Source organism: Phoenix dactylifera, chromosome 11 (assembly GCF_051530095.1).
Source record: "Phoenix dactylifera cultivar Ajwa chromosome 11, Ajwa_hap1_PhDact_Kaust_v1.1, whole genome shotgun sequence".
Lineage (NCBI taxonomy): Eukaryota > Viridiplantae > Streptophyta > Magnoliopsida > Arecales > Arecaceae > Phoenix > Phoenix dactylifera.
The window spans coordinates 16,685,661-16,939,674 of record NC_143200.1 but is presented as its reverse complement, the minus strand read 5'-3'; the positions used below and the strand labels follow the sequence as shown (position 1 = coordinate 16,939,674).

The following is a 254,014-nucleotide window of genomic DNA, read 5'->3' as shown; positions in this document are numbered from 1 at the left end:
ATATATATATATATATATATATATATATATAGAGAGAGAGAGAGAGAGAGAGAGAGAGAGAGAGAGAGAGAGAGAGAGAGGAGAAAAAAAAAAGAAAAAAAAAAAAAAGAAGGATGCAACTCCAGCGCATTCCCGTATTGATGCCAAGTGTCTCAGGATGATTGTCTCTTGTGTCTTAGATCTCTATATAGTCTTGAGCATCGTTTTGTCCTAGATATGTAGGATTGTTTTCTAAAAAATTCTTTGATTTGTTTTTTCTTTTTATTTTAATTTTTTGTATTTATCTCTTTGATATGGTAATTGCATTCATTAGAACATTTTAATCTCTACTAAGGCATCGAACCTCATATTCAGTAATTGATTTAGATTGATCTAGCATGCCAAGAATCCACCATATTAGTATATATATGTTTCAAAGGAGATGGCCATCTTTATATATAGTGTTGCATCGAGATAAAGTCCTATCTTGTAGGAACCAAAGAGGACATCAAGGACCTTATAGTTAATAGGTGATAGTGCAGGGAAAACAATGGCCCAACAAAAGCTTCTGTGCCAAGTGCCAGCTTGTATTGTGTAAGAAAAAGTGCCTACAAGGTTGATATCTCATTAGTTATTAATTGGCTTTTTGTTTCAAGCGTGGCTAAATACTATTAAGTCAGAGATCATGAAGTGCGTTATCGAGGAACTTAGCGTCCGTTTTTTGTTAGACGATGTCAGTTAATGTTTAGCCCATGCACACTAGCATTTTATTTGAGTCTTTATATATGGTTAAACTTGTTAATGCACATATTATCCCTATTTTAAATATATTATACATAGGGTGTACACACATACGAACCAAGCCAAGAAGTAAATGTAAAATACCTATTAAAATCAAGGATCAATTATTAAGTTCTAATGATTAGGGACTATACATAGATGGAAGTCATTTTAGGAGATTTAGTATCTTCTTCCCATCTCGCTTTCATTAGCTTGCTCCAAATGAAGTCGCAGTAAGCTAATCAGGCACTCAGGTTGATTTTTGGGGCTTTGCTTAGAAAAAAAAATGATGTGAAATGATTAGAGGTTGTTCGGACTGGAAGTTTTTACCCTTAATGATCAATAAATGCTCATTCACAGAGTGGAAAAATAGATGTGATATATGATTAGGCCACCAAAACGAATAAAAAGAATTCGTGCACCATAGTTAAATTTCTAATCTCAAACATCTTATTCATATCATAATCACACACATCCTCCACCGATATACGGCGGTGTTGATGCCAACCATGTCCGCTACTCCATTTTCTTCTGCTTTGGCCTTATTTCAGATGTTGTAGCTCCATCTGCCTCATTAAGTCTAGACTCAACTCTTGCACCATGTCCACATACTAAGGTTGGATGTTCCTGTAAACTCCAAGCTCTATTTTCCTTTTTCTTCTTTCCTTTATCTTTTCTGAAAGTAAAATACTTTTTTTTTTCAACGCGCCTCAGAGCTCAAAGATCTGGTTTTTATTATTCAGTTTTCTATTTTTCTAGAACCAATATAGTTGCTGTCTCAGTTCTACTTACTTTCCAGCATTCTTAATCAATTAGCAACTCCCGTTTTCATTCCCAGATAAACTTAGCAATCTTGCCACCATCATTTCTAGCTGTTCTAATATATTACCATCGCATTAGACATATGTTAAGTACGTGAACTATGGGGGACAATTTAAGATGAAGCCTAATGCTCACCAACCAACCAGTGGATGTTCAACTAAAAACGAAAACTACGGACAGTTTAATTCAACATATGAGTCGGCTACCACTGTCGATCTATCGCAGGGCTGATGTTTTATTTCAAAAGATTTAACGAGGATTATCCTCATTGGAGCAGTGCTTGCATAACATAAAGGACACGCGATGTGATCTATTGCTTCTTTCTTTTTCTTTCTTTTTTTTTTTTTTTGCTAAAAAAAAGGGGAAGAGGGGGGAAGGGCAAGCCCACCCTGCGTAGCAGCCCCACACTGGGCCCCCACCCCGCCAGGAGCATGTTCGATGCGGGCAGAATGACCGTTTGGTATAAGCCCAGCTCATCAGACCCCAGCCATATTTTACTCATACCCTTCCCACCCGTGGCCCCGGCTCAGTTAACCCACTGGGCCCTGGCACGAGTACCCCGTGTGAGTACGTCACACCTGGCACCACCCAGGCTACCAGCCGACCAGTAGCACTTCCAGACCCCGTGTCCAGGCGCGGGGCATCCGGTCCCAGATTTAATCGACGCCCGTGCGTTTCGAACCTGAAACCACTTGGTTAGAAGCAAACGCCCCGTTCCAACTGGGCTACCACCTTGGTGGTTATTGCTTCTTTCTTTAGCAAGAATGTTCAGGGTGCATAACAAACATCTTGTTAAATACAGCAACTCATACATGAAGAACCACTGGAGTAGAAGCTGGGATGCTGAGCTGTAGAGATCTAATGTGGCATAATAGATTCTGTTGATGTAGATTAACATATTGGGTAGTTGTAACTTGTAAATTAGTTATAACAGATTTGTTAGAATGCTGAACTATGATTAGTTACTAATCCTCTTTAGTTAGTAAAGTTTGTTACCACTGTATCTATTTAAGCAGAGCATTGTAAGAACATTTCATTCAGTCAATTCATTTTTCAGATTCACTCTCATTTTTTCTTGAACTCTCTCAATCTCAACCTTCATTTTCTTTCCAACTTCAATATGGTACCACAGCATACTTCCGATGCTGCTCATGTTTCAAATACTGCTCCTCCATTTACTTCTAGAGAGGATACTATGGAGAATCTATACTATCTTCACCATAGAGATAGTCCTGGAGCTATGCTAGTTTCTCAAGTACTAGTTGGTGATAACTATGCTTCGTGGAGCAGGTCTATGAAAATGGCACTTAGTGCTAAAAACAAAATCTGTTTCATAGATGGATCTATGACCATGATGAGTCCGGAAGATCCTCTTTACCCTGCTTGGAAAAAGTGCAATCACATGGTCAGTTCCTAGCTTTTGAACTCTATTTTTTAAGGATCTTAGAGCAAGTATGCTATACATTGACAGTGCACGTGGTGTTTGGCTCGATCTCAAAGAGAGATTTTCTCAAACAAATGGTCCTCGTATTTTCCAGCTGAAGAAGGCTATTTCATCTCTGACTCAAGATAAGGCTTCGGTTAGTTTCTATTTCACCAAACTTAAGTCATTTTGGGATGAATTAGGAAACTATAGACCACTTCCCTATTGCTCTTGTGGAACCACTAATAATCTTGCGCATTATCAACAAGAAGAGTATGTAATTCAGTTCCTAATGCGGTTGAATGAGTCATTCTCTCATATTAGAGGACAAACACTATTAATTGATCTACTTCCATCAATTAACAAGGTATTTTCACTAATACTACAAGAGGAGAAATAGAGAGAAGTTTCTATTGCATTTATACAAAATTTAGATTCTATTGCTTTACTTTGCAAGTCTTATAATACTTTTGTGCAATCGAACAATGGATCTGCAAAAGGTTTTAATAAATTTGGTCAATACAATAAGAAGGAAAGACCTCTCTATAGTCATTTTGGTGTTTTAGGATACACGGTTGACAAGTGCTACAAAATCCATGGTTATCCACCGGGATATAAGCCAAAGGCAAGAAACTTTGCTCCTCAAGCTTCAAGTTCTACAAATCAAGTGAAGATGGTTCCAACCTTAGCTAAAAGAGTTTCTGATGTTCCACAACTTCCTTTCATTCGAGACTAGTGCCAGCAACTTCTCTGCATTTCAGTCTTCTATTTTTTAGACAGGTAGTACTTCAACCTCTCAAGACCAGTCCCTAGCAAATCTAGTAGGTACAACTTCTATGGCTTGTAGTATGTCTTTCAATTCTGGCCATACCACATCTATTTGGATATTAGACACAGGGGCCACATATCATATGGTTTGTTCTGCTTCTCTCCTTACCAATATTATAACCACTATTTCAAAATTTGTCAAACTTCCTAATGGTACTTTAGCTATCGTCACTCATATAGGAAGTGCCAAATTGTCTGAATCTGTTACTTTCCATAATGTCCTTTGTGTACCATCCTTTTCTTTCAACCTTATCTATGTTAGCTCTTTACTCAAACTTCTAAATTGCTGTCTAATTCTCATGTTTGGATTTTGCTTCATTCAGGACCTGTGCTCATGGACAACAATTGGTCTTGCTAAAGAGAGAGGTGGTTTGTTTTACTTGTTGGATAGCCTAAATAGGTCTTCTAGACATCTTGTAAACAGTGTTTCTAATACAATTTCTGACATTTGGCATTATAGATTAGGTCATCCTTCACCTGCTAGGTTGCCATTCTTGCAGAATGATATACTTGAAATAAATGTACATCATATACATCAATGTGATATTTGTCCTCTTGCGAAGCAGCATAGACTACCTTTCAAGTTCAGTATAATAAAATTTATGTCTCTATTTGATTTGATACATTGTGACTTGTGGGGACCCTTTACTGTTTGAGTACTTGATGGTTCTAAATATTTTTTAACTATAGTTGATGACTATAGTAGATCTACTTGGGTTTATTTGCTTAAATCCAAAGCACAAAGCCAGACTACTATTATCTCTATTTTTGTCCTCATTGAAATCCAATTCAACCTCAAAATCAAAAGTGTTAGATCTGACAATGGTTCAGAATTTAACCTTAGAGACTTCCTCCTTTCAGAGAGAGTAATCCATTAAAAATCATGTATAGAAACTCCATAACCGAATGGAGTTATGGAAAAAAACACCAGCATTTGCTAAATATTGCCCGAGCCCTTAGATTTCAGGCAAGATTATCTCTTAAATTTTGGGGAGATTGTATCCTTACTGCTACCTATATCATAAATAGACTTCCAAGTCCTTTACTCAAAGGTAAAACACCTTTTGAGCTCTGTTTTCAAAGAAACCAGATTATAGCCATATTAGAACCTTCGGTTGTTTGTGCTTTGCCTCTTTATTAACTCAAGCTAGATCTAAATTTTATTCGAGAGCCCACAAGTGCATCGTTGGCTATTCTTATGCCATTAAAGGGTATAGAGTCTTTGATCTCGAGACTAATTCTGTGCTTATTAGTCATAATGTTGTTTTTCATAAAACTGTGAATCCTTTCAAATCTGTCCATTTTGATGACACTGACCCTTTTGTCTTTCCAAATCCCATTCTTAAGATAGTTTCTTCCTTTATCACTCATTCTTCTCCTCCTATTGATTCTATCATACAGAATCATTTCTATTCTGATATTACTCATACAGAACAATCCTTTGTTTCACCTACTTTTTCTTCTCCTATTCCTCCTCCTAGAAGGTCAACTAGGGTCAGACAGAAACCTTCCTATCTCCAGCAATATCATTATCAATTAACCACCTCATCTTCCAAGCCAGTTATTTCTAGTAGCACAGATTCTTCTAATTCAGGTAACTCTCATGACATTTCTAAATTTGTTAGTTATAATAAACTCTCTCTCCTTCTCATTGTGCCTATGCACTTAGTCTCTCCAATATTGAGTAACCTACCTCTTTTGAACAAATTGTTAAAAGCCCTGAATGGTGTGAAGCTATGGCTAAAAAAATCTAAGCCTTAGAGGACAATAATACATGGACTCTTACCACTTTACTATCTAGAAAACATCTTATAGACTACAAATGAGCTTATAAGAAAAAGCTTAACTCAGATAGCATTGTAGAAAGGTTGAAAGCTCGTTTAGTTGCTAAAGGTTACACTCAAAAGGAAGGGTTCGATTATTTTGACACTTTTTTTCTAGTAGCCAAACTCACTTCTATTAGAGCTTTATTAGCAGTAACTGTAGCCTGCAATTGGCACTTACAACAACTTGATGTTAATGATGCATTTTTGCATGGTGACTTAAATGAAGGGATTTATATGAAAGTTCCTCCTAGATTTGGCAGCAAGGGGGAGTCTTCATCATCATCACAAGTAGTTTGTAAATTGAATAAATTCTTGTATGGTTTAAAGCAAGCATCACGACAATGGTTTACCAAGTTCTTTGATTTTTTATGTCAGCAAGGTTTCGAGCAATCTAAGGCAGATTACACATTGTTTACCAGATTGAGAGCTAATTCATTTATTGCTCTCTAAGTATATGTTGATGATATTATACTTGCTGGAAATGGTTTAGAAGAAATCAATGCTCTAAAAAAGTCTGCACTTGATCATTAGTTCAAGATTAAGGACTTAGGAGCTTTGAAATTTTTTCTGGGTTTAAAAATAGTAAGGTCTACAGAGGGTATATCAGTCTGTCAAAGAAAATTTGCATTAAAAATACTTGAGGATGTCCGTTTTACTGGTGCAAGGGTTGCTAAAACTCCAATGGAGCAGAATGTGAAGCTTGACAGATCTTTTGGTGAATTGTTAGATGATCCTTCAGCATATAGATGATTAGTTGGGAGATTGCTATATCTAACTATTACTAGATCTGACTTATCATTTGTTGTTCAAGTATTAAGTCAATTTTTGGACCAATCAAGGCAGCCTCACTTAGATGCAGCTCACATAATCCTTAGATATACTAAGGGTACACTAGCACAAGAAATTTTCTTTCCAGCATCCAATGATCTTCATTTAAAGGTATTCTCAGATTCAGATTGGGCAAGTTGCCCAGATACAAGGAGGTCAATAACAGGGTATTGTGCATTTATAGGAAATGCACTAGTGTCTTGAAAATCCAAAAAACAAAACACAAAATCAAGGTCATTGGCTGAGGCAAAATATAGAGTGATGGCTTCAGCTACTTGTGAAATTCAGTGGTTGTTGTACTTAATTGCAGATCTGAAAATTAAGCATAATAGGCCAACAATTTTGTTTTATGATAACCAGGTCGCCTTACATATTACTGCCAACCTAGTTTTTCATAAAAGAACGAAGCATATAGAATTGGACTGCCATCTTGTCAAAGATAAAATTCAAGAGGTAATTCTGCATACTTTACATGTATCCTCTTATAATTAGTTAGCTGACATATATATTAAAACAATTAGTGGTTCTTTCTTTCATTCATTGCTATCCAAGATGAGTGTGCATAATATACATACTTCATCTTAAGGGGAAATGTTAAATACAACAATTCATACATGAAGAACCACTAGAGTGGAAGCTGGGATGCTGAGCTAGAGAGATCTAATCTGGCATAATAGATTCTATTGATAGAGATGAGCTGCTTAGCTGTAGATTAACAGATTGGTTAGCTGTAAATTACTTATAACAAACTTGTTAAAAATCTGAACTATAATTAGTTGCTAATCCTCTTTAGTTAGCAGAGTTTGTTACCACTATATCTATTTATGCAGAGCATTGTAAAAACATTTTGTTCGATCAGACACTCATTTTTTCTTGGACTCTCTCAATCTTCATCTCTTTTCCAGCTTCAATGCATCTAACTTTTACCCCCTTTGTTTTTTTGGATTTTTTCCTACAGCCGAGCACCCGATACCCATGTGAGTCATATTTTGTAGATCTCACAATCATATTTTAACTTGAAATACGGTTATTTAATGAGTTAGAGGTGAGAAAACCAGCGCATAACTGAAACTGAAAGAAACGGGATAGGTACGCGTTTCGAAAAAAAACCACAGGGGATTTTATTGGTGCTCTTTAAGAGCATATGTTTAACATTAATTTGTAGGGCCAATTTATTTCTAATAAATTGACCCTCCAAAAATTGGCGTATGCTGCTCTTTGTGGCGGGCACACGGTATTCTTTAGTAAAAGGCGAAAGAATAGTTCGCTCTGTGCCCACCACGCAGCTGCGTGACTTCAACACCTCGGATTCGGCGTCCTTTTATAATATCTCAGAATGTGGGGCATTCTCTACCCAGCCGATGTGGGACTAAAAAGATTCCCAAACTCCAGGATCACCCAGGCGGAACACCTATCCTCAACATCCAACATCCTTCCGAACCCAGCACGTGACCAAGACCACAGGGCATTGCCAATTTCACCCTCCAGGCCTCACCTCACGCGCATTGCCCGTGCTAGCACGAGAATCTGGGAACCTGACTCCATCTTAGCTCTCATCAAGTCGGCCGACCGCCGACTTTTGACTCATTTCATGTGAGGTCGGCAATTGCGGGACCGTCGCCGTCATTCCAGTCATCAGTCCGGTGGAAGCAAAGAACTCGTGATACGCAGCTGGTATTCTATGAATTTTGGCAAGCTCGCGCATAACTTGTAGCTTTAGAAAATTAAAACCTTTTTCGCTAGAATCCTGACAGCCTTAAGAACATATTCTAGAGGGGAATGGATTTTGCTGACCCACAAGACAAGAATAAGCTGGTCTTCTACGATATAATTATGCCAATTAAACTACTGATGCTTGAACTCTAGATCACAATAACGAGCTTATGATAGGTTTTTTTTTTTTTTGGTCAAAGCGGTATTTCATATAATTCTAACATAGGTATAGCCTGCAAATCAAAAAAAAAATAAAGAGTACGTGCCTCGCATAAGGAGCCTTTTCAATCATTATAGCAGGCAAAAGTACGGAACAAAGAACATAATGTGGAAGACTAAACTGCTTATCATGATAGAACAAAATACAGCTCTCGCAGCATTTATTCAACCTAATATAATATAATAGTATATGACATGATGTAGATACATCTTGGATTCAGGTTTAGGGGGAGAGAGGAGACATGCATGTTACAAAGAGTCTTGGACCCGAGAATGATGTCATATGCATTGTTCATAGGCTGATAAATGGGCGGAGCTGATGTCCGTTCATTTATCCTCTGGCATCGGCTTACGGTCAAAACTAATTTACGTTGATCTTCTGTTCAATCCCCTATTTTTCCTGTATGGCTTCGAGGCATTTGGGTGTCGTCCAAGGTGATTTCAATTCTGTGCTAGTAGCCAGGTTAGCTAGATTTGGTTGCAGCGCGTTGCCGATGTGTGTGTCATGGAAAATGTAGGACTGCATGTTATTTTAGACTGATGGTTTTGATCAATAACAAAACATAGGTCAGAAATGAGCCAATTGCTGTGCAAGTCTAATCCACTTTCAGAAGGGGGAGTGGGCGAGCAGCTCAGTTTTTGTAGCTCATTACCTCAACCAACCTAAAGAGAGAATCATGGGCATTCATGGGCCAGGTCCATTCTACAAGCCATCACACCGGATAATATACATACATACATACATACATACATACATACATACATACATACATACATACATACATATATATATATATATATATATGTGGAATAAATGTTCATTCCTAGCTCGCTAGTACTTCAAATATTGATGCGAATGTGAAGAGAAGATCAGGGAAAGCAAGGTACATAGATAACAACAAAGCTCTGTTGAACATACATTCAAAATCAGCATCTCTATTAAATTTAAGAATTTTACCGAGATTGGAAACAAAGATAATAGGGTCCAAACGTGTCTTAAAACTACTTGTTTTGTGTTCATCATTCCATCTGAAAACAAATTGCTCCTGATTTTGGTACTGGCCTGCAATATTTTGGTCAAGTTTGCTAGGTCAAGTGAGTTTCAATGGGATATGGTTCAATTTTCACTCACATCCAAGAAATTAAAAACAATTAGATTCACTTTTCTCCCTACAGATCATGAATAGGGCCCTATTTGAGGGAGCTGTTGGCAGTAGAACTTTTAGGGCTCGTTTGGTTCGCGGGAAAAGAAGGGGGGAACGTGTGGTCAACGGGAAAGTAATGAGATGCCTCTTGTTTGGTTGGAGTTTTCAAAGGAGAGAGATAGAAAAGTTGTATTTCCATTGGAATATGATTTCCACATTTTATAGAAAAGTCTTTCCCATGATAAACATAGAAAAGTTACTTTCCCATAAGGCGGGAATCACTCTATTTTTACTTTTTTTCAAAAAGCACTTCAACATTAAAGAAGCATTAAAGAGGCATTAAAGACCTAATTTTTATTAAGGGCATAATAGAAATTATACATAACTTTCATAGGAAAGTGGATGGCCAACCAAACATAAGTACTTTGGAAATTTGTCACTTTCCTGTGGTCAACCAAACATGCCAAAAGTACTTTCCTAGGCATCCTCTTCCTAGGAATTTGCTTTCCAGGAATCATATTCCTAGGAGGAAAAATGCTTCCCGCGAACTAAACGAGCCCTTAGAAGTAGAGTTGTTGGAAATAGAGATTTTATATTAAACTGTTTGCTGTTTAGTAACTACATTTCTAAAGTGTTATGGCACTTTAACATTTGTTTGATAAACAAACTGAAAAAATACTTTTGTATAACAAAATTACCATAAAGGACATTGCATAGTATTATACAACATAGCACAATAAAATATAACATATATTAATACATAAATATATGATATAGTATAATATTACTGCAATGTAATATAATATTATTATAATATAGTAATATAACATTGTATACTATAGCATAATAATTTAATATAATATTAAATTATTTAACAAAACATATCAATGTATTATGATATAATGTAATATAATATTATATTTATAGTATGATACAATAATAAAGATATAAAATATTATAATTATTAGCGTACATTAATTTTTCATAATATAACATAATATTAAATTATTTAACATAACATATTAATGTATTATGGTATAATGTAATATAATATTATATTTATAGTATAATACAAAAATAAAAAATAAGAATACCTTTTCTTGCATGGAAGGGAGTCTAATTGACGGCTAGGGCTCTTTGTTAGGGCTTCAGCAGATTTTTAGGCTTATAAAAGGACAAAGTATATAATTATTATATTTTATTATGGATATTTTGGTCAAAAAAAAAGTTTTCCGAAAGCTCAAAATAGCTTTTTCAAAAAGCTCCAAAATGGAGCTTCTCTCAAAACACTATTTTTAGCTTTATGAAAAAACTAAAACAGCTTTCCAAAATTTTTACCAAACACCTTTTTTCATCCAAAAATACTTTTAGAGGGCCAGAAAGTGCTTTTTGGCCCTTCAAAAGCTCTCCAAAATGGGGCCTAGGTCATTTTTGTTTTTAATATATTCCAACGCAAGTAGTGGTTAATCACATTCAACTGAATCAATTGTAGCAATATCTACTGTAGCTAATTTAATAGTATCTGATAGAAGGCTTGAACAACAAAATCTAGCATGAATCCGGAGCAAATATGGCCCGCTTTCCTTTCAATCGAACCAACCCAATGATGATTATGAATCAACCCAACATTAACCTATAATATATCTCATTTAAGTTATTCCCCCTACCTATATTTAAAATAGAAAGTAATGGAGATAGACAGCACGAGATATCATCCTGACAAGTAAAATGGAGAGAAACTCTTATGAAGTGTGGATTACAAACATAATCTAGCCTAATCCAACCTAACATGATCCGATCCAAATTTTGTTCTGAGATAGAAATTATGGAGTCGGGATGGGTTTTGATGAGTTAGCAAGGCTTTAAGTCCGATTGCATTGAATTGGGGTAAGGTGATATAAATTTTAGAATATGAATAGGGTATGGATTTGCTCTTAATTGATAGAAGAAATAATAAAGAAGAGCAAACACAGCATGGGAGTGAGTATAAGCATGCTGCCTTTTCCTTCCACCCCTCCTCTTCAACGTACGTGGCCCCTGCATGCGCATGTCACGAGATACGTCATCTCTTGACTTTTGACTTCTGGGATTAGATAGGATGGCGTATCCAAGAAGGGGAGACCTTTCACTTGACCTTATCTTCTCCGAGCAAGCCCTACCATGTGAGACTTGGAGTCTGGATATTCTTCTTATTTTTTTTAGTTCTTTTGTTTAATTTTTGTTACCATTGAATTCGAACTAAGGCTAGAGAATAGCTCGGATGACCCTGAGTTGGCTAGAGATGAGCTGGGTAGGTTGGCCGAGGTGCGAGCGGTGGATTTCCTCTGGAGATAGTATGTAAAGAGTTCACTTGCCAGAGAGTTTCCGGCAGGGACCCTTCGATGCATAAGTCAGAATAATGTGGTAACAACATAGAAGGAAGAGGATTTCAGCAAAATATGGTCTTCATGAGTAATATAGTGTGTATGTATATGTGCATGTCTGAGGTCCCCCGGGCTGCCCCCTAGATAACGATAAAACGGGCTCCCCTATATAAAGGGGTAGCTCAGGGGTCCTGAAGTATGCATGCAATATTACTCAGAGATCACACTATACTAAAAAAAAATTCTTCTATATTGTTGCCTCGTTATTTTGACTTACGCATCGGAGGATCTCTCACCGAAAACTCTCCAGCAAGTCGACTTTTTGCAGGCCACATTCGGAAGAGATCCCCCCCACCTCAGCTAGCCTACTTAGCTTGTCTCTAGCTGACCTCAGGTCGTCCAAGTTGCACTCCGATCTCAGCCTAGATTCGGCGGCAATATGCATGATTAATTGCAGAGGATTAGAAGTCTATATCACATAGTTATTTTTATGCAAAATTGCATGAATATTCTTACAAAGTTGCTATTTGCATGCATATCCTTATAAAACACTTATTTCGCATGTATATTCTTTTTTTTCTTTCTGTTTTGCATATGTATCAATGCCATCTAATGTCGTTAAGACATGAGTAATGTAAAATTAAAATGGTTGAAAATTGGTAGACATACGAAAAGAAAAATTTAATTGCAAGGATATTCATGCAAATAGCAACTTCATGAGGATAATCTTGTAAATTCATATATTTTTTGGAAGGCATACATTTAAAAAACCTTTTAAAAATGATCAACACTTAGGTGAAACTTACTAAATCTTTTATGACTCAATTGAATCAACAAGTAAAAAAAGAAAATATCAGTATTATCATACCATATGACCCATGTTGTCTCAATTCTTATGGAATAAATCCTGATGCCATTGTGAAATTTTCGCCTCAATGAACAAGCAACAATTGACTCTTTATAAATCTATAAAAAAATTATTGACTAAACATTTATAACTAATTTAAATTTAATATGCTTTAATCTTCTAAAAATAATGTAATATATATATATATATATATGTCATACACTCGATAATGATAATTACAATAAAATCAAATGAGAGAATAGAATTACTAAAATAGTCATCCAATATTATAAATTCACCAAGTTAAAATCTTAAATCATGAAAAATCAATAATGCGACTTGGCTTTTCTTTTTTGACTTATCAATTCAACCAAGCCATAAAAAGCTTGGCAAGTCTCAGCCAAGTTTTGATCAATTTTTAATCTTTTTTTAGTAATATTCTTCTAAATATGTGAAATGGCACAAATATCCTCACAAAATTACTATTTGCATATATATCCTCATAAATTTTTCTTTTTGCATGTCTATCCATTAAGGATATTCAGTTATTTTAATTTTAAACTGCTTATTTCTTAATGGCATTAGGTAGCATGAGCACATATATCAAAAAAAAGTGAAAAAAATGGTATACATGCAAAATAAATATTTTATAAAAATATATATGCAAATAATAATTTTACAAAAGTATTCATATAATTTTGCATATTTAGAATGATATATATATATATATATATATATATATATATATATATATAAAATCCTATTTTCACTAGACGTCTACTTATAAACAGTTTCTAATTGTTTCCTGGACCCTTTCCTCAATATTTTGCATCATGATAACCACATATTATCGTCATTACGGGGGACAACATGACAGCTACATCGCAACCATCCTCCAATTCCCATCTTGGGATGCTTGCTTGTAAATATGGCACTTTTCTAACGGCGATAGGGCACGTTTCCAATGGTGATATAATAAACTTACCGAACCCTAAAACATTTTCATTCTTTCACGACAATCATGTCGGGGTGTTGATGTTCCAACGCTTTCGGGCACCGCCACAACCCGGGGGCGTGATGCATGCACGCACGTTATTTGACCCACCTTCACGTTATTTGACTTCAAGGATCGAGGGCACAGGTTCCAGTGCCCCACCTTCACGTTATTTGACCTCTCCAGGATCAAGGCCCCAGGTTCAAAGTGTCGCGACTCGCGAGACCCAGGCTTCGTCCTCCTCCTCGCTGTTCCGACTGATAATTCTGCCACCTAAAACCAGCCGCCAGTGAAGACCATCTCTCATCTTTCAGGCAGACAAGCATTGACAACCACCGCATGATTTCCTCGTTTTCTTATGCTGTTTCTCTTTCCTCTTTACAGACTTTCATATAATGTTTATTTAGAGAGAGATCAGAGCCATCTCTGAGCTTTTAGGTAGAAAATCATATTGGGAACTACCTGATTTCCTCTTCACTATCATACAGATCCGTGTGTATCCGGATGCGTGTACATACATACAAATTAACACGGGTGTGCATATTTATATATCCCTCACCTTAAATATACTGAACTTAATCTTATAGCTTGGTCATCTCATCTCTTAATTTGTTTAGCAGCCAAAAATTCTAGATTTAATTTTTAGATGGTGCATCCAGATATTAGAACTGGGATACTTATAGTATTCTCTCTCACTCTCTCTCTCAACAAACTCACACCCGCGCGTGCGTGCATACATACATACGTACATATGCTTTTTTTTTCCAATATAGAGCATATTATCTAGACATTCAACTTTTTATTTTTGTACAAATTGGTTGTTCCAGAGATCGGCCCTTGTTAGTGTATTTGATAGTCCTAGTCTCTTATTGTTGCACCAAATAATGGCTCCTATCTAGCCAACAACTTGTTTGGATGCTTAAATTATTTATGGGCGAACTACTTATTGGCTGTTTGCGAAAGAAAATTTTTATTGGAAAAGAGATGGGACAAGTTCCCATCCTCTTTGCTTCTTGGAAGCACACTCATACTGTCTCTCTCGAATTAGTTGAAAATATGGACCATGTATTTATTTATAAAAAACAGATACACTTAACCATCACTAATAAGGGTGATTGACCTAACAATAGTGTATGTTGGCCCTACAATGGCAGTACTATCAAATCAGTAGAATTTGAAGAGCGCAGGATGACTTTGATCAGGTGTGTAACGTATGGAACATTGACAAAGTGGTCGACCCAAAGAAAGTTTAGTGAAATCAAAGCCATGTGGGAGAAAGTTGACCGTCCAGTCCTTATCACCAGACCAATCCGGAAAAGATCCCGTGCCGACATTTCCAGAGCCACCGCTTCGCTGAGCACCTAGATTTGGACAGACGTCAAGGACCTATTTCCTCCGGACGCTGTTCTGTGTTGGGACCGCCGAAGAAAGGAGAACGAAGGTCCACGAGAGAGGCCGTGCACCATTTCGTTTTGATTCGGGCAACAATTAGTCCGGCTGCAATGTTCCAATCAAGGTCAAAAGACGTGCCACGTGTCACTCATTTTAGAGTGTATGCCGAACCACACTTGAACAATACTTAGAAGTCAAGATTGGTGCCCCCAAGGCACGTAATGACCTCTTAACATGAGTTTGCATTAATTTTTCATAATTATTTGTGAGAGTTGATGTCAGATAAGCAAATGTCCTAACTCTATTGGGAGTGACAGTATGCTGCATCCATTTTATTTCGAGGAAAAAATTAGGCAAAATCTAATCAGTTTCATTCAGCAGATGAAATTTAGAAGAACCAATAGCACAATAAAAAAAGTACATAAAACAGTCTATCACAAAATTATTTGGCAAAGCAAAGAAACATGCTGCAATTTAATTTCTTGAAGCTCTGTCTCAAGAATGAAAGGTCCACTCTTTTGTAAGAAAGTACTTTGTAAAATTTCTACATAGTTCTCCTCGATATATTCGAAGACTCTCCTGTTTCTCCCAATCCAAATTAGCTAACAAATTGAGGACATTGAAGCTATCCAACCATATCTACCAAATTTCATTGGACTCAGCTATTGCAGAGTACTTATTCATAATCTAGAGTTGATGCTTTCTAAGTTAGTTCTACCGTTTGCTTCATAGGAATTCAGCATACTTATTCATAATCTAGAGTTGATGTTTTCTAAGTAGTTAATTAGTTCTGGCGTTTGCCTCATAGGAATTCCACTAGAAAGCAAGAAAGAAAAACCCATAGAAACTTCGAGGCACATTGGACTCGGTGTCGTGTCCCAAAGCTAATTGCTGCATACATCAGTGCTATTGTCGTAACTAATCTAGTGTCCACATTCTCAAAAGCTAGTAAGTACTATGGTTACTATTAACCATGGCAACTGCTCAAATATTCCTAGTCTTGTCATCCTGCTCTTGCCCCATAAAAGACTCCATAGGATCAACTTCTTTTTTCTCTACCTTTCAAGCCACGCCTAGATCCACTACTAAAGAACACGAGAGCATTAACCACCAAAAAAAAAGGAAAAAAAAAGAACACGAGAGCATTCTATAAAAGTTTAGATAGAGTCACATGAGGTCCAATGAGTTGACGGGTCAAATAAATTACAAGGGAGCCAGAGAAGACCAGGAGACGGAGAAACTTGGCGGCTTGACTAACGTTAAAAGACTACTTTGCTGTGGGCCACGTCCCCGCCGTCCCCTCCTCTTCTCAATCCACCTCTCCCACTTTCCTCCCAAGCGCCAACTACTCTAATTACAATTTTCTAGCCCTTTCAGGCTCCTTCCTTCCTTCCTTCCTTCCTCCTCCAGAAAGCCATATGACGACAACGCTGTGACGTTTCCTGGATGATGCCTCCCTCGTCTCTTACAGTCTTATCCGACTTCCGACCCCCCAAGATCCCATCCAAAGAGTTGTGTATATAGCTCCAACCCAAGCCCTCATCTCTCATTCTCATTTGCCTCTCCAAGGCTTCCAAGAAAAGCACACACCCAATTTGCCAGCTGCCTTCATTGATCATGGACTCCACAAGGATTGGTCACTCCTCCCTGAGCCTTGACCTCAAGGTCGGTTCTCTCCGGTTTCCCGGCCAAGTTCCAGTGAGTGCTAATGTCTCATATATGTTATATTTAGACATCCAATGGATATAGTTTTGATTAGTCTCTCCTTGTTGGATTGAGCAGAAAGGGTTGCCCAAAAGTCTCAAGCATGAGGAAGAGGAGTTTTTGATGAAAAGAGAGGCGAGTTTATTCATATTTACCGACCGTTTGCTAGCAGCATATAGTAGTACTACTACTCTTCTCCAAGCACGCTTAACTGCAAATTTCTGATGGATATATTTTTTGGGCCTCAGGCTGGGGATCTCGAGGCAGAGCTCAATCGGGTGTCCGAAGAGAATAAAAGACTGAACGAGAAGCTTGCCGCCATTTATGAAGACTATGCCAACCTGCAGAGACAGGTAATGGATTTGATAACCACCATGTGCTCCGATGGGGGGTCGGTCTCGCCAGGAAGGAAGAGGAAGAGTGAGAGCCTTGCCATGCATGGCTACAATATTGATGGGGCTGATGGAATGACCAATAATTGCATGGGACATCAGATTGGAAGAAACTCGAGCGAAAATTCTTGCAAGCAAGCGAGAGAAGAGTGTCTGAAGGTCTCTAAGCTCTACGTTCGCACCGATCCATCGGATTCGAGCCTCGTAAGTTCCCTGAATTTCAACATATTTTCTTAAGCAAACATTTCCATTCCAACTTCAGAAATTACTCATAAGAATTCTATGCTCTTGTGTTATATATCTTTAGGTTGTAGGAGATGGGTATCAATGGAGAAAATATGGTCAGAAGGTGACAAGAGACAATCCATGTCCAAGGGCCTACTTCAGATGCTCATTTGCTCCTGCCTGCCCTGTCAAGAAGAAGGTAACCAAAGATCGAACCTAACCATAGTTCTCCTTGAAGTCTATTTAGATGGCCATAGAATCACAAGGAATGAATCAAACTGAATCCAACTCAATGATGACCTCTTCCTTAGGTGCAAAGAAGTGCAGAGGATAGGTCAATCCTAGTAGCAACTTACGAAGGCGAGCACAACCATGGTAATCCCTCTCAGCTTACGGCACCCAGTGGTTCCAGCCGCGGTGGCTCGGTCTCTCGCCGTTCTTCGGGCCCGAGCAACATAACACTTGATCTCGCGCGAGTGGGATCGCAGCAGGAGGTTGAGACACCGGAGCTTCCGGCGCGGAGTTTGGTGGAGCAAGTGGCTTGGTCATTGACGAAGGATCCAGAGTTTAAAGCGGCACTGACCACTGCCATTTCTGAGAACATTCTTTAGCTCTCTCCCCTGCTAGGAATCAGTGATCAGCAGAATTGATCCATTATTCTATTTTCTGTGTCTTCAGATTTATTGTGGGCTGCTCATGCTCTTCAAGGTGATAAGGTGATGAAGTGATGGGTGACGCATTTGTAAATAGAATTCTGTTAACAAGAGATACAGAAATTTTATTTAAATTGGGGAAAAGAACACCTTATAGGGTGCATGCCTATGGTTCCCATTTTAGCAAGCAATGTCCAAATGAATCATGGAAATTAAATTAATACAAAACATTTATGTTCGATTGGAAAATTCCAAAGTGATACCGTTTCTTCCTTTCACATTTTGAGTTGGGAATAGGAAGATTTAGATATTGATGCAACATGGAGTTTAATTTGTTCATTTAGCAAAGTATTAATAAAAATTAGATATGATTTTCGTTAAGTTTGATATATATTGTTGACCATATTTCTCTACCAAGTTAAATTTTTAGGATCTAATAATTAATTAATATAATATCAGAACTCAAACTTATTAGATATCACAAGTTCAAATAATCTCCATGTTAATTATTTATTTAATTTTCTTAATTGCTATCTTGTGTGCCATGGGAGGAGAGAAACATAAATTTAGGTTGGTTTTTGCCAACAATTATCGAGTTCAAATCCTCATGGTTCATGTTTTACATTGCGAAGCACTGTACAATTTTGGATAATTACCACGTTATCCATCTTGGAGACGAACGACTATTATCTTAGGAATAGAGAGGGTCATATTGGGTGCCAAATATAGCACGCCGTGAGGATGAGTTACAACTATCCATCTAAAATGAATGATGTGGTGGTTGTCCATGGCCATACAACCTCATGAGGTACAAAACACACAAGGATCTTGACTCATAGCTATTAGCTTAGTTGATTGGCACCTCTTTTCAAAGAACTTGCTTTTGGATGTGATCCATATTTTTTGATAGAAGGAGATCCATATTAAAATAATAGGTAAAATTGGTTCTCAAGAAACTCGCATTTAAAGTACTTGTCTATCAAAACTAATAAAAACTTGCTTTTTAGAATGATCTAAATCCCTAACCTAATAAAATAAAATGTCACTTTGATAAAGTAGGAAGAAAAAATCTTAATCTATTTATCCATTTCTTTTTCCACAATCAAAGGTACGGCATGCATTTTAAGCAAAAAAAAAAAGGGTACGTCATGCATCTCATGCATTCTAAAGAGCAACACTTTTGCCATTCTACAGTCTTAGCTTTAGCACGTAGCAATAGAACGTTGGTATGAAAATTTGTAATTATGTCAATAAGCTGACTAAGTTAATCATAAAAAATAAGAAGTGGTCACAGCAAACCATTTTGCTCTAAATTTTTAATAACCAAAGAAAATGCTGTCACAAAATATATACCTTTTGTGACTATTTTTCATTTTATCACAAAAAAATCATCACTAAACAGAGCTTCTTTTAAGTTAGGAAAATAATTTTGATGCCAAAATTAATTTTGTCAACTCACTAATAATGATTTTATGATTCATCATTAAAACTCATGTCTTAAGTATTGACATTTTAAAATGGTTGTTGTAGATATATGCCTTTAATGACAAACTTATAGAGTGGTTAATAAAAGTCTATATTTTTAGTCATGATATACTACGTTGTCATAAATTTGGTGTTAAAATCGATATTGGTCAAATCAGTTATGACAAATTTATAATTCACCACTAAAACTTATATCTTTAGTGATGATATTTTAAAATAGTCATTGTAGGTATATATCTTTTAGTGATGAGATGATGAAATGGTCAATACTGATGATACAGTATGTTGTCATAATTTTCAATATGAAAATCAATATTAGTCAATACACTAATGATAATTTTATGATTTATCACTAAAGCATATGACTTTAGTGATGATATTTTAAAATAGTCCCTATAGGTATATACTGTTAATGATGAGCTTATAGAGTGGTCATTAAAAATCTATGTCTTTACTGCCTATATATTGTGTTGTCGCCAAAATCTTATACATTAATGATAAAATGGCGATATCATTAGCAAAAATATCAAATTATAATAATATTTTAATAGTGCATGTGTTAATCACTAAAATGTAATATGGATCATAATTTTCTATCAGTATGTTGTTAAAACCAAGCCAACCATCGCGAGAATTTAAATAGAGATTTGAAAGATGTTACGGGGGAACTAAGCCGCCATGCTCCACGTGACCGGCACGCGCGCCCATGAAGACTACGGCTGTCCTTTGATCCAGCAATCCGACCCCGAGTCGGACATCTTCGGCTCCACAGCCCGACCTCGAGTCGGCTGCCCTTCGATCCAGCAGTCCGGCCCCGAGTCGGACATCTTCGGCTTCGCGGCCCGACCCCGAGTCGGCTGCCCCTTAATCTAGCAATCCGACCCCAAGTCGGATATCCTCAGCACCGCAGCCCGACCCCGGGTCGGCTGCCCCCTGATCCAGCACTCCGACCCCGAGTCGGAGATCTCTTGATAACGACAGGCTGCTTCCCAGAGGCACGCCGAGGCCTCCTGCTCCACTACTCCCTGCAACGGCTGTATCCGATGCTGTTCCACGATCTCCTGTATCAGCCGTACAAAGCGGAACTCCACTACGCCCTGTCATGGCCGTACCCAGCGCTGCTCCACGACGCCCTGTAACGGCCATGTCAGTGGCCACTCCGCCGCGCCCACGATGACAAACCCCCCTCAGAGACCCCCCAGCCAGGTATATATGTGGCTGGGGGGAGAAGGGGGAGGTAAGCAATATCTTCCAGAGCACTCTCTTGCTTGCGATTATTATCTCTCCTTCTCCTCCAATCTCCTCTGACTTGATCGTCGGAGGCCCCACTACCCCAGTGGTGGTGCGAGGCTTGCTCGCAGGTTTTTCGGTGGAAGGTGGAGCGTAACCAACACCAACCAAGACAACTCAGACGGAACCCCGTTCACACCGCTGTGTCAATCGTTCTCGGTTTGGACCACCAGCAACAGTTGGCGCTAGAGGAAGGGACTGATCTCAGAGCGATCGTAATGGCACGGCGAGGTGGTCGTGGAGCTTCCAATACCTCCGGTCGCGGGGCCTCTCGCGCCTCCGGCCGGGAGGCCGCTGCGTCTCCAACACATTCTCAGCAACACTCCACCATTCCACCCCCCATTCAGATGGTCGAAGCCGCTCAGTTCGACCAGTTAGCCCAGCAGGTTCGCACCCTCGCGGAGGTAGTGCAGAACCTGCAGGGTGTGATGTCTCGAGCGCCACAGCGGGCCCAGGAGCCGCTGCCCCCCGAGCGCTCACCTGTCTTCCTCAACCCGCGCTCCTTCCTCTCCCATGGGGAGGAGCGCCGGCGCGAGGAAGGTTCTCGAGCACGGTCCATTCTGCCAGGACCTTCTCATCGAAGCTGCGCGGGGTACGAGAGGCGGACCCGGGCGCGTTCTCCGACCCCCCAGTCCTCGAGGGGCCCGCACTCCAGTCGGTCCCCCTCGCGCCGCTCCTTGTCTCCCACCCACCGGTCGCGCTCCCTGGACCGGCGGGTGGACGATCTCCACAGACAACTCCAGGTCCTGAAGGGCCACTCCAAAGATCTCTTCGCCGACTTGGAGATCTCCTCCCAACCGGCGCTTGCCTCGAGGATCCTGCGGACCCCAAATCCGCCGGGATTCAAAATGCCGGCGATCGAGCCCTATGACGGGGCGGCGGACCCGCGGGATCACGTGGAGAGTTTCAGGACTCTTATGCTCCTCCATGGAGCATCAGATCCCCTCCTCTGCAAGGCCTTCCCGGCGACCCTCCGTGGCCCAGCCAGGGCGTGGTTCGCCGGCCTGGAGGCTGACTCTATCCAGTCCTTTGACCAGTTCACTCGCCTCTTCATCAGCCATTTCGCCGTCAGTAGCCGGCGGCGATTGGTTTCCGACTCCCTCTTTGATGTCCGGCAAAACGAGGGAGAAAGCCTGCGGGATTACCTTACCCGCTTCAACAAGGCTACATTGGAGGTCCGGAACCTGAGCCAGGAGGTGGCTCTCTCAGCCCTGAAGCGTGGCTTCCGGAAGGGCAGACTCACCTTCTCCCTGGACAAACGCCTGCCGCGGAGCTTCCCGGAGCTGTTGTCTCGGGCGAACCAGTATGCAGACGCCGAGGAGGCAGCCGCCCACCGGAACAAGGAGGCCGCCGAGGCCCCTCTAAAGCTCGGGAAGAAAAGGCGAAAAGAGGCACCCCAGAGGAGGAGCCCGACGCCTCAACATCGGCGCAGAAGCCCGTCACCGGCGAGGAACCACGGCGCCCCACGCCCTCGTTCTCCGCACCGACGCTTCAACCGGTACACCCCATTCCTGGCCCCCCGGGCCCAGATCCTTATGGAGGTCAAGGGGCGGGAGAACCTCCCGGTCCCGAGGCAGATGAAGAAAATCCCTGGGAGGAGGCCCTCTCGAGCGTACTGTGAGTACCACCGAGACCACGGCCACGACACCGAAGACTGCTTCCAGCTTCGGGACGAGATCGAGGCTCTCATCCGCCGAGGGCGTCTCGGTCGATATGTAAACGACCGACGTCCCCCCGCAGACCCGCGCCCGGCCGACCCGGCCCCTCAGGAGCCTCGGGAGCAGAATCGACCCGTCGCGGGCGTGATCCACACCATCACTGGGGGCTGCTCTCGGCCTGTGAGGAACGCAGGGGGCTCGGTGGAAGCATCAGGGGTGGCCGTCGCGAAGAGGCAGCGGGTCGGAAATGTAATCACTTTTTGTGATGAGGATGTAAAGGGGGTTCAGACCCCCCATGATGATGCCATGGTGATCTCCCTCACTATGGCGAACTATGATGTAAGGCGTGTTCTTGTGGATAGTGGAAGCTCAGCTGATATTTTGTTTTACGAGGCCTTCCAAAAGATGAGCTTGTCCCGACGAGTGTTGCACAAAACATCCACCCCCCTCATAGGATTCACTGGAGACGCTATCTCGGCCGAAGGTGTCGTTGAGCTGCCTGTGACTGCGGGCGTTGCACTCGCAGAAGCCACGGTGCGGCTCGGGTTCTTGGTCGTCCGTGTTCCCTCGGCCTACAACGCTATCCTCGGACGATCCGGACTGAACGCCCTTCGCGCGGTAGTCTCTACATACCATTTGCTAATGCGGTTCCCCACGGCGGCCGGGATTGGAGAGGTCCGAGGTGACCAACCGACCGCACGGCAATGTTTCCTAGCAACTCTCAAAGGGAAGAAGCCCGTGGAGGCCCTAAGCGTCGAGTCCCTTGACGCCAGAGACGAGGTGGCTTTGCGGCACGGGGAGCCGGCCGAGGGTGTGATCGAAGTTCCCCTTGAGGAGGGTCGCCCGGACCGTACGGTCCGGGTCGGTGCCAACCTCGACTCGGAAGCTCGGCTCAGGTTAGTGGAATTCCTCCGAGCCAATGCTGATGTATTTGCCTGGTCGGCGGCCGATGTACCCGGGATCGACCCGGAGGTCATTTCTCACGCCCTCAACGTCGACCCGACCCACCGACCAGTAAAGCAGAAGAAGAGACACTGTGCCCCGGATCGGATCCGGGTGGTCGACCAGGAGGTAGACAAACTCTTGGATGCAGGCTTCATAAGGGAGGTGAGCTACCCCGAGTGGCTGGCAAACGTCGTACTTGTCCGGAAGGCGAGCGGGAAGTGGAGGATATGCGTCGACTACACCGACCTGAACAAGGCGTGCCCCAAGGATAGCTTTCTGCTTCCACGGATAGACCAACTGGTCGACGCGACTTCCGGCTATCAGCTGCTGTCTTTCATGGACGCCTTCTCCGGCTACAACCAAATAATGATGGCTCCACAGGACGAGGAGAAAACTGCCTTTATAACAGACCGGGGGCTGTACTGTTACAAGGTAATGCCCTTTGGTCTGAAGAATGCTGGCGCCACTTACCAGCGCCTCGTCAATAAAATCTTCAAGGAGCAGATTGGCCGGAACATGGAGGTGTACGTGGACGATATGCTGGTGAAGAGTCGCCATGCAGACCAGCACATTGCGGATCTGGAGGAGACTTTCGCCACCTTGCGGAAGTTTCGCGTGAAGCTGAACCCAGCGAAGTGCGCCTTTGGTGCTTCGGCCGGGAGGTTCCTCGGTTTCATTGTCAACCAGCGGGGGATCGAGGCCAACCCGGACAAAATCGAGGCCATCCAAGATATGTCCCCTCCGACCAAAGTGAAGGAGGTTCAGGAGCTCGCTGGAAGGGTCGCCGCGCTCGGACGATTTGTGGCAAAATCGGCCGAACGCTGCCAACCGTTCTTCAAGGTGTTGAAGCGTCCGAAAGACTTCCTTTGGACGGCCGAATGTCAAGTGGCATTCGACCAACTCAAGGAGTACTTGGCGTCTCCTCCCCTGCTGTCCAAGCCGCAAGAGGGGGAGATGCTCTACCTCTATCTGGCGGTCTCCCCAACCGCAGTCAGCGCAGTACTGGTTCGGAAAGAGGCAAAGCTCCAGAAGCCTGTGTACTACATCAGCCGGGTCCTACGGGATGCCGAGACGCGGTATGCGAAGGCGGAAAAGATCGCCTTCGCGCTGCTCACTGCGGCCAGGAGGCTTCGCCCCTATTTCCAGGCTCATCCTGTCACCCTCTTGACCGATCAACCACTGCGGCAGATCCTCAGCAATCCTGAGAATGCGGGACGGCTGGTGAAGTGGGCAGTAGAACTTGGTGAGTTCGACATCCGCTACCAGCCCCGACCCGCCATCAAGGCCCAGGTGCCCGCGGACTTCCTCGCTGAGTGCACTGTGCAGGAGGCGGAACCTAGGCCGCCGGAAACACCCAGCCTCGACCTCCCAATCTGGACACTTCACATTGATGGGTCGTCGAACCCCGAAGGTGGAGGGGCCGGGCTGGTCCTTACCAGTCCCGATGGAGTGATAGCCGAGTATGCCTTGAGGTTCGGATTTCCAGTGACCAACAACGAGGCGGAATACGAGGCCCTAGTCACAGGACTCAAACTCACCAAGGAGCTCGGCATCCGGCGTTTGAAGGTCTTCACCGACTCCCAGCTGGTGGTCGGGCAGGTCCGAGGGGAGTTCGAGGCTCGGAGCCCGACCATGCAGAGCTATGTCTGGAAGGTGCAAGCACTCATTCCCGACCTCGGCAGTGTTGACATTCAGCAGGTCCCAAGAAGCGAAAATGCCAGGGCCGACAGGCTGTCCCGCTTGGTGGGCGCAGACGCGCACAACTTGTCGAGGGCGATCTACCTGGAGACCCTGGATGCCCCGAGCATCGGCGAGGCCGGAGCGGTGATGGCGATTGATCCGGAGCCATCTTGGATGGACCCGCTCGTCGCCTACCTCGCCGAAGGAATCCTCCCAGAGGACGAAGATCAAGCTCGGCGACTCGTCATGAAGTCCGCCCACTACGTACTCTATGAAGGGAGGCTGTATCGGACCTCGTTCACCGCCCCCCTCTTAAGGTGCCTCCGCCCCTCGGAAGCGGCCTACGCCCTCAGCGAAGTCCACGAAGGCATCTGCGGATCGCACCTGGGGGCTAGGTCCTTGGCGCATAAGATCATGAGGCAAGGCTATTATTGGCCTACCTTGTTGGAGGACTCAAAGGATCATGTGCGGAAATGTGACGCCTGCCAGCGCCACGCCAACGTCCAGAGAGTCCCTTCTGTCCCCTTGGCACCAATCACTGCACCCTGGCCCTTCGCCCAGTGGGGAATGGATATCCTCGGACCATTCCCCGTCGCTTCAGCTCAGCGGAAATTTTTGATTGTTGCAATCGACTACTTCACCAAGTGGGTGGAGGCAGAGCCGCTGGCCACTATCACGGAGGTGCAAGTCCGGAAGTTCGTGAAGAAGAACATCATTGTCCGATTTGGGGTACCTCGGGTCCTCATCTCGGATAATGGGCGACAGTTCGACAACAAGCATTTCCGTGACTTCTGCGAGGAGTTCGGGATCGAGCATCGGTTCACATCTGTGTCGCATCCCCAAACCAACGGCGAGGCCGAGGTCACAAATCGGACAATCCTCCAAGGAATCAAAGCGCGAATCGGTCGGACGGGGCAAGCTTGGGTCGAAGAACTCGAGAATGTCCTTTGGGCGTATCGGACCACGCATCGGACCCCTACCGGGGAGACGCCTTTCAGCCTAACCTATGGCACGGAAGCCGTTGTCCCCGTGGAGCTCGGACTCCCCTCACCTCGGGTGGCCGCGCACCGACCCGAGGCCAATTCGGAACAACTCCGAGGGAACCTGGATCTCTTGGAAGAAGCGAGGGAAATGGCGCAGGTTCGGATGGCGATGTATCAGCGGAGGGTGGCCCGATATTACAACTCCAAGGTCCGACCGAAGCTTTTCAGAATCGGAGATCTGGTGCTAAGGCGAGCTAAAGCATCTCGACCTGCGGAAGGTGGGAAGCTAGCGCCAAATTGGGAAGGCCCATATAAGGTTCGCTGGGTAAACCGACCTGGCTCCTACCAGCTGGAGGCCCTAGATGGTCGAGAAATTCTAAGGAGCTGGAATTCCGCTAACCTGCGGATGTATTACCAGTAGAACGACGATGCCAGAAAGACAGTTCAAAAATGTATAACGCTTTGCATTTCAATAATTTCTGGTTACAACGGCGTGCTCGTGTGATTACAAGGAATTCCCAGGGGGGAATTAGGGTGTAAAGAAAGTAAAGAAGAGGTGGAGACTCCGAGGAGCTGAAGATCTGGGATCTCGAAACCTCCATCTGAAGCGGTTGCAATCCCGTCGGAAGTGGGTGCTTCCAACCAGAGGCGCCATCGGCGTCTCACGAAAGAGACGAAGAGCCGGCGCGGATGAAGAAGAAGTGGACGAAGGAGAAGTCCACACTGCCTCCAACCGGAGGCGCCATCCACGCCCCACGAAGAGGATGAGGAGCCGCCGCCGACGAAGGGAGCCGCCGCCGACGAAGCTCCCGCTGCCTCCAGAGGAACGCCACCTCCAAGGGATATTCCGGTCCTCCCCAGTGTTAGGGGAGAGAAGGAATACGAGGGGGAAGAGCATATAGAGGCGCGGTCCCGGATCAGGCGTCTGGTGCAGAGCTCAATCGGGAGGCTAAACTTCAAGGAGGGGAGATGTGATCCCAGATGAAACGGCTAGTTGGTTGAAGTCGCGAGGGGCGCGCCTCCCGTTCCTTCGGCAGGAGTCTCTCAGCCATGCGCCAGAGAGAAGGTCCACGATCCATGGCAACTTGAACAGCTCCGGCTTGGCAGGCTCCATCGCACCTGCACCTATATTTATAGCCAAACTGCGGCCCCCCGGTCGTTCCGATATGGGTGGCTCCAATAAATGCGGGCGCATTGAATCTGGAGCCGATCCGGCTCTCAAGGCGTATCTTCCCGCGATTTTCTAAGCGTCATTCTCCTTAATTGCATTTTTTGTACAGGACACTCCGGGTGCCCTGTACCCCTAGGTCCACGTATCTCCGCCCGCGCCCAGGCCGCATCCGCCTCGAAGAACGCGCGCATCGCGGCCGCTTAACTGACACTCCTCGCAAGCAGCAACTGGCGATCCGATTTCCCAGGTAACGCATCAATTAGCGTTTAATGCCCTTCTGGTGTTCCCCAGGCAACGCTTGGAGAAGAGGAGAAACACGATCGCAGCTGGCCACGGAGAAACCCCGTCGGGCTGCAAGCGACAGGCGCATGGCCAACGAGCGGAATTTTCCGAGGCACGGCCCTCGGATGCCAGGCTAACCCGATGATCATCCCGGGAGCAGACTAGCCTGAAGCCCCGACCGGTCGCCTTGGCTTGCGCCAGCCTTGGCCAACCAACGAGCGGAATCTCCCGAGGCTCGGCCCTCGGATGCCAGGCTAACCCGATGATCATCCCGGGAGCAGACTAGCCTGAAGCCCCGACCGGTCGCCTTGGCTTGCGCCAGCCTTGGCCGACCAACGAGCGGAATCTCCCGAGGCTCGGTCCTCGGATGCCAGGCTAACCCGATGATCATCCCGGGAGCAGACTAGCCTGAAGCCCCGACCGGTCGCCTTGGCTTGCGCCAGCCTTGGCCGACCAACGAGCGAAATCTCCCGAGGCTCGGCCCTCGGATGCCAGGCTAACCCGATGACCATCCCGGGACCAGACTAGCCTGAAGCCCCGACCGGTCGCCTCGGCTTGCGCCAGCCTTGGCCGACCAACGAGCGGAATCTCCCGAGGCTCGGCCCTCGGATGCCAGGCTAACCCGATGATCATCCCGGGAGCAGACTAGCCTGAAGCCCCGACTGGTCGCCTTGGCTTGCGCCAGCCTTGGCCGACCAACGAGCGGAATCTCCCGAGGCTCGGCCCTCGGATGCCAGGCTAACCCGATGATCATCCCGGGAGCAGACTAGCCTGAAGCCCCGACCGGTCGCCTTGGCTTGCGCCAGCCTTGGCCGACCAACGAGCGAAATTTTCCGAGGCTCGGCCCTCAGATGCCAGGCTAACCCGATGACCATCCCGGGACCAGACTAGCCTGAAGCCCCGACCGGTCGCCTCGGCTTGCGCCAGCCTTGGCCGACCAACGAGCGGAATTTCCTGAGGCCTAACCCTCGGATGCCTGGCTTAGTGCCGGAAGAATTTCCTGAGGCCTAACCCTCGGATGCCTGGCTTAGTGCCGGAAGAATTTTCTGAGGCCTAACCCTCGGATGCCTGGCTTAGCACCGGAAGAATTTCCTGAGGCCTAACCCTCGGATGCCTGGCTTAGCGCCGGGAGAATTTTCTGAGGCCTAACCCTCGGATGCCTGGCTTAGTGCCGGAAGAATTTCCTGAGGCCTAACCCTCGGATGCCTGGCTTAGCGCCGGAAGAATTTCCTGAGGCCTAACCCTCGGATGCCTGGCTTAGCGCCGGAAGAATTTCCTGAGGCCTAACCCTCGGATGCCTGGCTTAGCGCCGGAAGAATTTCCTGAGGCCTAACCCTCGGATGCCTGGCTTAGTGCCGGAAGAATTTCCTGAGGCCTAACCCTCGGATGCCTGGCTTAGCGCCGGAAGAATTTCCTGAGGCCTAACCCTCGGGTGCCTGGCTTAGCGCCGGAAGAATTTCCTGAGGCCTAACCCTCGGATGCCTGGCTTAGTGCCGGAAGAATTTTCTGAGGCCTAACCCTCGGATGCCTGGCCTAGCGCCGGAAGAATTTCCTGAGGCCTAACCCTCGGATGCCTGGCTTAGGGCCGGAAGAACTTCGAGAGTCAGGAGTCGGCAAGATGCCGCCAAGAGTTAAAAAGAAAAAAAAGAGGAGGACGAAAGCGAGATGAAGAAACATTCGACTTGTATTAATTTTCATTGTTTCAGGGCCAAGGCCCATACAATTTGGCAAAATGCCGACATACAAAAAAAGAGGACAACGAAAGGTACAAGAGGTCAGCTTGGAGAAACCCCCGGGTCGGGAGCGTCGGGCTCGTCCGCAGGGGGTAGGGAGGCGGTAGGAGAATCAGCAGGCGATGGCGTCGGAGAGGAGTCGAGAAGGGAAATCCCACTCAGGTCAACTTCGGGGTACTTAGCCGACACCCTTGCCAGGCCCTCCTCGAAGCCTAAGATGAAGGATTCGGACCCCGCGTCCGACGCGTCACGGACGAACTCGTCAGACTGACGATAGGCCCGTACCGCCTCCGACATATCACGGGTGAACTCGGCGGACTGACGATAAGCCTGTACCGCCTGGCGCCCGATCTCCGCACTCTTCTCGGCCAGCGCCGCCTCTGCTCGCTCCGTAATCTGAGCCTTAGCCTCCAAGACCTTCGCCACAATCCGGTCTTCAGCCTCGGAGGAGACCCTCAGCAGATTAGCCTGAGCCTCCTTACGCTCCGCCTCGGCAGCAGTGCGAGCGGCCTCAGCTTCCTCCAGGCGCGAACGGAGCTCTTGGTCGTTCGCGCGGGACCTCTCCAAGGCTGACTCCAATTCGCCCAGTTTGGCTTCAAGAGACCGGGTTTGGTTGCGGGCGCTGTCGGCAGACCGCTGAGCCTTCTCCCACCTCTCTCGATAGTCCGCGACCTTCCGGGACTGCTTTTCAGCTCGTTCCTCCGCCTTCTTAACCCTGCTTTCGAGGCCCGAGGCGACTTTGAGTTGCTCCCGAGCTTCCAACAGTTACTTCTCGAGGGCGGCGAAGCCGAGTGCCCGCTCTTCGGCCTCCCGGAGCCTCGCCTCGAGGTCCCCGGTCGTCCTGCCCGCCACGGCCTGGCCTCCCTCTTCCACTGCTTTCAGTCGGTCCTCGGCCTTCGCCAGAAGCCCCGCCTGTTCTTTGTAGCACTCCTCTAGACGGATCATGTACTGGGCGAGCTAAGAGATAGGAAAAGTGAGGGCGTCAGGCGGAGAACAACAGAGCTAATAAATGGTGAAAAGCGGCCAGAAGAACACTCACCGACATGAGACAGACACAGCTGGCAGCCCCGACGTCAGAGACCCCCAACTCCCGGACCCGCCGACGGTCCTTCTCCAGCAGCACTGTTTCGATGAGGTTTCGGGCGCCATCGGTAGTGAAGGCCGACCCCGATTTCTCCCCGGAGCCGGATGGTGGTTCTGCAGCCTTACCCTTATCCATCGCCTGGGAAAGAGTCCTGCTGATTGTGCTCGGGGCGGGGGTCACTCCAGGAATTGATAGGGCCCCGCTCGGCCGGGGCCTCGGCGCGTCCCTCCTCGGATCATCAGGAGCCGGCTGAGTCGAAGGCCGGACCGGGGACCGATCACGCCCGACCCGTCCGTCTCGAGCGGGCTCGGATGATACCTCCGGAATAGCGGCTGTCTCACCACCGGAGGGCTGATACAGCGTCAGCTGCCGGTCCGTGCCCACGGCGTCTCCCTGATCGGTGGGCCCGGACTCGTCGGTCGGCGTCGGAGGCACCTCCTTGCGGGACTTCTTCGCCGGCGGGGCCCCGCTCGGAGGAGCTCGTTTCCTCCTCCGGACCGCTTCCAGTAGGGACGACCTACCAACAGCCGGTCCCTTGTCCGACTGCATGACGTCGTCAATCTCTGCAACAAGAACGAGATGGTCGAGGGCTGAGAAACCGAAGGAAAGAATGAGACGAAAGAGGAGAAAAGAGTCAAAAAAGAAATGGTGGCGGGCTCACGGTCGGTGGGGACCGAGCTCAGACCGACATTCACCAAGGTATCCTCGGAAATAAGGCGGGCCACCGGGGGGAGCTGGCCCTCGGCAACCAACCCCTTCAAGGCAGCCAAGCCATCGGATTCCTCCCTCGACAGTCTCGATAGGCCGATCGGGGACTTCATCGGCGTCTCCCAGGTCGCCCTGATTTCCCAAGAGGGATCTACATCGATGAAGAAGAAACGCTCCTTCCAGCCGTGAATGGAGGAAGGAGCCTCTTTGACGAGGCCGCACCCTCGCCGCGCCGCAAAGCACCACCACCCTTTGTCCTGGGGGTGGCCACTCAGGCTGTAGAACTCCCAAAAAACATTCAGAGTGGCGGAAATCTCGTGCATGCGGCAGAGAACCTGGAAGACCGTCAGGGCACGCCACGAGTTCGGCACCAGTTGCGTCGGCGCAACTCTTAAACCCCAGAGTACCTGCACGACTAAGTCCGAAGGGAGAAAGCGGAACCCGGCCTGGAGAATGCCCTCATTGATGGCGATCTTCCCTGGAGGAGGATGGGACATCCTCTCCTCAGGCCCCGGGAGCGTAACGTTGCAGGCCTCGGGAAGGTGGTACCGAGCCACGAGTTTGTCTAAGTCCTCGGCGACCAGCTCCGACTTAATGCGGTCTGCTCTCACTTCGCCCATTCCTAATGGCCAATAAACCTACGGTCAGGACGGGGACAAGAAGGGGGGAAAGACCGGAACGACTGGGGTACACTAGTACAAAAGGAGAAAGTACGAAGAGCCCTAAGTAGAAGAATGGGGTAACTCACCGGAAGAGAAGGAAGAACGGCTCCGAGAGCGTCAAAGGAGAAGCAAGCGAACAGTCCGACGGCAACAACGGCAGCGCAAAGGGGAAACTCGAAAATGTCTGTAAAGAGGAAGACGGACGGGGGAGGGCCCCCGGTTAAATAGGCGGAAAGGCGGGTGATGCCTCGATGACGCCAGAGGACGCCTGGCCGCCGAAGGGTCGCTCGCGCCCCAAAGGCAAATCGACACCATTAAGGAAGGATGTCCGCCGAAATCCTCAGACTGCCAGGTCAGCAACAACCGCCATACGCCATAAAGAAGGCGGGGAGCTCGAAGCGCGCGCGCCTCTCCGAGGGATGGCGGCAATCTCGAAGCATCACTCCCTTCACCCGTTCCCCTTCTGGTTCCAGGCTCGGAAGTGGGGGGCTACTGTTACGGGGGAACTAAGCCGCCATGCTCCACGTGACCGGCACGCGCGCCCATGAAGACTACGGCTGTCCTTTGATCCAGCAATCCGACCCCGAGTCGGACATCTTCGGCTCCACAGCCCGACCTCGAGTCGGCTGCCCTTCGATCCAGCAGTCCGGCCCCGAGTCGGACATCTTCGGCTTCGCGGCCCGACCCCGAGTCGGCTGCCCCTTAATCTAGCAATCCGACCCCAAGTCGGATATCCTCAGCACCGCAGCCTGACCCCGGGTCGGCTGCCCCCTGATCCAGCACTCCGACCCCGAGTCGGAGATCTCTTGATAACGACAGGCTGCTTCCCAGAGGCACGCCGAGGCCTCCTGCTCCACTACTCCCTGCAACGGCTGTATCCGATGCTGTTCCACGATCTCCTGTATCAGCCGTACAAAGCGGAACTCCACTACGCCCTGTCATGGCCGTACCCAGCGCTGCTCCACGACGCCCTGTAACGGCCATGTCAGTGGCCACTCCGCCGCGCCCACGATGACAAACCCCCCTCAGAGACCCCCCAGCCAGGTATATATGCGGCTGGGGGGAGAAGGGGGGTAAGCAATATCTTCCAGAGCACTCTCTTGCTTGCGATTATTATCTCTCCTTCTCCTCCAATCTCCTCTGACTTGATCGTCGGAGGGCCCCCACTACCCCAGTGGTGGTGCGAGGCTTGCTCGCAGGTTTTCCGGTGGAAGGTGGAGCGTAACCAACACCAACCAAGACAACTCAGACGGAACCCCGTTCACACCGCTGTGTCAATCGTTCTCGGTTTGGACCACCAGCAACAAAAGATAATGAGGTATAGCTAACACCATTAGATTTTGATTGGATACTTGATTGGTTTTGGAAATGCATCAAACTGCTAAAATTTATGTGCCCTATTAAAATTTAATTTAATAAAATTGAATATATCTTTTATTTTTATATTTTTTTTGATAAGTTCAATATTTATTTTTAACTTGATTTGAATCAATCTATTTATTGAACAACTTATATGAGTAAATATAATTTAACAATTAGAGTAAACAAATTTTGATATGAAATTCACATCAATATTGCAAGTGACGCACTAGAACCAGGTAATAGTCTAAGATGTAGTTATTAAAAACTTGTATGGAGACTGATTTAACTAAAGATTTGGATCATTGATCCAACCTAATTTATATTAAAATATATAAAAACTAAAATTACTTAAATAAAATAATAATAAAAAGTATTAAAAAGTATTTGGTATTTAATACAATTACTTATTAATTACAATATGAACAAAGAATCATAAATTATCTACTTTTAAAGAACTTTAGAAAAAATATATACAATATAGAAATATGTTGAAATTATTGATACTTTAAATATTTTAAGCGAAAGGTTTTCATAATATTACAAATAATATAATAAACTTATTTATCTTTTATATTTTTTCAAAAAGAAAATGCTCAAATTTTTATAAAAATAATTAATTAATAAAATATAAAATGTCAATATATTTCATAATGTGAAGTTTTGAATAAGTATAATACATCATAATTTTATACAAGAAGCAAATGTTGTCATAGCGCCTATGTAGTAGGCAAATATTCAATAGGTCTTAGGTTCTGAATTCGATCAGATGGAAATTCAGTTGGATAATTTTTAGGTTATTTACCATTAATTTTTTAATCTTTTATCATAAAAAAATTATTGCAAATATTTGTCTTTAATGGCCATTTTCATTTCATCATTAATTGTTTTAGCTTTTTATGACCAAGACAATTTCAGTCCATAAAACTACACCAAAATACTATGCTATATAAGAGGCGATACAGTCTATCACCTCATTTGTTTCGCTATAGATGTGCTCAGTCACCAGATATACACCTTCTCAAGTTCCTCGAGATGTTAAATAGGAGTGGATAGATGATCATCATCGCAATCTGACGCTGAATCCATCTAACCACCGTACTCAGCTAGTCTCAGAAGAAAGTCCTTTCCAAATCAAAGTGAGGACTGGATTAAATTTTAGTCTCTGTGCACTAATATTCTCCGTAGCCGTTTTGTTCTGTTCTCTGGTACTCAAAAGTGATGGTCTTTGTTCAAATATCGGTGGATAAAAGTCAGTAGATTCCAAGCATGTGCGTTGAACATGTTGGCTTGTCGGCTTGTCCGACGTGGGCTGGTCCACCATGTCGAGCCGAGTCCAAACACGTGAGGGTTGGAAGTCTTATCTTTCTCTCTCTGCCCTTTGAAACGTCGGCACGTGCTCGGAAGTCACCACTAAGGTCTCTGTTCTTTATATCCATCAATGATAGCTTGGACTTACCACTGAAAAATAGCTTGGACTTACCACTGATCCCTGCTCGGACACGAGGTCTGGAAGGACGTATCGCTCTGCTAGTAGCCTCGATGGTACCAGATGTGACGTACTCACATATGGTATTCGTGCCGAAGCTCAGAGGGATAATCGAGCGGAGCCCACGGATGAAAAGGATATGAGTAAAACCGGCCGGGATGCCCAACATACGGTCATTTCTGCCCGCATTGAACAATCTTCTGGCGGGGTGGGGGCTGCTACATAGGGGTGGACTTGTCTCTTCCTTTTTCTTTCCTCTTCTCTTTAAGCAAAAACAAAAAAAAAAAAAAAAGAAGTTAGCTTGGACTTAGACCTAGACCTGACTTTTGTGTTAGGTTGGATTATAAGTATGACAAGCCTCATGTCCAGTTATTGGATGCATCACTTTCAGATTCTAGGGGTCGTTTTCTAGTCAGGTAGCTGGCTAGTCTTTGGCTGGCTCTAGATGAGGTATGTACAATAATTGGGCTTGACTCCCTGAGCCTAATGAAGTTTAGATTTTTGGCACCAAGTTTTGCACTTGCGTTGCATATGGTTTATTCAGTAGAAGATAATATGCACTTGCGTTGCGCTTGGTTTACTCAATAGGAGACAAGTAGATTTCTGTCCTTTAATCACTCAGAGTTGATTAGCATATATTTAATGAAGATACTTTAATCACTCTTTATTTTCTTATTTCAGGCTGAATTTTGTGTCTATATAAAAGAAAATGCACAAAAAAGAGAAAAAAATTGCAAACAAACAAGTCATTGTCCAATGAGTCTGCTCTATAGGTGAGAAGTTCATGGGAGTGATGAAGATGAGTTGGGGAAATTAGAGAGAGAGAGAGAGAGAGAGAGAGAGAGAGAGAGAGAGAGAGAGAGAGAGAGCTGATTGAATTTCTTAATGAGTGATATTAAGGGTTAAAGCCTGCAAAGAACTTCTCCACCATTCTAACAAGATGCTAGCGCTTTTTTCTTGTGGTAGTATCTATCTTATTTTTCTTTTTTCTTGTCATGGGCATGTCCAATGATTACGAAACTTTGCATGAAGTCCAACATTATTATTGTCGTTGTCATCATCATGACAATTTTTCCCTATATCATTGAGTTTCAAAATGATATTGCTAGGTTGGGCCATATGGTAGAGTGAATCGCAAGGCGAAGACATAAAATCAAAGGTGAAGACATAAAATCAAGATACTCTCCAGTACGTAAATAAGAGAGGTTCAAAGTTCTAATCATGCCCGTATATGGCATGAAAACCATGATTTGATATGCCTCATACAGTAGTATGCTATTTATCTCTCTTCCAATTTGATTGAGACTCCGTCCAATTTTCTTATCCCTTTTCTATGACCACCTCCTCACCCTTACTATTTCATCTTGTTCAAAACTTTCTTGCCCCAACTAATATGTTTAGGGGAGAATTGATCCTAAGCCATTCAGCTTAAAAAACAAATCATCAATATATTTGACGTGACAAAATACTTATTCTTTTGTTAAAGCTCCATCAATACCAAAAGATATTAAGCATATCAAAAAAGTTTATAAGTAACGATGATGCATTTAAATATTTTGTTTTCTTTTAATTAACATACTTTTAGAATCATTTTGAATCCTATAGGTGCTATCTAATGAAATGTTGGAGAAAACTGAATTACAAATTTTGTGAAGCTGATGGGTGATCGATGGTAACTTTCAATCCTTTAAATCATTTAATTTGATGATATTTTATTTGATAGGCATTGCATTGATGCAAAAGATTTTTATAATTAGAGATCATGATCTTAAATAATTATTAGTTGTATGGAAAATATAGGAAATATATAGAGCAAAAGTTTATCTTAACCTCTTGATATTAAATGGATTGTATTGATGGAAGCTATCTTAAAATCTCCTATACTCGCACATATAAAAGTTGTTTAGAATGTTTTAGTAGATTTATCACAAATAAAATTGCTCATCCTTAGAGTAGGCTAATGATTGAAATAATGTGAATAAATCTTATTATTTTTTAATAGTAGTTTCAATAACTTAAATTTAATCAATCCATCAAGACAATATTTTCCTATTCCGGTATAGCCAAAGCCTTAGCGAAGATAATAGAATTGTACATGAGAACAAATCAGCGTTTTTTTTTTAAAAAAAAAAACACATCTTCCACAGTTTGGACCTGAAACGGAAAGGGCTAGGTCTTTAATTATAGTCATTTCATGATTTGGGCGATGACCATGATTAGATGGATCCCATATGGTACATGGGCTAGGGTGTCTCATGAGACAGCATAGGATCCACCCAAGCATCCAGTTGCACAAATCACAAGTGGCATGATTGGAAGACTCATGCTAATGTAAAGTCTAACCAATCTCAAACCAAATGTTGTTGCAAAAATTTCTCCTACTTCAACTGATGAATAATAAAACGAAAAAAATTTCAAGAAACTATATAAGATAGAAAGATTCAAAAGCTGAAACCTAATCAAAGAATATAAGTAAACGATCGGAGTAAAAACAGAGATGTGAATAGAATACATCCTTTTTTGAAGAACTGTATGCTCCAATGCTGTCTGATTAATGAAGAGGACATACAAATCTACAAATAGTTTCATTTCTTTTTGTCTCTTCATGTTATTCTAATTCTTTTTCTTTTATTTAAATCCTATCATTTGTCTTTTCTATACTCGGCTATTCCTCTTTAATATCTGCTAATTAATGTAAATTTTATATCAATGTTCACCTATTTTCTTTTTTGGATGAGCCTTGTTTCCCAACTAGCTTGCTTGAGGAGTTACACAATAAGTCTAATGACTGGATAAATAGGTGTATGGGTATACCACTAGCATTAGATCAGCCAGAAAGAGAATGATCGAAAGGAGGATACAAGTTTAGCATGGTGCTTTCATTTTGAAGGACTTTCGCCACCATCACACTACCATTCGAAAGAGATGGATTTGAAAAGAGACAGGAGTATAGCCTGAGTTATGGTAATAGAAACAACTGCCTATTCTGATGGTTGTAATCCACATGTCACCTCCCTCCCACTGCTTACATTTATTAGCACAGTTTCTGTTAGACTGATAATCATATATTTTCGGCTATAGCTTATCCTGACGTGGCTTATATTGGCTATCTCTCTTTATTTTGGACTATAATATAGTCTTTTGCACTTGGAAATATCTTTGAGACTGATTTGATCATCTTTGTCTACTCCTTTTACAGGCCATCCAACTTTGTACGTCTTGTATTATTATTAATCACAGTTAAGTTTTGATTTGTTGGCCTGCTCGTTAGCATCGCGGTCAAATTCTACCTCTTCGGCTTGTATCTCCATAAGTAGGATTTATCATGACCGAACCCTATGTAACTCGATAAAGGTCATATGATTTCTATTTCCCTTTATTTCATCTAAGCTTGTTCACATAGTACTCATTCACATTCTGTTTTTCTTTACTTTGTCTAACCTTGTTCACATGGTACTTACAGTCTCTAACTAAATTGTTGAAATGGGGTGTAAATAATTATGGTCTTTTTTTAATAAAAAAGTTAGTTTTAAAGATGAGCTTTCTTGGAAATGTTTATTTTTATTTTTTGTTTACATTGTTATTTTCTATGGTTGAATATGAGAAATGTCCTAACACACTAGATGAAGCTTCTTTATCAACCGCCACCTATATACCTATATCTAAAATACGGAAAAAATAAAAATATAATAAGAAAAGCCCAAATTTTAGAATCATTCACATAATGTGATCATTAATTTTGTACTTAAAAAAAGATAAAGTGACTAATAAAGTATTCACATTTTTGGAATGAATATCAATATCACAGTATATAAACCACTAAAAAAAACTAAGGATGCACAAAACTTTGAAGTTTAGCTTTTCGCATATCTTATATTTATAATAGTATTCACATATATTTGCAGAATTATTCTTAAATCATGCATATGCTATTTATATAAGATTATGAAATGTTGGAGAAAACTGAATTTAAAATTTGCATAAGCAACATCAAAATACTATATTCATTTAAGGTAATTTTAATTTTTTATTTAAATAATAATTTTGACAATATAGCTTAAAAATAAAATAGAATAATTTCAATAATGTAGCTTAAAAATAAAATATATAAGAAAATAGAAAAATTGAAATATATGCAAGATATATGACAATAAAATTGGAGAATGTAAGTGATTTATTGCTATTACTTCGCATATAAATTTTAGTGTTCAACCTATCAAAGCTATAATTGAATAGAAAAAAATTGATATAATTTTATAAGTGTTATTAGATTCATTATTGCAATGTTAGTGTTTTAATATGCAACTCTATTAATTTTTTCTTCCAATTTCTCTTTCTATTTTTTCAAGGGGCAAAATGAACGAAACGATAACAAAAGGCCTCTGTTTCCTGGGTTGCTAGCTGTATCAGTTTTATCACAAAAGAAATGTCTTGCTCAATCTTTTTGTCATCTGCTCATGCAAGAGTTCTGATTTCTAATCTAAGTATGATTTTCTGTTTAAAACTATGTTTTATGTTATAAGGCTCTATTTTTGCTGAAGTGATACTATCTCCTATCATACTTTCCTATAACATTCTCTTGTACATTCTTCTTGTAATTGCTTTATTTATAGTTTGCATTCAAATAAATTTGGGTGGCTACGCCTCCTTTTTTATGAAAAAAGAAAGGTCAAATTGAAATCTTTATCCAATCTGATATTTTTTTTTCAGAAAAATCTTATAAATGAAAAATATTAAATATTATTGTTAGCCTCTGTCTAACAAGGAAATCCAGTGGCTGGTGTAAATGCCTCCGACGTAAAAAAGATTGCTGATACCTCCCACCCTCCTCTCTTCTCCTTTACACTATCCTTCCAATTTGGCCATCACCACTATTATCTCCCTTGCATCCCCTACTGTTACATCCCCTTCTTTAGCTTCACACTTGGCCCACCCATCTGACGGTGTAGTCGTTCAAAGACCTGGTTCTGTCCTGACTGGGAATCTTCTTGTCCTTCGTCCACCACCAACTCCTCTTGCCCACTCCAGCCATCTACTATGCATTGCTGGTAAAATTTGACTGCCACAACCAGCATGAACACTGCCCAAGCAAAACTAATACTAAAGATCTTTGAATGGAATAATTTGTGATGTGTTTAAACAACTGCTTACCAGCCCAAATGCGAGCAACAATAGAGGAGAGGTTCCATATGAGGGTGAAGATGGCCGCAACGACGGCTTTCTTGTGGGTGCATGACTCCCAACCATCTCTAGTTCTCTCCAACCAAAATTTGCCTAGAATTTATGAAAACAATTAGACAAGAAAATTCCATATATAGCCTATGCCAAGGCATCAAATAAAATGGTTGGTTCGGCCTTAAAAATAAACACATTATTGTAAGCAAATCTGTATTAGACCCCTCAGTGGAACATTCTTTGGATGTCAATTATTGACAAGATTAGGTGAAGATTTTCGATAACTTTACAAGCGAGTCATGGAAAAGTTGTTCAATTTTATTCCCCAATTTGGCTATGTTAACATTTCTCCCCAACAACAGCTATTGAGCAGCAAATTGGCTCTGAATACTCTTTAGCATTCAATCAAAGACATCATGAATTCATGATCTACCTTGAGGGTTCCTTCTAGCTACAAGCTCTATTAAACCAAGAGCACAAGGATGATATTTGACCTATTATTTTTTTTTGTGTATTAAGTTAAAAGAAAAAACGGTGAAAGATATTGCACGCAACCTTGCGCAATATGTCGTTACAGCTCCCGTTGCACGTGAAAAAGGGTAAAGGAGGTAAAGGAGCGTTTGGCACCTCGCCCAAAGCGATTAAAGGGGGTAAAAGTTAAGATAAGAAATGAAGCCTAGGGTTCAACTCTAGAACTCCTACCAACCACCTTTTAATCTTTTTGCTCTATAGTACTATACTATACATTCTATACCAATTTGTTACCAACTTTGACCAGATCAAGAGCTTCCATGTACCATATTTTGCCAGCTGAGTTGAATGGGAAGAATAGGCCCTTGGGATGGTGAAAACTCCAAAGAACACTGCAGCAATCACAAGCACAATAGAACAGTCAGAGTTCTCCCTTTTCACTACATGGTTAATTGGGATTTAGTGATGCTATGTACTTACCCAGTTTAGCCAATGTCCATATGGTGATGGAGCCTCCACACCTGGCCATCACAAATAGCAGAACCGCCAGCTGCCAGAGCTACATCTCTCTGTTAGCTGAAGACTTGAAGGCTTTGGGTGGTAAAGGAAGTGAGGAACAGGGGGAAAAAAAAGCAGAGAAGAGATCTAAATCTTACCTTCATTGTAGTTGCAGGGTCCCCAGAGAAAAGATCTCTCAGCTTTGATAGTAGCTCGTTTATGTAAGGAAGGAACAGCCTCAGTAGCCAGATAGCCTCCTCCTCTCCCACCATATACCTCTGATCCCTTTCATCATATCCTGTGGTAGTTCCCCTGTTTCGCTTCCATAATTTGTAAGGTGACAGGGGTTTGAAAATCTTATGATTGGTTTCATGGGGTCATTCAAGAGATTACCTTCGGAGAATGGACTTGACAAAGAAAATCAAAGCGAGATAGATAAGAGCCAGATAGGAAATTGCTGAAATTAGGCTGCAGGATTAGAATTTTCAGAGGAAATTAGTCTTCTTTTCTGTTTTCTATTTATATTTTTTCATGAAAGAAGTCATGAATTGCTGACCTGAATTTAAGATCCTTGGTATAAGAAGAGGAGACGAGGAAGAATGTCCCGAAACCAAAGACGAATGCCGATTTCGATACATCCCTCCACATCACCAAATTCACTAAACAAATGATCTAATTACTCCATGATTGAAGGAGATGGAGAGGTTATGAAAACATCTGTGATAATGTCGAAGTCTCACCGATGTTCTGCATTTTGTTTTGGCTGGTCCCGAATCTGCTCACAAAAATTTCTTCTTCTACCTCAACTGCCGAACAACAAAACCAAGGATTCAAGGAAATCAAATTCCTGTTCACTAGAGAGCATTTAAAAAAAAAATATATTGAATTCTTGGAGAAATAATAAAGAACAGCTTACCAGAAGTTGCTTTTATGACCTCCGGATGAATTGCCCGGCGATTCACCGGCGGCATTGGCTTCTTCTGTACTATGGGCGGCACTGATACCCCACGGATCTTGTTAATTCTCTCCTCCTCCTCCACATTCTTCGGCTTCTCGACCAGGATCTGATTGATTCTCTCCTCCTCCTCCACATTCTTCGGCTTCTCGACCGGGATCTGATTAATTCTCTCCTCCTCCTCCACACTCTTTGGTATCTCCACTGGTACATCCATTTCCTTATCATCGAAGCTCTTCTTCTCCTCCTCTACCTCGATCTCAAAAACCTCCTCTTCTTCATCGCCACCATCCTCACGCCCATCACCTATAAGCAGCACTTGTTTCTTCTCCCCAACCCCACCTCCATTCCCTGCACCGTCCAAAACATCCTTCTCCTCACCAATTTCCCCACAATGCCCATGGCGAATCCTCGGAGAATTCGACAATTCTGATTTCGCTTTCCTCAGCTGAATTGGGCTTCTCTCCATTGAGCCACTGGCCGCCGGCTCGGGCGGCCGCCAACCCCTCCTCTTCCTCCTCTCCATGGAGACGCTGTCGCTCTGGTTTCGCCTCAGCCTTGGGTGCGCTCTGAGCCCATCCTCCTCGGCATTCCCATCATCTTTGCGGCCCTTGAACACATTGATCCCACCCTTCACTTCATCCATTCTCATCCTCCTCTCCCAGACCGAGCCCGCCACCACACCATTTCTAGCTGCAACCCTTCTTCTATAGCTCCCCTGCATACCGTGATGGAAGGAATGTAGCAATGAGTGGAGGGCAAGGGAGCGAATTGTGCTGCAAGGCTCCTTTCTCTTCGGTCTCCACTGCTGCTCCCTCTTTTTTCTATTCCTTTATTACAATGGAGTGGGAGGAGGGGCGGTGGGGTTGGGGCTTGTGGAGCAGAGGGTAGGAGGGATTAGTTAAGGTGGGGCAAAAATCCACTCTTTTATAATCTATTCATGGCCATCAAAGTCTAACTATAAATACTTTTATACAATTAAAAAAATAAAAAATTAAAAATAATATTTTTTTAGCTATATTTTCTGAATGAGATTCTAAATTATGATAAATAATATTTAAATAAATTTATATTTTTAGTCTGATAAATACGTCACAGCTTAAAAAAAAAAGTGAAAATCCATATGAACGTAAATTTAGTCTCATATTAATTATTTGTTATTAAGATTTTAAATATTTATATGGAATTAAAAAATCTAAATAATACCAACTAGTTTGTTTTTTTTTTTTTGGATAAGATTCTAAATTGTGATGAGATTTTAGAGAGAATGAGAGAGGGTGGTAATGCAGTGGAGAGGAGAGGACACTTGTCTTAAGGGTATAAAGCCATGTGGCCTATGGATGGTGGGGGGGTTGGGTTATTCTGGCTTTACATCTTTTCTAGGGTGTCTGCTTAACGTGTGAAGTTACTTTGGGCTAAGAGCTTGTGCTTTCTTTCCTTGGTCTTAGCCTGTTAGGAGATGTTCTTTTGGTGGGTCAGCTATGATTGAGCCCATGTCCTTAAGGGCTTCCAAAGTGAGATACAAGGAAGGTGGCACATGCCCTTGCCTTTGCCTTTGCTTTTGCTGCTTTTTTGGATGATGGATATGGAACAGCCAATAGATGGTCCTTGATCAAAAATAATTATCATGATGGGAGGATGTCTGTGCCATGCAAGAGAAAAGATTAGTGTATTCGAACTTGTCCACAAAAGCTGAATCTGGAGGTTGTCAATAATTGTTGTTTTTCAGCAGCAAGCAAGGCTTATTCTCCTCTATCAAATAAGAAAATGAGAAAAGGAAACCATCGAGGCTTTGTCTCCCACCAAAGAAAGGGCACTAAGGCTGGGGGTTTGCTACAAATTAGATACTTATAAGCTCATTTCAAACTTGAATATTATGAGTCTTTAGGAAATTCCCTTTTTTCTTTTTTTTCTTTCCTCGAGCAAGTAGTCTTCAGGAAAGTCTTTTTGCTGATTAGAGGTGATGTTTAGGATCAAAAAATGGTAAAATAAGGCTAAAATTAGTTAGTTCTGGCCAACCACTAGTCAGTTGTGAGTAGGTAAGGGAACCTTTTACATCCCTTAAGGTGTCAGCTGCAGTCTCTGATGTGGTAGATGCAGCAATGGCAGTATAACAGCCATTGCTTTGAAATTTTCTTTACTCATCTCATTGTAATCTCAATATCGATTCAAAAGAAATATTTTCTCTGCATACAACAACAATCAAATTATGTGCTTGTCGAACAATTTTCTATTATGATAGGCGGATAACGATTGTTATAATTGGCGATTATTTTACTTCAAAAAGTTAAGCCACAAGGCTTGATTGGTCAAATGACAACCGTTATTTGAATTTATATGATTTCGACACTATTACAGGATACAGAAATCCAAAATCAAAGAAATCAAGTGGTGAATCATTATGTATGCCAAGGCTTTGATGTATGCAGGCCTAAATCAATTAACAGAAAAATTTAATGCCAGATAATTTATTTGGTACATGATCTAACATAAAGAGAGCTTATAAATCAACTTGTTCTTTCATACAGATACTCAATCTAACCATATTAATTTTGCTTATTAAGTTCCTTTGTATCCTTTGATTTTGTAGTGTTGTTTCTTCGATCCTTTTTGCTTGTGCTTCCGTCAAGCAAATAAGTTTGTCAGTTGAGTTCAAGGAAGCCTGCTATTTGGTCTTCAAATTTCCCTTGACTTCTCATTCACTAGTAGATTGGCTCCATTTTTTTCCCTAGAGGATTTAATTAGTTTCTATGAAAAAAAAAATAAAGTTCCTCAAGAGAAAATAATAATAGAATAGAATAGAATAATATGGAGCACTTAAAATATGAGAAAGCAAATATGATATGTTCTCTCACCCAAGAAGAGATTGGAGAGGTTGGGAAAGACAAGGACTATAAGGTATGTTGCAAACTCTAGACTATCCATGGAGCCCTTGAAAACATATTGACTAGAAATTCAGACTAAAAATCCCAATGCCTTGTTCTTTGCATTCTTTTCTTTTCTTTTCTTTTCGTTTCTTTTCTTTTCTTTTGATAGGAGCCTTGTTCTTTGCATTCAACTGTTTTAATATGTGTGTTCTAAAGTCTCAAGATTAAAGTGCTTTTAAGCGAAACAGTGTTCACATGTAATATTTCTTGCCCAAAGAAATGATCATCTTGCAATAGGAGGAGTTCTTAAATTGGTGAATGCTTTTAAATTCATCTTAGAGATCTTGTTCTTGTGTTTAAGTCCATCACCCATATTCACAAAATCTCACCATTAAAGTCAGTTTTAACAGTTTCTCAACTTGATTCTTAACTTGTAAAACCTTCTTTGTGTTTCTCCTACCAAATATAAGTTAGCTACCAGCTCCAAGGACAACCTAGTGGTTGTATTAACTTACAAATAAAAGCCAAAGACGACGAAAAATACAATGGGTGTATTTGGTAGGGGTAATTTTGTATGGAAAAATAAATTCCATGTCAGATTATTTTTTTTAGCACCAAAAAGTGGATAAGCGAGGCGGTAAAATAAATGATGGGTCGTATATTTATTTTCATGAGAGAAAAGGTACAATAAATAACATCAGAAAGCAAGTATTTCTTTTTCCATGCTAGATTATGAAGTGGAGATAATCTTTGCTTGATGAAAATGCCCTCTGCTATGATTATGAACTATGTTGATGGCCGTGATTAGACAGTTTTTAAACTATGATTATAAATTATAATTAGCTATGGTGGAACGTATTCCTCTTTTTCATTGAGTTACATATCTTATCATGTTTCAAATATTTAGTAAGAAAGTACATACACAAGTAGTTTGATATTGTGCTAATCGATTGATTAAATATTTCTCAAACAAGCAGCATTGATATTCATGTTGTAGATCTTAATCTATTTATTTATTTATTTATTTTTAATAAGCAATTGTTAGCTATTTAATTCATGAGCAGATGCAACCCAGCTAGTAGCTTATTTTTGTATGAACTATTCTCCATCTAATTATGTTGCGATCTTAGATTTTCTTTGCAAAGTAAAAGATCAGCAATATTTTTTCTTTCAATTAACTCCTCTGATTGAGCCTGATGGTGTGGATTTTTTTTTGGCCGATCTCATCATAGATTACTCTTCATAAATAAAATATGGAGCAGTGTCCATGTTAAATATCTGATTTTAAGTTGGAAAGGATCCATATTAAAACTAGAACATTCAATAAGTTGGATGGAAAATTCTTATTTATGCTGAGGCCTGCTTACTTATGCAAGTCAAGCTCATTACTTCTCAAACTGTCAACCATGTTCTTGATGTTTCAGATCAACCAAAGGGGCCCAAAGAGTTTGGTCCTTTGGGTGGGGGGAAAGTAAAGAATTCGGTGAGATGTCTCTCTGGAGATGGGGTCTTTTTTACATGGCGATTGGTGGTTTGTTGGCTACCGTTAAAGAGGCAGGTCCAATGTCACCTTCACCTTTTTTATCTTTTAGCTTGGGATATCATTGAAGCGAGGATCGGAGCCTTCAGTTTCCTTCCATCGTACTTTTTTAAGCAGTGTGTAACTGTATATGTACGTCGTTTGAGGCAACAATTTCTATGGAAGCTGAAGCCTGAAGGTAGTGATCTAAACCTACTTAATTTTCACGGAACTAAATGATGAGAGCATAAAAGTGCGAACTACATGTCACTAAAATTAGTGTTATTGCTAACTGATAATAATAAATTCACTAGATTAATATTATATTTGGGTTTGACACAGATTATCATAAATTAGAGATAAAATGCACATTGAGTACAAATTTGACTTCAGAAGGATCCCTTCCCAGATCCGACCCGGTTGAAGATCGGGTCGGGTCTGAGTTGGGTTCGGGTCCGAATCGGGTCCATTTTATTTGTGCTTTTGGCAAAGAATTTTGGGCAAATCTAATTTGGCCATATCATAACTATGAGGTGCTGGGTGACCCATGACTTGAAAGACTTGCAATTGACCTCCAATCAGAACAGATGACCCGTGACGAACTAAGTCCATCCATCTACAAGCCAAATTTCATATCACACTATTTTTTTTTATCTATATGACTAATTGGACGGAACTTGGCGTCTCCCAGCTCCCATCTCAGGAGGGCAAAGAAAAGGGGTAATTAATCACCGGTACATTTATTGACCGATTTTTAACGTTTAATCCCTGTTGACTGGTTGTTTAACAATCAGTCCAGCCAGATTTCAATATTTTATTATGAGACGAAAACGCTCCCTAAGAATATTAAAATGCCCCTGCTCCTTTTGATCTCCCATTTCCAGAAGAAGAAGAAGAAGAAACAGGGGCAGCCGCCACCGACCACGGCCCGTCCCCGCCCGAGCTCCCTCCCGCGGCCGCCACCGGCGTCGTCTCGCTCCCTACCGAGCCCCATCCCGCAGCCCCGCCACCTCCCGTGCCCCTTCCCTTCCTAATCTCCCGTTCTCAGAAGAAAAAGAAGAAGAAGAAGGCCCGGCCGCCGCCGACCACAGCTCGCCTCCGCCTGAGCTCCCTCCTGCGGCCGCCGCCGGCCCCTGCTCGCTCCCGCGGCCTCGCCCCCTCCCGCGGCCTCGCCCCCTCCTGAGCCCCCTCCCATGGCCCGCCCCCGCTCGAGCTCCCTCCCGCGGCCGCCGTCGGCCCCGACTCGCTGCCGACGGCGGCCTCGCCCACTCCCGCGGCCCCCTCCAACGGCCGCCATGGCCCGGCCCCCCTCCGGTGCCGCCGGCTCGCGGGAGGAGAAGAAAGAAGAAAGAAGAAAGAAGAAGAAGGGAAGAAGAGAAGAAAAAGAAAAGAAAAAAAAAGAAAAGGAAAGAAAAAGAAGAAAAGAAAAGAAAAAAAGAAAGAAAAGAAAAAATAAATAAATGCAAAAATAAATAAATCAATAAATATAAATGAACAAATAAATAATTAAATAAATAAATAAATAATATATTCTAATAAAATAAAATAATTATAAATAAATAAATAAAGCCGCCATGGCCGGGCCCTCTCCTGCGGCCCCCTTCTGCGGCCGCCACGGCCGGGCCCTCTCCCTCGGCCCCCTTCCGGTGGCGCCGGCTTGCGGGAGGAGAGGAAAGAAGAAGAAAGGAAGAAGAGGAAAAAAAAAAGAAAAAGAAGAGAAAAAAAAGGAAAGAGAAAGGAGAGAGGGAAAGAAAAAGAAAAAAGGAAAGAAAAAGAAGAAAATGAAAGAAGAAGAAAAAAAGGAAAGAAAAAGAAGAAAAGAAAAAAAAAGAAAAAAAAGAAAAGAAAAAGGAAGAAAAGGAAAGAAAAAGAAGAAAAAGGAAAGAAAGGAAAGAAAAAAGAAGAAAAAGGAAAGAAAGGAAAGAAAAAAGAAGAAAAAGAAAAGAAAAAAGAAGAAAAGGAAAAAAAGAAAAAAAGAAAAAAAGAAAAGAAAAAAAGAAGAAGAAAAAGGAAAGAAAAAGAAGAGAAGGAAAGAAAAAGAAAAAAAAGAAAAAAGAAGAAAAGGAAAGAAAAAGAAAAAAGAAAAGAAGAAAAAAAGAAAAAAGAAAAGAAAAGAAAAGAAAAAAAAACAGAAGAAAAGGAAAGAAAAAGAAGATTCATGTATGTGCAGAGAAGACTTAATTGTGTACAGAGAACACTTAACTGTGTGCATCACAAAGTTAAGTGTTCTCTATACACAATTAAGTCTTCTCTGCACACACTTAACTGTGTGATGCATAGAATACTTAACTGTATGCAGAGAAAATTTAAATGTGTGCATATAAGACTTAATTGTGTATAGAGAATATTTAACTTAACTGTGTGATGTATAGAATACTTAACTGTGTTGAGAGAAGATTTAAGTGTGTGCATAGAAAACTTAACTGTCTGTAGAGAAGGAAAAAAAAAGAAAAATGAAAGAAAAAGAAAAGAAGGAAAGAAAAAGAAAAAAAGAAGAAAAAGGAAAGAAAAAGAGGAAAAAGGAAAGAAAAAGAAGAGAAGGAAAGAAAAAGAAAAAAGAAAAGAAGAAAAAAGAAAAGAAAAAAAAAATAGAAGAAAAGGAAAGAAAAAGAAGATTTAAGTATATACATAGAAGACTTAATTGTGTACAGAGAATACTTAACTGTGTGCATTACACAGTTAAGTATTCTATGTATACAATTAAGTCTTCTCTACACACACTTAACTATGTGATGCATAGAACACTTAACTGTATGCAGAGAAAATTTAAATGTGTGCATATAAGACTTAATTATGTATAGAGAATATTTAACTGAACTGTGTGATGTATAGAATACTTAACTGTGTTGAGAGAAGATTTAAGTGTGTGCATAGAAGACTTAACTATGTGTAGAGAAAAAAAGAAAAAGAAAAATGAAAGAAAAAGAAAAGAAGGAAAGAAAAAGAAAAAAAGAAGAAAAAGGAAAGAAAAAGAGGAAAAAGGAAAGAAAAAGAAGAAAAGAAAAGAAAAGAAAAAGAAGAAAAGGAAAAAAGAAAAGAAAAAAAGAAGAAGAAAAAGGAAAGAAAAAGAAGAGAAGGAAAGAAAAAGAAAAAAAGAAAAAAAGAAGAAAAGGAAAGAAAAAGAAAAAAGAAAAAAAGAAGAAAAGGAAAGAAAAAGAAAAAAGAAAAGAAGAAAAAAGAAAAGAAAAGAAAATAGAAGAAAAGGAAAGAAAAAGAAGATTTAAGTATATGCAGAGAAGACTTAATTGTGTACAGAGAATACTTAACTGTGTGCATCACACAGTTAAGTATTCTCTGTATACAATTAAGTCTTCTCTACACACACTTAACTATGTGAAGCATAGAACACTTAACTGTATGCAGAGAAAATTTAAATATGTGCATATAAGACTTAATTGTATATAGAGAATATTTAACTTAATTGTGTGATGTATAGAATACTTAACTATGTTGAGAGAAGATTGAAGTATGTAATGCACGCAGAGAACACTTAATTGTATACAAAAAAATACTTAACTGTGTAATGCACGCAGTTAAGTATTCTCTGCATACAATTAACTTTTTCTGCACACACTTAATTGTGTGATGCTGAGAATACTTAGTTGTGTGCAGAGCAAGAAAGAAAAAAAAGAGAACGGACAGAAAAAGAAGAAGAAAAAAGAAAGAAAAAAAAGGAAAGAAAAGGAAAAAAAGAAAAGAAAAAAAAAGAAAGAAAAGGAAAAAAGGAACGAAAAAGAAGAACTTAAAAGAAAAAGGAAGAAAAGGAAAGAAAAAGGAAGAAAAGGAAACAATAAGTGGCAGTTAGGTTAGTAAGCTTGGTACACATGTAATATAGTATGGCACATATTTAAGCAAGCTTAGCACATATTTAATTCCTATTGCTAAGCTTGCTTAAATATGTGCCATACTATATTACATGTGTACCAAGCTTACTAACCTAACTGCCACTCACTGTTTTCTTTTTCTGTTTTTTCTTTCCTTTTCTTCTTCTTTTTTTTAAGTTTTCTCTGCACACACTTACATCTTCTCTCAACACAGTTAAATATTCAATACATCACACAATTAAGTTAAATATTCTCTATACACCAATTAAGTCTTATATGCACACATTTAAATTTTCTCTGTATACAGTTAAGTGTTCTATGCATCACACAGTTAAGTGTGTGCAGAAAAGACTTAATTGTGTACAGAGAATACTTAACTGTGTGATGCACACAGTTAAGTGTTCTATGTAGACAATTAAGTCTTCTCTGCACATACATAAATCTTCTTTTTCTTTCCTTTTCTTCTTTTTTTTTCTTTTCTTTTCTTTTCTTTTCTTTTCTTTTTTCTTCTTTTCTTCTTTTCTTTTTTCTTTTTCTTCCCTTTTCTTCTTTTTTCTTTTTTTTTCTTTTTCTTTTCTTCTTTTCTTTTTCTTTCCTTTTTCTTCTTCTTCTTTTTTTCTTTTTTTTCTTTTTTTTCCTTTTCTTCTTTTTCTTTTCTTTTTCTTCTTTTTCTTTCCTTTTTCTTTTTTTTCTTTCCTTTTCTTCATTTTTCTTTTCTTTTTTTTCTTTTTTTTCTTCTTTTTCTTTCCTTTTTTCTTTTTCTTTCCCTCGATCTCTTCTTTTTCTTTCCTTTTCTTCTGTTTTTTTCTTTTCTTTTCTTTTTCTTTTTCTCTTTTTCTCTTTTTTCTTTTTCTTTCCTTTTCTTCTTTTTTCTTTTTCTTTCCTTTTCTTCTTTTTTCTTTTTCTTTCCTTTTCTTCCTTTTTCTTTTCTTTTTTTTTCTTTTCTTTCCTTTTCTTCTTTTTCTTTCTGTTTTATCTTCTTCTTTCCTTTTCTTCTTTTTCTTTCCTTTTTTCTTTTTCTTTCCCTCTCTTCTTTCTCTTTCCTTTTTTTCTCTTCTTTTTCTTTTTTTTTCTCTTCTTCCTTTCTTCTTCTTTCTTCTCCTCCCGCAAGCCGGCGCCACCGGAAGGAGGCCGGGGGAGAGGGCCCGACCGTGGCGGCCGCAGAAGGGGGTCGCAGGAGAGGGCCCGGCCATGGCGTCTTTATTTATTTATTTGTAATTATTTTATTTTATTAGAATATATTATTTATTTATTTATTTATATTTATTGATTTATTTATTAATGCATTTATTTAATTATTTATTTTTCTTTTCTTTCTTTTCTTTTCTTCTTTTTCTTTCCTTTTCTTTTTTTTTCTTTTCTTTTTCTTCTCTTCTTCTTCTTTCTTCTCCTCCCGCGAGCCAGCGGCGCCGGAGGGGGGCCGGGCCGTGGCGGCCGTTGGAGGGGGCCGCGGGAGGGGGCGGGGCCGCCGTCGGCGGCGAGCCGGGGCCGACGGCGGCCGCGGGAGGGAGCTCGGGCGGGGGCCGTGGGAGGGGGCTCGGGAGGGGGCGAGGCCGCGGGAGGGGGCGAGCAGGGGCCGGCGGCGGCCGCAGGAGGGAGCTCGGGCGGAGGCGAGCTGTGGTCGGCGGCGGCCGGGCCTTCTTCTTCTTCTTTTTCTGCTGAGATCGGGAGATTAGGAGGGGAAGGGGCACAAGAGGTGGCGGAGCCGCGGGATGGGGCTCGGTAGGGAGCGAGACGGCGCCGGTGGCGGCCGCGGGAGGGAGCTTGGGCGGGGACGGGCCGTGGTCGGTGGCGGCTGCCCCTGTTTCTTCTTCTTCTTTTGGGAATGGGAGATCAAAAGGGGGTAGGGGCATTTTCGGCATTTTTTGAAAAAATAAAAGGGGCTGAAGGACCGGAAATTAAACTTAATAGAGATAATGGACGGAAGATTTTAAGACCGGTCAACGGGGACTTTTTGTTATAGCGTGGTCTTTTAGAGGGTGGGGAATTAATTACCCCCAAAGAAAATCCCAGCCGTGCGCCCATTCTGAAAATCCGCGTCCATCCCGTGCGAAAACAGGGAGAGCAACTGTCCCCACCTCTCCCGTGATCCAAGCCTCCCACGGCCACTCGTCCCAGCTCCTCAGCCGTGCACCCATTCCGGATTCCCAGGATCAGTCCGTCTCGCCTCCCATCTCCACGCTCCCATCGTTCCATGATCCAAAGAAGGAAACCCACGAATCACCGACCCCATCCTCCGCAATCCGCCCAGCGAGCCCGTGATCCATTTCTTCCGCGTCCGCCTCCTCCAGCGCCCGTCCGCGTTCATCACGGATCCCGCATCTGTCCGTGGGCCAAAGAAGAAGATCCATCTTCTTCCATCCGTGAAGCATTCCTCCCGGCGATCCCGCATGCCTTCATCTCTTCCGCATCCTCCCAGCATCGCGTCCGAGTCGGATTCGAAATCCCAGCAGGCCAGCCGTGATCCAGCCATTTCCTTCTCCGTCTGCAGCTCCTCCGCCTTTGCTTCCGCCCACGACGCAGCCGTGAAGCCAGCCCCTCTCCCGAGATCCCGTGCCCGTTTCTCCTCCTCTCCATGCTCTGGCGATCTATAAGAAGGGGAGAACCAGAGAAGAGGAGGAGCTCTCGGGGAGGGTGGTGGCCGGCGGGTCCAAAGGGAAGGCGCTCGGTTGGAGGCCAAAGGCTAGGGAGGTGGGAGCTCGGCTGGTTCAAAGGAGAAGGAACAGGGGAGGCTCTGTTCTTGGGAAGAAGAAAGAAAAAAAAATATTATTTTATGTTGAAGGTCCACCGTGGGAGAGAGAGGGAAAAGAGAAGTAATTTGTTTTTGTTTTCTTTTCTTTATTTTATTTGCAAAATAGAAGGAGTATTAGGCCTCTAATCTCCATTTTTATTTGTAATCAATTTTCTTTTTATGAAATCTAGCAAAATTTCTTTCGTGCAATCCCTGTTCTAGGTTCAAGTTAATTTCTATTTTCTTTTTATAAAATCTTTTAATTTTTTTATTTTATGCAATACGTTAAATTTTCCTTTATGCAATTTGTGTTCCCTTCAATCTTCTTGTTTTCATCCATTTTAATTTATGCCAAAGCTTTTCTTTGATTAGTTAAACATATAAATGCTTTTCGAATTTAAATACCTGTCTTTTAGTTAATTTCAATTAAAAAATATTCTCCGGTAGACTAGAGAATCCATCAACATCCTCAAAATAATGTTTTCCTTTTATCATTCAAAAATCAATTTCAAATCCGAGTGAACGTTCTAATTTTTATGCAACTCCAATCGCCTTCTTGTGGATCGACCTCTTACAACCGCTATTCTTCGAGTAGGAAAGGTAAGAGTAAAATTAAATTAAAATTTATTTGTCGGTTCTAACAACGATCTGTTTAGCATATTTTTTGGTAAACAGGAATCGGACGAACAAAATTTTGGCGCCGTTGCCGGGGAGGCAAATCGAGAAGCAAGAACGATCACGAAGATCAAATCGAATTTTGGATGCCCGGAGTGAACGCACTCCGGTAGTAAGTTTTTATTTTTCCTTATTTTGATTATTTTTAGTTAATAATTTCGTAGTTATTAAATTCTAAAATTTGAAATTCGAAATTTAAAGTTTTTTTAAAAAAATAAAAAAATAAAATTCAAAAGAAAAATTGAAAAAAATTCCAAAATTCCAAAATTCAAAAATTTAAATTCAAAAGTTGAATTCTGAGATTCAAAATTTGAAATTTAAATTTTTAAAAAAGTTTAAAAAAATTAATTAATTAAATCAAAAAATTTAAAAAAATATATATTATTTTTGCTAGTAATTAATAAGGTACAATCCCCTGAGGTTATCATACCTCTATTGGGGCTCCTCACGGAGTAATCTCCAGAGCTTATTCAATGGGCATTCGGAGATTGACTGACACATAAGGATTGCGTTTAATTTACATTCAAGTTATTGCTATATAAAAACTTAAATAAAAAATAAAAAAAAGAAAATAGTAAATATAAAAAAAAATTTTTGTTTACTCATTTAATCAGTACAACCTAATGACATTGCATAAACTTTAAAAAATCATTGATTATTTGCTGCATTGAGTATTAAGCATTTGCATAAAATAATTTAAGGGCAAAACCCATTAAAAAGATAAGGTCAGGAAGTCATTACCTGTCCTTAGCCCAAAAATCACCACCTTGCATACATATCCTAAGCCAAATTAAATTAAAATCAATTAGACATTGGCCTTAGGATTTTCGAGCTCAATTAGGCTCTTGGAAAGAAGCGGCTGAAAGCCACTCTAGTGAGGATTTAGTAATTAGTGATGTCTAGGAAAGTTTTACAACAGTGAGAACTGTTACGGGTATTGTGGTATCGGTGTATCCTTTCTGGCACCACCACACGCCTCGGGACTTTTCTGGTCACTGGTTACTGAATTGCTTAAGTGGTAAGCTCAAGCTTAATCTGAAAGGGAGATTAAGAGCTGTCTAATATAGAGAGAATTTTAGGAACTTTTTAACCTGATAAATCTCTGTGCAACTAGATTTAAGAAGCTACTAAACCTCACTTAATTCTAAGACTAATAGGGTCAAATTGTTGTGTGGTGTTGGTTGTGGTCATCTGTGTCTAGCCCTTCTCTTCTCTTAGGATTTCGTTTATTTTAGGAGTCAAATCTAATGAATTGTTGATAATATATGCATGGTAGAAGGTCATTAAGGGATAAGTTAACCCCATTTGATCCTGAGATTGACAGAACTTTTCATCACAACCTGCGAACTGTAAACCAACCACAAATCTCTACAATGGGTGATCATATTAGAACCCTGAATGAATTATTTGCTCCTGCATCTGCTAGTCCACCTACATGTATAGTGTTGCCAATAAATAATGCAGCCCAATTTGAAATTCGGGCTGCGACAATAAATATGCTACCCAAATTTCATGGGTTTGAAAGTGAACAACTCTACACTCATCTAAATAAATTCATGACAATTTGTCAAACTTTCAAAAATCAAAATTTAGATGAAGAAAGTGTAAAATTGAGATTGTTCCCAATGACCTTAGAGGATCGAGCCACGGCATGGCTATATTCTCTGGCTCCAAATTCCATCATAACATGGGAACAACTATCTAGGAAGTTCATGGCAAAATTTTACCCCATGGTAAAAACTAAAAAAATTAAGGATGCCATAAGAACTTTTAGAGGAAAATATGAGGAGGAATTTTTCCAACTTTGGGGAAGATTTCATGATCTACTGGTCAAGTGCCTGCACCATGGGCTTAATAAGACTGATCTGGTCCACTTCTTTTATAAAGGACTAACTCCGGCACATAGAAACATAATTGAGTCCATGCACAATGGTAGGTTCATGAACCAAACCCCAGATCAAGCCTATGAATTTCTTGTTGACTTAGCTGAAAATGTCCAAAATTGGAGTAGCTATGGTGAAGAAGTAAATAGAGATGAGTTCGGATCTAGAAAACCAGATAATTATGAAATGAAAACAGATCCAGAACTCAAAAATGTCATGTCCAATCTGGTGACTGGAATGAACAACTTAAGTAAAAAGTTTGATGCTTTCACTGTTTCCACTAGTTCGAGTTCATACAAAGAGTCAAATCTCATCATGAAAGTGGAACACGAGCCACAGGGCTTATGTATCTTGTGTAACAGTCCGGAGCATCTAGTGGAGTGCTGCCCTAATCTGCCCACCATAAAGGCCGAGCAAGCAAATGCTCTAAATTCATATAGTGCCTTTAAGAAGCCCACTTCCAACTCGTTCAGCCCAGTTTACCACCCTGATAATAGGTTCCATCCAAATTTCTCATATAAGCAGAATGAACTTATTCAGCATCAAGGTGGTCCACCAGGTTTTCAGAACAACTTCTCCAGGATAGGTCCATCGCAAATGAACCAACCATTGGTTCCATCTGTACCTCCTTATAATGCCCCTATCCCACAGCAACCTTCACAATTAGAAACCATGATGGCTAATATGATGAAACAATAACAAGATTTTATCAAGCAGCAACAACAGACCAATACAGCCCAAGCCCAGACTAACCAATTCCATGCTCAAGCAATTGCAAAACTTGAGGTTAGTCTGAGCCAAATAGCTAACTCTCTAGGGGATAGGAAGAGAGGTGAACTACCTAGTCAACCAGTGCCTAAACCTAGTAGACAACAAAATCAATGTCAGAGAGGTCAGTATCAAATCGATTCTAATGGAAATCCGACCTATGAAGTCCAGACAATTACCACTTTAAGGTCTGGCAAGCAAGAAGACAATAAAGTCCAACTTCCTGAACATGAAAAAGAAAATAAAAATGAATCCGATAAGAACCCTATTCAGAAGAGAGGTCAATAACAGGATAAATCAGACAAAAAGAAAGAATCCATAGAAACATACAAACCTAAGGTTCCCTTTCCCAATAGACTTCAGGACTCCAAGAAACAATCTAACTTTGATGAAATAATGGAAGTCTTTAAAACTGTTCAAATAAATATACCTTTTCTCGATGCCATAAGACAAATTCCCTTCTATACAAAATTCTTAAAAGACCTTACCACGGTCAAAAAAAAACCCAGCATTCCTAGGCAAGCTGTTATGGCTGCACAAGTCTCATCTCTTATTCAACAACAGATTGCCCCAAAATTCAAAGATCCTGGTTGCCCCACCATTGAAATAAAAATAGGAGAGACGATCATCCAGAGAGCCCTATTAGATTTAGGAGCCAGTGTGAACCTACTTCCTTACTATGTATACCAAAAGTTAGGTTTAGGAGAATTAAAGCCTACAAATATTACCCTCTCCTTAGCAGATAGGACGGTGAAGTACCCCAAGGGGATTGTAGAGGATGTAATAGTTAAGGTAAACGAGTTTTACTATCCTGTGGACTTCGTTATCCTTGAGACCGAACCTGTAATACATCCAGACAGTTACACACCTATAATTTTAGGTAGACCTTTCTTAGCCACAGCAAATGCTGTGATCAATTGTCGAAATGGGATGCTGAAGTTATCTTTTGGCAACATGAAAGTCGAGCTTAATGTCTTTAACATAAGTAAACAACCACCAGACGATGAAGTAATCAATGAAGTTGACATGATTGAAAGTTTGGTTCAGGAGGCTTTCTTTCAAACTTATAGTAAGGACCCTTTCGAAGCTTACCTTGCCCATTCCAATGAAGGGGTCGAGCATGCGCTCCCTAATTCTGTTCCCCTCATGAGCATAGATCGTCATCAGCCAACTGTTCTTCCTCGGACTCTTCCAAAACCATTCTTAGATAATAGTTAAAAAAAATGAATCCACATTTTGTCTGGCTGAAGACATAAAACTTAGCGCTCTGGGGAGGCAACCCAACATGTAAATATTATTAAAAAAATATAATAATAATTAAATAAATAAAAAAAATCAATAAATTACTAACATGCAGGTTTGGAAGTTTTTGGCCCCAATTGTCACTTTACCCACCCATAACAGGTAACTTCTCCTCTGTCCTATTACTGCTTTAAATCTTCTTTAACATTGAGGACAATGTTAGATTTAGGTATGGGGGTGAGAATATTTTTGATTTTTATGCAATTTAAAAAAAAGTAAATAAATAATTTTTTTAAAAAATAATTAATTAAAAAAAGGAGATCTCAAATTTTTAACTCAAACTCTAATCTTTTTGGATGTACAAATTAGAAATTGCTTTGACAATAGCTTTGAGTAAGGAATATGATAGCAGTTCTAGCTTGAGTTTTCGTCCCACCTATCTTCTACTAACATAATATAAGATGATTTAGCACCTACACATAAGCACATGAATAGTGGGGTATGTATACTTGCAACTAATATGAATACTTTTAATCTTCAAGATAATTTAAAGTTATATGTGTGATGAACACCCTAATCAAAAAAAAAGAAAAAAAAAGAAGATAAAATAAAATAATGAGTTTATTTTAAGTATTCTCACTGAGTAACCGGACCTCTTGTCTGGCAAGCAGCGAGTGTTCGCGTAAAAAGGTGAGGATGATTGAGATTAAACTCTGAGTGACTAATTTGGCCTTGAAGCCTAGTTAACTTGAGTTATTAAGCCTGTTAGGGTGTCTCTACACCTAGTGCCCTGAGCTATCTGGATCGGGAGTCATTGGCCTAACACTCGCTACATGGGTCAGCTAGAAAGCTTAATAAGGCTAGATATTGCACAAGTCATTCTTCTTAGCATTCAGTCTGATAAAAATAATAATAATAATAATAAATTGGGGTTGTTGCCCAAGGTGACAAGCCAAGAGGGGGGGGGGGGGTGAATTGGTTTCTTCTAAATTTTGGTGCTTTAAACGTTTTCTTAATTAAGTGCGGTGGATGCTTCCTTAAACTATTTGAATGATTTAAACTAGTGCAAAGATAGAAGATGATGCAAGAATAAACGTAAGCACAAGCACAATACAAACACAACAATATATAGTGGTTCGGTGCTCTCCTTAGCACCTACGTCCACTCCCCAAGCGTCCCCTTGGAAATTCACTATAATCCCGCGGATTACAGTTGGATTGTTTTCCGGGCTCACAATCCAAAAACCTATGTTGGTTTTACGGGCTCACCAACAAACCTATACACTTTGGTTTTCCGGGTTCACCAAAAACCTATGTTGGTTTTACGGGCTCACCAACGAACCTATACAATTGGTTTTACGGGTTCACCAACAACCTACGTTGGTTTTACGGGCTTACCAACAACCTATGTTGGTTTTACGGGCTTACCAACGAACCTTTACAATTGGTTTTCCGGGTTCACCAATCAACCTATTCCGTTGGTTTTGCGGGCTAACCAACCAACCTTTACAAGTAGTTTAATAAACAAAGGAAGAAGATTTAAACTCCTAGATGAGCAAATATAACAATATAATCTATAAAGAAGAGTTTAGAAAATATTTATCGCTTGATGTGACTTCTCTCTTCTTTGTCAAGGATGCTTCACTCTTCAAGGGTGGATGGAGCTCTTGATGACTCTTTGAATCTGCTCAACCACTTTCTTTTGATTCTTGAATGAAGCACTTGGATGAAGCTTGCCTTGCTAGGATTCTCTCTTGAATGCACTTGATGTATTTTGCCAACTTTCGCTCGTGAGAAAGCACTCTTAGGAGTGAATGGGCAGACATATGAACAACAAAACCTGTCCTTAACGGGATGGTACTGACTTTCATACAGGTGCTGCATGGCTGTCGTCAGCTCGTGTCGTGAGATGTTTGGTCAAGTCCTAAGCTTACTTCCTCTGATGAATACTCCCTCTTAAATACTTCTCCAACCTCCAAATAGTCCTTTCTGACCGTTGGATTGAACAAACTAGCCGTTTATAGCCGTTGGGAGTCCAAAAAGCATTTCTGCACAACTAGCCGTTATGTTCAGCCCGTGTTTGGGTCGGCTCAACCTGTCCTTGGGTCGACCCAACTTTGCCTTGGGTCGACTCAAACATTCCTTGGGTCGACCCTCTCAGAAACCACAGAAACCTCAATTTCAGCCTTCCTTCCCATGGGTCGACCCAACCATTCTTTGGGTCGACTCAAAGTCCACTTGGGTCGACTCAACTTCTTCTTGGGTCGACCCTCTCAGTAATTCCAGAGAACCAATTTCTGTCTGTCTTTCTGTCTTGCCTTTGGGTCGACCCTCTCAGGGTTTGGGTCGACTCAAGCTTGGGTCGACTCAACCACTGTGTGGGTCGACCCTCTCAGTAAATCCAGAGAGCATTCTTCTGTTGTGTTTTGAGGTTCTTTGGAGGTTGGGTCGACTCATGCTTACCTTGGGTCGACCCAACTCACTGTTCATTTGTTCCATTTTTGCAGAAGTGTGCCAAATGATTTCTTGATGTGCCGGGGTCGACCTAATCATCCTTTGGGTCGACTCAATCCACACTTTGCTGCATCTCAAGGTTAGATTCATTCATATAAACAATGAAATGTATCTATATCAATTTATACAAATATACTGAGAGTAATGAACTTATAAATGAAGTATCGATTTAACTTATAACATACTCTTGTTAAATGCTTGTTAATCATCAAAATAACACTATCATTCTCAATCTCCCCCTTTTTGATGATTACAAAATAAAGAGTATGAGCCTATTGATACTTATCTTAAAATCAGTTTTTGAAAAGGGCTTAACTTGCTGAATTTCAGCTTTTCATATATAAGAGTGAAGTCTCCCCCTATATCATTTAAATGTTGCCAATTTGACTTTTTGAGTTACTCCCCCTTTCATTTATAATTCATTAAAGATGAAACTCCAAAAATTTGAGATAAAACATGAGTTTCAGATTATGTATCGAGGTGTGAAAGGTGCGTGCCAAATTCTGAAATTATGTGTGCCAAATTCTGAAATTTGATATAAATTTTTGAGTTGATCATTTTCATTGTTGCAAATTGCTCCCCCTTGGATGTATATGCTTTCCTATATGATTTTCAATTTGTTTTACAAATTATTTCTTTTTCTTTCTTTACTTCTCCTCTTATTACTCTTTCTTTACTTCTCCTTTCTTTACTTCTTTCCTTTTTGTTACTTTATTTACTCTAATTTATTTACTATAAAGATATCTTTACTTCTCCCCTAAAGATATCTTTACTTCTCCCCTAATACTCTTTCCTTACTTCTCCCCCTTTTTGTTATCATCAAAAAGATACATGGGAAAAGATGCAAAAAAAATAACAAACTTCAAACTTCATTGATCAAAATAGGAACATTTTAGTACATTCATGCCAAAAACAAAAGCACAATGTTCCTTAATCAAAGTTTAAGATACATGATAAACACAAAATAAATATAAGAACTAGATACATATCCTAGGCTTTAAAGAAAGATCGTGAGACTCTCCCGGATAGCTTGACTACGGCTCTCTTGGGTCCCATTTCTCCAAGATCTTGAAGTATTCTACTATTTGGAGATGATTGGAGAAGATTTGAGAGTGGGGAATAGGGTTTTCGGAAGAGGACAAAGGGTAAACAGTGCCCTAGATATGCTCTCAGGTCCCCTTTTAACAGTGGGGTCCCGACGTTGGGTCGACCCTATTCTGGGTTGGGTTGATCCAAGTGCAGTATTTTTCTTTTCTCTTCCTTTTTGCTTCTAAAAATTTTTCTTGCTTCCAATCCTTATAAATTCTTTCTGGGACAATGATACATGAGTAAGGAATCTATAGATAACAAGTTTGACTCATGTTTCATGGATTTTTAGAAATTGGAGGAATGTATCATGAGACTACTTGCTCCCTTTTATATTTCTTCAATAAAAAGGATCACATATACCCAATTCTCTCCTTAGCGTGCAGAATCTATCTTCACTCAAGGGTTTTGTGAATATGTCGGCTAATTGTTTTTCAGTACATATATGCTCAATACATATATTTCCATTTTGCACACGATCCCTTATAAAATGATATCTTATTTCTATGTGTTTGGCTTTAGGAATGAGATATTAAGGATGTAAGCCAGAAGTGATCTCTAAATGTAGATTCCAAAGATATTTTTCAAATCAAGTGTAGATGGAATCTTTTTCAAGTTATTTTCAGAAATAAATGATTTACCGATGAATACAGATGGAAATCCAACTTTCAAAAGATATTCAATGAAGCACAAAGTTTAATACCACTTTACATTTAGTATTCTTTGTCTCATCTTTAGATGCGAATTTATACGATTAAGTTCTATATGATCTCTCACTCTGAAATTTTCTTTCTCCCCCTTAATTAATCATTCCATTTGAGAGTTTAGAGTTTGAAGATAATTTTCAATAAAGAGATTGAGTATTTAAAGCTCCCCCTCAAAAGATGCATTTTCTTTGAAACCTTTTTTTTGTTCTTCTATAATATCAAGAATGTAGAGTGATCTAGAATTTTTCAAAATTTATAGCAATCACTCTTTTTAATCTTTCAAGAATAAATTATATTTCCTCTTTTTTTTTTTGAATATGTATGGAAATATTAATCAGAAAATAATTCTTTTGAAGCTCAAATTTCTTTCAAAAGTAATTACATTTTCTTTCCTATAAGAATTATTGAAGTGAGTTGAAATATTCTAAGCTTTAGGATCATTAACTCTCTTCTTAAAAATAGCTTTTCTTTTTAATGATAGAAGCATTTAATTATGTAGGAGTGTATATTCAAAATATTAATTTCTTAGTCATAGTTTTTCAGCAATGTATATATGAAGCACCATAAATCTTTTTAATATCAAAATAATATCATATGTTTAGAAACATTTGTTCGCAATCAAGATCATTGAAAAACGCATCATTTAGACTAATTTTAATAAACTTATAAGATAGAAAATGATATGTTTCAGATGCGTATCGGAGCAAACAATCAAGGCATCAAAAGTAATTCTATTTTTCTTAAACCGTAGTTTTCATCTAGAAATCATATTGAGTTATTCTCCAAAATGATGCAATCATTGAAGCATATAATGAAAGTTACAAAAATGCAACGATAGAAGCATTTTTAAATTAAGTTTAAGCTTTTATACAAAATCAGATTCTGAATTTCATAAAAATTTTCAAGGAGGCTTTCAGGATTATAATTTGAGATATGCATCTTCTATATTGTAGCTTATCTTAAATTATTAAGATTGAGAACACATATTTCAAGAATATTAGAGCACATCCAGAATCTTTGTAATTCATATTGAATTTTGGTACAAATTGGAGGACATTATGTACTAATGTTAGGCAAGTTGAAAGATAAATTATAATCAATTCATTCTGCCTAATTTGCAAATTCAGATTATCCCCTTTTTTTTTTTTTTTTGGAAGATATTCATTAAAATAGAAGTATCCTTTTCTTCTTCTTTTTATAAATATATTCAACTTTCAGATTTCAAAGGTGATCATGAACGACAAATCTAAAATTTCTTTCAAAAATATTTTTAGAAAAATTCTTTATGTAATTTTTCAAACATTCAAGCATTGGAACCGATTTAATAAGAAATTTTATTTTTGATCAAGAGAGTACAAGAGAAATCCAACATATCATTGACGAGTATAGAATATAAGTAAAAACAATTTTCATTAGGCTTTGAGGCACAAGTTATTTCGAAGTCAAAGGTGAAGCAAAAACTTGTATACAAAGTTAAAGCCTATTCCAAATTATGAGTGTCATAAAAAAAAATAAATTTGCTATTGGTAGAAACATGTTTCAATCAAATTATTCAAGCATGAAGCATTTCAAACTGAACATTGAAAACATATAATTCAAAGTATGCAAAACATAACAAGCATGTCATGGATCAAAATCAATTCTTTTCAAATAAAATTTCTTTTATTTAAATACAATTTAGCACTGATTTTATCCTTAAGATGTGTTTTCAAGTGATTGAAACTTCATTTGATTTTTCACAACCTTCTTATATATTTTCATTTATTTATCATTCATTCCCCAAATTTTTTTAATTTCTTTCTTTAACCATTCAATGAACATTTTGATTATCTTCATTTATTTTTCGGTTTTACTTTTATATGCTCTATATTCTATTTGCTCCCTATCCGGTGGAGTTGGAAGGGGCACGAGGTACTACCACTAGCCTCCCTCTTGTGCCGTCCCTAATATGCCCTACACCGAATAGTTGGGTCAAATAGTGTCGGGTACTACCACTAGCCTCCCCATTGACACCATCCCTATGATGAACAATATAGAAGGGTTAAAATGTTCACTTCAAACTTTTCTTGTAATTAATTACGGATTTTATCTCTTCCAAAGGAATGTTCATATTAGTCTTACAAATGTGCCAAATGTATTATGCTTATTTTTCTTTTCCTTAAGATTGAAGTATTTGCCTTTACTTAGATTTTACTTCTCTTGAATAAGATCCATTTTCTTTTCTTTATCTCTCTCTCCTTTTGTTATTCTCAAGTAATTTACATGAAAGAGCAGAATAAAGAAATGATCTTGTATATCATATAGATGTATATCATGCAAACAACATTTTCAATATGCTCAAGGATTCATATCTTCTCACAAGTTATTTTAAATCAAAATTTTAACCATAAACTTGTATATTTCATGGTTATTATATAGGCAAAGAAATATTTTAGTTTGAGCAAACCATGAAACAATTATCATTAGCTTGAGAATGAAGCATGATATCAAGATGATCAGCAATTAAAGGTTTAATCATGCTACCATATAATTTCAGACTATTGATTTTGCTCAACTAACTCACAGGAGAAGGGTTTAGATTACTAGTGCATTTAGCATTCTTCAAGCCAAATACCTTTTAGCTTCTTTTCACCCTTGGCTGAAGAAAGTCTCTTTTTTTTTTTGTTTGCAACGGAATGTTTATTGTATCTTTCATCGAGGTGTCCTTCAAGTTGAAATTTCTTGCTCATAAATCCTGTATCATTAATAAAATCTTTTTCTTTCTTGAAGAAAAGTCATTAGTTTCTTCAAGATACAAAACATTCATACAATATATTTCTTAACTAGATGACTCAACATAAGATATGACAATAATTGAATATTGAGTCACTTTACTCAAGAGATTGTCTAAATATAAGCAAGCACATGTCACTTGAACTAAAGAGATAGTTTCATTAACCAAGATGGTTCAAGAACAAGCATGTGAGGCAATAGGAAGATTCATCAAGGTCAAATCAATTTCTTATTTTCAGAATCAATTTAGCTTAGATTCTATTTGCTTAAGATAACTATCAATAAAACGTGCTAGCTAAGTTTTAATCAAATTATCTTAAACAGTTGTTTCTATCAAAATTCTGATTATGATTCAGCTTTCAATACAAATAATCTTGTTTCAGAGAGATAGGCAATTTTCTTTTAGATTAATTAAGATTTTACATTTCACTTATGGGAGATGGTTCAAAGGAATTAATATTCATACTTTTAGAATATTTTTATGCTCAGATTAAACATGACGTGTTAACATTAATCAGTAGAATTTGAGATAATTTTATGTAAGGATATTAATCATTCAATCAAGGATACAATGATTATACTAAATGAAACACTTTAAAGATCAGATTTATTAATCTTAGATTTTTAGAATAGTCTTGAGAATTACTTATAAAGAAAAAAAAAACAATCCATTGTTATAAAACTTTTTGGTAGAATTTCCATTATGATCACGACACATTAATCATTTATGATTGAAACATATGATGCATACATGCGACTTATAGAGTAAATCATAATATATTTCAAATAATCACATAAGGAATGAGTGATATAATGATAAATTATACTCATACCTTCACAAATAATGAAATAAGATTTCATAAGTATTATGCTTAATAAAGTTTTAACATGAAGGTATGAAATCAGCATCAAGTGTTTATACTAGAGAGGGAATTTAGATTTTGTAAACTTGAAGAAGAAGGTTATATATATATATATCCATTCATTGTTTTCTTATCATGATGCAAGCACTAGAAAGTTTCATGCTAAAATCGTTGAGATAAGATTTAATATATGAGGCATTTAAAAACTTTGATGCAGAGAGTATCGTAATTTCATAAAAAGATAATTTCAATACATGAAGTAGAATGTTAAACCTTATACTAGATTTAATGAATAAATTGAGACTTATCTTTAATTATGTGTCAACGCACCAATTTGTATGAAAATTTCATTTATTCCATGGGTAGCTTGGCACACCTACATCTACACCCTCATATTTTCATTTTGGGTACCCAAGCTTGCTTGGGTCCTTGAGGGTTAGTGCATATGGTTCCTTTTGGAATCCAAATCTATTTAATCGTAATAACTTTACCATTTGATTTATTCGTATTAGAACCATAGGTAAAGTTTTTATGCCCAATCTTTTTATGTTTGAAATAAGTTATCTTATTTGATGGTTTGCTTGGCGAATTGATAACCTTTTTCTTTAGGAATTTATTATTGAGCAAAGAAATCCAGCCAAGTCTTGATTTATCAAAAACAGCATGTTGGCTTTCAAACATCGTTTTTAATCTTTCTGAACTTACAGTGAATTTGTTAATAAAAGATTTCAATTGGTTAACTTCTTCACTTAAGTTTTGATTTTCTTTAATTAAATTTTGATTTTTCTGAATCAATTCTTCCGAATTTAATCTTAAGCGTTCATTCTCAGAATTTAATTTGTCTTTCATTTCAGCGGAAGAATTTCTTTCTTCTGACATTTCCAGATTTAGCTTTTTAAGATTTTTATTTTTTGTAGCTAATTTTCTACATTCACCATACAAATCATGAAAAGCATTTAATAGTTCATCATAAGAGAATTCTTCCTGAAATTCATTAGGTGTGAAATCAGATTCAGATTTTACCTTATCTTCTTGTGCCATAAGGCATAAGTTAGTTACCTCTTGTAGTTCTTTGGAGCTAGTATCATTATTGTTGCTCCTTACTTTCATTTTCTTGCTTGACTCTTCCTTGGTCAAGGCTTTCTTGCTTTTTATCTCTTTCTTCCTTTCTTCTTGCTTCCTCTTCTTCTTTGTCTTTAGGAAGCTTTTGAATTTTTCGGTGTTTGGGTATGGGTCCTTGTTTTCATCACCGAATTCTTCATTTGTTGTTCTTTCTTCCGGATTGGAAAATTCAACATCTTTTTCTGCAGGCTCACTGTTAGTGTGTAATTGAAGCACATGTGAGCTAATCTGAATTTTGTCATAAAAATTTTCTAAAGTATTCCAGATTTCCTTAGCAGATAAGCATGCAGAGATTTTATTAAATTCAGTTTCATGGATAGCACAATATAGTATGTTCATAGCATTAGCATTCAATTGTGCTAAGTCTTTTTCATTAATAGTGTGAGAGAGTGAGTGAGGGCCTCTAGTAACAATGTACCATAATTCATAGTCTAAAGCTTGAATGAATATCCTCATCCTAGCTTTCCAGTATGTGTAGTTTGTGCCATTAAATAGAGGTGGTCTATTTGTGGATTGCCCCTCATTCATAGAACATCCCACTTGGGTTGTCATGATCTTTAACTCTTGATTGTGAGATCAATGAGTACTATTGGAGCACCTTGCTCTGATACCACTTGTTGCCCAAGGTGACAAGCCAAGAGGGGGGGGGGTGAATTGGTTTCTTCTAAATTTTGGTGCTTTAAACGTTTTCTTAATTAAGTGCGGTGGATGCTTCCTTAAACTATTTGAATGATTTAAACTAGTGCAAAGATAGAAGATGATGCAAGAATAAACGTAAGCACAAGCACAACACAAACACAACAATATATAGTGGTTCGGTGCTCTCCTTAGCACCTACGTCCACTCCCCAAGCGTCCCCTTGGGAATTCACTATAATCCCGCGGAATACAGTTGGATTGTTTTCCGGGCTCACAATCCAAAAACCTATATTGGTTTTACGGGCTCACCAACGAACCTATACACTTTGGTTTTCCGGGTTCACCAAAAACCTATGTTGCTTTTACGGGCTCACCAACGAACCTATACAATTGGTTTTACGGGTTCACCAACAACCTACGTTGGTTTTACGGGCTTACCAACAACCTATGTTGGTTTTACGGGCTTACCAACGAACCTTTACAATTGGTTTTCCGGGTTCACCAATCAACCTATTCCGTTGGTTTTGCGGGCTAACCAACCAACCTTTACAAGTAGTTTAATAAACAAAGGAAGAAGATTTAAACTCCTAGATGAGCAAATATAACAATATAATCTATAAAGAAGAGTTTAGAGAATATTTATCGCTTGATGTGACTTCTCTCTTCTTTGTCAAGGATGCTTCACTCTTCAAGGGTGGATGGAGCTCTTGATGACTCTTTGAATCTGCTCAACCACTTTCTTTTGATTCTTGAATGAAGCACTTGGATGAAGCTTGCCTTGCTAGGGTTCTTTCTTGAATGCACTTGATGTATTTTGCCAAAGCTTACTTCCTCTGATGAATACTCCCTCTTAAATACTTCTCCAACCTCCAAATAGTCCTTTCTGACCGTTGGATTGAAGAAACTAGCCGTTTATAGCCGTTGGGAGTCCAAAAAGCATTTCTGCACAACTAGCCGTTATGTTCAGCCCGTGTTTGGGTCGGCTCAACCTGTCCTTGGGTCGACCCAACTTTGCCTTGGGTCGACTCAAACATTCCTTGGGTCGACCCTCTCAGAAACCACAGAAACCTCAATTTCAGCCTTCCTTCCCATGGGTCGACCCAACCATTCTTTGGGTCGACTCAAAGTCCACTTGGGTCGACTCAACTTCTTCTTGGGTCGACCCTCTCAGTAATTCCAGAGAACCAATTTCTGTCTGTCTTTCTGTCTTGCCTTTGGGTCGACCCTCTCAGGGTTTGGGTCGACTCAAGCTTGGGTCGACTCAACCACTGTGTGGGTCGACCCTCTCAGTAAATCCAGAGAGCATTCTTCTGTTGTGTTTTGAGGTTCTTTGGAGGTTGGGTCGACTCATGCTTACCTTGGGTCGACCCAACTCACTGTTCATTTGTTCCATTTTTGCAGAAGTGTGCCAAATGATTTTTTGATGTGCCGGGGTCGACCTAATCATCCTTTGGGTCGACTCAATCCACACTTTGCTGCATCTCAAGGTTAGATTCATTCATATAAACAATGAAATGTATCTATATCAATTTATACAAATATACTGAGAGTAATGAACTTATAAATGAAGTATCGATTTAACTTATAACATACTCTTGTTAAATGCTTGTTAATCATCAAAATAACACTATCATTCTCAGGGGTGTTCATTACCATTTAACTCTAGAAAATCTTGAAAATTAGAGTGATCATGTTGGAAGTAAGTGAAAGCTACTCATTTATATGATATTATCTTGCACCTCACTACATTCTTGACTTGTTAGCAGATAGATGGGGAGTAATGGAACTTGAGTTAGAGTCTGCTTAAATATGATAGCAATAAGTCTTTATTGTCCTTGCAATTCTAAGTTCATACAATAATACTTGTTCAAATTTTGAGTTAAACATTAGAAATTTCTGACTAATGAAGTTTGTGGGTAACTTCACTGCAAACCCTCACGAGACAACACTCGTCCACTAGGGTAACCTAGGGGTTTAAAGGCTTGTTGCACGTGCTAAGTGCAATCGTGACTTCCTATGAAAATGGGTACATATCTTAGTTTGTGTAGTTAGCTTCAATTAAAAAAAAGAGAAAAAAAAAATCATAAGTTAGACTACGTCTTTTTGTGCTAATTTATTATTATCATTTTATCGTTTGCTTGTTAATTGCTAGAGACTAGCAATAAGCTAGTTGGGGGGTGTGATGAGAGCACAAAAGTGCGACCTACATGTCACTAAAATTAGTGTTATTGCTAACTGATAATAATAAATTCACTAGATTAATATTATATTTGGGTTTGACACAGATTATCATAAATTAGAGATAAAATGCACATTGAGTACAAATTTGACTTCAGAAGGATTCCTTTCCAGATCCGACCCGGTTGAAGATCGGGTCGGGTCTGAGTCGGGTTCGGGTTCGAATCGGGTCCATTTTGTTTGTGCTTTTGGGAAAGAATTTTGGGCAAATCTAATTTGGCCATATCATAATTATGAGGTGCTGGGTGACCCCTGACTTGAAAGACTTGCAATTGACCTCCAGTCATAACAGATGACCCGTGACGAACTAAGTCCATCCATCTACAAGCCAAATTTCATATCACACTATTTTTTTTATCTATATGACTAATTGGACGGAACTTGGTGTCTCCCAGCTCCCATCTCAGGAGGGCAAAGAAAATCCCAGCCGTGCGCCCATTCTGAAAATTCAGCATCAAGCCGCCCACGCGCGTTCCGATTTCAAGCCCCGTCTCCCCCTTCCGGATTCAAGAACCCCCTCCTCCGCATCTGCAGCTCCTCCGCCTTAGCCCGCGCCTCCTCCTCCAGCATCCAAGTTCGTGGTCCCAGCTCCAGCCATGATCCAAGCAGCGGATCCCAGCTTCCTTCCCAAGTCGAATCCGCGTCCATCCCGTGCGAAAACAGGGAGAGCAACTGTCCCCACCTCTCCCGTGATCCAAGCCTCCCACGGCCGCTCGTCCCAGCTCCTCAGCCGTGCACCCATTCCGGATTCCCAGGATCAGTCCGTCTCGCCTCCCATCTCCACGCTCCCATCGTTCCATGATCCAAAGAAGGAAACCCACGAATCACCGACCCCATCCTCCGCAATCCGCCCAGCGAGCCCGTGATCCATTTCTTCCGCGTCCGCCTCCTCCAGCGCCCGTCCGCGTTCATCACGGATCCCGCATCTGTCCGTGGGCCAAAGAAGAAGATCCATCTTCTTCCATCCGTGAAGCATGCCTCCCGGCGATCCCACATGCCTTCATCTCTTCCGCATCCTCCCAGCATCGCGTCCGAGCCGGATTCGAAATTCCAGCAGCCCAGCCGTGATCCAGCCATTTCCTTCTCCGTGTGTAGCTCTTCCGCCTCAGCTTCCGCCCACGACGCAGCCGTGAAGCCAGCCCCTCTCCCGAGATCCTGCGCCCGTTTCTCCTCCTCTCCATGCTCTGGCGATTTATAAGAAGGGGAGAACCAGAGGAGAGGAGGAGCTCTTGGGGAGGGTGGTGGCCGGCGGGTCCAAAGGGAAGGCGCTCGGTGGGAGGCCAAGGGCTAGGGAGGTGGGAGCTCGGCTGGTTCAAAGGAGAAGGAATAGGGGAGGCTCTGCTCTTGGAAAAAAGAAAGAAAAAAATATTATTTTATGTTGAAGGTCCACCGTGGGAGAGAGAGGAAAAAGAGAAGTAATTTGTTTTTATTTTTTTTTCTTTATTTTATTTGCAAAATAGAAGGAGTATTAGGCCTCTGATCTCCATTTTTATTTGTAATCAATTTTCTTTTTATGAAATCTAGCAAAATTTCTTTCATGCAATTCCTGTTCTAGGTTCAAGTTAATTTCTGTTTTCTTTTTATGAAATCTTTTAATTTTTCTTTTTATGCAATATATTAAATCTTTCTTTATGCAATTTGTGTTCACTTCAATCTTCTTGTTTTCATCCATTTTAATTTATGCCAAAGCTTTTCTTTGATTAGTTAAACATATAAATGCTTTTTGAATTTAAATACATGTCTTTTAGTTAATTTCAATTAAAAAACATTCTTCGGTAGACTAGAGAATCCATCAACATCCTCAAAATAATGTTTTCCTTTTATCATTCAAAAATCAATTTCAAATCCGAGTGAACATTCTAATTTTTATGCAACTCCAATCGCCTCCCTGTGGATCGACCTCTTACAACCGCTATTCTTCGAGTAGGAAAGGTAAGAGTAAAATTAAATTAAACTTTGTTTGTCGGTTCTAACAACGATTTGTTTAACATATTTTAGGTAAACAGGAATCAGACGAACACTAAATGTCATTTATTTGATCATGAGAAGTAGTGAAATATAAAAACTTAATCTTGGCAACCTTTTGGAACCAGAATGCAAAGTAGAATCCATGCTAAACCCAAATTCTTCTTAGGATTTCGATTGGTAGGAATACATCAGATTATAAAGTAATATGAGAATCATTTATCTAAAAAAAAAAATCAAGAGAGAAAATAAATTTTACTATATTTTATTAGTAAAAAAATTATTTCTAAAAATAGCATCAAAAAAAATTACTATGTTTAATTGGAGATAATTTTATATTTAAATATTATCAAATTTTTAACAATATTTTTAAATAAATAATTCAAGTAAAAATATTTATTTTCGCAATCTATTTGTTGAACATTTATGACCCACTTATATAATCAATATCAATATTAGCTATTTTGAATATTGAAATATATATACATGAGTGAATAAATATTTTTAAATTAGTTATACAAATAATAATATTATTATAAATAATTTTAATATGTTTTGGTATATAAATAATTGTATTAATTATTAATAAACCATATGTCAGATTCATTGATAATTAATAAATATTTGTTAATTATTTATTAATAATTAGTATTTATCAATAAATATATCAATACATTAAGTAAATATTATTAATCAATACATTAATATAATTATAATATGTTAATATAATTGTCACTAATTATATAATATAATCAATACAATATTAATACAATATAATCAGGGGCATTTTCATCAATAAATGATAATTTTAGATTATCTTTACTCGGTAATCCAGTGTGGAAAAGCAAATACCATTCTCTACTGGTATTTGCATTATCTTCTCTCTCAAAAAAATAAACAAGGGATCCATTATTTGTTCTACTATCTCTTTTATGCACTTTTTGTACCAAATGTGGTAATTAACAAAGGATTTATTTTTCCATACTAGATTACCTCCAACCAAATGGCTCTTAAAGACTTTTGTAAACTTAAAATGCATTTATTTTAGTTTGTTTATATATGTAATATGAGAGGTAGCCCTTAGCCGAGTGCGTGCTTGTGCTATGCACTATTTTTTCATGCCAAAATGGTTGTTCAATTATTCTAAGGTAATCAAACATATCAAGAACCACTCAGTAGATTGTGAGGTCTCTCACTTGTTCACATATAATTCTCAACTTATTCAACAAACATGTATGGATTATGAATTGTGCTGCTATCTTTTGTTACTGGTATCTGTTTCAGATACCAGTTGTTGTTCTGAATCTTCTGTGCATGTTTTCCATGAGAAAATGAAAATGTCAATAATCTTTTCGTTATTTAGTTTTATTAAGTTTTAAAAAAATCTTATAACAATTTAGCCTGAAGTTTTACTAATTTATGCCGAATATTGTGCTAAAATTTGTTCAAAAATTAAATTTTGGTTGAAAAAAAGATCATCGATAAATCTGCTTTTCAGTAGTTTCCTCATAATTCTTAGTTTCTTGACTCAAAAAAAAAAAAAAAAAAGCAACTAATGGGTTTTTTTATATGACCGTTCATGGCAACCAATGGGTCTTCCTATCGCCATACATGAGCATCGTTGCAGATATCATGTTTCCTTGAGCTTGTTAAATAAATAAACAGTGAGGCAGTTAATTTTGAGACATATCATCTGCTCACTGTGTATCTATTAGTCTAAATGTATGAGCTGCGCCTGAAATTCCACAATATTTTCTTCCTCAAGGCTAAATCAAAATTTAATTGTTTATTTTATATCAAGAAATGCAGCAGAGAAGTCACGAGATGTATAATTGAAGATTATTCATAATTAGTCCAAGGATTCAAGAATAGTCAGGTGAGGGAAAACAGTAAGACATACTTCAAAACTGAGAGAATTGGATCCGCAGGAAATGTGAATACCAGAAACTTGAGGTAGACTGGTTTAAGAGAGAAAATCCCAAGCTTAGACCCAAACTATTGAAATTCCTTTCTTGATGATGTAGTACTGTTTTTTGATGGCAAGCAGATCATACAATGCCAAACAGGATGAAGCAAACAAGTTTCAGGCTGTTTACACTTGGTTTAAAGGAGTATTCAAGCTCGACCTGAGCTCAGCTATAAATGTTCAAGATTGGCTTGTTTTCTAATTGAACAGGCTTGTTACCAAGCTGAGTTCACTCTTTGTTTATCAAGTCTCAGACTGTTCAGATCTGACTCATATGACCAAGCCATAGTGTGAAACTTTAAGCTTAATTGGCTTGTTTCCTCATGGTACAAGCTTGAACAATCTTGTTAATGAGCTGAGACCAAGCTGCTTATGAACAACTCATTTCACCCTAAGAGCTACGGTAAAGGATCAAACAGTCAAATTAGACAAGCTGCAACCTTAGTAAATATTGTTGTCTTCATGGTTCGCCGTACTAGTTCGAACCAGATGGTATAAAGTGTACCGTACCGGTTTGATACTGGTACATGGTATGGAATGTGTATCGACACTCGGTATATCGAAAAAATTCTGTATTGTACCTACTGACACAGTGCTGGTGTGGTATCAGTATAGGGTCTAGCACCGACAACAAATTTTGGTTGTCCCGTTCTTCTTTAGTTCTATTCATAAATTTATTAGAGGTTGCATTCTTAATCAGCTTTATCTTCTTGTTTTTTAAAGGCATCTCACCTTGGGATTTCAAAGATCAGGTACAGTTCTATTGCCGAATCTAATATCACGTGAAAGGACAGGTAGATCGAACAGGCCACCTACTAACCTTACCCAACTCTGTCCTTGGGCCTGTTTCCTAGCTGATATAATTTTTTTAATCTTTGGTTGCAGAATTTTTTTTATCAAATCTGTCACTAGGAATATAATAAAATTGTTGTTTTAGATTAATTACACAGACTCTGCTCCCTTTGCAACAGTAAAGCAGAAAGCTTGCATTAAGTAGAGTTGTTAGTTTTTGGTGATGCAAATTCTAGACAAAGCAGGCTATTGTACAAAAGGAGAAATTAGATGGACGTATTTATGATGGAAAAGGTGGAAGGCTTTCAAATTTTAACTATGCATTGATGAAGCCAGTGGTATACTAATGATTAATTAGCCATATAAATGCAGCTGACACTCAATTCAATATAGAACTGAAAATCACAAATATGATATCTTGCATCGTTTCACATTTGTTTCCTCCTTAGGTTTACTTAGGAAATATTATTGTCATTATTTAAACGATTCTTATACCTGTATCCATTGCTCATAATCTCGCTCTATGTCTTAGAAACCTAATTTTTCACACGTTGCTGGTAAAACATACACTTGTAACACACTTAAGATCTGCATACCTTTTATCCAAATTCTATTTATCAAAAATTCATTGTGATAGAAAATGTACTTGTCAAATTAAATTATTCATTCAAATTACAGTTTATTGATTCTTTACTAAATATAGTTTAATTATAAATTTCTGTTGGATGGAGCATTCTCTACATGTTTTTTAGTTTCTTAACTTAACCTTGTCCGGTAATCTTTCATTGAATGAAAACTATAGCTCCATATAGATTTATGCCATGATTGTTGCCAAAGCGAATGCACAATGTAATAAAATGCATGTCAACGTAGCGAGAAACAAAGAACACAATAAGATCCACACAAAGATAAGTAGATAGCTGGTTGTTCAAATATTTGTTGCTTCGAGTAGAGCAACATATTTCATATTACAAGGTGAATGATCAAAAAGCTATTTTATACTCCATTAAAATGATTGATAACTATCCTCATAGGATTTGTGAATTGGAGTTTATCTCAATAGTCACACCTTTGCAAAGTCGAAGGTTTTGGGTTGAGCCTTAGATGGTGCAACTCCAAAAATTTGGACAAGAGTAATTACAATATGAACATAGGTCTTCATTCCTTTCTTTAAAGAAAAGATCAATCTTTGCAGGATTTGTGAATTTGATGGTGCATTCTCAGAAATTTGAACTTAAGTAATTATAGTATGAATGGATCTCTCTCCCTTTTTCTAGAAAAGTAAGAACATCTTTTTATTACCTTCTATATATTGAAGAATAAGTATTGTAAGATGGCATCAAAGTAAGTAAATACTGAGGAGGTATTGTTAGACAAAAAAATAAAAAAAATAGAGTTTATCTTGATGATATATCTTTTTGTTTAAAAGTTGAAGATTCTGGCTTTGAGTCTTAGAATATACATCCCCAAAAAAGTTAGATCTGAGTAATTATAGCATGAACAGGTCTCCCTCTTTTTTCAATTTTTTTTTTTATTCATTACCTTTTATATACTGAAGAACAAATATTGTTGGACAATACTAAGAGAAATAAATATTGGAGAAGTATTGTAAGGCAAAAATATTGAAGAATAAGTATTGTAGAAGAGCACTAAAATAAGTAAATATTATAGAGTAGAAAAATATAAATTCCTTTATCCCAATAATTATACCTTTTGCTTAAAAAATAAAGACCGTAGGTTGAGCCTTCCATAGACAGTGTATCCTGAAAATTTAGACCTAAATAGTTATAGCATAAACATGTCTCACTCACTTAAAAAAAAGAAGATATTTATTTATTACCTTTTATATATTGAAGAATAAGTATTGTAGGACACCACTAAACAGGTAAATATTTGTTCCAAAAAAAAAAGAGCAAATATTGGAGAAGAAGTATTATATGAAAATAAAATAGTTTCTATTTGTTAAAGACTAACAAGTTATAAATAGATACGTGGTCGGCAGGATTCGAACCTGCGCGGGCAAAGCCCACATGATTTCTAGTCATGCCCGATAACCACTCCGGCACGACCACATGGTTGGTAGTTTGGTCTCGGTTTATTATAGAAGAAAACGACTCTCAGATCATGTAGGACATGGGGGTCCTAGGCGGCTGTGGATCCGGGTTTTAAGAGCCGTCCTTATAAAGTTGGTACTTTGGACCTAAATTAACACCCGAAGCCTGTACATATTGCACCAAAATCCGGCTTTATATTGAGTCTAAGCCATTGTCAGGGAACATTTTTATAAAAACTTTTGTCTCAGACATTTCCCTTCGCAGTTTGCAGCAGCGGTTTGCTAGGTAGTCAAGTTCCAAGTTCGAATGCTGTATTTTATTACCATTGTTGAAGAAGTAAACCAATGTCCAACGGAAATCACTGGCCTCTTGTATTTTTTTATCCATAATGTTTGTTTCCTACCAAAGAGACAAACGCTAGCTCCCTTGGCCCTTCTTGCATCTGGTGGAACCATCCATCCATTTATTGGATTCAATATTTTTTGACATAAAGATTTACAAATTCAACAGTTCTTGTTTGATTTTATCTCTTTATAGCAACTGCCTGCCTTTAATTTGGTGAGGTAAAGTGCCTTTGTCTCTCATGTTCCAGAAAAAGACTTCATAGCTTTGTAGGTCATACAAGAAGACTTTGAATTGAAGTGAAGTGGGCATCATAGTAAAAGATGGGGCATGATGCACGAACTCTTTGTTTTTATAGGAGTTGGCATGCTGTTATGATGGGGATGGGGGTTGTATCTTTCGTGTAAAGGAAGAATCCAATCTACCTTTCTCCATATGAATTCATTTTTAGATCATCCACTAATTGCTTTGAAATCTATGCAGATATATGAACGATGAAATTTATAGTAATACATATTAATGATGGATGATCCAAAGATGGATTTGTGTGGGACTTGGACAGAAAGAGATACACCATGAACCGTTACGGTGCTGAAGCTGCTCGAAAATTTCCCAAGCAAGGTTCTGCATCATAGCAATCACATACTAATGTTATGCTTTCTGCTCATGCTGATGTGGCACAAGACAATTGGCCCAATCACGAGTATGAGCATAACTAACAAGAGGATGATAGAATCATGACATGCAATGTCACGCTGGTGTCACATTGGCGTATAAGATTGATGGTGGAGTGACAAAGCGGAGCCCAAGGCCACAGGAATTTTCTTGTGGTCAAGGATGGAGCCAGCATGCTTATGATTGTAGTAGGGCCCTTAAGTCCAGCATTTGATGCGAGCTCATTTTGTTTGGTACGAGCTCGTTCATTAGTTTACGATTACTTTGATTTCACAAGCAAACAAACGAATAGGGTGATGTCAATTCCCGGTTTAATTTTGTACAAACAACAAGGTCACGTATTTTGTTGCGGATTGGCCGTGCCAAGCGCATGTGGTTCGGGGGAATCTGGGAGAGCACGCCGTTCGTCCGCCATTTAAGCGGTTTGTTGCAAGCTTTAGCCGGACTCGGACTTGAAACCCATTCCTGCGTCCTTCTGGCGTCCTCGCCGAGCCCGTTCTCACGTAACGATTCAATGTCAATGGCTCCCGCCAAATAGAATGGCGGTGTTCGCGAGGCTGGGAAGGAGGAACCTCCGATTCTTCGGGGGCGGAGAGACCGCCGGCGATCGTTGGGAGGAGAAAGAGAAGAAGCGAATAGTGGATTACCTCCACGAGCCTGACGACGACGACGACGCCGGCGGTGGCGAGGAAATGAGGGCTGGCAAGAGAAAAAGGCGGGAGCTTTCCTTATCTCTTCCTCTTTCCGCTTCTTCTCCGAATGCTTCTTCGACTGGTGGCTCGTCTTATTCTCCTCGGTCTCTTCTCTTCCGGTGGCTTCTCCCTCTTCAGAAGCCGTCGCCGAGCGGCGGCGGCGAGGGCGGAGGCGGAGGGGGAGTTGGTGAAGTGGGATGTTTGCTGCGGTTCCCGAGGTATAGCCGTAGGAACACGAAGAAGAAGAAAAAGAAGGGGAAGGAGAAGGAGGTGGTGGGGGATGGGCCTGGGTCTGGGGGGAGTAGTACGAAACTCTCCGTTTCTTCGGGTATCTGGAATTTTGAATTCTATTAATTTCTGCTTCCGGAATTGCTCCTAATAGAGTTTCTCTGCTATGCTTGATAGAAAAGGAGAGATCTGATACATTTCTTTGGTTAGTTTTAACCTGGTTTAAATTTCAATCTATCTGTTCGATATGTTGATATATTTCGTAACTGTTGATGAAGATTGGTTCTGTTTTGCTAAATTTTGTGGATAGTTCAGTTAATACTGGTTTTGCAACTATCTGTCTTTGCTCGGAATCATTTCTTTTTTTATAAGTATTCTCCCAAGGCAATCATTCAAGATTAAATATATGGAGGATTTTTATTGCTGGGAAAGAATTTGGGTTGGGCTCTTCAATTCCATGTTATAAAGCTCTTTAGAGTTTTCTTTCTTTTATTGTTAAAGCAATATTATTTGGTTTACATATTGGGGCCTGACAGAATTGGATTTTGAGTGCTGACAGTGAAATCTACCATCTTGTTCGCTTTAATTTTTGTGTTGCTGGCTTTTATATTATAGATATTTTTGACATCAAAAAATTCTGGAATCCCGTTCCTTTGTTGAAAGTTAGCCTGTTCGTGATGTTCTACGTGATATTCTTTTTGTTACCACAGTGACTTCCTCTTTCGATATTTCACATTCTGTAATATTTGTATACATATAGTTGGTAGACCAGTTCAGCTCTGTTAATCTGTTGGCTGCTAGCATTATGGACCCAAACCAACCTATCGCTGTAACATGGCATGATGCTTGCCACTGCTTTTGGTGTATATCTGTTTTGTTAGCATTATGTGCTTTGGTCATTAATGTTCTATTTCTATTTGGTTTTGGTTTCAAATAGTATTAGCTGTTGAAATTCTTTGATGATCGTTATGACCATATCAGTATCTTCCATATCTGCGTTGGTTGCATTTGATTGCTTGAAAGATTAATTTTACTAAATACAGAAAAAAGAAAAGAAAAAAGAAAATTGCTGCTACTTTTACTCAACTTTTGTGGCTTTTTCTAGGATTACTATTACTTTTGCTGCTTTCTGAATTGTGTTTCTTCTGTTTTATGATTTTCTGGAGCAGAACCTTCCCACACGCTTATCTGTTTGTTGTACTAAAACATTGTGCTGTTAGAGCTATGACTTTGCTTTGCATTAATGGAGCTCCCTCATTGTATTGATGTACATTGCTCCTCCACTTTCATTTCTTCCTTCCGAACATTTGCCCTACTTAAGTGTAATGTAATGAATATCTGATGAAACATATGTATCTGCATGTGTGCATAATGCATGTTACTTGTAGTTATCTACTAAGAAAATCACATACTCTAATGCAAAATCAATATACATCATGGTTAAATAATTGACAGTTCTTCTAAATATATACAAGTCAGACTTTCGATTTTAACAGGTTAGGAAAGGGCATGGTAACAAACAATGCCTAAACATTGATTGAAATTGAAGTTATTGAGCAACATCTAGGGTTTTTACTGGATTAGGCAATTTGTAGTTTTCAATTATTGGATTTGTAAAGAACGATTTTGCTGACAAATCTTAAGATGATAGAGCATGTGGAGGATTAGAACCTGATTTTTTTTATATTTTATGCAAGTTTGCATTTCGTTTATACATGAATTTTCTACATTCATCTTTTACTTGCAGCTGTTTGTGTTGTGTGGATGCGCTTATAGTGAGGCTCAAAGTATCCTACATTGGCAGGTTTCGTGGTTTTAGTAATGGTGCAAATTAAGGTGCCTTTTGCACCATCAATTCCTTGCCATTATTTTGCTAACCTAATCTTTGAACTTTGTCTTGCCTGCCCCACAGTGATGATTGGTTATCTTATTTATTGCATTTTTTGATATTCTGAAATATCTAGTTGGGTCCCACAGGGGTAATATGAATCATATAGAGAGTTCTGGTGAAGTATCTTTAAAAACCTGGTGGATTGTCTTCGGAATCTAGTGTCAGTTTGGAATGTTGGATATCTCATTGTGTTATGGTTCATTATTACTTCCAAAATCAAAATTTATATGATATCCTACATGTCAAATCACTAGTTTTATCTGCCTTACTATCTAAGATATAGTCCATTTATCAAACTGATAGATTTGTTCAACTTACATTACTTTTTTTAATATTCTTTTTTAAGAAAAAATGCCACCTCTTTACCTAAGCACCATTTTGCTTGGAATTGGATTTATGTACTGCCATTTCATTATTTTCCCAGGTGAGAAGCCTGAAGGCATATCTTTTAACCTGGGTATGGGGCTAGGTCTTGTCTTCCTCCTGACCAAGTGTGCAAGTGAATTCAAAAGAATGACAAAAATGCAGGCAGAGCTGGAAATTCTGCTAAAAGAAATTAAAGATGAAGTTCAAAATAACGATGTTATTTATACCTTCTTGGAGTCAAGTAATGGTGTCGCCTTTTCTGCACCAGATTGCTCAGGTGATGTAAGTACAAGCAAGGCTATTCCCTTGCAGAGTCGCGTACCATCTTTTCATCAGGAAGGGGCAGAATGTGCCACTGAATCTGATGAAAAGTCGACCATTTATGCTGATAAAAGGCGCCTAAAGATGGATCAACTGGAAGCAAAGCTCGAAGTTGAGATAGAACGTATGCAGCTTAACTTGGAAGGAGAAGATTCATCTGTACTCCTAGGACAACACAAAATTGTGGTATACCTCTCTTGGAGCTTCACTTCATGAACATAGTTGGTTTAACTAAAGAAATAATTTTACTTGTGCCAGATATCCATTTATTTTCTTACCTAGATCATGATAAACAATTAATTAGATATCTTGCGTCCGGTGCTCCCACATTAAATAAATATTTCATAAATTCATACATTTTTTCTTCAACTCAACATTGCTATAATTGTGATTTTATGCATCTTTGACTGAACAATTTTTGCTTCTTATTAGTTTCCATGTGTTCTCTTATTTTCTCTATCATTGGTATGTCATGTCAATTTCCTGTAAATTTGAGTGTGCCTCAAATACCTAATGCAAAGAGCTTGACATGATTAGTTTCAATTTGGGTTTGGTTTGGGAATTGCAAAGGAGGTAAAACGACAATACATTTATTAGCCTGATCTTCTCTGTTTCAAGAGATATCGCTTTTCTTCTCTCTCCTTCAAGTACAAAACATCTGATCTTAAACGCAAATTAACCGACCACACATGTTCTTCGTTTATCCCTCTATGCATTTAGACAATAACTTTCACTCCTGTTGTCATTTCCCTCCAATCGGTTATTGCTTTTACTAATTATACATCAAAGCTTGCTTTTATCTTCCAGTCTAAGGACAATCTTGCTCCAGTACATTCAGTAGCTTGAGCACTTGCATCAGCAGTGATAAATGCATCAAATTTTGCACCTATGTATTTTTCATATATAGTACATGCTGGTTGTAACCATGGTTCTAAGTTTTAAGTAGTTTCAGGATTTGGTTGAAATAGATTGGCTTTAGTCCAATTTCAATAGGTTTGGTTGAAACCAATAGAAACTAGCCATAGGTTTTTTTATCAAAAAAAATCAGTATTTACTATCAGATTGCAGTTATTTCTTTATTTATTTAAGCACATAAGTTATATATATGTATAATGTTTATTGATTTTTCTTCCTTTTTCTTAAGTTAAAAAGAGGAGATAGATAATTAACATAACTCTTGAGAAGGCGAGAGATTTAAAAGTCTGTTATTATTGTACTTTATAAAGACTAAAGTAAACAATTACTTACAAGATATTTCACATGAACATCTTTGTTTTTATATAAATTAAATATAAGATTTTAACAAGATATTTCACAAGATATGCTATAGGAATTTTAAAGCTTTGCAATTGCCAAATGCAATGAATGTATGGATAATTGAAGTTCAAGAAGTAAATAATATGTATATTTACAGTATCAAATGTTAGTATACTTGAATTTCACTTATATGCATTGTTTACTTCAGTATAAAATTGTTAAAACTATGCAGATAAAGAATCTATATGCCACAAAATACTCTAAATCACTGTGTAATAACTTTTATTGGGTTGTTTTATTTTTCTTCATTTTTTAAATATTTTTATTTTTTTGACTAAAAATTTGCAACTTGGTTTGGAACTTACAAAACTTCAGTAACCAAAACTCGACAAGCCCACCAAAATGGAAACCAGAACCAAGTTTTCAAGCCTTGGTTGTAATAAATTAATTATAGAGATTTAGTTTGTTGACCAACAATTGCAACGAAAGTGATATCTTTAGGGAGAAATTTAGTTCTGCATCAATCTTGGTAAGCAATAAGCCCCTCGTTATTCCGATCGCAGAGAAAGAAGAAAGTCCTTCAATCTCCTCAACTTGAATGTGTCAAAAGAATAATGAAAAATAAGAGAATTTCAAAAGTAAGGTTTTAGATCCTCTTTTCTTTCATTAATTGAATAATAAAACTAATCGCAACCTCTCTATTTATACTGCTGAGGTTCGCACTTACAAAATTTGGGCAGGATTCCTCTTATAGTTGGAAGAGGTCATAGCTTTCCCAAGATAGCTGCGACTAGTGGAGACAATAGTGAAAAACCTTAACTCCTCTCAGAGCTTGAAATTGCTTCGCTCAATTCTTCCCAGCGTAAGAGTTCTGCCCAGTCAAAATCTTCCTCTAGAAAAGGAAACTTTTACTTTGATCAATCCATTTGGAGGTCTAAACATCGTAAATATGGCGCTAATTGTTGCGTGCGTCCTAAAGGGTTCGATGCGGCATCATAGATCTCAAAATATTATCAAATTTCAGAAAACTAGCACCTTGATTAGACATCGTATGGGGAGGTTATGGCCCTCTGAAGTTTTGATGCACGATTTGGCTTCCAAAGTGGCAGATCTTGCTCTTGGACCCTGTCAAGACCTATCTGAAGTAGCTAAAGTAGTCCACAATAGGTCTAACGATCCTCATGGATCACTTGCTAGGCCTTAAAATCTGGTAACTTGAAAGTACCAACTAAATATTAAATGGATAGGCCACTGTAATTGGTTAGTTATGCAAGCTACTCTATGCTCATGGAAACAAATATGTTTTTTGTGGGTTTAGTCTAGATCCAATAATTATATCTCTTTAGGTCCCTAGAGATGAAATATCATTGACTATGGTTCATGGTTGTACTGACTGCCCTTGCCCTTGATATCGTAATTTTTTTTCTCTTTCTTTCCTATTGAACTCAGCTGTCTATATTCTTGTTTTTAACCTAGGGCCTGCATATTATCAGTATTTGTTAGATCGATCCTCGGTATCTTGCTTGACCTTCAAGACATACATGCAGTGTTTGGCATTTATTCATTTCTAATGCTTTGCATCATTGTAAAATTCGCAAGCAAAGAAAAAAATGAATAAAGGAAATCACTAACTAGATATATCAGGAGAAAAGGGACATGACTAACTGGATATATAAGTAAAGAAGTTCCACCAGTTAAAAGTATACAATCTTTACCTAGCACATGCTGTCTAATATGGTGCAATGCTATTTCATCAGTCCTATTAAATTGGTTATGCATGATAGTACCTTTCTTATAAAAAAAAGTTTCGACCTAGTACTGTGCCTTTTCCACTCTCATGTTTTTTTTTTGCCAATAATATTCCCAATCTTGTAACCAAAATGTGACAACATAGAGCTCTCATTAATTCTGGTTATGCAGTAGTACTTTCATCCTAGACATTTATCTTTAATGATGACTTCAATGTGCATATTAGATAGGTTTCCATGTCAACCCCATGATGATCTTTTTTGTGAGGCAGCATGCATCTTCACTTTATGTTCAAAGTTATTTGGCATTGAGATACATACACATATACACACCTCTTTTTAGTCAATATATTTTCTTATATTTTCTTCAAATACACAGTTGACCGGTGAGAGCAGTGATTCTTCTGGAAGCTTCAGTATAAATGTTGGACAAGACATTGAACCTAAGAAAGAAAATAATGGCGAATCTAGTGGAGTTTCTGCACTGGAGTTGGAGCGAAGGTTGCATGAGCTTCTACATACAAAACAGCAAGAGCGGATAGCAGAGTTGGAGTATGTGTTAGAATGCACCAAGAGGAAGCTTGTTGAGAAAGAAATTGAGATATGTTGGTTGAGGGAGAGTGCAAGTCTTGCTTCACCTCACAAGGATGAAAAAAATCCAGAGAGCATAAAAAAATCATCCTCTTTTGCTCTTGATCATCTCTCTTGTTAGCAAGCATGTTGTGCCATGTTGGGAGTAAAACTTAAAAGGCACCTTCATGTCTTGGTAAAGTCATATATATGAGAGCAACAGAGTATCCCAGGTGAATTGTTGCATTTAAATGAAAAGGAAGAGTGAGATTAGACAAATCATGCACAGAGATATAAAATGCCCAAAAGCGAGAAACTATCAATTGAAGGATAAAAAGTGATAGCATGATTATTACTTGGTATGTAGCTATTCTCTGAAATGTATCAGATGTCAACTCTATATTGTGTTCTATATATATTGAAACTCTTGCTTGTTTCAACTCCATGTTTGAAATTCTGCGTTGTAAGGCTGCGGGTTGAATCACTGACTGTGGAATGCAAGGAGATTATCCTGATTTGTATGGGATGGTAGCAGCTCTTTTTGTTTTGACAAAGGTGGACAATTATTTGTTGAAGAGGTTAAATTTAAAATATGATGGCAAGATCTCGATGTGTTAGCATGCAAAATTCAATATGAAAAAAAAAAAGGATTAGCTGATTAGGCACTATAATTGTGGTTGTAGTGCTTTATCTTTCTTAGCCTTCTCATAAGGTATCCACTGAATTGCTGCTAGTACAAGGGATGGAAATTGTCACAAATCTGGCCAAGGTGCATTATATTTCAAGTTTTCTGCTCCTAACATTTCTCTAAAAAAATTTCACAAGGCAGATGCTATTACTGTAACCAATTTCTGGAATATGGCAAAATCTGGGCAGCAGCAGACAAGAGTCATTCTTTTCTCAAGGAAAAGGGTGGGAAAGTTGCTTGCGCTGTAGTTATATCTAGGTCAGATTTTTGGAGATGCATCATCCAAAATTCAAACCTAGAACCTCTGGTTTCCAAAAAAAGGGGTCAAACCCTAGTTTACAAAATTTAGGAAATAAGTAAATGAGTCATTGCGAGAAGATTGTTCTATTCCATAAGCTTTTGTGGTTCCTGGGTGCTAGAGACAATAATGTTGATCGAAAACTTGAGAACTTTTCACAATCCATAGTCCTTTGGAAGATGAGAACTCCAAATCCTAATAAGAAGGATTAAAAAGTAATCAATATCCCCAAGGTGCCAACATAACGTTTGCTAGATTGTTGCTCTTATTTTGTCTTGAGCTAATAAATTTGCAATTTGATCGGAGCAATCGTACCCCTCAATTTGCAAATTGTCATGGTGCATACATGCCATTTTATGTTCTGTTAGTAAATGGTGATCATTGATTTGATTGGAAAAGAAACCATCCATTGTTCTGTTTGATTAAATATTGCTGAGATCAAAACAAGCAATGCGCATGCTCGAGATGATCAGGGTCTGGGCCTTAGGGGCAGTAGGGGAGCTCCCACTTCCACACCCTTGACACCTCTCCCTCTGGTACTTCAAAGATCAAAGGGTCGGCAAGGAGAAATTATATCCTGCACCACGTGGCATTACACCAATTAGGTCGTCTCATTCGTGTAGGCTCCATTCATCGTACGCTCGTCTCGGTAATTGGCCCATAGGAACGGGACGATTTGATTGGTGTGGTGCATAGTCACGTTGGTGTATGTGGTGCGGGATATAATTTGTCTTTTGTAAAGCATCATTATCGTGCTGGCGTAGAATTTGAGGTGGGAGGGGCCATGTCTAGTTCTCTCTCTTAGGATGAACAAGATTCCACATCCTACGTTAAATTGCCACCCGTGTCTCTTTACTTCGTGGCCTGTACTCTTAGAGAATTTGGTCTAAACTCTCTACCCCTGATACCATTGTTCTAACCTCCTATTTTTAATTTTTCATGCCTTCCCTTTCTTTGTAATAAGTTGATTTTTTTGCCTTTTCCTCTTTTCTCTTGTACCTATACCATCAAAATTTTCGACTAATAAATTTGGGTGGCTTGTGCCTCCCCTTTTATAAAACAAAACCCCCCTCAATTGTTCACTATATTAATAAATAATAACTTATACTATCCCCCACTCCCTCTTCCCTCCTTTATAAACCAAAATCTCAGTTCCGTTGCTGAATGTTGTTGATAATGAATGCAGAAATGCACAAGTTGTTGCAGGTGAGTAACAGTTACATTAACTTTCATTAAACTTATTGTGGGATGGTTCTGAAGCAAGCTATGTGGGACTATTTTGAAGCAACAGTGAACATTGGGCAATTCTCTGCCTTTGCAGGTGGAAGGACAGGCCAGTTTGATGCTTCTAGGCAGCTAAAGAATGCCAAAGAAAACTTGCATGGGATCATGGCTTGAGTACCTCTGTATTGGCTATTGTTGCATACCATGATGGCTTCTTTATAAATTATCTGCAGGGTGGCTTTAAAAGATTAATACTATTCTTTGTATGGGTAATAAAAAATTGAATTAGAGAGAAAGGGCTGGTGAGATTGGGGCGGATGGAGTGGAGGCCATTGGAAAATCTGATTGCGGGACAGGGAATTCTAAAATTCATAAAATTAATAACTTGCCGACCTGGTTAGTTACTAAATTTTCTGTTTACCCCTCTTAAATTTAATGATAGAGATTGGATTTAGTGGAAAAGATATTTTTTAAAAAAGGGCATAGAAGCGAACTCCTGTATTTGTCCAGACGGTTTGGGTTGCATCTTTCATATGAAAGAATGATTCCCCATCTTTCTCGATGCCAATCATTGGATCGCGCAATAACTACTTTGAGATCTGCACAGGCAGATGGAAGAAAGGAATTGGAGTGCTTTGAAATTTGTCCAAGGCAGATCTAATTGTTGGCATCATAAAAGAAGATCAATCATTCTTTGGCACGAAAGATATAACCCCACCCCGTGTCCGGACTCCTTGATTAGGTCTCCCTAATTTATTATAAATGCCTTTTTTACTTCGGCTTTCATATTTCTGATTGTTCTCTCATTGTGGATCTATCAAAAAAAGAGGGCAAACGCCAGAATCATGCTTTTGTTTTAAAACCATCATTCCAGCAGACAGTTTAGTTTAATTAGGCATTAGACTCTGGTGACATCCTCTAAAGTGAGCTCAAATTTTGGTCAGAAACATCAAATGCATAAGCATAGAGGTATAAGAGCAGATCAATTTTTATATTTAAATTGCTAATCTTGGCCAAGCAAAATAATGCCACCCTCTTGTATATGTTCTAACTAGTTATGATCTAGCATCATAGACGGTGGGCACTGGCCATTTTCCCTCTTTCATTGAATAAATCACAAGATCAATCAGAAAAATTTTCCACCAACCTTATTGCTAATCTATCTATTATATGCAACATAAAAGGCTGAGTCTAACACCATGGTGGTCCACATTGCTTTTTTCTTTTTTCTATTGTTACAAGGAAAAGGTCTACAAGACCTACACTTCTTTTAATAATAAGTATATTCGCTACTAACGTATCGCTACACCTATTAAACAGGTAGAAGAGAGAAAGTCTACCCTCTCCAAGGTTTAGGAAAAATTGCACCATAGAAAAAAAAATCCCTAATCTCACTATAGAAAAAAAAAAATTTCTATAATTCTACCAAAATAAAAAAAATTAATTTACCTTCTTTAAACGGTTTTGATTATAATTGAGCTTCTATAATCAAAAAGATTCCTGGATTAAAAATATTAATTTATATATATTTTACAATAAGAATATCTTCATATCCAAAATCATGTGCAGAATGCTAGTACGATGTTATTTACCTTTTAAGTTTAACAATCAGTTGCTATTCTGTTGGTTGCCATCTTCAACTAGTTCCCCTCGTCATCCCAGTTTCTGTTCTTTATTTTGGTCATCCAGGATGCCTGCAAGCGCAGCTGAAGAGAAGACCAAGCGAATTTTCCCACGCTATCCTCAGAGTGATGGGGTGAGGGTCTTAAACATTTTAAATGACGTGCCTTTATTGTGTAACGAGGCTCACCTAGGAATCAGTTAAATGTTATCATGCTAATTCTTTAGTGGTATCAGTTCTGCTTTGCATTTATACACACGCATGCACTTGTGTGCTTCCAAGTTCCAAACATTACACAAAGCTAGGAACAAAATACCAGCAGGCGATTTCTCACTGCTTGTGAACCTCAGAAAGATTTTGGCAGTCCAAGTACCAAATTAATCATGCCACTAGGTTGGCAAGAGTTAAGGGATGCTGCTGTGTCAGTGAAAATATTTGATCAATAAAAGTAATTTGATTAGAGATGATTTTGTCATACTTCTAGACAAATGACCTAAATTTTTTGTCCACCGGCACGCATTTTGTGGCATGATTTTTTGTGACAGGCTGCGACCACACTTATAATTCCATATTATACAGATGGGACTGAAAATTTCAGTATCTGATGGAATTGTCTAGATCTAGATAGGGTTTCAGAATGTGTCATGGTTGCCCATAGTCATGCAACCGCACTTAGATTGGCTGCCAAGATATCTTGCTTAAGATACTTTGTTGAGGATAACCTGAACTGCAGAGCATGCTGAAGGACTTGGATTCTACAGCCAACATTCAATCTTCAGCAGCTATTACTGTTCCAGCTTAGACTTCCAATTTGAGCATGATCTTTTTGTTTTTCTTAAGGTGTCAAAAAGGAAATTTGTTGATCAGCTGCTCCTCTTTCAATTTATTCTTTTTATGTTACTTGAAGAGATTATCGAATTCAGTTTTCAAAATACATATCATTGCAAAACTGAAGTTGTACAGAAAGAACTGATGCTAATATTTTTCTAAGAAGGACAAGACACTAATATTTTCTAACTATTAAGTTATCCATCTACCACGATTGTTATCAGTTTTTGTTCGAGAGTCCAGATTTAAAAATAAGAGAATCAAATAAAGCTCAAATTAATGGTTAAGAAATAAAAGATCTAATATATTCGACTCATATCAATGATATAAGAGTAGTGAAGGATATAGCATGGAGTGAACGCATCGACAGAATGAGAAAGAATAAAATAAACTCTGGCTAAGCCAGAGGACACTAGTTGCAGTGACAAAAAAAAGAGCAGTAGAGATCTGGAAGATTGTATTATGCGTGCAAAAAAGTTTAGAAGTCTCAAACGTGATGGCACATTTGAAGGTAAGTAGGAGAGGACATGATTTAAGAAAATCTAACAGAACTCATTTGTTCTAACAATAATTTAAGTGGAAATATATCAAATATAATAAACCTCACATCTTGAACCCATAAAACAGAAATAACTACAATAGTGATCTTTCTTCCCTTCCCCTTCTGTATAAGAGAAAAGAAGTATATTACAAGCAAGATCAATTTTGCAAGAAACTACGTTATGCTACATGTATCATACAATAAAAGTCACAAACTCATAATGTAGTTATCGGCATGGTGGCCAGCCAGAAGACAAAAAATGGAACGAGGCAGATGTGTTAGATCCTAAAACACACAACTGGCACAATCCATTTCCCCAGAAATGCTGACCATTCCTTATAATACAACAGCAGCCTTTGCTGCCACTGCTATCTGCTCCTCATCGATGTATAGTAAGGATCCTTCCTGTACTATAGAGGACTCCACAGTCATTATATTCAAGCATAATCCAAGCTTCTTTGGCAACCTTATTTACGACAATGAGAGCCTATTTAGCAACATCACCAGAAGCCGAGCACTGTTGCTTAACATCTCCAGGTCTTGGGTCCCTGGATGCAGTAGCAGATCATTGAACCAAATTGTTCACCACAGATTCTTCATCCCCTTCCTTGGCCTCAGCAACTTGGGCTATGTTTGCATCTATTTTGCTGCCTCTGCATTGAAAGAAGCATAAAATGGTTAAAGTCTGTCTTGCATGAAGACTTGATAGAGGCAAAATACTTTGGTGATTTACCCAGAATAAATCACGAGGCCAACTGCAACAGCTCCAAAAGCTATGAAGTACATCCAGTCAACCTGAAGGGATGCCAATTTCACTTCATTGAACTTTTAATCTTAATAATTATTATGCATATCAGAGGGATTGGTCAACAACCTTCTGATGATAAGCAAAGATGCGTATTAGAACAGCCCACATGTCCGACGTCAGCAGCGAAAGATTTAGCATTGTCGATCCACTTATCTTGTGATTATGAAAGAAAGAGGAAAAGGATAAATTATTAAGTGAACGAAAAGGAGCGAGATAAAGAATAATTTTTCAGTCTTGTGGATTTCAAGTTATTCATAATTTATCAGTCTTGTTCGTTTCTACTTATTCCTTTGATAAATAACCAAAATATTATCAAAGAAGCAGCAAAAGTGAAGTTGATTTTGATTTAAACAGGAACACATATTGCTGGAGAAGTTATGTTTATGTTCAACTGGTAGGGAAGACAATATCAGCTCCTTGGCATCCTTCTCCACTTTGGAGATGACCAGGGTTCAAACCCTGGTGATAGGCAACCTCCACCATATTTCTCTAAATAAAATAGACTAAAATAAACAATTGGTAAGAACGACATGTAAATAACATCACAGACTATGTAGACCTGTTGAATTGAGGAGTGACTGCTAAAAAAATATATGCTTGTCCCAAAAGGATTGCGATATAAGCAATGATCTAAGGTATAATCCTTTTTTTTCTGACTTTATCATGTAGTGTCCCCCCCCCCCAAAAAAAAAAAAAAATAAAAAAAAAAAATAAAAAATCCAACCATTCCATACCAAAGTTACTGGTAGTTGCTAAATGCAGTCTGGTGGACTGAAGAAAGACCACTAGATATGAAAGCAAATTCAATTATTATGTTATAACAAAATTCCTGCAAGCAAGCTGTGTGAAAACATTTTATCTATATTGCTGAAAAAAATGATCAGTTAAAAGTTCTGCTTACATAATAGATCATTGGCATTATGAAATCCAAATCCATACACAATCTTGAGCATACCTTGAGTATGACCGGTACTGTAGAATAAAACAAGAACATTGCTAATGCAAACCCAAGAAATGGTAGCACCTGAAATCGAATGTTCAACCATCCTAAGTTCTTTTATTTGAAAGTCTCACTGGAATGTATAGTCAGAAACAACCATACTTCCCTATGTTCAACAAATTATGAATATATAAGCTCCTTCAGAAGTCTAGACTATAATAAATTGTGGGTGCAACTATATAATAATACTATCATACAGCTAAGAGGAATACTGCCCTGCAATTGCAAACTTAGAATAATACATTACATCCACGACATGCATATTTACGTGTACAAATATATCCAGCAAGATAAAGCATCATTGTCTTAAGCTGAACAACTAAATTGAACTATAACATTGAGTACAAGCAGAAACAACAATAACCTAAGTAATGTATATGTCGTGTTAGTAAAAGGTCAAATTCAGCATGTTGGTCATATTCTACTAAAATGTAATCCACTGAAAATCGGAATCTTGTGCTTGCCATGGTCTATGGCTTTAATTCTTTTCAACCAACAACTTCAAATTAAAACAATAAGATTAGCAAATTTCCTTGGAAAGATCCATTCCACAATGTATTAGAATCTCTTATTCTCATCTTTTACGTCATTTGTTTGACCTCAACAATACAGATACATCAATTACCATATGTCTTGGTTCAAATTTGGGAAACAGAAAAATTAAATCTCGTGTTTATTTTGGATTTTAAGTTTAATATATTTTAAAAGTCACTCAGAAAAAAGTAGATTTCACTAAACGCAAGACTAGTGCTAGGATGAAACAGATAGGCAATTGTGCGACATTTTCCACTGTACCTTCTTATGTTTGGGGAAAGGTAATGGTGTAGCAGTTGCAGAGTAAAGTAGAATAGGCAACCATATTGATCTTTACCACTGCCAAATGAAATACAGTTTTTATAATTGCATCTAGTTCTTGCAAAGCTTGGGCATAGGATATTGTGGATTCAGATGAGGGCAAGGATTTGAAAGGGATACTTCAAAAAAGAATTTAGTGCTCTAGCGGGGGCCCAGTGGCAGCAAAGAGCAGCGACTTGATTAGATGTATGCATCATAAATAATCCTAAAGTTCAAACAAATAAGGCTTAGCAAGTAGCTTAAAAATATTTTCCTATGTTACGATAACTGTCTCAGATGACCTCAAGTTTGTTCCCACATCATCTTCCAATCATGATGTTATGAATTTATGAAAAGTTATGAATTTAATATCTTTTATTTTACTGTTTTACACCATAACAGCAATGAGATCTTTTTCGGCTGGATTAGGTTCATCCTTGGATCCTGTTAAAAGATGAAGCAAATAGCAAGCAATAAGTGTGCCATGTCCATCCAATGAGGAGGAAGATTCTCGGCTGAATAACAGTCCATCTTAGTTGATTGTTTTATTAACTATTTAAAAGCAGTCTAGAATATTTTCATATTTCATACTATTTAACTGTTTTTGACAGTTCGCTAAGAACCCGTTCAAGTTGCAGGTGTGAACTACTCAAATGTGTTGAACAAGATGAGTAGAATTGAGAATTTTTACCATGAGTTATAAAAATTTGTGTTCAGAGCAAATTTATTAACCTTACAAAGAATGACATAGAATCATCATATATGCTTAAAACACCAGCATAAGAAAAGATGCACATTCGCAAACAGAGTAGATATATCAAAAATGTGAAAAGTGAAATCAGCATGAGTGATTAAGAAATAAAAGTGGTAACAGCACAAAATCACTTTGTGAGTGTAAGAGAGATAGAGAGAGAGTCATACCGCACCAGCCGTCCAGTGGATAGATTTGAGCTCATTGCGTTCAAGTATGCTTCTGGGAGATTGATTAAGGAAAGAAAACATTGAGCTTAGCTTATGAAAATTAAAAGGTGACAATTATCTCAGAATTCCTTTGTTTCATCAGGGTTCTCATTGACAGAAAACCCAAGCAAAAATTATCATTCATGATTCATGAACTTCACAGTTCTACAGACTGGCTTTCCCATGAAAACCCAGTTCGTCTGAACTTAAACTCCAGTATAAACATTAAATCAGTCTAAACATCATAATTGATAAAAGAAATAAAAGAAAAAAATAAGAAAGCCCCGCTCATCTGAGCTTAAACTCCAGTATAAACATTAAATCAGCCTAAACATCATAATTAATAAAAAAATAAAATAAAAGATTAAGAATATTAATCTACAAAATGAGGTATCATCATCATCATGACTATCCAATCTTTTCTCATCAAACATTGTGTCAGCGATGGAAATTTAACAGTTTAACTGAACGTGGAGAAGGTTCTAGGAAGGAACAAGCATTTTCAAACAGTGGTCAACCAAACATCAACTTCTAGAAATTGGTTCCAGATTCCTGGTTAGTACAAAGCTAGGCAGGAGAAGCTATGCAATTAAGTCTAAACAGCTAGTTGGTAGATAGGGAAATTAACATTATTGGTCACAGTTTTAAGCTCATGGAACTAAGGAGTAGCCCTCCAATATTCTCTTAGACTTCAAAAGAGTCGAGATGAGACAGATAATACAAGTACCTATGTTCATCCTAAAGCAGAAAAAAAGAAGTCGAAGTGTCAAATGAGAAGCAGTTTATAAAAAATGTAAACCTGCATGTAAGACAATGAATTTGAATCCTAGAATTCTCAGCCACCCTTTTACTTATAAGATGGTCATATGTTTGTGAACTATGAGATCTTCCACAAAAGAGAGAGAGTTCAGATAAAAATGATAACACAATTTATAGCTACGCTGTCTAATCATGATTCAGATTAGTAAAAAATTTGCCATATGAAATTTTATAATCATTCTCAGATGTAACATTACACAATCTATGATCATGTCAAATCTAGGGCTTTCTTTCCAGCTTTTCCAAATCTTTCCTTGCAATTATTACTCATTTAACTTCATGCTGCTCTCCTCTCTTTCCTTAGCCACTCTTGAACAAAATGCCAAGCATCTCTCCTTGCTACATCCCCCTAAGATATATGTGGCAAATTCTCATACCATCTTAATTAGATTGCTATCATTTTGTCCTCTTCTCAACTCCAGACTTTGTCCTATGCTTCCTGGATTCAGCACATATCCACCTCTTTAGTTTCCAGCATTATATATAAAATTTCATATTTTCTCAAAGACATAAAAATTCATTTCTCTAGAAAGATCCTCTTCTTAGAGAAATAAAAAAGGTGCTCGATTGCTGACACTAATGAATTCAAGTAATGCTTCAGGCAGTGTCATAAGAACTCCAAAGGAATACGAGATTATATGATTATCTGCACCAAGAAGACAGATAAACTAATATGGCTGCTCGTTAGCATAGCACATCCTTAATCTTATGCGGAAAAATCAGATTGTGATAGTTCAAACCATGGTATGCTGTGCTAGCCTGAATCGGACAGTACGAAGCATACCGTACCGTCCCGATTCGGTACTGGTACCTCGCATGGTAGCATACTGACACTCGGTATGCCAGAAAAATTTCATACCATACCGTACCGGCACTGTGCTAGTGTGGCACCGGTACAAGATCTGGTACCGAGATGGTGAACCTTGGTTCAAACCAATCAGGATTTAGATACACCTATTTACCTGTTATCTCATATATGTTAAATACTACCAAAGAAAAAAAAAACATTGGTGCTCAGAAGCGTGTTCTTAAATGACATGGAGATGCAACTAGATGATGACTGGTTATGTTTCAAAGACCCTAAAGTTATGGCTAAATAGTCATCCAAAGATTATACATGGATGCAGGCTTTCTATGAACATGCTTCAATGAGTGACAAAATGTGTGGGGCAAACAAGCCTCCACTGGTATCACTTATTCATTGAAATGTCAAGGATACATTTGACAGGCACTGACAACAGCTCCAAATGTGCCAAGCATGGCCATCAACTCAACTCTTTCTGCCTTCTTCACCAGAAACTCCTGGAGAATGTTACTGAGATGTTAAGTCCCATATGTGAGAAGCAATAGTTTTGGCTAATGTTAACAAGAAGTGAGAACGACGACTTAAAAGAGAAAGCTAATTTTATTTTGTAGACTGTCATAAAATAGCAGCAGAATAATATATTGAGCAATACTAATACTTGACAACTGAGCAACTGTTGAGAAAAAATTGTGAGATGATAAAAATTGTGCCAAGTAATGTCACTTTTAACAAACAACACAACTAACTATATATTGGCATCCAGTAGATCATGTTTAAAGCTAATCATATAGCTCCTTACTATTTTATTAGATACGTCTAAAAAAGAAAAAGTAACAGAAAGCTTCTGTAAATACTGAGAAACTCTGCAGACATTTAATTCATGCAAAGAAAGAGGGAAAAAAGCTATGGCTTGCTTTGGTTCAAGAGGCCATATTAATCAAAAAGCTTACAAGTTAGCAATATTAGATAATGCTCATCATTACCACAATCTTGAAGGTTTTCTAATTTACATACCTCACTAACATTACTAACTGCATAAAGTGTTGATCCAGCAATGACAAGCATATCTCCTTTCACAGGGTTGCTCCCCGCTGCGAGCAATTACAAAAGGGGATAAAATATGAGAGAAGGGAAAAAATGCATCTGTTGCCTCTTGTATTAAAGTATACATCATAATGGCATGTTAGATAATAATTAACAATTTACCATACTTCTACAGCAATATTGAAGAAAAAAGGACCAGACTCCAGACATTACTTGCAGCTAAGCATGCTAAAGTACACATTGTTCTGGCAGACATAGGTTTCATGTGGGCTGTATGCATCATAATTTGCCCTATGACTTGGGTACTCCTACTAGCTTACGTAGAGTATAAGATAATCTGTCTCAGTTTTATGAGCTTATAAAGGAAATAAACTTGTGAATCCATTTAGAGATGTCAGAATCTGCCATCAGATTTATAACTTGAAAGAAAAGAATGCTCTGATTTGATCAACATGAGAAAAAGAAAAATGTTGGAAGGTGCAATCAATCCTAACCGTTATATCCAATGTATATATTGAATTTGTCATCACATCATAGCGCTACAACCAGTACCTTAGCGTAGATCAAGGAACAAATGGTGTTTTATAGGATTATATTGAGATCAGCAAACATATGCCATAGGAGAAGTGACAGGTAATGGAAATAATGGTGGTGAGAATAGTTCCTAATTGAAACAAGCCAATAGAGGGTTCTGACTGTAAATGTTAGAAGCCTTCTCTCTTTAAATCTTATCATAGATGAACTAGCTTTTGATTTTTCTGGTGGAAATTCATGGTATATGTTCTCTCTATATAAATTCTTATCAATTAATGAAACAAAATAAAATTTAGCTGGATTGAGAGAATAAATAACCAAAACTCAGTAGAACCGAAACAATAAACTCAAAATGCAACTTTAGTTAGATGAAAAATGAGACGCAAGTCCAAATCTGATTTACTTGAAAGAGATTCTCAACTGTGACTGGTTTTATATTAGTTCATGTTAGATCAGGTGTTGAGAGAAAAAGTACATGAATACATTGAATACATCTTCACTAGCAAGGGCATTGGCTTGATATATGTTTACATTTACAATAATGGCAGGGTCACCATCGAGGTAAGAATATAACAATACAATATCAAAATTCATAATAAAATTTATTTAGCAGGCCGTACTGGTATGTACAAGGTTGCAGACCACCTTGTAGGCCTAGTATGGAACCGTAATATTTGCATCCTCCTCCCGACCCAATAACAACACCAGGCACCAGATTGGCATCATAGTGAACTCAGCACACCCATGCCTGTCAACTACGGCTTTGGGTGCTGTGCCGGTGCATAAAACCTCATTTCATATAATTTACAAAGTTTACAGGCAATTAGTATATCTTGTTAGGGCAAGGAATATCTAAATTTGTTGTAGCCTCACCTAACACAAGATTGTTCACAGTCTATATGAACAAAATATGGGGATGTATGGTAATTCACATACCAATAAATAGATGACAAAGCTAAACAATCATTAAAGTACCAGCCATGACATGAAACTTGAGCACTTGAGCAAGACTGCAAGAGATGGCATCATAGTTCTTGGCTTTCCAAGAGATATGGAAATCTCGAATAAAGATGTTAACTAATACTAGAACCCCAAAGCTTAAGCGGTCAAAGAAGAAGCCAACAATATATATAAAGCCTAAACACCTCAACCCCCTCACAAATGGCTCAGCATGTGAAGGCATAAACAAGTCACAAACGAGTCAAGATAACAAGCAAGGTTCAAAAACTCGGTTTCAATTTCAATTTTGTCTGGGCCTATGAAAATTTGCTTTTAGTTTTTGATAGTTTTGGAAATTCTGTTCCAAGTTTCAAAATTTCAATAAAAAAATCAAGAAAAAAATTTACCAAAATCTAAAAAAAAGTAAAATTAAATAAGGCATGAAAAGTTACTATGTAATATTTTAAAGTATTTTTTCTTCTATAGGTTCTTTTATTTACATATTTTTCACAATTTTATGCTGAAGTTAATATTACATATATTGTGAATATATATATTATCTAGTGATGGGCATGTGGATGAATATTAGAGACTTGCAGTGGAATATTAAGATCCTTGTTCATGATAATTTCCACATAAAAAGCATGCATACGACATTTAAAATATTTATACCTTTCCATAATGATAAATCTGAAATTGATTTAATCGTCCATGGAATGATTGAGGTCGCGAACGGATATCACTCTAAGAATTACCACCCACAGCCACTTCAATCCACATGCTCTATTCTTTGAAGGCTTGTTTAGCCTTGAATCTCTAGCAACTTCAGGCTAAGGGAATACTCTGTAAGAAGACCTTGTTCTATTGCTTCGGAATAAGCTTTCTTCTCTCTTCCTCTCTTTTTTTTCTCTTGGAGAAGAAACTCTCTATCCACCCTATCTCTCTCCCCTTTTATTTTTCCTCATGCTGGGGTTTCTCTCACGCACCTCTCTCTTTTCTCACACCAACCTAAGGTGTCTCTTCTAGGATTACATAAAGGAGGAAGCGTCAGTATTTCCTTGGGGTGCCTCATAATAGTTCTAGCTGGACTCAAATAGAAGAAAGGAGGGGAGGCCCTTACTTAGGTGGCCCTTCCTATATGATGTCGCATTCCCAAGGGGTTGCACCATTATATGGTGGATAAGAGAGGAAAAAGGAGGGGTCCCACATGATTGGCTGCCCGCTACTTGGAAGCCCTCCAAGCTGGCCTAGGTCAAAGCCTTGCTTGACCTGACCTAGCCTAAACCTATATTTAGGCTATTTCTTTAGCTCAATTATAGTTCAATTAATTCTCCAATCATATCCAGACCTTTTTTGATCCAATTAAAGATTATCTATTAAGAGAACAAATAGTTTGAATATTATTCCAATTAACTTGGAGATAGATGGCACATGCTAGACACACTATCAAAATAGGTTAACTCAGCTCACCAATGATCTATCTCTATAGGTCCGCTATAATCACACATTAGCAATGTGGCTTGGCATAGGGATATGGAACTCATATCATATTATCATTCCATCAGTGAATCAGGATGAAACTAGTTAGTCATCTTGTTCCTGCTCAAGGTTTTTATTGCAATTTAGTCTCCCATCATTCCAATGTCCTCGTATAACCCTTGAAAACTAATGTACTATCAAATTCTTAGTCATATGACATCATTGCTCATTAAAAATCTAGACCATGTCGGATACCTTTTTTAACAAAAATCCATTCACATGAAACCATTTTAAAATAATTATATAATTTTATCAAAACAATTATTTCTAAAACTTTAAGTTAAGTAACTGCCTAGGCTCAGGTCTTATATGCTTGACCATGTCTCTGCTCTAATATGGATATATCATATGATGGATTTTATGTTGGACGCCCTCACTTGCATCCGAATCCAGTAGATCCCTATGCTCCCTATAAAAGATATAGACTAGGATACCATTACCGGTACATGGGTTTGGTCACAAATTTACTGATATCCAAAGTATAGTGAAGCGTCCTGTCCTTCAGATCAAGAGACCACTTATAAGCTATGCAACTTGGTCAATACCTCAACCCTTAACAGTGATTTCCAAGATGGTTTGTTATATTGACCGTTCAATATGATAGAAAACTAGAAAATCAGTGCAAGGTCAACACCTTGGTGGAGGAAATATATATATGCAGTCACTTACACCTTAGCAATCTTATAAGTGCGATGCACCTATAAATGAAAACATATTTCAAGCACTTAGGAATATTCGATCCTCCCAGTGGTAAACACTTCGATCACTTAGATAATTCTTCTAAACCATGTATTTATCCATATAATGTGTGCATGTACATAAAAAAGGCTTTTAGGGCATACTCTACTCTAACATCTAGTTTTTGAACTTCAATTATTCAAAAAAGAAAAAGATACCGTATTTAACAATTTAGAGCTTTTTAGTTCCTTTTTTACTTTGACCTCAAGAAGAAATATCTTTATCACAGTATCTTACTTTCATGTGGTTGTCATACTTCAACCCAAAACCTTAGGTATTCAATATATTGAACTATTTGAAAGAAAGAATTAAGAATATGTATCTCAAATAAATCCAATTCCCACATATGATTACCACCTTTTGCGGACATGATTACACTGCATGAGAAATTGAGTTAATTTAGGGCCGATTTGGCATAGTTGTGTTTTTGTTTTTCTACAAATAAGTGAAAACCGAATGGAGATTGACGTTGAAGATAGCATTTGCATAAAATTTCTTCTTTTTCTTTGCTTTTATTTTCATATTTTTTGAAAGCAGTACATCTTTGCTTCCAAAAGCTTTTGCAGACAATCTCGAAAAGCAGAATGGTTTCATCATACATATTGTTCAGTATAGATCATTTTTCTTCATGTTTTTGAAGAAAACAAAAGCAATGGCCAATAGACCCTTAATATTCCAAACACACTTGATGGGAGGTGTTTTCAAGCATGGAAATTCATCACCGATGATCCTAAATTCTAATAGATAGAAGACAATACAAATTATGACGGCTAGGCAATAGCTAATAAAGCTGAAGGATAAATGAGTAGCTTGTGAGACTTTAGGGGAAAAAGTTCTAAATATTGAAGTCCTATTATTGACCAAAATAAAGGCAAATGCAACTACAAAAAACAGAACTTCTAATTTGCCAATTAAAATTCTGAAAGCAAAAGTGTAGACCTAGTGATTTGATTAGAACCTTGAGACTGCCAATTATAGCACAAGATATGGAAGTCCTCAATAATCATTCTAAAACAGGGGGAAGAAATGTCCGTTTCTATTATGAGCATAGGATTGTTAAACATTGCAAGTAATTTAACATAAAGAACATCTAGTTACCTTCATGGTCACTTGCATGTACATCAGAAAATACAACTAACACAAGACCAGCAACACAGATGGCCACACCAACAAACTTCCAGAGTCCATATTTCGTTTTCAGGAACATCCAGGTAAGAAATATAACACATGGAATTGACCAACAATCCAGAAGCATCACGCTTGTCAAAGATGTGTACTGATAGGCCTTCACCACTACACATAAAAAAGGCATGTTTAAGCTGTCCATGGTGCAAGGAGCTAATCATATAACATTTGAATATTAAGTTTTCACTTAAAGCTAGAAAACTGGGTAAATATCTAGAAGATAAAGTAGATGCAGTGAACCGATACCCCAAGTGATACAACCATTCAAGAATAAAATTTTCTGGAATTGATTAGACATCAATTTCAAATATAGAGTTGTTTGAAAAGCACCAATCATAATCACAATAATTTAACTACTTGTCATAAGCACATGATTCACTCGACTGTGCTCACTCATCTAATAGATCAAAGAAGAGCAAATGGTACTCATTTCCCTAAGCCATGGTATCATGAAACTGAACACTTGTCCCATGAACAGATGGTTTTCATCAGAAAAGCACCGTTATCCAGTCAAAGCCAACTTGCATTGAGGACCATCATGTAACATATACTCACCAAGAAAATTGGCCTCCACATCAACAACTGCAAGCATCAGATAGTAATACCAATCTATCTGTACAAGAAAACAAACAGGAGAACGTTCATAAATACCATATGACAGGAGCTACAACGTTACAAAGTTCAACATGGAGTCCGATATGCACTAATCAATGCAAAAGAGATTACCAACATTCTACATGAAATAAGTTTGAATTTTGATCGTATCAGTAAAGCTTCACATACAGTATTTGTTCTCCCCAAATTATAAAATATGATGACAAATGTGTGAGCTTTACAAACCTTTAAGATGTTGAGAATCAGCATACCTATAAGGAACAATTCTTTCAATAAAGTGAGAGGATAAAGTCATTATTCATTACTCTGAGCTGTTTGGATAACATACGCAAAACATGTCCAAAAGCATCACGCATGTTTAAAAGAGAATAATCTTTTTTTCCTATCTATATAGTGAAGATGGAGGAGACTGAAAACATTAAACTTGCACAAGCCTTCAATGAGAGTGCTAAGCAATGAGAGTGCTCACAAAGACCAGCAATCAGCGGGATCCAATATGGGCTTCAACAAAAGGAACTAGCAGCATACGATGCCATTATACAGAATATTCTTTTTAAGAATATGTAGAATATGTTCACACTTGGGACAAGTCAAAGAGGTTGGTGAAGCATTAGTGTGATGCATTCCATATCAAATGATCACCCTGCTATGGTTACAGAATGAGATCAATGAAGAGCAACAAATGATTGCCCTACTAAATGGACCTCATACACGTTAAAACTATAAGAAACCAACAAATAAAAACCAAGGAAGATGTAAAGCCATAAGCTTTCATGAATTAAAGAAGAAAACATCATTTTTTTTCCCTGAAAGGAGAAGAAAGCATCATTAAAACTATAAGAATACCGATAGAATAAAAAAAAGGGAGAACTTATGATATATGCTTGCTCTGATCAAGGAAGGAAACCCAAGAAAATAGAGTCACATAGAGCCAACAAAAACATTGTCCCAAGATTAAATTTTGAAGAAAGGAATCAAGAAAACAGGAAGAGAAGAACAGGGGACGGGGGAGAGAGAGAGAGATCACAGCACCTGGAGCCGTCGCTTCCGATAGATCACGAAAGCACCATAAACGAACGCGAGCATCAAGTAATTCAAGAACGATTGCGACGTCGGAGCATTGATGCCTAAAATTCATAAACCAATCAACAAACATTCAAAACTATCACAGTAATTGCTTAAAACACCGGAATATTTGATTTAGGGTGGAAAAAGAAGTCTCCTTTTCGTTTGCCAAAATCAAATCAGCTAAAGAAGATGCACAACCTCGTCTGGAGAGCTCGGAGGAGGAGAAGCCAGTGGAAGTGATGAGTAGCGAGACGAACTGCCCCAAAACTAAGCCGATCAGAGTCTTCTTCGACCACAACCCATCAAACCTCGCCATCCTTCACCAACCAAACCTAAAAACTCTCTCTCCCTCTTCTCACTCTGGTCTAGTTTTATAAATATTTCTCGAGTTCACCGGAGCCAAACAACAATGAGGAGTCATGATTGCTTGGAAGACATCGACGGGCGGTTTCGGAAGTTTGACTTCCGAAAAGGACAGACGCGAACCGTTGGAACTCGAAACCAGGAAAAAGTTGCGGCCTGCAGAAGGTCAAAGGATAAAAAAAGCCGGTAACTTTGGGACTTCGCATAATATAGGTCTCAGGTTTCCAGAAAGAATTCTTTTTCGCTTGCAGCAGTGTACTCGGGAGATATTTTGGGACCAGCTTACTAGCTATTTCGATTATATTAAATAATATTTTATTTTTTAATTTTATAGAATATGTTCGTACTAAATATGTATGAACCATCCCATTTATTCAAAAAAATTCTTCCACTAAAATATTTTTTTAAAAAATTAAAAATATTTTTTATATATTTGATTATCATAAAAATATAGTATATTTCAAAATAACTTATATTTAGTTGAGCATCTGTTTTTTAGAAAAATTATATAAAATATTTATTATATTTCTAATAAAAAAAGATTTTTACACATCCTATCTAAAAGATTAAAAATATTTGTAGAAAAAAATATTTTAATTTTCATTGCATTTTTTCATATTCCATATAGATTTTTCTTTCCTATATAAAATTTTTATTTCTTTGAAAAAACTATTTTTTTATTTTTTAAAAAATTCAATCAAATATAAGGTATTTTTTCATCATCTTTTTTTTTATTTTTCATTAGAAAAATGAAAGAGAGTGTGGGTGATTCGAACTTGGGTTCGGACAAACGTTGAATCCCTGTTGACCTCATCAAGGGTATGAGCTAAGAGGGAGGACTCCAAGCCCATGCTTGTTTGGTGTCGTGCTTGATGTGCCCATTCGACGAGCTTTTAAAGGGTTTATGGTGATTGCCTTCCTCCTTGAGCTGTGGAAATTTGTAAATCAAACATGTTTAGATTTATTGGAATTGGGTAGGTATGCTCTCCCCTTCACCTAGGATCATGGTAAATTATATCTTGCACACACCAAACTAATTAAATCATCTAATTTCCTTGAGCCAAACACCGAAAGAAGCATATGATGAATAGGGCTATAAAAATAAGACGACTTGATTGGTATTGTGCACAACCATGGGGTGCACATGGTGCATGATATAATTTCTTCTAGGATCGAAGGGCAAAGGGCTCTGAGGGCTCCTTTGGTTGTAGATAGGGTTGGTACTTCTTGACTCTATCTATATGAATCATGTAGAAAGTCTGGTAAATTGGAATAGGCATAGTGAGATGTTAATCTTAGCTGAATCAACATTACCAACTCATTCTTTAGTCAGGTTGAGTACAGGTACATAGAGTTGCCTTGCCTGATTTATAATATGAGCTTGTCTAGTAATTAGATTGAATCTACATGATTATCTTTCAAGCCTCAAAGTGATATTATATTATTTTTATTTAATTACACAAGGAATATAATTTGAAAATTATTTTTGATCAAACGATTCTCAAGTTAACTCAAACGATTAGGTCATTATCCCATCAGATTATGAATTTACAATATATTTTCAGCTCTATTGATATTTGATACTAATTAATTATTTTGATATGCATCGTAGTTTACCAATATTGTTTTAATGAACATATGCAAAAAAATGATCATTTACTTGGGGATCTTCTAGACTTATTTATCTAAGTTCTAATAAAAAGTTTTTAAAAGGTGAATTTTTTTTTAGTACGTACAGACTAATGTTAAAATTGGGTAATCTGCAGTCAGTGAATATGGCCAATATAATATAATTTATCATGCACTTCTTATCATTTTGGTGCAATTAGAAATTAAATCTGGATCCTCCATGAATCAAATGAGCTACTGTAAATGGGTCGGCTTGACTCGTAACCTGATCCATTTAGGCTCGACCTAACTCATTCTTGAAGATCCGTCAGGCCCAGAGAGATTTAAATATTAAACCTATTGTACATTTTGGACTGGGTTTAGACTTTATAAACTTCAACCCGATGCGATCCGTGCACTATATGGGTCTATTTTGGGTCCTTCCACTGCTTACCTAACCCAACTAAATCTGTATCGACCCAAAGAAAGTATTCTAAGTCTTTTTTTTTTTTTCCTTTCCCCTGTTACGAGAAAAGTGATCAAAGTGCTCAAGAACTCGATCTCACTACATTAATTATATCTGAAATTAATTTGAGTTTAGACTAGACTCCACGAAGAAAATATTAATCTCCCTGCATTAATCAATCTCAAATTAATTGATCCAAAAAAAAATAAATTCTAAGTCATTTTTCTCAGCAACGAAAACACCAGTTGTTGAGGTTATGAGCATTTTGAATTAGATTGCACTTCTAGATAAACATGAATTCATGAAGTTATGATTATGTTAGTAAATAATTTTGTGGTAGTTAAAATTTAATTTGAGTTAGAAGTAAAAACAATTTTTTTATAAAATATTATTAGTAAACAAATATAGATTTGGATCTAACTCGGCATCGATTTAAGCCTAAATACTTTGGGTTAGGTTTAGGTGATACATGACTCCGTCCTGATCTGAACGACCCATTGGATTTGAAGTAATTTTCATGGATCCGATCCCGTCCAATCTAATTATCTACTGAATTAGGTCTGGGTCCAATATCTATACATGGAATGGATTGGATCAGGGTCAAGCAAGTTCAATCCAACCCAAGCCGTTTCAGTCCTATCCATCCACCATATGTATGTAATTTTTTTTTTTTTTTGTTAAGGTGGGTGGATCATACCTGACGAGTATGGATACATCCAATAAAATCGAAAAACAAAATACCTCGGAGTACCAGGAGCAACTTTCCATCTCCAACCCATAGAATATTACCGGAGTGACTAGCTACATAAGCAGCCACCCAGTCCGCAGCTCCATTAGCTTCACGGAACACGTACTTGGCCTGAAAGACCACCCCCATCATTGTCCAGATATCTCGGAATAAAGGGTGGGCACTACCATTACCCCTAAGCCCCCTCCAGACCTAACTGATGACCGTGGCCGAATTGCCTTTCAGAACAACGGAACTGGCCCGTAAAACACATCGGACGTGACGAAGGCCCGCTCAAGCGGCCCTCAGCTTCGCATCCGGGACCGATATATCGAAGAGTTGACCGTCCCCTGAGCCACAATCCTAACAGACGGGTCTCGAATAACAAAATCTGCGCCGTTCCTCGTACCTCCGTTCAAGACAGACCCATCGAAGTCGATTTTAAGGAAATTCGGGAGGTGAAAATGTGAATTTCTTTTAAAAAAAACCAAATTGGCACATGAATGGAAATATAATATCTGAAAAATGTGAGCAAATTGCAAGATTAAATAGAAAATTTAACCTAAAAGGAGCAAAGTAGGCCGTCGTTCTTGACTGGTATAATCGCGCCACTTTCCCATGCACAAACTCGACCACCGCGAGCGCCACTGCCCCGGCTCCGATGAGCGGTCCGTGGCCGGCCAGCCGCGATCGCGCCTGATTCGCCAACGTGCCGTCCAAGAAGCTGAGCATCGCCAGGGCCGATCAGAACTGGGTGAGGGTGGAGGTGTTCCCCGGTGGCGGGACGTCCTTCTCCCGGGAGGGTGAAGTGGTTCGTCGAACAGATGGCGAAGCTCGTCCCGCTGAAGAGCGGGAAGATCCGGACGGTTCTTGATGTCGGGTGCGCGGTGAGTCGGATTTCCGATTCCGTTTGCCTGCTTCTATTGCTGGATTTGAGTTTGAGTTTTTGCAATCCATTTGCTTTCAGTTCTGTTATCAGTTCGCTGCAAGGTTTTCCTATCTTTCTGGAATAATTCTTTGATAGTAGCGGTGCTATGCTGCTTGATAATTAATTTCATACTTTATTCCAGCTTTATTTCCTTGTCTTTATTTTGGGTGTTCTTAGTCTTAGGTATATGACAATCACAAAAGCATTTAAAGAGAATTAGAAAGATTTCAATTCGCTTTTTCCACGATCTTATTTGGTTTATATTGGGTTGTTGCATAGTTGCCTGCTAGATCAAGTTTTTGTAGGTCTCTTGGCAATCTTATTGCTAGAGACATCACATTTGTGTTTGGTGTCAAGTGACACCTTGCAGCTACTCACTTTGTTTTTACTTGGACTGTATCATAATGTGTGTGTATTACCATTTAGGTGATCCAGTTTCATGTGTTATGGAGAGGAACTTGTTGAGACTTTATGATAGTATTCCCATATTGCCCAAAAAGTGGAAATAAACATGCCTACAGCTTTTGTATCTTTTCCTATCTTTTTTGCACGTGATGTGGTTCCAAGCTTTTTGGAATGAGATGATGGCAACGAGTTTGATCTCTTTGTCCTGTCACTTTGCTGCCTGCCTTTTAACCATTTCTTTTATTTTTTACTGATTATCTCTCTCCATTCCTTATTTTTGCCTGTCTACTATGCCCCTAATTTGCTTTTAATTAGCTATGCAAATTATTGAAGTATTTTTTCCAGATTTTTTGATGTCACGGGGGCAACTTTTATATTAGAATCACCTAACTTCATTGCTTTCAGTCTTTCAACTTTGTTCTTATTGAATCACGTAGAAGCTTTTGATTCCAATTCACTCTAAAAAAGTTGAGCATTTTATCAAGTTATTCTGCGATGTGTGCGTGGAAGCCAACTTCTAATTGTCTCTCTATATTAGACTCATTGATGGAGGATGATCTAATAAGAAATCTAGGTGAACTTCTATTAGGCGCAAATATAGAGATTAAGACATTTTATTTTATTTGAGAATTTGAGAATTTTGTTTTTATGCGGACTCTAGAACTAGAATTTTGTGGAGTCTAAAATTAGAATTTTATGTGAATTCCAGTATTTTATTTTATACATATTCTTATTAGGATTTTGGGTTGTCTATATAAATCCATGACTATGTTAATAAGAATACAGTTTGCATTATTAAGATTTGAGAATATAGAATATTAAATTTCCCTCTCTCTCCGCATTCTTCTCCTCCTCTTCTCTTTCTTCCTCCTCCTCTTCTTCTCTCTCCTTCTCTCTTTGTCCTGCGTCACTCATTAACTTCATTGCTTTTAGTCTTTCAACTTTATTCTTATCTAATCGCATGGAGGCTTCTGATACCAATTCACTCTGGAAAAATTGAGCATTTTATCAAGTTATCATGCATGTGTGTGTGTGTGTGTGTTTTTTTTTTTTTTTTTTTTTGGGGGGGGGGGGGGGGGTGTGGTCCTTGAATAGTTGAGGTCTTGGGGTGATATTTGTTTGTCTCTGTGTGCTGGAGAGTCTTCCAACTTCATAGCTTTTGCTTTCATCATTCAAGCTCTTTCTTATTCAGTCAACTTGCAGCATTCTTAATATCACTTCTTGGGAAGAGGAAGGATAGGGTTGACTAGAGCACCAAAAAACCTTGTGCACTAGGAAGAGAGTGAATCCAAGAATTGAAATATTTTGTAATGTGCCCAGCATGGCAATTATGCTGCAATATTTTGCAACATTTAGAGCAGATTAGCACAGAGCAATATGCAAGCATGAGAAAAGCCTCTTTCTTCATTTTTTGGGATAGTATTTTTCATTTTTAAGATTCATCAAGTTTCATTGCTGTATACTAGTTTTCAGAACCTTTTTCAGATAAATAACCTAATTTTTAATTAATAAACATCAATTTTTGATTTCTTGATAATTGATGTTTAACGCTCTGCATTAGATAGTTTCCTATAATTTGCCGTACAAACTAAGATGATGCAACTATGTTTATACATTAATCATACAAGAAAGCTCAAATTTCACAACCAGAATTTAAAGGCACATACCTTTGGTACTATGGAATTACTTATATATGTTATTACTATCAAAGAGTTTATACTGTGGTATATTTTAATTTCTAATCATTGGTCTGATGTAGAATGACACTTTTTTGTCACTACATTGTTTAATCTGTAAATCAGGCCTTAAATTCCTCTGGAAAATAAGCCCAAAAGAATGAAATTTTAAATTGTCTCGAATAGAAGCAAGGATGTCAGGATCATCAGGCATGAGGCACTAGATCAAAGTATAGGTCAGTTTGAACCTTATAGTTTCGTCCTTCGTTTCATAAAAGAATAATTTCATACCTTCACAAGTCAATCAATTTGCAAAAAGACAATTAGCCAAGCTGAACTAGTCACCTCAGATACCTCTTTTGTCATTGAATCTGATAGGAAATTTTGTAATTTTTGTAATAATTCGTCACAAAGAACAAAATAATTTGGAATAGGATTTCTTTTTTACTAGATCTGCTTTCATATTTTATAAGTGGTTATTTGTTTTCTTGCCTTTCTGCATTTTACTTGTAACTTCTAAAAAGCTGTATACTGACTTTGTTGAATCTTTACCACTACACTGCTGCCATTTTGTCATCATTTTGACAAGGGAAAGAGATAATTTATCTAGCTGATTTGCCTTGGGAATTGATAATCTGCATGCCTCTTTTTCTTGACAAGAATACCTTTTCCTCATTATGACTGGGATCAGTAGTTGTTGTGGATCCATTATTACTGTTCTTTTGTTCATTCAAGTTTGACACCCATGGGAGGAGCACAACCGTATTACCCTTCTGTGTCCGGTGGGACAATTTTCATGACAAACATGGATTTTAGCATGCTGCTACTATTTGTAACTTTGTATAGCCATGAATTTTCATCCGATGTTCTATTTGGAGATCTTCTGAAGAAAGTAGAATTGATGAAGAGTACCTTTACCATCTGACTTTAGTCTTGATAGGTAAATCTTGACTTTCTGTAGGATGTTTCCCCTTTGGGTTCTCCTATCAAACCAACACTATTCAATTCTAGAAAGTTTTGACCATAAAATATCAGTCACTATACGTTATTTCAGGAAGTTGTAGAAGGGAATTTTTGATGCATTTTGATCTAGAAACTTGATTATTTTTTAATGTTTATTTTGTCATTTTGAGTAATTTTGGAGGTAGTGGTAGGTGAACTCTGGCCTATAACTCCAAGGAAATGATTGGTGACCCCATACTTTTGTGACCCTTGATATATCCTGAGCATCCCAAATCTTTCTATAATGGGTGTATGTTTTGTAGTTATTGCATAGCAAATCCTTTTTATTTATCAGTAATGACTTGCTCTTTTTTGTCTATAAGCGAGCTACTAATTGAATCCTGTCTTTCTCCATGTTGTATCACAAGTCCAGCGAAGTGCAAGAGCTCTAAAATGACTTTACTTCTTTGCCCTTCGAGTATAAAACATAATCCATGAAACTTCCCAAATATAGAAATCTTGCATCCAATAATATATTAGTATTATTTTTCAAAGCTACAGATATTGTCGAGGAAAGTATTAGTCATAGCTGAGAATAAATAAACAGTTAATACATCCTCCTGATCATTTAGTAGGTTGTTATGTGCAAAAAACACATTATGTTTTTCTGGATATAAGTGGAATATTTTTGTTCCGTAAGTCATAGGGGAAGGGTTCAGTGTCATAGTAAATCTCATCTGCAGGTGCGACATTGTTGATATTCTACTCGAAATCAGGATTTTTCATAGTGAAAATGGTTGCTTCCATCCTGACAAGCTTCTCAACATTGGCAACTCCATAGCAGCTAGTGCAAACTAGGCTAAAAAAAGAAATCTGTTGATCAAGCATTTCTGTAGATGATAATATTGTCATGATTTAACAGAGAAAATCTTTGCTTTCTTATCATCTTTTTTCTGAAGGGTGTATTCGAGCATAAAGAATAAGGACATCAGGAAAAAGGACAAGACAAAGTTTTTCACATACTCTTTATTCTAAGGTATCAACTTTGAGATCCTGGATTCACCAGGCCCACATTAGCAAATTCTTTGGGAATGCCAGGGCCGGATAGGTTGCTACATCAACATATCTTTGTTGTATGCTATGGACCGTTTATCCAGTCAATTTAAGGACTGGGTTATTTAATGAAGAAAATTGTTCTCTTCTGGTTTGAAGGTCATCAGTTGGTTCTCATGGCATGGCTCACATGATTTATACTAGCAGAGAATTTTTTTTTTGGTTTTCTGATCTTCCTGAGGAGAGTGATTGCGCAACCTCCCATGAAATTCTGAGCTATACCAGTTTGTATCTCTTAGAGACAGCGAATAGGCAGAAAATGAGTTTATAGATCAATGGATTTTTGGCAATTGTTTACGGTTGAGCTACATATTAGATATTGACCGGTCAAATGGAAATGAGTTTGCGGATCAATGAATTTTTGGCAATTGTTTATGGTTGAGCTACATATTAGATATTGATCGGTCAAAAGACTGTCCTCTAGAGGCAAACTGTTCCTCTGGAAGCAGCGCCATGTGGTCAGTCCCAAGGCTTAACCTAATCAGCAAGAGAACCTAAATTAGGGAAGAACATTAGTTCAATTTTGATCATAAGAGTTATTTTTAGCTTATTGAAATTTCCAAAAATTGTTTCTAGGATACATGGGTTTACATATTTCTTAAAATCTATGGAAGAGAGGTATCTGAAGCTAATCAAAATGTAAGGTTGGTTTAGGTATCATCTCAGTTAGGTATAATTATTATCCTTCACAAACTTGCATGACCCATTTAGTTACATTTGGTTAAAAAACGTCTATATTTTATAGCCTTTCATTTCATGATCTTTTAAACCTACTATTTTTCTTTGATTGTGCATGAAACTTGTCATTATTTGCTACCATTTTTTTTTTTGGCGGGGGGGGGGGGGGAAGGGGGTCAGTGAAGGTAGCAAGAGGATCTTAACTTATTTCAGTATTAGTAACAAGTGTTTGTATGCTGCAAAATAAAACTTCGTAGGCCATCACAATTATCAAATCATACTATTTTATTAATTCTTTGTGCTTTTTTTGGTGAAAATTCTTTGTGCTTTATTTGTACTCAACTGACAAATAAAATACATAAACACATTTTAATGGTTCATGTTAAGTGGGTTAGCAATGTCAACAATTGAATCCCTAAGAACAGAAAAGGGGGTGTTTTGGATTGGAGCAACTATCATCTTCCTTCAATAGCCTAGATAAGAGAAACAAAACAAACTTGTACAAAGGTAAAATAGAGATATAAAAAGAAAGCAAACAGGCATGGCGTTCGCTTAAAAGATCAACAAAAACATTTTTTTTTTTAATTTTTACTGTAGATTGGGAAGACTTCTGAAGCCCAACTCTTTGACAAGCTTGCATTGTTGGTAAAGAATACCTCTCGACCTTTGATTCTTCTAACCAATTGTTAGAACCTTCCATCCGACAAGACAATCTTTAGTTTTCCTCCATAATTAAAGATCCATTTACTAATTCAATCCACACCTTGTGTGCCTTTAAACTTATAGATTGAAATCATTGGAATATTGTAAATCAGATTGTTTTGCAGACATTCTACTCAATCATTAATTTTTTCCCCAAAAAGAATAAAAAGAAAGAACCATTTAATTATGAGCATATGCTCTGGACAGCATTGATGATGATCATCCGCATTAAAGGTTTTTTCTTGGGTATTTGGTTTCATTATGAGAAAATCATGCAGAAGCTTAAATTGGAAAGAAATGATATAACTCTCTACGACACAGCAATATAACACTGAATAGTCAAAACAGAAGCATATATTAATAGTCTAAAGGTTGTGAGAGTTATACCAAAATATAAAAAAAAAGTTATGAGATTGAATAAAACTTCAAAGATAAGGTGGTAAAGCCCAAAATATGCTTCTGCCAAAGCATTTAGTGAGCTACCAAGGAAAACAGTCTCTCAGTATGTTTGTGAGAGTGGGGTTGAGTGTTCGCCTACTTGAGTCAACTCGAAAACTATATATCTGAGCCAGCTTCAGTGATTAACAAAATCCCATAATTTTAGTTTATTTTATTTTCATCAATGCTATTAGTATATGCCTCTTCATTTTCAAGTTCCTATATTAATTTTAATTGACTCAAACTCAGCTAAGAAATAATTATTTTTTGGAGAAATAAGCTGAGAAATGATTATGGGTCCTGTTTTGGGATGTTTTATTTTCTATAGTAATTATTGCGTGCATGTATTTAAGTCTCGCGCAATGGCAACTTCATTTTTTTGTTACTTTTTCTACCTTCTACTGCCACAACCATTCTCTCTTTCGCAGTTGAAGTATATGGGAGCAACAGGTGGTTCAAGGTTATTTACAATATGCTGAGAAGTCCCTGATATTGAAGTTTTGGCGTGGTTAACAGCCTGTTGAATCTCTCTTATAAGACAATTTCAAGTATGTGAACTATACGTACACACTGCTCTCACATGAAGAATTTTTCAGAGACATTCTCCTTGTAAAGGAGATTTTCATGTCCATTAATTTGTATCTAATATAAAAGCAAGCCATCCAAGTACCAAAATTAAATCCCAAAGGGAAAGGATAAAAATACAATATGTTAAGGATGGTCTATGTCCTTTTTTTCATAACTTTTCTTCCCTAAATATTTTGCATTATTTGAGCTCTTAAAATGTAAGTATAAAATATAAATATTCATAAAAAATACATAAATATATATAATATTATTTTAGAAAAGAACCAAGACAACAAATAGCCAAAAACCTCTTAAAATTTAGATGAATCCTCGAGATGTCAAGTTTTAGTGACCTATGATTGTCTATGCTAGGATGATCATGAAATACTCTGTTATGCTTCCTTATATATGTTACACAATATAAATATTCATAAATCATAAAAATTAAAATAACAGAATAGAAATAATTTGCAATGGAAGAGTTCTGTATGATGAGGTGGACAAATAGGTGGTGTGGCTTAAGTATATTCTACAATTATCTGAAGATCATAAAGTATTTATCAAGCAGCAACATGTCATATAGGCCAATTCCTTTTTTCTTTCAACATGACTAAGAGTAAATTTAATCATCTCCTCAAAGTGAAAAAAAAAGCTGAAAATTGATTGAAAACTATTTTTAGAGGTAAAGATTACTTTGCTGCTATAAAAGTTATCTCTAAAACTCTATTCTCTCCCTTACTAGAAAAAAAAACTTTATTTTCTCATAGATTACTAGAAAAAAAACTCTATTTTCTTATATCATAATGGTTTCCCTTTCCTCGCTTTGAGAACTTTTCTAGCCATATTTACTTATGATTTCATACTTACCGCATCTTTTGTCAGTTCACCTTAAGAATTCCAAAGTATATTAGAGGATCTAGCAATAAAACATATATGGAGTTTTCTGGCTTTTTGTACTATCTTGGCTATGCTGACCACACCAGCATAAGATGAAAATAACCTAATTTGGCTCATTAGAAGGCCAGAGATAAAAATTTTATGGACAGTGCTAGATCCCCAATCCAGGAAAAATTGATTCCTGGGTTTGAATGCCATTTTATAATTAGCTGCGTAAACTACTTTGAAAATTAGCCCCTCTGATACACAGTTGTACCGATCTTCAAAGACACTTTTGCATATCGAGCCTCGTCTTTAGACAAACTTTACACATGCAGGACTAGAAATTTAATATCCATAAATCTAAGGGCGAGGGAATAAAATTCCTGGTTAATATAGGGTCCTCAACATCATAAAACAAATGGTTGGTGGGTGGTAGCTAACTTCGTGCGGTTTAACCTAGAAACTAATGCAGGGCCTAAAAACTTAATATCCATGAAAACTAGGGGCTGGGAATAAAATTCCTGGTTTATTTAAGGTCCTCACATCAAATAGTAGTAAAACCTAGGGATGGAAGCATGGGAGTTAATTTCTCATTGTTTAACCTGGAAACCAATTATACAAGAAGACTGTTAATATCAATACAATACATTAAAGGAGAGTTCGGTAGTCTCTCAAAACGATAAGTGTTGAACTGAAGTTCACCCAAATGTTGGCATCGAAAATCTCTACGCGGTACCTTCCACTAAATGAGATCGCTTTGGACCATACCCTGAATATCTAGATGTCGGCGTCGGAGACCTCCACACGGTGCCATCCGAAGAAAATTGCTATGTACCATAGCTTTAAAAAAAACAGTATATATCTTAATGAATGAACCATGAAACACCCTCGCTACTCCGTATTTGCCTTAATTGAACTGTGATCCATCTGCCTTGCCTTCGGACACTAAAACAAGAATAAAACAAAGTAGAGAAAAAAAATCGACGAAACGATACCCATCTTAATGAATAAGCTGTGAAATGTCTCTCTTGCTTTGTACCTCTTTTAATGAATAGTGAACTATCTGCCTTCTTTCTGGAGTACGTAGCCTACTGAAACAAGAAGAATATAGAAGGTAGAGAAAATAAATAGAGGAGATCACTTTGTAGGCAAGCATGACTGTGCCATTATGCCGGCAGGGGGATGATATGGTCAACTCGCCTCATCGTAGCTGCTGGGGATGGCAATCGTAGTTGTCCTAATGAAACAAGAAAAAAATATAGAAAAACAAATTGGAAGAGATTACTCTGCATGCATGCGTGACCATGCCAACCTGCTCGTAAGTGGATGTGTGATGTTATGTTGCATGCCTGCTGTAGGTGCAGTCGCTTCGTCATCCCGCCGTGGTGAGATGCAGAGATCGTTGCGACGTTATATGTTGTTGCTCGAAAAGTATTGGGACCACAACCTCTTTCTTCCCTCCCATGTCCCTTTCTTATTAGAGTATTGGGGGGCTATTGCAAGAGACCTGCAATCGTCCTCTTTCCGCACCATCATTTGAGAAAGGGAGAACATCGCTGACCTAAAACGTAAGTTTTCTTCCTCTGATTTTTTTTTCTGCAAAAATCAATATTGTAATTCTTAAAATATTTTTTCTATTATGTATCTATAGAAAAAATATGCTTATTTACATCTTCGGCATCAACATATTACATGGATATGCAAATGTTGAAAATACTGGAGTACCAAAATAGGTTATGACATAATATAAAATGAAATAATATATTCAACAGAAAAGTTAGATTTATTACTATGATCTAAATATATTAATGAATTTGTGTATGGCTTAAAGCACCAATTGCTCCTATTAGATATATGGAGCAAAAATGAGAAATTATTATTAGCCCTTAATAGGAAAGTATTGCGAACAAAAAAAATGATTGAAGAATTGCTGAAATTGGATCCACATGATTATCAAGTGCAGTTTAAAATATGATTATATCTGATAATTTGCTTGTACAAGAATCTTCAATTATTTTAATTTTTTTAGGGGGTGAAATTCACGTGCAAGGCAACTTTAAAATAGGTTGGCACCTCCTATGGTTGGTGGTATAAAGCATATTATAGTTATAGAGTTGCAGTAAAAGTTTATGGTGATACTTTTTGGTGCAACAATATGGTAAAAATAATCAGCCTCCAACTTTATGGTAAAGTTGCGATACATTTTTTATATCATACTTTATTTGCTAAAAATAGATATATTATTGTTTTAATTAAAAAAAATTAACTATTATATATCTATCCTTTGAAGGTATAAATTAAGCACTATCGTTGAGGATAAAACTAGTGCAGCAACTTTTATATTATTTGGAAAATTAGCTTAGCAAATAATTGGTATCTCAGTACCTAACCTTGTGATGGATGCAAAATGCGACAAATTTACTCTTCCAACTGTTGTTAAAAAGATTCTTGATGGCACCTATATCTTCCAAATTATCTTTGGGTCACAAAGTTATAACGACAATATTTATAATTTCAAAGCAAACATTTTTACAGAAAGTGAATCTCAATGTACTATTCTAGATGAAAGTTCTAGATCCAGACTTTCTTCGTCTCAAGTTCAAGAAAAACATGTTATTTCGACTCCTGAAAAAAAGATTTATAATGAACTTTTTCAAGAAGCAACTCCTTCTAAGAAATCACCAAATACAAGCCGGTAACATACTTTAAATATTGTTCTTTCTCTATTTTTTTTCTTCTACCAAAAAAAAATCGATATAGCTCCACATTACTATTATAGAGAACTATTAACTGCATCGCCTGTAAAGAGATTAGTGGACGTAATTCAACTTTAAACATTTCTTTCCTATCTATTTCTTTTTTTTTCTTTCATAATTTCTAATCATATTTCATTGTTGAATCTTAAAAACTGAATAATACTCTTATAGATTTTTTTCAACTCTTTTTTTCAGTTTAAACGAACAACTTACGGATAATGAACATTAAGACTGATGTAAGTTTATTTGCTAAAAGAAAATGGTATTTTTTATTATAAAAAAAATATATGCTGATAAGTTATCGTATTTTTTCCCCTTCTATTTCAGATAAACTCTGCTGCGACAGTGCGGGTTACATACTAGTATGCAATATGACTGAGCTCACCAATTCCTTCCTTCCCTTCCTCTCTCTCTCTCTCTCTCTCACTCTCTCACTCTCTCACTCGCTCACTTACTCAAACACACATATGTACCTCAGTGATGTAGCTATGTGTAAGAGGCCACCCAGTCAGCAGCTGTGTTGGCTTTCCTCCCTTTTATAGACTATGAATTAAACCTGAAATATTAACAACTACCATCAATCAAACTTCTCTGAGAGGATGAAAGAATAGCAGTTGAAATGGACCTTGGTGGGAATTAAAAGGCATCCACTTTACGTTAGCAGCATCCTGTTGGACGTCCCGAGGCTTGGAATCTACTTTTGCTTTTCTTTTTCTCCTTTCTTCTTTTGTTGTTATTCTCTACCTCCATATGCAGACTTATCAATGTTGGCTTGGACATATGTGATGAGCCTCCCCCTTTTCAGCTAGAGATAAAAATTTGAACCTCGAAAATAATTCGGATAGAGATGAAAATATAAATTTGTAAAAGTATTGTCTTCAAAAGTTTATTATTCTAAAAAACATTGTCAAAATATTTTAAAAAAAAGTTCGATCACTAAATGTACGTAGGAAAAGAAACAATGTCATGTTAAATTATTTAATTAGATATATTTATTCACATGGAAACAAGTATAAAGAGCATAAAATGATTTTTTTTTTTTTTTGATAAAAAGACCACTAGCAACATGTAGCATCATTTGTTTTTTCAATTCATAAAGCTTTCTTCAATTAGCCAGGAAAAATTCATGGATAAATGGTAAAATTGATACTAAATTCCTGAATACTGTATGACTGTTGATTAGTTTAATTAAGGAGCACATTTCAGGAAATTATTTGGGAAAAGAAAAGCCAGCAATAGCTCACTTTTTGATTGTTCAGAAAATGGTGTTGTGCTTGAACTCACATTTTGTGGCCATAGGAAGAAAGTTAATACTAATAAAAGATTGGCTGTATCGATATCACAGCTTAAAATCTCTATAATAGTAAACTTTGTAAGCGTGTCGATATCCAACACACTGGTGAAGATTCCACTCAAGATGCAATATCGATTATCGCCCAAGCTTAGGGGTGGCAATCGGCTCGGTTCGGATGTGGATCAGACTAAAAATTTATTAATCCAAACTAACTTGTTTATTAAATAGGTCAAAAATCTAAATATAAACCTGACTTGCTTATTAAACACATAATCTGATATGATCTACATAATCTATCTATTAAACAGGTTAAATGAGTTAAATAGGCTAAGTGAGTTTAAATAGATTAAGCAGATCGGGTTAATTAGAACATAAATGAGCTAAATAAGTTTTAAACGGGTTAAATAGTTCTTAAATAGATTAAATGGGTTGAGTCTACATAAAGGACTATTTAATGGGTCAAAATAGGTAAACGAGTCAAAGGTCTAAATATGAAACTGATCCATTAATAAATGAGTCTACATAAGTTGACCCAGATCCAAACGCATTTGTACTAAACATAAATGATTGTAGATCAGCTTGGGTTATAAATTGTCATCCATTCCAGGCTACGCCAGAGGATAAAGGGCTTGTCAAAGAATTATAGTGCAGGTGCTCAAGAAAAAGAATAATAATGTTGAATGCCAAGAGCCTTGGTGGGCTACACCATGAAATATGTGGTAAAGCAGAACATAACAATGGAGCAAAGACAAAAGGCTCGTGAATTTGCCTGTTCAAATATGAAAAAGGACCACCAAACCCACGTCGCCAACCATATCAAAAATTAAAGATTGTATACGTTTGTGTGGCTAGGAACAAGCCATTTAGATAAATTGATTAAAAAATATTTCTAGGTAGGCGAATCTGGCAACCACCCCCTTCAATCATTTAAGAATAAAGTTGCACATGAGATTGGCATGTGAACAAAGAAGAGTCATCAAATTCCAAACTTTGTAATAACAACCACACATGCAAGAATACTACAAAATATTAGCAATGGTTAAGTCACTGCATGGAATCTTCTTGCCCACAGAATGACTAGTCTTTTTCGTTTAGATGACGTAGCAACAGGATGTAGCACGTAGCAAATACTATTGAAATTTTTTCTTTCCCCCCCTCTTTTCATGATTCTAGTTCGGTGGTGATTACAAGCTTCGCATTTTGTCTTTCTCTTAGTTATTGATCAAAGGAAATTGAAAGTTTTGATTTTGGTTGGTAGGAAGATGTTGGCTTATGAGCTTGAAGCTCCAAGTCCAAGGTGCCATGGTATATAATGAATTCAACTTTTGATGCTATTTATGACTATGTTTGTTAATTATTCTTCATCATTGGACTGCTGAGGGACTAAAAGATACTTCCATGGTTGATCGAAACATGCTCTCCATGGTCGAAATCCACCAAGTTTAAGAGGACAAAATAAGTATCTTGCTGAAGAGTACAGTGAGAAGGAGGAGGAGTTGATGGTGCTGATGCGAGTGTAGATGAAGAGGGCACGTCGGCGGGAGGACGGAAAGTGGGAGTAGAGGGAGCTGGAGGCGAGTTGGAGGGCGAAAAAAATGGAGCTGAAGAAGATGACGATCGCGGTAAGGAGTAGAGTGGAGATGGCGGCGAGGAGAACGGAGAAGAGGAGGGAAGGGAGGGCTACGACCGGGCACCACCCTTCACCAAATTTGGTCCAACTATTCCCAAATAGAAATATTTTTTTTAATTTTTTACATGAATATCCTTCCAAATATCTAATTTTGTCCGAATATTCTTTCAAAATTAATATTTACACACACACACACACATATATATATATATATATATATATATATATATATATATAATGTATGTATGTATGTATGTATATTAGGGATTGATAACCTCTCTGTTATGGTAGGTTATCAATCATACATACATACATACATACATACATACATACATACATACATATATATATATACACACACACACACATATACATATACATATACATATACATATACATATACATATATATATCTACATATACATATACATATACATATATACATATATATATATATATATATATATATATATATATATATATATATATATATATATATATGTACACACAATGAGGAGAGAGAGAGCATTAATTGGGGGTTGAGTGGGTGAGTTAATGTGGGATTATAAAAAAACATAAAATAACTTTAAGAGTTATAAAAAGTAAGGATATTTTTTGTCTACAGAAAAATGGATAGATTGATAATCTACCATAACAGAGAGTAGGTTATCAATCCCCATATATACACACACACCCCCCATCGTAAAACACTTGTTTTGATATTCTGCTCTTTTTTTATTTTTATATTTTTTAGTATATCATAAACGATCAAAAAAAATATTTTTATATAATAAATAAATAATCTAAAGAAATGACAAACTGGACTTTAGGAACATGATGAATTAATGTGACTTTTCTTGAACGTGGAAATTCTAATTTTAAACTTTACAACGACGTGTTTATGTATAAAATTCTTACATCATCATTCTAATATAATAACGGACAAGCCTTCCTAGACTAAAACTTAGAAGAATAACTTTGTTAAAAGATGACATATTTTTTAATCTGACAGTACAATATTCGTGCCGAACAAAGGCTACACCTTGTGGAAACCATTATCGTAACGGATTCTATGTTTCTAATAGTCTGCTCCATTACGACTCAGATCTGGAAAAAGAGTATCCAAAATGACCAATATACTCTTAGCTATTCTTTTCTCTCTTTTTTTCTTTTCTAGGTTTTTCATATGAATATCTTCCTAAATATCAAATTTTGCATGAATATCCTTTCACAATTGATATTTACATATATGCCATCGTAACAACACTTGTTTTATTATTCTACTATTTTTTTATTCTCGTTTTTACATATGTACCTACATTATCTAACGCCGTTAATTAATTAACGATTTCAAATTAAAATAACTAAAATATTTTTAATGGATAAATGTACCAAAAAAAAAGTTATAAGATAATCGTGATAGAAAATAAAAAAATAATTTCAAAATTCTATTTATTTTTTAATTAAAATAAATATAGTTTTTATTAACGATATTAGAGAATTATTATATTAGCCGCATTTGTACAAAAATAATATTTTATGAAGATAAAAAATAAATTTTATGCAAATTGAAAATTGTAAAAGCATATTTATGAAAAAAACTTTTTTTTTTTTTGGCTGAAAGAAACTTTTTTTTTTAACGAAGAAAAAAAAGGCAAGCCGGCAATGAAAATAAAAACGGTCGTGACGGTGAACGGTCGTGACGGTGTGCTGCGTGATTTAGTGTGCGAGCTCAGCTGGCGGTATGATTCGGCTTTTCCGGCACCGCCTTCTTCGCTCGCATCTCCTCCTTCCCAAGCCTTTTTGAGACGCCCTCGTCCCCCTCCCCTCTCTTTCTCTCTCGGGAAGAGGTCGTTCTCTCCCCCGGAGCTCTAGCCCTAACACCCCTTCGTGCCAAGAACGCGCTTGCCTCCGCCCCCTGATTTCAGGTCCTAAAATCCCCCGATCTCTCGCCCGCCTTTTTTTGAAGCGATCCCGATCTCTCTGGTTTTTCCCGTTGATGTTTGTTTCGATTCTTTTGCTTCAGCTTTGATTCCCGTTAAGTAGGCTTGTTAAATTAAATTAAATAGGAAAGGATCGTAAGCACGCGCTTGGGAATCGTGTTTGCTTTGGGAATTCTAAAATCCTTGCCGGATCTGGATGTTTTCGTGAGGATTTGGTCGATTTCCTTGTCGGGTATTGCTCTTTGCCGCCCTATTTGGAATTTGGGTTGCTTTGTCTTCTGAGTGGGGTTGATACGTTTGCATGTTCTTGCTTCTTATTCGTTCTCTTCTTTTCTCGGGGGCTTTAAATTGCGATTTTTTGCTTAAATTCAAGGGTTTCTTTGGGATTCTGGGATTCTGGCTGCATGGGTAATTCTTTGGAATATGTGGGAAGGTTGGGCAGCAGATGTTTGAAAGCGATTGATTGCAATTTTTGTTCACAGGGAAGAGATAGGAGGGGCCCTATTTCTTTATCTGTTTGACTTTTCTTTTTCCTTTTTTTTTTTATGCTATCCTGTTTCTCAATATTATTGTTAACTGGCGAAAATTTGAAGGAAGTCTTGGTATATGCTCGTAATTATTATTTTAACTTGGTGGAATTTTCTTATATGATGGAAATATTGCTTGAATTTGATTGTGAAATTGCTATTTAGACCCGTTTATTTCTGCATCCATATGAATTATCTGTTTGTTACCCCGCGCCCGCACCGCCCCCCCCCCCCCCCAAAAAAAAAAAAACAACAACAACAACAACAACAACAACAAAAAAAACTATTTAATAATATGAATATTCTTAGCCGAAAATTGAAATCCACCAGTCTTTGGGACCCACAGATCTGTTGTGCGGGACTAATGTACTGCATTACAACGGGTGACATAAATGGATGGCATAAGTTGTTTCGTATTGTATCTCAGAGCTTCATTTTTATATGTTTCCATGGTGTTGGCTAACTGTTTATGCCTATGTTACAACCGGGGTATGTGATTATTAGAACTTAGTCATGGACATGCATGTTTGTATGTTCCGGAAGAGAGGAGACTGAGATTCGCCATCTCGGTACCGGTACCATGCTAATATAGTGTCGGTATGCTCGATATGGGAAGTCAGTTCGGCATAATGAGACTCGGCATATGCTATGCTCCCTACAGAATCTCGTTTTGATGCCGCTACAAGATGGTATATCCACTATGGGGTGGCACACACTGGTACGGTGAACCAAGAAAGAGACATTGTAATATCTTCTATAAGTACATGTCGTTGGACATAACGGTGAACCATGAAAGAGATTGTAATATCTTCTATAAGTACATGTTGTTGGACATAATTAAACCTTATTTTATTGCCTTTCAAAACGTTGACATCATCTCATGTCCTTGCGTTGGCTATCAAAGGCATATTTGCAATCTGTATGCAAATAATAGTTGTATCATTAATTATGTGATGTTGAATATTTAGGTGTTTGCACCACATAAAAAAGATAGAAAGAAGAGGCGCAACATGCGGCGCTGGCTGTGCTGTTCTTGTCAGATGGACGAGCCTTATCATGCCCATGAGAATGAATACCTGAAAAGCCCATCAGATCATATAGATGGTATGTTGTTTTTCCTCTGCATTTCAAGAAATCAATACTGTTTCTGCTACCATTGCAGTCAGCTGGTGTTTTCTGTAATATAAGTGCTCCATAATGCATGTCCTGTTCTGGAAGGTTGTGAAAGAGACAGATAAGATAATTTTGGAGGAGCTCTCACTTCTTGTTGAGGCTAAAGTTTAAGAAATTGTTGTTTAGAGTATCTCTCCAGACCAACCATTTTAAATCTCCCTTGATTTTGGTGGGGCTTTTATGGCTTTGGTAGATATCTGTTGGGATCCTCTCCCTTGTATATTTTCTATGGTTTTCTTTTACTTGGTAATTGTGATGCTTCTTTTTTTGTTCGTAATCATGAGAATGTTCCTTGATTTATTGCTTGTTTATCTTCATGTCTCCATTTATTTGTAGGATTTGTGAATGCACATATTATGTGATGACAAGTTTGCTGTTTATTTTCATCAAGTAATGTTTTCTGTAGTTTGTACTTCTTCCCTATTTAGGTGGGAAGTATAGTGCTTTACCTGTCAATAGGTGACGTTACCCAAGTCAAAATTATAGTTACATTCCCTAATTATGCAATTGTGGTCCTTGAATGGTAGCTTCAATTCATTCTTTTTGAATCATATGGAAAGTTGAAAACTTCTTTTTTGCTGCCAGTGAATTCTGACATCCTAACCTAACCCTCATGCAAGTAAGCCTGTGTACAAGCTGAGAGTTTTTGAGGTTAAAATTCTTGTGTGGAGATTGGTTCATGCTTAGACCTTTTGGTTGTGTAGGACTATAGGTTAAGGTTCTACTTGCTTGTTCTTGTTTGATGTGACAAGGTCAGGCCTAGTTTTGCTAAGTTCCCAAAGTCTGTGGCTTGATATCGCAAAGAAATTAAAATAATTATGTGTTTGACCATTTACTTGGGATGAAATTTAAAATATGTATACATATCCTTGTTTTCACTTCTCTTCTTTGCTCACTAGTTTTATATGTAATAAATTATTCTCATATTTTGTCAAGCCCACTCAAGGCTTGGCATAAGCTCGTTTTCCTAAACAGAACCTCTATGGTTCTGCTTTTGAACTGATAAGCTTGTATCAGTTTGTGCTAGCTTGCAGGCAAACCATGTTGTTTCAGTACACTGACAACCCTACTTGCATGCTTGAAGTACAAGAAATGTATGTGTTAGTTGGACCTAATTTGATTACATCTTGAATCCAATGCGATGAAACCTTCTGTATTGTAAGATATACATTGCTTTGACCCTGAAATAGCAAGTTTAATCTTCACAGCTTGGATTCTTATTAATACAATTGGATCCACTAGTTTCCTACACAATTTTGATACTCAACTTCAAGGGAACCCTATCTTATCTGTTGGTGGGCTGATTATATTCGCTAGCCTGAATACTATTAGTGATGTACACATTCATTTCGATAAGGCATTAGATTAAATGCTCTTTTTTTGATAAATGGTGCTGTTCCAAATTTTTAAGAGAATTTCGTTCTTTTTTTCTTTTTCGGGTGAATGTTGTCTCCTGTGCTGTTTCTTGTGTTAATTCTGTTGTTTCTATTTTTTTTTAATTTGGTTTCCAGGAATGCAAAAAGGTTCAAAGCTTTCTGCTGTTGCCAAAAGCGAACCCCAAAGAGCACCGCCTCCCATTGAAGTGCCTGCATTGTCATTAGATGAGCTGAAAGAAAAGACTGACAATTTTGGATCAAAGTTTTTAGTTGGTGAAGGATCATATGGAAGAGTATATTTTGCAACTTTAAACAATGGCAAACAAGTGGCATTAAAAAAACTTGATGTTGCATCAGAGCCTGAGTCCAACAATGAGTTTTTGACCCAGGTCTGTTTGCCAATATTTTTAACAAAATTTCTCTCTCCCTCTCATTTTATCAAAGCTTGACTTATTAGGTTAGGGAGACCATGGTTTAATATCTGTCACCCATCACTGGAACTTGGCTTTTGAGAATTAATTTCATTTTTCTGGACATTAGGTCTCGATGGTTACAAAATTGAAGCATGAAAATGTGCTTGAAATGCTTGGGTATTGTGTGGAAGGGAATCTCCGTTTGTTGGCCTATGAATATGCAACCATGGGTTCGCTGCATGATGTTCTGCATGGTATGACCTCTGGTCCTGTAACATACATCTGATTATTTTATGAGAAACAAATGTTTATTACTCTTGTTGCATCTACAGGTAGAAAAGGAGTCCAGGGTGCTCAACCTGGTCCTGTTCTTGACTGGATGCAGCGGGTGAGAATTGCTATTGATGCAGCCAAGGGGCTGGAGTATCTTCATGAGAAGGTTCAGCCTTCTATAATACATCGCGATATCAGATCAAGTAATGTCCTTTTATTTGAGGACTTCAGAGCAAAAATTGCAGATTTTAATCTTTCAAACCAGGCTCCTGATATGGCTGCTCGTCTTCATTCTACTCGTGTCTTGGGGACCTTCGGTTATCATGCACCAGAGTAATCACGACTCAGATAATTTATGCAGTTGTATAGGGCATAACAAATTATACTACTTGGTTAATTAAATAAGCAAACCTTTTGTACTCATAGTTTGCATAGTTACTTTTATGACCCAGATTAACTAGGTCATTTATGTAAACTTACAGTTGTGCTCATAGTTCGCATTGTCCAGCTTTATGCCTCCGATTGTAGTAATTGTGCTGTCAACTGACTTGGAGCTGCATAAACCTTCATTATCATGAAAAGTCGTGAAGTTGCTTGGTCTTTATTATAAGATTCAAACACAATAGACTTTTTGCTTTTATATAAGCTGGCTGTAGTGCTGCTAGTTGGTTGATTTTTCTGACATTTTCAGGTGAGGGTTTAATTGATAGACTCTAGTATGTCATAGCCCATAGAGGGTGTTGTTCTCTCAGTCTTTCTCCATAATAATGATTTGAGTAGCACTAATAGTGAGCAGAAGTTTTAAGGAAATGGATTTTAACATGAGGATAGAAGAGGGTGAGTTGAAGACGTGTAAGAATTATCTGTGCTAGTTTTGGTTTAGAATGGGGATATCCTATCTTGAGGATTTGAAGATTGGCAATGTTGGTGGGGAGTGGAGAGGTGAATTATAGATGGAAGTTAATGAAGCATGTGTCAAAGGAAAGAGGTGTTCTTCCTAGAATGTGAGGAGGCCTGTGAATTGTTGGTTCCCTTATCTTGACTCTATATAATTCTAGCACATTGCTTAAGATGAAATGTGATGCAACCATCTTTGTTTATAGTGGTGAGATTCTGCTATTATTATAAAAATTGTGAAGTTTAAGATGGTGGGTCCTCTAAGAATTGACTGCTGTAAAGTTTTATGAGGAGTCCTAATGCAGTCTGCATCACTTCTAATGTGAAATTAAACATTGTGGCCCATCAATTTGCTGAACTAGAAATATAAAATCACAATACAAGTTTTAGCATAGGAATTGCAAGAAAAAAATGGAGACCGTTGTGTCAATGGATTGCATTTATCAAAGGTCAAACAATTTTGGTCTTATTTTTATGACAAAACAATTTCGGTCTTATTTTTACGACATATGAATGAGTCATTATGCAACACAAGTATGGGGATTCTTATTGTTCGGTGATTTAACCATTGAATCTGGAATATTGGTCATGCTATTTGACATACATGTTGTCGCTGGTTCATTTGGTAGAGAATTAGTGAATCCTGCTAATCGAGCACTCTAAGTTGTGATAAAATTTGCAAGAATTGTTGAACTAAGAGGTGTGCTGTTCCTATTGGCGAGGTCTCTAATGGTGTGGGTGGATTTTGCAAAGGTTATTTGGTCAGAGAGAGAGGTATCTCTAATGTTCCAATCAATGATTCTTGGATGGACTTCATTTTTAGATGGTTCTCTTTATTCAGACTGGTTTAGGGTGTCAAACCAGAATCATTAGAGTCAATTTTAGCTTGTCCACATTTCCTGTTTTATACTGAGCTCCATTACCCTTTCTTGGTTGCATTCACATGCTTGAATGCATTGACCCAATTGCATGTTAATGAATCAGGCCTAAGTTTGGTGGCTTAGTATGGGCTTTTCACTCATGCAAATCCTTTACTTTTACCTTTTCTTTCATGTTTTTCTTATGTTCCTCTAAATGTATGCAAATCATGATTGCGATAAGGTCTCCACTTTATCCTTCTTTATTTGTCTTTTCATATTTGTTACTGCATCTTCATTTTCCTAATCTTTATTGTCTAGCACCATTTAATTGTCCATTATGAACTCTTTCTTTCCCCTTCATCTTCCTTTTCAAAACGTCCTTTTGTTTAAGTTACCTCCATAACTCTCACTTGATTGTGTTGCTTTTCAATCTTTTTGTCTGTAAAGATGGCTTGTCTTGTTCTCTTATGGTAATCCAATTTTTCTTAGTAGATCAATGAATTAGAGGGAAGCATTGGTATCATTTGTTTTTCATAAGACTGTGATAAAATATTGGCCTATGGACCTTGTGGACACAATTGTATGCATAACATAACTTAATAGTATATGTCAAAACTTATGCAGGTATGCTATGACTGGTCAGCTGACCCAGAAAAGTGATGTGTATAGCTTTGGTGTAGTTCTTTTGGAGCTTCTGACTGGCAGGAAACCAGTGGATCATACAATGCCTAGAGGGCAGCAGAGTCTGGTTACTTGGGTAAGCTGCTGTTGCATAGATGACTGTTTATTGCTTGCATATTACATTTTTTTGTGTAGATGATATGTGATAAAAAAGAAAAGAACTCTATGATAAGGAGCAATTGCAATCCATCTGCTGCAACCAGATTGCCGAGCAAATAAAGCAACTTAAAAATGAAAAAAATCTGTTTTTGTATGCAAACTGAAAAGGTCATTCGTTTTCCTGGAACACTGGTTGACCTGAAGGAAGTTGCATCGTCCAAGTTGTTGGCACTCCATAGAAGTCTTCCGCTCCACAATCAGCAAATCCTTAAAAAGCCATATATAGTCTATTGATGATCTAATTACATCTCTCTTGCTATAATAATAATTATGTATAATTCCATCCAACTCTTTTGACACTGTTAATTGTTTAAACACTGTTTTCTTATTAATATATCATTTGAATATAGGTCTGGTGTTTTTGGAATTTCTTTGTGAATACTGATCTAATCTGATTCCAGTTGATGCTAGGCACCTGTCAGATCTGTTTTAACTCGACAGTGATTGGTGTATCCACACTCAGCCCAGGCTTCATTGCAATTTGGAGCTGCCATTTCAAATCTCCAATTTCTTGCACTGCTACTTTGTTTCTAGAGCCCAAGAATTGGTTATTTTCTGTCCTAGGAACACCAGTTTTGGAGTTCTTAAGCTTTATTGATTGCCCGTATTTCAACCTCTAAAAGAACACTGTATGTGCAGAGAACCACCCTATATTTTAGATCCCTTGAATGCTCAAATGGACATTGGAATGAACTTGAGCCGCGCTATCAAACAAAAGCCAATCTCTATATCTTCTCCCAACCCTTGGGGTCCATATGGATGCCCAACTAGTGTCCACGTGTGCTATCTTCCCCCAAGGGTGGAAAGGGCTGAGTGGAGGCAAGTTGATGGAGAAGTAGAGTGGATCAGGGGTATGAAAAAGAAGAGAGGGGAGAGGGGTCCCGTTGATCCCACATTTCTAAGATCCTCGCCGTTCTACAATTGCTTCTCAATTGAAATCTGGTAGCTTCAAAATCTGGGGATTGTTGGATTTTATTGTCTTTTAATCCCTTCCGCTTCTCTCTTCCTTCTCTTTCTGTTAAACCAATTCTTACCCTTTGGCTGGTATCATCTGGACATCGGATCTTTATATAGATACATTATTGAGGGAATAATGCATGCCCGGAGAGAGCTATTGCACAAATGTCTAGATAAATACTGCTTTTCTCTCCATATCCGCTCAGCGGCTACTGTGTTAAACTGTTAATGGCAGGGGAAGAATTAACTACATGCCACCTCTGAGCATTAGTGCCAAGATGCAGTGTGTGGATCCTGCTGCCCCATTTTTGCATAATGGCTGGTAATATTAACCAGTCTTATCTAATTTTTTTTTCTTTCTTCTTGATACAGGCAACTCCAAGATTGAGTGAGGATAAGGTCAAACAATGTGTGGATCCAAGGTTGAAGGGAGAGTATCCACCAAAAGGAGTCGCTAAGGTCTCTCTCTCCTCCCCCACCCAACACCCCCCCGCCCCATTCTATCTATTTGTGGGTGTGCATGCATGCCTACTTGTGTGCTTGCTGTTGTGGCGGGAGCTCATGCCTTCACCCCTGTGATCATGCACTTATAGCTGTTACTAGTTATTAGTTAGAGTTGCAAAAAAAAAAAAACTGCTTCACTAAACATGGAATGTTTTTGTTGGACAACTCATCTAATTCCTGTAAGCTCAATTAACACTTTGGTTCTATCTATCTGTTTGTGTTTGTGTGCATGCACGCCTGCTTGTGTGCTAGCTGTTGTGGTGGGCACTCATACCTTTACCTGTGATCATGCACTTATAGTTGTTACTAGTTATTTGTTAGGGTTGCCAAAAAAATGCTCTTCTAAACATGGAATGTTTTTATGGACAACTCAGCTAATTCCTGTAGCTCAATTAACACTTCGGTTCTGTATTTACTGTAGCTTGCAGCAGTGGCAGCTCTGTGCGTGCAATATGAAGCAGAGTTTAGGCCCAATATGAGCATTGTGGTCAAGGCACTGTCTCCCCTTCTCATAAATAAGCAGCCCCCATCTGCTGCTGCTCCTTCCCTAGCTTCAGAGACTTGAGACCTGGAATGAGATATTGTGTTAAAAATTTGGCGTGTTTTTTTGGGTATGTTTACTTCTCCAGGAGAGTACTTGTTTGATATATTTTCCTTGTTGACTCTGAGAGCATAAATTTGTCTGGCTGTCACTCTGCAGGTTACCATGCTGCTTGTTTGCCTGAGAGTTTTTTTGTTCAGCGAGAAGCAATGGACCGTTCTTCGTGTCATTCCTGTCAGCAGGGATCTGTGCTGTATATTTGTCTTGAGTATTTCTGTTTCTCTTTGAGCTGTTGCATGTGATAATATGGGATGATGAGTGTTATGCTGTAATGTCCTTCATCTCCTGTACGTGAGATCTGACCTAAAGGTTTCATGTTCAGTCATTTGTTTTCCATTCTAGTCTGGGCCATGATTAAACTGCCCTATTTATTTTCCAGATGGTTATAGTATGATTAAAATGGATCTTTGTGGTCTTGCCTATTCTACAGCTCATGAACAATTTGTAACTGGTAGTATCACACAATCACCTCAAGGACCTCTAGGGTTTGCAAGCCAGTTGGAAGTGTTGGTTCTGATTGGGATTGTAAAATTATTAGTCTGTTTGGTAAAATTCTTAGTGTTTCTAGTGACAACTTCAACGCTGGCATGAAGTTGATGTCTACTTGATGGCCTAGTGCCGCTCTAGGATTATGTTGAGAGGATGCTGTGGAGTGCAGTCCTCGCTAATGTGGTAATGATTGTGGTTTTCATTATGAACCAAGATGAGCCTTGTTGTAGTTCCCTTTTTTTTCAGTAATTCTTGTCTGTATGTTAACACTCCACAAAGGCAGAAAGAGGAGGTTGTTTTGTTTTGGCAGGCATCCAGGAACAATTTAGAGTTTATAAATATAATAAGTCAACTTGTGACAGGAAGCATGAAGAATAAAATTCCAGGCATTCAATGGCGCTAGCGTATCATCCAATTCACTGAAAACTGAGCTAGACACGATCTCTGGACAATTTTCTTGTTCGACCCATTTCAGTCGGATGAAATTTTGGTCTATCCGTTTCAGCGTCACCACTTTTTGCACAGAATACACAGATCCAGTTATCAAGTGCATGCCAGCTGCTTGTAGGACCAGATAAATGGAGAGTTTTTGTTTTATCACTTTTTAATTGAGCGACACGATATCAATGAGTAGACATGGGTTCCTAGGATTTAACAAATTTTATATCACGAATATTATCATGTAATGGCTATTGAAGAAAAATGACCACAATTTTTTTTTTTGAAAAAAAAAAAAATCTTTGATGATTTTCTTTTCTACATTCTAATCAATGCGTAGCCAGTAAAGCAACATCATATTGCTCTTGCAATCATAATCCGTTGCTATCATTCTTTGCAGCTCCATATCTCAAATTGGTTCTCCTCCTGAATAAAGCTTCTGGAGAGTGGGATGTTCGGATATCCCAATATATTAGTGGCATACCATACCAAGAATTATGCTATGCTAACTAAAATAATGACAAGAGTCACTATCTTGCCCCTCAAATGTTCAGATACAGCTCCAAAATTATTATGATGCATGACTCATCAAGTCGTAGTCAATAAGCCCCAGAAATAAGTAGCAAAGTTAGCTGACATCATTTAAATACCGAGTCTCAAAAATCTTCAGATCCAATGACTGGAGCTGAAAATAAATGCTCCTGTGGGAGATCATTTATCCAATTCCTACCTGTGGGAGATCATTTATCCAATTCCTATGAAATGTACCCTTCAAGACACCAAATCCATTTGGCTAGAAGACAGCACTTGGGTTGTGACCAAGGATTCAAGGAATGCAACAGTATGATATCGCATGTTCCTCGTGTGAAGTTTGGTGTGGAGCTTGAGGCACAACGCAAGAGTGCAATGCGGCGCCAGATGAATTTGGTTACCAAAGAGATATGGGGCCAATTTTCAATCTTGTTTTCCATGGTAAAATTTGCCATGCTTGTGCAAGATTTTTGAGAACAAGGACCAATAAGAAATACACCTTAACCAGCTAAATAATAACTCGGGATTTCGTTGCTCATTTAAACGAACATATAAATTTGTATCGCCAATTTTTACACGGGACGGTAGCACTGGTAGGTCCAAAACTCGATGGCGGAAAAAATAAAAAAACTTGACATAAGTGATATCCGGGGAAGTCCAGTACACACTAAAATAATAACGGTATACTATGGGCAGAAAACCAACAAAGTGCCTTCTATTACCACCCTCTACAGCTCAGCTGTAACTCCTGTACTCCATCTCAGGGCAGCTGATCCTCCTACAGCATGAGACAGCTTGACACTTACGACCAGAAAAATGTGTTTATATGTATGATGTATGTATATATATATATATATATATATATATATATATATATATATTTGTTGCAGTTAGAATTGGCTCATCTTTATAATATGTCCAGTAAAAGAATCATCATCCAAATCCCTGTAAAAATTGTTCCCAACAATGTTCTTTAAAAAAAAAAAACAATAGTAATAACAACATTAAGATGAAGGAAATATGAATTAGAATTACCTATTCTAATATAACAGCAATTAAAAAAAACAAATGAGAGTAAGAGTTGGAATAAAAGATGCAAGGTTTTATCCACAGCATATCCACCATAATAAATAATTCCTCCTTTATTACCTATCTAGCTGCTAAATTCCTACCTTGGTTTCTAATGCTGTGCCTAATTTAGGTTAGCGGTAAAGATCCAACCTCTCAGAAGTCTGGTATCAACTTCTGGATGAGATGAGACAATTGCCACTGAAGACATATCCATGCTTGTTTCGAACATATACCCGATGCCGGCTTCAATCACAACCTCTCTTTTTTAGGTTGATTATTACGCCATTCTAGACCTTAAACTTCGCATAGTCTGATTAGGATTGGTAAGGTCATTAGAACTTGTCAGAGCCTAATTAGAAGTCCTTTTAGTTGTTTCTAGGATTTGTTTAGATATTAAAATACATAAATAAAATCTTAACATTTTATACTTTCCATTGCATTACAATTCAGTTGATCTACAAACATGCAAACAGATGTTAAAGGACTTTTAAGAGTCCTGCAGATCCACGGCCATGAAAAATAACAAAATTAATCTTGAAACATCAACTGATCTATAGAATAGGATAGATATCTGGTCTAGGTCAGGTTTATCATGAATTGCAGAAACTCATGCCTTCTTTTTAGCTTAAGTCAACTTCCACAGTATGGTAGCTTATGTCATGTTGGCTTTGGGCAATGGCAAGCCGGAAAAAAAAATGGTTGTTATGTCTGACATTAAAGATGCATTTTATTAGCACAGTCCTAAATCCAAAATGTTTAGTGAATGCATGAATATCTTTTTAAAATGATTGCAGAAGTATGCCTGTTATAATATCCTCTTTCTGACATAAACCATAGGGATCAGAAGAAGCATGCCTCGTGAATAACATTAGGTGGGGAGAAGTGGCTGTTTCTCATGTTTCTCATCATGTCCGACAAGGTGGCTAGCCTGAATTTTAGGGGAAAAAATGCCTGAGAAAATATTAGTCAAAAATAAAAAGTTCTTAACTTATAATTCTCCGTAATGACCGAAAAATTCCTTACGTCTTCAGTCGCACCAGCAGTCATATTGATAAAGGATGCTTCCTTTGACCTGAAAAATAGAGGCATCCATATTATGCTAGGTTCATGAGAAAGGAACACAGATGTTACAACAGAATAAATGTGTTATTTGATGAACTTTCAAGGACTTAGAGATTACTCTCATATTGCTTCAAACTTTTGAATCCAACTCAACCAACCCACAGAAAATCCACAGAATTTATATTATGTCAATGTATCAGCATAACTTATTTTTGCAAGGAATTCAGGTTTCATATCTTGGCATGTGCCAATGCACTTCACATGCCCAGTTCCTCAATTGGTTTATAGCAGTTTTTCTAAGTGTAATAAAGCAATAATTGGACATATCAGGCCAACAGCTGGTTGGTCAGCTGGTTGGAACCCATTTCTCCAAGTGAGAAGTCTCAAGTTCAAAACTGAGTGGTGGTGAATAACTGCCGTATTCTCAAAAGATGTTTGGACATATCAGGAATTGATAAAATATCTATTTCAATGGTACTATATGCTACTTCAAAATGCTTAAAGGACAGACTGAACTGTGATATAGGCAGCCTATCTACCAGCAATAGAATTAGACAACCTGAGATCTTGAGCATCCATCATTTCCTGTGTTCCATTTGGCACCTCATTTTTGGCTTTTGCTAGTGGAGAAAAAAACTGTAGAATGGCACTGTCAGGGACTCGGATAGCTAGGAAATCAACAGTATTGAGATAGACAACTTCAATACGTAGCAGTTACCTGGTGCATCGATATAAACACTATTGAGATTCCCAGAATAAAGTTCATAGTCAGAGTATGACCAAACAACAAAGCAGATGCTATGCCAGTAAAAATTGTGGCAACTGTCGATGAATATTTCTTCAAAATTGTATCTGTAAGCATCAATTTGACCACGAAATAAACAAAATATTTCCAGTCAATTCAGAAAAAAGAATGTATTTTTAGTGGCTACAAGGATTCAAGCAAGTCAAAATCATCAATCATAGTAACTATTCTACCTGCATACTTGAAGAAGAATGAGGATAGAATGCCTTGTGCTGCATTATTGCATATGAGAAACATTGTAGCCCTTGAGTGGCCTTGAAGGATGTCAAAGCTACTGGGTCCTGAGACATCAAAGATTCCATTCCGAACTTTAATAACTATATAATATGTATTTATAAAAGACAGGGCGAGCTGGGTGCAGGTGCACCAACATAAAAAGATGTCACATGATGCAACATATATAGATTAAGGATATAGATTTATTTACTCATACTAAGTGCTAGATCAGTTCACAGCTCAAAAAGTCATTTCAAATCAAAGAGAAATCAGAAAACTCATTCAAAATGGAAAACAGCTCATCAGAAAAAATTGCCATACATATCCCTTTCTCCATCCATGTGATGACAGAGAAAAGGCATAAATAGCTATTATTATTGCCTAATCTGATGGAAGAATGCCCGGTAATAAGAAGAGGGTTATGAGGAAGGCATCAAAATACCATTCAGGTCAATAGCTTGCAGAAGATTGACATTGACAACTTCTAGAAAATCTTTGAATATGGGTGATGATCCACCATCAAATGAACTACTATATGTGGATGTTCTACATGTCAAATTATTGTGTCTGACAATGAGCCTTACGAAGTTGCACACCAGGTTGATGTCAAACCCGCTCACGCACCATCATGCAACAAGGCATGAGATCACACAGGCATGGTTAGGATCCATGTGCACAAGCAGGAGATGGGCGGTGAAGGCTCTCTGAAGCCAATAAAAAATTATTCTAGGAGTATAGGTAAGCAAGACTACCTCTCAGACATGCTTAAGAATGAACAAGTGACTGCACCAATACAGAAGAGCAAGAGAAAGAGGGTTTCTATGCATCCTTTAACCCCCAAATGGGGTAGGATAAATATAGGTTACCAAACAAAAAAGTCTGCCTGATAGGACTTCTAATCTCAGTCAAATTGAGCCCTCGGCAAAGAATAACACTCAACCTTGTTCCTTAAACAAGACCTAGATGAGTGATGCATAAGACATATCCCCCAAACAGGGTCCATCATTTGCCATTAAAAATAAATGGTATATTGCATAAATTGTCAAGACGTGTATCTTGTTTGAGATTTAAAGTTGCATGCATGTACTATGTTTATATATATACATGATGCATCAAACTCTTCAGGACCAGTATGCATGTCTTCAATGATAAAAATAACAATTATATTAGATAGAAGTATATTTTGAATATTTCAAGCATTCCAGGCCTTGATTATGGTGGCACCAAAAATTGTACATAATAGATTGTAAAAGATTATTTTCCTGATTGCACAATAATATGACAATGTGCAATGAGATGGTTTCTGAAGTTGCTAATATCAGCAGGATACTAAATATTTTGTGCTTAGCTGTTAATAAGCCTACTGTTATTCACCAAAACATGCTAGAATGTTCTGTTTTCAAGATTGATATTTTTCAAAAATTCAAGGCATTCAGTGAGTTTGTAAGACACCACCTACCATGGCACACGCAATTATGAAAACAAGTTAGAATAATAAAAAATATGATTTATTTCTGGCCACCATGCCACCAAGACAATGTGGCAAATGCTCAAAAAAAGGAACAGTGGGTACAATGCTCCATCCAATCCCACTTGTATAACATTATAACCTAAAACAAAGTGGTCCAAGAAGTTACAAGGTCATAAATTCAGAGATGATCCATATTTGGAGATTAAGACTACAACAAGGGCATCCCAATTCTGAAAGCGGTGACTGATGACAGGCTGTTGCCTAGCAACAGTCACGCTTTTAGCACTATACGATGAAGTCTGCCTAATATTGTCAGAGGGAAAGACAAACTAGGTCTCAAAACATCTTTTCTATCAGTATCACTTTCAAAAATAATGTAAGCAACTATTATGTAAAATAGTGAATCATTTTAAGAAAAACGGGTAAACTTTCTAAGAAATCAAAGTATACAATTGTGTCATAATAGAAATACAAATTTCAACAAAAATTGGTTTTGTGTGGCCCCACTAGGAGTGCCTGAGGGTATTTTTGGACCATGACAACTTGTTCAAATGACAAACCATGATGGAGAAAAAACATGAAATCTTTCATTAGTCAGAAATGAAGAGACAAAGCTAGGAAAAACAAGAAATGGAGAGTATGCTTTTGCCATAAAGCATGCTTTAAACAGTGCTGTTGTGAGAAACCCATATCCTAAGAAGTCAAGGTTGCACCTCTTCCTGAAGAAAATTGTAAGTATCAGAAACTTTTGTTGGGGCGATTTTTCCTATTACAAACCTTTTGATTTTTCCATAAATTAACCTAGACATGCATTTAGTAGTTGGCATCTAACCTGCAAAGAAAAGTACCTCAAGATCTAGCATGCAATTTACATAATTCAAAACTGCCTTAATTAATGGTCAGACTAGACAAGCTGATGGTTATACTTATTTTTTGGCACACGCAGACTTATTGTACTGAATATCCAAAATCTAGATTTCCTTACAATTCAAGTTTGATATTTATCCTTACAGAAAATGGGAATTTATGAGGATTTTTGTTAGCCTCTGCCATTCACCACTAGAGAAATGCCTTTAAGCTGTCTGGTGTTTGGCATATATGGTCAGGTTTCTAGTTAGCTTTGAAATAAAATTTCTTCTCACATACCTCCAGCTGAATCCCCGAAAAGATATAAAAAGAACATAGATGGGCATTCAGGTAATATGCATCAGAACCTCCACAAGATACTAGTCACAGTAGACCACAGTGGTAGGATTGAATTTGGAAAAAAGATGCAAAACCTTAGCCATTGTTATGTTTGCATGTGGTATTTGATGCTCAAGGTTAGTCTTGAATGAAAGCATCAATGTTAGGTTTGAACCAAAAGCAGTACTTGAGGTACAACAGTGGTGAAATACAGTGACAATGGTCCAACATAATCTTTCTGAGTACAAGCGAACATCTCCATATGATGATTAATCTATAAAAGATGATCTTCACATGTAGGATTGCCCATCCTGTATCATAAGTCACCACTGGTTCAATTTGTTGTCAAGTATCAATCTGTTTCCTAAGTGATGAATCAGTTAATAAAATTAATCAATGGAACATACAGAAAGCGTGGTAGCCTATCTTCATGTCAATGAACAATGCCTGTTCATTCCATATGGAAATTCTATGCACATTGGCATGCAAATAGTAACAGAAAAAATCTACTCTCAAAAAATAAAATCAGAACATGACTATTAATATTCCATATTGAAATTCTATGCACATTGGCATGCAAATAGCAACAGAAAAATTCTACTCTCAAAAAATAAAATCAGAACATGACTATTAATATTATAGCTGAATTCTGAAGGCCAGTATATTTAGGTTAATTGAACTTCTTTGTTTTCCTAGAGTGACATTATGAGTCTTGAGAATTGCTTTCATTTTGTACCTTTGAAAATGGCAGTTCCAATGATGGCAAGAAAGTTAAATACAGCACCATAGCCATATAAAAACAAGTTCTGCAAATGAAACAGAAATACACAAATTAAGGGTACGTGAAGAACATGAAGGGGCAAAAAAATGGAAGCATCTCACAATATGTATGAAGTCAAGGGTTTTGTAAGCACAAGATCACAAAGTTGGAAGTTACCCTTTTTTAAAATACCAATTAGCAACTAGCTACATTCACCTATTAGAGTTACCTGAAGATATATGCTTGTCTCAAACTGGCTTTTCAAAGCATATTCATTGAAAACTGAGGCTAGTGAAGGAACAGTCACCTAAAAATTTTCATCAACATGTCAGAATCACATGTGAAACTAGAGCTCAGAATTAAGAGAAACGCATAATTGGTATCTATTTTACAACATTTAACAACTAATCAATTCAACTACAAAAATTAATTAGTTCCTTTTAAGATCCTAATACAGCTTTCATCTAAGAAGCACAGATACTCCAAAACACCACCCATGGCCATATCCATACATATTGGATATAGTCATGGACCTGAATATACATACCCGAATAGATATATGGGTCAGCCTTAGGTTACACCTGGTGCAACACTTATAGAATTATACCTTATTTGAATTGGATGATAGAGGTCCCACATCGATGAACAGAGTTGTGGGGTAAAATCTACTACCTCTAAAATGCTTACATACCAAAAAGTTCATATGATTTGGAGACACGTAGCCTATGCATCAAGTGTTCAAAAATCAAGTATTGTCTCATGTTATTTAAGTTCTCTAATTTTTGACCACTTGATCCATAAGTTACGGATTTCCCAGTCACATGATCTTTGGTGTATAAGCAATTTAGAGTGAATAGATCACATCCAATGGCTTGATTATCAACATAAAATCCCTATCATCCAATTCAAAAAAGGTGTAATTGTATAAGAGTTGCACTCAGTGTAACTTGAAACTGATCAAACATGTCCGATACAGGAAGTATCCTGAATTTTTACAATTCAAATAGGGTACATATACTCCCAGGATACATTTGGATACTTCCTGGATGCACCTAGGATATGTCCATATACTTCTAGAATACTCTGAGGATACTTATCGATACACCAGCGAGTTATCAGGCTTGGGTCAAACAGGTTTGGAAACTAGATATCCTTTTATTTTTGTTAATAAATTTTCTGACTCATTGAGTATTTGTTTCTGCTATTCTTATTATTGATATATTTTGCTGCATGAATTCTCATTAGTTTGCTGCATTTGTTTTAATTATCTTACAGCCTTTGTATTTGCAGAATAAAGAAAGTTTATTTTATTTATGTCTACTAACTTATATATGCTTACTAGATCTACATGTATTATATTGTAAATATTATTTGAGTTTTCATTTTACGAACTGTCTTAGGATTTGCGATGCTGAATGTTGGTATATGGTATTATATGATAAACCAATAATGCTTTCTGGATGTTTTGAAGCTTATACGTAAAAAAAAATTAATTATTGAAGTATCTTAGTTATCCGTATCCTATGTTTTCAAGATTTTTGTATGGTATATCTGCATCGTATCATAACCGTCTCCCACCATATCCATGCTTCCTAGGTTTTCATCTCCATGGACAATGTATCCTAACAATGTTTACAGAAAGGCATAGGAGGTTCAAACTCAATTTTTTCACCTTGGAATTGCTTGATAGTTTGCGTCGATCTGTTTGAATAAACTTACATACTAAAAAGTTTCAGTTTGCTTCTTAAAAAATAACAGTATATTTTTTTAATTAAAATTTTTAAACAAGAATGCTGCTAAAGGTTTTAAAAACTGCATATTGAAACCTTGAAAAAGGTACAGCATTCGCATATATAAGATTAGAGTCCAAAGTACATACAAATCTATCCAAGATTCCATAACTTTTCACTAGTCATATATAATATAATATAACATAATATAATATAATATAATGTAATGTAATGTAATATACTATAGTATAGTATAGTATAGTATAGTATATAATATATAGTATAGTATAGTATAGTTTACTATAATATAATATAAGTCACCACATGAATCATGAAATTCGAGCTAATTTTCGAACAGATAATCTTAGCTTTCAGAAGGACCTTGACTCAAAAATTTGCAAAGTGAAAAATTCTAAACTAGAGAATTATCTATCAAATTTGGCAATGCTGATCACTTCTCCTACCAGTTTATAATAACATGGGGAGGAAATTTACTACAGGAGAAAGGAAAACAATTTACTGAGCAAATCCAGACAAGTTCATATGGATAATCATGAGATGTGACAAGATGTGAAGCTTTAAAGATCTCATGTTTAATTAGACTTACAAAAATTAATGTATATATGCATGCCCCCGTTGCTACAGGAAGACCAAGTGCAGTAGTTCCCTCAGGCAATGACCGGAGCTGATTAACACTGATTCCAATGAGCAACAGCGCAAGAGCCTCCCACTGCCATGTAACAAAAAGAACATATTTAACCATTAATGACGAAATCATTACTTTAACAAAACTTTCAAATAGTTGCAAGGATAAGAAAAAAACAGCCAATTACTCTCCTTGACTTTAAAAAAAAAAACATCTCATAAAAAGAATAGCTGTTAATTACATATATCAGTATGCTGCTCAAATATAAAACATGTAGAGATATCATCCAAAAATGACAAGTTCCTTTGTCCCCTCCCAGTATTTCATCAATAAAATAGTTTGCTAGAAAATCATGGCAAATCTGAAACTTGCCTGGATAATGGAAAAGTGCCTTTTCATTATGATCTTCAAAAGAACAGCGTTACCAAAACCTACAAGAGTTAGCAGAACCATAAAATAATATTAAATATGAAGTACAATTTAAAAAACAAACAACATAATCTACAATTAAGGAAACAAGTCCGAACAAATTGTAATGGAGTAACAAGAATCTCAAGATATAGCATGTTATATAAATAAGCAAATTAATTAAAAGTTTAATGTTAGAGATTCTAATATTATAGATTTTGATAACCAGGTAGCTAGATAACTATCTACTATATCTAGAAACTATTGAATCACCTGGTGAAAACCGAAGTCTTATGAATTATGAGGGTAGATAATATGGTTAAAAGAAGAATGTGCTTAACAGAGTGAGTTTGACAGTTGAACATTGTTCTCCTCAACGATATGTGACTAACTAAAAAAGCCAATTTCCAAGAAAAACATATGAGCACGAGAGACATAATGTCTCACCGAGACATATGGCCTGTTTAGACACTGGATCATTTTAGTTGGCAATAAGTTCCCAACTCTTCAGAAGTCTCCAGTGAAGGTGGTCTAACATGAGAAGGTTTAAGCGGATTGCCGCTGGCCAAGATGTTATTACTCCCTTAATTGCAGATAAAGCATATGGTTGGAAATGAGATTTTCCTTGTGCCTAATACTTAGGTATAATGAAATCTATGGTCCCTTTCAATCCCTAAAACCTCTTCATTAGCTTCTTTCCTTTGGTTTCTTGATATAAGCAGATCTTATCACTGGACTAGAACATCTGGCATCCAAACAGACCCATAGTCAACAGGATATGCCTATTGAAGTCCTCTGTTATGGGAAAATTATAATTAGTTGGTAAGAGGAGTCCATATATCAATGTAAAATATATGCTGAGGCAGCTGAGCTAAACATTTCTTCAACTGCAATTTTGGAAGTTAACAAAACTGCCATATTCTCAAAAAATTATAAGTCAACTGGTAATTATTTTAAGGCCCTTCTATTCAGGATGGTTTATTATAGTGTACGCCATTAGGGAATGATATAGTGTTGATTGATCAGAACAAGACAATATTAGGTGCTAAATTGGATTTATGAAGGAAATTTTAGAGGACTTAAAAATTAACAAACAAGGAGTATACAGAACGCAATTTCAAAGAGATAGAAATGAAGATGAGGCCTTAGTAGAGATTGATTGACAACAGAAACTAAAATATCACAGCTTTTGTTATCCAAGATATACAAAATAATGAATATGGATAGGGTATATTATTACACTCAGTTAAGGCTATGTCTGCAAGGTTAAAAATGGAGAGGAAGGAAAAGAAGATAGGATTATGGTAAGGTGAGGGCTTGGAGTGTAGGATGGGATAGAATCTAGGCCTGGGGCAGTTGAAAGAAGAAGAAAAGATGCCAGATTTTTGGGCTTGACTCCAAGAACCAGGCTGGAGGTGAGCCTGTACGCTCATGCTCAGCTTTAGCTTGGGCAAGGCCCAAGCAAACCCTAGACCAAGCATTGTTGGTCCATTAAAACCCCTAAACAAGGTCTGTACAGGTCGGTTCAGCCCATACCGGACCGGTACCGACTGGAACCGGTCCGGTACAGGGGTATAAAACGGTTCCGACCCATTATGGGTCGGAACCGTTCGGTTCGACCCCTGTACCGGTGCGAACCGCTCGGTTCCCACCGGTATGATCTCGAACCGGTGCGAACCGGACCGGTGCTGAAATTGAAAGTGCCACAGCGCTGGCCAGAGGCACTTTCAAAGTGCCACAGTGGGGCACTTTCAAAAGTGCCACACTGGGGCACTTTCCAAGTGCCCCTTTGTGCGGCACTTCGAAGGTGCCGGTGCGGCTCTTTGTGCGGCACTTCGAAGTACCGCGCTATGGCAAAATCCGAAGTGCACAGTGGCTCAATGGTTGGCTATAAAAGCCGACCGAATGCTAAAAACAAATCCATCAGCTTAGGTGAAGGAAAGGCAGAGAGAGAGGAGGAGAAAAAGAAGAGAAAGGCAAAGACAAAGGCGTGAAAAAAAATTAAAAGGGTCGGAGAGCGTCGTTTTTCTTGAAGAAAAATCCAGCAAAAACTAAATAAGGTAAAATTTCTTTCCCCTACATTGGTTTTTTAATATCTCATTTAAATTGCTTAAAAAAATTAAGTCAAAAATTACCAAAAAATAGGAAATGATTCAATGATTCCATTTCGTCTTGAATTTTTTATATGTTGTCGATATATGGACAATGTTAATGGTGACATTAACTTTTGTTTTTACAAAATTTATATAATTTATAATTTAATTAAAAAATTTAAAAAATAATTTTTAATTAAAAAAATAGAAATTGAAAAAAATTAATATGGTCGTAGGAATGGAGCCATCAAGGAGAGGGCAACCCCAAGAGCGTAATATTGGCTGGGAGCACGGGAAGATGCTCGGTGAACGGCACCAGTTTCAGTGCAATTATTGCCACAAGTGCTTCAAAGGAGGAGGGGTAACCAGATTAAAGCAGCACTTAGCTGGTAATTCTCGTGAGATATCTGCATGCTCAGAGTGCCCACCGAGCACCTATCAGCTGATCAGAAAAAATCTCGCTGAGATCAAAGCAGCCAAGGAGAGGGCTGCCAAGCAGAAAGCGGAGGTGGAACGCCAAGCTGCAGAACCACCTTCCTATCACTTGATGGAGTCACAGGAGGTCGAGGGTCCAGATGAGGAGGAGGCACAGATCCAGGCTGCCATGCGGGCGAGTCTGGATGATCGGTGGCAGCAGGAGGAGGTGGCGAGGCATCGGGCTCGATTTGGGCCCTCGTTTTTCGAGTCGGGCGCCGGTTCTGGTGGAAGCAGACAAGATCCAGAGTTTCAAAGGACAACCTCAGTCAGGAAGGGCGAGGGCAGAGAACGTAGCCAGATTGCATCTATCCTGGGTGGTTTTGGTGGCCGAAAGAAGTCTTCCGGAGGGATTCCACTAGGTGCGTCAATCCATTATGTAGATTCGCATGCCTTCCCTAGGAGAGATTCGAAGCAGCAAAGGGTAGACACAATGTGGAAGAAGGAGGAGAAGAAGGATATGTGGCGAGCTATTGGATTCTGGTTCCACTTCAGCCACATTTCAGCGAATGCTGCAGACAATACATACTACAAGTTTGCCATTTCTGCCATACAGTCTGCCAGTCCCGGTGTCGATCCTCCAGGCCCGAGGGATATCTACGGTGAGCTTCTTGATAACAATAAGGAGGAGCTAGAGAATTGGATTGGCTCATATAAGAGCAAGTGGCCCACACATGGGCTCACTCTGATGTGTGATGGTTGGACCGGTTCGACAAAGCGGGCCATCATCAACTTTCTGACATACTGTGATACGAAGACCTTCCACAAGTCAGTTGATGCTTCGGATAAGGTGCACAACGCCAATTACATCCTCAGACTTATGGAGGAGGTGATTGATCAGATTGGAGAGGAGAATATCATGCAGGTCGTCACTGATAACGGGCCGCAATATAAGTTGGCCGGGCAGGTCTTGATGGAGCGGCGACCACAAATTTTCTGGACCCCATGTGCTGCACATTGCATCGACCTCATCCTGATGGATATTGGAAAGATCCGTAGGGTGCAACATACGGTGGAGATAGCCCAACGCATCACCAGGTATATTTATAGCCATACTTGGGTTCTTTCATTAATGAGAAAGTATGCAGGAGGAGAAATTCTTAGACCAGGAGTCACACGGTTTGCTACGAATTACATTGCACTTGATAGCCTTATCGAGAAGAAAGGAGCCCTACGTCAGATGTTTGTCAGTCCCGAGTGGCAGGAAAGTAGATATGCCCAGGCCGGCACTGAAGAAAGCAGAATGGAAGACTTAGTAAACAGGCAGTCATTCTGGCAGCGGGCCAATGCGATAGTCAAGGCTATCAAACCATTATATCAAGTGCTGCGGGCTGTGGATAGCGAGAGATACCCCCAGATGGGCTTTTTATATCACATGATGGAGAAGGCAAAGGCTCAGATCATGGAGGCAGATGTAGCCCATGCCCAGGAGTACATCGACATCATTGAGCAGCGGTGGGGAGCCCAAATGGGTAGGGAATTGCATCTAGCAGGTAAGCGATAATATTGATAATTATACTGATTGATATATTTGTATAATTATGCTAAGATGGTGTCATCTATGTGCAGCATACTATCTGAATCCCCGGTTTCAGTACGAGAGTGGAATTGGTATGGATGATGAACTTCTTCATGCTCTGCGTAATGTTATTTATAAAATGGAGCCTGATCCAGAAGTCGCAGCGTCATGTATAGAAGAGGTAACTATGATTTAGTAACATATGTAAATATATCAGATCTTATATTATTGACATACTACAACAAGCTTCTTTCCACAGACCAAATTATTTAGAGAGGGCAGCTATAGCTTTGGACAGCGACCAGCTGTCGTGAGCAAGACAACTATGAATCCAGGTACAATACAAATTTGCAAGACACCTCTGCATCTGAAATTATCTTCAACTATGAGGCCATCATATATGTAAAATGTAATTATCTTCAATATTTGCAGCTGAATGGTGGATTCATTTTGACGGATCTGCAAAAAATCTTAAGCGGATAGCTATCCGGATCCTCTCCCAAACGGTCTCCTCGAGTGGCTGTGAGCGCAACTGGTCCACCTTCGGCCTCATCCACAGCAAACAGAGAAACCGTTTGACACAAAAGCGCCTCAACGACCTAGTTTATGTGCACTACAATCTGCGGTTGAGGCTAAAATGCATTCAGGAGGAAGTGGAGCTCAAATATGCAGATCCCATCTATAGAACTTTTACAGATGATGATGATAATCCTATGCTCGATTGGCTTGCGGCCCAACAGCACGAGCCCGAGCTTGATGAGCCAGGATCGCCTCGACGACCAGCCAGCATCATAGCCACCAAGGCTATGGTCGATCCACAGCAATGGGCTGAGCGTAACATTCCACGCACTCCTACAGCTGATATGACGTGGCTAGAGGGGAGCCAGTCACCGCATGACTGGTACGATGCTCCCGTTCAGAGAGATGATCCTCTCATGCGAGGACGCTCTAGTATCCAGTCGACTCGTTCAGGAGGGCGTCAATCCCAGCAAAGAAGAAAAGGAAAGGAAAGGGCCCCAATGGAGAGTGTTGAGGAGGAGACTTAGACCAGCAGCGATGAAGGTTCTGGTGGTGATGGATCTACTAGCCATGAAGGAAGTGGAGGACAGTATAGTACTACTTATGAGACACAGCCAGAGGAAGGTTTTCGATACACCGGTGAGTCTCAGTTTACGCATACTACACAAGATACGGACCACGGTAGGCCGTCTGATATAGGCCGGTCGGATACCATTGCATATCGAAGAAGAGCTCCTCGAGGTCGTTCAAGAGGCCAGGATGCAGCTGCAAATGACCTCCCATATTGTTGACCCCCTAATGGATTTTGATGAATACAAAACACTAAAGTATAATTCCCTTTATATTAACAATTTATTTGAGGATTTCAGGTGTTTAACTAAGAATATTGTTAAGAATTGTCAAGGCATGTTCCCATATTTTTCAAGAATTTATTGAAGATTTTTTGAGATAAAGAAAACAGATCAGGGACAGCCGAGACGTCTCCGGTTTGTCCCAGAGACGTCTCTGGCACGAAGAGGAAGAATTGGCACGTCTGGAGACGTCCCCGGCACCTGGCGAGGCGTCTCGCAGGGTCGGAGTCGACTCCCGACTCTGCGAAGTCGACTCTCTCAGAGACGGCAGAAAGGCCGATTTCAAAGGATGTGCGCGAGTCGTCTCCGAAGGACGCGGAGTCGTCCCCACGCATAAAAGACAAACATCCCGAGACGTCCCCAGAAAGCGCGGAGTCGACTCTCTCAGGGATTCCAGAGGACTTGTTTTTCGTTGATAAAACTATGGAGTCGTCCCCGACGTCGCGGAGTCGTCCCCATGCAAAAAGCGCAAACATCTCGAGACGTCCCCGTAAAGTGCCGAGCCGACTCTCTCAGAAAAACAGAAAAACAAGCATTCAAGCTGTTCTTCTTCAGAGACGTCCCCGTAAAGCGCCGAGTCGACTCCAAACATCGTCAAAAGAATTTTTATATAGCCGAGACGTCTCGCGTTCAAGCGGAGACGTCTCCGGAGCGCCTGGGACGCGACTGACACACTTTTGCAGGTTTGTTTGAATTTCAAACGGTAATATCTTTGTGTCTAACGGATCTATTGCTTGTAGGGCTATAAAAGGGAGCTTTTAAGTGCCTTTAAATAACAACTCACCAACAAAACACAAGATCATTCAAGAGAGAAGAAAGAGAAAGAGGTTCAAGGGAGTTAGAGCTTTCAAGAGGAGAAATCAAGTGCATTCAAGTTTTCCCATCTGATTTCGTGCTCAACTACTCACTCCCACTCGGCATTCAAAGCTCGCATTCAAACAAACGTGATCCACATCGGAAGAACCACCATCACCCACGCTTCCAACGGCAAAAAGGGTTCTTCCGGTTTTGTTGTTTTTCATTGATATATTTGCTTTCATAAGAGCTTTCAAATCTTTGTAAAACATTTGATTATTGTGCTTGTTCCAGTCAAGGGACTTGAAACAAGGGATAGGCGTCCCAAGCCTAGGTTAAATTGGAGGATTGTAGGGTTCGTTGTTAGCCCGGGGTAAAACAACGAGTTGGGTAGTGCACTCGGAAAACTACCGGACTGTAATCGCTGATTATAGTGAAAATTCCCAAAGGTGTTTGGGGAGTGGATGTAGGAGCAGTGGAAGCTCCGAACCACTATAAATCCTTGTGTTTGCGATTGACTGTGCTTATAACTCTATCTTTACTTTAGCACATACACTTGTGTGTCTTGTTTTAATTAGACAAAAAGTTTTAAAACACCCAATTCACCCCCCTCTTGGGTGACCATCTCTGGGCAACAAGTGGTATCAGAGCGGGTGCTCTGTGTATTCTTGAAGACTTAACCGTCTTTGCCAAAGATCAAGATGGCAACACCCTTCAACAATGTTCCTGCTGAGGGGCAGGCAACCAATAGACCTCCACTCTTCAATGGGACAAATTATTCCTATTGGAAGACTAGAATGAGAATTTTTATTCAAGCACAAGATTATGCCTTGTGGAGGGTTATAATCAAGGGACCACACGAACCATCTCACATAGTAAATGGCATTCAAGTTCCCAAACCTGAGGAGGATTGGGATGAGAATGATAGTAGGATGGTTCAACTCAATGCTAGAGCCATGAACTCATTGTTTTGTGCTCTAGATGTAAATGAGTTTAATAGAGTCTCCACCTGTAGTTCCGCCAAGGAAATATGGGATAGGCTTGAAGTTACCCATGAGGGTACCAATCAAGTCAAAGAGTCTAAGGTGAACATTCTAGTTCACAAATATGAGTTATTTAAGATGGAACCCAACGAAACTATTTCATGCATGTTCACACGCTTCACTGATATAATAAATGGTCTAAAGAATTTGGGTAAATCTTACACTAACTCTGAACTTGTGAGGAAAATTCTCAGGTCCTTGCCAAAAGTTTGGGAAGCAAAGGTCACGGCGATCGTAGAAGCTAAAGACCTCAACACGTTGGCACTTGAACAACTATTGGGCTCATTGATGACGCATGAGCTCACAATGAAGCAACATGAAGAAGATGTGCCAAGGAAGAAGACAATCGCCCTCAAGGCTACTTCAAGTGCTTGTGAAGAAGAAAGCAGTGAGAGTGAAGAAGAAAGTGAAGATGAAGACTTGGGCTTAATAGTAAGGAAGTTCAAGAAATTCATGAGAAGAAAGAAACCCTTCCCAAGAAAGAAGTTTGGAGGGAGAAATGATTGGGAAAAGGAAAAAGAAAAAGAAAGAGACCCAATCATATGTTATGATTGCAAGAGACCGGGACACATCCGCTCCGAATGCCCTCAACAGAAAAAGCACTATGGAAAGAAGAAGAAGAAGGCGTTGAAAGCAACTTGGGATGATAGTGACACATCCTCCTCCGAGGAAGAGAAGGAAGAGACCGCAAACTTGTGCTTCATGGCATTCGACGACGATGAGGTATGTCAAAGCTCAACTACGGATTTTACTTTAGAAGAATTATATGAAGCTTTCCAAGAGCTAATGAGTGATTGTAGTATGTTAGGAGCAAAAAATAAAGAATTAAAAGCCTCCAATCAAAAACTAAAGGATGACATTAAAAACCTATTGATTAAGAAGGAGAGCTATGAAAATGATAACACCATTGACCTAAAGAATAAAAATTCAAAGCTTAGCATTGAAAATGAAACGGCAAAAACACTCATTAAGGAATTAAATCTAAAAGTCAAATTCCTACTCAATAGTAATACCTCACTTGCACAAAATGTTGAATCCCTTAAAAATGATAAGGAAGAATTGGCTAAAGAAAATTTGGACCTTAAAATTGAGGTACACAAGTGCAAACCAATTGTGCAGAAATTTACACATAGCTCTGAAAAATTAAATCTCATTCTATCCAATCAAAGAGCTGTTTTTAATAAAGCCGGATTAGGATACAAAACTAGCAAACAACAAAAATATCTAAAGAACTTTTTTGTGAAAGCAAAAGATATCAAAATTGAAAAGCCTACATGCTTTCATTGTGGGAAAAGTGGACATAAAGCCTATTCTTGCATTCAAAGAAAGATTCAAACTAACAAGAATACATTTGTAAAGGGTAAAAACACAACTAAAGTGTGGGTGCCTAAGGAAACCAACTACACTAACCAAGAAGGACCCAAGAAAACTTGGGTACCTAAGAGCTTCACGTGATTATTTTGCAGGCATGCCTTGCAGCCAGGAGCAAAAAGAGAATATGGTATCTTGATAGCGGTTGCTCAAGGCATATGACCGGTGATGAGAGCCTTTTCGTCACCTTGAAATCAAAAGAAGGAGGAGTAGTCACATTTGGAGACAATGCTAAAGGTCAAATCATTGGCGTTGGTAAAATCTCCATATCACCCTCCTCATTTATTGACAATGTATTGTTAGTTAATGGATTAAAACATAATTTATTAAGTATAAGTCAATTTTGTGACAAGGGGTTTAAAGTGTCATTTGAATCTTCCCTATGCATAATTAGTAGTCCAATTGACAATGAGATCATACTTATGGGACATAGGCGTGGAAATGTTTACATGGTAGATCTTGATGATCTCACCATGAAAGATGTCCAATGTCTTGTAGCCATGGATGCCAAGGTCAATGAGACTAGCTGGTTATGGCATCGTAGGTTAGGGCATGCTAGCAAGGATTTAATTTCTAAATTGATTACAAAAGATCTAGTCAAAGGACTACCAAAAATAGACTTTGAAAAGAACAAAATTTGTGCTGCATGTCAACTAGGGAAACAAACAAGAAGTTCTTTCAAGTCTAAGAACATAGTTTCAACATCAAAACCCCTAGAACTAATTCATATGGATTTATTTGGACCCACTAGAACTGCTAGTCTAGGGGGTAAGAAGTTTGGTCTTGTAATTGTTGATGATTTTTTATGTTTTACATGGGTTTCATTTCTTGCCCACAAAGATGAGTCCTTTTCCGCTTTTATCAAGTTTCATAATAGGATTTCGAATGAACTTAATCTTAAACTAAAAGCAATTAGGAGTGATCATGGTACCGAGTTTGAAAATCAGCATTTTGAAAAATTTTGTGAAGAAAACGGTATCAATCACAATTTCTCGGCTCCTAGGACACCCCAACAAAATGGGGTGGTAGAAAGGAAGAATCGCACACTAGCAGATATGGCTCGTACCATGTTGTGCGAATCGGATCTACCAAAGTACTTTTGGGCTGAAGCAATAAATACTGCTTGTCATATTTTAAACCGTGCTTTAGTTAGATCTATCTTAAAGAAAACACCTTATGAGTTGTTGAAAAATAAGAAGCCCAATATAAGCTATTTTCATGTTTTCGGTTATCGCTGCTTTATTTTAAACAATGGAAAGGACAATTTAAGTAAATTTAGTGCTAAATCAGATGAGGGGATCTTCTTAGGTTATTCCTCATCTAGTAGAGCATACAGGGTCTTCAACAAGAGAACTCTCGTTGTTGAAGAATCCATTCATGTTGTTTTTGATGAAGCTAATGGAGATTCTTCTAGAAAAGAAGAAGATGGTGATGCAGGTATACTTGAAGACAGAATGAAGGAATTCTCCATACAAGACAAACAACATGAGGATGAAATCAAAGAAGATACAATTCAGCAAGATGAAGAAGATCAACCTCCAGCGAGAAATCAAGATCTTCCTAGGGAATGGAGGTATGCACATGGTCATCCAAGGAATCTAATCCTTGGTGATCCTTCACAAGGGATAAGGACAAGATCCTCCTTAAGAAACACTAGTAATTATCTTGCATTCGTTTCACAGATAGAGCCTAAATCACTAGAAGCCGAAAAAGATGAAAATTGGATAAATGCTATGCAAGAGAAATTAAACCAATTTGAAAGAAATCAAGTTTGGACTCTAATGAAAAGACCCCCTAATGTTTCAATTATAGGCACCAAGTGGGTATATAGAAATAAACTAGATGAAGATGGAATAGTAATAAGAAACAAAGCTAGGCTAGTAGCCAAAGGATATAATCAGGAGGAAGGAATAGATTTTGATGAAACTTTTGCTCCTGTTGCTAGGTTAGAGGCTATTAGACTACTTTTGGCATATGCATGCTTCATGGATTTCAAACTCTATCAAATGGATGTAAAAAGTGCCTTTTTAAATGGTTATATAATGGAGGAAGTTTATGTAGGACAACCTCCAGGTTTTGAGAACCACTTACATCCATATTATGTTTTTAAATTGCATAAAGCATTATATGGACTTAAGCAAGCCCCTAGGGCATGGTATGAAAGATTAAGTAATTTCCTAATTGAAAATAAGTTTAAGAGAGGAAATGTAGACAAAACCCTCTTCATTAAAAGAAAAGGGAATGACTTATTGCTTGTGCAAATTTATGTGGATGATATAATTTTTGGTGCTACTAATGATAGTCTTTGTCAAGAGTTTGCTAAGCTTATGCAGGGAGAATTTGAAATGAGCATGATGGGTGAGCTCAATTTCTTCCTTAGGCTACAAATAAAACAATCAGAGGAAGGCATCTTCATCAGTCAGTCCAAATACATCAAGGAAATGTTGGAAAAGTTCAAGATGAAGGATGCAAAGGAAATCAGCACACCCATGGGCTCAAGTTGCAAGCTTGACAAAGATGAAAAAGGTAAAAGTATAGACTGCAAATTGTACAGAGGTATGATAGGTTCTTTACTTTACCTTACTGCTAGTAGACCAGACATATTATTCAGTGTTTGCATGTGTGCTAGATACCAAGCATGTCCTAAGGAATCACACTTGCAAGCTGTTAAAAGAATATTCAGATATCTAGTAGGGACATCTAATGCAGGCTTATGGTATTCTAAACAATCTGATTTAAATTTAATTGCTTATTCCGATGCTGATTTTGCCGGGTGCAAACTCGACAGAAAAAAGCACAAGTGGTACTTGTCAATTCTTGGGTGCTAACTTAGTTTCTTGGTTTAGCAAGAAACAGAATTCAGTTGCATTGTCCACAGCTGAGGCTGAGTATATTGCAGCCGGAAGCTGTTGTGCCCTAGTTCTTTGGATTAAGCAACAACTTGAAGATTTTGGTATCAAAATGGACAACATACCAATTAGATGTGATAATACAAGCGCAATTAATTTAACAAAAAATCCTGTCCAACACTCTAAATCAAAACACATAGAGATTAGGCATCACTTTATAAGGGATCATGTGCTGAAAAATGATGTATTGATTGAGTATGTATGCACTGAAAATCAATTGGCCGATATCTTTACAAAGCCCCTTTGTAAAGATAGGTTCAACTTTTTAAGGAATGCTTTGTGCTTGTATGATCCTAACAAATAGATTGAACTTGTAATGCAATGCTTTGTAAGCTCTAGAGATACATATGAATGCTACTCAAACTAATAATACACTTCAAGGTCACGTATAGCAAACTTAGTGCCTAATAAGTGAAAACTTGAATCTATCAAAGTTAGATGACGAATTGTTTGACTTTCCGGAGGATGGTTACCCTCTCTTGGACTCTTCATGGAGATATTTTCAGAGCCTATTTCATAGGCATTCAAAATTTGGTCAAACATTCCTCATTTCAATATTGATAATTCAAAAATCATTATCAAACTTTTATAGGATGTGTTATTGAGGGGAAGGATCACAGGCAAGCTCACTCTATATTCACCAAAAGAAATCACACTGATTATTGTGGTTGAATAAAATAAATTGGAAAAAGATAGAAATCATTTTGAAATTTTTCAGTGCCGGAGACGTCTCTGGCAAATCACAGAGACGTCCCCCCGGCGAGACGTCTCGCATTAGTCACAGAGACGTCTCGGGGACCGAATGAAAGTTTTTAAATTAGGTCGAAACAGCTCGAGCCGTCCCGAGCTGCCTTCCTTCGTCCCCAACGAAAACATAAACCCTAGCCTCCATTTTTTCTTCACCACAAACCGAACCAAAATCTCTCTCCATTTCCCTAGATTTCCAATCCATGGCACCTAAGAAAGCTAGGCGAACGGGTGGGAGGCGTCCTAGGGTAGCGAACGACGACGAGGAACGGAGGGAAGAGCCCTCCGCGCCGTCTCCTCCGGTTGCTCCGCCAACCGTGACCCTCTCTTGTGCAAATCGCACAGTAACCACAGGTAGATATATTGATTTTCAGTTTCTAGCTAGTGAGGGGTTCTCTATTGAAAGAGACTCCGTGCCCAAGGTTGGGAACACCTATGTTCCCTAAATATGTCAACCTATCCCGGCCTAGTGAGAGAAATGTTTAGCAATATGGCCTTAGGGGACTCGGGGTACACCGGATATGTCCGAGGCACATTGATAGAAATCAATGAGGACATCCTATCTAGCTTGTTACAAATCCCCAAATACGGTGAGGCTCCGACCTCACATCCCCAAAGGGAGATTGCCCTAAACCTAATTTTAGGAAGAGAGGACTGCGGCCCTCTTGACATAGTTAAGTCCCAAGACCTCAATGCCGAAATGAGATTGCTTTTGAGCATAGTTAACCGGGTCTTGTTTCCAAAAACCGGTCGCTTCGATTTCGTTTCAGAGCGAGACTTAGCCATCATGCACCACATCTTGCTAGGGATTCCCCTAAACCTCCCTAGGCTCATGTTGAACTACATCTCCATATGTCATAGGTATTCCAGATTTAGCATACCATATGGGATGGTCTTCACCCTACTGTTCAAACATTTTAAGGTTCCAATTCCTGAAAATGAGCCAGAAAAACCTTTGAGAAACACTGACTACTACAATGAGAGCACATTACATAGGATGGAGTTTCACATGAAAGACGGGTCTTGGGTTAAGGTCTCTAAAAGAAAATCTCAAACCATAGAGCCTGAGATCCAACATCAGGAGCCTGACCACCTCTCTCCTCCACATAGTCCTATGGCCTTTCCTGATGTACCTTCCAGCTCGGCTGGACCATCCACCTCAGTGCCTCCTCCTCCAGTCAGTGGATCATTGTTCTTATCAGATGAGCAGATGCACACCCTAGCATCTATGATGTGCCAGCAGATGAGGGAAGAGATGAGATCTATAATCTCTGCTGAGTTAGCTCCCATCCGTACCTCACATGAAGCACTCCTAGAAGAATTGAAGAAAATCAAAGTTCAGATAGAAACTACAGCGTCAGAATTGGTTCGTGTGGCAACAAACAAAACTCTAAGATCAATTGAGATAAAGGCTGAATTGAAGACCATATCGGATGGTCTTCAAGAGTTGACGAGCCCTGGAGGCAATGTGGGCAGTGTGGCTGCCCAACTTAGAGGAAGGATTGACAGGGCAACTCATGAGTTTGAAGCACTAGTGACAGCCTTCAATCAATCTCAGGGAGATCACTTTAGAACCCTAATGGATTCAATAAATGGATTTATAGAGGCTGCTGCTAGGGCTATTGAGCGTGGTCGCCGGTGAGGGACATTTTGTGGACATCTAGGGTTCATCTTTTTGTAAAACCCTAGACTTATTTGAAACTTCTTCTTTTGTATTAGCAATCAATACTTGTAATGGCCTTTTATACCTGTAATGGTTTTCTTTTTATCCTTGTAATGACTTCAAATGATTGCAATGATATATGAATGTCATACACTTCTTTTTGAATCTTGGTGTATGTTTTTAATTTTGTGATGTGCCATGAGAATGTTCAAATTTGACAATGTGCAACCACTTTACTATTTTGCCAACTTGTCAATGCATGTGAAACAGGGGGAGCACAACTTGTATTCACTGCATTCAAAAGGTCTGAAATGAATTCCAAACTAAAGGGGGAGTAAAATGAATGCTGAATCCATGGATGGCAATAACTTGGAAATCATTGATTGTTTCATTATAATATGAATGCTGAATTCTAATAGGCATCGCATTTTTAGGTACCTAAGGAAAATTTGTCCCCTTCATTGTTGATGACAAAAAGGGGGAGTAGAACCAATATATGGAATAGAACCAATATATGGAATGCAAAATACAAAATTTACACTCATACTTAAAAGTTGAATTAGAAAAGATAAAATTGAAGAATATTGGCTTTAAGACAATTGCCCTTCTGGAAAAGAAAGGGGGAGTCAAAAAGTATTTAGCTTTCAATTGTCTTTAGCATCAATATTTCATTAATTTACATTTTAACTTGATTCAAATCCAGTTGATATGCCAAAATTGCTCAAGAGCTACTAAGATCAATACTTATGCATAAGGATAGAACTGAAAGTTGACTATATTGAATTATGCACACTGTATCTAGCTCTAACCAAAACATAATACTTGTACATCTGAACAAATACTGTGTATATGTTTAAATTTTAAATTTTGTATATACTCAGTGTTTTGTCATCATCAAAAAGGGGGAGATTGTTGACCCCCTAATAGATTTTGATGAATACAAAACACTAGAGTATAATTCCCTTTATATTAACAATTTATTTGAGGATTTCAGGTGTTTAACTAAGAATATTGTTAAGAATTGTCAAGGCATGTTCCCATATTTTTCAAGGATTTATTGAAGATTTTTTGAGATAAAGAAAACAGATCAGGGACAGCCGAGACATCTCCGGTTTGTCCCAGAGACGTCTCTGGCACGAAGAGGAAGAATTGGCACGTCTGGAGACGTCCCCGGCACCTGGCGAGGCGTCTCGCAGGGTCGGAGTCGACTCCCGACTCTGCGGAGTCGACTCTCTCAGAGACGGCAGAAAGGCCGATTTCAAAGGATGCGCGCGAGTCGTCTCCGAAGGACGCGGAGTCGTCCCCACGCATAAAAGACAAACATCCCGAGACGTCCCCAGAAAGCGCGGAGTCGACTCTCTCAGGGATTCCAGAGGACTTGTTTTTCGTTGATAAAACTACGGAGTCGTCCCCGACGTCGCGGAGTCGTCCCCATGCAAAAAGCGCAAACATCTCGAGACGTCCCCGTAAAGTGCCGAGCCGACTCTCTCAGAAAAACAGAAAAACAAGCATTCAAGCTGTTCTTCTTCAGAGACGTCCCCGTAAAGCGCCGAGTCGACTCCAAACATCGTCAAAAAAATTTTTATACAGCCGAGACGTCTCGCGTTCAAGCGGAGACGTCTCCGGAGCGCCTGGGACGCGACTGACACACTTTTGCAGGTTTGTTTGAATTTCAAACGGTAATATCTTTGTGTCTAACGGATCTATTGCTTGTAGGGCTATAAAAGGGAGCTTTTAAGTGCCTTTAAATAACAACTCACCAACAAAACACAAGATCATTCAAGAGAGAAGAAAGAGAAAGAGGTTCAAGGGAGTTAGAGCTTTCAAGAGGAGAAATCAAGTGCATTCAAGTTTTCCCATCTGATTTCGTGCTCAACTACTCACTCCCACTCGGCATTCAAAGCTCGCATTCAAGCAAACGTGATCCACATCGGAAGAACCACTATCACCCACGCTTCCAACGGCAAAAAGGGTTCTTCCGGTTTTGTTGTTTTTCATTGATATATTTGCTTTCATAAGAGCTTTCAAATCTTTGTAAAACATTTGATTATTGTGCTTGTTCCAGTCAAGGGACTTGGAACAAGAGATAGGCGTCCCAAGCCTAGGTTAAATTGGGGGATTGTAGGGTTCGTTGTTAGCCCGGGGTAAAACAACGAGTTGGGTAGTGCACTCGGAAAACTACCGGACTGTAATCGCTGATTATAGTGGAAATTCCCAAAGGTGTTTGGGGAGTGGATGTAGGAGCAGTGGAAGCTCCGAACCACTATAAATCCTTGTGTTTGCGATTGACTGTGCTTATAACTCTATCTTTACTTTAGCACATACACTTGTGTGTCTTGTTTTAATTAGACAAAAAGTTTTAAAACACCCAATTCACCCCCCTCTTGGGTGACCATCTCTGGGCAACACATATGGAGTCGGATCCATTGATGTATCAAGTTTCAAGTCGTCCTATTATCCGCGGCCTCAGCCAACCTGTGGATATGGTGCATCGGAGTCATCTTCCGGTGGCTACTACCCTGCGCAGCCCAGAGGGTCTTACGGGTCGGATTTTGGTGTCGGCATATTCGAATGGACCCCTTATCAAGACACCTCTCAGAGCCAGAGCTTCAGCGAGAGATCCGAGAGTTCTTATGACCCGACGCGCATTCCTCGAGGATTGAGCATACAAGACTACAATGCCGCTTGGTTAGAGGGATGGATTGATCTGCCTCCATATTATGCTGATGATCCAGATATTGACGAGAAGCATCGCCACTCGACCCGATTTTAGAAATCCGAGAGTGCTTTAAATGTATGTAATTGATTGTATCTTAATTTAAAAATATTTTATGTTCTTCATCTCATTATTTGAATTATTTGGAAGTAATAAGTTGCATCATCTAGTTTTAACCTTAAACCTAAACATAAAAACATCAAAAAAAATATCCAAAAGTGAAAGAACTCCAAAAAAAAAAAAGACGATGGGGTCGAAACCAGGCCGAATGTGCCCTATCGGTACGGTATCGATTCGGCTCAGTTCGGCTCGGTTCGGCACCGGTACCGTACCGTTACCGGAGCCGACCGGTACGTCGGTACCAGGTACCGCGAACCTTGCCCCTAAAGCTTCAGGTTGATGCAAATTGGGCGCTAGCCCTTGGGATTCTTGCAAAATCATTTTAAATGGAAAACTTTATTGCAGAACAAGCACACAGATATAGACACCATAGAAAAAGCTTAAAAAATGCTCTTTCACCGCATTTCATATAGCAATCAAAAATAACATTAGGGTGAAATCAATTGATCTAAACTGCCCACAATTTAGAGTGAGCAAATCTTATGAAAATAGCAGGAATCAAAAGACACATCAGAAGTAAATAAAGTCCAAATTCAAGAGCATGAGTAGAATTTTTTGTGAGAATGACCACATTCCCTGATAAAACCAAAAAAGCTATATCATTTATGCAAGAATCAGGCTGGAATGAATATGTTATTCTGTAAAGTTTTAGACGTATGGCACAAAAACTTTAATCCACATAAAATTCACAAAAGTTTTATCCAAGAACACCTTGACTACCCAAGATATCAGATGTCCAAACACCAAGCGAAGAATAGTTACAGAAAACAGAAGCCATTATAAGTAGTTTACAATGCTTCAATAAATTTATTGCCTGGTGCAGCTAATTTCATAAATGAATGTTACCTTCAGGTTGCTCAACATTTTCACAGTTGCTGGGTTAAAGTATAACTGCATGAAAGCCAGAACCAACAATTAGATAAGGTTTTCAGCATAGTTATATAGGTTAAATTAGGTAAATCATCAAAGTCATCACATGAGATCGGCAACACCATCACATGATAATATCAACAGCTTCACCTTTCTTATACTTCAGTGATAGAAACAAACAAGAAAATGTATGTCATAATGCCTGAGCCATGAAAAAGGCTCAATACCTGCATTATAAATTTCAGGTAGTTGTTGATGGCATAAAGAAGAGCAGGAACAGCAAGAAGAACATTATTACGAGCTGCCTGCAAGCAGAATAATACAATTTGACAATCAGATGCTATCGCTTTTTGCACCATATGATGGCCAGATATGTGAAATTCATTTCAAGAGTTTAAGCAGAATGTGTGCATCTCATAAAGACAAAAAAAATGAAAATAAATGCATACTAACAAAATAAATTTGGAAAGACATGTAGGCATAGCACATGCATAGTTTAAATTAGTTAGAATTCAGATTTAAATCTAAAAATTTCATTAGTATTTTACAGTGATGTAGCTAACACTTCACCATGTTGATCCAATAAAATATTAATTAAATTCACCTGTTCATATTGGTACTCATTCAGATCTAGTAACCAATGAAATCCAATTAGTGTTTCAATCAAGTTATCCAAGCATAATGTTAGCAACGAATGACATTTTGAAAAAGAAAAGTTAACAGTAACTTATCTTTTACACTCCAATCATGTCAAAGAAATACAATAACAATATACAAAATAGGAAAACAAAAAGGGAATCCAGTTTTCTCCATGATAATAGAATGGCATTTTGAATTCCAGCAAGTCCGCTCAGAAAATTGTGAAAGTGGTTCAAATCCAAATGCCTATTTCACATCAAAAATCTAGAATCATTAATGGAAAGATCAATCTTCCATCCTTTTCCTCACATCTAATTTTGTTCTTGATATGTATTGCACCACGTCTCCAGGAAAAAGTTGTTCATACCAGTTTTTCATGCTTCACAGAAGGTACAAAGGGCTATCATTCAAAAGTTATATGCTGAGTAAGTAAATGTTCTAAAGAAATTTAGATAATCGATGCAGCTACATAAATAGGAAGACTACAAGAACAAAAGTAAGAAACCAACTTTGTATAAGATAGGCTGCCGATAGAATTACACAAATTTAAGTTTATAACCATGGATTTGATTTCGATTTCAATAGAATTGTTCAGAACGATAAAAAAAGGTAAGTTAGCAAGTCCAACCTGATTGCAGATACAAGTAGGGGAGCAAACAGGATGGTTCCAACTTAACCAAGACTTAGCCAAGACTAACGAAACAAAGATGATGTAAAAATTGTTTCACCATAAATATTTCTGTACAAGAAAAACTACCTGAACAAATGTTGAAATTGAAAGAAGAGGCTTTTCTCCCACTTTTTGTTGCCTAGCCTGTTGAACAGAAAATAAGCAATATTAGAAAAATTCTTACATATTTGAAATTTCAAAAGAAAACAGAAAAAAAAAAAAAGAAAGGCTCATTTTCAATCCCACTGATGTAAGTCTTCTGAACCGTTGTAACAAAAGAATGAATACTAGCTACTGATAAAAACTACCCACATGTGCCCTAATTAGAACATTTCATGAACAACCAGGCTTTGGGTAGCCCAAAATAGATATGCCAATGCTTAAAAATCATTGAGTTATGGAAGTTATACAATTCAAATGAAACCTAGAATTAATACAAATCACATGAAATGCGAGATCAGCTAAACATGTAAAGCAGATAAAGTGCATACAAATTAACAACATAAGAATTTTAAATTGATCAAAGGAGATACTAGTCAGCAGGAAAAAATGAAACTCGCAAAATTTTAATGTTGATAAACAAAGTTTTCCATGGAGAACGGTAAAAAAAATAATGCAGTATGGGTTCCTTCTACAGTTCTCAAATCAACTTAATTCCACATCGAGTTAACATACAGAAAAATGATAGCTTTATTGCCGTAATTTCAGCTGAAAGTACATCGAGCTACATGATATTTATTCCTTCTCTTTCTTTGTTTTCTTTATGGTGCAGATGCTATCAGGAATAAAATTTTTTAATGTATTTATGTTCGTGATAATTAAAATATTTAAAAGAGCATATCTTCTGCCCCTCAGCCGAGAATAGGTCACCATAATGCAAATTCAGTCTTCAAGAAAATGCTTCTACACTGGAGTTGAGTTGCATTTTTTTCCTTAAACATTATCTCATGTTATCCTTGAATTGATTGAAGAACATATTCCTATCTGTTATTGCAAAAATCTCTCTTAAATTATTTGACAGAGACAAACAGACACAACACACACACACACACACACACAAACACACACAGAGAGAGAGAGAGAGAGAGAATAACTGATAGCAGAAATTCAGAAACTAATAGAGCATGAAACTGCTCTTATCCCATGCACGGTGCATGGCAATAGTCCAAATAACAAGAAGCATGGAGAACTGAAAAAGTCACCGGCGGAAAATACAAAGAAAGTGAAGCAAAAAAGAACAAAAAAAGATGAACAGAACAAACACCATATAAGATGTGTTGTGGATTTTATGTACTGGATCAGAAATTAACCATGTCGCAATTGTACTTTAAAACTTAGATGAGCTAGAAGCAAGGAATGTGGAACCGTCTGGAACCGGACGGTTCTGCCCGTTCCGAGCCGTACTGGTGGCTTACCGGTATGGTTCCGGCTCTGAAACTGGTTCGCTGCTGGAGCCGGAGAAGAAAAAGAAAAAGAGAGAGCGAGCGGGGGAGGGAGGGAGGGAGGAGCGGCCGCGGACACCTGCGGAGGGCCACGAGGGGGGCAGCGGAGGCCACAGGAGCGCGGCGGAGGCCGAGGCGTGGCCGCGTCCCCTATTTTGGTGGCTGCGGAAAAAAATTAAAAATTTTAAGTGAAGTCGGCATTGAAATAGGAGACGCAGCCGCGGAAAAATATTTGAAAATTTTTAAGTGAAGACAGCAAATCACTTGCCGACTCATTTAAAAATTCCTAAATTTTTTAATTTCGGGATTTTTAAGTGAAGTCGGCAAGCGATTTGCCGACTTCACTTAAAAATTCTCAATTTTTTTTTTTGTGGCTGCGGCCTCCGCCACCCCCCCTCCCTCCGCAAGCATCCTCGTCCGCTCCTTCTCCCTCCCTCCCCTGCTCGCTCTCTCTTTCTCTTCTCCTTCTCTGGCTCTGGCTGGTTTTCTCTCTCGGTACAGCCCCAGTACTGAATCGGATTGGGCGCCGACTGGTATGGCACCCGGTACCAGTTCGGCAATCCTTGGCTGGAAGTATATTTTTACGAAAAATAGCTATATTCAAGTCTGGAATAAAACCAAAGGCCTAGTTGTTTGTTGTCCTAGTAGTTTAATACCTAACTTGAGAAGCAACCTCAAATTATACTGCACATATGCTATTACTCTGGAGAACATGTACCTAACTTATAATTTGACAACTCTTTATTCATATTAGAAATTATCAAAACCTACGCCAAAACTGTTAGAAGCATATACATTTCAGCAAGAAGAATCCAGTCAGCAGATTAAGTTGATTCCACAAGCACAACATTCAACTACTGTGTAGCACTGATAAAAAGAGCACAGGAAAGTCTGCCAAGCATGCAAACCCACAGCTCAAAAGGATTATCCATATGGACAAAGAGCTGATCTAGCCCAAAGGCCGTAATAAGAAAATATGGTTAAAACAGAACATAAAAAGCAAGGAGCAGTCTATTCTGGGGGAGAACAATTTAAGTTACGGGAAATTGAAGGCTAGCTTGACTATTTTATTCATGTTGTATGGATGGTTTAGGTAATTTAAATGTCCTTGCACATCCCCCATACTTATAAAAGAATCTGTAACAGTCTAAAAAAATATTTTCCTGATGGGCATCTTAAGTGCAACATTGTTTGGTTATGTCTTCTAATGTGTGTATGAGCATGCAAGCATTTGGTCTACTGCGTTGTGCAAAGCTCCATTTAGACTTCTAGATATGAAATGATATGCAAATCTGAACCTTGCAGCTGATGACACAATTAATCCTTAGAAAGGTTCTCACAGAGCTGCTTGAAGACACAGAATGCAACAACCATGGTACAGCCAACTAGGCAGAGAAGATGTCTAGTACATGAACCTCATAGAGGAATTCAAAACAGCAGGTGAACCAAAAGAGGCAAACATTGCATATTAGTATTTTAAGGAAACAGAGCATAAAAAACAAAATGTTTAGTGTATTTAAACATAGATAACATATCTAAGTACCAAGATCTCAAAATCAAGGATTACAAAGCAATTGTGAACTATCAAGATTTTGAATTTAACAGACACCTAGCATCTAGACATAAGTTCAAGTATGGATATACAGCATGCAGCCAAAGCTAAAACAGAGACCAAATCAAATTATTTTTTCATTAAATATTCGCATGCTACACACTACCTTCAATTTAGTTAATACTCCAATATGTATTAATTTGTATATCAAAATGTGGTGCAGATATCCAAAGGTTAGCTGATGGAATGTTACAATATAAGAGATCAAGAAACAAATACAACTACAAAAATTGAAGCACAAGCATATATAAACAAACCTGGAATAAAAGCATGACGATGGCAAAGAAAACCTTTGCAACCTCAGTTAGAAAGTTAACACTGACAGGACTAAACTTAAAGCTCCCATCCACTTTGGACATGTAAACTAAAATAGGCTGCAATAAAACAGAAAAGCACATCAAACACTGTCAAGTTGCAGGTACACTATTTTTTTAACAAAATATTGTCCTTTGCTTGGGAAAGATCCATGTTTTAAAAAGTGCTGAATGTTTTTTTTAAAAGCATAAACAGACCTAGCACAGAAAGTAACAGTCAAATGAGAATAAGATACACAGACCTAGTTATAAATCAGCCTTTGAGCATTCTGTATCAAAAAGTATTTTTTTTAAAAAAAAGGCTACCAATAATTATAGAAGATAAATTAATAAAAATTAATATAAGCATCCAACACCATTGAAGTGGAGGATCTGAAATGTTTGTTACTTTATAACTGATAATGCATAACCCTTCCAAAAGGTCATTTTGCATATTTTCAAATTGGCATGTGGCCACTTCTCTCATGAACCAGGATAGCTCATCCCAATTATGCAAAAGCCCCATCGGACGTCACCAATCTAGGGAGCATTTTCAGAACATTGTCTTGATTATCTTTCGCACATTAAAGAAAAATCAATGATAAATAATTGAGCATATGCATCATCATCATTATCCAGAACTTTTATAATCGAATATAGAGCATTGCTCCATGTTATAAAGGCTCTATGGAAGAATCTAGGCGTAATTCATATGCTGTGGAACAATCTGTGTCTAGATCTTGTAAGGAGACATCTATAGAAGATAAGAAGACAGAGCAAGAAAGGGAGAGAAATAGAGAGAAAGATAAAGAGAGCAAAGACTGAGAATACAGGCTTTGATCTACAGGGTTGGGGTTTACGAATGAAGTTTCGTAAGGACAAAATTAATATCTGATCATATCTGCACAAGTCTGCATTGAAAATAAACCGTAAGCGGACTTTAAGAAGCATAGAAGGTAAGGAGAATAAGGGACATTATAATGGAGAGACAAATGGAGGAGCCAATTAAAGGGGAAAATCAAAATCAGCAGATAAAGGTTTTGAGGGAAAACTTTACTTAAAAGATGATTAAAATGCTAGGAGAATTGTTCATTTATGGCATTGCAAGGTTTGATCCTAGATTGTCTCAAAATTTATAAGGTCAGTCTACCAGTTTAGGGTTCTAAATGATCTAGGCTTGATAGATCGACTGATAGTCCTTTGTGACTGGATCTTTTAGGAGACAGGGATTGTTCATGATCATATTTGTTCTAACAAGAATTAAGAAAGTCATAAAGAGAGAAAATGCAGCAGGGTTAACAAGAACCTGTCTCACTACAGGCATGTACCCTGCCATCCTCACCGTACCATACCGAATCGGTAACATACTGATACCGTTTCAGGTACCAGTTGGTCAAGTTTTGGCATTGCAACTCCCTGATTGAGTTCTCAATTTAAAGCACATCTTCTTGTTGTCAAACATGTCATTCACTGCCACAACTCAACTGCTTGATGATTGCAAATGATCAAGATTATGAGCACAATGGTGATGATATATGGGGATGTTCGTACCTAATTTTGAGCTCAAACAACTCTTTGTTGACAAAATAAGTTGACTGCAAGAGAGGTGCTACGTCTTAGGTTATCATTATCACTACAAACACCCAAGACATCTGCCTACCCATGTTGGCCAAAAGCTCCCTTGTTAAATAGTTGGTTTGAAGTCCCACTAACAAAGAAGGAGGGTAGTTTAATTGTCATTAGACCATACAAAAGTCAGACCCCCCAACAAGTTCACACAAGCAAAACATCAAAAGAAACCTTACCTGAATATGTCAAATCCTGATGAAACCATGTGTAAGAGTTAGCTTTGGCGTTCTAGTTCATGTGCACATACCTCACTCGAGCCCACAAGTGTCAAGCAAACATGAAGTCATATGCACATGATAAAGGGTGCCTTGCTGCCAACTCGGAGGAGAGCACTATCCACATATCATCATGAGTGGTGAAGCCCTAAGCTGACATCAATCAACATGACCAGATCAAAATCAATTCATGTTCAACTCGACAGAACCAACTTCCAAACCAGACCTAGATGAAACTCATGCCAACCCATGGCATGCAACATGCCGCACTATATTCCACATAATACCATGTTGTATTCCTAATGTGAGATAAGATCAACTAAGTGTTAAAGTAGCTGTATATTATCGTGCATCTTGAAAGGGCAACTTCAAAACAAGGTTCACCATACTGGTGCATATCGCCCCAGACTGGATGTATTGTACCATAGCTAATACTCAGTACGGGAGACATACTAAGAGTCGGTATGCCAAACTGATCCTTGTATCGGGCATACTGACGTTGTACCAACATAATAACATTATGGGTTCCAATATTGAGATTGTAAATTTTGCTTCATAATGTGTTTAGTGCAAATTGAGTCAGCATTATGCCTTTTCACCCTTTGGCTTAGGATGCAAAGAAAGCAAATGCAAATCATATAAATGCATATTCATAGTCATGTTTGTTTAGTTTGCAAATTTGAAGATGGACATCATTCAAATCTTGAAATTAATACCAAGTAAGGCTGATTAAAAATATATAAATGCAAACTAAAAGGGAAAAATAACTATATCCGCTGTAACCAGATACCAAGTCCGATCAATTATGAGCAATAATCATATTCAATGTTGATAAATATGGATTATCAAGATGTTTTGTACATATGTTGCTCAAGGTGCCTGGTGTACCTTTCTTGTAGGCTTATGCCAACTTGTAACAAACAAGTCCATTTGTTTAGAAAAATAATGACTAGCTTATCAATATGTACTCCAATGAAGGTTATAGCTTGATGTAGTTATGTTTATCATATGTACATATGGATGTCTGCACTCATATCAGAAACCTAAAAGCGCACACATTTTTCTGCTTCAATCTGCATGAGATGAAATTATGTGTATTATGTCTATAAATAGATGTCATATACATAGCCAAGATCTTGAAACATTACACATATCAATATCCAAGCAAGTTTAAAAGTCTAAACTCAAAACCATTTTTTTTTGTTTTTATTTATACATTTTTCTGCTCAAATCTGCATGAGATGAACTTATGTGTATTATGTCTATAAATAGATGCCATATACATATCCAAGATCTTGAAACATTACACATATCAAGATCCAAGCAAGGTTAAAAGTCAAAACTCAAAACCACATTTTTTTTTATTTTATATGCAGATTTAAAGGGAACATCAGATTTATCCTGGAGCACATAGCTAAAACTAACACGAGTACCAACTCCAATTGGATATATCCAAATTTTTACACAACTCTACAATTCTCCCATGATGAGAGCACGGTGCTGGAATAACTTAAGATGTCTTAGCAGGTTATCATGTAAGGGGTCAATTTTAGAACTCATGGACTTGCATTGGCATCTTTGGCTCTTCATTAACAAGTTTGATTCACTTTTGAAAAATCTACGCATATACTATAAAATTTTAAGACATTATGTGAAACATCAAGAGATAATATTTAGATCTAACACATTAATACAAATTACCTGGAAGCCGACCAAGATGCAATCGCCAACAACGAGAAGAACATTGAGAGCATGATATTTTGATGATATCTCGCTCCTATGTGTAACATACGCCCTTGACACTGTTTTGCTTGTTGGGGATACCAATTTGGAATGACAGACACTGCATTCTATCATCCCGTTCTATGGCAGTTCAAACCAGATTCCTTTGTTAAGTTTGTCAGACGTAACTACAATAGTAAAATGTTGACAATTTGAAGCTTCAGTGATAAAAGAACTAATTAGAATTACCAAATGGAAAGAACATTTAAGATCATCGACATCACCCAAGCCTTTTCCCATCAACTATGGGGTTGTATTTAAAGCACTACACTAGGTCGAAAATCCCCTAATGAAGAACTAGAAAAAATTATGACCAATATCGACCCAATAGAATGTGGTGAGAAATTCTTAGTGAAAACAAATATAGAGAGAAGGGCTTGCCATAAAACCTTAGTGCCAGTTGGCAGGTAGACTCTTCTGTCTTATTAGTTGCAATATAAGCTTATGCATCACATGCAAAAGTCTAGAACTCCCTTAGGCTTGGAAAGAGTCCAGACACAGGAAAGAAAAGAAAACTTTTGACGCAAGTTTTGCTCTTCTCTAGCAAGGGACAAAACAAACCGAAGAGCCAGATTGAACCGATTCCCACAAATTATATATACATATACATACATACGTATATATATAAGTGGATTAAAAGTGGAAACCAACGAGCAAAACCAATAATTCAAATCGCTTTCAAAGATCAACCAGGCAGCAAATATCAGATGACATGCCAAATAACACAACCAGCAATCTGAGAAAAACTAGAATTCTTTTTCTTTGTACTCAAAATAAGTTAATTAATATTCTGATTAAATTTTTCTTAACCTATTCAAAGAAATAAGATTATAAAATATAAGGAAAACAAAAGGTAAATAAATAAACAAGCAAAAGCCGAAAATTTTCAAGCAAGTAACAGACCACAGCCCGAAATAATCTAAGTAAAAGAAATTAAATGCCAGATCTAGATCAAAGACCACCTACGCAACGGGATCCAAGCACGCCTGAAAAGAAAGGAGATCCAGTTCAACCGGAATTCCAAAACCCACCTCGATCCTCCGCTAGGATTCAATCCCAGATCGCCGGAACCGGAATACTGCGGCCCGGAGAGGGGCCGGCTCGCAGCGCCGCCCCGCCGCCGTCTCGGATCTGGCCGGAGATCTCCGCCGCCGGCGGGGAGGTTCTTGGAGAGGAAATGAGACCGACGAAGTGGGGGGAGAGAGAGAGAGAGAGAGACAGGAAGGAGATCTGGTAGGGAATATCCCAAGCTATGAGAAGCGGAGCAGAGAGATATGAGGGGGATTATTTATAGCTGGGATTTGCCGCTGTCTCTATATTGCTTGAAATTTACACAACGGGCTTCGCATGCGCCTCTTCCCCTTTGGTGCGGACGATGAGAACAGTGAAATACCGATACTGCCCCTGACTTCTTGTTTGTCCCATCCAAGCAATTGAGGATACATATGTTATTTTATGATAACTTGGGGGCGATTATGGCATTTGCGGATGCGGGTGTTGTTTAGAATTAGCCGGGTAGCCGAGTAACGGGCGGGAAGAACGGGCGGACTGCGGGGGTGAGTGATAGATGCTGGATAACCTGTTGTCCGCTCGGCTGTTTCCTGAATTGGGACGTGCAGGAACTTTGCTAACATGTGGAGGATACAAGTAGTTAGAACATCACTGAAATTTGTACGTTGTTTCGTTGGTGGGAGGAAAAGGATCCCGCGAATGTACTTTGGTTTTTGAATCCAGTTGGCATTGAGAGAAAATAAAATGATACGCTGAATTTAGAATTTAGTGGGAGCTACAAGAAATGGTCTTATCAAGGGTGGTATGTAGGGGTAGGAGATTGATTTGACCTCGTATTTTCAAACAAGCTTCGAAGATTTTTTTATTAATTATTTGTATCTTAAGTTTCTTAACAATTGTATCCAGCACAAATTTAAAGCATTCTAATTTTTTTTATTTATCTGCAAAGATCTCGGAATGATTGATGTCACAAAAAAAAAAAAAATATTCCTTCGTGCGAAACATACAACCCGAACTTGGTGTGATAGTGTTTGCTGGAGAGAAAAAAAATAATATGTATTTCTAGAGAAAGGATAGACGAGATAAAGAGACACCGGTCTCTCATGGATTATACATGGTGATTTGTATCTTGATTTAGCCCTAAATTGGAATTTATTGGGAGGCTTGATGCTTATGGATCCTGCTTGCAGGTCTGGCTTGTTGATCCAAAGTTGCATAACATCATGTTCTGACTAAATGACCTAATAACTAATTTGGTAATATGCGTATATTCGCATTGTATAAGAAAATGGTTTTGGATGCTTGGGTCTATCATTTTTGCTCTGGTAGGACATTGATAATTTTGCATGTTAAAATTTCTATAAAGAAGAGGCGCCAAGTCCAACTGTCTTACTTGGGGAAGATATTGGATGTTAAATACCAAATATCAAAAAAAGAAAAACTTTATAGAAAATATCAGCATGGACATGATCCGCTGCTGGCCACCTTCTATAGTTCTGTAAAGTGGGTATGTGGTACATATTTATGATATCTTTAATATAACTTCCAACCAACATTCAACATGTAGGAATTGTAGTTTTAGATTAAAAGGGATAGAAGTAAATCACTCCCAGGCCGTTGCAATTATCTCCCGTGTAAGCTACAATTTCTCTTCTACGGAGGCAGAAGGGAGGGGGAGAAAGAGAGAGAGAAAGAGAGGGAGGAATTAAAGAGGATATTATTGGCATGGCAACAATTAGCTTGATAAACATAATTAACTGGAAAGCAATGAAGTTAGCTTATACTTGATTGACCTTTTAAAGCTTCCTCCTTCATTTAATTTCTAACTTCTATGCACTCAATGAAAATTAAATTTTTTATTGAGTTGTAGCACAATATTTGGTGAGATGGTAGATGTTTCTACAAGCTAAGTGGTTAATTTTTATTAACCAACCAATTGATCCCAAAAGTTCAAATTGATAGCAAAAAAAAGAGATCAATAATATATATCAATCTTAACATTTTCTCTCAAATAGCATGGTGAGACCTTCATCAAGCAACAATCACAATACGGTCAACAATGTATATCAGTCTTAAGCCCTCTTTGGGCAAGCTGTTAGCGGTAGAGCTTTTGAAAGTAGAGCTTTCTGAAGTAGAGCTTTTATAAAAAGTTGTTTGCTATTTGGTAACTACATTTCTAAAATGTTGTGGCACTTTAACATGTGTTTGGTAAACAAACTAAGAAAGTATTTTTGGTATAACAAAATAACTGTAAAGGATATTGCATAGTATTATACAACAAAATATAATAAAATATAATATGTATTAATATATAAATATATGATATAGTATAATATTACTATAATGTAATATAATATTATTATAATATAGTAATATAATATTGTATACTATAGCATAATAATTTAATAAAATATTAAACTATTTAATATAACATATCAATATATTATGGTATAATGTAATATAATATTATATTTATAATATAATACAATAATAAAGTTATAAAATATTATAATTATTAGTGTAAATTAATTTTTCACCCTCCTGCAGATTTTTAAAATTATAAATAAATATTTTGTGTAATTGTTATATTTTATCACGGGTATTTTAATTATAAAAACAACTTTCTGGCGTGCCTAAAGGTGCTTTTCTGACGAGCTCCTAAATGGAGCTTCTCCCAAAAAGCTGTTTTTAGTTTTCTGAGAATGCTAAAACAGCTTTCCGAAATTTTTACCAAACATCCCCATTTCATCTAAAAATGCTTTTGGTGCTTTTTGGCTCTTCAAAAGCTCCCCCAGATGGGGCCTTAAAAGATACGAGGAATTGCATCCATGCCTCATACTTAGCGAGCTTTTGGATGCTGGAGGAGAACATGTTCACTAGGCTCAACCTCCTCCGAGCAGCAATCACAGTACGATGAGACCTAGATTCCTCCGGTGCAAGCTCTCAAAGTAATTATTGATAATCAAACCCAGCTGGACTAACTGAAGATCGATCAAAAAACGGTGCCCCATTGCACCTTTTTGCTCTTTTGAAGTCACATTGCCAGCATCACCTACTTCCCAGGGCTTGTATGAAACTCCCCAAATCACTTTTAGAAAACCACACACGAGAATGGATGCAGCATTGTAAATTAACTTGATGGGGACTTGCATTCTCCACAACATCCAACCTCACATATTAGGAACATGGCAAAACCTCGGAGCTGAAAAATTTGAAAATTTTCACATCCTTCTTTATAGTAAGCCTTGAAATTTGCCCCAAGGAAATAGCTAAAAGATAGAGTTCATTTTGTTTTTCAATGGGCTGATAATTTAATGCCCATGCCATAGGGATACATCCATCACTTGTGCTCTAAGTTTCTCCAGGGTAAAAGATTAAACTCCTCTTGGCATTCAATTCCAGCCTTCGGACATATATCTTCCTTCTATTCCCTGCAGATATTATCTCACCAAAATCTGCCAAATTTTTGATGTACAAAGCGCACGTAATAATATCTCGATGAATCTTTTGACCTAAAAAGCAGAATATGGTGGTAGAGAAGCTTTGCAGATGCCAAAGTTGGACCATTGCAGTCATGTCCAATTTTCTGCAACTTACAAGAAAGAAATCTTAGAAAAATCTATAGTTCCATTTTCTTCTGTTGCCTAAATGAAGAAACAAATGAGATAACGGTTATCTTGATAGAAAAAGGAAGTCCACTGGGGAGAAAAATAGAAGAAAAAAAAAATTGACAGCGCCGAGGGAGTCTTTTTTTTTTTTTTTTTGCTAAAACGCCAAAAGAGTCTTTAGGAGTACAAACTAATGAAACAATGTTACATGCTCATAAGTTCTTATAACTGAACTGCCAGAAATAAATCCAGGAATTTGGCATTTTAATTTTCCTCATAGCAGATATCCCTGTTATGAGAGTAGCAATTTGCAAGAATAGGGAAGCAGTATTGGAATAAGCGGCTAAAATAGAAACCAGAAGTAAAGTAGCACACTAATTGAATTATATCAAACCTGATAAGATATCTGGCAAATGGTGCTGAGAAAACTGCTAGAAGAAGATTTTATATATTTGTGATGGATTTCTATCAAATCAGTGCAAGATCCATACAAATGGTAAAGAATAGCAAACTCAGTTGAATTATATTAAAATCCTTTAGAATGTGATGTACAGTTACCTAGGTGTTGAGAAAACCATTTCACTTTTAGGCAATACTTCTAGACAATTTCTCCCATTAAACAGTTATTCACAAGAAGTTTTACAAGATACACTGCGATATGGATGTTACTCTTGGAACCAGAAAAGAATCGGATGGCTGAAAATATTTCATTCTTGAAACTTGTTTGAGACATTGAAACATCATACGAGGGTTACATATAGATGCTCAACATTTGGTATTCAAAAACCTCTAATTGATGTGCCAAGATGAGTTTAAACTAGTTATGGGCTGAAATATGTGTTTAGCAGAATGATTTTGTTTGGAATTATTATTGTTGTGGTTCGAATTTGGCTCGAGGGTGATCACACCGGAAGAGTCAGGGAGCTGCCGACTGGGACAGAGAAGAAGTACCACCTCCTGGGCTCTAGTGTACCTGCACAAAGTTTTGGTTGGAAATTCCGGCGAAGGTCCTCTGATATCTAAGTTAGCCGGGCCTTTTTTGTGGGGGGAGCTTTCTGAGTGCCTTCTTGGTCTCTTCTAGCTCTAGACCGCCTATAATGGCTTACTGAAAGCTGGTCAAGGCTTGTTGAAGAACATACCGTTTGGGTCTTCCCCTTCCTCTTTCTTATGGGGTCAGGGTGGCGGTTGTTACCTAGAGTCTCTGGCGGAGAAGTGACCAGCTGGCCAATAGTTGGAGGTGGCGTATGTCGACAAGTGCGGCGGAATATGACCTTTGACGGATACGGCAAGATATGACCCTTGATAAGTGCAGCAAGATATGGCCCTTCACATGTGCGGCAAGGTACGATCCTTGGTCGGCATGTCATGGCGGTGAGGTTGGTGCGGTGAGCGCGGAGGTCGGACTAGCCTCCTCAGTTTTGGGGTCTACAGGACGCCCCAAGCGTCATTGGAGGTACCTGAGGTCGCGCGAGCCGAGCCCACGGTCGACGCCGCAGAGCGCCTCGAGCCCAGCGTCATTATAGATACCTACAGTCGCGCGAGCCGAGCTTCTAGTCGACACAACGCGGGGCCCCTGAGCCCAACTCGAGGGGTGTCATTATAGATACTAGAAGAGGCTGCTGCTGGTCGTGTTAGCAAAGAAATCTGGCCGAGGTCGGCTCGTCCTTCGGTGAGGTCCAAGGTCAGACTAACTCCCAGTAGGACCGAGGTCTGGCCTGGTCAGTGCTGAGATCTGCTTGGCTGGGATGGAGTGGTCCCGCGCCGGAGTAGGACGATCCATTTTTCCCCCATCATTTGCCCCCGACTTTTGAGTTCGGGTTGTCTTTTAGCCCGGACGAAGGAAGTAGTTGAACCATCGTTCGTCCTGAATATTTTCCAGGTGTCCGTGAAGATATACACGCCGAGCAGGGCACACTTGCATACTGGGGCTGATGGCTTCAGGTCGGGCTTTTTCGAGCCGAGCTCCGAGGGTTTAAACTGCCACATCATTCCAAGTGGTGGCGGTTGCAGGAGCTCTTTAATGCATCACATGCGGGCTCCCTTTCGAGGCGTCGCCTGAAGGAATGCGAAAGGCCAATCGTTAATGCCTCGGCCTTTGAAGCGCATTGCTGGGTGGAATGCGAGGGGTCAATTGTTAATCCCTGTGCTCCGGGGCGTTCAATTGTAAATGCTCCATCCTTCGAGGCGGCTATCACGATTTCCCTAGCCTTTAATATCATGATCTGGGGAGATCTATTGGGGGAGCTTTTGAGTTTGCCATGCGGCGAGATCTGGCTATCCGACCGCCCAGGTTGGCCAGTCAGAGTTGTCGGAGTAGGCTATATATGACCTTCATTCGATTTTTCTTGCTCCCACCCTTCTTCTGATGACCCAAAGATTGATTTTGATGATTACAAAACCTTGAAGTATAAATACTAATGTTTGTGTTGCAAGAAGAAATATAATTTGTTTTGCAAGGAACATAGCAAGTTGGAAAAATACAAGAAGACCTCAAAAACTCTCAAGAAAAGTTGGAAGAAAGCTACACTTTATTGGCCCAAGTTTCAAGTTCAAAGGATTCAAGTTGGAGGAGCAAATTCAAAGAAAGATTCAAAAGAATAGTCCTCGAGTCGACTCCTGAAAGTTCAGAGTCGACTCTGGCACTCTGGAGTTTCAAGGAACAGTGCTCGAGTCGACTCCGTAACTTTACGAGTCGACTCCGACTGAGAACAGACAAAAAACAGAGAGTTGATTTTCAGTGCTACAGTGCTCGAGTCGACTCCGAGATCGACTCCGAGACTGCAGGTCGACTCCAGGACTGCAAACAGACAAAAAATAGAGAGTTGATTTTCAGTGCTACAGTGCTCGAGTCGACTCCGAGTTCGACTCCGAGACTGCAGGTCGACTCCAGGAATGCAAACAGACAAAAAATAGAGAGTTGATTTTCAGTGCTACAGTGCTCGAGTCGACTCCTACTTTAGCCGAGTCGACTCTAACACGCTGGGAGGCATAACGGCTAATTTTTTCTCAACTCCAACGGCTCTATTTTTGTCTCTAATGGCTAGATCTTTGTTCCCACACCATCCAAAGCTATAAAATCAAGGGGAGAGCTAGGGAAGAAGTTAAGGAAGTGGGAGAGAACACATAGGGAAGAGATTTCAAGAGAAACCTCCCAAAAGCACAAAAGGGCCATTCAAAGCAAAAGAGAGAGAAGAAGAGCATCCGAGTGAATTCCAAAGCTTCCTCTCCAACTGTGTGCTGCGTCAGTGATCCTCTACCTCGTGTGAAATCAGAAGAGGGTCAAGTAAAGAAGAAGCCGAGTTCCTTCATCTACAAAACTTGTTTGAGGGCTTCTTCTCTTTACTCTATTTGTTTATATTGTTATATCTGCTTGTTTAAGAAGCTTGTATTTGTTTTAAACTCTTGTTCTAATATCTTGTAACTTGATTCAATCAAGGAATTGAATCAAGGGGTTAAGGTTTGTTGGTGAGCCAAAGGAAAAACCAACGGTGTAAGGTTGTGGTTGGTGAACCGGAGAAAACCAACTGGGTTTGATTGTGAACCCGGAAAAACAATCGGTTGGTTCTAGTCGGTGAGCCTGTGAAAACCGATCGAGTTCGTTGTGATCTCGTGAAAACAACAAGTTAGGTTGTGAGCTTGTAAAACAACCGGCTGTAATCTGGAGGATTATAGTGAAATTCCCAAGAGATCTTGGAGAGTGGATGTAGGTGCTGGGGTGCACCGAACCACTATACATCTTTATGTTTGTGATGCCTTATCTCTTGTATTTCATGCCTTACATTCATACTTGATTGTGTAATATCTCTAGCTTTGTTTTTTATAGAGTTATAAGTGATTGTTTAGAATTTGCTTAGCTTCCATTCCATTCTTACCATACACAGATTAAAATTGATTATACAACTATAAGTTAATTTTAGATCAATTACACCCTAAAGCCATAGTATAATTGCTCTAGCTTAATTTTTTACTGCTTTACTTGTAATTGCCTAGAGCTTAAATAAATAACATCTTATCATTCCGCTGCATTCAATTCAAAGTAAAAATTAGGGAACATAATTTTTAGAAAATCCAATTCACCCCCCCTCTTGGGTTGTCACCTTGGGCAACAAGTGGTATCAGAGCAGGTGCTCTAAGATTAATTATTGATCTCACGATCAAGAGCCAAAGATCATGACAACTCAAATAGATAGTTTTCTAGGAGAAGGACAATTAATTGATACACCTCCACTATTTAATGGCATAAACTATACACATTGGAAAGCACGCATGCGCATTTTCATACAATCACTTGATTATAATTTATGGAGCATTATAGTCAATGGAACACACACAAACACTAATCATAATGAGAAAATGGCTCAACAAAATTTAAAAGCCATGAACCTATTATATTGTGCATTAGATAGGAATGAGTTTAATTGCATATCTTCTTGCATGACTGCTAAAGACATATGGAATATGCTTGAAGTCAAATATGAATGCACTAACAAATCTGAAACATCATGTGTAGAAGAAGAGCAATATCATATTGCAAATCCATGCTTCATGGCACATGAGGTACATGCTGAAACTGAAAGCAATTTTACATTTGATGAACTTCATGATGCCTTTTCTGATTTGTATTTAGAATATAAGAAACTTATTTGTAAGAACAAGAACTTGAAGAATGAAAATCAAATCCTAATAGATGAAAAACTGAAACTAACTAATAAAACTGAAATCTTAATTAAAGAAAATAAAAAACTAAATCAAAGAAATCAACTTCTCACTAAAAGCCATGATAAACTTAAGAAAAACAATGAATTACTTTCAGAAGATAACAGAAGATTAACTAAAGAAGTTAACAAATTAAAACCTGTTGTTGAAAGATTTACCTTCAGTTCTGAAAAATTGAACCTAATGATAAATAATCAAAGAGCTGAATTTGATAAAATTGGATTAGGATATGAACCTTGGTACATCCAAAAATCTTTCAATAATATGTTTGTTAAAACAGTTTCTAATTATTCTAAAACAGATTCTTATAATACTGATAAATAGGAACAAAAGCTAAGTAAAATCTCTTCTATTGTTTCTAAATCTATACATTACAAATTTGATGAACCTAAAAGGCAAAAACAGAAAACTGAAAGTTTATCTACTACTTATGTTAGATCTATGTTTGTTAAATTCAACAAGAGGATACAGAAATACATTCCTTGTAATCCTAAAATCTGCAAATTTATGGACAAAATAGCTATTAAGAAAATATGGGTTCCAAAAGGAACAATTATAGCTAACCTACAAGGATCCAAAAGAGCTTGGGTTCCTAAGTTGAAAACATGATTATTTTTCAGCAAGTATGTCTAGCTATCCAAGGTTCTAATGAAAGATGTTATCTGAACAATGGGTGCTCTAGACACGTGTTAAAGAATTGAATTTAAAATGTAATTAAGAAGAGTGATTAAAATGAAAGAAATAATGAAATAAGTAATTTTTGCATCCTCTCATATTGAAATTATTTTATTAGTTGATTAAAACATAACTTGCAAGTATTAATCATTTTTGTGATATAAGTGATATTTTTGGTATGAAAAAAAAATATATGTAAATCACTCCATCTTTCTATATTATGCTTTACTTATAGATGGATAATTTGGTAAATCAATTCTCCTAGAATAACTCTATGAATTTTCTATATGCATGATTGAGAGTTCTTATCAATGGTATTATCTTTTATTGATCTTAGGCATAAGAATGTGAACTTGGTATATTTTTAGATATATGCATTATGAATACCAAAATTAAAGAAGCTAGTTTTGGCATATAAAATCAACTCATACTAGTATGGACTTAATCTCAAAAGACCTTGTCATTGGTTTACTTAGATTAATTTATGCAAGGTCAAAGTTTTCTATGCATATCATCTAGGAAAACAAACTAGAATCATTTCTAAATCTGAAAACATTGTTTCCATCTCATAGTCCTTGAAAATTCTCCACAAGAACTTATTTGGATCTCTAGAATTGTGAACCTAGGAGATAAATTTCTTAATTTTGTAATTGTGGATAATTTCTCAAAGCTAACATTGGTTTTGTTCTTGGCACTTAAATTGAAATATTTTCTGCATTGGCACGAACTCACAAAAGGGTTCAAATGAAAAAGGTTTGCAAATTGTGAAAATAAAGAAGTATCATGGCACAGTTTTGAAAACCAATTTTTTGTTAAGTTTTGTACAGAAAATAATATTGAATACAATTGTTTCTACACCAAGAACACCATAAGTAAAATAGGGTTAATAGAATCTTTGAAGAAATGAAAAAGACAATATTGTATGATAGTCATTTGCTTAAATGATTTTTGTTAAAAGCTATCATCACCGCTTGTCATACATATAGTTTCTATTAGATCTATTTTTGATAAAAACTCCTTTTGATCTTCTGAAAAATAGAAAATGAACTATTGCATATCTTTCATATTTTTCAGTCGTACATATTATGCTTGATATATTCTTATGAAAATAATGCCAAATCTGATAAAGATACTTCTGTCTTTGGATATCATTCATCAAGCAATGCATATAGAATATTCAATGAAAAGATCCTAGTTGTAGAAATATCAATTTATTTTATTCTTTATGAGACTAATGATCTTTCATCAAGTCACTAATATCAGATTATATATGTATATGGTTAATCTCTTTGCTTACATATAACAATCTGAAACTAAAACACCTTAAGAAGAATGAACAAGATTATAATTGGTCAAGTTAAACTAAATCATTTTTGAAAGAGATAGAATTTAAAATCTTGCCAATAAAATCTAAAAATTTGTTAATAATTAGAACCAAATTGAGTTCTTCAGAAATGCACTTAATGAAGAAAAATTGGTGACTATTAAAAGATTCAATCAAGAAAAGATGAAATAGATCTTGATGAAATTCTTGCATGATTAAAAGTAAAGATCACCATTATCATTTGCTTGCTTTATGAGCTTTATATTCTATCAAATGAATGTGTAAAATGCACTCCTATGTGGTTATTTCATTAAAAAAGAGATCTATGTAAAATAACCATCTTATTTGAAAACACTCATTACAAATATGATAAAGCAATATGTGATTTGGAACAAGTACCAAAAGCATGATATAAAAGCTTGAGTAACTTTTTTGATAGAAAGTAATAGTGATAAATCTATGCATCAAAAAGAAGAATTTGTGATATCTTATTTGCTCAAAGTATACATTGATGACATCATTTTTGGTTCTACTAATGAAGTTTTATATGAAGATTTTACTAAGCTCATGCAAGGTGAGTTTGAAATATGTATGATGAATGAATTAACATTTTTCTCTCGAACTCCAAATTAAGACAAACAAAAAAGGGGATCTTCATTGACCAAAGTTAGTCCACAAGAAAACTCCTATAGAAGATTGGCATGAAGAAGGTATGTCTATGACTCCATCTTGTAAAATTTGAAAAGGATGAGCAAGGTAGATCTATTATTTTTAAAGCTGTATTGAAGCATGATAGAATAATTATTTTATCATACAGCTAGTAGATCAGATTATATGCTCATTATGTGCCCTTGTGCAAGACTTCAATCTAACTCTAATGAATTATATTTTATTGATAACAAATGAATCATAATATGAATTTTGATAGAAATAACTATTTAAGATAATTTGATTAAAACTTAGCTAGCATGTCTTATTGATAATTATCTTGAGCAAATGGAATCTAAGCTAAATTGATTATGAAAACAAGAAATTGTTTGACCTTGATGAATCTTTTTATTGCCTCACATGCTTGTCCTTGAACCATCTTGGTTAATGAAACTATCTCTTTAGTTCAAGTGACATGTGCTTGCTTATATTTAGGCAATTTCTTGAGTAAAGTGACTCAACATTCAATTATTGTCATATCTTATGTTGAGTCATCTAGTTAACAAATATATTGTATGAATATTTTGTATCTTGAAGAAACTAATAACTTTCCTTCAAGAAAGAAAAAGATTTTGTTAATAATGCACGATCCTTAAGCAAGAAAATGAGAGATTTTCAACTTGAAGGACACCTCCACATAAGATACAATAAACATTCACATGCAAACAAGAAAGGAAACTTTCTTCAGCCAAAAGTTTACACATAAGAAATCTAGTAGGTATTTGACTTGAAGAATGCAGAATGAATCGGTAGTTTTAGATACCTCTCTCATAAATTAGCTGAACAAAGTCAATAATTTAAATCTTATTATGGCATGATTATAGTCTTTAATTATTAATTTTTGATATCATGTCTATATATGTATTGAATGACTTATGCTTTTAGAAATTGTTTCATGTTGCCCAAACTAAAATATACCTTTGCCTATGTCATAATCATGAAATACACAAGTTTATGCTTAAAATTTTGATTTAAAATAACTTGTGAGAAGCTATGAATCCTTGAGCATAATGAAAATGTTGTTTGCTGATATACATCTATATGATACATAAGATTATTTCTTTATTCTGCTCTTTCATGTAAATTACTTGAGAATAACAAAAAGAGAGAGAGATAAAGAAAAGAAAATGAACATTATTCAAGAGAAGTAAAATCTAAGTAAAGGCAAATACTCCAATCTTAAGGAAAAGCAAAACAAGCATAATATATTCGGCACATTTGTGAGACTTGTGTGAGCATTCTTTTGGAAGGTGTAAAATTCGTAATTAATTACACTTAAATAGGGAGAGTTTGAAGTGAACATTTTAACCTTTTTATATTGCTCATCATAGGGATGGTGCCAATGGGAGGCTAGTGGTAATACCCGGCACTATTTGACCCAACTATTCGGTGTAGGGTATATTAGGGACGGCACAAGAGGGAGGCTAGTGGTAGTACCTCGTGCCCCTTCCAACTCCACTGGATAGGGAGCAAATAGAGTATAGAGCATAATAAAAAGTAAAAACGAAAAACAATATCAAAATGTTCGTTAATTGGTTAAGAAAAGAAATTCAAAAAGAAATGAGAAAATGAATGACAAAGTAAATGAAAGTATATAAGAAAAATCAAGTCAAGTTTTAATCACTTGGAAACACACCTTAAGGATGAAATCAGTGGAAGATTATATTTAAATAGGGGGAGTTTATTTGAAAAGAATTGATTTTGATCCTTGACATGCTTATTCTTAATATTTTAATGCATGACTTAACACATAATATATTTTGCATGTGGCATGATGTTTTGAATTATGGGTTCTCAATATTTTGTAATACTCCATGCTTGGATAATTTGATTGAATGTTTGAAATACTACATAAAATTATTTTATGGTATTATTGAAAAGAAATTTCAGATTTGTCGTTCACAATCATCTTTAAAATCTGAAAGTTGAATAAATCTGTAAAAAGAAGAAGAGAAGGATATCTCTATTTAGGCAAAATGAATTGATTTTGTTTTATCTTTCAACTTGCCTAACTTTGGTACATAATGTTCAAATTCATACCAAAACTCCACATTAAATATAAATATTCTGAATATGCTCTTATATGTTTGAAATATGTGTTTTCAATCGTAATGATTTAAGATGAGCTACAATGTGGAAGATACATATCTCAAATTATAACTTTGAAAGCCTCCTTGAAAATCTTTATGAAGTTCAGAATCCGATTTTATATAAAAGTTTCAACTTAATTTAAAAATACTTATATCGTTACATCTTTGTAACCTTAATTATATGCTTCAATGATCGCATCATTCAGGAGAATAACTCAATATGATTCCTAAATGAAAATTTTAACTTAGAAAAAATAGAATTAATTTTGATGTCTTGGTTGATTGCTCCGATACGCATCTGAAACATATCATTTCTTATCTTTAAAGTGTACTAAAATTGGTCTAAATGATGTATTTTTCAATGATCTTGATTGCGAGCAAATGTTTCTAAATATATGATTTTATTTTGATATTAAAAAAATTTATTATGTTTCATGTATACATTGCTGTGAATCTATGAGTAAGAAATTAAATCCTATAAACATTCACTTGAATGATCTTCTATATCCCTTTCTGCATGATTGTTGCTTCCATCACTAAAAGAAAAAGCTATTTTTAAAAGAAAGTGAATGACTCCTAAAGCTAGAAATATTTTAACTCACTCAAATGACTCTTAAAAGAAAGAAAATGTAATTACTTTTGAAAGAAATTGAGCTTCAAATGAATTATTTTTTGATTAATATTTCAGTATATTTTCTTAAAGATTAAGAGAAAACATAACTTATTCTTGAAAGATGAAAAAAAGTAATTGCTATAAATTTTGAAAAACTCTAGATCACTTTACATTCTTAATATCATAGAATTTCAGTTTTATTCACGCTTATCATTAACATCTGAAATTCAACAAAAAGAAAAGAATGATTAAAGAAGAATGCATCTTTTGAGGGGGAGCTTAGACATATCAAGATTTTACATCTTATTCAAAAGCCACCATCATATGATGCATATCTTTTATATTTTATGGATTGATTTTTGATGAACCTCCTTATATTGCATAACTTACTTTAGTTATATAATAAGCTTATACCTTGAGATGAGTTCTATAAAGGTTGTCTTATCTCAAACTTTGAGTCTTATGAAAATATGCTGAAACTTATAGAATATATACTTTCCAGATTGACAATTTGAATATTTTTTTTGAAAATTATCTTCAAATTCTAAACTCCTAAATGGAATGTTAAATTAAGGGGGAGAAAGAAAATTTTTAGGAGGAGAGATCATATGGAGCTCAATCACATAAATCCATAACTAAAGGAGAGAGAAAGAATATTAAATGAGAAGTGATCCTAATACTCTCCATTATGTATCATCTGAAATTTAAATCTGAAAATCTGTATGATACACCTTGAGGCTTGTTATTTGGTTAATGCATCAATCATGAACCAAATTACAATTCAAACAGTTGATCTTAAGAGCCTCTAGTTTAATGAAAGAGGGGAAGAATAATGTGTTGAGCTAAATTTCCTTCAGTATTTCTTATGAACACAAATTTAAAGTAACTTCTATATAGATTTATAGATGGTAAAATACACCTAATTGGCAAATCAACTGTTTTGAAAATTATTTTTTTTAAAATTCATCTATCTCTATTAGAAAATCTATTTTGGAATTCATTAATGAGTTCTTATTGGCTTGCTCTTTAGAGTTTCAATCCTGTGCCAATTTATTTTTATATATATATTAAAATGTGTTTCTCTCTAAAGGAATAAAAGAAAGTCTTTAAAAGAGCTCTAAGATGTATCAAAAATTGCATGAATCCATATTTTGGTATTTGTGCCCCAATGCTCTTATTATCATAAAAGAACTTTGAAGTCATTAAGAATTAATGATCCAACATGATGGTATGTTTTTCAAGTATATAAGTTTTGATCTTATACTCTGAAAAATAAATTAAATTGCTCTCATGTTGATAAAATACTTAATATATTGGGCAAAAGATCTTAAATGAACAAGCTTTCATACTTATTATTGAAGAGAGGTTAGATTTTCATTCGTGCCTTCTTTGAATATCAGTCTTGATAGTCCTTGAATTAACTTGAAAAAGGTTCCACCTACACTTGATTTGAAAACTATCTTTGGAATCACATACGATGTGCTCTCATTATAATTTGCTCTAAAATCATCTTAATTGACTCTGATCTATGCTGATTAATCTCATTTTGACATTATTGCCTTGAGTTATATAATTCATATTCTTGCAATAATTTGACATGCATTAACTAAAAATCAGAGTACAATAAGAAAAAGAAATATTTGAGTATCATTATCTTTGTGATTAATGTTTCATTATCTTGCAACCTTTTTGATGTTGTCAAAAAGGGGGAGAAATATCTGAGTATATGCTCATAATGCTTTATGTGTTGATTATGTTAAGTTGATTAAATCTAAAGCATTATCATGAAGTCTCTTAGTTATGTATTAGTTCTAGAACACAATCTATTTTATATTGCATATACTCCAAGTTTTGTCATCATCAAAAAGGGGGAGACTGATGACCCAAAGATTGATTTTGATGATCACAAAACCTTGAAGTATAAATACTAATGTTTGTATTGCAAGAAGAAAGATAATTTGTTTTGCAAGGAACATAGCAAGTTGGAAAAATACAAGAAGACCTCAAAAACTCTCAAGAAAAGTTGGAAGAAAGCTACACTTTATTGGCCCAAGTTTCAAGTTCAAAGGATTCAAGTTGGAGGAGCAAATTCAAAGAAAGATTCAAAAGAATAGTCCTCGAGTCGACTCCTGAAAGTTCAGAGTCGACTCTGGCACTCTGGAGTTTCAAGGAACAGTGCTCGAGTCGACTCCGTAACTTTACGAGTCGACTCCGACTGAGAACAGACAAAAAACAGAGAGTTGATTTTCAGTGCTACAGTGCTCGAGTCGACTCCGAGATCGACTCCGAGACTGCAGGTCGACTCCAGGACTGCAAACAGACAAAAAACAGAGAGTTGATTTTCAGTGCTACAGTGCTCGAGTCGACTCCGAGTTCGACTCCGAGACTGCAGGTCGACTCCAGGAATGCAAACAGACAAAAAATAGAGAGTTGATTTTCAGTGCTACAGTGCTCGAGTCGACTCCTACTTTAGCCGAGTCGACTCTAACACGCTGGGAGGCATAACGGCTAATTTTTTCTCAACTCCAACGGCTCTATTTTTGTCTCTAATGGCTAGATCTTTGTTCCCACGCCATCCAAAGCTATAAAATCAAGGGGAGAGCTAGGGAAGAAGTTAAGGAAGTGGGAGAGAACACATAGGGAAGAGATTTCAAAGAGATTTCAAGAGAAACCTCCCAAAAGCACAAAAGGGCCATTCAAAGCAAAGGAGAGAGAAGAAGAGCATCCGAGTGAATCCCAAAGCTTCCTCTCCAACTGTGTGCTGCGTCAGTGATCCTCTACCTCGTGCGAAATCAGAAGAGGGTCAAGTAAAGAAGAAGCCGAGTTCCTTCATCTACAAAACTTGTTTGAGGGCTTCTTCTCTTTACTCTATTTGTTTATATTGTTATATCTGCTTGTTTAAGAAGCTTGTATTTGTTTTAAACTCTTGTTCTAATATCTTGTAACTTGATTCAATCAAGGGGTTAAGGTTTGTTGGTGAGCCAAAGGAAAAACCAACGGTGTAAGGTTGTGGTTGGTGAACCGGAGAAAACCAACTGGGTTTGATTGTGAACCCGGAAAAACAATCGGTTGGTTCTAGTCGGTGAGCCTGTGAAAACCGACCGAGTTCGTTGTGATCTCGTGAAAACAACAAGTTAGGTTGTGAGCTTGTAAAACAACCGGCTGTAATCTGGAGGATTATAGTAAAATTCCCAAGAGATCTTGGAGAGTGGATGTAGGTGCTGGGGTGCACCGAACCACTATACATCTTTATGTTTGTGATGCCTTATCTCTTGTATTTCATGCCTTACATTCATACTTGATTGTGTAATATCTCTAGCTTTGTTTTTTATAGAGTTATAAGTGATTGTTTAGAATTTGCTTAGCTTCCACTCCATTCTTACCATACACATAGATTAAAATTGATCATACAACTATAAGTTAATTTTAGATCAATTGCACCCTAAAGCCATAGTATAATTGCTCTAGCTTAATTTTCCACTACTTTACTTGTAATTGCCTAGAGCTTAAGTAAATAACATCTTATCATTCCGCTACATTCAATTCAAAGTAAAAATTAGGGAACATAATTTTTAGAAAACCCAATTCACCCCCCCCCCTCTTGGGTTGTCACCTTGGGCAACATCTTCTTTCTGGGCACTCGGAGATGTATCTTCTTCTTCTCCCTTTTTGATTTTCTATGAGTAGAGCCATGGGATTGCCTACGAGGGCCCTTGTGCTTAGCATAGGTCGATCCCAGGTCTGGGATACTTTAGATGTGGGAAAGGCTAAGCTTGAAGTGGATCACGGTCCAAGCGGGACCGGCTTGGGTATAAGTGAAGAGAAGCGGATGAGCCAAAGAAAGAAGAGAAGCCGAGCCTGATTCGAGCTGGAGCACAACGCATGAACGCAGCGGACCTTGCAGAGTTGGTGAGGTTCCACACCTTGACGGTACGATCCCATGAGGGCAAGGCAGAAGGCGGAGGTCCGAGCAATAGCAACAAGGGGCCGAGGAGTGAGTTACGGTTGCCGAGCAACGGCAGCATGAAGTCGAGCAGAAGGCAAAGATGGCAGCAGCTCAGGTCGAGATCGGGCTCGCGGCTGCCTAAGCCGACTGATCTCTTTTTGTTTATCCTTCTTCTTTCTTTTATTTTTGTAAGATCGGCCACATAGGCCCTTTTTGTAATTGGTAGTGTTGTATCCTATCCGGCCCCAGTGTCGGCACCTTTTGTACTCAGCCTTCGGCCCTCCGATATTAATAAAACATGCTCTTTTTGGCACTTTATGCCTTGAAGTCTGACTAAGCATTTAAGCTTTTCTCGTTTTGTAAGCTTCTGTAGGCTTCAATTTGGGTGTTTGAACCAAGGTTGAGTTGCTCTCAAATTTTTCCTGAGGTCGAGAGAGTCTCGTAGGCTCGCAGTCGACACAGTAGGGCACCCCGAGCCTGGCTCGAGGGGCGTCATTGTAGGCACATGTGGTCGCGCGAGCCGAGCTCACGATCGACACAACGCAGGGCGCCCCGAGCTTAGCTCGAGGGGCATCATTGTAGATACCTATGGTCGCGCGAGCCGAGCTCGTGATCGACACAACGTAGGGCACCCCGAGCCCAACTCGAGGGGCGTCATTATAGATATCTGCGGTCGCGCGAGTCGAGCTCGCGATCGACACAATGCAGGGCACCTCGAACTCAAATCGGGGCGCGTTATCAAAGAATACTTGGCACCCCGAGCTCAGGTCGGGGCGCATCGAACTTGGCCGGGGCGTATCATCGTAGATGGGCCTCTTCGGCTCTTAATTTATTTTGCAGGATGCCCCTACTTAGATCAGGGCGCCTGCATTGATAGAGATTATCCCAATGAAGGCTATCCCATGTATAAACTCATAGAGATTATCCCCATGCATTAGCTCGGAGGTACTATCTAATGAGAAGGTTAGTCCAAACTATATCATGTCTGTCTTATTTACTTGTTACTTTTGTCAAATCAGTTATCACTTATACAATGAATTTCTCTCAAATTTAAGATATCGTTGTTTATATAATTATGTTCTCAATATCTGATACGTATAATAACTATATGAATATATTTGTACTGAAAATCATATAAAACATATCATCACATACCAACCAAATTTATCGATAGAAATCTCATGATGCAAATCCAGCGATACAAACCAATAAACATATATGTATAATTGGTTTCCAATTACAGGAATTTTTATTCTACCGAAGACTGACTAAACATAATGATCACGGACCTGCTTCACAGTCTACAAACTGAGTGAAAAGTATCCCAATAGAACCTTCTTGAGCAGATGACTCTCCATCTATAGAATCAAACTCAATTATCAAAAAAAAAATCAAACAATGAGCTAGTAATCTAGACCGCCTACCGACGTCTACCAGGGGCCCATCACCAGGTCCCCCGAGACCTTGTTACCATCTACCCAGGTCAATTAGAGAAAGACACCAAGAGGGAGAAAAGGAGAAAAAAAGGAAGAAAGAGAAAGTAGAGAGAAGAGAGAAGAGGGAAGAAGAGAGAGAAACCCTCTCTCTTTCCTCTTCACAGTCGGTCGTCTCCTTCTTCCCTGCCCCTCGTAGGTCCAAGGGTTGGCGGCCACGGTGGCCCGGCCCCCACTCGATGGTGCCCATGGACGGCCACAGCCTCAGCCAAACCGGCGGCTGGCGGCATCTATGCTCGGTGGAAGAAAACCAAAACCGGGGTACTTTGATTTTCGGCGATTGCCCACCCAGAACGAAGTGAATCGAAGGCTAAGACGACGGAGTAGAAGGAGAAGAGGATGAAGAATTCTTACCTCGATCCGGCGAAGCCTTCAGCGGCTCTTTCTGGCAAAGAATCAAGAAGGAGACTTGGAGAAGAAGGCTTGGGATCGGCAGTAATTCTCAGCAACTCCGGTGGTAGAAATCCAAGGAGGAGGAGCCGAACCTTAAATAGGTGAGAATCAATTTTTGGATCACCTTAAACCTCCAGATTTTTCAGCTCAATTGCGACCGGGATCAAGGAGAAAGGAGTCATAGTCAAAGTCTTCCTCCTCGTCTCCCTCATGCGTAGCGCATATGACGAGTTAGGCCTGGCCCCTTTGGGGCCGGCCCATAGGCCTATAGGCACCACCATCATTATCTCTACCAGCATCATCATATTTATATTTTTTTAAAAAAAATTGACTATACCAAATATATTTACATTTTTGAAATTTAAAAATAAAAAATGAAGCCAAATGATTTGGTGCTCCGTTTGCATGTGAAATTGTTGGTGTATAATCTCTGCAAGTTGTTTGCAGCAAATGAACTATATATTTAATTTGGCTACCTTGTCAAAAACCCAATCAAAGAGGAAATCAATTACATATTTATATATATCTTTTCTTTCCACCATAACAATTCTTCTCCGAAAACACACGCGAAATATACGCATACATGAGAGAGCAGAAAGATGTTTCACTCATGTCGATCGAATGAACAAAACAGTCCCAGGCCCAATATCACACTACAAAAGAAAGGGTATCTCCCGACGCTTTTTTTGGTCTCTCCCGACGCTTATAAGCGTCGGTGCATTCCCAGCCCACGCTTCACAAAGCGTGGGTCACACGTCGGGCAGGTGGGCGTGGGTCGGGTTTAACCCGACGCGTCAAAAAAGCGTCGTCGGTCTGTCCCGACGCTTTTAAGCGTCGTTTTTTTTACAAGACTCCGACGCTTATAAGCGTCGGCAAGAACGTTGGTCTATCCCGACGCTTTTAAGCGTCGTTGGTTTTTAATAATCCCACGCGTATAAGCGGGGAGAACGTTGGTCTATCCCGACGCTTTTAAGCGTCGTGTTGTTTTAATATTCCGACGCTTAAAAGCGTCGGGATAGACCCATGTTCCCAAAATCAATGCCCATCGACGATACATTTTCGCATGGCTTGTCAGTTGCCCCAGTCACCCACCCGCACCACTATTTTATCATGGTCGCATGCTTCCCTGTCGGACGACGGGCCGCTGAGACATCCGGTTGCATCAAGCATTTGTACTTTTCCCCTTTCTTTGAACCTTTGTTTGAAAGCCTTTCACAAATGAAACTAGAACATAGATTGTTCCCAAGCAATCAAGACAATCGGACAAGCAACAATGTCAAGAATCACAGATAGAATAAGTTTATGCGCTTTTTCACCGGTGACTCAAAACTACGAATACAACATGTTTTACGGGACATCATCAAAATAAAATGCCATATTCAAGGCTTCCATCCAGGATCTTGGTTGCACTTAAATTACAAGGGGGGGCATCCAACGGTTAACTGCTGATCTCGAGCCCAGGGGCGTGCAGCGTCCCCATGAGCAGCAAAGGATTAAGTGATAACGCAAAGAATCTCGACTCTGGCTTCTCTGTAAGTTTGAAATCAGTGATCTGGTGATCTGGGTTCCTCTGGGCCATCCCAACTTAACGCATGTCACTTTTCCTGGCCATGGAAGACAGCCGATAAAACGTGAGACCGAGCAAAAGAATATATATCAATTGTTAAAATGATTGGCAAAATTTATGATAATAAAAAGCGTATAACGTATCTAGACCTGTGCCTGATAAATCAGCGAGTGTCTTAATCTGATTCCATTCCATCTTTACACTGGCAACTTGGTAGACCCTGCACCAATCCATTTGAAAATAAACCTGATCAATCACCAGAAAGAATTGGATAGAAAAGGCTTTTTGGCAAGTGTGCCCCAGACTCCCATGTTGTGGAAGCATCTGATCATCATCCCTTACATGTAACATAATTCTGAGACAAATTATTCTACAAAGGAGTTTTCCTGAGAAGCATATACCTTACATCCGAACCCGCAATTGCAAGATAGTTTCCACTATAGTCGAATTCCACTGCAAATAACAGCATACTTTCTATGCATTAGTAAAAATGCTTAAACTAATTAGCCCGGGAAGAACTAACATATAGACAAGAGTTCCACATACTACTAAGACAGGAATATGAACACCAGAAATTTAGAATACCATTATCATGTAATTTAGAATACCATTATCATGTAATGCCGGCGGTGAGAGTCCCTCCCACACTCCCTCGTAGCTCTCCAACATCCATACAGGAGCACTCTACCAGAAACATAGATTCAGGGAACTTCAGATTGTACCAGCAATACAACTAGAGAAGCAGAGGGAAGATCCAAAGGAGCAAATGGAAGGTCCAAAATAAGAAATCTTATGAAAATGGATGATGAGCTCACCTTCTATGCAGACTATTTGGAGTTGAGCCCTCCTTTGACCAACATGATTCTATTAACAAGTGAACAACAATTAATATAATGATCTCACAACTGGCTTGTATAATAACAAAGACACCATTTTAACTATGTAAACAAATTACGTTTTGGACAACTAGATGAGGTAGCAGCAATATATTGCAATGCTTGATCAGATGCCAACTGCGGCAGAAGATTTCCAAAGGTTCTTCGGACAAAATTTTTATACCGAAAGAAGAATATACATCTGCTTTTCAGACATAAAAGCAATAACACATGGCTGATCACACCAATCCCAGCAACATTGGACATATGATGCATGAACATCACATTATTCAATCCTCAAAGATCCAGAATCTCCCCCTTTCTTGGTTATTTTGAGCACATCTAATAGAAGCAAAGCTACCACTTAGCTAACTGGACAGGCATTTCACAGAGATATCCCCTCATCACAGAGATTCATCAGACGGCACCGGTCACTGGGTTTCTGCTTGTCAAGTTTTGACAGGATTAGGGGAACATACATGCAGACAATTTGCTTGCACTGCAAAATTATAAATTAATAATAATAGATCATTTTTTCTGTCATACATCATTATTTCTTTGTCATACATTCTGATGAAGACCATGCCATCAGTGATTGTTTAGAGAGATGAAATACTTACTTGCTCTTCATTCTCATCTGCTTCTTTGCAGTTCTCAATAAGAGTCTCCATTATCTTCATCTGAATTAGAAGTGCAAATAAAACCGATAGTTACCAGAAGAAGAGGATAAAATATATACTATAGTATTTCATCGATCCACAATATGATTACCCTCAGCTTAGGAGCCTTTAATTGAATGAAAATATTTTTGACAGATTTGCGGCATGCTAAACAAGTGTTCTCCTCTGTCTGATGGTAAACAACAGATATTTAGCTTCACCAGTGTTAAATAATACCACAACAACAATGCAACATCATGGAACTGGGGTTGAACAATGATATAGTATTGTTACCACTAGTTGTTCAGTGTGCAAGCATTTCATTTCATTTCGAATCCTTTATTTTATTTTCGAGAACTAGGATGGGAGGAAAACCTGGCTAATTCTAAGTGTGCAAGCATTTTAATGTTCAGTAATTTGCTAATACAGAATAATCCATATTATAAGCTGAGCTTCTACTTGTAATTTTCTACAATATTCAGCTACCTCACTGCATCACCTGCTGTAAATGAAAATATTATTTTGAATAGACAAAATGTGTAAATGTGCATCACCTGCAGCAGTTCAAGACATTCATTTAACGGAATTGATGCATGGCTTGAATGCTATGGGAGAAATGTCAGTTTGTATTGTTACTACAATCGATAAAAGCTCATTTACCTCAGAAGAAAACTTGTTTAATGAAATGCGACAAAGCAGGGACTCGTCCAAACATAATCCTGTGCTGTTGCAGAGATTTTCTTCATGGAAAAGATCTTGCAAAGACAGCGTTGTTTGATGCATATATGCCTCTGACTTTTGTAGACACTGCAAGGATAAAGCAAGCTCTGTTTAGTGAAATGATGTCTAAAATGAGAAGTAACCATTTTTGTGGAAGTCTGTACTTTAGCTTTGAGATCAAAAGGCAGAATATGGCAAACTTCACTTGAGAGCATATCAACATACCCAAACAATTCTGGATCACCCAAGGCTTTCTCAGCTTTTCTTGAAGCCTCCAGGCATGCATTGCAAATGGAATTTGGTGACCGGCCTTCGGTAGAAGAAAGCTTGTTTCCTATGAAGAAGTCAGTTGCTAGTTATGATTGAAGGCAAGTAGGATTTCATAGGTCCAAAGGAGCAAATCGACCTCTTCTCCCCAAAGAAGTTCAAGAGCATCTCCAATGGATGCCTGCCTTCTTATCCCATCTCTGGATCTCCTCTCCACCAAAAAGGCCTTTTCAGCACAAGGTATCCATCATTTCAGGGACTATTCTCACAGGTTATGTTTGTTTAGGATTAAGAAAAAGACGGAATAGGAGAACCATGAGGGGCAGAAGAGGACGTGGAAGAGCCAAAGGTGCATTCTAGGGAGGCCTTTTCCATAGAAGACCCTTTGGAGCAACAATCTCCCAGTTTCCATGTCGATCCTATCTCAATGTTCTCACCGGAGAGAACGCAATTCCTCTGGGTTAAAAGGAATCATTCCAGCCAATGGACCACCAGGCCCCTCCATGAGGGCATCTCATCCTTTGCCCTAGTAACTACATCAGGAGTGGTAAACCCTCCGTAGAGATTCCCCTTCAATTCGACCTCGGTTCCCCCTACACCCACTTCAATTCGAGTCATATGGACTCGGACCGCTCCTTCTCTCTCCCAAAATGCTTCAGAAATTCGCACTAGCCTTCAAAACCAAAACCATCGAGTTCTTTGCTGAGGACGAGGAGGAGGAGGAGGAGAGGGAGAGCATCTCCGCCGCGTCGATCTCGACCCCGCCCCCGAAGAGATCATCACCGGCCAGCGCGTCGTCGTCCTCAAGCCCGATTCTCTCCCCCAAACCCCGAAGCCTGACCCCGAAACCCTAATCCCCGCCCTCTTCGCCACCCTCTCCTCCTTCCAGGCCGCCTACCTCCACCTCCAGACCGCCCACTCCCCCCTCCTGCCTGACGTTGTCCACTCTGCCGACCACGCCGCGGTCTCCCACCTCCGCCGCCTATCCGACTTGAAGCACTGCTACTTCCAGAACCCTGGCCCTAGCCCTAGGCCGGTTCTTCCCCTCAAATGTCCCATTTGCAGGCTCAGGTGCAGGAGAACCAGAACCTCCTCCGCACCTTCGACGCCGTCGTCAACGAGCTCCAATACGACATCGACAGGAAGGACGCTGAGGCGGAGGAGAATCTTAATCCTATAGGATTTGGTTGACAAGAAGAAAACAAAGAGGAGGAGGAGGAGGAGGAGGAGGAAGAGAAGGAGAATGGGAGGCTTACCTCAGACGGCGGCGAGGTCGACGGCGGCGGAGAAGCGGAATCGTCGATCGCCGATCGGGGCTAGGGATGGGGCTCAACCGAGAGAGGATGACGAGAGGGGGCCGAGCGAGCGTTAAAAACAAAGAGGAGGAGGAGGAGGTCGACGGCGCGGAGCTAGGGATGTTTTATTGTTCCAGATTTACCAACGCTACATCAAAGCGTCGGCAAAGGTTGGCGCTGAGCCAACCTTTCCCGACGCTTTCCCCTAGCGTCGGGAAAATATGGTTGGCAAAACCCACATTTTCTGTGGTGTCATCAGTATCACTGATATGAGGGTTGTCATCCAGAATAAAGATGGCATCACACTTCACACTGATGGTCTGGAGCGTCTCTCCGTCCTTGGCCACATACAACTCGTCGCACCGGCCATTCCTGAGACGGCGGGCATCGCCGGATATGGTGAAGATGGCTTGGAAGATGAACAGAACGGCAAGCGATCTCATAAGCGTCGCCATTTCATCTAAATCTTTTGCAATGGATAAAGAGAAGTCAATTGAGGATTTGGGCGTCTATATTTTATATAGTATGTGGCTGCATGGAGAGGACTCGCTTGGAGGGTGGGTTACGTTAACGACCGTGGGCTGCTTCAACGAAAAACATGAGCCTGACCATCTAGAAATCTTAGAAAAATAGAAAGACTATGGAAAGCGATTCGGCAGTTAACAGAAATACACCTAACTGCTGCCGGTTTAGTAATAATGTCCAGGCCGACCGAACGATATTGCAAGTACTACGGAGTTCAGCTCTGATATTTTTTCTTTTTCTTTTTCTTTTTTTTTTGTTTATATTGTTGTTGTCAAATCGTCGTTAGCCAGACATATTATATATATATATATATATATATATATATATATATATATATACACACACACATATATTAGTGTTTAATGTGAATAATGAAGGATGGATGAGTTGTAACAATTAATTTATTAGTATTATCTTAGTTTTGCACGCTTGTAGTAAAAAACTGGACATGATTTATTTTTGAAAGTGGGAAGTGAGAAGGGATATGTCAAATGTATCAAAATGATTAATGGAGGCTCAAAATTTTTGCAGAATATATAGGTTTTTAGTGTATTGATGTAAAGGTGTCTTTAAAAGAATAGCTTTTTAAAATCAAATATTCATAGCTGCAAGGATATTATGGCTTATATTAATAACATATTTCTTTTTTAAAATGATTTTTGATCCTTCTTCCTTACCAAAAAATTAAATTTTTAGGACATTGATGGTGTTAGATTATTGTTGTTATGCATAGTTTTCTTCATCCTTTTTTTCGGTAATTGTCATGCAGTGTTCATATGATGCTGCTACCATAGCAGTAAAATATTGATAGACATCTAAAATAATAATTTTTTGAGAAATATGATGAAAATACCATCATACTCTTCATCAAATATTCTATATTTATATCGAATGAATGGTTCGAACAAGCTAAGTATGGCAAACCCAATTAGACGTTTGTAATACCAAAATGTGTATGGAGCTTGTCACGGTGCTCTTGTTTATGGTTGCAACAACTTTTGATAGTGAATAACCATAATTCTTTGCCCCAAGGGAGAATCAACTGAATTAGATTGAGGATTTGTAAGTCCGATCAAATTTAATCCAAAATCATCTACGGTGTGCATTTTGTATCTCAGAGTGTTGTACAATGCTCGATGGCTACTATCAAGAGATGGATGACTATCAACAGCGATATGCCTTATATGACACGTAAGACTATTCTATTTGATAGCTATCTATTTCCATGATAGAAATATTATATGGTGGTATTTGAGCATCGTACAATACTTTTCTTCTTCTAGTTTTATGTAGACCCGATCTGATCCTTACGAGCCAAACTGAACCAATTGAAACAAATTTGGTTGTTGGATTTGGACCATCTGGTAAATGTGTCACGTTCAGCCTGTAATTAGTCAAGGCTTGGACTTTGAACGATGCCCCAGCTGCCTACCTTCATATGGAAGTATATGTACTGAGATAGTGACAAAGTACCCTTGGAAACTCTGATTGAGATACTGGAAAACTCCAGAAATTTTAGTAGCCGTTACTCGTTAGTCTTGTTCACATGGGAGACAAGATGAAGAAATTGAGACATACATCGTTAGGCATTTGCTCCTCCTGAGGAGAGCCTTAATGGAGAAGCTAACGTGGAAAAGATGTTTTTCTTCGCAAAGTCCGATTTTTCAAACTCCAATCATGGCAAAACTCCATTAATATTTTGTTTCGCCAAAAAATAGAAGCAAAAAAGAAAAACTACAATCATATTTGTCCTCATGCAGAAATTTACAACATTTTCAAAGACTACGTTAGAATTGGAGGCAATGTAGGCCTTTAAAACATATCCATCCAGTTAAAACGAATTGACATGGCTGGCCTAGAAAATGGGGAAGGCAGTAATGAAGTTCCCCTTCAAGGAACTTCAGATGAATTCTCCCTAAAACCCGGTACTTATATATAGCATCAAGCTAAACAGTAAATATTATTTTGTTGGTAAAAGTTTATGATTGAATCAAAATTAATGATAAATTTTCTAATTACGGATGTACGGCAATGATCATGATCTACACCATTAAAAATGTCTAAAAATCAAAAATACGGTGTTTGCTGATCTCTAAGTATCAAATTGATACAAAATTGAAAGTTTTAGTGATATGATATAATATTTTGCTATAATCTAAATATCCAAATTTTTGGATTTATTTAAATTATAAGACATTTAGATTAATATTAACAAAGGAATTTCTCAATTTAAATAATCTATTATGTATTTTGATACACTAAAACAATGGGCACATCTATTTTCATAGCTAATTGATTCATACCTAGATAGGTTTAAATCAAAATTGGACTAGGATGGGAGAAGAGACTGGACCCAAATAAAATAATAATCAAGTTATTAGGTTCTCCCATTAAGATACCCAAATAACAAATAATTATTCCCTACACCTCCATACCATATTTCCGCATGTTTTTTTGGTAATAATATTCTCATATATTAGAATATTAAGAATATTGAGACTGGCCCAATAGTTTATGAATCAAAATTTTTATTTGAATCCCTACCGGTCAATTAATCCCCATTTTTCGCAGACAATATGAAATATACAACCAATTGCAACTCGCCTTCTTTTATGAAAAAATCTTCCATCTCTCTCTCTCTCTCTCTCTCTCTCTCTCTCTCTCTCTCTTGTGCACATATCTAGATATCCCTCCTGTGGCTAATAGAAAGTATTCTAATGTAAAATACGTAGAGATAACGGATGAATGGCTCCCATATGGCCGCATTTCAGGTTAAGGGTCTAACTTCCTTTTAAAATAGGATTTTATTGGTCATTCTCCTGTTGGTCAAGGATTGATTGGCTCATTTCTTTTAAGTTAGATTCACTGCAGATTGATGCAAATTTTTGACCAATTAGAACAATATCTCATTTTCTATGTGCTAGATTGAGTTAGTACGATATTAAACACAGGTATTCTCATATGACATGTTTTCCATGAGAACTTACTACCGAGAACAGTTTATTGCAAAATCTGGTCCGAATCCAAAAGGAATGGAGCTAAAAAACCTAAAAAACCTAAAGTGATATGAGGTTGATCCTGGGCATCTCCAAGTTCTGAACAAAGTTATTCTAATTAAATCTTGTATTGGCTTTGATACTCAAGAGTTAATGAATGAGTTCTAATGCCATTGTCATGCATTCAGGTTTGGCTGGAATAATATAATTCATATGCCTCAGTCTTTAAGGTTTCATTTCATATATTCAAAATAAGTGCCACAAGATATCATCTGAAACTTTGAAATTGATGTCACAGGACACCAATTAAGACTTGATTAAGACATGATTAAGCCTTGATGCAGAAATCTCATTGAATCTAAAACTGAAGCATATAAGCCAAGTGATCTGGATCCAATAACTTTAGATTAAATCCATCTCAATAGCCATCATACCTCATTGCTTGATTTTTATAATTCGTCCTTTCTGCCCATTTTTCTCTCTTGTAGAAACGTATGTACGTTGTATATCAATACGAGCTATGAATATAAGTACTTGATCATGAAATTTTGACCCTGTAAACACCTCCTCTTTTACTCCATGGATTACTTCCATAGAGGAGCAATATGATGTGATTAAATCTATGAGTGCAAGCGTGAAAGACCATTGCAAAGAGATTATAAAATCTCAATCTTGTATTAATATTAATATTAACCAGTATCTTGAAATACATCACTTTACATCAGTTGAGATTAGACAGCCTGTTTCTTTCCCTCTATCACAATCAAAGGACTAAGCCATTTTTCCCTGCAGGGCCTTTGCGTTTCCATTCAGAAATAGGAGGCAATTTGGTACCACTACATGCTTTTTGGTATTAGAACTTACTCATAGTGATAAAAGATTATAAAAAATTCTCTCAACCTCAAATTTACAAAATTTGGTAAATCAAAATCATATATTTACAAAGATTCAAATATATTAGGAATATTAGTCTAGCACAAGCAATAAATATTAGAAATGTATATTTATCAAATATATTAGAAATATTAGAAATATATAGTCCATGTCTGGGCTGTATAAGTTTTGATATCTTAGAGACAGCACATGAAAATCTTTTCAGCATTATTTGCTGGATCATCTGTCTCCTTCAGTATCATCTAACCTAATTAGGAAACAAAATAACTGGCATATTTTTATTTAAGAAACAGATATTGTTTCCATAATTTTTTCTTTTCATTTTATGAAAGAAACACTAGTAGAATCTATTTTCAGAAACTAAATATCTATACATTCTCTGTACCACCTAATCATTGCCATATTTTATTCTTATACATTCACCTAAGGGGTTCTTCCTTGTATGGTCCTTAAGATGGGATTTTTTTTTTTAAAAAAAATAATATATTATATAAGTCTTATATATGGAATCAGCATGCAAAATATCTAAAAACTGCATGGAAAGTACTGCTGTGGAAGTAAGACACTATTTGTCCTCCTACAAATGTGTTATTGCTGGGCTATATAAACAGAGTTTTATTGCTGTTGGTGTCTCTCTTTTCCATCTTTCACCCTAAACTATTAATTTATTCTCTTCTTGTGCAGAATACAAGGAAGAGACCCACAAGAAACAGAAAGAATGCTTCCAATCCCTCCCAACTTCCCTTTTAATCTCAAAATCTACAGTACCCGCCGGAAAACTCATAAAGTTTTTCTCTAAAAGCAAATAGAAGGAAGTTAATTAAAAACTTTAGATTTGACGTTGAAGGAAACTTCTAAAGACCTGCCATTCTCAGCACACGCGTTCGGTTTGAAAGGAATCCTCTAACAGCTCATGCAGACCACGAGAATATATAAAATTTCACGAAAAGTCAACAAAACATAATCCATCGTTACGTGCGCAATAAATTCACCATCTATTAGAATCATCCAACGCTACCTACTCTTATTGCCGGTCTTCTTCTTCTACTCGTTTTGCAACTGATCCCCCGCCCCATCTCTCAAGGAAAGAACAAGAAAAAAAAATGGCAGCAGAAAAGCCCAACTCCATCTATGACATCACAGTCAAGGTAATGGCTTCTTCACTTCTTCCCAAGCCCCTGCTGCTAAGATGGGATTCTGACCATAGCCCATGATTCTAGTTTCTTTTTCTTTTCTTTTTTTTCCAACCAACTTTAGACCATTTAGTTTGATGCAATTCTGCTCTTCTTTCAATCCAGGGGGCTAGTTTGCAGATTGAAGTCAATTTTATTAGACCGAAGTTAGTTTCTTGTAAATTTCAGTATTTTTAACCTCATGCTTCCTTTTTTTCCCAATTTTCCCTTTTTTTGAAAAGAAGAATGAGCTTGTAAATGGTTAATCGGATGCTTTTTGATTCAGTATATTTTTCTCTAAACGTTTCCCTTAATTTTCTTTCTTTCCTTCTCTATTTGGTGGGATTTCATCGCAGGATATGAGCGGCAGTGATGTGAGCCTGAGTACTTACAGTGGGAAGGTTCTTCTTATAGTCAATGTTGCTTCTAAATGGTATTGCTCAACACGAAAAAAAAACTTAGATTCCATTATAAGAGTTTGTTTTCTATGATAGTATTTCTATATAGTTACATGTTTATGGCGATCAACACCTTAAGATCCAGTTCTTTATCTTATACAGATGATCTTGTGGCTTGTAACATGTTTCTATAAACTATCTTGGGTGATCTCTCCTCACTTACGTTGTTGTGTTGTAAAGAGGTAGATGTTTAATGCTTTCACATATAGTAAAACTGAACTCCATTAGCATTCTGAATTGGAAGTGATGCTGTTCTTCAGGAATTATTTGTTCATGTGTTAAGATGCTGATCAATATTAGCTCATATGCAGCTGTTAGTGTGAATTTTTCTAACCGGCACTATTGCTAGTTGGGTACTATGTATTTTGACCTTATGGCTTGCCGTTGATCTGATATGCTACTGTTAGACATATGCTATGCCATACCGTATTGAACCAGACAATACGAGGTGTATCTTACTATATTGGTTTGATATCGGTATATGGTATATGGGGCGTACTGACACTCGATACGCCGAACCGGCCTCATACCAGGCGTACCAATATAGTAACAAGATAGCACCAGTATGGGGGCTGGTACCAAGACGGCATACCTTAGACATTTTTTGTAGAGTGGCAATGATCCCTACGCCTGCTGGAGTCATTACCTCAGGCCAAGTATATTTTTTTCTTTATCGAAAAAAAAGTACTTCTGTGAGAGAGATTTTATAACTCTCGCTTAATTTTGGATTTATGGTTTGTAGCTCACTATTGTTAAGCTTGATATATATTCTCAACCCATTTCCAACAGCTTAAGTTTTTGAGATCTAGTGGATAACTACCATGGTGTTAAGAGTTCAGGTTGCTGGATCATAGGTTCACATGCAGAGATCTAGTGTATAATTACCATGCTATTAGAGTTCAGGTTTCTGGATCATTTCTAGATCATAAGTTCACATGCAGATTGCATATGATTCCAGTTTTTATCCTGTTTTCCTCTGTTATTTATGGTGTTGTCCTTCATTTTCTATCACCTTTTTTTTTTGAGAAATATCCAGGATCCTGGACCTCCTCTAAGTTCAAGCCCGTAGGGGTGAGGTGCCAACAAATTGGGCAGACTGTTATTATATCACCTTTGGTGTTGATATATGACATCGATATATGATATTGCCCAAATAATAGAGAATTTTCTGCTTTCTAATCCTGAAAATTACAAGGATAGGCCCATCAATTCTATTTTTCTCATTTATTATTTGATTTTAGATGCTGCTAAATTGCATGGAACTATTTTTTTGTCATCCGAATATATCTCTACATGCTGCTTTATCTCCTATGAACTATGAAGTATCCTGTGAGAGTGTGTGCATGCCAATTTATATCATTAATATGGAGCTGAAAATTCTCCAAGTATGATTTTGGACTCTGGTTAAATGCAAAATTTTCAATATCAATATGATGGTTTCATATATAGTTCGGATCGTACTGGCAAGGGTAAGGTTGATTATGGTTTATCAACTCAGAAATATTGATTGCCATTGTGATATGCTAATAATGGTATTTATTCAGGACTCGTTATTTTTATCTTCAATCAGAAATTTAGCTACTTAAGATACCTTCCTGGGCATGAAATCTTGGCTTGCTGATACTGATTGGAAATATTAAACAAAACAAGATGCAGCTCGGGAACAAAGATATAACTTGATTTTAAGAAAGTTTCATTAAAGAAGAGCAATTATTCTTGACATATTTAAACTGAATTTAGATTCCGTCAATGCTACAATTGTTTATGGTAATGCACAGTCTCCTGATCCCTTTCTTTTGTTTGTTTATTGGGGATATGCAGTGGATTAACTCACTCCAACTACAAGGAGATGAATGTTTTGTATGAGAAGTACAAAGATAAAGGTTGATTGTCCCTTTTGTGCTGTCTCATGATTTCAAAAATATTTTACATATTTGCACATTTAGATGACCCTGTTTGGTGAGGCTTCTTCTGGATTTATCTCCACAGGTTTCGAGATACTGGCATTTCCATGCAACCAGTTTGCCGGTCAGGAACCTGGAAGCAATGAAGAAATTCAGGAGGTTGCATGCACCAGGTTCAAAGCCGAGTTCCCCATTTTCGATAAGGTGGTTAAAACAAAAATCCTTAACCCACATATTTTTCTTACACTGTTTTATTTATGACTATAAATATTTGGTATCGGCCATGAGTTCTTCACCTACCATTCCCTGTGATCAATGCAGAAATCCTGATTTGCATGCTGCGTATGTTTAAAAAGATCTATATTTCCCTATCTCATGTAGGAGGTTTTGAAGTAAGTCTAAGAGTTCTTTGACCTCACAGCATCTTGATATCTCGAAGTAGGCATTCAATCTCCAATTAGGAGTCCTTTCTAGTAAGGACTCAAATGGGTTTACCTGTTTCAAATATTTATGAACGGAGTTTTTTGAAGACTGAAATCTTGTTATGTTAGGCTTGGATCAGCATTCAAACCAAGCTTCACATGTGGTCCATTTACTTGTTAAATATTTTATGAAATAATTGGCATGTGGTGCAAGTAATCTCAATTTTATCCCGGAATTGGAGACAGATTATAGCTTTTGTAAAATGGTGAATGTATGTTCTGAATTTGCAGTTTTTGCTTGCTGAAATTTCATCTGTCCATTGTAGAAAAGCACAAAATTGAAGAGCAATAGAGAGGTCTTAACAATTTCTTAATCCAAGTTGTCAAAAGCTCATTACAAGCTATAATATGAGCCAAAAATAAAATTGATTGTGCTACAATGACCTGTCTCTTCAAAGGATCTCCCACCAATTGGTTTAGAGGAGGCGGGGACCTCTGCTATATAACAGGAAACTCTTCTCCATTCAATTGGATGATTCTGAAAGTTGAGGTCAAAATAATATGGCTATTATTGACAATTCACTCCCCAAATTAAGTTGATATAAATAAACCAACTAAAGCTAATATACTTCAATTCTTTCAGATTTATATAATTCTACAGTTTTCAAGTTTTCAGAAGACAATTACAAGCAGCCTAGTTTTCTAAGATATATCATCTTAAAGAGATCCATAAAAATTATTTTCAAAAAAGAGGGAATAGTAACCTCTCATTGCCATGTTGCCTCCATCTTATTTCAACTTTTGCTCCTTAAGTCAGGCTCAAGCATAGTTGAGGCTTTTAGCTGAAGACCCAACATATCCTTTTTTTTTCCATGGCCAATATGTTTTGATCCTAGAAACCATATTCTACCTTCTGGGGAAAAAATACAGTAATTTTAAGTTTTTTCCCTTAACATAGAAGAAACGAGGATCTTGGTGGCATTAGATTGTAGATCAGGCAGCCTTTACAAAATTATCCAATTCTGCCTGCAAAATGGGATAACTTCCTATGCCTATTCTTCTGCAAAAGCTGATATATTCTGAAGAATAGTAAAGAGTGAATCTCATGCAATTGTTTTATATATAGGAAACTTGTGAAACTGATTTTTAATGATTGGTGATATATGTGGAAGATTTCCTCAAAATTATTACCAAAGCCAATGCCACAACAAAATTTTTCCATCGATTTTTCGAGGTTTATTGTTTCAAATATCCCTGTTTTATTTTTTATTACATGTGATTTACTAATGAAAATATTGGGATTTGCATCTGCAATTGATCATGTTGGTCCCCTTCAGACTCAGGCCTGGATCCAATTACTGCTGCTTGTTTTTTTTTTTGCGGGGGTGGAGTGTCCATTTTACGATATTTTTGAAATTTATTGCTTTGGTTAGGTTTGAAAACCCTATATAAGACCTTACTATCTAACAAAAGAAATCATTATTATGTAGGTCATGTAAAGATTTTCTTTTAAAAAAAGTTATGAAATCTTTTTCTTTTTTATTCTAGATTGAAGTGAATGGAAAGAATGCTGCACCCCTGTACAAATTTTTAAAATCCCAGAAAGGTGGTCTTTTTGGGGATGGCATCAAATGGAACTTCAGCAAGTTTCTTGTTGCCAAAGATGGCAAGGTCATGGAGCGATACGCACCGACCACTTCACCCTTAAAAATAGAGGTTCTACTTCTGTACACTGACCTCATGCTATCTTCCCTACATCCAGTATCCATGACAATTTTTTTCTCTCCTTGCAGAAGGACATCAAGAAGCTCTTGGAAGCTTGATGAATTCGTCAACTACCTCCGAATACAGGTGTAATGGGAGATTATGTCTGATAAGTTTGAATAAAAGGATGAGGATGGGAATCTGAGGACTTTCTCATTGTAGAAAACTAGCTGATCTTGGATTGTTATCTTGTGTGGAAAGATGTTACATTAAACTATTCTCACTTATGCTTTGGCAAATTAGCAGAGTTTGGTAATGTCTTTATGATCTGGAAAGCCCAGTGACTTTGTCCAGCTCATCTTCTATGCTCAACTCTCACAGCAATTTTCTCTACATCAGCCATGAACTCTGGTGTCTCACTCTTCTCATCGATTTATCTAGTTCAAACAACATGGGCTATATTGCTTGGTTTCTACACCTTGGTTAGTTTGTAGGGTGCAATTAAGTATATATCCATCATTGATGGAACTAGTATGATCAAATTCCATCCCTGATTTCTTCCATCTTTGCTAGTTCATCTTTATGGATCAAAGCGTTCAGGTTTTTGGGAACCTTCAACTCTTCAAGGGACTATATATATATATATATATGGTTGTTAAAATGATAAAAACTTGAGAACTTCAAATAGAAATCCATTAATCCACTAAACCATTTTACCTGAAACGCGTGAAAGTTCTTTGCCAATGTTGGATGCTGTTTCATGCATGCAGAAGAATTGTTTTGCGAGTCTCTCCCTAACATCTGAAGACATTTCTCACGGACTCATTCAGATAAATAGAGATCCAAACTTCCAAGGGAAACAAACCGTTTCTCTCCGGCCACAATTCAAAAATGATGAGCTCTTTTCCCGTGCTCATTTCCCACCCCTTGTGCCCTCCTCACCTCCAAAAACTTTATCATCCCTTCCACCTTCATTCTGAATGGAAGAAAACCGCAAAGCGTCAACCTTGAGCCCATCAAATTCGAATCTGAGGAAGTCTCAACTATAACATTTTCCAAAAAGATTGGAGTTCCCCAACTAAGCTACTGTCGTACACCCAGAGCTGAATAAATAAATTTTGTACCCAAAAAAAAGAGCTTGAATAAATTGATAGATTCAAACAGGCTTGCCGAGGCCTTGGGTTTGTATCTTGAGATGAAAAACAAACGAGTCAAGCCCTTCAAGTATTTGAATCGATGCCTGAGAGGAACGTCGTCCCATGGACTTCCGTATATGGGGACAGCTATAACAGGAATGGAATAATCACATAACAACAAGTAGGTTATTTATATAACCGTATAGGATTTGTGTGCGGGCGTGTGTTTAGCCTCACATCGCTCCTTGGGTAGATCTTAAGTACTTCCATAACATCAAGAAATCTAAATAATATTTTTTGATTAGCTATTTTGAATAAAATTTTTAATTATTACAAATAATATTAGAGTCGATCCAAAGGACATTGCAGCACGAATTTATTAGGCTGGCCACGAACCGATTATGGTATTTGTAATTAAATTTGAATGAATTTGAACCCGTATTTCGTCTCATAAGTAGTCAAAATTATATTTAAAAAAACCTCATTTTAAACGCCAAAAAGAAAAAAAGAAAAAAAAAAAACAGAAAACATGCCCTTAGCAGAACATAAGAAAGAAAAACAAAGCAAAAGCCATTATTGACTACTGGATATAAGCCTGGCCGGTGATATCCACGTCGCGGTCGCCGGTGGACGGTGGGGGCTTGTGCTTGGGCGCGGGAACAGGGTCCGGCGGCCCATCCGCACTCTGTGTCTCGCTGGCCCGCAGACCCTCCGGCTTCCTCTCCGCCTCCACCTTGTCGTCGGTGCCGTAAAGCCCTCCGCCGTAGGCCTCATGGGTGACGGGCTTCATCTCGGAGATGTGCGGCGGTTGGGCAGCGGCCCTCCCCTCGCCTTCCTTCTCCCATTCCCTGCCTCTTTGCTGCTCCTCCATTTCCTTCGCGTTCGGTACGAACTTTTCCATACTTCCTTCGTTCTTTGGATCGTTTCTGAAGAATTTCGCCAGCTGAGAGCTATTCCTTTCCGCACTAGCGTATGGGTTGATCGCAGGTGGCAGTTTCTGCTGTGACGGGTGGCAGCATGACGACACGTGCGCAGTGTGACGCAACGTGGAGATGATGTTATGTGCCACGTGTGTTGGAATGAGAGTCCGGTAGCAAAATAAAAATTAAAAAATAAACAAAATAGCTATTCCGGCGTAGAGATACGCTATAATATGTCGTATCATATAAAGCCGAACCGATAAGATACTAATACGGTATTCGATACTGAAATTACGGATCTTGGCTGAAACAATTTGTTTCGGTCCACAATCATTAGTATTTTGATGGCATTAGGAAGAAATGACCTTTCTAATTTGTGCCAACAAACTCTAGAAAAATGCCAACAATGTCTTATGTCACGAGGAACCTTGATCATTAGAAAGAAGTGAGGATCTTGCTGATAGATATAACCCTCCCCACATTTTAACTAACTCTCGATAATGAACTCTGCTCTAAGCCAGAAAATAAGCATGGTTTCTAGCTCTCTTTCTTATACCAAGTTCTTTCTCACCTTCCATTATGTTGTTTTCTTTTCTTTTCAAAGAGACCCTCTATAATGCTGTTGCTATGCATTTTGCTCACTATATAGTTGCATAATGAAATCCTATCCTCCATATTAGATTGATGATATTAGATCAAACTGAAGTTTATGGTGAATGGTTGGCTATAAGCCTATCCTGCAAATTAGACTTGTGCATAATTCACCATATAGCCAACAATTCAAACGGCATAAATAGTGAATGGGCAGCTATTAGCACGAGTATCGTAAAGATAGCTGAAATTAATCAGAGAAATTCAGGAAAATCAGAATAGGTAAATATCCTAGAACAGAGATGACAAACATTTAAAGGATGCCATGTCTCCTCCTCTTGGGTTACATAATCTCACTGCATTCCCATGAAATACTCAATTTTATGGCTGTATCTATTATCAAAAAAGTTCAGAAGCATGTTAATATATGCCAATAGCTACTTATTCAATTTTTTCGATGCATCAAACATTTTGAAAGTCATAATGAAGAATTATGTTAAACCTTTGTCAGTGAAGTCTTACAGATATGAGGATTCACTTTAAACCCTTTGTTTGAGGAGGTACTTCATAGTAAGTGCTGTCTTCTTTGGTTGTCATGAGAGCTTCTATGATTTGCACTGATTAATGTAATCACTGGCTGCTGCGATCTTTCTTTCCAGAGAGAAACTTGAAGATACCTAGATATTGTCCGAAGCACTTCTCGATCTCATAATGGTGATTGGCTGACAAAAAGTTCCAGATGAAATGCTAAAGGTGAATTCTTCAAGTTGGTTAAGAGATGCAACCTACAGGGTTTGTTATTGCTGCACCAGTTGTTTCATATATTATTTATCTTCATAATTTTTTGGGTGGTTACTTGTATACTCATTTATCAACTAAACAAATTAATTTAATACCTTCCAAATTTTATAGTTTTTTGATTTCCAACGAACCCTATTGCTTTAATCTTTAGTTCCCCTACATTATATCCATTGTCTAAGTTGAAGACAACATCGATGCATTCCATCGGAGTACGATTTTCCATCTTAATCAACTTCCAGTAGTAGTCTAATAATAGTTCAGACTTTAGAAGAAGCAAGAAACATAATACAATTGTACAGTGATCAAACCATGTAGCTTTAGCTGATGAATGGTCTTGCTGTATGCATGATGAACTATTTCTGCCGACAGGAACGACCTTTACTCTGAATACTGATGTTGTTTTGTTCTGGCTAGTCACTGGCTGAATTTAGATTTACATTGCAAACAATAGACATCTAGTTACTCATTCACCAGAAGCAAGCCAGCCTTTGTTCGAGTGGATATCACTTCGCTACTAGCTCAATATTGCATTTTTACAGCATTTCCAGGGGCATTCACCCTATCCTCTGCTAAAATACTCATAGCCTTTGTAAAAGTTGCACCCTAAAAAGGCTGGAGTAACATCAAGTTAGAATGCCAGGGATTTACCTTCCTGTCTATGAATCAGTATTTGGACCACCATTTTTTTTGGTAATCACAGACCAAAGCATCGCCTCCCCTTTGTGGGGTATGTTAATATTCTGGCACCCTGCTTGGGTTCGGCCTGCCTGAAGCAACAAGACTACAATAACAACAAACAACCAAATGCTACCAACTGCCAGAGTTACTGAAACAAGGGAAAAAAAGGAACAGCCGAGAGTTCAGACTGCCTGTTGGATTCATTCTGCCAGTAAGCTGAGTTACTTATTCTCCTTTTACAAGAAAAATATATTTGCAGAGAAGAGATTTAAGAATATATATGGATATCATTACAATGGAGAAAAAACATTCACTCATTTTAGTTATCGTACATGAAACAATATAACCATGCTCGTTGATAGGTAATGCTGGTCACACATGTAATAATTTTAATCTCCAATCTCAGACCATCTCTTCCTTCTATTTCCACTTCTTCTTCCTCTTCCTCCTCTTCTTCCAATGTGCCACTTCTGGCAGAAGCATCTCTAGTGAAAGAATAGCAGCATCCTGATGGCATCAAGCTGGGAAGCCTATGTAGAGGATTTACTCTACAAAAAGGAAGCCCTGGAAGTTGATAGCGATAATCCATCATAGCAGATGAAATCAAGTATGCAACTTCAGTCAGCTGCATAATCTAACAGTGCATGCCACTGTTTGGGCCCAATACTTCAGCCTTGCTTTAACATCTTCAGGCTGGTCACCTAGGAGGAAAGAAGAGGAAAAAACAGAAAAAGAAAGCAGATAAGAATATAAGAAGAATGATGAGAAATGAAGTGAATCCTTCTCCTTGATAGAAGAGTAAAAAGAACAGTCAACAATCACCAAAAAAGAAGGCAGGATTTCTAAGATGCAGATCTTCTTAGCAAATTCTGAGTTTAAAAAATTTACAACATCAAATAGCTAATCATTCATCAATCTTATTCAAAATTCTTCTAGCCTCTATGAGATGGACATTTAGAAGAAACTACTCAGTACAGAAAAAATCCAAGTTATAATAATAGTTTACCACCAACCAAGATAATAAGATGCATCTATTCTTAGAAGAACACTTATTTCTGCCCATGCCAAATCAAAGGCAATCCCCTTTTTATTTCTACATAAATTAAAGAAATCCTGAGTCCAAAACGAAGAACAGCGGCAACAAATGCATTAACCAACTTCATTTATGAAATTATTTAAAACATTAATTCAGCATATAACCCATTTGGAAAGCAACACAGCCATCAAATCTCACAGAAGAATAGCATGGAGAACTGCAAGGAAAGGCCATATTCTCTCATTTTCTTATGTAAACATGGGTGAACCATAAGTCTTCATTGGAACAAGGAAAGCCATATCATCAACTTCGAGTTTCTTAAAAATACAACTAAATCACATCCATATCAAACAACCTCATTAAATTAGTACCACAAAACAAACAAGTACAGCATCTCAATAGGAAAAGATCACGATATAAATTGCTTCAATGGGAATAACAAACTAAACTATGAATCCCATTTTCACAAGTTAAAACTCTCTCCCATACACCTAAGACTACCAAACTACTAAGAAATCTAAAGTCCCATATAGTTACCAAATGGAATTACAGCAATCCTTAATTACATCACCAATCCTCCATCCAGTTATTACTCGATATCAAGAAGAATGTTGTTTAAGAATTCTCAAAACAAATAAAAAGAAGAAAATTCAAATCTTTCTCCCATTTATTAAATACTAAAGAAATTCCAGGCATATCATTGATGGTAAACGGAAAATTATCATTCTTCCCCCAATTACGCATACACATTAGCAAACAAAATAAAAATAAAAGCTTCCGCTCTGGAAAAAAGAGACAGAGAGAAGAAACAAGAAGCAATCTTACCAGGGCTGGAGATTCTCCAATTGGCGATGGGAGGCGAGCTCATCGCGGCGCACTGCTCCACGGCATCCCCGGATCCATCCGGCGATCCGTGCTGCTGCTGCTGCAGGTGCTCGTCGAGGAACCGGTGGCTCATGGAGTAGCAGAGCTCGAGGGCCGGAAGGGTGTTACAAAGCTCGGGGATCTCCTCGTAGCTGAACCCAAACCCCAAGTCGAGGCACCCCTTGAGGTCCTCCAGGTCATCGTCCGTCAGGTTCCTGGTCCTTCCGTACCCCTCCTCCCCGCCGCCGTCCGCCGCCTCCACGTATCCCTCCAGCATCACCTCACCGCTCTTCCTCGGCCACGCCTCCTCCCTCCTCACCCTCCCCTCAAACAAGATCTCCTCCTCCTCCTCCACCGCCGCCGGGAAGACGCTAGTGTTAGGGTTTGAGATCGAAACAGGGGTCTCTGGTTCACAGGGGTAGCTCGCCATCTCTCTCTCTCTCTCTGGGGTGCTCATCTAAAGCGGGGGGGTCTCCAGGTTTTTTAACGAGAGGTGGCGGCTTCTCTCCTCCGTGGATTGGGATTCGAGAAAACGATAGTGGTGAACCGAACGGGAAACGTGGTTTCTTTTTTTTATTAACTTCATGGAATGTTGTAGCCGTGCAGCTACGGAAATGATATATATTTTCTTTTTTTTTTTGTGTGGACAAAGTGGAAGACTGATGCGAGTTGGATGGGAATGTCTTTTTAGGTTTGTTTGGCTGCCAGAAAATTTGTACTTACAAAAAAAACTCATTTATTTGATGTGATTGTTTTATTTGTTTGTTCTAGTAAAAATAATAAAATTGAAAATTTATTTCATTTTTTTATAATTTATTTTTCAGAAGATAATAACTATTTTCAGTTTTCCTACAACCATGCATGCTGTGATACGAGTGCTAATATCATAAATCATAGTACCATGATCCGAGTCACTACAGCCATCCAATTTTTCAAAAATAAATAATAATATATTCAACAGTCTTATGTTTGGCTACAAATGAGTATATTCATTCTCTCGTGCTACATGACAAAAATTGAACAACATCAAATAGGCTCACTATAACATTATTCTTTTCTTATAATGGCTATTATTCAATGTAATAAAATGATCAATAATGCAAAAATGGCGGCATTATTTATCCAAAACACTATTTATTGAATATTTTGCTGACCAATGCATAAAAAAATAAAACTATTTATTTTATACAGATGAACAACAAGTTTATTATAGCGCAACAACTCTTCTCATTATGTATTGACTACCGCAATAAAACAATATTTGTTCGATACTTATTGATATATACGATGTACATAATGAATTACTTCAAAACTATTATGTAATGTTTTAATAAACGTTGCTTATTGTATGATTCGATGATTTTATTACCATGGGTGGAACTCTTTATGTATTTTTTTGACTATAGCATAAACAGGATTTCGTAGCGCTTTCATCAATAGAAGTTGTGTTTACCAGTTGGATATATTTCCTCTACTTAGGGCATGAGTTGATCAATCAAATAAAAATCTTGAAATTTTGATCAATGTCCATGCCAGTGACCTATCAAATGAGCCAAGATATTTATCCAGTGGAGGGCTAAGGATAAAAGGACTGTAACTCTGTCCATTCATTTGATATGCTCTCTCTTTTCAGATTGCTCATGAATTGTAGGTTTTGGCTGTGCACGGTATACTGAATTGGGGGAGGAGAAAATGGCCAAAGGTGACAACCACCTCCTGGTCATTGAATTGAATGCAGTGAGCTTTCTCCTACGTAATCTATGAGGAGATGTGATGGACCCCTACAAGTAAAGGCTTCATGATTAGCAATCGTTAGTTCAATAGCAAGAATACTTCATGAGAATGGGAGGAGAAAAAAAAAAGGCTACGAAAAAAGGCAAGATTTTGGCTCACAGATTACACAAGTGGGCAGTTCATCATGGGAGAGGGAATGTAAATGATAGACTGTGAGAGGAAGTAGACAGCTTATTATTCTCAATTTCTTAAGGGTTCCCATCTACTTTCATAACTCAAGATAGATGGCTGAGATGTAATTTTAGAAACCTTGGATTAACTCATTAAATACTCAAAAGATTATTCATCGAGATAGCCATGTGTCTGCACTAGGATTGCCAGGGAAATAAGATATCAAGATCCGGATAGACGTAAAAAAATCAAAAAAAAAAAAAAGAAAAAAAAAATCGAGAGACAGAGAAGTTAGATGATTAGGTTACTATTCTGATAACTAAAGACTCTTTTATCTCTTTTAAAACTTTTATGAGTTAACCATGGATTACTCCATTATACTTTTTTTTTGTATTCTTTTTCTTTCTCCAATCAAGTGAAATCACATGAACATGTTCACTGAAAGTCAGACAAATGATGAACATTTACGAACTCTAACAGATGAAGGTGTTATGGTGTGGATTTTCTTTGATCTATAACTCACAATTAGCGTTCTAGATTTTTGTACTAATCAAAGCATCGCAAATTATTTGAGAACACTTTTACCCCACCTCATATGGCTTAAAAGTCTGCATTGCATTGAACAAAATTGATACAACAAACAAGTCTCGCCCAAAACCTTTACAAAACACAATATACAAAATGTAGGAAGGGAGCTTTGACAATAACTAATTAGAATTCAAAACTTTCTCTTATATTGAGGTTGGTGGAGGTTTACCTTCATTCCATAGAGCTAATGTGCTTGGATTCATGTTGTAGCTTTCACATGAAACAATGATTCATCTTAACCATTGGATCTTGCCTTGTACATATTTGAAAGCATTGATCTCCTTCGTTCATCTATTTACATAGATCCCAAAGCAATTATTGTGTGATCTAACAGTGGATTTGCGCAAACAGTAAAAAAACTGTGTACTTGAAAAAAAACTTTTAAATTGGCAAATATTGTTTAAATAGACGTTGCCTCATTGTATCCAACAAAAAAACACTATCCCACTCTTGGAGGATGTTTTTGCCCTTTCAAAAATATAAAAATACATGCCGAGATAAGCATGAATTAGGGTGAAAGTGGATTGGATAATATCCATCCAAATCTATTTTTATATCCGAATTTATCCAATATAGATGGAAATTTAAGTATCTGACAATTGATGTGGATAGACAACTATCCGATCTGTATCTATATATCCGATTCTATTTATAATCCTCTTTAATTTCATATAGCACTCATGAATTTTTATAAAAAAATACGTAGCCATATTAACATGTTATTATTTTAATTTATTATCCATTCTAGTAATTTTTTTAATTCTGTAGTCATAAAGTTTAATTATTTGATTTATATCCATATTTATATCTTTACATCTAGTATCTAATTTATATCTATATATATTCAAAATAAATATAAATATAATTTTTTATATCTAAATAATATTTATATTTATTAAATAAAATAAATATCGATAGGGATATATCGTTATCCAATTCATACCTCGGTCTCGCCCTAAAATAGCACTGGGCCTACGTGGCTCTTTTTCTGGAGCTGTCTTCGCCTTCCACTGGGTGGTCGCCATGCCTCGTGTACATCAGAGCATCATGTGGTGGGGAAGCTGGCACCACAAGGCCGTCGCCACGTGGCTCCTTTCCCGGCTCTCGGAGGGGAAAAGTGTGTCGCGAGATTCTTTATCACACGTTGCACTTGATGGCGATGGACGGAGATGTAGACGAGTAGATGCAATATTCAAATTCTGCACTGCTTCTGCTGCTACTCTCTCTCTCTCTCTTATCAAATTTTTTTTTAAATCAAAATGGCAAATTATATGGCTCTAAAATAAGTACATCCTGCCAGATCACGAGAAACTAAAGAGTACAAAACGAAGGGAATATCTCTTATAGATGTTCAACGGAACTCTCCGGAGTGTCGGACAACGAAGGTGGCGACCTAGTCTGCTACCCTGTTTGCCTTCCGAAATACATGTGCTGCCTGTAAGTCATCCAACTCCTGAGCCAGTCTCCGAGTTTCTCTAATGAGGAGATGACCATCACCATATCTATCTACACCTCGAATCCAGCCAATCATCATAGAGAAATCCCTCTCAAGAAGCACCCACTCAGCACCGAGGACTCTCCTCGCATATGATAACTCTTTTCATGCAACTCGAAGCTTTAACTACAAGAAACTTGGACATTAGCGACGCTTTGTTGGCTATTAGCGACGCTTAAAAGCGTCGCTAGAAACCATTCCGACGCTTTCCAAAGCGTCGGTAAAGTGTCGCCTATGCTACAGTGGAAAAAATATTTTCCGACACTTTTAAAAGCGTCGCTAATTCCAATTTAGCGACGCTTTAAAGCGTCGCTATTTCCGCGAATTCCCATTTGCCAAGAAAATTATCATTTGCAATCTGCATCTTCTCCTCCATTTAGAAATACAAACAATCTCCCCGATCGGTACCTTCATTCCATCCGTGCAGAGTGGTTGGGTTTGGCTATATAAACAGTTATTTTTTTTTAGATCCGCCGATATGGGACTAAAATGAGGTGATTTTTTGGTTTCCGACGACGCTTTCAAGCGTCGTTATTTAACAACGCTAAAAAGCGTCGTCAATTACATATTAACTTCGACGACGCTTTTTTTTGCCGATGCTTGGAATAAGCGTCGGCAAATAAGAGTCGGTAATTTTCTTTTTTTTGTGTAGTGTTTGCCCCTACAACTGTAAGTAGGAGGTGCAAATGGGTCGGGTCTGATCGGGTCCTGAGTGACCCCGATCTGACCCGATTTTTTGTTCGGGTCCAAATTTTGGACCCAGATCCAATTCGGTTGAAGATCGGGTCGGGTCCGAGTCGGATCCGGATCAGGTTCGGGTTCGAATCGGATCATCTTTTTTTGTGCTTTTGGGAAAGAATTTGGGCAAATCTAATTTGCTCATATCATAATTAAGCGGTGCTGGGTGAACCATGACTTGAAAGACTTGCAATTGACTTTCAGTCAGAACAGATGACCCATGACTTGCTAACTAAGTCGGTCTACAAGCCAAATTTCATATCACACTATTTTTTATCTATATGACTGATTGGACGAAACTTGGTGTCTCCCAGCTCCCCTCTCACGAGGACAAAAAAAATCCCAGGCCTTCTTCCAAAATCCAATTCCATTGTAGAAAACTGGCACATGACCCATATTCAGTTCCCTCACTTTCTCCATTCAAAAGTTAAAAGGAAACAAAAACCCAAAAAAAAGGAAAAAAAAAAGAGCCAGCTACCGAGACAACAGAAGTATCAACAGTGTCATAGATCGAGAGAGAATCCCGACGGGCCGAGGTTCCTTTGGATTCTGTGAACCTATGCTTGTTGCTATCCTTCCACGCTTAAACCCTTAGGGCTTTTCCTCTTTTCTCTCTTTCTCTCTCTTTGGGTTCATTCGGATCTGATCGGTTCCGTTCGGTAAACCAGATCTGATCCAGAAAATAATTCGGGTCCAATTTTAGTATCCGACCCGGACCCGCGGATTCTAAAATTTGGATTGGGTCGGGTCTACGCAGGTCGGGTCGGGTTAACCCTTGACCCGACCCATTTGCAGCCTTAACTATAAGTCCCGGCATGCGCTGACCCCCTGCTGCCACCAACCTACGCCAAGAGTCTCTGATCACAAATTCAACCCCTCCAGATACATCATCCACTGACATGTTTCCGTCGAAATTCACTTTGAGAATGACTAAGGGGTGGGGGCACCCAAGAAACGAGGGCGAATCTGGGCGCTGCGACAGCGGATAAAGTGCTCCAGATGTCCCTAGCCATCTCAACAATGAATAATGCAGAGGCTGCAGTAATCTTTCTGAACTGTAATATAGCCCTGTTAAAATGCTCCAGATGAAGAAACCTTTTTGATATCAACAAAAAAAGTGGAGAAAAGATTCCTTCGGAAGATTGTTAACCAAAGTTAATGTTGATGTTTTCACCTTTATTTATTTTGCTAGTCGCTGTCGAGTTGGTCCCAATATTTACTTATCTATGATGATGGGGATAAGTTACAGGGAGACCATAGAGTCCCAAGAAAAAAATGATTTATGTTAATCTTGTACAGAAATTAGAATGATATTAAAGTTACAAAAAACTATTTTGCTCCCTTCAAAATTTTCTATATATGCAACGAAAATGATATAACAGCCTTTATATTTACACTACGATCAGTATAGAAATGTTTTTGCAGTCATAATGATTGTTAATTAATTATTAGCTGTATTTCTTGTACTAGTATTTTATAAATATCTAGATAGTAATATAATGATTCATCTAATATTTGTATTGTTGATTTTGCTAAATAATATTTGTTGAGTGTCACCTGTTAGGTTTAATGCTGTGTGAAATAAATGGTGGAAAAGAAGATGATTGATATACATAATTAAGACAAAAATCTAATAAAATTTTAGATTTGATTAGGTTTCAACATGTATATCAAGAGTTGGTCTAACTATTGGCCCCTCGTTTCCTATTAGATAAAGTTGCTAGTATGAGAGGTGCAACCCTTAGGGCTCGTTTGATTCGCAGGAAAAGAAGGAAGAAAAATGTGGTCAACGGGAAAGTAATGAGATGCCTCTTGTTTGGTTGGAGTTTTCAAATGAGAGGATGAGAAAGTTGTATTCTCATGGAAATATGATTTCCATATTTTATGGAAAAGTCTTTCCCATGAGAAACATGAGAAAATTACTTTTCCATAAGACGGGAATCACTTTATTTTTATTTTTTTTTCCAAAAAAGCCCTTCAGCATTAAAAAATATTAAAGAGGCATTAAAGACCTAATTTTTATTAAGGGCATAATAAGAATTATACATAACTTTTCGAGAAAAGTGGATAGTCAACCAAACATAAGCACTTTGAAAATTTGTCACTTTCTCATGCTCAACCAAATATGCCAAAAGTACTTTTCTAGGTATCCTCTTCCTACAAATTTGTTTTTCAGGAATCATATTCCTAGGAAGGAAAATGCTTCCCGCGAACCAAACGAGCCCTTAGGTAACTAAAGTGGTTGTTTAAATGCATTAGGGCCCCCAAAAGACTCTTAGCTATAAATGCAACATTGAAGCCCCCAAGCCTAAAAGATTCTTAGCTATAAATGCATTGAGACCCCAAAAAAACTCTTAGCTATAAATACATTGAGGCTCCTAAATAATTTCCAAATGTATTTATTATTATTATCAGTGAGTTCCTCTTAGGCTCCTAAATCCATTGAGCCGCTCCCGTGGGCTATCCTTAGGTAGCTTGTTTTTGTTCATCTTTTTATTAATCAAAAATAAAATAAAATAAAATTTGTGTTAATATATGACACGAAAATGATTGGTTTTGGCCACTATATTGTACTATCGGACGGGTCATAATGTTTTTTTAATATAAAATCCATCTCAAATGGTGCATATAATCTTTGTCTTCTTTCCCTCTCGTCTTCTAGCAAATCGAAATCATTCCTAAAAAACAAAAGAAGTTGGAGAAGATAAAATCTCTATATTCTGATTGATTCGTGTACAAAAATATATACGTCACAATATATAGCTTAATTATGTATTTAATCAATCAAATCTGGATTGATATAGCTTATGCATCTAACAAAGAAATATCAATCATATCTGGACTTATATAGCTGATATCACGTTAACACAAACACTAGCAAAATCAAAATTACAAGGTTATATGTCACTCATATCTTTTGTATAAAGTTAATGACAGAAATTCTATGTCATAGATAAATCTTTGCCCAAGAAGAGCAATGCCAAAAGTCCAAAGCACAAGTAAAATGATGACAGCAGAAACTACTGATAGAACAAAACGGTGAAAAGAACTCCTTCATGGATGAGCACAAACGAAATGTATCACATCACCACGCCATAATACATGCTTCTATTTTTTTCCATTTTGACTCAGCGGATATGGCAATGTTTATCGTTTGGAAGCACCAATCAGAGGTCCACTCATTGTATGCGTCGAAAGGATCAGCACGAATCTTTGTAGCCAAGAAAATGCTCGTTCTAATTCTAATTCATGGACGTTTGATAGCTACAGCGAAGAAATTAAGCTCCCAGTGTTTGGACCACAATCCGAGATAGGTGGTGGCGAAAGGCTTTGCGAACCTTTTCCTTGTGGTTGTAGTTTTTGAGTAGCCTAGTTCCTCTCATATCAGTAGCTTTTCGACCATAGGAAAAGTCCCAACAGTGGAAGGACCATGCTTAAAGTCCTTGGTGAAGAGATAAGGATAAGAGACGCCAACTTTAGATGCAAGACAATATGTGGAGTTGAATTAAAGGGAGGTTTTGAAATCAGACATTGAAATTGCCCCTGCTGCACTGGTGAATCCAGAGGCTCATCTACTCTGTCAATGCTGTGCTGCATTTTCTCTAAGTTTGCATCTTAGCTTCTATCTCTTTTGCCTCTGTTCCATTCTTTTATGTAAATATTCTATTTAAATAACGCTTGCTGTCAATAAATTATAGGTCTCATCAAAAAATAAATAAATAAAGGAAGGCTTTTCAACACTTTTAGGAGGAGAACATTCTTGTGGTAGTGGTACTTTTGATATGTGGGGACAATTTCCTCGTATTAAGGAGAATAACATCCTTCTCCGTTTCCGAGTGTACGAGTGTGCATGTGAAATGGTGAAGCAGGGAAATACCTGCACAATAAAAGATTGCAATAAATCTAGCAGGAATGAAATATTGGTGGAGTTGGAGGAATCGATAGGAAGTATGGTTAGGGTTTTAAGGATTCAAAAGATTTTCTGCACTTTCTTAAACGACCCTGGAAAATCGGATAATAATAATGGTTTTACTAATGCTTTACTCCTATGCTAAGAGAATTTATAATGACAGCATTCTCTAAACGTAAACACATTCCACTAGTGGCGTTTTGTTAGCAGCTCCACCAACATCAACGATCGATTATGCTGGTCCATCTGACCGGCCCAGCCACTTGGCTTTGGGCTTCACGTGTGTCGCACGTGAGGGCACCGAAAAGAAAACTAAAGCTGGAGTCTTCTTCGTCCCCGATCGCGATGAATCGGAAGTTCATCGGGATCCAGAGATTGACCGGATAAGGCAGGGGATAAGCTATTTAAGATCCCCTTTTCTTCTCCTTTGAATCCACCGAAGATTAAACCATTAATTCTGAGCCCTTTTTCTGACCTTCTTCCTCGTTTTATTATAGGATATTGGCCACAATTTGGGACAGCAAATCACCGAAAAAACGCCCGAAACAGGGAGACCCTATTTCAGTCTGTTTTCCCACGCTGTCGCCCCTTGCTCGCCACCGTCGGCTGCCTAGGTTGGTTGACTCGCCTCCTATCACTATCGGGGCTGGCCACCACGGCTGCCTCTGGATCCCATCGAGGAGGAAGAGAGAGATGAACTCCCCTATTTTAGAGAAGAAGAGAGTCTCTCTCTTCTTTCTCTCTGCTCTCTCTTCACTCTCTTTTCTTTTTTCTTTTCTCTTTCCTATGGAACTTTTTCTCTTTACTGAACTTTTTCTCTACTAGACTTTCTCTCTCTACTGGACTTCTCTCTCTATCTGACTTTCTCTATCTACTCTCTCTAGAGTAGTTGGATCCAGTAGGGGCTCTTCATAGTAATTTTGAATTGACCCTAGTAAAGGGTGTTGGACAAACAACTCAAAGAAGTCAAATAATCCACAGATAATTTAATTTCACTGAAACAACTGGTTCCGATGCGTACCTCTTTGATGTTGTTTCCTTTCGATCCAAAATAAAATAAATAATACCTGTAGATCGGTCCGAGGCATGTAGTCACTGTCTTTGAAAGAGATTCGCCTCCTTATATGCACCAGATTCTGGCGATTCCTTCCCACGATACAACGGACCGTTGATTTTGTAGACGTGCACAGTACTACAAAATCTCTTGAACTCCGCAGAGATTTTTTTGTATGCTCGTACAAAACTGATTCAGAGCCAAGAGATGAAGAGTGATCGGCGAAGAGGAGGCCAACAGCAAGATAACCCCTCTTGTCTTCTCCCCTCACCGCTTGAAAGCAAGAAAATCAGAAAAGCAAGAAAAAACTGCTAAAGGAAAAAAAAAAGGCTCTCTAACGGATATGAAGAGAGGAATTAAATGAGAGTGAGAGGACTCTCCTCTCTCTCCCATCTGGAGTAGCCCAACGTCTCTATTGCATTTAGGATGGTTTTAAATTAGTTTAAATGGGGAGAAACGGTTCACAACCATTTCAAATTTTGAAATTCACAACCTCTTACAAAGGGTCCTAATTTAGTATCGTCAGGCGACGTGTCGGCCCCCACCCTGATTCGTATCAAACACTATTAGATTTGATCGCTCGATCCTTGTTGAACTATCTATGTCCTATTTTGAGCATGATTCGATGAATTTCACTTTTATCAGACCAACCGGGGCGTTGGGCACTTCTGCTTGATCAGTTCTGTGAGGGTGTTAGAATTTAAGGTTTTTTATAATTATGATGAAATTTTAAGAAAAATATAATTTTTGGATATTAGGTGCTGAGAAGGATTTTCACGATTAATTGGATCAGTTAGTTGGATTATATTCGCAGAGTAAGTAATATTTTTTTTAAATTTATCAACAATCATTAAATTATATTATATTCATGCTTGAGCGGTATTATTCATGATGAATGAATTTAATCGATAGTATATTATTATGGAATATATTATTTTGAAATATTATGGCGATATATGATCTTATTATAGATTTGATTGATTGATTTGACACCTTATAATTTTGAACTAGAATATGGAACCTAGAACTATTTAAAATTCGACTTGGCTATGTTGAGGATCCCACCAATGGGAACTAATACGTTTGTCATGAAGATTGTGTCTAAGATGATTAGTGACATACTGCCAACAGACTAGTGGTTCTGAAGGACTTTGCAACAAGATGATGCGCAGCTCACCGCAAGATGATTAGTCGATGTTATGACCTTACCACAGAATGATGTGGTCATAGCTTTGGATCGATAAGATAAAATGAATATTTGAAAAAAAATTGAATCCATGAATAGAATATTAATATTTTAAGAAGATTGTAATTTGTATATTGGTATTGCATATATACTTATTTTCTACAAATTATTATTTATCTAATTTATTTAACTAAAGTGATCATTGCTTACTGGGTTGTTTAGCTTATTATATGATTTTTTCTATTTTTACACATTTAGAGACTAGCCTACCGAGATTTTGAATATAGAAGAGCGACTAGAAAAACTGTGGCATAAGTTATCTTAGATTAGGATTTATTTAAATTGATATTTTATCTTAAACTAATGTTAGAATTGTGAGATATTGTGAGTTGAGTTAGTTAATAAAATAAAGTTTGTATATTATTAGTTAAATTGTTTCGTTGCATATTTATGATATCATGTTAAGATGCCTTGCATGCTTGTAGGGAAAGTTTTCTATGAGTATGCGATGGTTGCTGCGACTCTTAGCTCGCGATTTCGGGTCGGAAGCGTGATATACATTTAGATCCCAGCACCAATTTGGGAGGTCATGATTGTTTGGAGGAGGGTTATTCCTTTTGTATTGCTGCTCTTGTACATACCAACTTAATATTAAAAGGCATAAATATAAAGAATTCTTTTGTCAAATTATATAGATGGAAATAGTTCACGTAAATCATTTTCCTATTAATCAACTTAATATTAATCATTCATGAGGTATCTTCCTCAATCCTTTTGCTTGATTAAATGGAACACTATACCAATTCAAAGGGAGCACTGAAGGATGCCATACCAGTCAAGTGACTTTTTAAGTGATATTTGTGAGTCACTAAAGCATTTTCCTAAAGATATATTAGATACGTGGATTCCCATCTTAAATTTGTTGCTAAAATCAGTATCAATGTCATATTATTACGATGGAATTGATCACCAGAACAAAGTTGACCTAGCTTGCTTGTTTCCAATAAGGGGAAGTTGATACCCAGACCTTAGTCATAATTTCCAATTAAGTACCTTTTTTTCCACCACTTGGAGAGTATTATAATAATGTAAGTATAAACTTGTAACAACCCAATACCTCACCCAAAAAGACTAGCCGGAAGGTATTGTTTTGGTTTCTTGATTCCATATAAGTATCCAAGATCTGCTAACGAATAACCAATGTGGGACTAAACATACGCCCGCATGGATCTTCACATACTCCTCCCATTTAAGCTTTGGCATTCTCATCGGGCTAAGGGTTCAAATCAATTCAAATCTAATCACATACCCCATTGAATCCGTGCTGCAGTGTCTCCTAGTTCACATAGATTATAGACCAGGTCCACTTTGTTACTATTTATAACAACTCAGGATTTCACCCAAAAAGCTAGTCGGAAAGTATTATTTTAGTTCTTAGATCCTGTATAAATAATATCCAAGATCTACCCGGCGAATAGCCGATGTAGGACTGAACTACAGCTGATCAAAACTCGAGCCGGGCTCTGCAGCAGAAATTAGGCCCAATGGCTATGCCCGGGGCCGGGCCTGCCCGACTGTCGGGCTTAAATTTTTGTGCAGGCCCAACCCGACTTTATAAATCCGGTCTCAGGCCCGACCCGACAGGCCTGATTTTTTCTTTGTTTGGAATCTGGAAATGGGTCAGAATGGACCAACAGCTTAATGGGCTTTCTAAAACTGGAAGTATTTTTCTACCTTTATTTTGTTTCTCTAATGGTTAATTGGGTTATATATATAAAATACGGGTCGGGCCATTTTTAAAAGTTCCTAGGCCCGGCCCAATTTTTTGGTCGGGCCGCTTTTTCTGCCCAGGCTCGACTCATGGGCTTTTTTTTAATGCCTAAGCCCGAAAAATTTTGGGCCGGGCTGGGCAGGCCAGAAGGCCCGTAATCAGCTCTAGACTGAACACATGCCCGTATAGGTCCTCACATAACCGTTTCCATTAAGCCAAATCAACTTGTAGTGCCATGTTAAACTATGACATCACTCCTATATAACAAAGGCTACTAATAGCTTAGAGCAACACAACATTATGTATTTTTCTATTTTAATGGGACAATACAGTAGCTTTACTGATATCATATGTTTTGATAACTGTATGACGCATTATGCATATTGTATGGTAAAATAATATGTATCAGTGTTGTCATTGATATCCTAAACTTTATCGTCAAAAAATAAAGAAATAAAAAAGCAGCGCATGAGGGGAGGGGTGCTGACCAAATGAACAAGGTCTCATTAGTTTGGTAATATTGTGTGCATAATATAGATATTCATTGTTAACATATATATATATATATATATATATATATATATATATATATATATATATATATTAGTATTGTGTTAAAGGCTTTTAATTAAGTTCATACTATTACGTGAACTAAGTAATCTAAATTGTCCAAAGTCATGATTGTTGCGTAAACCATGCTTGTCATTTGTCAACCTAGGGTTACTGGCCAAAAATATCCTATAAAATATGCAACTTAATTGTTCACATGGTATACTATCCAAAAGTGTGATAAACATAGCATCATAATTAACCAACACATGATACCCTCTCTTCAATAGCACAAAAAGGACACGTTAGAATAAAAAAATTATTAGAGTCCTTGGTCTGAGGTTAATGACTTATCAATACTCAACACTCTAATTTCTTGGTCGAGCAAGAAGTGACAATTAATTATTAGAGTCCCTCAAAAAGATGGTTCCACCAAAGATTTTCTTTTTCTTTCCTCAGTCCAAAGAGCGTAACCAAAAATCAACTACACGAAGGCAGACTCTCCCCCAACATTCGCGCCTTACAAACAATGGTATTGAATTACAGCTACCCATGGTAGTAGCACTTGATTGGGTCTAAAGTTATATATTAGTATAGCTAACTACACCACGCTATTGTAATGGGGTTGGCCAATTGAAGGAATTATTCCATGTCATAATTACTTGGTAGATATTATTGTATGTGGATTCAAAATAGACTGAAGGGAGAATATAATGTAAAGATGTCCCCACATACATTAATATAATGGGGGTGATTGTCACTAGTAATGAGAGGGATTTATTCAGTGGATTAAACTGTAGATATTCTTAGTGGTGCAATCTATTGTTCATATATTAATTTTATATATTAACCAAAGAGTTATATTTCGGTCATTTGTGAAGTCCTAGCAAGTTAAAATACCAGAGCCCATATATTTTTAGAATCTATTTTGCACTTGATAAAGAGTTGCTATTTGGCGTACCATATATGATTGAACAGGAATGCACGGATTTTTGAAGACAAGTGGGCGCCCTGGAGGTGTGTAGTGGAGTATGCTCTCCTTCAGGCAGAGGGATATCTAGAGACATCTGAGACCCTCCTTCGTTGTTATAGTGCCCAGGATCACTCTTGTCTCTTGGGAGCCCCCACTCGCAGGCCTTCTCAAAATGAACTTTGATGGTAGCACATCTGGTGATGGAGATAGCTGGTGTTGGTTTTGTGATCAGGAGCCATAACTCTAGGTTGATCGCTGCCAGGAGGTGAAGCACTGCTGGTTTGACAGTCGTAGGGATGGAGCTCAAGACAACGTGAGAGGACATCACCTATGCGAGACGGATGCTGAGCGCAGAGCGTATCCTCCTTGAGGGGGGGAGGAGGGGTGGAAGGGAGATGGAAACCCTCTGCTTTGCAATATCCGTTGGATGGTGGGGGACTGCAATGTCTTTTAGGTTGTGTATATGTACCGAGAGGCGAAGAGGTCCTCTGGATATACCAGGGAGCCGCTCCTTCATTGCTTTATCATTTTTTTACTCTTAATTCTGCTGGCTACATTTATATCAAAGTAGCATGAGCAGCCGTTGTACCAAAAAAAAAAAAAAAATAAATAAATAATAAAGAATTGCTGGACCTTCATCTTGTGGCCTGCGGGCAACTTTTGTTAATCTCCAACATATAAAGTTTTGATTGGAAGGCACATATTTTGAGCAAATTTGGTGAATGGACTATGCCTTCGCACCTCTTAACCTTACTAACAAATGTGTGCAAATAGGAGCAAGAAGGGCCTTTCGTATCTTTGTATATCTTCTGCATGTCTGCAAGTTAATAGGAGCACAAGTGCACAACCCAACTCTTGTGAGCAATATAGGTGTATTCATATACAAAGCTGTGGGTTCACGTTATTGTATTCCCAAGGCAAATAAAGCTACTCATCACCAAGGTGGCCAATTCCTCTAGCTCTCAATCACATACAAAGCACAGCCAAAACCATGGGAACTCTTGCATCTCCCACCCATTCTGTCAACACTCGTAAACTTTGTTTTAGCTCGAGCAAATGAGGATTCGATATTTTCAGGAATTGTTCCTTTATGTCACCTGTCCTGAGAAATCACAGTATGTGGGCCTTTTGATCATCCTGAGCTCATAAAAGACTTATGTTTCCATTGCCAGTTAAACGCCAGCCTATTGTTGTAATCCTCGTCCACCTCATCAAAATCATCAGATTTTCTAATCGATATCCACCTCATCCCTCTCTACAAACAACTAATTGCCCGAGTCTTAATTGTAGCTTGTCTCGGAGGCATTTGAGTCAAGCTTAGGAATCGTAGGCAAAAACAGCTAGGACAAGGCAGGGCAAAGAGAAGAAGACAAGTATGAATAAATTATTAGAGTTGGAGATACGTAAGACTCTTGCAAGCTTCCAAAGTTTACTCGATCTCATTTGTCTTGTTGAGAAAGAACTGCTATTATTACTACAACTAACAAGCCTCGAACAATTTAGGAGGGATGATTGTATAGTGATAGCAACTAGGTCTGGTTAAGTGGAAGCTAAAACCAATAGAAAAGATCCTTTTGAGTCGTATCACAAACGCCTAATTGAATTAAAATTGTTGCATGTATGTTTCAAGGTGAGTCTTAATTCATTAGGCCGGCCCAGTTGGCATTTAGTTTTGTCATCAGAATATTGGTGTCATCATATTGATTCTTATTGTTCTTATTGCTCCTTTTCTTTTCTTTTCTTTATTTACTAAAAAATAAAATATTTGCTTCTTGCTTCTAGGAATTGCCTTGATGGCCATTGGATTGTGCAAATTACGAGAAGAGATTGTCAAAATATTAGTTATACTCCAGCAATTACAAATAGGTTTCTGACTTTTGCTGAAGATTTTTACAAAGAACATGGACAAGAAGAGATCGCAAAAAGTATTAGTTACAGTCGAGAAACTACGAATAAGCTTTTCTTTTTCGTTGAAGATTTTACATATAATTTGGAACAATGATCCTAGTTGGAATTCTACTTGGAAGATAGGCAAGCATTACTTTGATTGGTGATCATATTAGGATGTAATTTTCAAAGTTTGCTTTTCAATTTGTTTCTAAATAATTTAAAATTTGCTTCTTTTTATTTTGATTGAATAATTTGCATTTTAAATAATTTTTAAGATCATTCCAGTATTATTCCTGGTCCCTTTACATTCTCCTCCATCCAAAGGCTCCACAGTTCTACCCACTATATCTGCTCCCCCTTTTCTTGTTGCCTTTTTATTTTTTCATTCAAGGATTGATCCTTATCAATAAATAGAAATTGCAAAGCTAAATCTTTCTCAATCCAGATTCAACTTATAGATTTTTTTTCTTTAAATTTTTTTTGTCATCATAACAAAAATATAGGGAGTTATGTCAATCGGTGAAATGGCTGGTCGTCGTCTGAGTCAAAATTAAGTCCCAAATCTTCTAAAAGGACTGGGCCCAGTCCACGTAGTTGGCACCCGAATTTACCTGATTTTCTCGGACAGAAAGTCTTCTAAAAGGGCTGATTGCGCCCATTGGCAGCCCCCTTTTCAGCTCGAGATCTCTCTCGCCCCAAGTGAGCAAGGGAATGGCGTCCATCTCCCTGGACTCTCGGAACCCCTGCCCGGAGCTCCGAGGTCTTCTATCCTCGCCCAGTCCCGCCGTCCTACGTCGTTCCTTCTTCAATTCGAGGGGAACTCGCATCCGATCATCGCGAAAGATCCGTTCTCTCGAGGTCGCGCGGCCACGATCCGTCGCTCCGGTGTCGCTGCAGCGATCGGAGCACGACGTGGTGGTCGTAGGCGCTGGGATCATCGGACTGACGATCGCCCGGCAGCTGCTTCTCTCCTCGAGCCTCTCCGTTGCCGTGGTGGACGCCGGCGTGCCGTGCTCCGGCGCCACTGGTGCTGGTGGGCTACGTTTCTGGCTTCTTTGAAAAACCTTAGCTTTCTCGATCTTATATATATATATATATATATATATATATATATATATATATATATATATATATATATATATATATATAATCTTGTAATGTTTATAGTTTGATTGTTTTGATGGCATCAGGGCAAGGGTATATTTGGTTGGCAAACAAGACTCCGGGAAGTGGTACATGGGAGCTCGCGACACGAAGTAAGCAGCTGTGGGAGGAGCTGGCTGATAGTGTGAAGCGCCAGGGAATGGATCCACTAAATGTTATGGGTTGGAAGAAAACAGGTTTTTTATCTTAAAGTTGTGATTTTTATTGGATTTCTTTCAATAAAACTTCAAAGTTCAGCATAGGACTGTTATTCTTGGGAATGGCTATCTGTTTTTGCTGCAAACTTGACATTCTCGAGCTCTGTTCTTGCTTAACGTATGAATCATACGAAGTTCTAGTTATCTCGGGTAAGATCTCTTTTAGAACAATGCTGCCCATGTATATTACATCCATGCGACGTTCAAAAATCAGAATTTTAGGGAGCCTGTGAGGGGTGGGGGATCACTGTGCGCTAAATCATCAAAAAGCTACTAGTGAACTACATATTTCACTTATAGATGGGAATATTGATTCCCATGTATGGAACGATTTAACCAAAAGTTTCATATGTTATATCGTTTTTATTGTCAGTTACATGTGATAATAGTGCTTACCTATAACAGAGGCACAGTGCTCCTCATCTTCATTGACACAACCAAATATAACTATGTCCTCTCTCACCAAAGTTCTTTAAAGCTGAGGAATGACTCTCACAAGTCGGGGGTGTATTTCTTTCACCTTCCTTCGCATGAATCCAACATTGGATTATCCAGGTTCGATCTGTGCAGGTGGATGAATGACAGAGTTCGGAGTGCTTTGAGATCTTTGTGGTGGTGATCCAAAGGTGGATTCATGCAAAGGAAGGTGAATCCATCTTTCGTGTGAAAGATACAAACCCCAGTCCGACTCACTGGCCTCCGTACCATCAGATCTCAGTTTGTGTAAGATGCCTCCGGTCCCTCCCTTAAATGGATGAATGTTTTCCTACCACAGCTAGTCTACAGCAGTACACCCTTAATCCTCTCGTGCAATGGTCTAACCATAATGTCAAGTTTGGTTGAATCAACAGCAATGTGATCATAAGATGTACTGTTTTATGATAGCCTACACTCTTAAGACCATTTTAAAGTAATCCACCCTTATAAGCATGAGAAGCCTGCACAGAATTAATCTATAGGAATATCTTGGAACCAATCAAATATCAATTAAAAGACAAAGAATCCGTTATGAGAACCTGGGATGGAAAGTTTCTTGATTAACATACCTTCCTTTTTCTACTATATAATTCAACAGTCTAATTTCTCCTCATCATCTCAGATGTCCATAACTTGAGTTAAAAAATGGGACTACAGATCAGATATTAATCCTGATTGCCCATGCACTTGATTATTTGGTGCGACTAGCAATGTGCCTCATCCATGAATCCTTTATGAACCAAACGTACCTAGATTTAATATCACCTTAAGATTTGTAATTGGTCTGTGGCAATACTCTTTGGAAGGCTTACCATACTATCGATAAGTTCTTTTAATTTTTTTCCTGTTAAGCTATCATAATTATTAGAAGTCTTTGTTTCTATGAAAGATAACATATTGTCATAATTTTTTAATCAATAGGAAGCTTATTGATTGGTAAAACGTCAAGCGAGTTAGCCATGCTGGAACAAAGGGTCAACCTTTTTAACCGAGCTGGGTTGAGAGCTGAATATTTGTCTTCCTCTTCTCTGCACTCAAAGGAACCAGTGCTTGAGGTTGGAGAGGAAAGTGGAGCTGCATTTTTTCCAGAGGACTGCCAGCTGGATGCTCTCCAGGCAGTTGCTTTCATAGAAAAGGTGCCTTTGCTGCCAAATTCTTGATCTTTTGTTCTAAACTTTGAGCATGTTCATTATGACCTGCATGATTTGTTGCTGAAAATTTCCTTATTGTAGTAGGGTAATCAGTATTTTTCTCCAGAAGGCAGATATGCAGAGTTTTATAATAACCCTGCCATTCGGTTATTAAGGTATGCTATTTTCTTTCCTTTTGTTCAAGCTCAGATACTTTCCTTCCATGTCTTGATTTCTTTTGACTGATATTTATACATGTTGATATGTATGCTTTCTTGAAATGATATCTTGCAGATCTGAGAGAACTGGAGCAGTTGAAGGCGTTCAAACTTCCCAGAACATCCTGTATGGCAAGAAGGCTGTTGTAGTGGCAGCAGGTGCCTGGAGTGGGTCCTTGATGAATAGCTTTATGGAAAAACCAAATTCTGAGCTAATTGTACCTGTGAAGCCTCGAAAGGTCTCATTTCAGTATCTATACTGGCTTTTAGTTGATAGAGCTACCATGCTTTTATCTGTGTGTATTACTTTGTTCTTAACCATTTCGCTGGTGTTTATCAAGACCATTTAATTCTAAATTAAGTTTCTCTATAATATAGTTCCTTTTTCCATCTCTGTATATCTAGAGTAGTTTTACTTGTTGTACATGTTGACAAATGTCTCAAATGTACTTCAAACAGCAAGAGTTTCCAGCTCTTTTCTTATAGGACTCATTCTGCTTGTTTTTCAGACCATGCTCGCAGCATAATGTAGAATTTTCATTTAGTTTTTTTAACTAGAATAGGATCATGGTGCTTATATTTCTTCATTTAGGTGCTCTTTTGCATAACTTTGCCTGAAGTTACGGAGGATTGTTATTCTGCCATTATCTCTGCTAAAATGCTGGTCATACTCTGTCTTGGCGGCTAACTGCTACCAGAGAGGAAGTAGTTTGAGGGAATAGAGACCAGAAAAATGTTTTGCTGAATGACAAAATGTTCAATCATTATTGCATCTATTCTTGTTGGCATTTATGGCAGCAAATTTGCTCCTTCTGGCATAGGGGACAGTGGCATTGTTCTCTCTGTGACTTTGTTTCACATTCTTTTTTTTGACTTCCTTCACTTTTGTTGCTTATTTGAAGCTTCTCTACCTTGGTTCAAAGTATAGGAAAAAGGGTGGACAGAAGAAGCTTAATATTGTTAACCTTGTAAATACTATTTAACATCTCTAGAGTCTAGACCACATAATCTGTTATAATTCCTTGAAGACCTATTATTTTCTTGATTTACATGACAGTTGTTTCTTTTATTTCTCTTTCTGTGTCTAAACTATTTGGATTTATTCTACAAGCATGGTATAGTAATGACTAAGGGTATATCGCCATCCTCTTGCTTCACCAGGGCCATCTTCTTGTGTTGGAAAAATTTGAGAAAATTCAATTGAACCATGGCCTGATGGAGGTAGGGTATATTGATCACCAAGTTGCTACTTTGCCTTACACATCCTTAGCTTCAGAAGCAGATGAAGATGAGCAGAAGTTATCTATATCAATGACAGCTACTATGGATTCAAGGGAGAATCTTGTTTTGGGTATGTCATCCCCTTTGACTTCTTTCTTCAAAAGACTATGCATCTCTACCTTTATGCAAAAATTGAATTTTCTATTTTTAATAATTAAATCCAAAACTACTGAGGCTAAAGCTGATGCTGCCAAAACTGGAACTCACTTGGCCCAGCTGAAACCAGAACTAAAACCAAGTTTTCAAATCTTGGTGACTACCTGTCTTTTGAATTAACAAAGATTAACTGGTGACTGCGATGTCAATAGATGGTTGGAGTTTTGCCCAAAATGGTTCTTTTTGTTTCCTTTATCCTGGGATCTAAAATGGTTTTTTTTTGTTTCAGATTGAATTTTCTGAAGCATCTAGGTGTGCCTCTTTAATTTCTTATATTTTTCCTTGTTTTGGCTGTGGTATGGTTAATTTCATTAGCTATTGTTAATGATAGATGTTGCTTTCTCATCTCATTTCCAGTTTTGCATTTCAGGGAGTAGCCGCCAGTTCACTGGATTCGGTACTGAAGTAGATGAATCAATCATCAAGCAAATATTGGACCGTGCAGGAGAATTCTTTCCTGCCTTACGAGCTCTTTCTTGTGATCTCAGTCAAAACAGAAAGATAAGAATAGGACTCCGTCCTTATAGTATGCCTCAAGCTCTCCAGCTTACTGCATTATGCGTGCTTCTGTCTATAGTATTTCTTTAAGCTTGAATATCTTTTGTATGAAGATGGAGTTTAAAGACAAGAACAATGACAACATTTTTGCTTATTTCAGTGCCTGATGGGAAGCCGGTCATTGGGCCTGTTCCTAGTTTGCCAAATCTTATACTTGCAACCGGACATGAAGGAAGTGGACTTTTAATGGTAACTCCAATATAACTTGTAAAAATGAATTAAATTCAATTTATAAATAGTTACATAATATTAGTTTCTTCTCCAACATTTTTGTCGTGCCTTAGCAACTAGCCTGCATAAGCCATGTCATTAGCCTTGTCTTAGAGTCAGTTTTGTGATTTCAAGTTTGTGTTGTTCAATGCCATAGAGAAATGTCTATTTCTTGATATGTGAGCTAATAATTCATTGTCTGCTGATTGCTGATACTAATGAGTGCCTTTTGGCCTTGTACTTTGCCAAAGTATGGTCCAAACTCATAGCTGCAGTTGTCCTTCATTAGATATTCTTAGGGCTTGGTGCATTTGAGATTTTACATTTTCAGGAAAGACAATATATAATCATAAGCATGACTATTCAAGTCTGACAACCAGGATTTGGACTCATCACACTAATCTTTTGAGCACAAGGCATTCATTAGCTCATGCACCTTGATTTTATTTTTCATCATTCACAGAATGTTGAATAAAGATTTCTTAGGCAGAAGATTTGGGGGAGATGAAGTGGTCCCATTCATGCCAAGTGCACTAGCATGCATAGGACTTAGGATTTTCTATTCATTTCAGGTTAACTGGTAAATCAATTATACTGGGTTTCTCCATCAGCGATATGTAGTTGAGTTGTGACTGAATCTTTACTCTTTTTTAAGAAGTCGTCTGGAATTTGCGTGCAAGTGGCTGCATTTGTTTGTGTTCATGTATGTTTTCTGTGAGCGGGGAAGGAGGTAGGTTACAATCGTGCCTCACAGACTAGATATAAAAAGTCTCATGGCCTAATGTACGCCAAGGGTCAACCCACGTTAGTTCCATAAGCCTCAATGCAATGACTATACATTTAGTAACTTTGTTATTTGAGTACCTTGATGGGATTCTAAACCATGAGCTCCAAACAAGGGACAGCTTCGACTGCATGGAGTCCTGGTTGGCATCAGGTCCTTTATTTACCATCCAACCAAAGGGCATATTTAGTGCTTGTATGCATCAACTTCTTAAGTATGCATCGACTGCATAAGTAGGCAGTAAGGTCTAGCTGGATAGTCACATCTTGTAGTGCATTTTCTAGGGCATTAGTCGAATTTATTTTTCATCAAAAGACACAGGCTTGTGGTCAGGATTATGGATTCAAGAAGAATGGGTATGGCATCTCGATAATAAACATCATAAATACAGCCTTCCATAAATCAGGGAAAGTGAATATTATCCAACTAGGAAATGTTCATATTCAGAAATATGAATGGTGTTTACACATGACAAGGGTTTATTACTTTTAGGTTATATACCCTATCATCAATGGTTAAATGGTGGAAAAACTTGGGTACGGCATCTTATTTACAAATTGGAAACATGGCATAGGTACAAGGCCAGTAGTTATCCATTGGTGTCAAGCCGTCAACCATTTTTTCTTTCGTTCTTTGACCAAAACAAGTTTTTGTCACTATTATTTATTTTACAAATGCTTGTTTGTTCTGTTGGTGGTGGTGGCGGCGGCAACTTCATGGCACTTGAAGTTTGCTAATTAAACCTAGTCTATGCTCTACAGATCTGTGGTCTAAAAAAAACTGCTTGTTGACTATTTTCCTTTACTGCCTCGGTTGCTTTTTTTCAGGCATTGGGTACTGCTGAAATGGTTACTGATATGATCCTTGGCAACTCCGAGAAAGTCGATTGCACACCATTCTCCATACAAGGTAGATTTTGCAGGTAATTTGCCAATAACTTAAAACACTCTCTCTGGATCAAGAAATAAGTGGATAGTTCTGCAAATTGCATTCTTACATTAATCGTAGTCTTGCTTACAGTGAGGGATCATGATTCATGACCTTTTAGAAAAGTCACTTCACTCTGCTCATGATTGTGGATGAAGTGTTTAGAGTGCAAGCTGGAAAACTTCAGATCCAAGACATCAACCCATTTCACAAAGTGCTTCACATTCACAACCTATGTAATTCTACAATGCATCTCTGCCAACTACATTTTTTTTTTAATCTTGTGAACTTTGTTTTGTACATTCACACTCAACTGCGATCAGCAGTCAATCACAAGCTCAACTGATGACATAGGAACATGCATGGCTTGTGGTGAAGCATTAGGCAAGAAAAGTGATCTATTATGAGTTTCTAGATTATAGTGATGCGCTCAGATTGTCTGAGAGCTGTCACGGCACACTCCATGAACTGATTGTATCCCACTTGATGAACAACTGAGATAGCTTGGGCTGTTTTCAACAACACTATTTATGCAAATTATGTAACCATGGATGGAAGAATATAATTGACATATAATTCACAAAAGCAGGTCGCTATAAGGTATTGGTCTTCTATTAACCTCTTCTATAACACTGGTACTCCCAAACTATGGCCCCTATATTGACTGTTAGAATAGCTACTATTGGCCGTTAAAGTGCAGATGATAACCAAGAAATGGTGGTACGATTGATCAAGCCTCTGTTTACTGAATAGAGACTGAATAGAGAAATGCTTTTAGCTGATGGAGAAATTTGAATTTAGAAATATTATTCTACGCAGACAGAGTCCAGTTTTTACTTAAAAAGCCTGTTACGTGTATTAAACTTTAGAAGTGCCCAAAACTGTTGTTAAGGGCTGTTAATTTTATAAATAAAGGTGGTTTTTTGTAAACATTGTGAGCTGCTTGCAGTATGAAAACTTACAGAGCCTAAAGCTATTATAAATAAAGGTGGATATTTTAAACATTGTGAGGTGCTTGAAACAATTAGGAAATAGCTGGGCTTTGAAACGCGCATGCACTGCATGTGTGGTGAGGAGGGCGAGACTCCCCAATGGGAGTCTCCTCGTCTTCACCGAGAGGAATCTGATGCGAAGACGGATTCCCAGCATTCCTCTCACTCTTTTTAAAAGGCCCGCGCCTCTTGTTCTTTCGGAAGACCATCACTGTACCTGCCGGAGTCGTGACCCAAACACCGCCGGAAATAAAGTAATAATTCCTCAATCTTTTAGCTAATTCTAACCACAATAATTCCTATTAAATTCTAACCACAAGGTCCCAAGTTCGAATCGCTGCGGCGACGATTAAATTGTGGACCGGAGCTCACTACTTTGGCCACTGCTTGGACTTGTGGTTTAGGACCGCTCTTGAACCGCTAGTAGCCGGGGTGGTGCCGGATGTGACGTACTCACACGTGGGACTCGAGCCAGAGCTCAGAGGAGTAGCTGAGCCGGGCCCACGGGTGGGGAGGGTATGAGTAAAACCGGTCGGGGTGCCCAACACACGGCCATTTCTGCCCGCATCGAACATTCTCCTGGCGGGGCGGGGGCCCAGTGGGGGCTGCTACGCGGGGATGGGCTTGTCCCTTCCTCCCCCCTATCCCTTTTTCACTAGAAAAAAAAAAGAGTGCCGTTTCTCTCTCTCTCTCTCTCTCTCTCTCTCTTGCCCTACTTTCTCTCTCTTATTTATCTCTCTATATAATTTTTTTCTCTAGTAGGGGGTTTGCTAGATCCTAGAAAAGGATATTCTTTCTCAATGATTTCGATCGACCCTCGTGAAGGGGTCTTGTTTTAGGACCATTATGCGGCATGCCAGTCCCTATTTTGACCCTTGCAGAGCACTGTTAGATTTGTTCATCTCTGATTTTATGTTGAATCACCAGTATCCTAGCTCAATCATGATCAGATGTAATTGTCTTGAACAGACCTATTAAAATGTGGGGCACTCCTACTTTCTCTCTTATTTTTCTCTCTACATAGTTTCTCTTTCTACTAAAGTTGCTAGGGCTCTTCTCAATGATTTTAATCGATCCTAATGAAGGTGGTCTTGATCTATAGTTGTCGAGCAGCATGTTGGCCTGTATATTAGTTCTTGCCAGGCACTATTAGATTTGGTCATCTTCTATTTTTTTGAACCATCTGTATCTTAATTTAACCATGATCAAATAAATCTTGATCGGACTGGCTAGGATGTCACGCTATCCCACCTAGCCAGCTCTAAGAGGATATTGTGAGTTAGAATTTTTATTCTTAAAATAATTATAGAAAAATTCTAATAAAATATAATATTTCAATATTAAGATCTGAGAGAAATTTTTGGAATTAATTGGATCAGTCGGTTGATTTAACCGGCAAGATAGTTATGTTTCACTTTTTCTAGATTTATCCTAAATTATAAAATTATTATATTAATATATTTTGAATCATACTATTTATGATGCATGAATTTGATGGACGATATATACTTTACTATTGAATATGATTTATTTTTGAATATTATGATGATGCATGATTGAAAGTATTAATCTTGTTATGAATTATGCTTGATTGATTTCGATATTGCTTGGTTCTATGTATCTTTTAATTTGGAACATGGAATATATTTTTGAATAAAAAGAGCTTTGATTTGAGATGGACTTAGACTTGTAGCTTGATTATGCATTCATACCTTGCCAGTAGGGGTTATGCATCGGTACATCGATACCTTGCCATTTAGGATTATACGCTGGCACATTGATACCCTATCAGTGGAGGTTATGCGCTGGTATATCGATATCCTACTAGTAGGAGATTATGTGCTGGTATATCGATACTCTGTTGGTGGGAGGTTATGCACTGGCATATCGATATCCTACCGTGGGAGGTTATGTGCTGGTATATTGATACCCTGCTAGTAGGGTGTTATATGTCGGCATATCGATATCCTGCTTGTAACAGTTATATGTTACCACATCGATACCTCATCAATGGGGTTATATATTGGCACATTGATACCTTGCCGATGAGGGTTATATAGGGATAAAAGTTGATCGAATAATATCTGTCCGGATCTATTTTCGTATCAAAATCTATCTGGATATGGATAAAAATTTGAGTATCTAACTAATATCTGTATCCGTAGTCATATCCATTAAAAAAAATTTGGTATGAATATAGATAGACAACTATTTGATCCATAGCCAAATATCCAAATTTATTTATAATCCTATTGAATTTTATATGGCACTCATGAACTTTTAAGAAAAATAAATAAATTTATTAACATGTTATTAACTTGATTTTTTACTCGCTTAGTAATATCTTTGATACTGTGATCATAAAGTTTAATTATCTAATTTATATCCATATTTATATTTATACTTTTAATATCCGATTTGTATCTGTATCCGTTTAAAGCAAGTATGGATATAAATTTTTGCATCCGACTAATATTCGTATCCATATATATTCGTCAAATAAAATAAATATAGATATGGATATGCTAGTATTCGATTTGTATCTGTATCCGATCCGATTTTAGCCATAGGGTTATACGTTAACATATTGATACTTTACTAGTGAGGGTTATATATGTGGGCTATTTGATTATCTCTAAACTCATTATTTGATCCAGCCACATGGTATAAGTGTGGCCATAGTTCATGACTGACGAGTTGAACTAAATATTTTTTTAAAAAATTAGATTTATAATTGGATTTGATTTACATGTATATGTTTTTATAGTACTGCATATCTAGATCTGATTTTGAACTGATGTATTCTATAAGCTTATTTTTTTATAAAATTATTATTTAATTTATTGCTTGATTAATCTGGTTAAAATATTTTTTTTGGGGTTATCTAGCTCATTATTCTATATTTTATTTTTTTAGTAGATTCTGAGGGTTAAGATAGCATAGGGTTGTGCTTTGGTATAGGCTGATTAGAAACAGAACTTCGATCTTTTTATTTTATATTGGAAATTTTAATAAAGTCTAATGTAAGATCTTTTGAATGTTGTCAGATATTGTGAGATTTTAAAGTTTAGATCGTAGTTAATTAGATTTTAGAACTTATTTAATTGATTATTTGTTCCACTACTTGGTTTACAATATCATGATGAGATACCTTACATGCTCATGGTAAGAGTTCTCTATGGGCTCGTTTAGTTCGCGGGAAGTATTTTCCCTCCTAAGAATATGATTACTGGGAATCAGATTCCTAGGAAGAAAATACCTAGGAAAGTACTTTTGGCATGTTTGGTTGACCATGGGAAAGTGACAAATTTCCAAAGTGCTTATGTTTGGTTAACCATCCACTTTTCTGGAAAAGTTATGTATAATTCCTATTATGATTTAATAAAAATTAGGTCTTTAATGCCTTTTTAATGCTTCTTCAATGCTGAAGGGTCTTTTTGGAAAAAAATAAAAAAGGAGTGATTTCCACCTCATGGGAAAGTAACTTTCCCATGTTTCTCATGGGAAAAACTTTCTCATGAAATGTGGGAATCATATTTCCATGGGAATACAACTTTTCCATCTCTCTCCTTTGAAAACTCCAATCAAACAAGAGGCATCTCATTACTTTCCCGTTGACCACACTTTACCCCTTCTTTTCCTGCAAACCAAACGAGCCCTATGAGTATGCGGTAGTTGCTATGACGCTGGCTTGCGATCTTGAGTTGAGAGCATGAGTGTTAGCATGCTTATATTTGATTAACCTTTCTACAATAGTCTGCCAATGAGCAAAGATATGACCCTCGAAATCATAATATGTTGATATACAATATAAATCCGGATGATTGATAGGAAAAAACACTAAACATATCCGCTACTTCTCACTCCCACCGGCTGGCTGATGGAATGGACCGACTGTTGGAGATATTCGTGTTACTTCATCCGCATCCAACAAAGTGCTTGTGTTGTTAGTTAATAAAAGTTTGAGTTTCTATAGGGTGGAGGACTGATACTATAAATAGGATAAACATATGCCTTAAAAGAGAAACGAAACTCTTGGCAGGCTATTAAGTTTCGCCTACACTACGATTTCAAAGGATTGCACCTAAATTATTCAGGTAAAGTGTTGGAGTTCCAGAGCACAAGGTAATATTTATCATTCCGAGACCGCTTCGTCTATATACTCGGCACCTCCCTCGATTGCTTGAAGATGTATGCATGATATGAAAAACCGGCCCAAAAAAAGAACGGCAGCGAAGGCCTTGGGCCTTGCAATAGATTGTAGCTATTTTTAGTCTGCTTCAGCAGCCCCGATCAATTTTACCGGGGCTGCAACCTGACAGATATAACATGCAAGAGTGGAGATGTAGGTATCCTTTAACTTGAATTACATATTGAATGGTACAAAATTTACCTTCATAAACCATTATTTTGTATTAATCTGCAGCAGAATTTGAAGTCATTATACGAATATGGCATACGCCTTACCAAGTCCAACTCTTGATTGCTGTCGATCTGTCCGCACCGAAAAATGATCGATCATGAACATTATACCCAAGAATTATCACAAGAGGAGAAAATGGGACACTTTACACTCATAAGAATCACTTTCGAGAGCAGGAAATAATCTGGAAACCCACAAGGTTAGGAAAACGTTTAGAATTCTAAACCCTTCAGCAAAGATAGGAAAGATACAGACGGATATGCACGGGTGATTTGATGGAGGCTTCAAGAATCATCATCAACTCAAATTCTTGGGAGCTGATACGTCGTCCATCCTTAAATATCTATATATAAGATTAGTGTGAAAGGATTGGCTGAAGCTAAGGTGATTAGAACCAATTCAGGATATCACGCACTCATGGGTCGTGTTTAATGAGCTGCAATCTGCTAATGGTGAAATAGTGACTATTGGTTCAAGGCATTAGACCACAAGTTAGATGTGCATCAGAGATGATCTCCCAGATCACTTTCTCATTTGGACCTAAATCACCCTCACCTAAAGGCTAAAGCTTCTCTCAATTCTTGAACTAACATAAAGCCACTCCCATCCTTGTCAAAGAAGAATGCTTTAGCTCGGTGTTCCTCATTGCCGACCTTTCTCAGGTGCAAGAAGAGGATCTCGTCACAGTCCAGAGTTCTATTTCCTTTTTTTTTTTTTTTTTGGTACATCGGCGGCTCACACCTGACGAGTATGAAGATGGCCAACAAAATCAGAAAACAAAATGCTACGCAAAGGCGTAGGCGCAGAGTTTCATTTCCTTCGGTGTCGGCCTACAATAAGAAAAAGCAAGCATTATGGAGTCACACAAGCAACAGACATGACTGTAAAGAGATTGATAAAATTATGTATGTGGATTGGAGGGAGAAAAAAAAATGTGGCGTGCCAATCTAGCTCTTCAAAGTAGTCTTAACGCATATAAGTTGGGCTGCATGTACCAGTAGCATCGCGAGAAATGCTTTATTGATGCAAAAGACATGGTGACGTGCCTATTCCATGAAAATGCAAAAGACATTTGATAATTTAAGTGAATTTAAAATTTAGTCCAGCATGAAATAGTTAACAGAACATAGATAATTAATACAAATGATTAAAATCAAAGCTCATATTGAATCCTTTGGGTAACAGGACTCCCCCTTCTTCCCAACAAATTTCATTGACCCCTGAAACAATTATTTTTTCTAAACAGTATTAAATTTAAAAATGGTAACTGTTTTCGTCCCTAATTCTTCAATTTCACACCTTTAACGCAAGATCTTATATACCCTAGATCATTGCCTTTATCAAAAGCCAATAAAACTAGATTTGCTGAAACCGGTGAAATGATGGATAATCTCTACCATTTTTTTTTTTAAAAAAAAAAACCATTGCATTTTCCCAAGACAAGATTCCCCCCCCACTTTCCAAGAATTCCATCACAATTATTATTATTATTATTATTATTATTATTACAACGAAGGTTCGTATAATTATAGATTTGCATCTGAATGTCCAACAAATCAATAAACAGAGTAAAAATAGAAGCTTTCTGCATCCATCCGTCCATCACCGAAAGAGCAATAAGAAACCCGGGCGTCTCCCAGGTGCGAGAGCCTTCTTTATTCGCCGCCGGAGGAGCGACCGAAGCGAAAGCTCTTGGGATCAGGATGGACAAGCAACAGGGAGAAGCTTTCTAAATGCATCCGTCCATCATCGACATGCCAAGAGAGCAATAAGAAACGACCCGGACGTCTCCCAGGTGCGGGAGCGTTCTTTATTCGCCGCCGGAGGAGCGATCGAAGCGAAAGCTCTTCGGATCAGGAAGAACAAGCAACTGTGAGGGGAAGCAGCCGCTGCAGTACGGGAGAAGCAGCGACGCCGCGCTACTCCACATCGCCTCCACCACCAACACCACCACATACACCAACCCCACCGCCACCAACCCCACCGCAAGCCATGCCTCCTCCTCCCCTGCCATTATTACACTCCCCATCCCCATCCAAGTGAGTCCAAGAATAAGAGAGAGAGAAGAGATAGAGAGAGAGAGAGAGCAGGTCGTAGCACTGTGAAGCTGGTTCGCTAGCTCTATTTAGATGGAGGAGACCATTAAGGGGCTCCTTCGTTTAAATAGAAAGGAAGAGAGAGAGAGAGAGAGAGGCTGGCTCTCAACGACAAAGGGAGGTGGGCCCTCACTGAGCGGGGAGGGACAAAGGAAGGTGGGCCCCCACTGACGGGGGGAGGGAACTGGTCTGAAGTTGGGTCCCACTTTCTACAGGTTGGAGGGCGGAGGACCGAGACGGGGGGGTGGTTTAGATCACTAGTTGGCAGGAGGATTCAATGAACCAGTCAATTAGCAGCAGCGATCCTTAGAACCAAGAATATGAGGGCTTGGTGCGACGAAAAGACTTGCAAAAAGCACCACTCGTGCATGCACCGAACCTGGGAATGAGGGGAGCCCATGTGCTGTGATCTTTAGTTGGATTTCCCACCTGCGATGTTTATTGGTATATATTAATATATTAGAAGAACAATATTAATATGGGTATTTTACATGAATATTTTTCTAAAAAATTAAATTTGCACAATTATCTTTTTAAAATTTATATTTATTTCTGTATACTCATAATACACTGTTATATCTTAGCTCTTCAACACTGTTAATAAAATCCATATCTATTTTAATTAAAAATAAAATAAAATTTTGAAATTACTTTTTTTTTTCAACTTTGCGGTCGTCTTATAAATATTTCTTTTTGCACATCTACTTATTAAGAATAGTTTAGCCATTTTAATTTGAAATCAACGATGTTAGATGGCATGGGTACATATGCAAAAATAAGGATTAAAAAAAAAAAGTAGAATAGCAAAACAAGTGTTTTACGAGGGTATACATGTAAATATCAATTTTAGAAGGATATTCAGGCAAAATTACATATTTAGAAGGATATTCATGCAAAAAAAACCCTATTAATATAGCATTAATATTGATATATTAAATGAAATAAAATAATATAAACTAAAATTGAAAGGGCAAACATGTCTAATTCTTAAAATCACTTTTTTTCAGCAATTATCCTGAGATAATGTCCAAACGACATCTTCTCATCCCTGGATATATTTCAAACAATATAATGACAAACTTATAATCATTAATTGGGATCATGACATCTATCTGAACTAATAGAAAATTATATCCAATTAAATCTATCTAAAATTAAACCCATCTAATACAAAGCGTATCCGTCCCTGGAATCCCTCTCTTTTTCAAATGGGTCTTGGAGTTCTACATCAGACACACAAGTGCGATAGCCAAAACATTCCTATAGGTCCAAGTGTCAGAGAGAAGGACCTCTACCCTACCTTCATGCCTTTTTACAAAGATGAACCAGGACAGGAGCAAACTTGGAAATCAGGATATGGATGGGGCTCAGAAACCAATATTTAGTACGAAAATCTAAAATCTTAGCAACCATACCAGGTAGCACCTCTTCTACAAAGAAATTTTTGACCACTTGAGCCAAGTCAGCTCCTGCTGAGCATAGAGAAACAAATATGCATCAGCTAAAAATATAAATATAGTATTTTTATTTTTTTTCTATAAAAGAAGGAAAAGATCTACTCAAACTATAAATAAATATTTAAGAAGACATCCAAGACTTAAATCCACCATCTTTACTTGCCATGGAAAGAGCTGTAACCGCTGGAGAAGGCAATTCCAGTTCAGATTTTTAACGATTTTGTTTTAATTCATTATAGAGTTGCTACCTAGGTAGGAAAACATCGGCCATGTACCTAATTTTACACTTATTCAGGTCTACTTTAAAAAACTTGACTTTGGTAGACCTAATGTCAGACCGTTTGCAGCCCTTCTCAGCTACTCCTAGTGGGCTAGCTTATGCTTAATGGCGACAATACTACGGATTTATAGCCCATTCCAGCTAGCTTTCTAATGGATCAAAATAGCTTCAATATGAGGTCTCAGCAATGAGGTGTGGCCGTAAATAACTCCAACTATACAGAAAACTGCCATCAGATGAAGCTTATGCTTGACAAAATAGAGGGAGATAAACTAGCAAATGGTTGGATGAGGTCTTTCGCAAGGGAAACACCACAGATAGTTTGCAGGCTTGAAGTTCCCAAGGGGGGCGGAGCCTGGAAGAGCCACCTGTCTGATACTTTGCAAAGTACCATCCCACAGTATCAAACAAAAGGGGGTCAAGTAGATGGAAGCAAAACATCAGACTCCATGAAACATGCATGCAGAACTTACAACAGTACAGTACAGAAAACTGGTAAAGTTGTAACTGGGGGAGGGCGAACTTTGATCCAGCAATGACATTCACAAACAACATTAAATATCCTTACACAAATATTGATACTTTTTAGATGTTGTCACAGTCGATATTTCCCAGAACAGCACAGAAGAAAGCAATTTCACTTACATGCAAGTAACTTTGCCATCTACATCATCTTTGAGCTTGAGCTCAAATGTAGTGTCAGCATACCAGTCAAGCTCAGGTTCCAGAAGAAAATCCTCTAATTTATCATTATCTGGAAATATCGGTTTAGTAAGAAAGCTGAAACTTACCATGGATTTGTGATAATTGAGAATTGTGTAATCAGATAATGCAATGAAAACTTTGATTGCAAGCATCACAGGCACATAGTTGTGAGAGAAACTATTAGATGGGTAAAAAGTCTATCTGAATTTCCTCTGTTGGGTGGAGAGAGAGAGAGAGGGGGAGAGAGAGAGAGAGAGAGAGAGAGAGAGAGGCACCTGAATTCAAGTGATATCTGGCCCTGGGAGGAAGCATCTCTGGCTCTAACTTCACAATGTCTTCACTAACATCAGCAGCATCCTGAACAGAAGTACTGCAAAATTCAGGACTGGCTCTAGCATGAACCAAGAATCCATTCCTACAACCATAAACTAGGCCGACAGTTACTGATATGCACGCCTAGCATACCTAGTTAATGGCATCCTCAAATTATTAATAAAGGGGTCACCCAGAATAAGAACCCACAGGTAACCTGAAAAATATAGTCATGAAAAAAATCTATTTCTTGTTTCTGTTAATAGTACGAGCAAAAATACACTCGCATATATCTACCCGATCTATAGCATGTCAATGAAAAACTGAAAGCAGAAAAAAAAATAAAAAGCAGAGTGAAGAACTGGATAAATCATAGACTGGGCAATAAAGATTGATGCATGGAGGCATCCAGCATGCTCACATAAACTTAAGCGTGTGTGTCTTCCCAGGTCCTGGGGACGATAAATAGCAGCATGAAAATTGATTAGCCACATGGGGTCCAAGCAAAGGCATTAGGCTAAGAAGGGTTGGAGATTCAACTTAGGTAATGAGAACTTCCAAGGATACAAAAACAAAAATGGATGAGGGATAATCAGCCATAAAAAAGAGAAAATATCCAGGATTGCAAAATAATGAAGACATAAATGGGACTACCAAGGTGTTGCATTCATGTTTTGTAGGCCTAGGAACCAAGCAAATGAATCATAAGAGCTAACTAGTTATGCTAGTTGACATAACAAGCATGGCATCAAAGATGAGGTCCAAATGGGCCAAATTCTCATATTTGCTTTGGTTTCATTCTGTGTTATAGGTTAAACAAGATAGTCTACCTTTTCTGCTGATTTGCAACAGTTTCATATTTATCATTTCTCCAGTAGTTTCTTTTTACTCTTTAAATCAAGTGCCAAACTGAGATGATCTCTCTTATTTGACACCAGCATCTCATGCTATTTCAAAATGTTCAAATAAGCAAGTGATTCAGAAATAGCTTAGAAAAAACTAATAATTAAAATCTAGAATTCAATTTCAGAAGCTGTCCTGGTATAGGGTTGGTTCGGTGTACCAACACTCCGTCGAGCATCGGTTTTGTACCGATACGGTACAATATGCTCGGTAAGGGGTGGTATGCTCTTGTACTGAAAATTTTGGCTGTACTTACAGACTTCAACTTCAGAACTCGCAGCAAATAAAAATACAACAGGATAGAGATTAAAAAGTTTGAGTAGGTAACAATTATCATTACACTAAATATTGCTTTCAATATGGCACTTCTCATGATCATGCCCATTTTAACCTAGCCCTAACTCCTGCTAAGAGGCTTATAATTGCATCACTATGCTATTACGCATTAGAAGTAATTTTCTAAGTCCACTGGTTATTTTCATCTTATCAGCAAAATTGACAATTATAAGAGGAGATAGTGGCAAACCAAAAGCTTTGTACTGAGATTGATACAAGACAACGAACAATTGCTCCACTAAATTATTTCTTCGATAACATGAATCATCCTTGAAAAAAAATAACAGAAATGAGTCATGAATTTGAATACGTGACAATCAGATGGGGATAAGTACAAGTATCTTACCTCGACATATATTCTATACTCTGGTTCAAGTAATCAAAGGACTCAACTATTTTTATGTACCTTAGTGTTTACCAAAAGTTCAATATTTGAGAAATATGGGATGCTAAATCAGAAACCTGCATTACACACAGCAGCAATCAACAAATTCAGGAAAAATGGAAATGAACCTAGGACAACACTTGACGTACTTTACAATCAACAGCTAAAACCATGACATTCCTAATCCTACTTCGAAAAGCCCCTTACAACTACTATAGTATATATGAATGTATTAGTATCCAAAGTTGAGTGAGCATTGAATGTCTAAAGATGAACTACTAGATCTGCCAAGTGTCAGGGCTTATTTGCAGAAGTTCAATTGACATCTGCTGAAAAGAGAAAGATGATCTCCCTTTCCAGCTTATGTGCTATACCAATAAAACTTCAAACCAGTATAACATCCACAACAATATAAAACATAGGTTTTGCTATTCTAGACTACCGGATATATGTCCCTTCTCTTTTGTTATTATTAGGTAAAAATTAGTTAATGAATGTCAAGATCCTATGTGTCTTTTCAGTCATAAAATTTCAGATTACCATCATGGCATGCATCACATTTTTTTAGGTGATGCAAAACCTCTAAGCAGCAGGGTGAAGGAGGTGGGTCCTCCTCCAAAATCTAATAAGATAAAATTCTGAATGGTTTAAAGCCTAGCAAGAAAATTAATTAAAGTGAAGATGACTGCTTTTCATCCACACACAAGAAAATCAAGCTAGGAGAATATGCATCTCCAATAAGCAGGACGGTAGTTGAACAGAGGCTTCAATACATGTCATATACATAGAAAGAAAAAGTTTGTTATAATGTTATACATATTCATGTACATGATCTAATCAATGATTAAAATAAATGTCACCAGATTGACATAAATATTTTGATTGTTAAGGAAACAAGGAGGAATGAATAATTATGTGCAGTACTCATTTTACCATGTACTTGTGAAGCATAGCATTTGTTTCAGACCTAACACATAAAAATGGTTCTAGTCTATTCCCCACTTACGCCCTTTTAAGTTACAAGTAAATACATGAAAAGAAGAGAGCCTAACAGGCACAATTTTAAATATTATCACTGCTTTAATATAAGAAAAGGGCAAGAACATTCCCATAGGGACACATACCACCACTGGCAATCCAAAATTATAGGCCATGTCAGTCCATTGACGAAGTGCAGACATTACTTTATCCACTTTCTTTCTCGCATCTGAGTTAGACAGACATGAAAAGATACCATTGTAACTATATACAATGTAAATGAATAAATAAATACAAAAATTAGATAGGGAAAATGGAGTTGATGAGAACCATGTAAAGAAAAACTCAAGGAGGAGCGTTTACATTCTTCATCCTTTTCTCTCTGTAGTTTTCGCTGCTCAGTTCCTGTAAAATGGGCATGCTCAATTCCCTCCTTGGCCCACTCATGACATTTCTTTATTTCCTCATCAGTCAGAACACTATTATTTGAGGCATTCTTGGGGGTCTTATGACCACGCTCCGCGGCCTTATCTTTCAAAGTAGATCCCTTTGGTGCACCCATTTGCAGAGGCCTTCCAGCTTTCGAAAGATCTTGCAAAGCTTTCCGTTCATGACGTGCTGGCTTTGCAGGCTTGGGCACATCAGCCTTTATATTATCAACACCTTTGCCTGATATTAGAACTAGAATCATGTTCCTCCTACTCAATAAAAGAAAAATACAAATACAAATGCACACCAGAAAGTTACACTAATAAATTGAAGTACCAACAGATGGTACCTCTAGGGAAGGGCAAATTTTCATCTAGAACAAAGAGTGGAGTTTGGGAGGCCATTTGAACCTGCTCGAATCCACCTTCAAAGTCCAAAACAAAGCAACATGATATACCCAAGATAAGGTGTGAGAAGTCAGATAGCGCTTATCCTAATGAAATATATAGAAATAACTATAAAATTCAGTGCAGAAACGGTATCAAAAGGCAGCCATAAAAGTTATACAGTTCAATTTTCACTATATGTCTTCGGTAAACTGGGGCATTTACCATTCAAAGATTATAGGACTTGCACACTTGATCAAAACAGATGTCCACAGATGGCCGATTTGGAAAAAAAACCAACAACGAAGGCAGATGCATATATTAACTTTTTATGGACTCGAATCCAAACAGCACCTCCGGAAAAAAACACATCATCTGATGTTATTTCCAATCATCTACACATATTGATTTAAAACCCTTGAAACAAAAATAAGGCTCTGATATCCTTTTTTATGCAAGTCTTGAGAGATTCCAAAATAATAAAACATTTTTATTAATTCACAAAAAAACAGAAATGATGATCGTTCAGTATGTTTAATCTCAAAGACCTGAAAAATTTGGGGACAAAATCAAAGAACTAGAAATTAGGAGACGACTCGCTTGAGAAAGATTAAAAATAAGTGGAGGAGGGGGAAAAAAATCAGGGACCGAAACGATCCAAGAAATGGGAAAGGAGCAAGAGACCTTAGTAGAGATCTATTTGCGCCTGGGAAAAGGAAAAGGAACCCTAGTCAATGAAGTCTGAGTGTTATCTTCCGTCCAAAATCCTGGAAGGAGCCTTCTCTCTCGCTCAACGATCGTAGAGAAGAAACGGTCGATCGAGTGACCGAGTCGGAAGCGAGGGGAAGGCATGGATGCCTTGTTTTCTTCCAACGGCTACGATCGTCCCGCTCGGGTTGCCGCTGCGACGCTTTTCGGTAATTAGAATGAGGAATCCGTCGAGAGGCAGGGCCGGCCCGACGGAACCGACACAGCATATTTTATTTTATTATTATTATTATTATTATTATTATTATTATTATTATTATTTTTTTTTTTTATAACCACAACAGATGTGGGTGCATCCAACAAAATTAAAAAAAAAAGTTAATACAGAGGATAGGGCACCGACACGGCGACACATGGTCTTCTCAGGTAAAACCTTCAGAGTGGTGAGCCACGAAGGAGACCACTCAATCAGCAGCATTATTTGCCTTCCTGTAGATATGTGTGGCCTCGATAGAGACCACACTCATCTAAGAGCCTGCGGATGTCGTGGAGCAATGGTTTAAAGTCAGCGCCGCATCCTCAACCTCAGATTCATTTGATCACCATGGCCAAGTCTCTCTTGAAGAGGATGCAATCCACGCACAGCACACGCCTGGCATAGGTGATGCCCTCCCATGTATCTTTGAGCTCGGCATTGACTACAGACATGTCAAAGATTTGTCAGCCTCTATCCGTTATCAGTCTGGCATCGTGGTCTCTGATGGCAAATCACATATCTCTAGTGTTCTCTCTCTCATCAACACTACCATCAAAGTTTACCTTGAGAAAGCCAAAGGTGAGGACACCCAGAAAACCAGCACGGTCTTGGATGCTGTAAGAGCAAAAGGGGAGCCCCAGATTTTCCTAGTTGTCCTAAGAGTCGACGGCGCGGTGGTGCGAATGACCACTGCCGCATGAAGAAGAGCTCTGTCCGCTACCAACCTCCGATGCACTATGCTGTCCTCGAAGACCTGAGCATTCATGTTTAACCAACCGTGCTAGTCCACGTACGCAACCCTGATCCCCTGCTCCTCAAGGTAGGGCCTCTGTGAGGAGATCTCCAGGAAATGCAGGAAGTCCTCGGTCGATATCCACCCCTGCCGAGGGTCGGAGTGCTCGAGGCGCACTCCCAAATTTGAGCGGCTCGTGGGCAACCAAAGAAGATATGAAAAATAGACTCCTCCACCTCCGAGCAGATCGCCCACTTTGGTGATATGTTTATCCCTCGTCGAGCTAGCACGCATCTGGTAGGCAGGCATCCCAATGCCACCTTCCAAACAAATAAGACGACTCATGGGTGGATGTGAAGCCTCTACATCCAGCCCCCATTAATCTGCTAGGCCGTAGTCCTCCTAACCATCCGGAGTAAGGCTCCATTTTGGAGAACTGTTGGTAGTGAGCTTTTGAAAGTAGAGCTTTTTTGAAAGTAGAGTTTTTGAAAGTAGAGCTTTTATAAAAAGCTATTTGATGTTTGGCAACTACATTTTTAAAGTGCCGTAAAACTTTAACATGTGTTTGGTAAACAAACTGAGAAAGTGCATTTGGTATACCAAAATAATCATAAAGAACATTACATAGTATTATACAATAGAACATAATAAAATATAATATGTATTAATACATAAATATATAATATAGTATAATATTAATGTAATGCAATATAATATTATTATAATGTAGTAATATAATATTATATACCATAGCATAATAATTTAATATAATATTAAATTATTTAACATAACATATCAATGTATTAGGATATAATATAATATAATATTATATTTATAGAATAATAAAATAATAAAGTATAAAATATTATAATTATATCATATAATATATTTTATATAATTATTCTATTTTATTATGGATATTTTGGTCCAAAAAAATATATTATAACTCAAAACAGCTTTCCGATAATTCTTAAAAGTCCTTTTTCAGAGAAGCTTTAAAATGGAGCTTCTCCCAAAAAGCTGTTTTAGATTTTTGAAAAAACTAAAACAACTTTTCAAAAATTTTACCAAACATCTCTATTTTATTTAAAAGTGCTTTTGGAAGGCCAAAAAGTTTGGCCCTCCAAAAGCTCCCCCAAATGGGGCCTAATTTTTGGGCCTTCACCTCTAACCTTCCAGTCATGCTCTAGACCCTCCTGTCTGCAACCTCCTCAACAGGAATCGATAGAGACATGACTCGCTTGGCCAACTGCTGCCCAAAAGCTCGTTGGACGAGGTTCTCATTCTACACCCGCCCATCTGGAGCAAATAGATCGCTGACTTTACAGACCTCTAGCCGACCAATGTCGATCAGGGTAGGCTAGCCGTGCAATGGCACCTCAGAGAACCAGCTGTCCTCCAAGATGTTGATGGCCCATCTGTCCCCGACCTCCCATCTAATCTCCGAGACGGCCACTGGGGCGTGAGCACATATCTCTCTCCAGATGAAAAAACTACTGCGGCTAGTATGGAAGATGGCAGGGTTTGCCGGATCCCCATACTTGGCCCTCATCAGAGCACCTTCGGCTCTAGAAGAAACCTGGCTGCCAGCCTGGTCTCGAGAATTTTTCGTCGCTCAATCAAGGAGTGGACCCCCAGTCCCCCACTACTAGTCGGCTGGCAGATGGTGTCCCATGCCATTAGATGAACACTACTTCTACCCCCATGTCCCCGCTAGAGAAAATTCCTGAATAATCGCTCCATGCACCGTAATGCTGTGAGAGGCACCATAGTATGGGATAACAGATAAATTCAGATTGAGCTCAAGACTGACCGTACTAGTATGACTTTACCCATCATGGACAGAGCGCCCTCCTATCAGCTCTTCAGTCTGGTCTGATGCCCATCTCCATTGGAGAGTAAACCGCCCTACGTAGGCGTCGACTTATGATTGGGACCTCAAGATATCTTAAGGTACCTTCTTGCTCCCCAATCTCCAGAATGCTAGTGATAGACGCCCTGACCGTTTCTTTATTGTTTCGCCCTACATGGCACTTCTTTATCATTTCTCCATTTGCTTTTATCTATCTCTCTATTCCTTTTATTTATTCTTAGAGTAGGCTAGCATGGCACTTCAATTGCACATTAATATTTGGATATATTTTTAAGATAAATTTCTATTATATATCTTACTTTGTTATAACTATTTGTTCTAATAGCTAGTATAAGTTTTGAGATAGAGAAAATAAATTAAATTTCAAAAATTTGAAAAAGAGATTGGAGAAGGATGCTTAGATATTGAATATTTGGAATGGTAAGTTTAGAGAGAGAGGATAAGTTTGTAAGGTCAAGAGAAAGTGGTTTTGTTAAAATTCTCAAGAAATATGCATATTTTTCTTTCGAAAAAATTAATTTTGTTTTTGACATTTTGAATAATAAAATCTTATTTGCGAATCAAATAATTTTTTATCATTAGGCAAATTTGGCAGATCTATGCCTATTTTTTCTATTTTATTTCTTTTCCAATTGTTTTCCAAGGAAAATTAAGGGACTTTTTGGTTCCCAGCTATCTATCCATCTGGCATTCATATGATAAGCTAAGCTGAGATCTGCTTGGGTATGTGGACTAGAGCTCTCATAAATAGAGTTTTGATCCTCTCAAAGGGCCAACAAAGGATCCCTGAGAGCTAGGTTCTTTTTTTTTTTTTGGCCGGAAAAAAGGGGAAGGAGGGAGGAAGGAACAAGCCCACCCCTATGTAGCAGCCCCCATTGGGCCCCTACATCACCAGGAGAATGTTCGATGCATGTAGAAATGACCTTGTGTTGGGCACTCCGGCAGTTTTACTCATACCCTCCCCACCCGTGGTCTGGCTCGGTTACCCTTATGAGCTCCGGCTTGAACTCCATGTGAGTACGTCATACCCGGCACCACCAAGGCTACCAGAGAACTAATAAGCCCTCCCAACCACGTATCCAAGTAGGGAGCATCCGGTCTCCACAATTTAATCGACACTCGTGCATTTCGAACTCGAAACCACGGGATTGGAAGTAAAGTCTAGTTCCACTGAACTACCACCTCAGTGGCTGAGAGCTAGTTTTCAACAAATATGCACGGCTGGCCGAACCTAGCTTGTCTCTGTGATAAGCATGAGCCTGGCATGGCCAACCAAGCCAGGTTACGCATGCATATGTGGCATTTCACTCAAAATCACAAGCTCGGGTATTTTTTTCTTTTTTCTTTCAAGGCTAGTTTAAACAATTTCCATCAAAATGAGTTGGTGCAATACTTGTCATGCTACATTGAGGTTAAAACATTGCTATGATGTGGGTGAATGGTAGGTGTAATTCATGGATTAGACATAGATTGTGGATTGGCCAGGCTTATGGGTGTTAATTTAACAATCGAAGTAATAACATTAAGTCCGCATAAGGTTGTAATGAGCTAACCTGAGCAAGCTTTGTGTTGCTGAGGCTTGGTTTGTTATTATCAAAAAGAGTAGTGGAACTCAATTTTAACTTACCTACAAATGCTCCCACTTGATCTGTTTCCTGATTGAAAGAGATTATTTCCAAGTTGAGCTCAAGTTACCATCTATTTTATAAGGCAAGCTTTAAGTACGGCTTGAATTAAATGTTTCTCTTAACCGGAATATCTCAATTAAGCCTATAATTGAATTTGAACTTAGCTTGCGTCTCAACTAAAAGTTCCCAGTTGACCTCACCATCTAGTTCATGAAAGAAATGATAGCCATACAATATATATATAAATCCATAGAAACAGCGGAAACGATTTATTTACCTCCTGCCATGATGTTTGACTGATTTCAAATCTACCCACAAGAAGACAAGGTAGTGAAAGAAAAAGCTTTTTGACTAAGAGAGGGACTACTAGTCTTTGCCTTTTTTTGGATTGTAATATACTATGGAAATACACAAGCCCTTATATATATATATATATATATATATATATATATATATATATATATATATATATATATATATAGGCAAGACTAGAGACCCTTCACTTTTTAGAATAATCCTTACATATTCCATCCATCAAAGAATATGAAACGTTTCTATACAGAATTAAATATATACTTAAATCCACATTAACTCCATAAAGGAATATTTACCAAATCTTTAATAGCATAATAAGAATTTCTTAAATGGCTAAAATAAATGTGATAATGTGGACCACTTTAGAGAAATTATCTTTATGAAATTAAATAATTTCTTACATTCTCCCACTTGGTCTACATAGCACATTAAAACCTATAAAAAAAATGGTGACCCGAATATGGCCAAATAATTTTATATTCTTTTAAATTGTGGATACTCCCACTTAAAAAATATTATATACGAACCATAGCGGTAATGCTCTAATATTATGAGCCTTTTCTTCTATGTGTCACGATGTACTTTATCTTTCAAATAAGCACTTTATTAGTAAAACTTTATAAATGACTAACAATTGTTATTTGGTTCCTACTTGATCATCGAGATGGATTAAATGAATTCACTACTAGGTTGCACAATATTGAAATTGAATTCATTATCATTCTCCGCAAATCAAAAGATACAAATACAATAAGAGAGAAAATTAACTACATAGGACCATACTATCCACATGACCCTTAAATTGATTTACCGTAATCCTTTTGTCATGGGGTCTGCAATCATCAAGTCTGTATTGCTGTGCTCAATAATTACCATATTTCGCTTGATATTCTCTCTTACGCTGAGATATTTGATGTCGATATGCTTACTCATGCTACTAGTTTAATTGTTCTTGGAGAAAAACACTGCAATAGTGTTATCACAGAGAATCTTTATTGGTCTCTCTATAGTATCCACTACCTTAAGACCATTAATGAAATTCTGTAACCATAATGCCTGTGTGGTTGCCTCATAGGACGTAATAAAGTCTGCCTACATAGTAGACATAGCTCCTCCAACAAGAAAAAAAATATACCTAAAAGTAGACTTTCTGGTATCTATGCAACCGGCAAAATCAGAATTTGAATAACCAACCACTTCCAACTGGTGAGTATGTCTGAATGTTAATTTATAGTCCTTGGTTTCTTACAAATATCGCATTACTTTCTTTGCGGCTACCTAATGTTGGAAACCTGGATTGCTTTGATAGCGCCCCAATAATCTAACTTCCAGACATATGTTAGGTCTAGTGCAAACCTAAGCATACATTAAACTACCAACTATGAATGCATAAGGAATATTTTTCATCCGTTCATGTTCTAATGCATTTTGAGGGGACAAATCCTTAATAAATTTATCCCCTTTAATAATAGGTGCTATAGAAGGTTTACAACCTTGCATGCTAAATCTCTCCAAAACCTTTTCAATGTAGGCCTTCTGAGATAGTCCCAAAACTCTTTGTTTTCTATCTCTGTAAATCTCTAAGCCAATGACATAAAAGGCTTCACCCAATTCCTTTATTTCAAAGTTTTGGAAGAGAAACTGTTTTGTCTTATGTAGCAGACCTAAATCACTACTTGCAAGAAGAATATCATATACATATAGGATTAAGAAAATGAATTTGCTCCCACTGTCCTTAAGGTATATATACTGATCAACAAGGTTCTTAACAAAACCACATAAAGAAATAACCTCGTGAAACTTCAAATACTATTGTTGGGATGCCTATTTTAATCTATGGATCCTAGTGTGATTTTGATGTTTACAAAGCCATTGAGGTCAAATGGAAATACTAATGCTTTCAATTCAATTGATCTAATACATAAGTAAGTAAAGAAGAAAGATTTGATACATCCTTGATACGCTTTGCTTGATATATTTAAAAGAACTTTCAAGAATACATCTAAAATAAATTATATTGGAAGAACTTGAGGAAAGAACTAATTTAGAGTTTAATATACCTTAGAGTCAAGTTCTTTTAATTGAAGCTTAACTCTATCATTTACATGCTTAATGAGCTTAAACTTTAATGTGCCAAGCATCCTAAGGAGAAAGAAATGATTTGCAATGTTGTTACTTCTTTTATATGTTTAATGTACAAATCTAACCTAAAGATGCAGAAAAACAGGGTTAGAGTCGACCCCGTAAGAGATGGAGTCGATCCTGGCACAATTTGGCACACTTTGGCACATTCTGGCACAAATGGCACAAATGGCATAGATCTCGGGTTGACCCCAGAAAAGCTCGGGCCGACCCCAGCTCGGGTCGACCCTAGAAAAAGCTCGGGCCGACCCCAGCTTCAGCCATCTGAAAATACAGCCTTTTGAAATTTACTGAGAGGGTCGACCCCAAGTTTTCTTGAGGCGACCCCAGGTGGAGCCGACCCCAAGTTGAGCCGACCCCAAAAAAAGTTGAGTCGACCCCAGATTGAAATGTCAAGAAAGCAAGTCTCTGGATTTTCTGAGAGGACCGACCCCAGAAAAGCTTGAGCCGACCCAAGTCTGATGAACAGTGGTTTGAGTCGACCCCAGAAAAGTTTGGGTCGACCCAAGCACGGGCAGAAGCATAACGGCTAGTTGTGCAGAAGTGCTTTTTGGACTTCCAACGGCTAGTTTCTTCAATCCAACGGTCAGGAATGACTATTTGGAGGTTGGAGAAGTATTTAAGAGGGAGTATTCATCAGAGGAAGCAAGCTTTTAAAAATACATCAAGTGCATTCAAGAGAAAACCCTAGCAAGGCAAGCTTCATTCAATTGCATCATTCAAAAAGCCAAAAGAAAGTGGTTGAGCAGATTCCAAGAGACATTAAGAGCTCCACCAACCCTTGAAGAGTGAAGCAATCTTGACAAAGAAGAGAAGAGCCTTATTAAAGGGATAACTATATTCTAAACTCTTCTTTGTAGCTCATAATTGTTTTATTTGCTCATTTAGGAGTTTTAGTTCCTTGTTCCTTATTCTTGTTGTAAGGTTTGTTGGTAAGCCCGTAAAACCAACATTATAGGTTTGTTGGTGAG

General features: G+C 38.1%; 12 protein-coding genes, 1 long non-coding RNA gene, 2 other non-coding genes and 1 pseudogene across 45 annotated transcripts; 7 read left to right on the top strand and 9 right to left on the bottom strand.

The window, feature by feature from the left end:
* Positions 1-7,656: 7,656 nt before the first annotated feature.
* On the bottom strand, positions 7,657-7,774 carry LOC113462768 (U5 spliceosomal RNA). The gene has a single exon (XR_003385863.2). It is a non-coding gene; the product is annotated as a U5 spliceosomal RNA (small nuclear RNA).
* An 8,719-nt stretch (positions 7,775-16,493) lies between these two features.
* LOC103707788 (WRKY transcription factor WRKY28-like) lies at positions 16,494-18,382 on the top strand. The gene is made up of 5 exons (XM_008792443.5): positions 16,494-16,857; positions 16,942-16,998; positions 17,112-17,459; positions 17,563-17,679; positions 17,792-18,382. The coding sequence occupies exons 1-5, from the start codon at positions 16,777-16,779 to the stop codon at positions 18,089-18,091; spliced, it is 903 nt and encodes a 300-aa protein (XP_008790665.3). The 5' UTR covers positions 16,494-16,776; the 3' UTR covers positions 18,092-18,382.
* A 21,000-nt stretch (positions 18,383-39,382) lies between these two features.
* LOC103707789 (uncharacterized) lies at positions 39,383-42,615 on the bottom strand. The gene is made up of 9 exons (XM_008792445.6): positions 41,723-42,615; positions 41,547-41,612; positions 41,363-41,465; positions 41,200-41,274; positions 40,965-41,118; positions 40,789-40,858; positions 40,635-40,700; positions 39,814-39,936; positions 39,383-39,742 (listed from the first exon to the last, which is right to left on the bottom strand). The coding sequence occupies exons 1-9, from the start codon at positions 42,483-42,485 to the stop codon at positions 39,561-39,563; spliced, it is 1,602 nt and encodes a 533-aa protein (XP_008790667.3). The 5' UTR covers positions 42,486-42,615; the 3' UTR covers positions 39,383-39,560.
* A 33,307-nt stretch (positions 42,616-75,922) lies between these two features.
* TRNAS-AGA (transfer RNA serine (anticodon AGA)) lies at positions 75,923-76,004 on the bottom strand. Its single transcript has one exon. It is a non-coding gene; the product is annotated as a tRNA-Ser (tRNA).
* Positions 76,005-77,128: 1,124 nt separating this feature from the next.
* Positions 77,129-84,516, top strand: LOC103707787 (uncharacterized). The gene is made up of 3 exons (XM_008792441.5): positions 77,129-78,023; positions 80,239-80,687; positions 83,886-84,516. Exons 1-3 carry the CDS (start codon positions 77,543-77,545, stop codon positions 84,216-84,218), a joined length of 1,263 nt encoding a protein of 420 aa, XP_008790663.2. The 5' UTR covers positions 77,129-77,542; the 3' UTR covers positions 84,219-84,516.
* Positions 84,517-89,327: 4,811 nt separating this feature from the next.
* On the bottom strand, positions 89,328-102,640 carry LOC103707786 (uncharacterized). Of its 4 annotated transcripts, XM_008792439.4 has the most exons (11): positions 102,363-102,640; positions 102,129-102,223; positions 101,037-101,094; positions 100,395-100,589; positions 95,517-95,593; positions 94,917-94,999; positions 92,840-92,891; positions 91,040-91,108; positions 90,151-90,237; positions 90,010-90,071; positions 89,328-89,929 (listed from the first exon to the last, which is right to left on the bottom strand). In XM_008792439.4, the coding sequence occupies exons 1-11, from the start codon at positions 102,478-102,480 to the stop codon at positions 89,842-89,844; spliced, it is 984 nt and encodes a 327-aa protein (XP_008790661.3). In that variant the 5' UTR covers positions 102,481-102,640; the 3' UTR covers positions 89,328-89,841. The 4 variants fall into 4 exon arrangements, with proteins under 4 accessions (XP_008790661.3, XP_008790662.1, XP_088563113.1 ...); XM_008792440.6 differs by lacking the exon at positions 100,395-100,589 and having other exon boundaries at positions 102,363-102,606; XM_088706987.2 differs by lacking the exon at positions 91,040-91,108 and having other exon boundaries at positions 102,363-102,605.
* Positions 102,641-105,899: 3,259 nt separating this feature from the next.
* LOC113462767 (uncharacterized) lies at positions 105,900-117,193 on the top strand. 3 transcript variants are annotated; one of them, XR_015971207.2, is made up of 3 exons: positions 105,900-115,224; positions 116,608-116,648; positions 116,740-117,193. It is a non-coding gene; the product is annotated as an uncharacterized LOC113462767 (long non-coding RNA). The 3 variants fall into 3 exon arrangements; XR_015971205.2 differs by lacking the exon at positions 116,608-116,648; XR_015971206.2 differs by having other exon boundaries at positions 116,608-117,193.
* A 3,812-nt stretch (positions 117,194-121,005) lies between these two features.
* On the top strand, positions 121,006-130,122 carry LOC103707784 (protein CYTOSOLIC ABA RECEPTOR KINASE 5-like). 4 transcript variants are annotated; one of them, XM_039128270.2, is made up of 10 exons: positions 121,021-121,264; positions 121,406-121,511; positions 122,775-122,910; positions 124,491-124,744; positions 124,896-125,022; positions 125,101-125,374; positions 127,423-127,555; positions 128,968-129,054; positions 129,521-129,710; positions 129,800-130,122. In XM_039128270.2, exons 3-9 carry the CDS (start codon positions 122,817-122,819, stop codon positions 129,662-129,664), a joined length of 1,113 nt encoding a protein of 370 aa, XP_038984198.1. In that variant the 5' UTR covers positions 121,021-121,264; positions 121,406-121,511; positions 122,775-122,816; the 3' UTR covers positions 129,665-129,710; positions 129,800-130,122. The 4 variants fall into 4 exon arrangements, with proteins under 4 accessions (XP_008790659.1, XP_088563109.1, XP_038984198.1 ...); XM_008792437.5 differs by lacking the exon at positions 121,406-121,511 and having other exon boundaries at positions 121,006-121,264; XM_088706984.2 differs by lacking the exon at positions 128,968-129,054 and having other exon boundaries at positions 121,033-121,264.
* On the bottom strand, positions 129,799-166,568 carry LOC103707783 (CMP-sialic acid transporter 5-like). Its single transcript, XM_088706985.1, has 15 exons — positions 166,404-166,568; positions 162,823-162,939; positions 159,599-159,655; positions 158,430-158,507; positions 158,168-158,223; positions 140,477-140,525; positions 140,066-140,188; positions 137,958-138,035; positions 137,705-137,774; positions 134,270-134,377; positions 134,010-134,143; positions 133,851-133,927; positions 133,253-133,301; positions 133,085-133,157; positions 129,799-131,936 (listed from the first exon to the last, which is right to left on the bottom strand). The coding sequence occupies exons 1-14, from the start codon at positions 166,557-166,559 to the stop codon at positions 133,098-133,100; spliced, it is 1,212 nt and encodes a 403-aa protein (XP_088563111.1). The 5' UTR covers positions 166,560-166,568; the 3' UTR covers positions 129,799-131,936; positions 133,085-133,097.
* Positions 166,569-188,351: 21,783 nt separating this feature from the next.
* Positions 188,352-192,559, bottom strand: LOC120103761 (uncharacterized). 12 transcript variants are annotated; one of them, XM_088706973.2, is made up of 10 exons: positions 192,406-192,559; positions 191,108-191,216; positions 190,823-190,969; positions 190,275-190,352; positions 190,124-190,183; positions 189,444-189,492; positions 189,237-189,312; positions 189,030-189,081; positions 188,778-188,848; positions 188,352-188,665 (listed from the first exon to the last, which is right to left on the bottom strand). In XM_088706973.2, exons 3-7 carry the CDS (start codon positions 190,943-190,945, stop codon positions 189,242-189,244), a joined length of 381 nt encoding a protein of 126 aa, XP_088563099.1. In that variant the 5' UTR covers positions 190,946-190,969; positions 191,108-191,216; positions 192,406-192,559; the 3' UTR covers positions 188,352-188,665; positions 188,778-188,848; positions 189,030-189,081; positions 189,237-189,241. The 12 variants fall into 12 exon arrangements, with proteins under 12 accessions (XP_088563099.1, XP_088563106.1, XP_089782462.1 ...); XM_088706980.2 differs by lacking the exon at positions 192,406-192,559 and adding an exon at positions 189,584-190,002 and having other exon boundaries at positions 189,030-189,098; positions 191,108-191,915; XM_089926336.1 differs by lacking the exon at positions 192,406-192,559 and adding an exon at positions 189,584-190,002 and having other exon boundaries at positions 191,108-191,915.
* On the top strand, positions 191,800-192,406 carry LOC148700680 (uncharacterized; annotated as a pseudogene).
* A 5,290-nt stretch (positions 192,560-197,849) lies between the features above and the next one.
* Positions 197,850-202,859, top strand: LOC103707782 (putative phospholipid hydroperoxide glutathione peroxidase). 2 transcript variants are annotated; one of them, XM_088706971.1, is made up of 7 exons: positions 197,866-198,007; positions 198,158-198,198; positions 198,388-198,464; positions 200,311-200,372; positions 200,479-200,597; positions 202,364-202,531; positions 202,609-202,859. In XM_088706971.1, the coding sequence occupies exons 3-7, from the start codon at positions 198,391-198,393 to the stop codon at positions 202,636-202,638; spliced, it is 453 nt and encodes a 150-aa protein (XP_088563097.1). In that variant the 5' UTR covers positions 197,866-198,007; positions 198,158-198,198; positions 198,388-198,390; the 3' UTR covers positions 202,639-202,859. The 2 variants fall into 2 exon arrangements, with proteins under 2 accessions (XP_008790648.1, XP_088563097.1); XM_008792426.4 differs by lacking the exon at positions 198,158-198,198 and having other exon boundaries at positions 197,850-198,007.
* Positions 202,860-204,100: 1,241 nt separating this feature from the next.
* On the bottom strand, positions 204,101-204,727 carry LOC103707802 (transcription activator-like protein). The gene has a single exon (XM_008792461.5). It carries the CDS (start codon positions 204,554-204,556, stop codon positions 204,236-204,238), a length of 321 nt encoding a protein of 106 aa, XP_008790683.4. The 5' UTR covers positions 204,557-204,727; the 3' UTR covers positions 204,101-204,235.
* A 2,067-nt stretch (positions 204,728-206,794) lies between these two features.
* Positions 206,795-209,014, bottom strand: LOC103707781 (uncharacterized). The gene is made up of 2 exons (XM_008792425.5): positions 208,507-209,014; positions 206,795-207,346 (listed from the first exon to the last, which is right to left on the bottom strand). Exons 1-2 carry the CDS (start codon positions 209,000-209,002, stop codon positions 207,267-207,269), a joined length of 576 nt encoding a protein of 191 aa, XP_008790647.3. The 5' UTR covers positions 209,003-209,014; the 3' UTR covers positions 206,795-207,266.
* A 16,234-nt stretch (positions 209,015-225,248) lies between these two features.
* Positions 225,249-232,228, top strand: LOC103707780 (FAD-dependent oxidoreductase family protein). Of its 2 annotated transcripts, none has more exons than XM_088706970.1 (10): positions 225,249-225,637; positions 225,795-225,944; positions 227,364-227,578; positions 227,678-227,748; positions 227,867-228,029; positions 228,952-229,141; positions 229,598-229,753; positions 229,886-229,974; positions 231,607-231,701; positions 231,800-232,228. In XM_088706970.1, exons 1-10 carry the CDS (start codon positions 225,316-225,318, stop codon positions 231,810-231,812), a joined length of 1,464 nt encoding a protein of 487 aa, XP_088563096.1. In that variant the 5' UTR covers positions 225,249-225,315; the 3' UTR covers positions 231,813-232,228. The 2 variants fall into 2 exon arrangements, with proteins under 2 accessions (XP_088563096.1, XP_088563095.1); XM_088706969.1 differs by having other exon boundaries at positions 231,788-232,060.
* A 6,360-nt stretch (positions 232,229-238,588) lies between these two features.
* On the bottom strand, positions 238,589-246,341 carry LOC103707779 (uncharacterized). Of its 10 annotated transcripts, none has more exons than XM_088706966.1 (8): positions 246,073-246,320; positions 245,352-245,426; positions 244,904-245,254; positions 244,720-244,802; positions 241,935-242,016; positions 241,600-241,708; positions 240,633-240,689; positions 239,530-239,646 (listed from the first exon to the last, which is right to left on the bottom strand). In XM_088706966.1, the coding sequence occupies exons 2-7, from the start codon at positions 245,404-245,406 to the stop codon at positions 240,680-240,682; spliced, it is 690 nt and encodes a 229-aa protein (XP_088563092.1). In that variant the 5' UTR covers positions 245,407-245,426; positions 246,073-246,320; the 3' UTR covers positions 239,530-239,646; positions 240,633-240,679. The 10 variants fall into 10 exon arrangements, with proteins under 10 accessions (XP_088563090.1, XP_088563087.1, XP_088563088.1 ...); XM_088706968.1 differs by having other exon boundaries at positions 240,633-240,686; XM_088706964.1 differs by lacking the exon at positions 240,633-240,689 and having other exon boundaries at positions 238,589-239,646; positions 244,937-245,242; positions 246,073-246,341.
* Positions 246,342-254,014: the final 7,673 nt, after the last annotated feature.

What these genes read in the sequence shown, in the direction of transcription:
- LOC103707779 (XM_088706961.1), bottom strand. Translation starts at nt 245,406, where the DNA reads ATGGCCTCCCAAACTCCACTCTTTGTTCTAGATGAAAATTTGCCCTTC. An exon ending in CTTGAGTTTTTCTTTACATG is followed by an intron (nt 244,803 to 244,903) that starts GTTCTCATCAAC and finishes TGTCTAACTCAG; the next exon opens with ATGCGAGAAAGAAAGTGGAT. An exon ending in GATGGCAAAGTTACTTGCAT is followed by an intron (nt 239,647 to 241,599) that starts GTAAGTGAAATT and finishes TAAACATCGCAG; the next exon opens with GTGGGAAATCCAACTAAAGA.
- LOC103707787 (XM_008792441.5), top strand. Translation starts at nt 77,543, where the DNA reads ATGGCGGTGTTCGCGAGGCTGGGAAGGAGGAACCTCCGATTCTTCGGG. An exon ending in GAAACTCTCCGTTTCTTCGG is followed by an intron (nt 78,024 to 80,238) that starts GTATCTGGAATT and finishes TTATTTTCCCAG; the next exon opens with GTGAGAAGCCTGAAGGCATA. An exon ending in TAGGACAACACAAAATTGTG is followed by an intron (nt 80,688 to 83,885) that starts GTATACCTCTCT and finishes TCAAATACACAG; the next exon opens with TTGACCGGTGAGAGCAGTGA.
- LOC103707783 (XM_088706985.1), bottom strand. Translation starts at nt 166,559, where the DNA reads ATGATAGAATGCAGTGTCTGTCATTCCAAATTGGTATCCCCAACAAGC. An exon ending in TGTTTATATCGATGCACCAG is followed by an intron (nt 133,928 to 134,009) that starts GTAACTGCTACG and finishes GCCATTCTACAG; the next exon opens with TTTTTTTCTCCACTAGCAAA. An exon ending in ATGGATGCTCAAGATCTCAG is followed by an intron (nt 133,302 to 133,850) that starts GTTGTCTAATTC and finishes TCTATTTTTCAG; the next exon opens with GTCAAAGGAAGCATCCTTTA.
- LOC103707786 (XM_008792439.4), bottom strand. Translation starts at nt 102,480, where the DNA reads ATGGCGAGGTTTGATGGGTTGTGGTCGAAGAAGACTCTGATCGGCTTA. An exon ending in ATCGGAAGCGACGGCTCCAG is followed by an intron (nt 101,095 to 102,128) that starts GTGCTGTGATCT and finishes TTTCTTGTACAG; the next exon opens with ATAGATTGGTATTACTATCT. An exon ending in GGCCTCGTGATTTATTCTGG is followed by an intron (nt 89,930 to 90,009) that starts GTAAATCACCAA and finishes CTTTCAATGCAG; the next exon opens with AGGCAGCAAAATAGATGCAA.
- LOC103707782 (XM_008792426.4), top strand. Translation starts at nt 197,963, where the DNA reads ATGGCAGCAGAAAAGCCCAACTCCATCTATGACATCACAGTCAAG. An exon ending in GTCAATGTTGCTTCTAAATG is followed by an intron (nt 198,465 to 200,310) that starts GTATTGCTCAAC and finishes GGGGATATGCAG; the next exon opens with TGGATTAACTCACTCCAACT. An exon ending in AGTTCCCCATTTTCGATAAG is followed by an intron (nt 200,598 to 202,363) that starts GTGGTTAAAACA and finishes TTTTTATTCTAG; the next exon opens with ATTGAAGTGAATGGAAAGAA.
- LOC103707784 (XM_008792437.5), top strand. Translation starts at nt 122,817, where the DNA reads ATGCGGCGCTGGCTGTGCTGTTCTTGTCAGATGGACGAGCCTTATCAT. An exon ending in TTCGGTTATCATGCACCAGA is followed by an intron (nt 125,375 to 127,422) that starts GTAATCACGACT and finishes AAACTTATGCAG; the next exon opens with GTATGCTATGACTGGTCAGC. An exon ending in AGCAGAGTCTGGTTACTTGG is followed by an intron (nt 127,556 to 128,967) that starts GTAAGCTGCTGT and finishes TTCTTGATACAG; the next exon opens with GCAACTCCAAGATTGAGTGA.
- LOC103707788 (XM_008792443.5), top strand. Translation starts at nt 16,777, where the DNA reads ATGGACTCCACAAGGATTGGTCACTCCTCCCTGAGCCTTGACCTCAAG. An exon ending in GGTTTCCCGGCCAAGTTCCA is followed by an intron (nt 16,858 to 16,941) that starts GTGAGTGCTAAT and finishes TGGATTGAGCAG; the next exon opens with AAAGGGTTGCCCAAAAGTCT. An exon ending in AGTTTTTGATGAAAAGAGAG is followed by an intron (nt 16,999 to 17,111) that starts GCGAGTTTATTC and finishes TTTGGGCCTCAG; the next exon opens with GCTGGGGATCTCGAGGCAGA.
- LOC103707802 (XM_008792461.5), bottom strand. Translation starts at nt 204,556, where the DNA reads ATGGAAAAGTTCGTACCGAACGCGAAGGAAATGGAGGAGCAGCAAAGA.
- LOC103707781 (XM_008792425.5), bottom strand. Translation starts at nt 209,002, where the DNA reads ATGAGCACCCCAGAGAGAGAGAGAGAGATGGCGAGCTACCCCTGTGAA. An exon ending in TTGGAGAATCTCCAGCCCTG is followed by an intron (nt 207,347 to 208,506) that starts GTAAGATTGCTT and finishes CTTTCCTCCTAG; the next exon opens with GTGACCAGCCTGAAGATGTT.
- LOC103707789 (XM_008792445.6), bottom strand. Translation starts at nt 42,485, where the DNA reads ATGCAGGGGAGCTATAGAAGAAGGGTTGCAGCTAGAAATGGTGTGGTG. An exon ending in AAACAAAATGCAGAACATCG is followed by an intron (nt 41,466 to 41,546) that starts GTGAGACTTCGA and finishes TCATTTGTTTAG; the next exon opens with TGAATTTGGTGATGTGGAGG. An exon ending in ATGGACATTGGCTAAACTGG is followed by an intron (nt 40,701 to 40,788) that starts GTAAGTACATAG and finishes TGATTGCTGCAG; the next exon opens with TGTTCTTTGGAGTTTTCACC.
- LOC120103761 (XM_088706973.2), bottom strand. Translation starts at nt 190,945, where the DNA reads ATGCATCAAACAACGCTGTCTTTGCAAGATCTTTTCCATGAAGAAAAT. An exon ending in TAAACAAGTTTTCTTCTGAG is followed by an intron (nt 190,353 to 190,822) that starts GTAAATGAGCTT and finishes GTTTACCATCAG; the next exon opens with ACAGAGGAGAACACTTGTTT. An exon ending in CCAAATAGTCTGCATAGAAG is followed by an intron (nt 189,313 to 189,443) that starts GTGAGCTCATCA and finishes TGTTTCTGGTAG; the next exon opens with AGTGCTCCTGTATGGATGTT.
- LOC103707780 (XM_088706969.1), top strand. Translation starts at nt 225,316, where the DNA reads ATGGCGTCCATCTCCCTGGACTCTCGGAACCCCTGCCCGGAGCTCCGA. An exon ending in CTCCGGCGCCACTGGTGCTG is followed by an intron (nt 225,638 to 225,794) that starts GTGGGCTACGTT and finishes TGATGGCATCAG; the next exon opens with GGCAAGGGTATATTTGGTTG. An exon ending in AATAGGACTCCGTCCTTATA is followed by an intron (nt 229,754 to 229,885) that starts GTATGCCTCAAG and finishes TGCTTATTTCAG; the next exon opens with TGCCTGATGGGAAGCCGGTC.